Source organism: Monodelphis domestica, chromosome 7, assembly GCF_027887165.1.
Source record: "Monodelphis domestica isolate mMonDom1 chromosome 7, mMonDom1.pri, whole genome shotgun sequence".
NCBI classification, from domain to species: domain Eukaryota; kingdom Metazoa; phylum Chordata; class Mammalia; order Didelphimorphia; family Didelphidae; genus Monodelphis; species Monodelphis domestica.
Window position 1 is genome coordinate 148,408,035 of NC_077233.1, and position 268,671 is coordinate 148,676,705.

Sequence of the window (268,671 nt, forward strand, 5' to 3'; positions counted from 1 at the left end):
GAGAGAAAGTCAGGTTGACTCACCCCTGGGCAACAGGAGCTGAGGTAAAGTCTGCTCAGGTTTCTCTTCAGAAGTCCCTTCAATTGGGAAGTGTTGGGGGGGAAAGATTTTCAGTCACCAGCAGGAAAAATGGGTAACCCTCAGGAGAAAATCTTTTTTCCAACTCTTCAGACTGAAAGCCTCACTGTTCTCTAAGCCAGAGTCTCCTCCTCCTCTGTAATCCACTCCTGGAGCCCCTCCCCCATCAAGGTGATCAATTTTACATATTCTTCAGACTGGCCCTTTTCTCTAGTAACAGCCTCTGTCACAGTACCATTGTGCTCTAAGTTTGAGCTTAATCTTCTCATAGATCTGTGTGGATTTGAAGGACCATGTGTTCCAGACTTTGGGGGGCATGTTTTGTATCAACTATTCCTACTATACTTTCTTATCAAATGCCTTTGTGGAAAGAGAATTATTTTTTAGGTTGATAATTAATGGAAAGCCCACTGGTGGGGGCTCAAGAGCCACAGTATTAGAAGTACTGCTCCATCTGGCCTCAGTCACTTCCTAGCTGTGTCTCCCTCCCCTGGGGAAGAGAGGAGGCAGAAGGTAGAAGGTACAATCAGCTACACTTGGCTGGTTCCTTCCCTTTCTCTGGCCCACTTATTGTTATTTAATAAATAATTATAAATTAAGATATGGTCTCCAAAGACTTTTAATCATGACAGAAAGAAGGTAAAGGTTTTAAAAACAAAAGATAAAGAAGATGAAATACTGCTCTATAGCATAGCCACTAGAACTCTGAGTACTAATTAGCTACTTTCTGGGGTCCTAGCTCAACTCATGAGTTTGTGTAAATTGAGGGAGTGGTACTAGTGGAGGTACCACACCTTTATTTTTATTCAACCTTAAATTCCAAGAATATACTTTCTCTGCCTAGAGGGCCATCTCTTGTAACAAAAACATTAAAAGGAAGAAAGAAAAAAATCAATATAGCAAAACTAAGGAGAATCTCAACTGGGTCTGACAACATTTGAAATATTCCATATCTCTAGTATCCCACCTCTGCAAAGAAGGAAGGGAGGCATATTGCCTCATCTCTTCTTCAGTGCCAAGCTTCACCATTATGATTACAAAGCTTTCAGTTTTGAATATCTATTGGTGTTCTTTCCATCACTAGTCATTGTATATTTGCATCTAATATTTCTTTCCAGGGTCTGATTTCCAAAATGAATAGGAAACTAAGATAAACACCTAAGAACAAGAGATCCCTCAATGGGAATGATCAAAAATTATTAGCAACTATATGGAAAATTGCTCCAACTCATTAATAAGAAAATGCAAATCAAAATAATTCTGAGCTTTAATCTTCTATTCAACAAATTGACAAACCTAACAGAAAAAAAGGGAATAGTCAGTGCTGGATTAGCTGGGGAAGGGCAGGAAGACTACACTGTTGGTAGAGTTGTAAATTGGTCTAACCATTTCACCTAAGGAAGAAAGAGGTGAAAACTAGGGAACTCCTCTGAGAAGTTTGACAGTGAGGGAAGGAACCCATTTAACAAGCTAGAGTGAACAGCAAAAATTCCCAAACTTCAGGCTTGGAAAAAATATAAGGAAACGAGTGCCTTAACCAGTTTACTTGCTCTGTGCAACTTTAGTCACTTCCGCACTCTGTATCTGAATGTCTTCATTTCTAAAGTAAAGTGTTGGATTAATGATCTAAAAGGTCTCTCACAACTCAAGACAATCTGACTGATACAGGAACTTTGAAGCAATCCTTCTACCACAACTTTGCCTTGCAGAACAAACTGGTCCTGTCCTGTCTTCCTCAAACACCTCCTCCTCTCCAATGCTTTGCTTTAGGAAAAGTACAGAAATACTGGGAGGAATAATAATGAACTAGAAAGGAAAGTCTGTGATGAAAAGCTAAAGGAGGATCAAATTCATTTGTCCTCCAGACCTACAAGACAGAAGGATTTGTACTTCATGAAGTTTTTACTACAACAGAGGTCAGAGACCTCTGCCTCCACTGATGATAGAATAGAGGAAGTATACTCAAAGTACTCGGGGAAGGATTTAGCAACAAGAAAATACATTTTCTTCTTTGTTGTAAAGGTTATTCAACACAGGATTAAGACAATGAAGGAGATTGGGTAATTTCCTTTTCTGGATGTTCATTAGAGTAGGGCCAATTCTCTCCTTGCTAAAGTGAAGTAGATTTGCTCCTGCCAAAATCATAATCTCATAGAAGCTTAGAGCTATGAGGGACCCCATCGATCACCTAATGATATCAAAAATGGATATTTGTAAAAAGTGCTTTAAAGTGTGCAAATGGCTCTGGAGAGACTCAAGCTATAAAATATTTGGTTTGGGCTTAAAAGAGCAGGAAAGGGAGAGAGAGCATAACCCTTCCTTTTAGAGGCTAAGTGCCCCAGGACTGAATCTGGTTTGTGTGTGAGCCTAGAGCTAAGAGAAGTCCTTTAGTGGAGAGTGAGAGGGCAAGTTACCCAGACCCCCAGAGACCATCAATAGTTATTTGTAGATAGACATTCTCTCCATTTTATAGATAAGGAAAGTGTGGCTAAAAAAAAGTTGAGTGACTTGCCCAGAGTCACAAAGTTTAAAAGTGTCAGGTTTTCTTGACTCCAAGTACAGCAATACCTATTACACCACTCTTTCTCCCTCTCTCTCTGTCTCCTTTCCTCTTCTTTTTTTTCTCCTCTTCCTCCTTTCCCCCTTCTTTTACTCAGTCTCTCCTTTTCTCTTTTTCCTCCTCCCTTTATCCACCCCCTTTCTCTCCCTCCCCTCTTGTTTCTTTCTCTGTGTCTCTGTCTCTGTGTTCCTGTCCTTCTCTCTGTCTCTGTGTCTGTCTCTCTTTCTTTCTCTCCCTCTCTCTTTCTCTCTCTCTGTTTCTCTGTCTCTGTCTGCCTCTGTCACACACACTGTCTCTTTCTCTGTTTCTGTCTCTGTCTCTCTGTCTGTTTGTCTGTCTGTCTCTTCTTTTACTGAGCCAGTTCCCAGATGAGGAATCTGAGGTCTGGTGGGGTACAGTGATGGGCTTATGGTCATTTAGCAAATTAGAAGCAGAGCTGTGCCTGAAGCCCAAGTTTTCTGACTCATAGCCCAGTACTTTCTCCAGTCTTTCCATCATGTTACTATAGAATATGAGTTGAATGGCCTAGATTGAAATCTCTTTAGCACATGGACCATGTGAGGCATTCTCTACATGTGCCTACAATTACAAGCATCATGTTGGATACACCAGTAGCTGTTCGCGCCAGCTCTATATATCAGTAATTGTTTGGTTGAAACTTCACTTGTGCTTTCTCCACTAAGTTGGTGACCTCTTTAGCTCCTAGAGGGGCCAGCTGATATCTAGGACAGCACTGTCAGGAAGGAGTAAGGGAAAAGGTAAGGAGAAGACGTAGACACATAGCAGGTACGGAACAAGCCCTTGCTGAACTGGCTGGAATAGGAAGGAGAAGGCTGCATCCAGCAAGCTGAGCTGCCACTGGGAAATGGCTATTGAATGAGATCTGGTAGAATGCTCTGCCTCTGAACAGAGAAAGAGAAAGGCAAGCAGAGAGTTGGAAGCTTAGGAGAAAGGGTGACTAACATCCAGTCACCTCTATCTGTCCTTGGTTTCTCAACCAATCCCTTTGCTAGGCAGGATGTGCAAAATTCCTGCTGATGAGGGAAACTAAACTCTGACTCATTCCTTTTTCTTTGACTTTTGTTGGTTTAAGACACAACTTTTGGATAAATTTCTTCTTGAGTCACTGCCACTTCCTCTCAGGTTCCTGAGAACTTGTTAATGTCTCTTAGTTAAGTCAAGAAACCTGATGCAGTTTGGGGAAGGTTGCTATTTGGGGTTAAGATTAGGGATTTTCTAAATTTTGAGGTGAAGAGGCAGAGAAGGAAAACCTCCCCAAAGAAATTCAGTTGTGAATATTTGGAATTTCAGTCAATTTAAGGCCACAGAGCTAAATTTATCTTTGTAAGACAAACTAGTCAGATTGGAGTATGCCATTTCCAGGAAAAAGGATTTGGTAAGCCTTTGACTTGTCCAACCTAGGAGGAAGAGGAAGCTCCAAATCTTCTTTTGGAATTCAAATGGCTCTTATTTAATCCTGGCATTTCATGGCATATTATATCCTTAAAAGCTTCATATTCATCTTCTCATTTGATCATCATATTACTCTGAAAGCTCAAGGTTTATTCCCATTTTGTAGAGAAGAAAATTGAGGTCCATAGAAAGTCAATATTATTCAATAATATTAGCTAAATGCTTGCTCTGTAGCAGGTACCAGGCAATAGGAGACTAAAACCAAAATAAAACAATTCCCAGTATCAAGAAGCTTACTTTCTGTTGGGATGTGTGTGTGTGTGTGTGTGTGTGTGTGTGTGTGTGTGTGTGAATACATGTAATTAGATGGGCAAATATAAAACTATAAAAATAAGCATATAGTAATGGGGGGGCACAGACAAGCAGGGGGAGATCAGAGAATATCTATGGAGGAAATCGCATGGGAGCTAAGCTTCGTAGAGAAACTAGGAATTCAAAGAGGACAGAGGGAAGAGCACTCTAGGCTTGGGAGGAGGGAAGGAAGCTGATGGAAAAGCCTGGAGATGTGGATGTAGAATACAGGGAAGAGCACACAGGCCAGCCTGGCAAAGAGCTGGAGATGGAGGGGATGTTCATCGATTGAGGAATGGCTGAACAAGCTGTGGTATATGACTGTGATGGAATATTTTTGTGCTATAGGAAATGATGAGCAGAATGATGAAAAAACAAACAAACAACCTATAAAGACTTACATGAATTGATGCAAAGTGAAGAAAACAAAGCCAAGGGAATATTGTAGACATGTAAGAATGATCAACTGTGAAATACTCAGCTACTGTGATCAAGACAATGATCCAAGAAAATTCCATATAATGAAAAATGCTATCCATTTCCAGAGAGAAAAATGATACACTTTTAAAACTCCATTTTTCTTGGGTTTTGTGTGTGTTTTCTCTTGCAACATGGCTTATGTGGAAGTATGTTTTCTATGCTTTTGTATGTCTAATCAATGCCATATTGATTGCTTTCTCAAGGGATGGAAGAGTCGAGGGAGGGAAAAAATTTGGAACTCAAAATTTTTAAAAATGAACCTTAAAATGTTTTGTATTTAGTTGGGAAATATTTAATGAAACAAAATTTTAAAATCTTACGGTAAAAAAAAACAAACAAACCTCCCCCCAAAACAACAGAGAGTATGGACATTCTGTGTAATTCCAAATTGCTTTACAGAATGATTGGATCAATTTGCATCTCCACCAACAGTGAATTAGTGCTCTGCCTTTCCAAATCCCTTCAATAACTATTCCCATTAAGAAGAAAGTATACAATGGAGAGAGTGATAGATCTGGAGTAAAGGAGAGCTGAGATCAAATATGGACTCAGATATTCTCTAGCTGTGGGGCCCTGGGCAAGTCATTTAACTTCCACTTACCTTGATTTCCTCAACTGTAAAATGGGGATAATAATAGCACCTATTTCATGGGGTTATGAAAATGGATTTTTAAAATTCTTATAAAGTGCTTGGCTTTATATAAATTTATATTAATACTACAAATAAATTTATATGTTAAATTTCTAATATAAATAAATTTATCTTATATAATGCCTATTAATTTTGTTGTTCTGTAATTTTTCAGTTGTGTTCAATTCTTTGTGATCCTATTTGAGGTTTTCTTGGCAAAGATACTGGAATGGTTCACCATTTCCTTCTCCAGTTCCTTTTACAGATGAGGAACTAAGGCAAATAAAATTAAATGACATGACCAGGGTTATACAACTAGAAAGTATCTGAGGCTGGATTTGAGCTCAGATCTTCTTGGCTTAAAGACCAATGTACTATCTACTGCACCTCCTAATTGCCCTCAAAAGTAATAGGCATTATATAAATACATATTCTCCTTCTTTCCTCGTCTTGATTAGATTGTTGTATATGAGGTAAAATCTGAAAGTCGTTTTGATTTACATTTCTCTTATTATTAGTGATTGGGAATAATATTTCATATAATTGTTACTAATTTGCAATTACTCTTGAGGAATATGTGTTCATATCCATTGAACATTCTTTAATGGAGAATGGCTTTTGGTTTTTCACATGACTTCCTGGGTTTTTCTGAAACTTCCTTTCATCATTCCTTTTGACAAACTAATACTCTTCATTCATATGCTATCATTTGTTTAGTCATTCCTCAAATGATGGGCAACTAGTTAGCTTTCTATCTTTTGTTATTACAAAAAGAGTTCCTTTTATTTTTTTTAAACATTTGGGTCCTTTTCCTTTCTTTTCTCTCTTTGTAGTATGGGCTTGTAGTGGTAATACTAGACATTAGAGACATAGTTTGAAATTACATTCCACAATGACCTAACTCACAACTCCACCAACAGTGCATTAATGTGCCTTTTCCCCACAGCCTTTCCATCATTCATCATTTTCCTGTTTGTCATCTTTGCCAATGTTTGAATTGGGGAACCTCAGGGTTATTTCAATTTTCATTTATCTTACTACTAGTGGTCTAGAGTAGTTTTTCATATGGCTATTGACAGCCTGGATTTCTTCTTCAGAAAATTGGCTGTTTTTCCCAGAAATTATTGTCATGGGAAATTCTGTCCTTTGGTAAATTGTGTTTTCAGGTTTGTTGAATACTGGGTTACTGAATTAAAATATTTCTGATTCTTTCTGGTCTAATGTGCTCTATTGATTGAATTTCTCTTTTTAAGCATTCCAACTAATTTCAATTATTAATGTTTTGCAATAAATTTGCAACCTAGAAGTGGAATTCCTACTTTTTAAATCATTCTAGATTATGGTTTTGTCACATTCATTTTAAAATTTGTGTTAAATAAAGATGTAAGATGTTGGTCTTAGCCTAATTTCTTTCAGATTGCTTTCTAGTTTTCCAGCAAATATCAAATATAGCAACCAGGGAGTTCCTTCCTAGGTCATTTGTTTTAGGGTTTATTGAACACTGTTATTAAATGGTTATCTTGAAAGGGGCTTCCCTTTTTCTTATTTTGTCATAGATTTTGGTTTTGCTGAATAGGCAGTAGTCAATAATCATTTATTAAGCACCTACCAGGTGGAAGAGATTGTGCTAAGTGCTAGGAATATAAATAAGAAAAAGAAAGTCCCCGTCCTTAAGGAGTTTATAGTCTAATGAGGCAAGGCAATACACAAAAGGAAGCTGAAAAGGGATAGAGCTCCCGAGAATATCTAGTATGGGGGTGTAATGTTCATGCAGCTGAAACCAAACATAGCAGCTGATGACAAATTAAGTTAGCTAGAAAGTTTGAGTCCTCTCTAAAGAGGAGTTGGAAAAGGAATTCATTGCCCGCCCTCCGGCCCTCGGGCCCTCCAATCAGGAAGGAAAGCAACTAAAGGTGCTGAGCGTCAAAGCTGAATCTATCTGCAAGATGGGGAGACTTCAGGTGATGCGCTCTCCTGGGGGACATAAGAAGTTTGTGGACTGGACGCCAAGCTAAAGAGCTGATGGTAAATGGAAGTAGATGCTGCTTGATGATGTTTTTGTTGGGGTTTATTTGGTAATCTTAAACTTTACTGAATCATCATGGCCTCAACAGAAATAGTGCTATGAAATTGATTGTGAATTCATGGAATTATGAAATGACGGCAGGCGCACCTGGTTCTTGGGTATTTGATAGGAAAGACCACAAGTGGTAGTGGGAAATGGGACACAATTGGACTTTAATAACCACAGAAGGAACAGAGACTGGTGGTGAGAGGAGGGCAGAGGAAAACAGCAGGGTTCTGGAATGGGGAATGGGATAGTGAAGGAAGGCGGGATGAGGAAGGAAGCAAAAGGTAGAGATGATTACTCACCTAATTAGAGTTGGGAGCATTCGGCAGCATGGGTCTGAGGGACAAGGAAGAATGCTAGTAGGGGGAGTGAGGAGAGAGGGGAGACAGTTAAGGTCTCATTTTATAGGGGTTTTTGGAGGGGGAGAAACAGACCAATGCCAATATGCTTCCTTGGGCATAAACATCTTCAAATCTTAAAATTATTAGTGAAACTTAAGTTAACATATCTATGTTATCTCAAAGTTATCAGAACCTTTTGATATTCTGTTGGTCTGGGATTGGTATTTACATATATGGGACCATAAACTCTGACACCAGTACCTACAAGACTTCCCTTGATTTAGCACATTTGCCAGGATTCTAATATATAATATCATTAATAATATTGATAATTATTATTAATAATGTTATGCAGCTTGTAAATTATGCTCCTTTGATATTTAGGACAGTTTGTATGTGACTTTCAAGTTCCTCTTCACAATTTTATTTCCTGTTTTTGCCCCCTTTATAATGGCTACTTATATACAGAGTGAAATAAGCAGAACCAGCAGAATATTATACATATTATATAGCAATATTGTGGAATGATCAACTGTGACAGACAGCAATTCTCAGCAATAAAATGATCTAGGACAATTCTGAGGGACTTATGACAAAGAATGCTATCTATCCACCTCTAGAAAGAGAACTGTTGGAGTGGGAATGCAGATTAAACCTACAATTTTTCATTTGTTTACTTGAGTTTTTGTTTGGGGATTTTGATTTTATATGATTATTCACTTACAAAAATGAACAATATAGAAATATGTTTTGCCTGATAATACATGTATAACCCAGATTGAGTTGCTTACCAGTTCTGGTAGGAGGGAGGAAATCAGTTTGGATCATATGACTTTGGAAAACTTATGTGGGAATTTATTACATGTAATTGATAAAAAAAATTTTTTAAGAGAAATAAAAAAAGAAGACTCTATACTAGTTACTTATTAACTTAATAACTATAGTGACCAGAAGGAGGGGGTGGGGTGGTGGTCAGGAGGACCAGAACAAAATGTAATTTTAATACAATATTTCCTTTTGCCTGTCTTCATGACTTTAATTTCTTTTGTTCATTATTTCTCATATTTCTAGATCTATAATAGTGTAGAAAGGTGACATTCTTTGCTTTACTCACCTATTAATTGGAAGTTTCCATTCTTTCTCCATTTTATATAATGCTAACTTTTAGATAGATATGTTTTAATTATATTAAATATTCTTATATGATTATTCTTTGTAGTTTTTTAGCAAAAATTAATGTTGTAATTTGTCAAAGACTTTTTTGGTATGTATTGATAAAATTGACACCTAGAGGTTTTTTGTTTTTAATATGATTAATTTAATTTTTCCCCAATTTTGAGTTATGCTTGCATCCCTTGCTTACAGCATACTTTTTCACAGTGAATTATTGCTGAAGTCTTTTGCTACTTTTTCATTTTAAATTGTTGAAATTATATTCATTAATGATACTGGTTAATAGTCCTTTTAAAAAAATCTTTCAATGATTTAGATACTCAGAATATATTTACCTCATTAAATGAAATTGGTAAAATGCTTTCCCCTCAGCTTTTGAAATTAGTTTGTATAATATTGGGATCCATTATTCTTTAAAAGTTTAATAGCATTTTCTAACAAATCCATTTAGTCTAGGATTTTAATTTGGTATTCCTTTTACCAGAAGTTCAATTTCACTTTCTGAAATAATATTAATATCTCAATTGGTGTGCTAGTTGGTTGGAGCATTTTATGTGTTTGTAGATAATCATCTCAGTTTTGTTGGTGCATAACTGTATATCAAATTCTGATAATTCTTTTTTAGTTTTCTCTGTTGTGATTACCTCTTGTTCATTTTCAATTTTAGGTTGATTTTCCTCCTTTTTCCTTTTAATCAAGCTGATTAAACATTTATCAACATCTGCCTTTCAGATGTCTTGAACTAGATATTCAATAGATATCTTACACTCAAATGACCTGTTAGGGTCTAGGTTTTCACCCACCACCAAGGAAGACCAAAAAACAATGCAATTAGCAGGAGGGCCATTTATTGAACTGATGTGCACCAGCAGCACACACCAGGGGAGCTCCACCATAGAGTTCCAATTGTAGTCTGGGGATGCTGGAATATATATTCCCTCCAGCATGCATGCCCTCCCCCCCACCCCAGTCCCTGTCTGGTACACACCATTGTTGGAATGTTTGCCAGCATTTATGGTCCCTAAGCTCTTATCTGGGACCTACTGTTATTGGGACCTTTGACATATTAACTTCCAAGGTCCGGCAGTTTCTGCTCAGGCCCCTAAGTTATCTGGGACCTACTGCTGGGATCTTTGACATATTAACTTCTGAGGCCCAGCAGTTTTCCTGCTCCCTCAGACCAAAAGGACACTCATTATTTTTTCCTTAAACCATCTCCCAGTCCACCTTCCTTATTACTGTAAAAGGCAACATCATCTTCCCAGTCCCTCAGGTTTGCCACCTATGAGTCAATCTGGATTCCTTACTATCTCTCATCCCTCACATCCCAGATGTTACAAAGGCTTGTTGATTTCACCTTTGCAGCATCTCCAGATATACCCTCTTCTCTCCTCTGGCACTGACACTATTTTAGTGCAGACCCTCATCACTTTATGTCTGGATTATTGCAATAGCCCACTGCTATTATTGCAATAGCTTTGCCTGCCTCAAATCCCTCCCCATTCCAATCCATTCCCCTTTAGACTAAAGTTATTTCCCTAAAACAGAGATCATGCCCCTGCCCTGCTCTCCCTATTGCCTTCAGGATCAAACACAAAACGCTCTACTTGGCATTCAAAGTCCTTCATAAATTATCCCTATTCTGTCTTTCCAGTCTTCTTACACCTTATTTCCCAATGGGTGCTCTTTGATCCAATGACACTTGCCTCCTGGCTGTTCCACAAAAAAGACCCTCCATCTCTTGCCTCTAGGCATTTTTTCTGACTGTCCCCTATATTTGGAATACTACCTCCTTGGTTCAAAATATTGACCTCTGGTTCCCTTTAAGTTCCAACTAAAATCCCACCTTCTACAGGAAGCCTTTCCCAATACCTCTCAATGATGGCACTTTCCTTCTATCAATATTTTCCTATTTATTCTGTTTGTAACTTGCTTTACATTTATTTGCTTGCATGTTGTTTCCCCCATTATATTGTAATCCCCTTGAGGGAAAAGAGACTTTTGCCTCTTTTCATATCACTAGCTCTTAATACAATACCTGGCACATAGTAGACACTTAAATGATTTATTTGTTCATCTTTTCAAATATTCAGCTTTCTGTTTTGTTAATCATTTCCATAGTGGTTTTGGTTTCCAATTTATACATTTCTGTTCTCATTTTTAAGATTTTCTCATTTTTGCTATTTTGAATTTGTTGACTTTCTTGTATTTTAATTACATCTTTAGTTAATTGTCTTTTTCTATTATGTCAATGCAAGTATTTATGGATGTAATTTTTGCTCTGAGAATTGCTTTAGTGAAATCCCAGAAATTCTACTGTGTTGTTTCATCATTAAATTGTCTTTCATGTAGTTATTTGTTTCTTGATTTGTTCTTTGACTCACCCATTGATTAGGATTGAGTTCATTTCTCCATTTAGATCTGTGTCTTTTGCTTTTGCTCTGCACTGATCACTATTCTTATTGTGTTACGATATACAAAGGAAATTTTTAGTTTATAGTCTTTCTGTTTTATTAATTTATAATATTTTCATACCTAATACATGGTATTTTTTGTATAAGTATCATGTTGCATAGAGAAATATGTGTATCTTTTAAAGTTCTCATTTATTAGACCATAAATATTTTAGCTCTAAATTCTCCAACAGTTTGTTCAGTGCAATGTTTTCCCCTTTATTTGTTTCCTGATAGATTTGTCTGGCTTTGAGGGAGAAATATTATTATCTAATTATTATTAATTTATATGAATTATAAAACTAATGTTTTGTCACCTTCCATTTTTTTTTGCAATTCAAGTAATGTTACTTATATACATTTAGTTGCTATGACATTTAGTACATATAGTTAATACTGATATTGAAATAGAATAGTAAACTGAGGAAACTGTTTCTTTTGTAATGATTGCTGTTCTCTGGCTTGTGATTAGAGAGAGCTGCTAGAGGGGAACCTGAAACTGCTTGGTTGTAATGGAGGTAGGCATGAGAAATGCTGAGGGATGCTAGTACAGGGATGCTGCCACACAGGGGAACTGCTCTGGTGAATGCTCTGGGGTTTGCTTACTGATCCCTACTGATGGCTTATGGATCAGTATATCTTTCTAACCTCCTCCCTTTCACTTCTTCCTTCAACCCTCTCCTCCCTGCCTCCCTCACCTCTCAATTCTTCTTGAAGCCTTTGGCTTCTTCCCTCCCCCCCTTTAGTAAACTATAAAGATACTCTTTTCTTTTCCTTTTCAAATCAGGGGGTGTATTGGGATAACAGGATGGGAAACTGAGGTAAGAGGGATGAGGATGTCCCTAATCTAAAATGAAGGAGAATTTGCGGGTTTGAGAAAGTAGTCCAGTCACAAACTGCGACTCTAAGACAGTTAGAAAGAAGTAGGACAACAGCTGTTTAAAATCTTCTTTCTTCTTCTTCACAAAGTCAGCAAGGTCTCTCAGCTTAACCCCAGAGAGAAAACAAAGTCCAAAGTCTCTCAGTTTCCCCTGGCCAGCTCAACTCTCAGAGAGAGACAACCAACTCCAAAAGCCAAGTTTCTGCTGCTTCTTCTCTCTGTGGTCAGAAATCCCCCAACTGCCATTCCTGGGAATATTCTGTTTGGAACCTTCCTCTTGATTGACAGACAGGTCCCCAGCCTTGACTGGTGCATCTTGGTCTACAAGTCCTCCCTCTCTCTCCATGCCTCTACCACAATATTGATTTATTTTTATTCCTTTACTTATAATGTAGTTTCCTTACTTGTTTTTATTGATATTATCAATTTCTATTTTTCCTTTGCTTGACAGTATAATTGCAATTTTTATTTTTTTGATTCATCTAATGCATAATAAATGTTGTTCTAGGTTCTTATTTTCATTCTCTGAAGATCTTTGCATTTTAGCTGTGTTTCTTGTAAATAATTTGTGGGCTTTTGTTCTTGTGCTTAATCTGCCACTTTTTCATTTTATTGGATTGTTGAATCCTTTCATACTTAAACTCATGAGAGCTGGGATTGTACCTTCCTCTGTTTAATATTTTATGCCATTTTTATTCCCTTCCTCTTTCAAATCAATGCCATCATTATGATGCTTTGCTTTTATTTCTAGAGCGTAGCTGGCTACATTTTCTCCTCAGACCTTTAAGGATACTTCTAAGGGATTGAGGAATATCTTTCTTGAATGCTATTGGCTCAAGGCCACACTCTTCTGTGTTTTTCCCCAATGTTAGCCACCTAGGAATAACATATAATCAATTTACCATATAATCAATTAATATTGATTAGCTTTTAAAAAGAAGTATTCACTTTGAAATATAGTAAAAACACTTGGAAGTACATTCTGTCTTGGTATCATCTCAATGTCTGGGGAGAGTGGGCTCAGGTGTTTTGGTTTTTTAGATTTTACTTCTTTATTGAGAAACACTTTTCCAGAATTAGGAAATTAAACATTTCAAATAAAACCCACTTGCAATAAAACCAAAACTACAAAAAATACTTTACTAGAAAAGTTCTTTTTGTTTTTTTTTATTTTAAAACCCTTACCTTCTGTCTTAGTATCAATTCTAAGACAGAAGAGTGGTAAGGGCTAGAAGATGGGGAACAAGTGACTTGTCCAGTGTCACAGGGCTAGGAAGTGTCTGAGATTAGATTTGAACCCAGGACCTCCTATCTCTAGGCCTGGCTCTCTATCTGCTGAGCCATCCAGCTGCCATGAAGTTCCTTTTATTTACAAAAGAAGGGGGGAGGGGGATGCACAACAAAAAAAGAATAAACAAGGTTAATAGGTTCACACTGCACAGCAGGAATCTGTAAGAATAATTTCAGCTGTTGAAAAACTTTTGGCCTCTAAGAATTTGCCTTTGAAGTTGATTTCACCACCCCCCAAAAAATTACCACACTGAATTAATTGTCATTTAGGTTGTTCAATCTCTAGTAAGGTGAACAAGTCTTCACATATGTTGAATTAAAGTTATGATTTGACTTTTAATACCTGGTTTTCCTAGTCTGAGTGATAGCATCAACTATGTCTACTTCTGAATAGCTTCCTTCTTTTGTTTAAGTTTTTAATACTTATCCTCTACTCTGAACAGAGTGATTCTGGAGTCCAGAAAGTACTTCGGTTCTGAATTGTCCGTCTTTGCCTGCTTTTAGAGTAATCTTCCCTGCTAAGCCAAAAAGTATGGGCTGGATCAGGAGAAACAAAGTTCTCTCAGAATTTATTTCTGATCCTGTAGAACAATAGCTATCATGAAAATTGTATTAAGGTCCTGGCTTTGTTCATGAACACCAGGCTCAGGTGTCCACAAAGACTGTATTGCTTGTTGGGGGTTTCAGACATTAGAGGCCCAGACCAAATGCTCTGCCCCCTTTAATACTTTCCAATGAATAGATTTTTAATAAAAATGTCCCTCTTTAAATAGGTTCCATTTCCATAAATAGAAACCTGGGCTGGAGAGCTAAAATAGCACCTAAAACATGTAACATATCAAAGAAGAAGCCTAGTGAGAGAATAGTGATCTCATTGACCAGGGGAAAGGCCCACAGATCTGAGAGGAGCTACAGAAGAGAAGGTCCAAAGACAGATGGTGACAGAGGCAGATACATGGGGGTGAAGTCAAACATATTGGGGGCAAAGGCAGACATATGTAGGCTAAGAGGATATGTGAGGGCTCAGGATAGAACATCCGATATGGAATTATGGCCTACAGGACACCAAGGCAGGGGATTCTCTTCATCTCTCCAACAACAAAAAAAAAAGACAAATTTCCCAACTTCTTTTCAGTCAGTTCCCTTTTCTTTTAAGAGTTTTTTTTTGGGGGGGGGGAGATGTTTGTGTGTGTGTGTGTGTGTGTGTGTGTGTGTGTGTGTGTGTGTGTGAGAGAGAGAGAGAGAGAGAGGGAAATTATGATTCTTCTGAGCTTTCATTCAGAGTCAACAAAATTATAGCCATATCCAATCTCATTCTCTTAAACAGGAAAAAATGAAGCCAAAAAAGAAAAGAATAAATGCCTCTATAAGCCCCGTGATGGCTTCAGATTGTGATGTCTGTCCATCTTTCACCAAAATGTAGGAAGAAAGAGTTAGAGCACAGGACTAGTCCTGACTGAATAGTATCTTTTGAATGGCCCTCCACCCAGTTCAGGCTTCATGACCAATTAATAGTCTACTTCGCCATCATATGATAAGCAGACCAGATCCAGTTATGTAATATCTGTGCATGCTGTAAAGCCCATGTTTGATTGTATTAGCCGAATTTTCTGTTCATGCTCATAGACTGGGCTCATAGACTCCTCCATGACATTTTGTCCCTGTATTTGGTTGTGCTTAAGCTACTTTGATGCAGAGAGATGGCTACAGGTTCCCTTCCTCTCCTTCCCTTTCTACCTGCTCCCATTTGCCTACTCTTTCTTAGTTTGGGCATTTTATTTCATTTTATTTTTCTTCATACATAGACCTCATTTTATTGGGCTTTTTCATTTTTTTCCCAATTGAAATCTTGTGGTGATCCTGTGTTGCAAGTTTCTCTGTGCCATTTTTCCAACAACATCTGCTCATATCATGTCACTGTGTCGTATTTTGGTAATTCTCACAATATCTCAAACTTTTTTATTATGATTCTCTCTGTTATGGTGATCTGTGATCTTCCATGTGGATGCCACGAACCTTGTCCATATAAGACTGTGAGCTTAAGTGTTGTATTTGTTCTGATTGCTCCACTCACCTGCCATTCTCAGTCTTTCTCCCTCTCCCTCACTCCCCTATTCCTTGAGACACAACAATATTGAAATTAGACTAATCAGTAACCCTACAATGGCTTGCAAGTGTTCAAGTGAAAGGAAGAGTACATCAGTGTGGCAAACTTCATCTTTTTCTTATTTTAAGAAATTGTCACAGCTACTTCAGCCTTCAGCAATCACTACCGTGACCAGTCAGCATCCATCAACATGGCGGCAAGACCTACCACCAGCAAAAAGTTGCAAATCACTGAAGGCTCAGAAAATGGTTACCATTTTTTAGCAATATTTTTAATTAAAGTATGCATGTTATCTTTTTAGAAATAATAGAATTACACACTTAATAGACGACAGTACGGTGTAAATATAACTTGTATATGCACTGGGAAACCAAAACATTTGTATCACTTGCTTTATTGTGGTGATCTGGAACCAATCCACAATATCTCCAAAGTATGCCTGTATTTCTCCAGTTATTTTTTCCTCTTTTTTGTCTCTTTTCTTTCACCTTTCTACTCCAAATCTCCCCTTTTCCTCTCCAATTTTCTGTTTTTTAGTTTTTGTCCTACTGTACCCTTTCCTAACAGGCTTTTTCTTTGTTTGTTTTTTCTCTTCATAAATTCATCTTCATCTAAGACAAAATAAGGGTTTAAAAAAAGTTGCAAGTCACTGAATGATTCAGATGATAGTGAATATTTTTTAGCAATAAGGTATTTTTTGTTAAAGTTTGTACATATTTGAGACATACCATTGCTCCCTTAATAGACTACAATATAGTATGAATATAACCTTTATATGCACAGGAAAACCAAACTTTTGTGTGAGTTGTTTTAATGTGAAGTTTACAGCAAAGTTATATCTACTAGCTATGCCATCTCATGTCTGGGTCCATATCTACATCCACCCTTCCCCTGAACTAAGATGCTTTCCTTTGAGGAGCAATAGTCTTCTGGAGAAAACAGCCACCCAATGCACCGTTTTCCCAAATTAAACTCTTTTTGAGTACCCCAGAACTCCCAGGTAACCTCACATTCACTCATTAAATTGAGAGAGACCTCCCAGGTCAAACTCTCAGGCTCATTCTTTTGCTGTTGTCATTCTCCTATAATGTCGCACTGTTTTCTACTCCTTGCCAAGAGACCATAGAAATCATCATTCTATAGACTTGCAATGGTATATCACCTATTGTCTTCCACTTTTCCCTTTCCTCTCCCTATTTATGCGTCCTACTACTCTGCACTTGTCCCACAATATACATTAATTTGTCTGTGGTGGGACAGACCAGACATGGAGTTTAGTCTTTGGCTTTAGTCTTACTCCTCCGCCTTTACTTCTGTTTACATTCCATTTATATATTTATCCCTCTTTGGGTTTTTTGTCCTTTATTGATTCCTCTTCACCCCTCCTTTTTTACCCCATAGTTTAGTCACTCTCTTGAAAAAATAACAGCATCCTTTAAACGTGGGATAAATTTATTTCCTTACTTATTTTCTCCTTGGTGCTATATTTAAATTTTTTGCTGTTTAGGGTGTTTACAAGTTGAATATTCTAATCATGTTTTGCTTTTTTTCTTTCTTTTGAATTTTCCCAAATGCCTGTCTTTTGTTGCACAACCATCTTTTTTGGTTAATGATTAGATTTATATTTGCAGAGTGTGGCATTTTAGGTTGCACTTTGAGGACCTTTGCTTTTCAGAATATACTATTGCCTTCTGGATTTTGGGGGGATGCAGAATACTCTTGTGACTCTGCTTACAGAAATTTGTTCAAATTTAAAATTGCCATTGAAATGGTTGAATTTAACTATTAGCATCTTGAAGTTTGGAGTATAAAGTTTTGTTGTTTTGTTTTTTCCCTTCTAGAAGACATGTATGGATTTTCTCTATTCATTGTTTTCTGAATTCAGAAGTTCTGGGCAATTTTCTTTTATTACTTCCTGCCTTATGGTGTTCAAGTTTTTTGTTTGTTTTTTGAAGGTTTTGCCATGTTGTTTTGGGAGATCTATGGCCCTTAAATAGTCTCTGTGCATCTTGTCTCCAAAATCAATGGTTTTGGTTTGTATAGAGTTTATGTGTTCTTTGAACATTGTTGAGCTTTGCTTATCTTTTCCAGATTTTTCCTCCCCTTCCGTATGTTAATATAGTTTATCTTTCAGTTTTTTAAAGAGAAGAAAATCTTTATCTTGGATTCAGTTTTTTAAATAATCTTTCCTTTTTTTAAAAACATTTTTGCAGAGCTCAAAAATTCTTGAGGGCTCTGAATTGTGATGTATATTCATTTCTAATTTTGTTGTGGAATTCATTTTTCTTTGGAACCATTCAAGAGTCTCTTATTTCATATTCTCATTGATGAGCCTTTAAGAGCCACCTCTTACAGAAAGATTTTCCCAAATGGTCTCTCCTGTCTCGGATTATCATGTAACCTTCATGTCAGAACCCCCACCAAACTCCTCAAGAGTAGGAGATGGTTTTGGTTTTGTCTTTGTATTCCCAGTACTTAGCACAATGCCAAGCACATCTATGCTAAACAAATGCTCTTTGGATCAAATTGAGAAGAAATGAAGATAGCGATGGCTTTTGAAAATGGAGTGACATGATCAGATCTGCATCTTAGATTAATTTGGGGCAGCTAGGTAACTCAGTGGATAGAGAGCCAGTCCTGAGTTCAAATGTGACCTCAGACACTTTCTGTGTGACTCTGGGCAAGTGACTTAACCCAAATTGCCTAACCCTTACTACATTCATATCAATTCTAAACTGGAAAGGAAGGGTTTAAAAACAAAAATGACTGTAGATATTTGAAGGATAGATTGGAGAGGGGAAGTATTCGAGAAATATAATTCAGACTGGCAATGGGATTTGTGTGAGCAAAAAGAAGTAGAGGCAATATTGGGAAGGCAGAATCAACAAGTACTAGCTAGGAAGCCTTGTTTTCAGCTAGAATATACATCTGAGCAATTTTTACTTATTTGTCCTAGCTCTGTCTCCTGTGACCAAGAAGAATAAATCTAATTCTTTTTCTCTTTAATAGTCCTTCAAATATTTGAAGATAGTCCCTACTTACCCAACTCTCTTAGACTACAGGCTAAAAATGTCCCTTGTTCCTTCACCCTATTATTGTCAACTGAAGAGTTGGGCTTGAGTCCTCTCACCATCCCATTTACCCTTTAGCTTTTTGGATGCCATTCTGAAAACATTCTGTCCAGAACTGTCCATTATATTCCAGATGCCATCTAAACAGGGGAAAATGAAGTAAGAATCTGCACTTTCTGAACACTGCTCTCTCTTTTTTTTAAAATATATTTTATTTGATCATTTCCAAGCATTATTCGTTAAAGACATAGATCATTTTCTTTTCCTCCCCCCCACCCCCCATAGCCGACGCGTAAGTCCACTGGGCATTAGATGTTTACTTGATTTGAACCCATTGCTTTGTTGATAGTATTTGCATTAGAGTGTTCATTTAGAGTCTCTCCTCTGTCATGTCCCCTCAACCTCTGTATTCAGGCAGTTGCTTTTCCTCGGTGTTTCCACTCCCATAGTTTATCCTTTGCTTATGAATGGTGTTTTTTTTCTCCTGGATCCCTGCAAGTTGTTCAGGGACATTACACCATCACTAATGGAGAAGTCCATTACGTTCGATTATACCACAGTGTATTAGTCTCTGTGTACAATGTTCTCCTGGTTCTGCTCCTCTCACTCTGCATCACTTCCTGGAGGTTGTTCCAGTCTCCATGGAACTCCTCCACTTTATTATTCCTTTTAGCACAATAGTATTCCATCACCAACATATACCACAATTTGCTCAGCCATTCCCCAATTGATGGGCATCCCCTCGTTTTCCAGTTTTTGGCCACCACAAAGAGCGCAGCTATGAATATTTTTGTACAAGTCTTTGTGTCCATTATCTCTTTGGGGTACAGACCCAGCAATGCTATGGCTGGATCAAAGGGTAGATATTCTTTTGTCGCCCTTTGGACATAGTTCCAAATTGCCCTCTAGAATGGTTGGATCAGTTCACAACTCCACCAGCAATGAATTAATGTCCCTACTTTGCCACATCCCCTCCAGCATTCATTACTTTCCTTTGCTGTTATGTTAGCCAATCTGCTAGGTGTGAGGTGATACCTCAGCACTGCTCTCTTTTTTTAATGTAGTATGAGCTTCTTATACCTGCCATGGAACACAGTTAATCAGCTCTTTTTGCGACTCTGTCAAGAGAAAGTGTGACCAAATATTATTTATTTCTTCCTGTTTCTTTCTGGTCTTCAAGGCAAATTCATTGAAGTTTACTTCTGGTAGGCATTGTATCTATATACATTTTTTCCCTCTTTACTTTTTAGTTGAAAAGGGCTTTTTTTTTAAACATTTCACTTGCTGAATTCTTTTTTTTTTCCCCAAGGGAGGGAAGATGGTAAAGGGATTTATTTACTCTGATACAACTAAATGTGAATGCTGGTGATTTCTCAAGGTGGAGGGAAGGGGGCAGTTGGCAAGAGACTGACCACAACATGAGCCATTTGAGTGTGATCAGATCTGACTAAGGAAAGAGTCGACAGTGCATTGATTAGTCCCAGAATCATGTTGGTTTGGGGCATTCTCCCAAAAGGATGCTAACACTCCTCTTATCCCTTAGCCACTGGAAGAGGTCACAGCCACAGATGACAGTTCTTTTTTTAAAATAATATTTTATTTGATCATTTCCATGCATTATTCATTAAAGACAAAGATCATTTTATTTTCCTACCCCCCGTCCCCGTAGCCGACGTGTGATTCCACTGGGTATCACATGTGTTCTTGATTCGAACCCATTGCCATGTTGTTAATGTTTGCATTAGAGTGTTCGTTTAGAGTCTCCTCTGTCATGTCCCCTCAACCACTGTAGTCAGGCAGTTGCTTTTCCTCGATGTTCTACTCCCACAGTTTGTCCTCTGCTTATGAATAGTGTTTTTTCTCCTAGATCCCTGCAGATTGTTCAGGGACATTACACCACCACTAATGGAGAAGTCCATTACGTTCGATTATACCACAGTGTCTCAGTCTCTGTGTACAATGTTCTCCTGGTTCTGCTCCTCTCGCTCTGCATCACTTCCTGGAGGTCATTCCAGTCTCCATGGAATTCCTCCACTTTATTATTCCTTTTAGCACAATAGTATTCCATCACCAACATATACCACAATTTGCTCAGCCATTCCCCAATTGATGGGCATCCCCTCGTTTTCCTATTTTTGGCCACCACAAAGAGCTCGCTTGCTGAATTCTAAGCAGACACATTTTTATTAGCACACTTGACCTGGAGCCCATCATTCTTATACTTTCAACTGAGGACCAGAATTTCAAATCCTTTATTAAACACCATCTTCTTCTTTTTTTTAAATTAATTATTTTTTTAATTTGGTCAATTTCGAACATTATTCCTGGTTACAAAAATCATTTTCTATTTGTGAATCTTAAAACTGCTCAGACTATACCTTAGACGATTTGGTTAAGCTATTCCCCATTTAAACAATGGAGGTACTTGATCAGGAATGTATTGGGAACTTTAAAATTACTCCACCCTGCTCAGACAGTACCTTAGGGGAAGATAAAGTTGTAAAGCTCCTTACTGAACAATGAAAAAGTCCCTAACTCATTCTTATAGTGAGGCCAAGCCCTTAAGCTAGGTCTGTTTTTAGATCTAATACAAAAGGGTGCTAAGTACCTATAAAGGTTAAATTAATCACTAAAAGGTCAATCAACTTACAAAAGGCAAGCTTAACAAAAGAGGTGTGAAGTTTTAGTCTACCCAGAGAAGGTGAGAACTGAAGAGTGGTGAGAACTAAGAATGGTCAGTCCTGGGGAAAATATCTACTGTGATTGGTAGATGTGAAAATTTAGGGGAGGTGACATAAGAGAAATTTCTCTCTGAACTTAGGGGGAATTTGGACTAGTTGGAGTTTGGACTGGTTGGAGTTCAGACTAGTTGAAGTTCATAGTTGGAGATGGAGTTCAGAGGTTTGGAACTTGCTTGAGACGATCTTGTGATGAGTGATTAAAGACTGACTAGTTGCTCTTAAGACTCAGGCCTAGGCCCTTCATACTATTTTCTCTTATTCTCTCTCTCTCCCTTCCCTTAATTCCTTCATTTATATTAATTAAAATCTCAATGAAACCTAGCTGACTTGTGTATTTTCATATTTGGGAATCTTCCCATGGCAACTACTGATTTTTTATTTAAATCAAGGCACTAAAAATTATCTTTACAGTTTGGCCGAAACCTTTACAGTTTTGGCAATTCACAGTCTTAGAAACCCATATTTTTCATGGTTACATATTCCTCCCTCCCCTCCCCCTTCACCATCCCCTCCTGTGGCCAACCCACAATTCCACTTGGTATTGCATGTGTCCTTGACCAGAATCCATTTCTGTATTCTTGGTATTTGCACTAGGATGTTCATTCAGAGTCTATATCCCCAATCATATCCTCCTCGACCCATGTAATCAAACAGTTGCTTTTTCTTTGGTATTTTTATTCCCACTGAATGTGGATTTCCTCTGAATGTGGATAGTGCTCTTTCTCATAGATACCACCAAGGTATTTAGGATCACTGCATTGCCACTAATAGAGAAGTCCGTTACATTTGATTGTACCACAATGTATCAGTCTCTGTGTACAATGTTCTCCTGGTTCTGCTCCTCTCACTCTGCATCACTTCCTGGAGGTTGTTCCAGTCTCCATGGAATTCCTCCACTTTATTATTCCTTTGAGCACAATAGTATTCCATCACCATCATATACCATGATTTGTTCAGCCATTCCCCAATTGAAGGGCATCCACTCATTTTCCAATTTTTTGCCACCACAAAGAGCGCAGCTATGAATATTTTTGTACAAGTCTTTTTACTTATTGTCTCTTTGGGGTATAAACCCAGCAGTGCTATAGCTGGATCAAAGTGCAGACAGTCTTTTATCACCCTTTGGGCATAGTTCCAAATTGCCCTCCAGAATGGTTGGATCAATTCACAAATCCACCAGCAATGCATTAACGTCTCAATTTTGCCACATCCCCTCCAGCATTTATTACTTTCCATAGCTGTCATGTTAGCCAATCTGCTAGGTGTGAGGTGATACCTCAGAGTTGTTTTGATGTGCATTTCTTGGATTATAAGAGATTTAGAGCACTTTTTCATGTGCTTATTAATAATTTTGATTTCTTTAACTGAAAATTGCCCTTTCCTGTCCCATGCCCATTTGTCGATTGGAGAATGGCTTGGTTTTTTGTACAATTGATTTAGCTCTTTGTAAATTTGAGTAGTTAGACCTTTGTCAAAGGTTTTTGTTATGAAGATTGTTTCCCAGTTTATTTCCCTTCTGATTTTGGTTACATTGGTTTTGTTTGTACAAAAACTTTTTAATTTGATGTAGTTGAAATTATATATTTTACATTTCGTGACTCTTTCTAAGTCTTGCTTGGTTTTAAAATCTTTCCTTTACCATAGGTCTGACATATATACTATTCTGTGTTCAAATAATTTACTTACAGTTTCCTTCTTTACGTTCAAGTCATTCACCCATTCTGAGTTTATCTTGGTATAGGCTCTGAGGTGTTTATCCAAGCCTAATCTCTTCCACACTGTTTTCCAATTTTCCCAGAATTTTTTATCAAATAGTGGATTTTTGTCCCAAAAGCTGGGATCTTTTGGCTTGTCATAGATTGTCTTGCTAAGGTCACTTACCCCAAGTCTATTCCATTGAACCTCCTTTCTGTTTCTTAGCCAGTCCCATATTATTTTTGATGACCACTGCTTTATAGTATAGTTTGAGATCTGGTACTGCTAGGCCACCTTCCTTTGTATTTTTTTTTCATTATTTCCCTGGATATCCTTGATCTTTTGTTCTTCCAAATGAACTTTGTTACGTTTTTTTTCTAATTCAGTAAAAAAGTTTTTTGGAAGTTCGATGGGTATGGCACTAAATAAATAAGTTTGGGTAAGATGGTCATTTTTATTATGTTAGCTCAGCCTACCCATGAGCAGTTAATGTTTTTCCAATTGCTCAGATCTAGTTTTAGTTATGTAGAAAGTGTTTTGTACTTGTATTCATATAGTTCCTGTGTTTGTCTCCGCAGATAGATTCCTAAGTATTTTATATTGTCTAGTGTGATTTTAAATGGAATTTCTTTCTAATTCTTACTGCTGAGATGTGTTGGAGATAAATAGAAATGCTGATGACTTATGTGGGTTTATTTTGTATCCTGCAACTTTGCTAAAGTTGTTGATTATTTCCACTAGCTTTTTAGTTGATTCTCTAGGATTCTCTAAGTAGACCATCATGTCATCCACAAAGAGTGATAGCTTGGTGTCTTTATTGCCAATTTGAATACCTTCAATTTCTTTTTCTTCTCTAATCACTACTGCTAGTGTTTCTAGTACAATGTTAAATAATAGAAATGATAATGGGCATCCTTGTTTCACTCCTGATCTTATTGGGAATGCATCTAGTTTATCCCCATTGCAGATGATGTTGGTTGATGGTTTTAGATAGATACTGTTTATTATTTTTAGGAAAGACCCTTCTCTTCCTATACTTTAGTGTTTTTAATAGGGATTCCTATACTCTAGTGTTTTTAATAGGGATGAGTGTTGTATTTTGTTTTTCTGCATCTATTGAGATAATCATGTGATTTTTGTTGGTTTGCTTGTTGATGTGGTCAATTATGTGGATGGTTTTCCTGATATTGAACCATCCTTGCATTCTTGGTATAAATCCCACACAATCATAGTGGATAACCCTCCTGATCACTTGCTGGAGTCTTTTTGCTAGTATCCTATTTAAGATTTTTGCATCTATGGTCATTAAGGAGATTGGTCTGTAGTTTTCTTTCTCCATTTTTGACCTGCCTATCTTTGGAATTAGTACCATATTTGTGTCATAAAAGGAATTTGGTTGAACTCCCTCTTTGTTGTGAATCTTAAAATTTCTCAGATTCTATTTCAGAAGATTTGGTTAAGCTATTCCCCATTTTAAACAATGGAAGTACTTAGTCAGGAATGTATTGAGAACTTTAAAATTACTCCACCCTGCTCAGACAGTACCTTAGGGGAAGATAAAGTTGTAAAGCTCCTTACTGAACAACGAAAAGTTCCCAACTCATACTTATAGTGGAGCAAAAACCCTAAGCTAGGTGGTCTATTTTTAGATCTAATACAAAAGGGTGCTAATTCCCTATAAAGGTTAAATTAATCACTAAAAAGTCAAGCAACTTACAAAGGGCAATCTTAGCAAAGAGATGTGAAATACTCAGAAGATGTTATCACCTTCTCCGATTAGATTATAAAAGAAGATGTGAACTAATGTAAACCTTAAAATTTCTTAGACTTATGAATGTTGGAAATTTCCCCATTGATCAATTTCATACTGGAAAAAATTTCCTACTGATAGTAAGAACTCTATTGGAATGTGAACCCCCTTGGCATGGGAGGATCCTTCTCCTCCCTACTTGGGACTGCTTTAGGACAGAAACCTTTTGCTGAACAATGGAAAGGGCTTTGACCTATGCTTAAGCATAGAACAGGAAGTTCTTTGAGTCATGATTGATTTTAGAATTGATACAATAGAGATACTTGGAATGACAGAACCAGGTCTTAGAACTTACAATCTCCACCCTACTCAGCCTAACAGGATTTAGGAAGGGCTGTAGCATAGATAAAAATTTAATTATTTGAGAATATGACCTTCAACAGACATGTGCAAAGGGAGGCAGACCTCTGGGCGGTCCTGGGTTAAGCTAGAGCCACCATTGGCACAGGGCAGGCATGGACAGTGATTGGTAGATGTGAGAACTGAGGGGAGGGGATTTAGATGGTTTCCTTAAAGATAGCAGGGTCTGAGGACAGGGGGATGTTTTGGAGGAGGTTTTGCTCTGAGCGAGGTGGCTCTGAAGGAAGACTGAGGAGGCTGCTCTTTGGGAGGACCAGGAGAGAAGGCTGGCTCTGCAGGAGGAGAATTCTCTGTAACATTTCTTGAAAGGAGGCTCTCTTGAAGGTGGAGCCTGAGGTTGGCATGAGAAGCCTTACCTAGAGAGATCTTGGGTGAGTGATAAAACCAATTGACTGATTTATTCATTCTTATTCCTTTCTTACTTTCTCTCTTTTTATATTGATTAATCAGTGTATTATAAATTAAATTTCTCTATAAAACCCAGTTGGCTTGGGCATATTCATAAATTGGGAATATATTCCCTGGTGACCATCTTATATTTATATAAAACCAAGACACAGTAGAAACCTATTTCAGCGATCATAATTGTTATATATTTCCCTTGCTCCCAAAACATTTTAATTATCACACTAAGAATGGTCAGTCCTGGGGAAAACGTCTACTGTGATTGGTAGATGCGAAAATTTAGGGGAGGTGACATAAGAGAAATTTCTCTTTAAAAGGAGCTGGCTCTCTGAACTGGGTTGGAGTTCAGTTTGGAAGCTGAATTGGAGGGTCTCTCTGAACACTAGAGCTGGCTTTGGATAAATCTTGTGGTGAGTGATAAGACTGACTAGTCTCTCTTAAGGCTGAGGCCTAGGCCAATTGGCCTAGGCCCTTCCTACTATTTCCTTTTACTCTGTCTCTCTCCTTTCTCTTAATTCCTTCATTTGTATTAATTAAAATCTCCATAAAACCCAGCTGACTTGGGTATTTTCATATTTGGGAATTTTCCCCATGATGAACACTTATTTTTGATTAAAATCAAGACACCCAAATTATCTCTACATTTCTGGCAATTCACAGTCTTGAAAAACACATTTTTCGCAGCTACAGTGCTTTTTATGTTGAATAGTTTGTATATTGGGATTAGCTGTTCTTTGAATGTTTGATAGAATTCACTGGTGAATCCATCAGGCCCTGGGGATTTTTTCTTAGGGAGTTCTTTGATGGCCTGTTCAATTTCTTTTTCTGATATGGGATTATTTAAGAATTCTATTTCTTCTTCTGTTAATCTGGGCAATTTATATTTTTGTAAATATTCATCCATATTACCTAGATTGACATGTTTATTGCCATATAATTGGGCAAAATATTTTTCAATGATTGTTTTAATTTCCTCTTCATTGGAGGTGAGTTATCCCTTTTCATCTATGATACTGTTAATTTGCTTTTCTTCTTTCCTTTTTTTAATTAGATTGACCAGTACTTTGTCTATTTGGTTTGTTTTTTCAAAATACCAGCTTCTAGTCTTATTTATTAGTTCAATAGTTCTATCACTTTTGATTTTATTGATTTCTCCCTTAATTTTTAGGATCTCTATTTGGTTTTCTTCTGGGGATTTTTAATTTGTTCACTTTCAAGTTTTTGGATTTGCATGTCCAAATCATTGCCTTCTGCCCTCCCTAATTAATTTTCCCCTGAATACTGCTTTGGCTGCATCCCATAGATTTTTAAAGGATGTCTCATGATTGTAATTTTCTTCAATGAAATTATTAATTGTTTCTATGATTTGTTTTCTAACTGATTTTGGAGAATCATATTATTTAATTTCTAATTAATTTTTGATTTGGCTCTCTCTGTACCCTTACTGATCATTATTTCTATTGCCTTATGATCTGAAAAGGTTGCATTTATTATTTCTGCTTTTATGCATTTGTATGCCATGTTTTTATGACCTACTATATGGTCAATCTTTGTGAATATACCATGTGCTGCTGAAAAGAAGGTGTATTCCTTTTTGTCCCTATTTATTTTTCTCCATATATATCTAGTAATTCTAATTTTTCTAAGATTTCATTCCCCTCTTTTACCTCTTTCTTATTTATTTTTTTATTTGATTTATCTAAATTTGATAGTGGTTGGTTCAGGTCTCCTACGAGTATAGTTTTATTATCTATTTCTTCCTTCAATTTTACTTGTTTTTCCATTAGAAATTTGGGTGCATACATGTGGATTAGTGGTATTTCCTCATTGTCTATACTCCCTTTTATCAGGATGTATTTACCTTCCTTATCCCTTTTAATTAGGTCTATTTTTACTTTTGCTTTGTCAGATATCATGATTGCAACTCCTACCTTCTTTCTCTCAGTTGAGGCCCAATAGGTCTTGCTCCAACCCTTAATTCTGACCTTGTGAGTATCTACCTGCCTCATGTGTGTTTCTTGTAGACAACATATAGTCGAGTTTTAGATTCTAACCCACTCTTTCATTTGTCTACATTTTATGGGTGAGTTCTGTAAGAGTTAAAATGGTTGACCTGTCATAAACTGTAGTGATTAAAATAGTAGAAGATATAAATTGTAGTAGATATAAGAGTAGATGAGTAAATTGTTACCGCAGAAAATATGTTTTCACTACAGTGTCTTGTTTTTAATCAAATATATAAGGTGGTCACCAGGGAAATATTCCCAATTATGAATATATCCAAGTCAACTGGGTTTTATAAAAAATTTAATTCATACAAATGAGGAATTAAGAAAGAGAGAGAGAATAAGAAAGGAATAAGTATGAAGGGCCTTAGCCAAAATTTTGGGTTTTATAGAGATTTTAATTAATACAAATGTGGAATTAAGAAAATGAGAGAGAATAAGAAAGGAATAAGTATGAAGGGCCTTAGCCAAAAGGTCTAGACCTGAGTCTTAAGAGTGAGAGATCAGTCAGTCTTTAATCACTCACCACAAGATCTGTCCAAGCAAGAATATAGATACCAGTTCAGCCAGCCATCCTTCTCCAGAGAGGGATTGTTCTGACTGACCTCAAGAGCCTGTCCTAACAGACTGTCTCCAATAGACTTTCTCAAGAGACCTCTCTTCAGAGCCTCCTTAGAGACTCCTCTCTTTAGGAGACTGTCATCTCCTTATATATGGAATTTTCTCCTATGTCACCTCCCCTAAGTTCTCCCATCTACCAATCACAGTAGACTTTTTCAAAGGACAGACCATTCTTAGTTCACACCTGAGTAGACTAATCTTTTGAGTAATTCACACCTGAGTAGATTAGAATCTCTGAGTAAGTTTTCACCTCTTTGCTCCTTGTAAGTTCACAAGTTGCCTGACCTTTATAGGTACTTAGCACCCTTTTGTATTAGTCCTAAAATAGGCATGGCTTAAAGAACTTTTTGTCTTACTATAAGTATGGGTTTAAGTACTTTTCATTGTTCAGCAAAGAGTTTACAACTTTATCTTCCCCTAGGGCAGACTTAAATAGGGGTGGAGTAGAGGTCTCACATTTCTGATCTAAGTAGAGTTCTCACATTCCTGATCTAAGTACCTTCACTGCCCAAATGGGGAATGGTCCCAATGGGGAATGGTCTTAACGCAACCTTATGAAGTAGGGTCTGGGAAATTTTTAAGGTTCACAACCTTAACCCTATGAAGGAGGGTCTGAGAATTCTTAAGGTTCACAGTTCATCCCATTCACGTTCAAAGTTATGATTGTCACTTGTGAATTCCCTACAATTTTGATATCCTCTCCTAGTTCTGTCCTTTCTTCTTTTGCTATAACCTTTTAAACCAGTGGTTTACTTTTAATCAATCCTCCTAATCCCCTCCATTGATATGCTTCACTTTCTGGTCCCTCCCTTTTTGTTCCCTTCTTGTTCGTTTTTTTAGGGTCTGTTAAGTTCCCTCCCCCCTCCCCTTCTCTCCCTTTTTGTACTCCCTCCACCTATCCCCTTAGTTTTACCTTCTCCCTTACCCTGTAGGATAATATAGAATTCAAGATCCCAATGGATCTAGATGCTCTTCCCTCTCCAAGTTGATTTCACTGAGAGTAAGGTTTAAGTATTATCTATTAGCACTCTCTTCCTCTCCTTCTTATAAGAATATTCTTCCCCTCCCCTTCCCATGTGCATCTTTGTGTGAAAAAGATAATTCTATTTATTTTATTTCTTCAAGTATCTCTTGGTACCCTCTTTGATTCCCCTCACCCTTTTTCTTTTTTTGCATAACATCTTATATCCCTTAATGCCCCATTCTTTTCCTATGAGTGATTCTTCTAATTACTATTATAATGAATATGGTTTTTGAAAGTTACAAATTACATTTCCCCCATATATTAATACATTATATATTTTGATCTAATTGTTACCCTTAAAGAAGAGAGTTTGAATACAAAGAAAAAACATTTTTCTCCATTCCCTCTTTTTCTTATTTGCCTTTTCATGTTTCTCTTGCTCTTTGTGTTTGGATATCAAAATTTCCACTTAGTTCTGGTCTTTTCTTTACAAATTCTTGGAAATCTTCTATTTGTTGAATGCCCATATTTTCCCCTGGAAGTATATAGTCAGTTTTGATGGATAGGTGATTCTTGGTTGAAGACCCAGTTCTCTTGCCTTTCTGAATATTGTGTTCCAGGCCTTGAGGTCCTTCAGTGTAGAAGCTGCCAGGTCTTGTGTGATCCTGATTGGTGCTCCTTGGTATCTGAATTGTCTCTCTTTGGTTTCTTGTAGGATTTTCTCCTTAGCTTGAAAGCTCTGGAATTTGGCAATTACATTCCTGGGAATTGTTTTTTTGGGATTTAGTATAGAGGGTGTTCTATGAACTCTTTCAATGTCTATTTTGCCCCCTTGTTCAAGAACATCAGGGCAGTTTTCTTGGATGATTTTTTGTAGTATGATGTCAATATTTCTGTTTATTTCTGGCTTTTCAGGTAGACCAATGATTCTCAAATGGTCTCTTCTTCCTCTGTTTTCCTGATCTGTCACCTTAGTGAGATATTTTATGTTTTCTTCTATTTTGTCAGTCTTTTGACTTTGCTTTATTAATTCTTGTTGTTTTGCAAGATCATTGGTTTACAGTTGCTCAATTCTGGTCCTTACGGCCTGTTTTTCTGCTTTAACCTTTTGATTTTCAGCTATAATTTTTTTAGTTTTCAGCTATAGTTTTTTGATTTTGTGCTATAATTTTTTTATTTTGTTTTTGAACCATTTCCCACTTATCTTGCCAGAAGGCTTCCATCTTTTTGATAAGCTCCAATTTAAATACTTCCAGAGCTTGTGAACAATTTCCATTTCTTTTGGAAGGTTTTGGAGCATTTATTTGGATTTCCTCTTCTGCCATTTCCTCTGTAGTCTGTATTTTTCCTCTGTAAAAATTATCCAAGGTCAACCCATTCTTCTTGTTTTTCTTGGTGTTGGGAAGTTGTTCCTGGGCACTGTTTGTCATCACTATAGTTGTTTTTCCTTCCCTTTCCAATAAGAAATGTGAGTGAGGAGGGCAGACTCTCTGTGTATGGAGCTAAGGAGCAAGATTTTTGCCTGAGGCAAGCTCTCGAGTCTCTGCAGCTGTGCTGCCTTCCTGGAGGGAGCCCAAGGTCTGAGCTCCCCCCTGGTCTGCTGGGGTTTCAAGTGTAACTGGTCTCAGGGATAGGTCCTTGGTGGTCTTAGTCAGCTCTCAAGACCTAGAGGTGCCCCTTGCTTGCTCCAGAGGTGCCCTTCACTCACTCACTGATTCTGGTGTGAGCTGGCTCTATGAGCCCAAGGTCTGCACACCCCCACTGGCCCGCTGGGGTTTTGAGTGTAACTGGTCTCAGGGGTAGGTCCTTGGTGTTCTTAGTCAGCTCCCAAGACCTAGAGCTTCCCCTTGCATGTTCCAGAGGTGCCCCTCACTCACTCTTTGATTCTGGCATGCACTGGCTCTAACTCTGACTGCACAGTGGGGTGGGGGAGGGTAGGTCAACTCAACTTTGGGTGGGAACTTTTTTCACTCCCTTATAGTGTGGAAATGTCCAGATCCTACCTACCTTTAATGCTACAGCCTACTGTGGAGTCCCTTTGCTCTTATGAAAATGTTTTTTGGGGGTCTTTTTTTTCTTTTTTTTTCTAGTATTTGATCATTTCCATGCATTATTCATTAAAGACAAAGATCATTTTATTTTCCTCCCTCCCACCCTCCGTAGCCGACGCGTGATTCCACTGGGTATCACATGTGTTCTTGATTCAAACCCATTGCCATGTTGTTAATATTTGCATTAGAGTGTTCGTTTAGAGTCTCTCCTCTGTCATGTCCCCTCCACCACTGTAGTCAGGCAGTTGCTTTTCCTCGGTGTTTCTACTCCCTCAGTTTGTCCTCTGCTTATGGATAGTGTTTTTTTCTCCTAGATCCCTGCAGATTGTTCAGGGACATTACACCACCACTAATGGAGAAGTCCATTACGTTCGATTATACCACAGTGTGTTTGTCTCTGTGTACAATGTTCTCCTGGTTCTGCTCCTCTCACTCTGCATCACTTCCTGGAGGTCGTTCCAGTCTCCATGGAATTCCTCCACTTTATTATTCCTTTTTGCACAATAGTATTCCATCACCAACATATACCACAATTTGCTCAGCCATTCCCCAATTGATGGGCATCCCCTCGTTTTCCAATTTTTGGCCACCACAAAGAGTGCAGCTATGAATATTTTTGTACAAGTCTTTTTGTCCATTATCTCTTTGGGGTACAGACCCAGCAGTGCTATGGCTGGATCAAAGGGTAGACATTCTTTTATCGCCCTTTGTGCATAGTTCCAAATTGCCCTCCAGAATGGCTGGATCAGTTCACAACTCCACCAGCAATGAATTAATGTCCCTACTTTGCCACATCCCCTCCAGCATTCATTACTTTCCATAATTGTCATGTTAGCCAATCTGCTAGGTGTGAGGTGATACCTCAGAGTTGTTTTGATTTGTATCTCTCTGATTATAAGAGATGTAGAACACTTCTTCATGTGCTTATTAATAGTTTTGATTTCTTTATCTGAAAACTGCCTATCCATGTCCCTTGCCCATTTATCAATTAGGGAATGGCTTGATTTTTTGTACAATTGATTTAGCTCTTTATAAATTTGAGTAATTAAACCTTTGTCAGAGGTTTTTATGAAGATTTTTTTCCCAATTTGTTGTTTTCCTTCTGATTTTAGTTACATTGGTTTTGTTTGTACAAAAGCCTTTTAATTTGATGTAATCAAAATTATTTATTTTACATTTTGTGATTCTTTCTATGTCTTGCTTGGTTTAAAGGCTTTCCCCTCCCAAAGGTCTGACATGTATACTATTCTGTGTTTACCCAATTTACTTATGGTTTCCTTCTTTATGTTTAAGTCTTTCACCCATTTTGAATTTATCTTGGTGTAGGGTGTCAGTTGTTGATCTATTCCTAGTCTCTCCCACACTGTCTTCCAATTTTCCCAGCAGTTTTTATCGAATAGTGGATTTTTGTCCCAAAACCTGGGATCTTTGGGTTTATCGTATACTGTCTGAGGTCACTTGCCCCCAGTCTATTCCACTGATCCTCCTTTCTGTCTCTTAGCCAGTATTTTGGGGTCTTTTTTAGGTCATCTATATTGGTGGGTCTGAGGAGGGGAAAAGTGTCCTGCGTCTAGACTGCCGCCATGATTACCTGGAACCCATCTTCTATTTAACCAGCAGAATTCTACCCTTCTTTCCTTGACAACAGTGATAAAGATACTAACCTCTAAATATTCCTTCCTTGCTTCCTTCATTCCTTCCTTCCCCCTTACCTTCCATCTTAGAATCAATGATTCTAAGGCAGGGCTATGCAAAGGGGGTTTAAGTGATTTGCCCAAAGTCACAAAGCTAGGAAATGCCTGAGGTCACATTTGGATCCAGGATTTCCTGTCTCTAGACCTGGCTTTCAATCCACTGAACCACCTAGCTGTCCCACCCCCTTTATTTTCTTGTCCAAAACTTCATAATTCTTAGCAATACTTCCTTAAATGTCTTCTGACAGTATTTTGTTTTTTATAACTGTTACCTTCTGGTTTAGAATTGATACAGAGTATCAGTTCCAAGGCATTGGAGCAGTAAGAGCTAAACAATTGGGGTTAAGTGATGTAGCTGCCTATAACCACATATTAATATCTTTGTGGGTAGACACCTAAGAAAGGAAGTTATAGACCCAGGGAAAATGGGTGAAGGGCATAGAGAGAGAGAAGGAACACAATAAAGGAAGAAAGACGCAGAGACAAAGAGTTCAACAACATGGGCTCCAGTTTGTGTGCTCCTCTGATGGTGGAAAAGAGAGAGAACTACATGGGTCCCCAGTCTTTTATTGGAGAATCAAGGAATGGATGATGGGCTAATGAACATGTGACATGGCATAGGGTTTGACATTGGTTCAATTGACAACCACAAGATCAAAGAGGAGGAGGTTAATCAAACCTGTGACCTGGTAGGGAAACTGGTCTGTCAAGGCAGGAACTAGGATCCCGAGTCAGCTAATGTCCTGCCCAGGAATTCTCTTAACCTTTGGACTATAGGTTTGGAGAATGGTCAGAATTAATAGAGTACCAATTAAATACAATGATGAAGAAATAATATGACCATGAGTCTGGTACATGAGAACATAGATTACAGTATTAATACATCAATAATATTTTCAAAATTAGAATATACTTGGGATGCCACAAGTGACTTGCCCAGGGTCACAACTAGGTGGTATCTGAAGCCAGATTTTAACCAAGACCTCCTGTCTTCAGACCTAGGTCTCTATCCACTGAGCCACCCAGGTGCCCTATTGTATTGTTTATACTTATGCCAAAAAGAAGTCATAAGTTTTGACAAATCTAGGTGGTTCCCTGCTATTCTGCATACGTATCCTGAGAAGACTCTATTTTTACTCACTTTATTTTTATTATCACGTCAATATTCCATTTATTTAGCCAACCCTATTGAGAATTGGCCAACCCTACTCACATCTTACAGTGCCCCTTGCAATGGAGGAATTGGTTGGTGGTGATAAAAGGGATAGAGGAGGAATGAAGATCTCCCCTTGAAAGCAGGATCCAGAAGAGGCAGCTGATGTTTAAGGTTGGCTCAGGAGAGAGGGGGGTTAAGTAGTTTCCCTTCTCAGCTATGGCTGCTATCACAAACTGGCTCTTGACTTCCTCCACTACTAGAGCCTAAAGGTTCCTTCTCAGGAAGATTACTCTCCCCCCTCAAGCTGTCCCACTCACACGTGAGTCACTTTGGGAAAGGACATCAACTTCAATATAAACTATGTCAGGGTAACACAAAGAAATGGCTGGCAGGAAGGGAATTGGTGAGGAAAACAGGGGAAAGTTGTCTCTTCTCTACCCCTTTTCCCTCCCTCCTCGAGTTTGGGGAACTCAGGCCTTGACAGCCTGTGCCCCCTGAGAGAGAGTCAGGTTGACTGGCCCTGGTCTTTGCCCCCCTGGCCACAGTTCAGACCCAGGGCACCAGGAGCTGGGAGGTACGTTTGACAGAGGCTCAGAAGTCTTCTTCAGCTGTCACTTCCGTTGGAAATTGGGGGGGGGGGGGAAGATGTCCTGTCACCAGGAGAGGAAAAGGTGAGTATATCCCCAGGAGAAAGGCTAAGCCAGACCTCCTCTTGGGCTTCTCAAGCTGAGACCTCCTGGGGCCCTTCCCCTGTTGAGGTGAACAAATCCAGCATCCCTTCAGGCTGCCACTCTTCCTTGAGTGCAAACCCTCTGTCACACCCTCACTAGACCACTTCTCGCCTCCCAGTAGAGGCAGCTTTGTGACACAGTGTCTAGACTGTTGGGCATAGAGGCACAAACACTCAAGTTCAAATTCCGCTTTAGACTCTTGGGAAAGTCACTTAACATGTTTTCCTCGCCTGGAAAATGGAAACAATGGCATCTATCTCTCAGTGTGGTTGTGAGAATCAAGAGATTCTTTGTAAAGTGCTTAGCACAGTACGTGATACATTGTGGGCACTTAATAAATTATTTCCTTGGGGGCAGCTGGGTAGCTCAGTGGATTGAGAGCCAGGTCTAGAGACAGAAGGTCCTAGGTTCAAATCTGGCCTCAGACACTTCCCAGCTGTGTGACCCTGGGCAAGTCACTTGACCCCCATTGCCTAGCCCTTACCTCTCTTCTGCCTTGGAGCCAATACACAGTATTGACTCCAAGGTGGAAGGTAAGTTAAGGTTTTTAAAAAATAAATAAATAAACGAACGAATAAATAAATAAATAGTTTCCTTCCTAAATGCCACCTGTCTGTGTGTCCACATCATTACACTCTTGAGTACAGATAGCTGCTTCTTCAGAGGGTCTAGTTCCTTCTTCCTGGGAACAGCCTCATATGTATATCTTTATTCCAAATATTCCCTTTCTTCCCTATGCCATATTGTCCTATTTTCTGACTTCCTGATCCTTGCACCTTTCAATATCCTTTCTATTTTTTCTTTTTCCATTGATGCTTTTCTGCCATTTTATTTTTTATTAAATTTATTTAATTAATTTAGTATATTTTCCATGGTTACATAATTCATATTCTTTCCCTCCCGCCCACTTCCCATAGCCAACAAGCAATTCAACTCCTTCTGCCATTTTATTTTATTTTTTTAAATTTTATAATATTTTATTTGATCATTTCCATGCATTATTCATTAAAGACAAAGATCATTTTCTTTTCCTCCCCCCCACCCCACCCCCATAGCCGACACATGATTCCACTGGGTATCACATGTGTTCTTGATTTGAACCCATTGCCATGTTGTTAATATTTGCATTAGAGTGTTGGTTTAGAGTCTCTCCTCTGTCACGTCCCCTCAACCGCTGTAGTCAGGCAGTTGCTTTTCCTCGGTGTTTCTACTCCCTCAGTTTGTCCTCTGCTTATGGATAGTGTTTTTATCTCCTAGATCCCTGCAGATTGTTCAGGGACATTACACTGCCACTAATGGAGAAGTCAATTACATTCGATTGTACCACAGTGTCTCAGTCTCTGTGTACAATGTTCTCCTGGTTCTGCTCCTCTCACTCTGCATCACTTCCTGGAGGTTGTTCCCGTCTCCATGGAATTCCTCCAGTTCATTCCTTTTAGCACAATAGTATTCCATCACCAACATATACCACAATTTGTTCAGCCATTCCCCAATTGAAGGGCATCCCCTCATTTTCCAATTTTTGGCCACCACAAAGAGCACAGCTATGAATATTCTTGTACAAGTCTTTTTCCTTATTATCTCTTTGGGGTACAAACCCAGCAGTGCTATGTCCTTCTGCCATTTTAAAAGAAATACTTTAACTTTGAAAGTGGAGAAGTATTTTTCTATTATTATTTGCCACTTCTTCTAGGAAGTAGACCAGACTGCACATGGAGGGTTTATTCAGTAATTACTTGGCTATGCAAAAAAAAAATTCTCCAGGGCCTTTCCAATTGCTTCCAATTATATATATATATATCTTATCTGTACATAATTATTAGCATGTTGTATCTACCATTAAAATGTGAGTACCTTGAAAGCAAAGGAATATTCCCCTCCTCCTTTCTTTGTACCACTAATATGTAACAGTGCCTAGTTTCAAGTATGTACTTAATAAATGCTTACTGACTTGACATGGCACAATTCACTCATCTTTCCATACTTTTTTTAAACCCTTACCTTCTGTCTTAGAACTGATACTAAAAGGGGTAGCTGGGTGACTCAGTGCATTAAGAGCCAAGTCTGGAGATGGAAGGTCTGGGGTTCAAATCTGGCCTCAGATACTTCCTAGCTGTGTGACCCTGGGCAAGTCACTTAACTCCCCTTGCCTAGCCCTTACCACTCTTCTGCACTGGAACCAGTACACAGTATTGAGTCTAAAAGAGAAAGGAAGGGTAAAAAAAAGAACACAAAGTATTTTTGAGCTAGGCAACTGAGATTAAGTGACTTGCCCAGGGTGACACAGGTAGGAAATGTCTGAGGTCAAATTTGAACCCAGGACCTCCCATCTCCAGGCCTGACTCTGTCCACTGAGCCACCAAGTTGTCCCTTCTCTTTATAGTCTTGAATGAATTCTGAGCGTTTTGCCATTTTTGTTAGTAGCTTTCTGCAGTCTTCTGTTCTATTGTAGTGGTGCCAATGGGTAACTCTTGGAAAAAGGAGTTGTTGACTGCAATTTCCTTATTTTGATGCCCAAGACAGAAACAAAGGTTCACTGTGCACCCAAATCCTCACAGCAGCACTTTTCACAGTAGCAAAGAAGTGGAAACAAAACTGGTTTCCATATTGAATGTAACATATGAATGTAATGGAATATTATTGTGCAATAAAAAAGAAGATGAATGAGGAATTTAGAGAAATCCGAGAAGCCTAGTATGAATGGCCACAGAAAGAAATAAGTAGAACCAAAAGGACACTATATCTGTCTTAAGATTAATAAAGAGAAGCCCTAATTTCCTGGTCTGGCATACCTATCATGGAATATGTTCTGCTCCCCCATGTGAGGATCATGCACCTTGTTGGGACTCCAGATTTAGCCCCTGTGACTGGGAGTGACAGAGATGTGGAGGACACTCTTGTTCAAGGAACTTCTTCCTGTGGTCGAAGAGAAGAGCTAAAGAGAAATGACTCTCCTTTCTTGCACTGTTTTGCTTTGTAATCGTTTCTCAGCTCTTTCTTGTCTTTAGAATTCCAGGAAGTTGGGGGAGAAGAGATAGTTCTTTACCCTCCAGAAGTGGTTATTTGCAACAGATAAACATGGAAGTGGCAGGCCTATGTTTGCTTAAGAAAATTTAAGGTTGGACTTCAAATTTGTGGCCACGTTGTTCTGCTTTTATTAAATAGCATAGCTCGATAGCTAGCAATCTTAAGAAATAGATGGTTCTAACCTTTGGGTTATCTTGTGGGTCAAGAGTTCTGGTATTCAGGATTCAGACAAAAGTTGACTAGAGGGGAAGATATTTTCATAACAGCATACTGGGAGGAAAAAAGGACCAGTGTTAACTTCATCCTGCACTTGACGGACTAAAGAAAGTCATGCACTGGCTCACCAGGAGATCTGGACATTGCAAAGCATCTCTTCTAAGAGCTGTGTCACTCAGATAATACAAGTCTAAAATGAATATGAACTATCTAGTTAGCCAGACCACAAATGATTTTTTACTTTCTGCAAGGGGGATGGGGAGGAGATATAACGGGCATAACTGGTGATTTGAGTATTTTAAGTTGTCTGGATTTGTTCGTATGTACTTTTAAATCTTATGTATTTTCTTTGGGGACTATCTCCAACCAAATAGTCACATATTGTACACTGGGTACCTCTGAGGAAGTAGATAGATTCTAAAAGGAATCATACCCAAGCTTTTAAAAATATTTTCTTGGAGGGACCAAATCAGGCAACTGTGATAGAGAAAGAAATCAGAACTCCAGTGGGATTATCCCAGGATGAACTTAGAGCTATGTGAGTGATCCCAGACGGTCTCTCTCTGGTGACATCACTCTCCCAGAACCCGGCACCAGGGGTACCCTAAATAAATTGGAGTTTCTCTTTCTCTCTGCCTCAGCTCAATCCATCTCCCCCAGTTGTGTTCCCGCACTATTGGGTGCTGCTGACTAATGCCACAGTTCCACTTTACCATTAAAAACCAATTAGCTTCTAGAAAGAGGTATTTACTTTGAACCTATAGCTCAAATGGAGGTACATTTTCCCCCAACACATTGGAGTCCCACTCAGTCTTTGGGGAGAGTTAGCTCAGTTCTTAGCATTTGTCCCATCAAGTTCACATTCAAATGTACCACCATTGCCAGATGAATCCTCATCTTAAGTACCACTGGGTGAATTCTGAAGGCAACTCTTGAAGATTACTCCTTGCTTCTTGGAGTATAAATGCTATGTTGGCTGCAAAAGCTCGAAACTGAGAGGTTGATATATTGCTCTTTCTCCATTTTAAAATAAAGGAGTGAGCATCACTAGGTGGGTCAGTGAATTGAAAGCCATGCCTAGAGATGGGCAGTCCTGGTTTCAAATTTGGCCTCAAATGCTTCCTCACTATGTGACCCTGGGCAAGTCACTTACCCCCCAATGCCTAGCCCTTACCACTCATTCTGCCTTGGCACTAATACTTAGTGTTGATTCTCAGATGGAAGGTAAGGGTTTAAAAAAAATAACTAAAATAAAGGATCAAATGCCGAGACAAGCAAAGAGCCCAAGCCTGAATTTGCAGGGCCAGATGGATGTCTTAGCAGGGAAGATCAAGGCCTTTTACCTTACAGCATTATATATTACTAAATGTCATCAGTAAAGGAATCTAACAGACACTCCAAGAATATATCCAATAAGAAAATAAGCCAGAGGCCAGACTGAGACTGACTTGGGACTTTCTGAATGCCTCCGCAGCCAATTAAAGAGCATCCTGTTCACCAAACTGATTAGCTGACCAGATCTAGTTACAGAATGGTCTGCACGTGCTCCACTGCCTCCTCAAGACATTTCCATACATGTCATCACTAGGCTCTTAGAAGCAGGCTTTTTAGCCTCTCCCTATAGGGAGAAGCAGTTAAAGGTACTCTACATATGTGCCAGCCCTATTACGTATGCAATGACTATAACAATGTAAGTGAAACACTAACCAAAAGGAACTTGGACTCTGGAATAATGGAAAGAGCAATGGTAGTCTTAGAGAAGAGTTAATATAGTCTACATGGTCAGAAAAGGCTTTTGGATAGGAGATTTTTGCTTAATTGTTTTTCTCAAAAGGGAAGGGATGAGCTGCTGGTGGCCAGTGATCTTGAATCTCTAAAAGCCCATGAGTCCACATTCTCTTCTGGCTTTCCTGCCACCTTCCCCCTTTGGCCAGTTCTAGTTTCCAGGCCCATTAACTATTGAGGCCCATAGAAGTGAAGGGACTTCTATAAGGTCACTGTGATGTAGACAAACATCAACAAAACCATTTTTAGACACTCAAATGCACTGAAGAAAAATAAAAAGCTATTATTCTCCTCTCTTCATCCAATTAATGACAGATGCATTTATGTTGCTTTCCCTTGATTAACTCAAGTTTTTCCTCATTTTCTTACTCTTCCTTTTCCATCTTTAATCCTGTTCTTGGAGCTTGGACCAGAACACAAACTGTAGATTCTCAGCCTAGTTCTCCATGCCATTACAGGATGTGAAATATTCCTACAAACTCAAAACTAAATTTAGAAATGCAGAGAGCCAGAGAAGGAACTGGGGATGGATGCCCTCTCTGGCATTAGTCCCCACTTTGCAGGGATCAATGCCCTTCTTTTGGAGAGAGCAGGATCATGGGGCCATAAGGAGATTTTTAGTAGGACAAAATCACAGCCTTGGTTTCATTGGAACAGTTTGGATTTCACTGGAAGACCTGGGGGGGCTTTTCACCAAATGGCTTTCTTCTATGTCAGCAGCTTTTCACTTTTAATTCAAACCTTATACTCATAGCTTTGGGAATGTCACAAAACAATATTCTGTATCCAACAAAAATTCCTAAGATTCTTGTCCCCCGCCCAGGGTAATTTCACCATCTTGGATCCAGTGGGTTGGTGTAGCCTGTTTGTTAACAAAGACTCCAGAAAATTCTCCCACTTTCAGTGTAAAATACTCTCAGAAGGGACCTCACAGGATTTTCTATTAGTCACCTGAAGTAGATGACTATCTCTTCTAGTCGGAAATAGTTTTGAGAACAATGCACTATAGAGTACTTTGCAAGCACATGTGTTTCCTACACTGGGTGGGAAGCTGGATCAGATACACTTTAAGCCAAGATCCCTTTCGCTTCTGAGGCACCATGAGTAAACTTTGAGGTCTCTCTGCATGTTTAACAATTTTTACCCTAAGGAATTCTACTTGTGTTCAACAATATACACTTTTTGAAAAATAACTATGTTGTAGCTCACAATTTCATATACAAGCCTTTTTTCCTGTTCTTTGTGCATTGAAATATTAGTTTGTCAACATTTGCTTAGTGCATAATAACTAATATTTATACAATTTCTTATGGTTTGTCAAGCCCTTTATAAATATCACTTCATTTAATTTCCACCATGATCCTGGACAACAAGAGCTATTATTGCTCCAATTTTGCAGCTGAGGAAATTGAGGCAAATAAGGGTTAAGTGAATTGTCCAGTGTTATAAAGCAAGTGGTTATGATTTTATAAGCACCTACATTTTACAGTTCTTTGGTCTAAATTTCTTCTGTTTCTGTTTACATCCATTTACTTTTGCTTTATTTTCCATGTGTAGCACAGGGACTAACCTGGTACTGATTGACTGAGACCCTAGTACCCTAGTGGTCTGCCCTTCTTTCATTGCCCTGGAGTTGCGTTTCATCTCAATAGTAGTTAGTCTCCCCAGTATTTCAATTCCACTTACAGTTTTCCTTCTAAGCTCCAGTTCTTGTCCACTAGGCACTTTCTCTTTCTTAATTAAATGTTATTTTACTTTCAAACAAAGATCAGTCTTCTCTCTCTCCCCATTTCCTTTTACTCTATACTTTGAGAAAACAAGAAAAATAAAATCTTTGTTACACACGTATATCGTCAAGCAAACCAAAAATTTGTCTATGTCGAAAAAAAAAGTTTCAATCTATACTAAGTCCATCAGCTCTACCAGCAGGTGGGGTATATGTTTCTCCATGAATCCTCAGAAATCATGATTAGTCACTGGGTTGATCAAAGACCCCAGATTTTCTTTCTATTTTAAAACATATTTTGTTTTACACCTAAGATTTGTGTCTCCCACTTTCCTCTCCTCCTTTCCCAAGAATACAAGAAAAACAAAACTTATTACATAAATGTATATTCAATCAAAACAAAATTTCACATTGGCCATGTCTTTTTTTCTAATTTTAATTTTTTTATTTGGTCTATTTCAAACATTATTCCTTGGTTATAAGAATCATATTCTTTCCCCTCCCTTTCCTCCCCTCCCCCTTCCCATAGCTGACATGTAGTTCCACTGGGTATTGCATGTGTCCTTGATCAGAACCCATTTCTATGTTGTTGGTATTTGCACTAGGATGTTCATTTAGAGTCTACATCCCCAATCATATCCCCTTTGACCCATGTAATTGAGTAGTTGTTTTTCTTCTGTGTTTTCACTCCCACAGTTTTTCCTCTGAATGTGGATAGTGTTTTTTCTCCTGTACCCCTCCCGGTTGTTCAGTATCACTGCATTACCACTAATGGAGGAGTCCATTACATTCAGTGGTATCACAGTGTATCAGTCTCTGTTCTCCTGGTTCTGCTCCTCTCACTCTGCAACAATTCCTAGAGGTTTTTCCAGTTCCCATGGAACTCCTCCAGTTCATCATTCCTTTGAGCACAATAGTATTCCATCACCATCAGACACCACAATTTGTTCAGCCAATCCCCAGTCGATGGACATCCCCCCCCCATTTTCCATTTTTTTTCCACCACAAAGAGCACAGCTATTAAGAATTTTTGTACATGTCTTTTTCCTTATTATCTCTTTGGGGTACAAACCCAGCAGTGCTATGGCTGGATCAAAGGGCAGACAGTCTTTTAGCACCCTTTGGGCATAGTTCCAAATTGCCCTCCAGAATGGTTGGATCAATTCACAACTCCACCAGCAATGCATTAATGTCCCCACTTTACCACATCCCCTCCAACATTCATTACTTTCCTTTGCTGTCATGTTAGCCAATCTGCTAGGTGTGAAGTGATACCTCAGAGTTGTTTTGATTTGCATCTTTCTGATTATAAAAGATTTAGAACACTTCTTCATGTGCTTATTAATAGTTTTGATTTCTTTAACTGAAAATTGCCTATTCATGTCCCTTGTCCATTTGTCAGTTGGAGAATGGCTTGATTTTTTTGTACGATTGATTTAGGTCTCTGTAAATTTGAGTAATTAAACCTTTTGTCAGAGGTTTTTGTTATGAAGATTGTTTCCCAGTTTGATATTTCCCTTCTGATTTTGGTTACATTGATCTTGTTTGTTCAAAAACTTTTTAATTTGATGTAGTCAAAATTATTGATTTTATATTTTGTGGCTCTTTCTAAGTCTTGCTTGGTTTTAAAGTCTTTTCCTTCCCAAAGGTCTGACATGTATACTATTCTGTGTTCACCTAATTTACTTAGTTTCTTTCTTCACACATTCTGAGTTTATCTTGGTGTAGAGTGTGAGATGTTGATCCAAACCTAATCTTTCCCATACTGTCTTCCAATTTTCCCAGCAGTTTTTGTCGAATAGTGGATTGTTGTCCCTAAAGCTGGGGTTGTTGGCTTTGTCATAGACTGTCTTGCTGAGGTCATTTACCCCAAGGCTATTCCATTGATCCTCCTTTCTGTCTCTTAGCCAGTACCAAATTGTTTTGATGACCACTGCTTTATAGCATAGTTTGAGATCTGGTACTGCAAGGCCACCTTCCTTTGTATTTTTTTTTCACGATTTCCCTGGATATCCTTGATCTTTTGTTCTTCCAAATGAACTTTGTTTTTTCTAATGGTTTTTTCTAATGGTTTCTAATGGTTTTTTCTAATTCAGTAAAGAAATTTTTTGGAAGTTCGATGGGTATGGCACTAAATAAATAGATAAGTTTGGGTAGGATGGTCATTTTTATTATGTTAGCTCAGCCTCCATGAGCAGTTAATGTTTTTCCCAATTGCTCTGATCTAGTTTTAATTGTGTAGGAAGTGTTTTGTAGTTGTGTTCATATAGTTCCTGTGTTTGTCTTGGCATTTAGATTCCTAAGTATTTTATATTGTCTAGTGTGATTTTAAATGGAATTTCTCTTTCTAATTCTTACTGCTGAGATGTGTTGGAGATATGTAGAAATGCTGATGACTTATGTGGGTTTATTTTGTATCCTGCAACTTTGCTAAAGTTGTTGATTATTTCCACTAGCTTTTTAGTTGATTCTCTAAGTAGACCATCATGTCATCCAGAAAGAGTGATAGCTTGGTCTCCTCATTGCCAATATTAATACCTTCAATTTCTTTTTCTTCTCTAATTGCTACTGCTAGTGTTTCTAGTACAATGTTAAATAATAGAGGTGATAATAGGCATCCTTGTTTCACTCCTGATCTTATTGGGAATGCATCTAGTTTATCCCCATTGCAGATGATGTTGGCTGATGGTTTTAAGTAGATATTGTTTATTATTTTTAGGAAAGACCCTTCTATTTCTATACTTTCTAGAGTTTTGGTGTTGTATTTTGTCAAAGGCTTTTTCTGCATCTATTGAGATAATCGTGTGATTTTTGTTGGTTTGCTTGTTGATATGGTCAATTATGTGGATGGTTTTCCTAATATTGAACCATCCTTGCATTCCTGGTATAAATCCTTCCTGATCATAGTGAATAACCTTCCTGATCACTTGCTGGAGTCTTTTTGCTAGTGTCCTATTTAAGATTTTTGTATCTATGGTCATTAAGGAGATTGGTCTATAGTTTTCTTTCTCCGTTTTTGACCTGCCTGGCTTTGGAATTAGTACCATATTTGTGTCATAAAAGGAATTTGGTAGAACCTCCTCTTTGCTTATTCTGTCAAATTGTTTAATATTGGGATTGGTTGTTCTTTGAATGTTTGATAGAATTCACTTGTGAATCTATCAGGCCCTGGGGATTTTTTTTCTTAGGGAGTTCTTTGATGGCCTGTTCAATTTCTTTTTCTGATATGGGATTATTTAAGAATTCTATTTCTTCTTTTGTTAATCTAGGCAATTTATATTTTTGTAAATATTCATCCATATCACCTAGATTGGCATGTTTATTTCCATATAATTAGGCAAAATAGTTTTTAATGATTGCTTTAATTTCCTCTTTATTGGAGGTGAGGTTCCCCTTTTTGTCTATGATACTGTTAACTTGGTTTTTTTTTTTAAATTAGATTGACCAGTACTTTGTCTATTTTGTTTGTTTTTTCAAAATACCAGCTTCTAGTCTTATTTATTAGTTCAATGGTTCTGTCACTTTCGATTTTATTGATTTCTCCCATAATTTTTAGGATCTCTAATTTGGTTTTCTTCTGGGGGATTTTAATTCATTTGTTTTCAAGTTTTGGGATTTGTATGTCCAATTCATTAACCTCTGCCCTTCCTAATTTGTTAATATATGAACTCAAGGATATAAATTTTCCCCTGAATACTGCTTTAGCTGCATTCTATAATGTTTGAAAGGATGTCTCATCATTGTCATTTTCTTCAATGAAATTATTAATTGTTTCTATGATTTGTTCTCTAATTTTGGAGAATCATATTATTTAATTTCCAATTTATTTTTGATTTGGCTCTCTATATACCCTTACTGATCATTATTTTTATTGCCTTATGATCTGAAAAGGTTGAATTTATTATTTCTGCTTTTATGCATTTGTATGCCATTTTTTATGACCTACTATATGGCCAATCTTTGTGAATATACCATGTGCTGCTGAAAAGAAGGTGTATTCCTTTTTGTCCCTATTTATTTTTCTCCATATATATCTAGTAACTATAATTTTTCTAAGATTTCATTCCCCTCTTTTACCTCTTTCTTTATTTATTTATTTGATTTATCTAAATTTGATAGTGGTCAGTTCAGGTCTCCTACGAGTATAGTTTTATTATATTTCCTCCTTCAATTTTACTTGTATGCACCCAAATTTCTAATGGAAAAACATGTGGATTAGTGGTGTTTCCTCATTGTCTATACTCCCTTTTATCAGGATGTATTTACCTTCCTTATCCCTTTTAATTAGGTCTATTTTTACTTTTGCTTTGTCAGATATCATAATTGCAGCTCCTACTTTCTTTCTATCAGTTGAGGCCCAATAGGTCTTGCTCCAACCTTTAATTCTGAACTTGTGAATATCTACCCGCCTCAGATGTGTTTCTTGCAGACAACATATGGTAGGATTTTGGATTCTAATACACTCTCCTATTTGTCTATGTTTTATGGATGAGTTCATCCCATTTACGTTCAAAGTTATGATTGTCACTTGTGAATCCCCTAGCATTTTGATATCCTCTGCTAGTTCTGTCCTTTCTTCTTTTGCTATAACATTTTAAACCAGTGGTTTACTTTTAATCAATCCCCCTAATCCCCTCCATTAATATGCTTCACTTTCTGGTCCCTCCCTTTTTGTTCCCTTCTTGTTTTTTTGGGGGGGATCTGTTAAGTTCCCTACCCCCTCTCCTATCCTCCTTTTTTGTACTCCCTCCCCCCTACCCCCTTAGTTTACCCTTCTCCCTTACCCTGTAGGATAAGATAGAATTCAGGATCCCAATGGATCTAGATGCTCTTCCCTCTCAGAGTTGATTTCACTGAGAGTTAGGTTTAACCTATTATTATTACCTATTAGCACTCTCTTCCTCTCCTTCTTATAAGAGTATTCTTCCCCTCCCCTTCCCATGTGCATCTTTGTGTGAAAAAGATTATTCTATTTATTTTATTTCTATCTTCAAGTATCTCTTGGTACCATTATCGATTCCCCCCCCCTTTTTCTTTTTTTCTTTTTTTTGTACATAACATCTTCTAGCCCTTAATGCTCCAATCTTTCCCTATGAGTGATTCTTCTAATTACTATAATTATGAATACAATTTTTGAGCTTACAAATAACATTTTGCCCATATGTTAATATATATAATTTGATCTAATTGAGAGTTTGAATAAAGAAAAAAACATTTTTCTCCTCTTCCCTTTCTTCATATTTCCCTTTTCATGTTTCTCTTGCTCTTTGTGTTTGGATATCAAAATTTCCCCTTAGTTCTGGTCTTTTCTTTACAAATTCTTGGAAATCTTCCATTTTGTTGAATGCCCATACTTTCCCCTGGAAGTATATAGTCAGTTTTGATGGATAGGTGATTCTTGGTTGAAGACCCAGTTCTCTTGCCTTTCTGAATATTGTGTTCCAGGCTCCTTTGTCTGGTTGACTCTCCTTCCTCTCTTGTCACCCACATACACTTTCTGTCCATTGTTCATCTATCTTAGATACGAAATTCCTGTCGGAGAAATTTATACAGTGATTTTTTTCTCCCTCATTCAAGCATTTTTCTTTTTGTTCTAGGAGTATACATTTTGTTTGTGCAGAAGATTTTGGTTTCACGTAATCAAGGTTTTTTACTTTATCTTTTGTAACTGCCTCTATTCTTTGGTTAAGGATATATCTCCTATCTATTACAAAAATGAATAATATGGAAATAGGTTTTGAGTATAACCCAGTGGAATTGCTTGTCAATTCTGGGAGGGGGGAGGGAGAGAACAAGAATCATTTTAACTATGGAAAAATTTTTTTAAATTTAAATTAAAAAAAAAAGGAGATTAAGTTCTGTACTGGGCTAGTGGACACCAGCAAGTCAGCCTGTAGACTCTTGGCATATGATTTCAAATATCTGAACCAATGTATGGATTTCTGGAATTTTCCAAATCTTCTATTAAAATTTTCCCCCCGTGGTTAAGCCACGGTAATAGAATCAGAAGACACTGAATCAGAATATATCAGGGCACAATTGTATATCATTTTTCTTGCTTTTTCTTGGCTAATATGGGAATATGTTTTATATGATTTCACATGTTGCTTGCCTTTTCATTGGGTGGTGAGAGGACCTGAAATTCAGAACTCAATTGTTAAAAATAAATTTCTTAAAGAAAGAACAGTGAAAATATTTCCCCATTCCATGGAAAATATTTGGGTTTTGAGTTTTCATTTAAATATGATGATGTCTATCAAAATACATTGACATAATTTAAAATAAAATGAAGATGGTATAGAATGCTTCATGCAAATGGATAAAATACTCAACATGACATTTTATAATTCCTATAAAGGACATGTAAGAGCATTATAATAACTAATGTAGATTATATCTTGCATATGTAAATTTAAAACGTAAAAGGTAAATGCAAAATTTACATTAACTGGTATTCTATTTTGTGGTATGCACACATGAAAAGTTAGTAGCTTAATTTTAATCACTTCCAAAGTCATTTACAAATAAAGCATATTTGACTGAGGGGAAAAAAGAATATATTTCCTACCCAGAGCTGTGAGAGGTATGTTATTTACCTTGATGTTGATTTTTTTTTTAACAATAAGATCTTTAATACTAAAGCCATGCATCAATTTAGAATGTGTTGAGGAATATGGCATAAAGTGCTACTCTAAGACTAATTTCTGTCAGACTGCTTTTCAGGTTTTCCTGCAGTTTTTAGCAAAAAGGGAGCTTTTAAAAAATGTTATTTCCTTCTTTATCAAACAGTGAATGATCAAGTTCCTTTGCTTCTCCCTTGTCTGGTTTGTTTCACTGACCGATCACTCTATTTTCAACTATTTTTTAAAACATTTTTCCAGATGGTTTAAGTGAGTATTTTTCTTTATTAATTTTCTCTATTAAGTTATTTGTTTGTTTTGATGACATTAAAGTTCCCAGGTATTCCTCTCCCTCCCCTCCCTGCACAAGGCATCACTTGACAAAAAGTATATGTATGCATAAACTATGACTTCAGTGTTTCTGTTTACCAGTTCTTTTTCTGGAGATGGACATTCAAAAGTTATTTTTAAATATCAATTCAGTAGCTATATATAATGCTCTTTTAGAACATTGTACACAGTCGTAACAATACTGTACGATGATCAACTTTGGAAGACTTTAGCTGCTCTCAGCAAAACAACAATCCAGGACAATTCTGAAGGATTTAGGACAGAAAATACTATTCACTTCCAGAGAAAGAATGGAATGCAGATCAAAGCATGAACACATTTTTCACTTTAGTTTATCTGTGTTTTTATTTTGGGGGGTTTGATTTTAGATGAGTATTCTCTTACAACAACGAACAATATGGAAATATGCTTTGCATGATAATATATGTATAATCTAGATCAAATTGCTTACCATCTCCAAGAAAGGGAATGGAAAGGTGGGAGAGAAACAGTCTGGTTCTTATAACTGCAGAAAACTTTTGTGGAAAATTATCACATGTAATTGGGAAAATAAAATGTCTTTTAAAAATTAATGTTTTACTTGTTTTGCTTTTCATAATTTCATGCAGGTCTTTCCATGTATTTAAAAAATTAACCTCCTAATCATTTCTTATAGCACAGCAATATTCCATCACAATCATGTGCCTCAACTCGTTCAGCCAATCCCCATTTGATAGGCTTCCCCCTAACTTCCAGCTGCTATAAATATTTTAGAACATATAAGTTCTTTTCCTTTTCCCCTGATCTCCTTGGGAAACAGACCCAACTGTGATATTGCTTGGTCTAAGGGTATACACAGTTTTAGAAATCTCTGGGCCAGTGGTGTATTAGTATTCCCGTTTTTCCAAATCAAGTATTTTTCTTTGTATTATAGTTTGAGATATACAAGTACTATTCACCCTTTGTCCCTACCATAAGATTCTAAATTATTTTTCCAAATGAATTTTGGTTATTATTTTATTGGGATCTATAAAGATGCCTTTGATAAATTAAATGACATATCATTAAAAGTATATAATAACTTTAGTAATATTATAATTTTTATTATATCGACATGACTGAGCCACAAGTCCTGAATATTCATTCAATTATTTGTTATTCTTTATTTCTTTAAGAATTATCTTGTAATTGAATCTATATAAGTAGTCTATGTGCTGATAGGTTGATCTTCAGAAATTTTATATATTTTGTAGTTATTTGGAATGGAGTTTCCTTTTCAATATTGCCTCGAGTTTTTTATTATTATTATTATATTAAAATGCTGTTGATTTTTTAAGGGTTAATTTTGTAGCCTGAAACTGCTGAAGCTTATTGTCTCACTTAATATCTTTTCTAGGTAAACCATGTCATCAGCAAATAGAGATGGGTAAAGAGGAAATATAACTATCTTTATGCATTTAGTTTCTTTTTCTTGTTTATTTGCTATTGCTATCATTTCCACCCAATTCCTCAACCTGCTTTCTTCCCATGAGCTGCACTTACCCTATCTTGGCCACAAGCAAATATGGACCTTTGATCTTGCCAACACCTTCAAATTTCCACATCTACGTTCAAGAATTCTGAAATCTCTATCTGGTCATAATTTATTGACTTTTTACCTCTCCCTCTGCCTTTCCTCACATGACCTTACTCTTCATCTTCCTTGTGACCTCCAATCCCTGGACTCCTTAGTTCTCTCCCAGATCATCTCCCTTGCACCAGCCACTCTGTCCTCTTGTCCCCATCTTGACCCCTTGTGAACAGATTCAGTTCTACATGGTCCTCTTGAATCCCCTGACCTCTTATCACATCACTGATTATGCCCAACCAAACTTTAGCCTTACATTGGTTCCATCATGCATTGCCTTCATACCTCTTCAGATGCTGCTGAATGAAGGTAGAGAAAACCACACACTTTTTCTGTCCACTCAAATTTATGGTATGTCATATCATCTGGGTCTTCACTGCTGTTAGGCAATCCTACTCTACTTCCCTTATCAACTCACTTTCCACAGTGGTTTTTCAAACCTTTTCATCTATCCTCAAACTACTAATAGTTTCCTCTACCACCACCTCCCACCCAGATTAGAATCTTAAAGAAAAAATTGAGGCTATAAACTATGAATTTTCTCTTCTCCTCTCTGCCTCATCTCCTATCCCTCAGATGACTCTGCCATTCTCTTTTCCTTCATCCTTGTTTTACATGATTAAGTGACTTGACTCATTAGTAAGGTTAACATTTCTACTTATCAAACTGATCCTATTCCATCTAATTTCCTCCAACAGATTGCCCCTTCTGTCATTCTCACTCTTTAAATTATCTTCAGTCTTTCTCTGCTGGATCCTTCCTGCTGCCTACAAATAAGCCCATTTTTCCCTTCTGAAAAATTCTAACTTGGTCCTTGCATTCCTGCTAATTGTTATTCTATTTCTCTTCTGCCCTTTGTCGCCAAACTTCTCTAAAAGGCTATCTCTAACAGGTGCCTCCACTTTCTTCTCACTTTCTTCTTAACCCTTTACAATATGGGTCCTGACTTTATTATCCTATTGAAACTGCTCTCTTCAAAGTTACTAATGATCCCCTAGTTGCCAGTTCCAATGATTTTTTCTCCCTCATTTTCCCTGATGTCCCTGCACCTTCTGGTACTTTTGATCACTTTCTCCTTCTTGATATTCTCATTTCTACCACTATCTCCTGGTTCTCTTCATATCTGTGAGACCACCACTTCTCTGTTTCTCATGTTGGATCCCTCTCCAGTGTAGGTGTCCCTCAGGGTTTTGTCCAAGGTCCTCTTCTCTCTGTATACTTGGTGATTTCATCATGTCCCATGGATTTAATTACGAACTTTGTGCTGAAGATTCTCAATTCTACCTTTCCTACCTTGATCTCTCTCCTGACTTCTAAAATCATATTTCTAACAGCTTTTTAGACATCTTGAACTGAATTTCCAATAGATATCTTAAACTCTACATGACCAAAATGGAACTCATTTTTGTATATTCCCTAAATCCTCCTCCACCCCCACTTTCCTTATTACTGTAAAAGATAACGTCATCCAGTCCCTTAGGTTTGCAACCTATGTGTAATCCTGGATTCCTCACTATCTCTTACCCCTCTAGAATATTGCATTCTAGTTTCTCTGCTACTTTATAATGGTTGATGTTAAATTATATGTGACCTTGACTTGTTTTTTTTCCTCTGGCTGCTTGAAGTATTTTTTTTCTTTGACCTGGAAACTCTAGATTTGGATGTTCTTAGGAGTTTTCATTTTGGGTTTTATTCCTGGTTGTGATTGGGAGAATTCTTTCAAACTTCTACTTTATCCTCTGATTTTAAGAGCATTGGGTGGTTTTCTTTTAAATTTTCTTGATATATGATGTTCAGATCTTTATTTGGTCATAGTTTTGGATAGTCAATGATTCTTAAATATTTTCTCTTGTCAAAGTTTAACAAGTTTCTAATGGCTTTTGTGATGTTTATAGTTGCTTTGGAACATTGGGATTAATATGATAAATCAATGATATATGCCTGGAAATGTTTCTGATTACAAAAAAAATCAGAATACCCTAAACAGTGGCCCACTTCTCTCTGTTATCAAAGTTACAGATTGGTTCACATTTCAAAAGGTTGTCAGTGTATATTTTGTGGCAGACAGTATATCTCTAGGCAGAAATTTCCCCTCCCCTCTTGAAACACCATGTAAGCTGTAATCTTCTCCCCAGCTTGAGTCTATCCAAGCCCCTACACATGGGTGTGTGAATTCTCTCTCTCAATGGAAGTAAACATTTTTGCTATAGAATTGTATATCTGACAGATTTCTAAGGCTGACACTTCAATATGTTTTCATTACAAGATACTTTACATTTTCTTCCATTTTTCCAACCATTTGAATTTCTTTTAATTTCTTGTTGCCTTTAAAAATATTTCTTAGCAGATTGGCCTATATGACAGCAAAGGAAAGTAATAAATATTGGAGGGGATGTGGCAAAATTGGGACACTAATACTCTGCTCTGTTCTCTCCCTCCTGATTAGAGAAATGCAAATTAGAACAACATTGTGTTACCACCTCACACCTAGCATTAATCTTACAGAATTGTTCTCGTTTGCTGTTAATAGCAAAGTCTATCACATTTAATCACTCCATAATATTTCAGTTACTGTGTATAATGTTCTTCTGGTTCTACTTATTTCACTCTGTATCAGTTCACTTAAGTCTTTCTAGCTTTTTCTGAAATCATCCTGTTTATCATTCCTTATAGCACAATAGTATTCCATCACCATCATATGCCACATTTTTGTTTAGCCATTCCCCAATTGTGGGACATCCAAGTTTCCAATTCTTTGCCAATTTAGTTTCCAATTCTTTGCCACCATGAAAAGTGCAGTTATAAATATTTTTGTACATACAGGTTCTTTCCTTTTTTTTTTTATTCCTTTGGGATACAGACCTAGCTAGATCAAAATGTATACATTTTAAAAAGCCCTTAAGGCATAATTCCAAATTGCCTTCCAGAATGGTTGGATCAATTCACAACTCCACCAGCAATGTATTAGTGTCCCAACTTTGCCAATTCCCTCCAATATTTATCATTTTCCTTTACTGTCACATTGGCCAATCTGTTAGGTATAAGTTGATAATTCAGAGTCATTTTAATTTGCATTTCTCTATCTCATAATTTAAAAAATTATTTTATTATTTAATTTTTTTCATGGTTACTTGATTCTTGATACCTCCCTCTCCCTCCCCTCTTCCCTCCCCACTCCCAGAGTTGACAAGCAATTCCACTGGGCCATACATATATTATCACTCAAAATCTATTTCTATATTATTCGTTTTTGTAATGGAATAATCTTTTAAAACCAAAACACCAAGTTATATGCTCATATAAATAAGTGATAAATAATGTTTTCTTCTGGATTTTTATTTCCATAGTTCTTTCTCATAAGTCCCTCAGAATTGTCCTGGATCATTACATTGCTATTAGTAGCAAAGTCAATTACATTTGATTTTCCCACAATGTTTCAGTTACTATGTATCATGTTCTCCTGGTTCTGCTCATTTCACTCTACATCAGTTCATATAAGTCTTTCCAGTTCTTATAGAAATGAATTGAATCAACATTCAAAACAATAGTATTCCATCACCATCATATACCACAATTTGTTTAGTTATTCCCCAATTGAAGAACACCTCCACCAGAATTGTATTAGTGTCTCAAATTTGCCACATGCCCTCCGAAATCCATTATTTTCTTTTAAGATGGTACCTTGGAGTTGTTTTGATTTGCATTTCTTTAATCAGAAGGGAATTAGAACATTTTTTCATATGATTATTGATAGTTTTGATTTCTTCACCTGAAAATTGCCTATTCATATCCCTTGACAATTTGTCAACTGGGGAATGACTTGGTTTCTTATATTTCTTTCTTTATATATTTGAGAATTTGGACCTTTATCAGAGAAATTTGTTATAAAAAGTTTTTCTCAGTTTGTTGCTTCCTTTATAATCTGGGTTACATTGGTTTCGTTGGTTCATTTTATATTTTGTGATGTTCTCTATCTCTTCTTTGGTCTTAAGTTCTTCCCCTCTTGATAGGGTATGCTCTTCCATGTTCACCCAATTTACTTATAATATTATTCTTTATGTTTAAGTCATATACCCATTTTGAACTTATCTTGGTAAGGGTGTGAGATATTGATTTAAACTTAATTTTTGCCATACTGTTTTCCAATTTTCCCAGAAGTTTTTGTTAAATAGTGGGTTCTTATCCCAAAAATCTGGGATCTTTGGGTTTATCAAACAGTAGATTGCTGAGGTCATTTACCCCTAGTCTATTCCATTGATTCACACTTCTGTGACTTAGACAGTACCAGATTGTCTTTTTTTTTTCCAGGTTGTCTTGATAATCACCGCTTTAGAGTACAGTTTAAGATCTGCTACTTCTTCTAAGATGGAAAGTAAGGGGAAAAAAAAGAAAGCAATGGAGAAAGAAAGAACTCTTAATGTTATGTCATTAGTTTGTTGTTCCTGATTGTTGTATTTGTTTACCTTTATTACTTCACTGGGAATGTTTGCAAAACAATTGTTCAGGTCCAGTTTTCTTTCTAGGAATGCTTTGAACAACTATTATTGATTATCCGTCTATTTCATTAAGTTAGGCTCAGGTTTGCAGAACATGTTACTTTAGTTTGCATTTTTAACTACTTTGCTCATTAGGAACACACCATTTCATTTCCTCTTCTGGTTTCTAGTGGGTACATAATAGTTTTGTATAATCAGAATTTCTTTTCCTTTACATTTAAAGGTATTTCTTCTGATTGCTTGTAGAATTTGTTGCCTTTGAAATTATTAAATTTAACTGCTATGTGGGAGTCCAGTGGTATTCTCTCAGTCCTTACTCTCCTTGGTTTAGATAGCCTTTGACTGTAGATAATTCTCTCCTCCATACTTTCGTCTTCCCAGGTTTTCAGGACATCACTTTCTCTTGGTTCTTTTCATACCTCTCTGCTCCTTCTCTGTCTCATTTGTTGGATCATCCTTCAGATCACAACCTCTAACTGGCTATCAGTTTTTTGTCCTGGGTTTCCTCTCTTCTTCCTCTATACTATTTTATTCATGGATCTCACCAGCTCCTGGATTTAATTACTATCTCTATGTCGATGATTCTCAAATCTGCTTATCTTTCCTCAACCATTCTCCTGACCACCAGTCTCACATTTCCAACTATCTTTCATACACCATGAAGTGGATATGCTGAACACATCCTACACTTAGCATGTCCAAAATAGAACTTATTATCTTTCTCTTTAAAATCTATCCCCCTTCTTAGTATAGTAGAGGGCAACACCACCCTTCCAGTCCTTTAAGTTCACAACCTGGGAGTCATCCTCACTTCCCCTATCCAAGCTGTCCTCAAGGCTTATTGATTTTCCTTTGCAATATTTCTCTAATAATATCCTCTTCTTTGCACTGACACTGCCACCATTCTAGTGTACATCTTCATCAATTCACACCTAGACTATTGCATTAGCCTAATAGTGGGTCTGCTTGCCTCAAGTCTCTCCTTACTCCAATCAATCACTGAAATGGTTTTCCTAAAGTAGAAATCTGATCATGTTATCCTCTACTCAACAAACTCCAGTAGCTCCCTATTGCCTCCAGGTTCAAATACAAAATATTCTGCTTGGCATTCAAAGACCTTCATAACCTAGTTCCCTCTTATTTTTCCAGTTTTCTTACACCTTACTCTCCAAAATATACTCTTCTTTTCACCAACACTAGTTGTTCCAAGAATCTTGTTTAATCTCTTTCTTCTCGGCATTTTCTCTGGCTATACTTCATAGCTAGAAAACTCTCCCTCTTCATATCTACTTGACTTCCCTAGTTTCCTATCCCATATTTTACTGGAAGCATTTTCCAATGGCTCAGTTTTAGTGCCTTCCCTCTATTAATTAATCCCTTCTATAATTAACATCTCCCATATGGCATATCTGCATAGGTAAAAGTGTTTAATGAGATTGTATTTCTCCTACACCATGGAGACAGCTGTAGTTGCTTCGTCTTTAGTACATAATTTCTGCTTTGAAGAAGTTTAAGAGGTGAGAGCGATTAGGGAAAACTTCTAATCTATCATTTTGGTTGCTTATGTGACCCAGCCCATGGAGTTATTTGAAAAAGAATTTCCCTTTCCATGTTTTCTTATTTTTTTGTGTGTGTGGGTAGTACATTGTACATGACTCATGTGAATTTATATCATCAGCAAAAATTATCATTTCAATTATTTTTTTACTTTGTTCTCTAGTTTTCTAAGTAAGCAATCATACAATTTGTGATTATTTTGTTTTCTCTTAGCCTGTACACATTCTTTCAAACTCTTTTTCTTTTCTTATTGCTATTGCTGCCAATTCTAGTGTTATATGAAATAGTAGTACTGCCAATGGACACTTTGATTAAAGTCTGAAATAATTGGAAAAAGTTTCTAGTTTATCCTCATTACAGATAATGTTGGCTCCATTTTTTTTAGATACCACTTGCCAAATTAAAAAAAAAAAGTTCATTCCTGTTTTTAGCTTTTTCTTTTTAAAATGGATATGGATATTGTATTTTACAAAATTTTCTATATATTTATGGCTATGATCATATGATTTTTGTTGTTCTTGTTATTATTATTGCCTATTATATTAATAATTTTTCTAAAAGTGAACTAGTACAGCATTCCTGAAATAAAACCAACCTGGTCATAGAGTAAAAAATTTTTTTTCATGAACTATGTATTTTCTTGGCCCTTTTGCTAGTATTTTATCTAAATTTTTGACATCATTGTTCATTATGTATATTGATCTATAATTTTCTATTTAAAACATTTTTTCAATTGTCATAAAACTATCTTCTTTTTCTCTGATTTCCTTCCCCTCAAATTGAGAAAAACAAACAAACAAAATCACTCTGAAAAAATTATGTAGTCAAGCAAAAATATTTTCTCATTGGTCATGTCTAATCTATTTATTTATATCTATATCTATATCTTGTTCTACACTTTTGAGTCTACCTCTATCAGAAAGTAGGTAGCATGTTTCATCATCACTTTTGGAATCATGGTTGTTCGTTATGTTAATCATAGTTCTTAAGTGTTTCAAAGTTGTTTTCATAGAAATGTTACCATTAAATAAAGTGTTTTCCTGGTTCTGTTGACTTTACTCTGCTTCAGTTCATACAAATCTTCCAGAGTTTCTCTAAAACTACCCTCTTCACTATTTCTTATAGCAAAATAGTATTCCAACATATATATCATAATTTGTTGAGTCATTTCCTAATTTATGGGATTCCTGTTTCCAATTTTTTGCCAACACAAAAAGAGCTACTATAAGCATTTTTATACACCCATAGAGTTTGTTTTGTTTAGGATTAACGCCTGCCTAAATCTACTCTTCTAATTCCCTCTTTTCCTTTCTCTTCTTTCCCTCCTATTTCCTTGATGAGTGAACTGTTTGTCTTTAAGGAGAGGCAAAAAGGTCTTATATTGTAGTGCTCCTGAATTGACCCTGTCCACAGTGTCCATATAACACTCAATCTGCCAATGTTGAAAAAATGATTCATTGTGATTTTTTTTTTTGCATTTCCCAATCAAGATTTAATCTGGCTTGTTTTTCTAAATTTGTTTAGAGGATTTGGCAGGGGACAGGAGAAGGAGCTAAATGAATATCTTCCTAATACTTTGCCATCTTAGGATCTCTTCTTTTCTTCTTTTTATAATTTATATAATATTGGAATTATTCTTTAAACCTAATAAAGTTCACTTATAAATCCATATTGTACAAATAGGTTCATTCACAAAATCTATAAATCCATATTTTTTTCTTTAGAACTTAATTTATGACTTTTATTTTTCTGAGATGGTGCTATTTACACTATTTTTATGGTATATTAATTTGGGTATTTTATTTTCATATCTATTTATCCATTTTATTTATGAATTTTATTGATATATAGTTCAAAATTTTCTAATATTTCCTTTCCTCTTCATTTATTGTGAATTATTTTTCATTGTTTATATTGGTATTTTGGCTTTTCTTTTAAAAAAAATCAATTTAGCCAATGACATCTCCTTTTTTTTTCCTTTAGCTTAGAAACTCTTGAATTTGTCAATTACATTCTAGGGGTTGTCTTTTGAGGATTTAGTGTAGAGGATGTTCTTTGAACTCTTTCAATGTCTATTTTGCCCCCTTGTTCAAGAACATAAGGGCAATTTTCTTGGATTATTTCTTGTAGTATGATGTCAAGATTTCTGTTTATTTCTGTTTTTCAGGTAGACCAATGATTCTCAAATTGTCTCCTTGTGATCTGTTTTCCTGATCTGTCATCTTGTCAGTGAGATATTTTGTTTTCTTCTATTTTTTCGGTCTTTTGACTTTGCTTTAGTAATTCTTGCTGTTTTGCAAGATCATTGTCTTCCAATTGCCTAATTCTGGTCTTTAAGGACCGGTTTTCCGCTATAATCTTTTGATTTTCCTTTTCGGTTTGGTCTATCCTGCTTTTTTGTGGCTTCCAACTATTTCTCCAATTGGGAGTTCCTGTCCTTTAAACTGTTATTTTCTTTTTGAACTATTTTTTTTTTTGCCAGAAGGCTTCCATCTTTTTGATAAGCTCCGATTTAAATTCTTCAAGAGCTTGTGGCCAATTTCTATTTTTGGGGAGTAAGGTTTTGGTGCATTTATTTGTATTTCCTCTTCTGCTATTTCTTCTGTAGTCTGGATTTTTTCCTCCATAAAATTTATTCAGGGTCAACACCTTCTTGTTTTTCTTGGTGTCAGGAAGTTGTTCCTGGGAACTGTTTGCCATCACTTTGGTGGTTTTTCCTTCCCTTTCCAGACAGAAATCTGAGTGAGAAGGACAGGCTTTCTATGTATGGAGCTAAGGAGCTAGATTTTTGCCTGAGGCCACCTCTCCAGTCTCTACAGCTTCTACTCTTTGCTGCCCTTCTCTGTGCTATCTCCCCGCAGGTGCCCAAGGTCTGTGCTCTACAGCCTGCTGTGGTTTCAAGTCTAGCTGCTCTCAGGTGTAGGTCTTTGGAGGTCTTAGTCAGCTTTCAAGGACCTAGAGATGCCCCTCACTCACACACTGATTCTAGGGCTCGCTGGCCCTGACTCTGGCTCCATTGGTGGGGTGGGGGAGGGTAGATTAGTTTGAGTTTTGTTGGAAGCTATTTCACCCCCTTGTAGTGTGGAAATGCCCAAATCCCACATACCTTCAATGCTGTGCCCTACTGTAGAGTCCCTTCATTCATATGAATTTGGTTTTTTTGGCCTTTTGAGGTAGTCTATATTGGTAGGTGGTGAGGGGAGGAAGAGTCCTGTGTCTAGACTGCTGCCATGTTTACCCAAAAGTCATCTCCTTTTTTTTAAAGTGCCTAATTGGCAGAGATCTAGCAATAGCTAAATTTTCTAAAATTACATACAAAACTTTAACTTCTTAAATTTTTTATATTAGTCTAGATCTGAAAGAGGTATACTATGGTCCCTCCCTATTAGAGCTTTACTATTTCTCATTTAGCCTTTCTCTTAAGTATTTAGATACTTTCATTTAAATGTATCCCTTAGATGCATTTGGCATATATATATATATATATATATATATATATTACTAACATTAATTCATTATCTATGGTATCTTTTAATATAATGTAATTTCCCTGTTTTTTTAAAAACCTTTTTGTCTTACAATTGATACTAAATGTTAATTCGAAGGCAGAAGATCAATAAGGGTTAGGCAATTGGGATTAAATGACTTGCCCATGGTCACACAACTAGGAAGTATATGAGGCCAAATTTGAACCCAGATCATCCCAATTCCAGGCCTAGCACTGTGCTTCTTAGCTGCCTTTCCTGGTTTATCTCTTCTAATCAAGTCTATATTGCTGTCAGCTTCTCTGAGGTGATGATTGTGATATCTTGCCTTTTATAATTCAGTTGAAATATAATGGATTTAGCTACTGATCCTTATTTTAACTTTGTTTCCTTCTGCTTCAAGGGTGTTTCTTATAAACATTATTGTATTCTGCTTTCTAATCCATCTTGCTTTTTATGGCTGATTCCATTCCATTCATAGTCACATTTATGACTATTAATTGTATATTTTCCTACATCCTATTCTCATGCGTTCCCTTCCTTGCTCTGTAACCCTTAAGAACAAAGAAAACAAGTGTAAGAGAAGGGTCAGCATCAGTGCTCTATGCTTGAGGAAATCAATTTCTGCTCCTCTGCCTCTTATTTAATTCCCCTAAGCCAGAACACAGTGACAGGTTTTTTATTCTCTTTATAGAATGTTTTTCTTTTTAAAGCCCCTTTTCACAACCCATTTTCTGAGGTTAGTTTGTTTTACTTATGATTAATGACTCTCTGAATACATTTTCCTTCTTATTTTACTCTCTCCCCTAGGTGAAAGGAATTATCAAGGGCTGGCACTTCTGGTGAGGCTACTCATTCATCCAGCTCTCACCTGTAGCTCCAAGAAGCTGTATAACATTTGCAGTAACCACACCTGGGTAAAACCACCTCAGCAAGTAGGCTAAATGAGGTTTGTTGGTGAGTTAGGAAATGTCTACCTCAAGCATATGAAGACTTTTCCCAGTAGAATGAGTAGATGAAAACCGTTTGTTCCAACACCATGAAGGTGCCTCTAGCATGTGCTTAGAGTTTAGTCAGACATTGAGGATGCCAAAGTCATCCACTGTATCCTGGGTCATGGCCAACCATCCTGACTTTTGTCTTGCACTAGACTTGATGACTCTGAAATAGTGAAATTGATGACTCTGTGCCTCACTTAAATTCAATTCATGCTGTTTAAGTCAAAATGTTACTCTATTATGTCACTGGTCCTCTTAAAAACAAAGAATGAACAATCTTCCAATTTTGTTTTCTATTTCCCTATTGAGTTGAACGTATTTCTGCATGACTTTCCCTCTAGCCTTCTCTCTATTCGAACCTCTCTCTTTCTCTCCCTTATCATCTTTGAATGGCTCAGATGAAAGTGATGTTCAAGTGAAGTTTCCCCTGCCTTTTTCTCCTTGATTGGGTAATTTTCTACTTGCCCTTTCAAATTAGAGGAGATAAATCCTCCCACCTTTACTTGTCCTTTGTTCACCACAGTGTTCCTTTCCCCTTTTAAAATTATTAAAATATAACAAAACTATTTTCAGTGCTTCCGTCTTAACTTTCTCCATAAACGCTAATGACCATAGGGGCTCTGAGGAGATATTTATATATCTCCTTTTAGAATGTAATAATTTCTTCCTTGCTTAGTCCTTTCTCATACTCACTTGTAACTTTTTATATTTTTATTGACTCTTGTGTTTGTATTTCAGAGTTTCTCTTCAGCTCTGGTCTTTCATTATGAATGCTTGGAAGTATCCTCTATTTCATTAAAAATCCATTTCTTCTATTGTAAGATTTATACTCAGTTTTGCTGGGTCAGGTATTCTTGGTTTGCCTCTATCTTTGACATTTTGGATTTCACATTCCTAGTTTTCCCCTGGTTTAAAGTAGTACTTACTAAATCTTCTTTGATTCTGACTGGCTTCTCAGTCCTTGAAGTCTTTCTTTGTGCTTGTACTTTTTCTTTAACCTGGAAATTTTGGATTTTGCCTAGTGTGAATGTGAAATCCCCTTCCCCTAACCCTCATTATTATATCAGTATCAGCAGATTTTCCAAAATGCAGTTATTGTGTTATATTAGATCAGCAGTTTTTCCTAATTTAGTTATTTCGTGATCATAAATCTTAAACTTTTCTAAAAATAATCAAGATGTAATTCTATCTGTGTCTAAATTATGTATTTTGTGTAAGCATAGTTCTGAAAGAATCCACTTCTAAAATCACACATAATATATAAAGTTGTGGTTCAAGCACACCCATGCCATCTGATTTTACTTGATGCCTGAGGAATTATAGGGATATATGATTCTTTAGGGAAGTCTGTGTGATTCTCAAGAAACTATTAATATCTCTGATTCTTGGGGAACTATACAAATCTGAAAATTTTTCATACCATAGTGCAAGTTTTTGGGTATATACGGAGGTCACTCACAAGGCTCAGGGTCTTTGGTTGATGCCTGGAGTCTGGCTTTATTGTGAGACTGGCTCTCTCTAAATAAACCTATTTGGGGGGCAGCTGGATGGCTCAGTGGATTGAGAGCCAGGCCTGGGGATGGGAGGTCCTAGGTTGAAATCTGGCCTGAGACATTTCCTAGTTGTGTGAGCCCGGACAAGTCCCTTAACCCCCATAGCCTAGTCCTTACCATTCTTCTACCTTGGAACCAATACACAGTATTGATACTAAGACAGAAGGTAAGGCTTTAAAAAAACAACAAACCTCTTTCTTTTTGGCTTGGAGACTGCTTTATTTTTTGGCATCTCTACTAATAAATTTTCACCACACTAGGATGTTCCTGGGAGTTTTCCTTTTGGGGTTTCCTTTGGGAGGTGACAGGTTGATTCTGTTTCACTTCACTTTATTTCCCAGTTCTTATAGGCCCAGGCAGTTTTATTTCATGATTTCTTGGAATATGATATCCAGGATATTTTTTTATTATGGCTTTAAGCTCTCCCACTGATAATTAAATTGTTTCTCCTTGGGAAGCCAAGTGGAAGAGAAAGGGCAGAGGTCTGCCTGGTCTCTACCAAATTTCTCTCTAAATAAGTTTATGCTAATGTCTTAAAATGAAATGGGGTGAAACAATATTCCTCTCAAGACAACTTAGAAAACTGACAGTGTATAGTTAGAAATTCTTAAACCCCTAAAACAAAACTATTTTACCCAAAGTTCTTTTCTGTATAACTAGAATGCTTTTTCCTTTTCCTGTGTCCCCACATTTTGTGTGATTGTATATAAGTGGCTGGAACTCCTCCCTCTTCCTCTTTTGCACCTGCGACCAGGCTGAAATCAGGTAGTTCTCTTGCTTTAGTTATTATTAATAAAACTTTATAAAATATAATAGTTATTATTAATTTAAAAACCCACAGCAGGAAAGGTCTGTCACATGGAGTAGGAGTGGAGCATAGACCAGTGCATCAGGGTAGGCCCCACTTGGGCAAGCCAGTGCATACCTTGGGGACAGCTAAATCAGTTACAGTAGCTTCCAGAACTCCTATCCCACAGATAGTAATGGAGTTGGACAACTTGGTAGGTGATTAAAAAGGTCTCTTTGCTGGCACTGGGAGAAATATTCTATTGCATTGACATATGCAGATCCTAGTCCCAGTCCCAGGGAGAGGATTTCTAACACCTGTGCGTTTGTGGCTGGAGGGAACCTAGGACTATGGTCACAGTTTTAGGGCAGAAAAGAGTCATTGTGGTTGTTCACAGACCACAGCACAGACAAGAAGATAGTAAACACATCTCTCCTTGGATCATATCACCCAAGAGAACTGAAACTTATAGATCCCCAGAACTCACTCAGAAAGCAGCTACACAAAAAGCCTGAGGCTTAGGATTATGCCCCCTCTCCCGTAAGAACAGAAACCAATCTTAACATTTTTTAAAGTTAAGAGTCAAGAAAAAGGCTTGAAAAATCAGCAAACAAACAAAAAGAAATTCACCATAGAAAGGTATATGAAGACAAGAAAGATAAAAACATAAAGTCAAAACTGCTGCATCTCAAGCCTCATTGAAAAAATGTGAATTGGTCTCGGGCCCCAAAAGAATTCCTGGAAGATGTCAAAAAGAATTTTTAAAAATCAAATAAGAAGGGGTAGGGTGGTAACTAGGTGGCACAGTGAATAGAGAACTAGATTTATAGTCAAAAGGATCTAGGTTCAAACCTGGTCTCAGATATTTCTTAGCTGTGTGGACCTGGGAAAGTCACTTAACTCTGTTTGCCTAGCCCTTGCCCTTCTGTCTTAGAGTTGTTACTAAAACAGAAGGTAAGAGTTTTTTAAAAAAGCAAATGAGAGAAGTAAAGGAAAAATTGGGGAAAGTGATGAGAGCAATACAAGAAAATCATGAAAAAAAAGTGGAGAACTTGGTAAAGGAGGCACAAACAATTACAAAGAAAATAACTTTTTAAAAAAGAATAGGCTAAATGGTAGAAAGAAACACAAAAATCCCCCAAAGAGAACTCCTCAATAAAAAGGCAGAACGGGCCACCTGGGAAAAGATGTACAAAAATTTTTTGAAGAAATCAACCTATTTTTTTAAAACTTATTTTAAAAAACCCTTACCTTCCATCTTGGAATCAATACTGTGTATTGGTTCCAAGGCAGAAGAGTGGTAAGGGCTAGGCAATGGAGGTCAAGTGACTTGCCCAGGGTCACACAGCTGGGAAGTATTTGAGGCCAAATTTGAACCTAGGCCCTCCTATCTCGCAATCCACTGAGCACCCAGCTGCCCCTCCCCCCACTTCTTAAAAAGTAGAATTGGCCAAATGAAAAAGAAGGTACACAAGTTCATTAAAGAAAATCATACCTTAAAAATTGGAATTAGATAAGTGGAAGTTAATGATTCCATGAGACATCAATAAACAATCAAACAAAATCAAAAGGAGGAAAAAAATAAAAGTAAAATGTGAAGTATTTTATTGGAAAAACAATTGACCTGGAAAACCGATCTAGGAGAGATAACTTAAGAATTATTGGACTATTTGAAAGCCATGAACAAGGAAGCCAAGAAATTATCTTTCAAGAAGTTATCAAGGAAAACTACCCAGTGGGTAAAATAGAATTTGAAAGAACCCACAGATCCCTAAAGGTGATCTTTAAAGGAAAACTCCCAGGAATATTATAGCCAATGCTAGAGCTCCCAAAATATTGAAAGCAGTTAAAGGAGAACAATTCATGTGTTGTGGATCCATGGTCAGGATAACATAAGATATAGCAACTTCTGTATTAAAGGATCAGAGGACTTGGAATATAATATTCTAGAGAGCAAAGGATATAAGACTACAAGTAAGAATCATCTATCCAGGGAAAAAAAGAGTATAATCATTCAAGGTGGAATTCAGTAAAATAGAGCATTCTGAACACAAAGATTAGATTGGTTGAACCAAAAAGTTAACTCTCAAATACAAGACTCAGGAGAAGCATAAAAAGGTAATATAGGAAAGAGAAATCACAAGTGATTCAATGTTAAACTGTTTACATCCCTACATAGGAAGATAATACTTGTAACTCCTAAGAACTTTATCATTATTAGAGCAGTTTCAAGTACACATTGACTGAGGGCGTGGTTATAAGTTGAATATGATGGGATGACACTTAAAATATTAAAAATAAGGGGTGAGAAAGAGGAATCCATTGGGAGAAAGGGAAAGGTAGAATGGAGTAAATTATCTCACATAAAAGAGTTACAAAGGAGCTTTTATAGTAGAGAACAAGATGATGGAGGTGGGGAGGGGAACACTTGAAGCTTACTCTTGTCAGAATTGATTCAACAGTCATTTGGGATTAGACATTTGTAGTAGAAGCAAAACACTTTTGAGGATGAACAGTAAAAGGAGAGAAAGAGTAGTGAAATATGGTGGAGGGAAAGGCAACATAATCATAACTGAACATTTTTATAAGTTTTGCTAATAAGGGCTTCATTTCTCAAATACATAGAGAAATTAGCCAAATTTATAAGGAAACAAGTCCTTCCTCAATTAATATGGTCAAAGGATATGAACAAGCAGTTTTCAGATAAAGTAGTTACCTACAATTATGTGAAAAAAAAGTGCTCTAAATCTTTATCAGGGAAATGCAAATTAAAATTACTCCACAGGACCTCACATATGTCAGATTGATTATTATGACCAAAAAGAAAAATGATGGATTTTGAGGGAATGTGAGAAAATTGAGACACTAATGCACTGTTTGGGGAGTTGTGAACTGGTTCGACCATTACGGAGAGCAATTTAGAATTATGCCTAAAGGGCTATAAAACCATGCCTATCTTTTGATCCAGAACTACCACAATTAAGTATATATACACCAAAGATATAAAAAGGAAAAAGGACTTTGCACAAAAATATTTAAACAGCTCTTTTCTGGTAGCAAAAGAATTGGAAAAATGAAGAAATGCCCATCAACTGGAGAATAGCTGAACAGGTATATGTTTGTAATAGAATACTGTTGTGCTGTGGTTCATGATGAAAAGGATGATTTCAGAAAAATCTGGAAAGACTTACAAGAACTTGTGTAAAGTGAACAGAACCAGGAGAACAGCATACATAGCAACAGCAACATTGTATAATGAACAGTTGCAAATGACTTGCCATCTGCCTCTGGAGAAAGAACTGATAGCTCGAATCCAGATCAAAACATACTATATTTCACTTTCTTTCTTCATTTGTTCTTGTTGTCTTTTGTTTTGAGCTTTATTCCACAAAAGGATTAATATGGGAAAATGGTTTACATGATTGCACATATAAAATGTATATCTGGTTACTATCTTAGGGAAGGGCAAGGGGAGGAGATAGGGTGAGAATTCAGGACTCAAAAAAACCTTTTTAATGTTAAAAATTGTTTTTGCATGTAATTAGGAAAATAGTATTTAAAAATTTTATTTCTTTTTTTTAAAGGTTGCTTTTGCTTTGAGATGACTTACCTTCCATTCCCCCCCTCCCCAGTCTTTTGACTTTGTTGTTATTTTTCTCAGTCATTAATTTATGTTTGATCCATTCTAATAAGCCATTGAATAAGCCTCATTTGGGTAAGGTTTTGTTACCCTTTTTGTGCTAATGTGTCAACTCTTTCCAAGTTTTTCCTCCAAAACTTTCATTTTTTTCCTAATTATTTCATCTATCACTTTAACTTCATTAACATAATTTTAATTCTTTAAATAACACTTCCTTTATTTCTCCTAGGAATTCTAGTTGACCTTGTGATCAATGTTTTTTTTTCTTTGAAGCTTCGCTTGTAGTATTTTGGAATTAGTCTCATCTGTTTGTTTCTTGGGCATAGCTGGCATTAGAGTAACTATTTTGCTTACTCATCTTGTTAGTATAACTCTCCAGATCGGGGTTTTGTGTTGAGACTCAGCTCTATGTACTTTTGGTCTAATGTTATAGTCCTGTATAATCCTGGCCTCTCTTATCTGAGTTTTTGTCACTTCATTCTTAGGCCACAGAGCAGGTCCCTTAGCCATCTGATCTCGGGAATGGTCTGATTTCTGCCTTCCTGAACTGAGCTTTTCAAACTTTAGTCCCTGGTTTGGGTCTAAGTAACACAAGGCTTGTCCTTGGGCACGACTCTACTAGGCAGTTGCTGATCCTGGGTTATCAGCTAACTGCAAGTCTTCTCAGATTCAGAGCAGTAGAGAGGTAAATTAGCACTATAGCCTCTACCTAACTTGCTCCTGGACAGTATCTTTGATACCACTCTGGAGTCAGAATAACAAAACTGCCAAACTACTTCTCCTCTATGCTGGTGGGCTGAATCTAATCCTAATCAGCTCTGGAGTCAGACCAACAAAGCTGCAGGCCCATACCTGCTTCAACTCCAGGAGTGGAATCTGTAATCCCACTCTGGGATGAAAGCAATAGGGCTGCTGGGTCACCCTGTTCCCCAGTTCCTGTATAGAAGGACTATTTTTTAAAAAATTATTATTTTTTCGCATTCCACTAGCTTATAGTTAAATTCTTGGCACACAGTGATTGATAAATGCTTAGTGACCAACTTAAGAGTATATGAATGAGTCATTCACACAAGGAAAACCCAGTAAAGAATGCCTTTTGCTTAGATTATAGCATACAGCTAAATGGGAAACCTATAGTTTGTCTCATGGATAGAGGATACAGATGGATTATCTTGACCTTTAAAACCTCAAACTTCGGGGGCAGCTGGGTGGCTCATTGGATTGAGAGCCAGGCCTAGAGACTGGAGGTCCTGGGTTCAAATTTGGTATCAGACACTTCCCAGCTGTGTGACCCTGGGCAAGTCACTTGACCCCCATTGCCTAGCCCTTACCGCTCTTCTGCCTTGGAGCCAATACACAGTATTGACTCCAAGAAGGAAGATAGGGGTTTAAAAAAACAAACAAACTCTCAAACTTCTCTTAGAAACAAAGGTCCATCCGTATTTTCTTAACTTTTTCAGACCTTGTTTTGGGGAGTGGAGAGTAGGAAGACACATTTTCACTGCTCAGTGCTACAGATATATATGGATGAGTTAAAAATGTACTGATCCTCTTACCATCTGATTCTGTTTATTAACTAACTTGACACAACTCCCTCACACAATCTGAAAATTATGGGATAAAACTAACAAATCTAGTCAACAATGAGATTATCTGAACTTCCTGTTTGAATAATGCATCAACAAGGTAACTACCCTTTCTACATGTTCTTTGATGACATAGACTTTAGATTTTTGGGCATGGCAGTCTAGTTGTACATGATTTCCATAGAGGGATGGCAAGAACCAATTTTTCCAGCTGGATATGAAATTGATACATGGGACATGATAACTATTGCTTCCTACAAAGCAATCTCTTATTTCCACATCATGGGGGTTAGTCAGTACCCCTGTGATCTGGAAAAATCAGTATAAAATGATAATTAAAGAGAAAAAAAATCTTACAGTCCCTTATTGTGAATTTTGGGTTAAGTATGCATTTCTGAATTTCTAAACTTTTTGTTGTATCTACTGATAGTCACCTGCAGCTTCCACAAAACTTCCCCCTCAAATTGCCATTTGACTTTTTATGTCGACTTGAGATATACTGAAATGACAATGGGTTGGAAGTTGGAAGGGGATAACTATACTGTTCATTGCATTTGGGACTTGATCCCTTTTCAACTTCAACATGGTGTAATGGGCATGAGCTTAAAGCTTAGATTCAATTCACCTTCTCTAACCTCTTTCCTTAATCATTAAATGGTAGTTGAAAAGAAAGCACTTTTTGACAATGAAGTGGTATATGCGAATTAGCAACATCCAAATACTTTGAAATGTTAACATTTTTATGGAACATCATCTGAGGATCCTGAAGGTTGACACCCAAAAGATGATTTTGTCTACCTCTTGTGATCACCCGTACATTCAGGGCCCTCTCCCCATCTATCCCATTAATACCATGTATTCACACACACACACACACACACACACACACACTTTCACTTCGTTGGAATACAAATCTTCTAACTTCTAAACAAGTTTCTTGGTCTGTGATACTCAAGAGTCCTATGATCTTACTGTATAGCACTGGGTAGTAGCCATGGATAGCCACATCCCTGGACTCTTTTCTCATGTGTAAGATGGTAATTAATAGCATTTGTGCCACTGATGACACACTTGTGGCAAGTCAAATGTTTTGTTATCGTCCCCATCTCCCACAATTATCCTCAGATTCATCTATGTGACTAGGCAACTCCTATAGAGTTGTGGTTTAAGTTCAGGTGAAAAGAATTTTCATTCTATTTCAGTCCAAATTGAAGATTCTCTGAATATGAGCATGAGAACTGGGGCTTTTGTTTAGTTTTGCTACAAATTCCCTCTCTTTGCATGCCCTTTTCAAGATCTTCCTACACACCCATATTAGTGCTCTGGACTGAGGCCCCCATTTTATACACTGCTAAGGATCCTCACAAAACCTTCTTGGACAGTTTTTAATCAGGGGTAGGGGTCTATGAACCTTCTGCCTCCCTCCCCAGTATATTGCTATACTGTTTCAATACAGTTTACTTCATTAATACTCAGTTTTCCATTATGTATTTAAAAACATTAAGCAGGGCTGTATTGGTTTCACTAGTGCCAAAGGAGTCCATGACACAAAAAAGGGCAGGACTCATTGCTATAAGAAATCTTCAATTAAGTGCAAAGACTTTCTTTTTAGAAGCTTGGATTTTCATGTTCCTTTTAGGTGTTCATTTCCAATGAATTCCATAAAGAAAGCAATCAAGTTCTTCCATAATTAACCTTGAGCACTTTACTGTTGCAATTTTTAGGCCTATTCATTCTTCATTGTTTATTTTAGCACTCTGATCCTCAGTTCCACAGTTTCTTCCCCACAAAGAACCACAAATGCAAAAAAAAAAGTTCCCTCGGCTCAGGAATCTGACATTACATATGTCTTGAAAGCAGAGATTATTTCATTGAACTGTATCCTATTTATTGCTTCTGTAACTTTCTTCTTCTGAGTTCTCTACTAATAAATCTACACTTTTACTCAGGGATTGAGAAGGGGGAAAAGGAAGTTCTCTCCCCCTTAACAATGAATCAAGGTAACCTTGTCTTCTGGCTCAATTGCTACTTTGGGTTGACTATGAGAAAAATGATAGAAAAATCCAGAAAAAGGGAACATGGCAGGCAATATGAAAATGGGACTAAAGCTGAGAAAATAATCAAAGGATCAGAGAATGGTAGTGTTCTATGTGAAAGGAAGTCTATTTCAATTCAACTCTCCACTTCACAGATGAGGAATCAGAAACTCAGGTTAGTAAGCTACTTTAATGTCCGGCATGTCAATGGCAGAACTAGAAGTAGATGTAGATGCTTTGACTTCCATCATACAAGATTCCCAAAAGTCTTTGGTACAGTTTTGAGCTTTAGCACTAAGACTTCTCAAACAGCCGGTGATAACTCTTACTTGTTTTTTACAGATTTTTCTGTTTATATATATTTTAAAACATGGCTATATTTGATCTGATCTAGAAAAACTTAATTCCTGAAAAGTCTCTCAATACTATTAACAAAAAGTTTCGTCTTACAGAGCTGTTGTCTTATCCTTGAGTCTAGTTGGTAGATAAAGCAGCACCATATCTTAAAGAGCTAGATTTCTTTTTCTATTAAAATTCTGTAAAACCTGAACTTCTTTCTCGTTTAAAATGTGTTACAAGTAACTCTTCACCAGGTAAACAAAAAATTAATTTATGAATGTGATGTAAAAAGGTATCTTTTAAAAACGATTAAAATGCTTATAACATTCAGAAATTTTAAGAATATTTCATTAAGAATTCAGAAGCATCTTATTAGTTCCAAACCTATTAATCTGCATGAGTAATAGCTAAGAAAAGGACTGTACTAGTCCTTTGTTTTTTTGTACTAGTTAAGGAAAAATTTGCTGAAGAAATATTAAAACTAAATGTTTTAAAAGCATCATTTGCACAAACTAATTTTACAAATCTTTCTCAGCTACACATTCTCAGGAATTATCAATCAATTGCCTGGTTTCTATACATTTAAGAGTTCTATTTCTCTAAAAATCTAAAATGTAGATTTGCCCTTTCTGAAGAAAGGTGTTTTATCATCTTGCCTCTACAAATAATATTTAAATATCCTTTTGCATCTTTCATAAATACTTGGGTTCTTGCTCCAAACTGAGTAAATGTTATTTGCTCAGAATACTGCTGTTTGTTTCTATTTACTAAGGTAAAATGTTGCTTATGGATTTGCTTTGGTTCCATAAGAACTGTAAATGTTTTTAATTGAACCACTTTAGGTATCGCACTGACTGTTCACCTAAATATCAGATTTTGAGATGTAATACATTTTTGTAATTAAAAAAAAAAAGGGTAAGCTTTAGCTCCAGTCCTATTATAATTCCCTTTTATGGAGAAGTAGAGGTTTATGTTTCTCTAATTTAGATCTAAATAAGATCTAAGCCTCTCCAACCAATGCTTCCCAGGAAAGATCTTCATTCTATAGTCAACTTCAAAAATTCTAACTACTTTTATAAAACAAAACAAAACAAAAAACCCATAACCACCAAAAGAAACAAAACACACCATCAACATGTACACTGGAGAAACTCAACTTGAGTTCCTTAGAAATCTTTTGACTCAATGACTAAACTAATTCTAAAGGTCACTAGCCAATCGGAACCATCCTTGAATCCAAGCAGTTTTACCAGCTTTTATTATAAACACCAGCACATTTCAAGTTTCCTCTTTTTGATCACAAATATAGGACTTTCTCCCCCCCTCCCCCCTTTTAAGTATACAGCATGAGACACAGCATTGGGGCTTTCCATCTTTCTAACAGCAATTTCCTTCTGACAAGCTCAGGGTTAGTGTCCACTGACCATACCCTCAGCCCCATCTTTTGACATCTTGATTGCTTAAGACAGTTGCATGGGATGAGGAATCCAAGATGTTGAAGTTGGTACAAAGAGTTTCGAATTGCAGAAAAACTTTTAACAGAAATGCTCTTCATTTAACAGGTTAAAAAGGCTAAACAAGGTGGGAGTATGCCATATTCACAGTATGGGGCCAAATAGCTCTCCAGTTTCACAATTCACCAGCTACAATTATCTTTGTTGTTTTAACATACTGTCTGATACTGTCCCACTAGTAAAAAGGTAATACTGGCAGGGGCTAATATATGTAAAAATTAAGCAAGCTAAGCACTGCTAATAAGCATTGTTTATATCAGTGGGGATTTAGGGTATTTGGGGGAGATGTCCTGCATTCTCATCTGATGCAAGTCTAGTTCAACTAATCTACATTATTAAAACTCAAATCATGGAACACTGTGCAAAAGTGGATTGCAAGGTTTTAGCTACTGGGAAAGTTTCCTCAGATTTAGATTCTGAAACAAAGCATTTTGAAAATATCTCCAGAAACAAGAGGGCCAAAAGGAGTATATTTGGGCCATGATTTTTATTCCACAGAAAACCCACTTGATCTAGAATTCCCATTTCATTTAGGGACTGGGGATATTAGGAGAAACAGAATTCAAGTCATTAGCAACCTATGGTGCAGCAGACTAAACAAGATTAGTCTAACTTGAAATCTCTCCATTGGTGATCCTTCTCTGAAGTATATGCAATTTTTACAGTAATCATGGAATTAAAATGATCAACCCACTCATTATGAGCATCTGAAAATTGGACCTAATGGGGATCAACAGGGCCACTTGGATGGGTACAGGGGTGTTCCCATAGTACTGGGATGGCCATGTTTAATCACATTATTGGCCTGGGGCCAGTTATAGAATTATTGGTAGGAAGAAAGGTGAACTTCCATTAGCAAATTCTCTGACTAGAGAAACTTACTCCTTTGGCTCAGTTCCTAACAGATACAGAACATTTCCATAAGAATATGGGATTTAGCCTGGGCCAGATCAGCAAGAACCAACTATAATAATGGATCAGGGTAAGCTCTGGAGGTAGAGTCTGCAATTACCACCTTTAATACAGGTAGTACTATTTTTAAGTCAAATGGTCGGGTAGAACAGTTGGGAACCAAGGACAACACCTAAAGTAAACCTTCCTCCAGTTTTCTGGTTGCTTATGAAACCAGGCTTGGACCTTCTATAATAGGAACAAGGACTACCACCCATACACTAAGCAACTGGATTCAGGCTCTTCATCCAGTATTTCATAAGGGCTAAGAAAGGAGGTAGGATGGGTCAAAAAAAAAAAAGAAAGAAAAAAGAAAAGAAAAAGAAAAAGATTCATCCAAGGCCCTTTTAAAGAAATGGTCATTCATCTATTATATGACTTTATGAATACCTGTAAGCATTAACTGTATGGGATATAGACTGACCTTGCTTCACTCATTCCCAAGGAAATACTCTAAAAAAGGCTGTTCTTCACTGGACATGTTACCTAAATATGTCACATATCACGCCACCACTACCAATGCCCCAGGCTGCTTCTATGAGTGAATAACCAGAATCATGTCTTACAAAGAACAGAATCCAAAAAAAATATATAAATAAATAAAAACCTTAAACATTCTTACATGGATCTTAAAGAACAGAATACATGTTAAAAACTTCAGTAATTTATATCAATTTTAAGCAGTACTTTATATACAATGGGAAAAAAAGACATGCATAGTCCAAATACAATGTTGAAAACAGCATTTTCATAACAAAAACCCCCAAACACTAAGTGTTAATACCATGTACATGAATTCAAGAAGGACCACCCTTTTTGTCTGTTGCACACAGTTTATTTAACAATATGATATAATAAGTAAGAAATGAGTTGGTATTTTACCATTCTATACAGTGATTGAATCTTCTTGGATTTGCTTATTTATAGTAATTATAGAGCTTGCATGATTTACACTAGAATTGCTTTTCCTCATTTCAAGTTTCACATAGAAGAAAGAAAAGAATGCTTCTTCTCTATTAAAATCAGCACGGTCTAAGAGTGATCATCCCTATTTTATCGTCTAAAACCAGTTTTATCAGAGAAACAAAGCAACAATTTCTACATCTGCAAGACAAGGATTTTGGCATAAGCCAGTATGTATAGGTGTGTGTGTGTGTGTGTGTGTGTATGTGTGTGTGTGTGTGTGTGTATGTGGTGTTTGTGTACATGTATGTGTGTGCACGCAAGAGTCAATTCCTATCTTCCAGGGGTAATACTTGGAACGTCCGCAGAGTTCACTATAGAAAAAAAAAATCTTCCCGGAACATGTCAGAAAGTTACCGGGACACATTATAAGCTTGCATTATTTCAGGAATCAGTTTCTGAATATTATTTTTTTCTTCTCACTTTTAAACACAAATGTTTAAAGTCTTGAAAATACAAATAAAAAATATGAATATAATGAACTTGTTTTCCCCACTTAAAAAAAAGACATGAGTCACCATCAATGACAAAAAAAGAATCCAAACAAAACCACCCCTCCCACATATCCCATCCCCAAAAAACAAAACAAAAAAAAAACAAAAACAAAACAAAACAAAAAATAACAAAACAAACAAAAAAAAAAAGAGAGAGAGACCAGATATTTAATCAACTGGTTTTAACAAAAAATATATTCTTTGTATTGTGTCTTTTAAACAGCAATTCGTCCTTCCATGGCTTGGAAGTAGCAGTTCCATCTAGGATCAAAAACAACCTAGATGACTGGATTTTCAGTACAAAATGTCCAAGAACATGAAAAGGAAAAAAAAAAAGGTGATGCTCCCATAATGCTACAAACCCTCCACAAATTTTTCTAGTGTGTCTCCTGTGGTATCACCAACCAGGGATAATTCATTGGACAAAGCACTCCTGTTTGGGGTGTTTAGTTGCGGAAGCATTGCACTCTGTTCGGGGTTACCCAAATGTCCCTGATCCATGGAGCTAGCCATGGTAACTGCAAGTCCTGGGTGGGGGGAACCAGTCTGGGGAGAGACGTGATGTGGTGAAGGCTGGGGCTGTATCCTTGGTGATGGGCTGGAATGTGGTGGCTGGGACTGGGGACGTGGAGACTGGACAGGGGCTGGAGACCGCACCTGGTTACTAAGGGAGGTGGCTATCTGTTGGCCAGGGAGATGAGATGCCTGTGGTTGTCCTGAGAGCATATGCTGCTGTGGGCTCATAGGATTAGGCTGGCCTGGGGACCCTATCTGCTGCTTCAACTGCTGTTGTTGGAGAATTCGCTGCTGCAGTGCTTGCTGAATGTTGGAGGTGCCATCTGCCCCCAGGCCAGGCTGGCCCATTTGGCTCAGTTGTCCCATTTGAGCCATCTGGCCCATGGAGCCGCCCTGTATGGATAAATGTTGTTGCATCCTTTGTTGCTGCATGGCTTGGGGATAACCCCCAGGTCCTTGAGGCTGTTGGAACTGGCTATGCCCTGCCATTGCACCAGCCATCCCAGCACCTCCTTGTTGTTGTTGCTGCTGCTGCTGCTGCTGCTGCTGCTGTTGTTGTAGCAACTGCCTCCTAATCATTTCTCTGTACTGTGGATTCATACTTGCCATGCCAGGATTGTGCCCTGTGTTCATGATGTTTATTGCCTGTCCCTGGGGATTCATGCCTCCCATTCCTTGCTGCTGAGGTGGGACATTAGGCCTCTGAACTCCTGCTTGCATTGCACTCATGTTTTGTAAAGCAGGCTGGGTATGCATGATGGGCTGTTGCATTCCAGTTTGCTGCTGGATACTGGTTTGGGGCTGCATTCCAGGCTGGTTAGCCACATATTTAGCTGTTCGCTGCTTTATGAAAGCTGCCATGAGTTGAGGATTTGCTTTGAGAATATTCAACACCTGTTGCTGTTGCTGTGGTGAACTGGGGGATTTCAATGTCCGTAACAAATCCTGCAAGGCATTAGGTGGGATACTCCGTGGGGGCTGCACTCCTGGCATCCTTGGCCCAGCAACTGTCTGCTGTGCTGGCATGGGCATGACAGGTCTCTGCATTCCTGCCATCGGCTGCTGCTGGGGGATTGGAGCTGGTTGCCATTGGCCTGGCTGCATATTAGACATTACCGGCCCAGTCACTGGGTTTGGTCGGGGAACATTCATGCCAACTTGAGGCATCTGGTTTACTGGCCCCACAGCTTGACTCACCATGCCTGTGCGCCCTGGAGGCAGGCCATTATTGATGCTATTGACTCTATACAGATGTTGCTGTTGCTGAGCTTCTCGCTCAATCTGACGAGCTGCTTCCACAGCAGCTGGAGGTGGTTGGGCAGGAGGAGGTGGTGCTGCCACCTGGTTGGTAGGTTTTCCAGTGGAGACTGTAGTTGGGGGTTGTGTTCTGGCCACATTGGGGAAGCCAGCTGGTGACATGCTTACAGGTGAAGGCTGAGGCTGAGGGGGAGGCTGAGGTGTCTGGGGGGTGCTTGGCTGCTGTGTAGGGGTACCAGGTGTTGCTGAGGTAGGAGAAGGCAAACTTTGCTGAGGCACATTGCGGGTGTTCATGGTAGCCATTCGTCGACGCATGAGTTGAGCCTGCTGCAGACGATGCTGAATCTGCTGCTGTCGGAGCTTGTGTTTGATATTGAGACAGAATGGCACAGGGCATTTGTTCTCTTGGCAGTGTTTGGCATGGTAGCAACAAAGGGCAATGAGCTGTTTGCACACTGGGCAGCCTCCATTGGTCTTGCGCTTGCAGCCCTTGGTATGCTGAACAACCCGTTTCATCTTCTGACAAGAGGGCAAAGAGCAGTTTGCGTTTCGACACTGGCAGGCATGGACCAAGGACTGGATACAACGCTGGATACTCAGACGCCGTGATTCCTGGGGGCTTTTAGACTGCTGTTCTCCTTGGCTATTGCTCTCATCATCCAAGCCCAAACCCCATTTAACCATTTTATGGTCATGACTCTTAGTGTTGTAGCAGTTAATGCAAAGGTCATAATCCTTTAAATAAAGAAAAAGACAAAAAAAATTAACCTCAGTATGTGGTATGACACATTAGACAATTATATCAAGTATACCACTACTGTTGAAAAATATGACCAACATATATCTTCTTCTCAGACTTACAAAATATAACTGTCCCAAAATATATATGAATCTAATAATTCAAGATTTTTACTATCTTTTGGATATTACAAAGAATTCTAATGTAACAAAAGTGGTTCAGTGCCTCAAGCATATATTTTAAATGTTGGAATAATATATATTGCAAGTTAGCATTACCTTGTCACCTCAATCCAGGGGTCCGATCTTCATTAGGGTATAATCAATTCGTCACCAAAAATCTATCACCACACATTTATCCTCTCTCCCATTACCTTATTGGTAAGCCTATGAGTTCATCTAGTTCAACTCTCACATTTTATGAATAGAGAAATTTAAACTAAAAGATATGGAACTCATTGCACATTTATTAGCATTATATATATATATATTACTTCATAATAGAGGTGGCAAAGATGAGAGAAAGGGTTCTCAGCAAGGTGGGATTGTCTAGATGACTATTGAGAAATAGAGAAGAAATGCTCAGAAATCTGCCTAATGTTCCATGCCGCAGTTGCTGAAACAACTCTGATTTTTACCCTTTCTTGCTGCAGGCTAGAGCTAAATAAAACCATAGGCAATCTGGCAATAAGGACAGGCAGGTGTCACCTAAAGGACAAGTCATACTACCAGAAACTGTCTTAATCAAAGCCCCATTTATAGTATTAGAATGTTAGATTTATGACCTTTGAGGGTGGTCATGAGAGAATGAAGACTTTAATGCTAAACCTAAAAAATGTCAGATTAGGTACTATCTTACTTCTTAAGTCTAATGTATATTAGATAATAATGTCTTCATAGTCTCAATATTCTCTAATTATGTACTCTTCATAGTCCAACTCATTCCTACTACCTTTGGACAAGGAAGACTTTGAATATAGACACAATAGAGATTCATCAAGGAGAAGTTAATATTTTGATAGGATTGTTGTTTTAGATTAGGTGCTATTCCTCAGTGAAATTTTGGTCATAAGTTAGAGATTACAGAAATAAATTTTCTAATTAAGAAATGCTTCCCCTTTCAGTTTTAAAGACTGGTAACAAAGTGTACCTAAGGAATGAATGTCTTTATTTTTCATTCACATCATACTTAGTATAGTTGGTGAAACTGACATATAGATAGACCATCCCCAAAGACAAAAGCTAGTAGGAAAAAGTTTCACCATCTTATCTACCTCTACCTCTGTCTTCCTTGTAATAGCATTTCTAAGGAAACCTGCCAGACAAATTTAAAATAAGCTTTATGAGATACATTTAGAGAAGACAACTTAGGACTGATCTAGACAAAAACTAATGATATAGACTCAATAAATTTAGTTGGGAGTAGCTAGAGATAGTCCTAAACTCTTCTTTCCAATGAAATCAATATTTTACAGATAACTATTGCCAAAAGTAAAGTAAATGCTCTGCTCAGAAAGGAAGAAGCAAGAAACCAAAAAGGCAGACTATTTAGTAAAAGAATCATTCTAGAGATGAGAGGGGGGAAAAGATTCACTACGTACCTCACAGACTGTACAGTGCCACCTGGTTTCCACATGGTGTTTACACTCATTGCAAGTGTAGACAAAACGATCTTGCCCTTGAGTGTGTAGCTCTACCAACATGCACAATGTTGACCATTTGGATCGACGTAATGAGGAGAATTCCCAATGTTTGTCTCTGGCTAGGGTGAGGAAGGCATCACGCCCATCCATTAGATCACAGCTGAGTAATGGATCAGGGTCCACAATGGGAGGCAGAGTGTTTATTACAGGCCCAGCATGGAGATGAATCACAAAGAAGACCTACAGTTAAATGAGAACAGTAATGTGAGTTAAACATCAGTATTAAATAGGACATGAAATTCAAGAATATTATTTAAATGTACTATATTCTTGGTTTCTTCATTTGAAAAGAAGGAAGTATTATAGAACAGGCCTAATGTAATATTTATCTTTGTAGTTCACCAAAATTAGTAAATTTTCATTTACTAATTAACTTTTAGAAGAAATTATCTTATCCATGATGTACTACACTGCTGCTTGGTGACACTTGATTAGGGTGAATGGGTACTTTCTCTCTATAAGGCAGTGTAAGGGTTGAAATGAGTTTGCCATTGGACAGCAAGGTGGTTCAATGGATGGAGAGCCAGGTCTAGAGATAACAAGTCCCAAGTTCCAATAAACACTACCTAAGTATATGGCACTGGGAAAATCTCAACCCAAATTGCCTAGCCTTTATCACTTTTCTGCTTTGGAAGAGATACTTAGAATTGAGTCTAAGATAGAAGGGGAGAGAAGGAGGGAAGAAAAAAGAAAAGAAAAAAGGAAACCAAAGACACCTTCCCCATTTTGTTATTGTTTCTAGGAAACTTGCGGTCTCATCACATACCCAAGGAACAAAATGCAAATTTTAGAATCTTAGTAGAGAACAAAGCCTTGCAATATTTCTGGGCTTGCTATAAGATATCCAATGATATACAGAGAAACAGAGATTTCTAGTCTCTAGCCAGGGGTGGTTAACTAGTAGGTTGACCCTCCTTTCAAAGTAAGTTTGTGCCATTACCTCTTTGTGCTTCTCCATGGTGGCATAGAGCTTCTGAGACAAATCATTGGACACATTCGGCATGCTGGGCTTCTTTTTGTTGGCTCTGCTGATGCTGCTTTTATTCTTGTTGGTTTTCTTGTTGTTCTTTTTCTTGGCATTCTTGCTGTCACCCTGGCTGCCCTAGGATAACATTGCAAACTGGTTAAACTAGCCCATCTCCATACTGGAATACTCCAGGAGAAATGGATGGTCTGTGGCCAACCTAGGAGAGCCAGGCACTTTTCATGTGCTCTACACACGCAAAGCCTCCTCCATTCTGGTGGCTGAATTCATCCATTATAAAGACAATGGATATAAAATTGGCAAAAAACAAACAAACAAAAAACCACACACCAACACCACTAAGTAAGGGCAAAATTTCCAAGTTTCCTTTATATTGTTTTCCAAATATAATGGTTACTTGGGAATTTTTCTACCAACCTATACTGTTTTACTAGTTTATCCCTTAACATAGCAATAATCCAAGTGGTTCAAGTCATGTTTTAAAGGTATATATTATATGTAATTTGGAAAAACAAGATATGATACAAGATACTGAAGTATATGTACAAAGATTAGAAAATGAAAAACCAAAGACACCTTCCCCATTTCGTTATTGTTTCTAGGAAATGTTGTCCAGTATGGTGGCAGCCTGAAACTGCCTCTGGATGTAGCCAGCCAAGGGCGCAGAGTAGGAGTTTCTCCCTTTATCTCTAGCACCCAAAGAATACTGCCCATACTCTGCTTACTTAGAAGTAAAATTTTAATATAGAAACTTTTTTCCTTTGGTTTATTAAGCAGGGATGTTGCCTCTTCTTAAATACTATCATTTTAAGTTGTTAATAATATTTCCGTTACTGGCTGCTCAACTCCATACCTTGCCTAAATGAATGAAAAATAGTTTCGAAAGTGTCCTATACAAACAAATAGTATTGTTTATACCCTTTACTTACTTTTCCTATAGAAAAGGATTAAACGAAATTTGTGAGTCTCAAATTCTTCCCTTCTAAATTTCTATGATTCTATGAAATTGCAAAGAGCATAATAGAAATTGCAGACTGTGTAACCTTATTTAAGTCTGGAAATGTGAACATGATCCCTTCTTACAGTTTACTTAATCACTACCCTGTTTCAGTCAATAAACATTTATTAAATGTTCAATGAGCCAGGCATCTTTCTAAGATATGAGGATAAAAAAAATATGTCAAAAGATAGCATATGCCCTCAAAGAACTTACAGTCAAATGGGGGGAGACAAGTGAATGAATGTGTACAAAAACAAGCTATGTGTAGGATAATTAGGAAATAATTAACAGGAGGAAGGCACTGGAGTTAAGAGAGAAAGATTTCTTACAGAAAATGCAATTTTTGTTGGGACTTAAAAAGGAAACCAGGGAAGACAATAAGAGAAGAGGGTAGAGCATTCCAAGGATGGAAAAAATGCCTAGAGACTAGATATGGAGCATTATTGTTCACAGAACAGCAAAGATGCCACAGTCACTGGATCTAAGAATATATGTCAGAGAGTAAGGTACAAGACAACTGGAAAGGTCTTAATTGGCTGCAGTAATTTGGGATTTCTCCACCATGCCCTAGGAAGCTCATTATTGGAGTGACTGTCATTTTGTAAATTCTCATCAGCCTTCATATTTCAACTCATCACCAACTTCTGATTCTGACTGGAGGATGGGGCCACGGATACCAAACTGCCATTTAAAGAGAGAGATCTGCACAAATATTTCATCATTTCTCACTATTTTAAAACTACTATGATTGATTTTCCCACTATGCCTTCTAGTAGCTCTTCTTCCTCCAGAATGCAACTCTCTCACCCTCTCCTCAATTCTCATCTTTCTTTTGTATTCTGTATTTCCCTATTACGCTCCCTGAGGGCAAAGACAATCTTCCCTTTTGTGTACTTGAAAGGCAGATGCTTAATACATTTTTATTAAGGGGATTACATAATGAAGGGTTTTGAATGCCAAATTGAGGATTTTGCATTTGATAGTGAAGGTGACAAGAGAGTTTACTGAGAAGGGGCAAAACATGGCAGCTTCTGCCCTTTTTGGTGGCAAATGGTGGTTAAAGGGAGGATAGATTGGAGCAAGGAAAGATTTGTGGCAGATAGGCTCAACAGCAGACTACTGAAATATGAAGAGGACCTGCACTAAACAGTGTTAAAGGAGAGAAAGGAGCAACAATAAAGAGATGTTGGCAAAGGTGAAATTGTGTGTGTGTGTGTGTGTGTGTGTGTGTGTGTGTGTGTGTGTGTGTGTGTGTGTGTGTGTGTGTGTGTGTGTGTGTAGATATAACAAGTTCAATGTTGAATTTAAGATCTCTACTGGAAATTTATTTTGAGAAAGCCGGAAAGGCATTTAGAGAGGTGAGTGAGACTGGAGATCAGCAGAATTTTGGGGGCAGGATGGATAGACTTGAGGAACTATCAGCATCAAGATGAAAATAAAAAGTTATGGGAGCTGATGAGATCTTTTCTTAACTTTTTATGTTTATATTTCATTTTTTCGCTGTACAAAGTGAAATTTTAATGTATGCTTCACATTTTTAATCAGTTATGTAAACATTACACAGATAGATATATACATATATAGGAGTATTTACATTTGTGTACAATTTTACAAAGCAATTCAAACAGTACTCAGAAGATATAAAGCAGAATTTAACTTGGTACATATTCTACATTCTAAAGAAAGTTAATGACATTGTGATCTTTAATTTCAGATTGGTCCAAATGTTATATAATGAGGTATAAAATTATAAAATAAAATAGTTAACAAACATGGAAACTGATGATACTGTTAGCTGATGAGTAGTATACAGGGAGAAAAGGGGGCTAAAAACAGAAACGTGAGGGATAACCACAATTAGGTGACATGATGTGGAAGAGGATGCACCTAAGAAGACAGAGAAGGAGCAGTCAGACAAGTAGGAGAATGAGAAAAGAATGGTGTCCTAAATTCAAGCTTAAGTTCAGCTCCTTATCTCACTGCCTTAAAGTTGAGAAGTAAATATATATCTCTGGCTTCAGACTTCTTCAGTTCTTCAAATACTGCCCAAACAATGCCATAATAAAATCTTCCTAAGAAATACCTATTTCAAAAATCTTTAATCGTTCCTAACATGCCTTCACCATAAAGTATATATAAACTCTTATCAATTTTGTATTTAATAATTACATTTGACCCTAAACTACTTTCACTCAACCTTTTCTACGACTACTGAACTCTATCACAACCAATTTGGACTATTGATCATTCTCTAAACATGAAGCAATTTTAATCACTTCTGAAATCTATTATTACAAGATATACCTAAAAAGCTGGTGATGATATGTTTCTCGGTTACTTCAGGAAGTGGTCTCTGTTACATGCCTAATTGTACTCTCTTACAGGATACCATCTACATAGTTTGTTATATTCCCATGATACAACACATACTGCCTTGTATTTATGTATCTCATCATCCACCCAAGATTTAACAAGAAGAGCAAGAAACATATGTTGGGCAATTCCGTAAGGCATTTAAATATACTTATATATAAATATACATACTTATAATCTTTATGGATAACAACAGTAGCAGTTCACAACTAACACTAAATGGATAATTAAAGAAAAATTATATAAGTCAAAATGAAAGGAAAAAAGACTACTTAAGTCCTTCAACAATTAGCTGTCACACTTTGATGACTTTTATCTCCATTAAATCAATTCACTCCTCTCCTACTGTAGCTGATGCCTTCACCACTTTGTACCTGGATAGCCTTAACAAAGCTCCCTACTTCGTTTCTCTTTTTTCTCCCATTTATCCTCCACACAGCTAACAAAGTCATTTTTAAAGCACAGTTCTATTGATATCATTTTTGTGTTTAAAAATCTACTGCAAACCCTAACTTAGCTATAGACACTTAATGAGACCAAAAACAATCTGGTTGGAAGTGACCAATAGTTAACATGAAGATCATAGGATATTTACCTCAGTGGTTTCACTAGCTGCAGTACTCTCTTCTTTTTTTCTTTCTTCTTCTTCCTGTTCAAGTTCCTTAATGCTCTCTTCCAAAACATTAGGCCAAAAATCACCTTCAAAATATGGCAGCTCTTTGGCACTGGTAAGCCTATCCTCTGTTGCTTGTTTGAAAATGTCCTAATAAGTGAAGTACAAAATAGTAAGATGGTCCCTCCACCATAAAATTATTCTGCTAGCAATACAGCAACCAATATTAAGATGGTATTTGTTAATGACCAAAACAATATTCTAAGGAGATAAGTAATTCTATATCATCTGGACAACAATGGCTATTTTATAATACACACCAATTTTCATCTGTTGCACATTTTCTTATAAAATCAAATAGAAATCTCAATAAATTATATTTATAAAATGCTTAATTTACTTGCAGTAAATTATATTTCTTCTTAAACTATATCCTAAAATTCATATTTATGTATCATCAGCATATATGTCTTTTCACTCATCGAATTGGAACTTCGAGGGAAGAAGCCCTATGGAGGCACTGACTTAGTGCTAAAAAGCTCTAGTGCTGAGGAGTCAAAAGATGTTGAATATTGGGCATGAACCACTCACTTGGTAACTGACCCAGGAGAGCATTCATTAGCATCATTATTTGAAAAAGACTGTAAACACCATAATTATTCAAATGTATGTTACTGTGGTTGTCATTATTATATTATCAAGCCCAATATATTACACATTATATTCGCTGATATTATAGACAAGATTCTCTAATAGTTAAAATATGAAAATGAGGAGTACATATAATACATTAGGAAAAGTTCCATAAAAGCAACAATTTAACATTAAGTACCTTGTAATCATGAATGATACGCTCAGCAAAGGCCTTGTCCAGCATCTTTTTGTACCACTCCTGCAGTCGTTTAGGTTTAGGGATTTTTTGATCAGGAGGGTGACAATGAAAGATGTAATCATCTCCTTCACTTGGGGGACAGGCCCAGATATGTCCTGTCACATATCTGTAAGATACACAGAGCATCAATAGACCGTTTAGTATTATAAAAATTTTAACTGTCCTAGGCATTTGAAGTCAGTTCATAGCTTCTCTCAACGGAATGAAATGAAAAGTAAGCTAATAATAAATTTTGTTCATGAAAATTCCCAATTCGTTATTTCTAACTGGGCATGCCAAATCCTTCTATTTTTAGAGGGGAGATCTGATATTGTTGTATTAAAAAATAAAAAAACAGGAGGGAAATGAGGGTGGGGGAAGAAATACTAAAAGATACAACTTAAATATATTAAAATAAATATGGGTAATAAAATACATAGGATCAAAGTATTGAGGGAATATAGGTTGTAAGAAGGATAGAGGGTACACTGGACAGAAAATTTAGTATTTATATCTAACATTAGGTAGATAAAAAGCAAATACCTCTTAAAAGAAAAACACTCAAAATTATACTTAAAAAGTATAATGGAGGGGGCATCTGGGAGCTCCGTGGATGGGGTCCTAGGTTCAAATATGACCTCAGACACTTCCCAGCAGGGTGACCCTGGGTAAGTCACTTTACCCCCATTGCCTAGCCCTTACCACTCTTCTGCCTTGGAACTAATACACACTATTGATTCCAAGAGGGAAGTTAAAGGTTAAAAAAAAAATAAAAGGATAATGGAAATTAAGGAAAAATGAAAATGGAGATTATTTCCTTTTGTAAAGTTCTTTTAAATGAAACTCACCCCAATTTCTTCACATATTCCAGATATCCAATTAGGATTTCATGATAAACAGCTGTCCGGAGGCAACGGGGACGGAAGAAATGAATACTATCCAGATAGGATATGTACACACGCCTGGGAGAAAGTGATGAACTTAAATTCAAGGTTTGCTTTAAAATGTTATCAGCATCCACACTGGGCCCTAAATTGGAAGTACTGAAATTCCTATCACTTTATATAGTTATCATTATTTACTAATAAAGAAAACAGGTTCAATATAATTTATTGTATAGCTAAACTGAAAGAAACAAAAGATAATGCTACTTTTCCAACAGAGAAAGGGTAAAAGGATAAGAACATAATTTTCAGAAGTATAAATAACCATATGAAAAAGTATTACGACATCAATGAAGAGAGAAATACAAATAATAACTATAAAGTTTTCTCATACCCATCAAATTGGCAAAAATATATATATATATATAAAAAGAAACAAACAGAAAGTCAGTATTAGAAAGATTGAGATATATATATTTGTTGGTAGTGCCCATAAGATGGTCAAAAAATTCTAGGGAGCAAATTATAATTATGTGAGAAATGTCACTAAACTGATCATATCCTTTGATCTAGTGATCCAACCATTGGGCATAAGTCTATGCAAAGGTCAAAAACAGAAGGGGAGGGGGCAGCTGAGTAGCTCAGTGGATTGAGAGGCAGGCCTAGAGATGGGAGGTCCTAGGTTCAAAACTGATCTTAAGACACTTCCCAACTGTGTGAACCTGGGCAAGTCACTTGACCCCCATTGCCTAGCCCTTACCACTCTTCTGCCTTGGAACCAATACCCAGTATTAATTCTCAGATGGAAGGTAAGGGTTAAAAAACAAACAACAACAACAACAAAACAGAAGGGGAGAAGCAGAGCAGCATTTTTTTGAACAATAAAAACCTATTTTAAAAAATAGGTAACCATCAAATGAGGAATAGTTCAACAAATTACGGGATAGGAGTAGTAAAATATTTCTGTGCCATAAAAAATGAAGTATATGAAAAACATGGGAAGATGTGCATGAAGTTATATAGAATGAATCAAAAACAATCAGAACACTATAGTCCCTAAAATAGAAACAAAAGAAAAAGTTAAGACTTGGGTTAATTGCAAATAACCTTCTTGGTGTTGGAGAAATTTTTCCTTTCTCTGTCTATCAGGTTTTTTTCCCTTTCTTGTAAATATACATACATTTTTAATGATAGTTGAAAAATGAGTAACTTTTTAATAACTATTGCCAACAGAATCTCACTCTTATGAGGAAGTAAAAAACAGGTGTTAAGAAAAACATGCCAATTTCTTTTTTTTTAGACTCCTTCCTACATTTACCAATGTCATAATGAAAATATTTATGATGACAATGGCAGTTACAAACTATGTTTAAAATTTCCTATTACAATTCTTAATTGCCCACAGTCTGATTTCATTTACCATTTCTAACAATTCTGTTCTAATTTGTCTAATCTTGAGCAGTTACTACATTAGTCTGTCAGAATGTCAAGAAAAATACCAGAATGGAAAGGAAAGATTACCTTGTATTGGGTGGGGGACAATCAGAGCCATACTCCTGTACGTGCATTCCAAAGAAGCATACATCCACTCCATCAATTTCTTCAAAAGCAAAGAGCGCTTTGGTTCGATAAGGGAAAGATTCAGACATTTCACCAGAATCCACAAACCTGTAAGTTATATCTAGCTTTAGAATTACAACATTAAATGTGATTTTTTTACCTTTAGAATTTCACAAATGCAATTTAAATTTTAGCTAAAATATTGATTGAGGGGGCAGTTGGGTAGCTCAGTGGATTGAGAGCCAGGCCTAGAGATGGGAGATCCTAGGTTCAAATCTGGCCTCAGACACTTCCCAGCTGTGTGACCCTGGACAAGTCACTTAACCCCCATTGCCTAGCCATTACCACAGTATTGATTCTAAGATGGAAGGTAAGGGTTTTTAAACATAATAATAAATAAAATATTGAGATAAAAGAATGTTGGGGGCTGACATAATCTGAAACCATAAGATTAAAATTCATCTCCAAAAAAAACCAGCACACGAGGAAGAAAAAAAAAAGACGAAATACCTTCCAACCCCTCACCACCACCACCCCCTGCCAGGTTGGGGGGGGGGGGGGGGGGAGAGAAGGGGGAAGAGAGAAGGAGATAGGGGAGGTGAAAACATAGAAAATTGTTGTTTTACAAAATTAACTTCGCCACATCAAAAAAAACAAACCTTGATTTCATTCCAGGCTTGACTTCTACTGTTTTATCTGAACTGGCCACCACTCTGACAAAAACTTCGCCAGCTTCAGGATGATTCTGACGCCGCAAAAATTTGTTAACTCTGTCTTCTAGATGGTTTCCTAATCGCGTAGTTTGTAGTCCTAGAAAAGAAAAAATAGCCAAGTAAGATTAATTATGAAAGGCTGGGTAAAATATTTCTATTTTAAAAGAATATCACTCAAAGCTGTTATTTGAAAGCAGCAAAACAATTTGCTAAAATCTAAAGACCAATTAATCTAAACAAATGAATTTTATTATTCTTATTACTCCTAAAAGAGCACAAATTTGACGTAACAGTAGTATACTGGAAAAAATTTGTCACTGTAGTTCATTGCCATTTAAAGGGAATTTTAGTTGTAAAGTACTGACCAGAAAGTCTTTTAAAAGAAGAATGGGGAGTGGGTAGGAGACACAAAATAAATTTTGAGCCCTCTATCCCCTAGATGTGTGAGGAGAAATGAATTAATTTGGTGTCATGCCTCTGTTTGCTGAGATCCCTATTCTGTTCCTGAGATCAAGTAAAGGAGATGGCTGTTCAGCTATTCCTATATAATAATGCCAAGGTCTAGCCCTGGTCACCATAGAACTGCTTCCATAGCTCCTCTTGAGTTCTTCAACATAATTTTGTAGTTTGTTTATTACAAAGTTAGGACCTCAGAAACAAACAGCTTGTGTAGATTCTTAAAGCCAGATCTAAATGTGAAAATGCTATGTAACATATCCTATTTTTACTATGAAAAATATATTGTTTTGGCTATTAGAGAATGGGGCCTGTGGTCAAAATATTAAGGAGAAGTGAATTCAGTGACTAAGTCAAATCCCTCTTAGTTCTTAAGATGTCACTTTTCTAGGTAACAAAAAATAAGTGGTACAATTTTAACAGTTCTCCTTGAGAAAATGATCTTATGTTTGCATATAAATGTGGTATTGTAACTAATTTTGAAGAAGTATACTTGTAACAACCCTTTGAATAAGGAGTTAGTTACATACCATTGTCTTACACAAGTAAAACAAGTCTGAGAAGCTGAATGACTGGCTTAAGATCACATTTCTGTTAAAAGTCTAAACTAGAATACAAACTCATTAGCATGAAAGAGACCTTGTAATGTCATCTATTCTATCTCAGTACTGTGCTTGATTCAGCAGCAAATATATTCTATCTCAGCATTAAGCTAAAGCTATATAGGCTTTGAAGAGAAGTTCAATAAACTCTGTTGTCAAAAGATTTCCAAAACTTTATGAATAAATGCTTAATAAAGGATCTGGGAAACACCGAATAAATATTTTCCCTTGTGGAAAGTCAGAATATACACAGGTTTATCAAGCCTAATATTATAAATTAGTTCTTTACCCACAATATTAGGCAGAACAACATTACTATTGTTTGGATAGTTTAACAATGTTAGTTATGCAAGCCCAGGATGGCAATGATACTAAGAGAAAACAATGCTATTAATGCTCAGGTATTAGCTTGGCGAATTGAGGTCTCTCTGCTTGCAGATTTTAGCAAGTTAAGGAAGAACTTTGTAGTATTCTGATGGGATTTTACTATAATGGGTATTAATGATGTTTTTGTGAATGTTCTAAATTATGTATCTGTATTTACCCTTACATAGTAAATGGAATAAGATTTTTCTTCCCTGGAACACTTGTAAAATACAAGGTATTGATAAAAAGAGAGACTAACTTCTGTAGTTTAAATAATTTCAAACCCTTACCTTCTCTCTTAGAACAGATACCGAGTATTGGTTTCAAGAAAGAAGAATACTAAGGGTTAGGTAATTGGAGTTATGACTTACCCAGAGGCACATAGCTAGGAAGTATCCAAAGTCAGATTTGAAAGTGGGACCTCCCATCTCTAGATGACTCTAAAGTTTAATTTAACTTGTCCAAGAGATTTTACAATAAAACTTCACTTTCATCAAAATCACTTGAATTAATAACACCAAAAAGCAGGGATTTTTATATTGATGTTGTCTAAATATAACAAGCACCATACAGTGAGATTTGAATACTCCTTGTGTAGACTATGGACAGAAAAACCACATACTGTGAAAATTATCCATACTTGAAAAAAGTTAAAAATTTTATTTTTCATGTGTATAGCTATCCTGTACTCATAAAGAAGCCAATAAAAGCGGGGAGTAAGCAGGTGGGAGAACCAAAACACTTGGCCAAAATATAAGTTGAGATGTATTTACCAACAAGATTACAACTGGTTCTCTTTTCAGGTACTGAGACAAGACTAAAAGTGTAACAACTTGAGCAAAAGTCCAATGTACACATTCAGAATACCAAATTTTCTCTTTTAACATTATCAAACTGTCCACAAAGCATGTATCAGTTAGAATCAAGAGTAAAAACTTGTCCACAATCTCAAGCCAAATAGGAAACCACAAAAATTGAAATTTCCTTTTTCTGATTACTTCTTGCTTATCATTTTCTGTACAGTACAACAAAGTAACTTAGTTCATACACCTCTCCCCCACAAAAAAAAAAAAAGGTTTGCTGATATATATATAGCTACTGTTTAAGAAGTACTTTGCCTGAAAGTGGCAGAGTGGTTTTGGTAGAAAGAATCATAGAGCCAATAGGTAGCTATTGTGGGACCGTGGAGAGGTCATATCACTTGACAACTTTGACATTTCCATTTCATAATCTTTAGATAAAGGCAATTGAGATTTGCATATACTCAACTCTTTGGAGTATTGCAAGCATTAAATTAAAGCACACTATAAAGAGTTTAAGGTGAATGGCTATGTAAATGTTAGGTAAAATAATAATAAAAAAAACTCAGGATGGAAAATATAATTTTAAATGAACTGGCAGGGGTAGCTAAGTGACTCCATTGATTGAGAACCAGGTCTAGAAATGGGAAGTCCTGGGCTCAAATCTAGCCTCAGACATTTCCTAGCTGTGTGACCCCAGGCAAGTCAATTAATCCCCATTGCCAGATGCCCTTATTGCTCTTCTGCCTTGGAACCAGTAAGGAAGGTAAAGGTTTTTAATCTGAGGGGAAAAATAGAAAAAAAAATTGGTAATCTATCCAAATAGCAATATTCTTACTTGTGAATTTCTAAGATACCCATGCTTAGTGAGAAAATTAGTATAATGGGGGAGTGCAAGAAATAAAGGCTGAAATGAAGAATATAAATTTCCCAAAGACATATCTTAACTACTGCTTAAAACAATTCAAATTTGACAAACCACAAATACTTGTTGAGACTAATTTATAATCTCTTATACAAGAATTAGTGTGTATGTGTATATAAAACACCTTAATGTACTGCACAAAAGATAATCTAATCTAAAGGACTTAGAGAAGTTAATTACATTTTTTTCCCTGTTCATTTTCTAATCATAATCATTTTCTAACCATGTCTGTAAAGAATTCTATAAATTATAAACAAATCAACCAAACTCAGAAGAAAGAGACCAAAGGTTGAGTAACTTGATAGGAAAAAATAACTTGATGCCTTTAGCAAAGAAGTTTGTTGTTTCTTTTGGGAAATCCCCCATCCCTGCCTAAGCTCCATTTCCCTTGTTAGCAGAAAGAAGGAAATTACAAAGTGAAGTGATAAAGGTTAGAACTTGCCTTCAACATAAAACTAGCAGAGAAATGCTTTAAAAAAAAAAAAGGGTTCTCCCTCTTTTGCTTTTATTTTGATTTTTTCCCTTTTGTGCCTGAGAAAAAGAAGGGCTCTATAACAAGTATATTTCTAATAGGCTACATTGTGGAGTCATCATTCCCCCAACCCATTCATTTTCCTTCTAATCCTATTTCTATTTCTGTCCCTTAAATGCTAACTCTATCCACAAGATTAATGATATATTTTAATAGTTAATATAATTTAATATGTATTATATAATGATTTATTCTTAATTTAATATTAATTATTAAAAAATTAATGTTTTTAGACTCGATAGTTTTTTGAGCAACTTTATATTCTTGTTTTTTTTTAAAGGAGTTAAGTATTTTTCCTTTCTACATGAAAAACAAATTAGTTCACTCACTATATAAGACTCCTCAAAATATTAAATACTTCAGAGTCAATGAAGGGCAATGTAAAAACAAAACAAAACTTGGATTTGGAACCCAGAGACATTGGTTCAAATCTAATGTTTGTCACTTTTGTAATTCTGAGCAAGTCATTATAGCTTGTTTATAAAATTAAGTAGCTGGAACATGTGACTTCTATGATCCTTTCTAATACAAAATCTATGATTACATGATCCTGGGGGTGGGGTGGTGCTACAACAGATTCGTGCAATAGAATTAGGTACTCTCATATAGTTAGTACTAGTCTGTCTTGACCTCAAGAAGTATTAAAAAAAAAAAACTTTAGTCAATTCTCAGTTACTCTCTTCATTATTAGAAAGAAGTATTTATAAAAATAACTCGGTATAACGGCCGAAAAGTCTTGGTACAGTTTTAAGCTTAGTGAAATTTAGTAGACAACTTAGTAAAAGTTACAACTGTACCAAGATTTGAGATACATGATATTGGGTTTTAAAACTGTATTGATTTAGAATCTTGAACCCTAGAGACTACATTTTCCACAATCTCCTTTTCCCATCATAAAACATGGGTTAATTTTGTATTCAGTTTAAGTTTTGGAGCACTTTTTTTTCTGCTCTCGCTCTTTCTCTGCTGAAACTTGAGCTGGCAGTAGAAGTGTAGAGGTAGGCACAGCTGGCTTTTTTCTCTAGTTCTACTTTTCCCTTTGCTCTAAGTAATGAATAGTATTAAAATAATACTTGGAATATTGAATATTAATTTTAATCTTTACAAAACATAATCTTATTCCACAGTCCCCTGAGAATCACTTTATTTCTTTTTTGTTCAAGTTGATATTAAAATTATTGGCATTTCCTGGGCACAGGCTGGGTAGGGTATGTACTAGTTTAGTTTATAAGGCAAACTAAGTTTCAGATTAAAAACTTGGTGATAATTCTTATATGGATAATTGAAAGTTGATGTTCCATGAATTTAATGATATCAACAACTAAAGAAAATGCTAAATTATTTTTCAGGTACATAATGCTTACCTGTTATTCTCTTGATGGTGACAGTATTGCCACTGTTAAATCAAAGGAATTACTAAAAGAAGTTTTACAAGTGCCCAGATCCACAAAGTAACAACAGAATAAAAGGACTCCTGATGTTCTTAAAGAAAAAGCTACAAATCTCAGCTGAGGGAGGGGTCCAGTGACAATCAAATAAAAGCAATTCTCCAAATAATGGTTAAATTGCTGTTTTAAAGGTGTTCGGAACACAAGTCACTTGCAAGAGATCTCTCCCCCCCCCCCCCCCCCCCCCACAAAATGCTAGGCAAATAAAAAAGAAAGTCTTCGATTGGTTCCTGTAAAGTAAGGAGGGACAGGAAATGACATGGAAATAGGACTATAAAAATTTCTGAACTTCTTGTTCAAGAGACTTCTCCTGGAGCCTTCTGCTCCTTGGATGTTCTCTTTTGGACTTCTCTGGAGGACGGCTCCTTGGGGCTTTTGGACTTCAACTTTAATAGGTAAATTCAATATTACTGCATTTTTGTGCTACAGATTTGTGGGACAGAAATTTACTTTAATTGGACCCTAATACAAGAGCCTTTTATGAATTTATTCTTTTGACACTCAAAAATTTGATTTTAATCTTGAATTTTTTATTTCTCCTAAAGTTTAATTTTTTCTCCTATTTATTTTTCCTTTTTATGTTTTTAGGTTTTCTTTTGATAATTGACTCATACACTCGCATAAATCAACCAGGTATCCTGAGTTGATATGGGTGTTGGTGAACACCCTCTTCAGGGCAGATTGCATTGCATTTCCATTAAAATTCAAGATTTAAAATTTAGCTTGAGAAAATCTTGCTTGCCAACTCCTTGAATCCAGAGAATGAACTGTTTGGAGAAAGATGTCTGCAGAAATCTACACAGCATCAAGAAGATCCAGAATGAACTTTTAGGTGTAATTGTAATGCACAATCTCATGCCAAAGGGGACTGTGCCCTCATTGGGTTTTTGTCAATGAACCTAGCAAACATTGGTTTTGTTTTCTCTCTCTATTTCCCTCTTATCTCTAACTATTTTAGTTTCCTCTTAGAAGGTGCAATATGATATACACCTGTAGTTAGAAGATTTTTAGGGGTACAAGATGATTATGTCAAATGATCAATTGGGGAGACTAGCCTCTCAAATGATCACAGGGGGTGTTGTAAAAATGGGATTAACTCTTCCCCTGCCCATTTTAAAATGTAATCACCAGAAGCATATACATCCCACTTACACTTGAGTGGGGGAGGTCTGTGACCCATGTGTGCAAAAGTAGGTGATGAATCAGAAACCCCCCCCTAGGCAATCCTAAGAAAATTATAGACTATAATTCATCTGTCCATGAAAAAAGTAGAGGAAGGCACAAGAAGTGATGCAAAAAAGCATCTTTAAAAGGAGTTACAACTTTCTATGATAGAGTTCGGTGTTTAAGTTGGAAGCTGGTGAAGAATCTGCTTACTGGACCTGAGAACGGGGACTTGGTGTGACTGTTCTTTGAACTACCATGTGGGTGAGTGAAAAGTGCTGACTCCTTTCCTGAATTTTCTGAAGGGACTAACCTCAGGAGAGGCCTCCCCTCACAAGAGAGGGTTCATGACTGAAGCTCTTGCTTTATTCAGTCACAGGCCCTCTGCTCAAGGTTGAAGTCCCTCAAAATGAGGACTAATTAGCCCTGCCTGGATTGAGGCAGGGACCAGAGCAAAATACTTAAGTGTGTTAGGTTAGAGATCTTACCCTATCCTCTGTCTGATTTTCTTACTTTAACTCTTTCGGTAGTTTATAAATAAACTGCTAGAAAAATCATTAAATTCCTGGCAAACATACTCTCAAATAATCTAGTCCAACCCCTTACATTTTTGCCCCTTACCTCGACTTTGACTTGAAGCTTTGGGCCTTTACACTTTATGAGCTGGGGACTTTCTTGTTGTGTTCACTGCTGCCTCTGTGAGCTTAGCTCATGAGGGTTTTTCTGCATTGGGACCTTATCTGGATCCTGCCTGGCTTGCTGGTGAGTGACTAGGATTGCCACATGGAGATTGGAACTCTGTCCAGGAGCGAGCTTCATTTAGCTGGATCAGAATTTAAGGTAGGCTAGATAGTCTCCTTACTTCTTTACCTTCCATATTTCCCTTTTTTAAAATAATATTCCAATTAAACAAAATTATGCAAAGTTGCTAATAGCTTTCCTGACTTAAGGGATAATAATCAGCAACCACTTTTTATATAACTCTCTAATTAAACCATTATAGACATAAACCAGAAAAGAATTAGAAAAATTTTCACAAACTTACTCTTAGCACTGAATTTGTTTTCTTTGCGAGTTCTACCAGTTTTCTTTAAGCAATTGTCACAGACAAAACTGTAAATAAAAGCAATAATAAGCATAATTAGGTAGAGCATTTCTACAGTGCAACATGTATTCATCCAAATATCAAACTATCAAGAGTTTCCTAACCTACAAACATTCCTGTACATTTCACTGAAAATCAACATTAAAGATCTCTTCAAGTTAAGTCTTCTAGTTACTATAAAAGTAACTTCCAACTTTAGTAAATTCTACATGGAATAAAAATGAAGAAAATTCAATTTTGGACAAGTTATATAGTCTTCATTGGTGGCAACATTTATAGAAAAAGTCCTTCATTAACTTTCCTATCAGAATCCAAGTTTGAAAAGGGAATGACCTACCCTGAAGGCCAAATAATATCATAGTGCAGAACACAAATCTGATGCATCTTCCGGCCACATTCCTTACAATCAACAAATCTGGAAGAAAGTGAAAACACATTTAAGTTGAACCATGCATCTGAGGCTATTTTAATGTGTTTATATTGACTTTTTACTGCATTCTCTTATTTAATTATGAAAATCTAGGATCATTTATATAATTTTTATCCATTGCACATAATTAATATTTATCAATGAGGTGATATGGTAGACTATACACTTTCATTAAATTTTCTTCTTCTGATAATTCATGGATTAAAAAAGAAAGGGAAAATAAGTTTAGTCTCCCCCCCCCCTCCACTTTTTCCAGCAAAGCCAACACACATTTTTAGAAAGAAAAAAAAATGTTACCAATATAGAACATGAAAAGAGGTATATTTTTCAGGTTACTGATTTTAGAATGTTTAAGACCAATATCATTTATATTTAAGTGGCTTCCTTCCACAGGTTTAAAATGATTAGCAAAATGCTGCCAGGGAATTTGTGTCCTAGGATTTTATTTAAGTACATGGTACCAAAGTCCAAGGATTACATATAAGAAATCTTAGGGAGGTATAAAATAGTAACTATAAGTAATAAATACTATAGGAGAAATATTAGAAAGGGAAAAGGAAAAGATTCACCCTAGGTATTTAAAAAAGTCAAAAATTATCATATTCTTTGCATAGGATTGAGAGTATAAGGGACAAAAGAAGATTAGGAAGCAAATGAGAGAGATGACCTTTTAATAAGTATGAATTTATTAATGTGAATTATTTTCATGATTAATTCACTTTGCTATTGCTGAAGGATTTTCAGTTCTAATAATGTTTGGATAAAAAATATATATATTTATTATTTTCAACCCATTTTTGGAATATGGAAATTAAAGGCAGTTCAGAGAGATTAAGTGGATTACTTGCAATTACAGAGAGTATGAGTAGAGGAGCTAAAATTCAAATCAAGTTCTTTTAACTTCAAATTCAGTGTTGTTTCCATTAAACCATGCCATTCTCAGTTCATTGAGAATGCAAAAGTAAAAATGAACTTTAGTGATACCAAAAATACAAGTAGCAATTATTCCTCAAAGGAACAAACTAACATTGACAAATAAGATTAACATCTAAGTAATACTATCTCATCTATTCATGTGCTTTGTATGCATATAACATTTTTTTTAAACCCTTACTTTCTGTCTTAGAATCGATACCGGATATTGGTTATAAGGCAGAAGAGTAGTAAGGGCTAGGCAACTGGGGTTAAGTGACTTGCCCAGGGTCACACACTTAGGAAATGTCTGAGGTCAAATTTGAACGCAGGACCTCCTGTCTCTGGGCCTGACTCTCAATCCACTGAACCACCCAGCTGCTCCCCATATAACTGCCTATAAAGTTAAACCAAATTTTATTGCTTCCAGGAAATATTGTAACATTCTTTGTTGGGTTTGTTAGAAAAGGCAAGTTTCTTTCTTAATGATATTTTATAATCAGCTTACTATAATAACTGTATAACATACTATCACTATTTATTAAAAAAAAGTTAATGAGTACATAACTACACTTGAAATTGTGATAGTTTCCACACAATTCACATAATCTATTTAAAGTTAATAACTAATACCTATCAAAATTTCAAACTTTTTATTTTTGAAAAGCTGCACTTTAATCCTGAAAATTGTATTGTTTAAAATAAAAAGCAACAAACATTTTAAAGACTTAATCATTTTAAAAATCGCTTATGTCAAAGTGAGGAAAGGGAAGCATAATATTTTAAATGACTTCGATAACCTGAGGAAAAAAATTTTTTATTTAATAACCATATTGACTCCTTTATGTATATGTGAACATCTAAATTTTATGCAAAAGAAAACAGTCAAGCAATTTGGGAGAAACTTGGAGTAGAAAAAAGAATCATCTTTAAATCCACTTGCTGACTTGAAAGTCTATACAAATCACATAACATAGTTTGGAGATAAAGACCCAGAAACTGGAATTTTCCAGGGAGAAAGAATAGACTTGTGTATGAGAATATGGCTTCTTCTAAAATAAAACTGGTGATAGAGGGGTCCAGTGCTCAGCACTTTTCACAAATAAGGAGCTGACTAAACTAAACAGCTCATAAAGCTGAAGTAAATTCTGCAATGTTTTATTAAATGAGTCTAATATAAGGTTGTAGTTTTATCGAAAATAGGCAGGATGGAATCATAAGTCTATCACCATTGCAAAAAGACTTAAGAGCTCATCCAGTAAAAATGTCTTAGGTAAATAAAATGGGAACCAGAGAAATAAATGAGCTTGTCAAAGTCCCACAAGCCAGAGGAACAGCAAAGACTGAGACCTCCAAACTCACAGGCTTAAAGAACTCCTCTTCTAACTATATCCAACTACTTTCACAGAGAGAAAACAGGAAAGGGGCCTTTGAGAAAATGTACAATGGCAAATGGAAAATTAACTAACCTTTTTCTTATTCTCAGGGAAAATTTTGGTTTCCTAACCAGGTATCTTTTGTAAAGTCTTTCTTAAAGTATTAATTAAAATGCTTTGTCAAAAAGAGATGCGAGATGGAACTATCTGAAGTAAAAATCACATTATTTGAATAGAAGCAATATCTAAACTACATAAATTGTTGCCTATAACAAAGGTCAACAGAATGTTTTCTTCATGGTGAGGAGCTAGAAATTAGTCAACAGCTATTTAAAAGATCTATAGTATTGAAAATTACTCCTTTGAGAATGGAGTAGTACTAATATATTTAATAAACAATTCAACTTGTAAATTCATGTTAAGAAAACCATAGTGTAAGAAAATTTTTAAAAGAAATCTCAACCACAAAGTTGATGAATTTCATACATTTTTTTCACATGACATATACCACAGGGAGATGGGAATACTTCTCCGATATCATGAATAGTCTTCTCAACTGAAAAATGAAATATCTAATCACAGAAAAATGGCTATATACTCACGGCTCAGGATCTAGTGTATCATTTTTCTTCTTTTCAAACTGATCCTTTGAAATAGTCCTTTTAAAAAAATTTGCCAAAGAAAGACAAGTCATTACCATGAAATGTTACCTGCTACAGAGTTTGTTAGGGAATAACAAATCAATAACAATAGCAGCTAATATTTATACAGTGGTTCTAGCCTGTGTCTAGATTACTTTCTTCACAAAACAAACAAACAAACAAACAAAAAACAACTTTCTACAGATGAGCGAATTGAAGCTCAGTGAGTACAAGTATCTTACCAAGGATAATATGGCAAGTAAAAGGTATGGGCCAGACTTGACCTAGGTCTCCTTTCAAGTCTGGGGCTCTTTCAGTTGTACTCCAATTAACTCTTCTTAACAAGCTATTGTGCAACTGAAAGCAAACTGAAATCTAAAGGAAAAGAGATAATCTCACTCTCAAGCCAATCCATTCTACTGAGAGCATCTGTAATCATCCTTCTATAATCAGCAGGAAATTCTTGTTATTCAATTGTTTTAGTTGTGCCCGATTTTTTGTGATTTCATTTGATATTTTCCTGGCAAAGATAATGGGAGTGATTTGCCATCTTCCTCTCCAGCTAATTTTACAGATGAGATAACTGAGGCAAACAAAGTTGTGATTTGCCCAGGGTGGTATGGCTATTAAGTGTCTGAGGTCTAATTTTAACTCAGGCCTCCCTGACTCCAGGGCCAACAAACTCTATTATGCATCCTAAACAAAGGACGACAATGATTTTGAGGACCACTACTTCCATTTATTTTTGGTCAGAACTTCCTGTATAATTTGTTACAATTGTTGTCTATCACAATGACCAATATATTTTTATTAAAATGATTCTCTGCTGCTATTTGCACTAAAAAAAAAAAATCAGATGACATAACACATTTAAAATGCCTTAATTTTTACTAGACTTTATACTGTCAATGTACCAAGTATCTTGCTTGGGGAATTCCCTCCACTAAAGAAGATTTAAAAATGGCCAAATTTAGTCTTATAGACTGGCCTCAGATTCAAAGATATTAAGTGACTACTGGCTACTAAGTACTAGTAAGCACAAGGAGGAAAAATTGAAAAGAAGTCTATCTCTAAAGCCAATGAAAGAAGAAAAGAGGAGACTGATTATGGATATTAAACTCTCTATTCTGTTATGAGAAAAATTATGTGGTTAGGACCTCAGAAGTACTGCCTGACTGCCACGGTAAGCACACATACACTAGACTTTTACATTTGGGCTTGAGAAAGCAATATTTTGGTGAAAATTTTAGAATCATAGTCAGACTATTAAAACTGAAGGGACCTTTAATCTTTTGGTCTTAGCACATTCAACGAATGAGGAAACTGAGACCCAGAAAAGGATTAAATCAGTTGGTCAAAGTCATTCAGCCAGGAAAAACATAGCTGGGGCATGAACCAATGTTTGATTATTACTGACTTTATTAGCATAAAAAGATGAAGAGAGAAATAAACATTACCTCTCAAATCCATTATGCTTCAGCCAAACCTAAAAATTGTCTTATTGCCAAGAAGCACCTCATACCTGATCCAATATCACAAGACATTAAATTTCTTTGTTTTTGTTATAATCTAATAAGTATTTAAAGTTTAATTGGTTAAATTGTAATAAAGTCTGAGAATAGGGAATATGTTGTACTTAACTTTCTATTTCCTCAAATACCTAGCACACTGTATAGGAATATGGTAGGGGTCCAACAAAAGCTGTGGAATAAAATCTATTAACAATTTTCTGTCATCATATTTTAAATATTTTACCAACAATACTGACCAAAACTTGTAGCTGATTGCTCATTTCAAAAATTATAAAAACATCAATTCTTAGATTATAACCTGATATCACCATTACTGTGTATACAGGTAAAAATGCCAATGCTTATATGTCCATAACTTCTAGTCCTGCCTACATGTTTTCAAAAGGATTCTAAAGAAAACTGATACCACATACTCATTCATATTGTAGCAACTATGCTTCTTTCTGATAAGTCAAAAATTGCTAAATATATTCAAATTACATATAGGAGATAGAAACCATCAAGATCAATTTGCCTGAGGGAAACTGGGTGGTTATACAATGGAGAATGATTAATTCTGATTATGGACTTATTTCTTATTACTCATGCCCATTTTATTGATAATAAGAAATTCCATTGGATTAATGAGACATGATCCTAACCAGTATTATTTGCAACTAATAAGAAATACTGGTAAAAAGCACCTTTAAAAAGAAAGTTGAGGTTTATTTGAATATTAACTCTTTCCTAATGAGCAAACTACATAGGCAGACATTTTGAAAGCAGATCTGATTCCCCAAATACTTTTTTTAAATTAAATAGGAAGCTAATAAAGAAAACACCCTTCTATTTTTTCCCTCCCCTTAGCCTATGATATTTCAATCAAGAAAAGGTTATTAAAACTATCCTTGAAGGGTGCTATTACTTTCTAGAGATAAAGAATCTAAGTAAGCAGAGTCATGTAGAGAGAGGCTAAGGCAAGAGATACTTTATACTACAACAGAAAGCTTTGGGGTTAAGAAACTGGGGATATTCATTCTGAACTTCTTGGGGTGGGGGGAGGTATACCAATGTGATTACACATTTTAATTAAAACATTTTTAGGAATCTCCCTTTTATTTTACAAAGAACAACTAGTCAAGACAGAACTAGAAGATGATACTTATAGAATGCTACACATGAGATATTACACCATTCAAAACTTTAGGAAAATTTTAATAATACTTACGTCTGGGGTTGAGAAGGGTCGTCACCCAGGGTAACATTCTCCCCCTGGATCTCTGTGAAACACTTCTCACAGAAATGATACCTGTCAGCAAGAAGGCCATACTTGGGTGAACTGGTCCATCATAACACACAGCCACCCAAGCAACGAAGCCACCAATCAGAGCAGGGCAGATCACCACGACGAAGGGGGGGCGTTGTTGGTTGATTGATGGGTCAGTGAGGACAATGAAAAGGAACAGAGGGGGGCAGGTGGGGTAGGGCAGGATTAGAGAACAGGGAAGGGAACAAATAGCACAGACATAAAGGTAAGACGCAAACACCAAGACAACACATAGCAGAAAGCCAAGGCAAAGCATTGATTAGCATTCGGTCTCATTTCATACATTACAGGCCATCATCACTAACAAATGATAGATTGTCAATCAGATTCAAAGACTTGGAATGATTTGCAGGATGCTGTTAATACTAAAGTTGTGTGTATCCTAAATTTAGGAATTTGAAGTTTGTTATTATTTAGAAAAAATTAAATTACTCCAGGTTTAGAGATTCAACAAACTTTCTTTGAACAGAATATTCTCATTAGAATATTCTGATAAAGGGACTAAGAAAGTAGTTAAAGATTAAAACCAGCTTTTGTTTTTATTTTTTTTAACAAAAAAAAAAGGAAATTTTTGCTTGAAAAAGCAAGCATTCCGTAGTTTTATTCCCAATCTTAAGCCAGAATTTTAATAATTTTAAATGTATGAAAATGTTGGAACACCCCAAACTGGTTTTTGCTTTCAATTTCATTAATTTGGTATGAACAATATAACCGCTTAGCTCATTGGATTACAATACAAATGAAACCAAATCCATATTCTAGACAAACATTTAACAGAAATGCAATTGAAAGGGTCAGAGACTTTCCAGCCATTTATAAAAAAGTATATATGTATATATACATATAGTGAAAAATGTTAATATATTGTACAGGCAATACAATATATGTAAGTACATGAACAATCTCTCAGGGCTTAAAATTCAATTCTAAACTTTTAAGAATTTTGGTCCCATGACCAATTCATAGCCAATCTGAGATATTCAGCAATCTACTGCTGGAACTTGGTGGAGATCCAAATTAAGAAAATTTAGAGTGTAATTGTAAAGTTACAATCTGCATTTGAAAAAATTATCTATTACATCATATTTTTTTTCCTTAAGATGATCTGGAGCTTGGGCCCAAGTTGTCAAATAAGGACGATTAAAAAAAATAAATTGCTAAATGTTTGGAAAGGACATGATTTAAAACATGAATGAAAAAAAAAATGCAGGTCAATGCTGCATAAAGCAGGGTGGGTTCACAAGAATACTGTCAAAATAAATAGGCTTAATGAAGGTGAATTTTATGAGCAAAGAATGAGGATAAGGCAGCAACGGCAGCACAATCAAATGCAGTTTTAGTGTTCAAATGCTACGTCTAAAAGATGCTAAGAATGATTAGTATTAATGACACTGTAACAAGACTCAAGAGTGCCACACTGAACCAACAATTGCAGGATGAAAATATGGCAGCTTAGAGGTCCCCATTCACTCACTCACAAACACATAGCTACAAACTATTGTGATCAAATTGCTTTCTTATGCTTATTTTTGTGGATGTCATTTAAAGAGTCTGACTCTATTCTCAATGAAAGGTAGCAGACATTGTTTTTTATTCATTGTCAAGCTAATCAAATGTAGCCAATAAGTAAAATGTAGAATTTTTAAAACATGCAAAACAGATTCATACTTTTCACACTTGTTTGATGAGGAAGGAGTAAGATAGAGGCGCTGCAGGCAACATTAGCATTAGTGAAGATTACAAATAAGATCTTTCTTCCCAAGGCATCTCCTACTTATACTAACTCAGATTTTTAATTCTGCCAAGAACATGATCTCTGGCCAGGAAAAAAAGAGATTAACTTTACTGTTAAAAAAAAAATGCTGTCTTCATTTTTAGCAATCATCTATAGCAATACTCTAACTAGTCACTCTTTCGTGAACATGCTTACATAACATGGAAATAAAACCATATTTTAAAAAAAAAACTTGATTCCTTTAACATAACTTTCATGTAGAGAATGGCATCACCACCACTGGGAAAGAACTTAACAGTACTGATACTATGAACTGACTCACCGACAGCTAGTACACTAGGGTAATCCAGAACATTGCATCATCAAATGTCCCCCCATTACAAAATAGTAACTGGAGTTATGTATTCTAATCCATTTTTTGATTAACCATACAGTTACTGAGAGCTAAATGAATAATGAGAATTGAACAGCCACCAAAATGTTATTTCTTAAAATAAAATTGTCAATATAATTATATGTAAGTCTGAGTGATTTCAAGATGCAGTTAATTAACTGACATTTTGTTTTAATTGAGAGCACTTTTAAAGAACTTAATTCAGCTAAATAACAACTGAGGGATAATTATCATCAATTCCATTTACCAAATGGCCAGGATAATATATAGTTAAAAAAAAATGTAGTGGCTATTGGAATGCCAGATATTTAGTCGTTGGCAAGCCTTCTTGAGTTCCTTTCTTTGAACCTACCCAGAAAAATTAAGATGGCAATGAATTTAAGAAATGGACCTAAATCAACAAAAGCTGAAACCTACAAGGGACTAAGAAAGCTTTTCGGCAGAGGCATATCAAAGACATTTCAGAAATCTGATAATCTATCATCTTTTCAAGTCCTAAAGGGAAGCTGCCCAGCAAGCACACAAAGGCTCTGAGATTTAATTTATAAATGAAGAGCCTGAATGACATAATACATTATTATATGGAAAGCCTAATGAATATGGACAGGAAAAATACAATTTAACATAATCTACTATATATATGTGTGTGTATATATGCATATACATATATGTGTTGTGTGTGTGTGTATAAAATTTCAGAATATATATGCTGGTATCTGAACTATGCAATTATTTAGTGGCAACCTTGATATAGGGGAAATTTAACTGAATACAAGTTTTCAAATGCAGATTGTTTTATACACTTGTATCTTATTTGTATTTTCTATCTTAAGCATGAGTAAAAGGTATTGATGTAGCTAAGAATCACAAAACTCCAAAGTGGAATTTTTGTGTCATCTTTATGTATAATTTACAATATAAGGCACTACTAATCTGAATTACTTTTAGACCCTTTTAAAAATATTTATTTAAAAATGGAACTGCATAGCCAGATACTAGTGTATTAGAATATCACTTGATTATTTAAATCAAGAATTTCCTCTTTCAATTCTTAATACACAAAAGCTTAGGATTAGAGAACTTAACACTCATTTGTTAGGAATAATATCACAAAGTATCTATAAATAAGAAAAGTTGAGAATAAAAATGTAAATAAAGACAAATTCTCATTCTCTAAAAAGATAACTATTTCCTGAAATAATAAAGCATTAGACGTATTAAAGGACAAGTTGATGACTAGAATGCAAACCTAATTCAAAGAAAGAAATTCTAAACTCCCAAAAAAGCATTCTGAAAGATAGCATTTTCATAATGGCATATTCCAAAATGTTGGTGGAAATATTCTAAAGAATGGAATAAGCTAAAAACATATTAAATGCAGGTCCTAAAAAATAATATAATTGGGTGTTTCCTAGGATCGTGAATTTGGAGATGAATGAGACTTCAGAGATCTCCAGGTTCTCAGAAAAGAAACTGAAATCTAAGAGAAAAGTGAAGTACCTTGCCTAAGAGATACAAAAGGGATAGATAAAGAGCAGAATCAGGATTGCAACCAACAGTCCACTGAATCCAAACCAAATGTCCTTGCCATTAAACCAAAGCTAAAGAAATTCTTAAAAATCCTAAAACAGCAATATTAATCAATCAATTAATTAACATTTTAAAATGCCCTTGTACCCGGGACTGTGCTAGGTATTCACTCTGTCAACAAAACACTTACTATTAGAAATATTATTCTTTCCCTATTGAATCTATAAAGGGAGAAAGGATGTCCTGAATTAAAAAAAAGGGTAGTCTGTGAAAAATGAACAAATGGTCCAAAAAAAAAAGTGACAAAGGAATATTCAAAGTAACTTAGGAACACTTTTAACTTATTTAACAAAGATAACTTTAAAAATAATTTAAGACATCTTGTAGATGACTCCTGAGACAGATGTCTGTATGGGATAGGTAGGATCAATCAGTTTAGTTTTAATGCAGTGTCAAAAGTGGTCAAATCAATAGTAGCCAAAATACTACCTGCATAGTTTCTTTTAATTTGCTCTGATTTTAGCTGAACTATTCTTCTTACAATTTCCTCAACATCTTACTATTTACACCTTATGTTTCTTAAATATTTAAAAAATTTTTAAATGAATTTGATCCTTTGGAGTTATTATTCCCATTTATTTCAAACAAATTAAAAAAACTTGAGGCTTATTGGAGCCAAATGGTACAAGAAAACTGGTCCTAGAATTCTGATTTTGTGATTTCTTAATAGAATCTTTTCCACTGTTTAAGGATACTTTTGACTTCTTATTAGAATGGATATATTTTTAAAGCTTCAAAATTTGATTTTTATTGACAAAAAAAGATAAAAAATATAGTTTGAACTCCAAAAAAGGGTCAAAATATTCTCATGTATAGTTACATAGGTCAAATGTCAAATACCTATCCTTCGATAGGATAGGTATGCTATTCCAATATGCCAGAATTTCATATTCGTGAATGCTTGAAATAAGAATGTCAATAAGACTAAGAAAAACATTTTGTTAGAGAGATGCTTCCAGTGAGTGTTTCATGTGAATATGACACATTTCATATACTAAGTTATTACTTTTTCTGGAGGGGAAAATGCTTAAAAAATTTGGAATCAGAGCAAATCAAAAGAAAATATGAATGAAAATCCTAGCTATGGTTCATTTAGGACTATACACATTTTTCTGAACAAAATAGGAAAAGGTACAACTCTCTAAAACATTTATTAGATTATTTGAAAAAAAGAATGATAAGGATTTGAAATAAAAACCACTTAAAAAAACCATTTATGACTGTCAACACAAAATATTTCAGTAGAATGGACAGCAGAGATCTGCCATCTCTAGAAAAATTATCCAGTTCTAGTTTTTAAAAAGATCAACAGTCTGGATTTGATTTACATTATGGACCATCACACACTATAATACTGAAAAATTAAAGCACACTGAGAAATGTATTTAAACCTAAAGTTGTTTTCATGTTGTAAATGTGTGGGACACAAGACACTACAAGTTTGTGTGAATGAAAATTTAAAATCTTCCCACAATATTTTAAATATATTTTCAGTTAAACCATTATATTTATAAAAATTATAAATGTTTCTAAGACACATTACCTCAAACAAGCAAAACATTTATTTCAAGATAATTACTGTTAAAAAGTAACACAATATTTAGATACTTTAAAATCAGTGCTACTTATTTAAAATTTAATAATAAAAAGTTCAGACTTTTCAATGAAGGCTTCCCATTTATTCACTTAAATTTTACTTTTTTTTAAATGAAAAAATCAACTTTACCTTTACTGTAAGCTTATTCTTTAAAATACATTTTGAATATTCACCAGAATTACACACTAAAAACTTTAGATTCTTAACCCTTTTTCTTTTAAAAAGAAAATCTTAAAGATTTTTGTATTTTAAAAAGACATGTGACTTAAAAATGAACATTTCAAAGAAGTGCATTATATAGTTCCATACTAGAATAACTTTCACAAGAAAAAAACGATGTGTTAAAAGCTATAGATGACATAAGCTTGAAAGAATGACAAATTCAATTTCAGAATTTTTTTTCTGTCAAATGTTATGTACTATGCTACAAAGAGAGGGACATGCTTTGTCACAGGATCTTATTTCCTCAAAATATGCAGGAAAACTGCTGGGTGCTTACCTATTCTGATAACTGTAGTAGGCAGCATCACGAGGAATTGTACATAGCTGCTTACCATAGCAGCACAAGGTCTGTGGAGAAAACTCATACTGCAAAACAAAGGAGAAAGAACTAAAACTTTACCACATTTACCATCATTATATTTTTTAATTGACTAAAGATTTAGATGCAGCCAAGTACATCTCTTAACACTGTACACAATATTGGGGGAACTTTATAGGATCAACTGCAGACAGGTGAAATAAGGAAGAGTGCAGTAAACATTTGTTTAGCACCTATGTATCAGGCACTCTGCTAAGTGGTCAACAATTTATTTCCTTATTTAATCCTCACAACAACCCTAAGACATAGATAATGTTATTATCTGAGAGATGAGGAAACAGAGCTAAACAGGTACTAAGTGACTTGTCCAGGGTCACAAGTCACCGAGTCTTCCTGATGCAAAGCCCTGGATTCTATTTACTGGACCATCTTGCTGCCTCTGTCCTAGTAAACACAATTAAGTTGCTCAATGCTGTACAATACTTTCACCCACTTCAGAAGAAACTGAAATGGGACAGTTAAATCTGAAGACTACATTTCCCCAGAATTCTTGCCTTGATGACTTCAACCCAACTCCTCTCTTAACAGTTTTCTCCAAATGAATTTACTCTAATTATTCACTGTAAAAAAAAAATCACCAACACTGACCACCTTAATTTTAGGTTGATTAATTTTCTGATTTTCCATTATCACCAACTATTAAGATGACCGTGCCAAAGAAAATGCACAAAAGACACAATTGAGAAAATATATGATGAAGGGAGGTAAAAACAAATGATACTATATGGACAGTCATGGTTTACAAGAAGTACTAAAAGGCTTAGAAGAAGCTCTCCAACAGGTTTGGTAGATTATCTCAGGAGGATCTGGACAAGAATTACATAGGATGAGAAAGTATAATAAAGTATAGAATGATTGGAAGTAGTTAGCCACACTGATGACATCAGATTCCTTGAATTATATACGGAATTTGAACCTTAGATCTGGATTTAATGCTCTCATTTTATAAATGGAAACTCCAGAGAGCCTTGGAGAAAAAGGACTTGTTTCCTACATTATATATAAGTCATATGTAGGAAGAATATTTGTGGAAATTTTCTAATTCTTTCAGGTCTAATGGAGCTCTAAAAGTTTTCCAAGTCCACCTAGTCAACCTGAATTTTTATAAAATTAGCCCATAGATATTAAGAGTGAATTTTGGCTTGAGTAAACAGGAAAAGTTATTTTTGTGACAAATAAATACTATACCTTGCGTCCACAGCAGTATCCAAGGGATTGCATAACAGGATCAATTTCTTGCTCGAAGACCTCTGCAAGTTTAGTGCAAAACTTATAGACTCTGGAAGTCTTACGATTGTAGAGCCAGGCATTGTTAAACATTAACCAAACATCATCCACATACTGCCAAGGCTCTTGGTACTGCCCTGTATCCAATTTCCTTTTGATGGTAGAAAGGTCCATAGGGTTCTTCACAATGTCAAAATAATCCTTTAAAACACAAGAAACATCATCCTATCATTGTTAAGATTATCACATGGCATGAAATGATCATACTAGAGAAAAACTACAATGCATTAAATGAGGCTTTCAAAATAGCCATTATAGGTGAAGTTTTCCCTAAAATCTTCATCAGAGTTGGGTGTTTCCACAGTTGGAAGGAATTTAGCTATTTACCATGGTTCCAAAGTAGTTCCAAATATCCATTCTACCTACTGGGGGAAACAAGGAAAATAGCAACTATACTCTAGGCACTATGCTAAGCACTATGACAATACTATAAATATTATCTTATTTGATCTTGATAACAATCCAGACAGGAGGCAGCTAGTATATCCCCATTATACTGTTGAGCAAACTGAAGCCGACAGAAAGTGACTTGCTCCAGGTATCATACAACTAATAAGTGTATGAGACTAGATTTATGACTCCAGGCACAACGTGCTCTTCATTATGACTTAACTACTAAGGATTACAATGAGAGAAAAATAATTTTATATCTGGTAGAAAAGGAAACATCCATAATAAAAGAATGAAGAAAACTACCTTTAGTGTAAAATTTTAAATGTCTGCAAGACATCTGTGTATAACATTCTCATTTTAGTAATTTCTTGAAAGAAAAAATTAAGACAAAAATGTAAGGTTTCAATAACTTTAATAAGCTTTTAATTCAAAAGTTATCATCCACTGAACAATAGAGGAGATTTAATCAATAACGATACTATAAAGTCTCTCATAAAACTATCTTTTAAGAATGTATAAGTCCAACACATCAAACTTCAGGAGAACATTAGAAGTAGGTGCTAGTCTGTTTTATGATTCAAATCTGAAGGTTTACTGTACCATCTTGCTTTCTTTCATTCAAGAAGTTTTTAAGGACAACATCAGAAATTAGTGGAAAAAGGTGGAGGGAGATTTTACTTTAAACTTCTTTTATAAACACAATGAATAAAAACAACTATAAATTCTATGCATGACCACCTGAAAAGGAAATCTACTTCTTGATATATATTTGAACAAAATTCTTAAATTGAGAATGTGTTTTTAGTGTCAACTCACTGGAATTCCTAGGAGCTGGGGATCCACAGGTTGCCTAAAGGGTAAGGACTCTGGATCTTGTCGATACAATGCTTCCAGTGTAGGCATGAGAGCCTGTCGTAACTCTTCTGGTTTGAAGACTGGTGAAAAACAATTGGAAAAAAAAATCAATGGTGAAAAAAGTTTTGTCTAAACCCGTAAGATTAAATCATGTTCTTGATAATGTAGTGGGGTTACTCAATCAAACAATATTTTTAAACATCCTAATTTGTTTAATGATACAAATATATACTATAATGACATTTACACACAACACAATGTATTATACACATAGAAGTATTAATACTTCAGTCCCATAAACTACTAAAATTGACCCAAAAAATGCTTTTTTCAAACCCTTTAATTAATTATTTTTATTAATTTCTTTATTAATTATTTTTATTAATTATTAATATTAATAATAATAAATTATTAATTCCAAAACAGAAGTTATGAAACTTCCTATTAAAATTACTAATTATTCGAGGGCTATAATTCAACCTTTATATAACTACTTCTAATCTTTTAAAATTATAGCAAGGTCAGGATGTCAAAAAGAACAAAAGTTTTTCAACTCAATGAAAGCTTTTTTTACCATTTACTCTTTATTGAAGTAAAGAGCAGATCTGCCAAGTTGACATACGTCTTGGATCAAACTAGATGATGATTAAATGCATTTCAATATATTACAGATCTGGATGGGCCCTTAAAAGCTCCTAGCTCTTCTGTCTCTAGGTGGAGCTAAACCTAAGGTATCCAATATAAATCATTTTCAATTCTGGAATATTAGTAAAATTTTAAAGCTTCAAAAATAATTGGCCTTTATAGATTTTTATTCTTCTATCCACTGTTATATAACTGAATCATTCTATTTTCCATGACCCTTCCCATATAATTAATAATATAAACATGTGAGAATACAAAATGCTAGGCAAAACTACTTTAAATATTAAGATTTTGCAAAAATAAACCAAAATGTAAGAAGCAAGGCATATTACATTTGTTAGTATATTACATAGGAAAGCAGGCCCATTTGTCTTAATGACAAGAAGGTCCCACAGATTTTTCTTAGATCTTTTGTAATCATTCTGTGGGGGATCAGTGTTTGTAGGCATAGTCAATAAATGAAGATCATGTAAAAGATTAAACAAACTATCTTTGGTACTATTATATGAAGTAGTAGATATAGAACATTCATTAAAGTCACAAAGAGATGGGTTGAAGATCTGTACCTAACAATTTCTGGTTCTGTAACACTAGACAAATTAATAAATCTTTTAGTAATCTATCAATCAAGTTTATATATTGCAGAACAGGAATTTGTATTTGTAGAGTTTGTTCAACAACAATGTGAAAATCATAGTTATATATTCCTCTCTCATTCCCAGTTCTCCTACCTCTTAAGAAGAAGCATTTCTTTATTTGTTAGCTAAGATTTGAACATTTTATCTTGCTTAAAGTATAGCAGCTGCTGAACTGCCAATGAAGAGCTGTGACCTGTTAAATTTCTGAACCCACTGGTTTGCCCTTTCTTTGCTCCCTGTTTTGAGAGGGAAACCAACTGATACCTGGCTTATGTGGGCAGCCCCAAGCAGTTTAAGTAATTATAGCTCAGAACTCCTAAGCTCAGGTGATCCAACTGATTCATGAGCATAAGAGAGTAAGCACTTATAATGCTTACATCACATGATAGTTAAGTTGTAATCTGTTCTCTAGGCAGCTAGGTGGCACAACAGATAGAACAAAGAGACTAGAATCAGACACTCATCCTCATGGGTTCAAAACTGCCCTAAAAACACACACACCAGCTGTGTGTCCCTTGACAAATGATTTGACCTTGTCTGCCTCAGTTTCTTCATCTATAAAATGAGATGGATTAGGAAATGACAAACCATTCCAGTATCTTTGCGAAAGGAAATTGCAAAGGCAACACAAAAAAACAGAAACAAAACAAAAACAAAAAAAGTAACATTCCTGAAAAACAATGGAATAATAATAACAACAACAAAAATCCCTTATATCAAATACTTTCTTGATTCAATCTAAACATTTACATTCAGCACTAAACGTCAGTAACTTTCCTACATGGAAATGATAATGTATTAAGTAACTTAAATTATCTAAAGGCAGTCACTTATTAACTTTTCCTTTCTTCTAGACCATAGCCATTAGCTAAATATAAATCAAAATTCTTCAATTGCTTCTATTTGAAATATGAACAAAATAAAATTAGAATTGAAATTGATTTTTCCTGTGCCATAATAGATCAAATACAAAATGTACTTTCCCTATTATAATGCCCTAAATAAATTTGTATAAGAAGACTATTTTATTTTCATGTATACAAATATATTCATTTCCATTTAAAAATATTTCATTTTAGGGGCAAAGGATTTAGTTGGGAGTGGGAAGATGTTTGAAACAATATAATATCCAATCCCCATGATCATGATGTATAAATTCCAGCTAAATGTTAATGAACAGTAATACAGAGGGATGAAATACGAAAGACTACATGTAAGATCATCTTTGCATGAGAGCTCTATTAGACTTCTCAATTCAGTAAGCATTTATGGAATACCTATTGTATGCAAGGCCTTGTGATACAGAGCATATATGAAGAAAAACAAAACAAAAATAAACTTGTACTCTCAAGGTGCTTACAATTGAGGGAACAAAGTAGCAGAGAATATGTGAATTATCTTCTATATGTTCTATGTGCTTTAAATAGTCTATTGCTATATAATCTTTATATGTTCTATTCCTTTAACTAGATGATGAATAACTTGAATATAATTTTCCTCAGCATCAAGAATCAAATCAAACAAAATAAGTACTTTATATATAAAATTATAAATATAAATTAGGTCCTGTTTGTTTCATTAGATAAGCTTAGTGGTTTTTCTAGTCATAATACCATACTTTCTGATTTGGAGAAAGGTCCTCTTCATAACAATTTTAATCTAGTAGGTAGTTCAAAGAGTTATTTACATTTTGCAGATGAGGAAAAAAGGGTTCAGAAGGTGAAGTGACTTATTTAGTGTCATATAGTAAATATAAGCACAAAGACTTGATTTACCTTATTTATATTCCTTTATCAATTATATTCACATTTCTTTCTGGGAGGTAATCCTTAGGTACTCTTTTTTAGAAATAAATCCTAGGATCCATTAAGCTAAATCTAACAATTTTCCCAAAGGGCATTTAGGTAGTGCACTGGATGAAGCACTGAGAACTGGTGTTAATAAAATTTGAGTTCAAATACAACTTCAGACACTAGCTCTATAACCTTGAGCAAGTGATCTCACCCTTTTGTGCTTCCATTTCTTAATTTGGAAAATGTGGATTATTAGCACTTGCCTTCCAAGGTCTTTTTTTTTTTTTTAAAGAATCAAACGAGATCTATGTAAAAGGCTAAACACAGTAGATAAGTAATACATACTTGCCCTTCCATTGATAACTCTTTTCCAAGGTAACTGGCAAAGAAAAACAATAAGGAAAAACAAAAAGCTATCTATAGCATTCCATAAAATGCAGTCTTGGATAGGAATAGTAGTAATAACTAGTAGAAAATTTAATTTCTTTATAATCTTTTCTCTTCTTTAGCTTGTCTATTTCTTCCAACTCCAATCTATTCAAATAAAATTCTGTCAAGCTTTCTTCAGACTATCTGCAAATATCTTCAGGTGTAATTAAAAAAAAAAAACACAACAGAATCACCACTATCCCCCTTAAGAACTCTCTCCTTACTGCCTGCCATTCTAACATTTATCTGCTATATATTTGTTAGTACTTTCTCTCCTAGATTGTTTAACTGAGAGAAAACACTTGTTTAACATTGAGTAAATGCTGCTTAATAGCATTATGTTAAATTAAGTGCTTAAATATTTTTTTCTTGATGAGGAAGGAAGAAAAGGACAGAAATAAACATTTTTCTGGACTCTTTAATTCTACTATGTACCAGGCACTGTACTAAGTACACTTTAAATATTTCATTTGATTCTTACAACAATCCTAGGAAGTAGATATCATTGTTTCCATTTCTCCACTGAAGAAACTGAAGTAGACAGAGGCAAAGTAATTTGCCTAAGATTTGAAACCAGGACACTTCCCAATTTCCACTTGGGGGCTTTATAGACACTAACAAATAATGAAAAATTGAGAAGAAAGAAGGGCAAAGATATTATATCAACTAATGATCAATCATTATATGTGTGGTATAGTGACACTACTATAGAAAGTATAGAAAGTATACTATAGACAGTAGACATAAGACTCCGTTTTTTCCCTAAGAAAGGAAGACAAAGAAACTCCTAACAGTATGTCACCAATTTGTCTAATGTAGTCCTCACTTTCAAAAGGCAGTTGAATGGCTGGTCCTAAATTCATTCATTCAACTGATAACCTGAAATCTCATTATTACGTTGACTGACTCAATTTTTGATGCTAGAGACCAGTGATGGCCAACCTTTTAGAGAGGTGGGTAATTTGAGAAATGTCCAGAAGCATTTATGGACAGGGGGAGAGGAGTGGAGCAACCCAGCCTGAATCCTTCTGGCTTTCTAGTAATGAACTCTAATGACAGTGCACTTGCCAACAGAAAAGGTTCTGAGTGCCCCCTTCTGGCATATGTGTCATAGGTTCACCACCACAGCTCTAGAATAGTTCAATTCTCTTAGCTACCTAGTCCCACTGATTGGAGGCCTAGAGGGAATCAATGTATTCCAAGTCTTCCCTTATACAGGCCCTAGAACTTAGCAGGTAACTCTCCATGGAAATGTAAGTTAAGGTAGTTCAATGCATTATATGTAAATATACTTACTTTTTTTACGAGGCTGAGAAGGTGATGTGGACTGAGCAGTTGTGCCATTATTATTATTCTCCTCTTCCTCTTTAGGATCTGCTTTTACTTCTGGTTTCTTTTCTTCTACCTCCATTGGTTCCTGTTTAGTTTCTATTACATCTGTTTCTTCTTTAACCTGGGAAGTCCCTTGCAAATCCTCTTCCATCTTGAGTAAAAATAAATTGTGAACATAAAAAAACAAAACAAAAAAAAACACATTTATTTTATTTCCTAATAATGAAAAACAGAATTTTAGACAATTTCTCCCCAAATCTTCATCCTTATAAAAAAACAACCCCAGTGGAAATTTTTGATTAATTCCTAATCATTCATAATCACACATATGATGTATCTTATACAATGTATTACATTTGCAACAATTCAGTATCTTATCTGGTCCTGGAGGTCATGCTTGATCAACTTCTAAAATTTTTTATGCTCTCTAATTTCTCACAGGTTTTAGAACTAAAATATTTTAAATATATGCTATGCATTTGCTCCTATTCAGGCATTTCTAATGTAGAATAAAATATGTGTATTTCATTACCAGATGTGATAACACTACCTACTAATTTAGGATAAAAAAAGAATATACCCTCCAAAGTCGAAATCTAAATGGTCAAAAATGAAAGAATTATTTTAAGTTGGAGCCTGGCCAAGATTGAAACTGAAAAATACAGGAGTAATGTCTAATTTTTTTGCATAGAAAATTTATATCCAGTTTTAAAAATTAATAGATATACATAATATTTTATATTAAACCCTAAATCCCACATATTATACAATAAAATCAATATTGTTACACACATTAAGTGAACCAAAGGAATTACATGGCTTTGGTTAATAAGTTTTTACTAGCTGCTTTAATGATTCTTATCTTATAACTTTTGATATCACAATACACCTACTAATTGGAAAGGCGTTATACATACCTCAGTTCTAGATTCCCCTTTTGTTTCACCAGGATCGGGCTCAGTTTCTTCAGTTTTGCTTTCGGTTTTAATTTCCAGCATTGGTGCATCAGGTCCAGGCTGCTGGGAATTGGTTTCAGCACTAGCCACTGAGGCTGGAGTAGGAACTCTATTTTCAATGCTAGCAGCTGCCTGGGAAAGCTTTAACACAAAATATACAAACTATAATCAGAAAATCAATCAAATATCGACTTATGAAAGAAAAGGTAATCCCAAATTGAGTAAGGTACACATTGTACATACTCTTACTGGTACTGTATACTATGAGATACAGTGACAACAGATATCGCTAATCACTAATTTTTTTAAATTAAAAAGTTGAGAATGAGAATTCTAAGTGAGAAAAAGATAGCAAAAGAGTCAAGCAGAACCAATTGCTCCTGATTGAAGCTTGGCTATGAATGCAAAGCCAAATGTAAAGCTTCTGTCTGGTAAAGACACTATATTATGTGGTTTTGTGGAATTCTTTTAAGGGCAGAGGGCCAAAGTGTTTAAGAAATGGCAGGTGGATCAAAACAAAATTCATTCATTTAAAAGATTTAAAGGCAAAAAAAATTTTTTATTCTGACACAGTGGTTAAAGAACCAGCAATCTCAACATGAATTTCATCCAGTAAATCAGTATTTCAAATTTATGATTCTAATAGTGAAAAGATAATAAAAAACTGTAAATGTACATAATTGGGTAAGGAAGAGTAGATATTTTTAAGTTTTCAAAAGGTTCTACTTGAAAAAACTTAAAAACATTAAGATTATATTGGGATACTGTCTTAGGTAACCTAGGATGAGAATGATACAAGGGCAGATCTCTGCATAGGGAGGAAAAACCTGCAGGAGTGTCCCATGGATAAGGTTTGGTTGGATTTGATTTGATATTTGGAGTAGTACACATACTTTCCAGGAAAACAACAATATTATTCCAATGATGAAAAATGTAAATCAGAAAACCTCAGAAGGCCCCAAAAGTAATAAAAGAAAAGTGGCAAGTGAACTTTAGCATAGGAACGGTCAAGGTAATGAACATACAATAGTTGTCTGACCCTGGGGAAGTTGAAAAAAATATAGGATAATGGGCAAAGTGCTGCACTTAAGAGTCAGGAGAGCAATGTTTGGTAATACCTCAGAAACTTACTACTTGTTATCAGGGATAACCTATGTAATACCTCTCACGAATTCAGTTTCCTCATAAATAGAAGGAAGATATTACTTAAACTTCTACCTCAATTTAGTCAACTATAAAAATGGGGACAATAATAAAGCTTACCTGCCAGAGTCACTGTGATGATTAAATAACTTAGTATTTGTAAATAGTTTAGCAGCTAACACATAATAGTTAATAAATGCTTCTTCCCTTCCTCTTATACTTAAGATTGTTGAAATTTAATTTCAGAATATAAGAAAAGCACATGGAAAACTATAATGGGTTATCCTGAGAAAATATAGACCCACTGTGCTATTGCATAATAGGCCAACAAAAGTCCATTAGGAAGAGTTTTGAACAAAATAAAATCATCCTATCCTTGATAAGGAAAAAAAAAACAGTCACTATGTGAATAAAACAAATATACTTTTGGTCAATCCATCAAAAGAAAGACAAACTCCCCCCACTCATTAATGTATTGTGAAGAGTACCTAACATAAAGAATGTGCGGCTGCTTTGAGGGGCCAAACTTGTATGGTAAGAAAAGGAAGCCAAAAGATATGACCAAAGCTATAAAGTCCATGAAGAATAGATAGAAGGATCCTATTTTTTCACATAAAAATATTAACACTAATACTACCTACATAATGTTTGCTTAACAGGAAGAGAGAAACAAATAGACGTAAAATCCTGGAATATCAGTACCATGATATTCCTTAAAAGATAAAAATTTAGGATTAAATATGGCTTGATAATAACTGGGTAAGAAGAAATTTGCAAAAAATATAAATTAACATAAATATGATGGCTAAGATGAAGTTTTGTTTTTTTTCATAGTCAGTAGGCTCTTTTGGAATAAACTACAATATTTTTTAAGTTTTATGAGGAAAAAGACAATGTCTTCTCACAGTATGCCTTGTCACTCTCAGGGCATACTAAGCTTTATACAGGGCTTTAATAAGAAAATTCTATAATTTTTTATTTAATTGATATATAATTTTTTTCTAAAATTCTTTATATGGAAAAATGTTTCCTTTGTTTTTCTTTATTTGGGTGATTTTAAAGCATACAATACTTACCGGAGTGCCAGGGGGTTGGGCATGCACAGATGTTGGTTGCTGTTGAGATGGTTGTGGGGTGGGAACAGACTGAGGCTGCACAGGTGTCTGAGGCTGAGGAGTTACTTGGACCTGTGCTGCTGCCTGAACTGAAGGGGTACTTTGTGTCTGGCTAACATTAGGTACTGAGCCAGGAGTTGGGGTAGGAGTCTGTCCTGAAGAAGAAACTGGAGTTGATGGTTGTGTAGGGGCTGTAGGCTGGGGAGGAGTCATTCCAGGAGGTGTCTGATGTTGGATAGGTGGCATTCCAGCTGCTGTAGAAACTGGAGGTGGAGTCTGATGCAAAGGTGACTGGGTTACTGGTGGACAAGGTAACTGACTGCCTTGTGGTCCCAATATATTCATGGTGTTGGGAAGAGCAGTGTTGGGAACCTGACCCTGCTAAAGAAAGAAGTACATGTTAATATCTTTTGTCTTCCAATGGGACCTTAGATATGAAATCATTTTACACACAAGGTATAACAGAAGACTTAGAGAAGTTAACAGATTTTAAATAAAGTATGGGATAATGGACAAAGTACTATACTTGAGTCAGGAGAACCACATTTAATAATTCCTCAGTAACTTACTACATGTTATCAGGACTAATCTATTTAACATCTGTCACAAATTCAGTTTCCTCATATATAAAAGGGAGATAATATTACTTTAAGTACCTACTTCAAGAGACTTATGATTCAAATACGTTGTAAACCTTAAAGTGCTATGTAAATGTGAGTTATTATTTTTCTTCAAAAATCGTATATCCTATGAGTGCCAAATCTCTATAGTTAGAATAATAGTCTAAGACACAGTTCAATCTATTTTTGACCATGCTACAAAAATTGAAACAAAAGTGAACTATACTATAAAGTTAGGATTTCATGTATGTAAAAAGGTAATTATACTTCTTTTAAACAATTCCTAATTTGATACAGTGTTAAGGAAAAATATTGGGATTGTTTTTTTATAGATTTAACTGGAATAATCGAAACTTGTAACAAGGAAAAATATTTTAACTCAATATAGTATATTGCAATAATAAACCAGTTATCACAAATTTAAAGTATTGAATAAACAAAATCAAGACAAGAAATTACTGTTCATGTTTAAAATTTCTTAGCTTAGCATTAAAAACTCTCAATAATCTAAATCCTTTCTATCTTCCCAAGCATTTCTCAAACTTATTTCATACCTTGTTTTCTAGGCTTTGGTCAAAGAGAATTATTTGCTTTATGCAGTACACATTAACCATAATCACTGTTCAGAATTCTATCTACATAGAATGGCCACATTATCGTATGTCTCTGCCTTTTAAAATCCATATATCTTTATATATCCTGTCCAAAATGTCACTTGATAACAGGTAGTAAATTTCTGAGGAATAATTAAATGTAGTCATCCTGACACTTAAGTCTCTTCTCATGGGGCTCCCAAAGCACTCTGTACTTTAGAAATGCAATTAATTCATTCTATTTTATTTTACAACTATGCATGTATTTATACTGCATATGCCTTGCTAGACTGTGCTCAATGAGGACTATGAATATGAGATAACCTAGACAGAAATGGAGGAAACCTGAAAAAAAGACTACCCCAAAAATAATAAATAAAATAAAAAATAAAAAAATTGGTAGAATTACTAAGTATGGATCTAATGGTCTCATTTTCATACCTCTTCATTATCCTAAAAATTTGCTGAGATGAAAACTGATTACTTGATGAAGAAAAGATTTTCCGTTTAAATGTCTTAAAGTCCTAATTAACCTCTGTAGTCCATGGAGTAAGAGTTGAACTTGAATGAACAACAAAAGGCCAAATCTAGTTCATGTTCACATAACATTGACCCATAAAAGAATTTCTAACAATTCAGGATAAATAACAAAATTATTCATTCGAAGTTCATTTAATTCAATATTAAACTACTAAGTAAAGCAGGTTAAGTGGAAAAAAATTAGTTAATGAATATGTTTTAATGATATAATTTCCATTAAAGAAATGGAACTTCAAGAAATTAGATTAAACACAAACTTCATCTAAATTTATTTTAAAAGTCATAGGCCATAATTATTTTCACCTGTGTTACTGCTGCTTGGGCTGTTGACTGACCCATGCCTACACTGTTGACATTCATGGCCCCTCCAGATGTTGAAAACTGATTCTGTGGCAAGAATTGAGTCTGGGAAGGGGCCTGTCCCATCAGGTTATTGGAATGAGCTCCCATCATGTTTTGTGGTTGAGGCATTCGGGAGGGAGACATTGCCATCTAGAAGTAAACAATTAATACATGAAAATCAATAAAAAGAAAAGTTGCAAAATCCTAGCCATTTAAAGTAAGAGACTCCAAACTAATTAAAGACAAGAGGTTTAATATATAAATCAACTTTATAATGATGATAAGGGGAAATTTTTCACCATTTTACATTCCTCAAAAGATAAACATCATCCTTTTTTGATCTAATATATTAAAATGCTGGAATGTTAAGAGTTGGAAGGAACACTGGAAAGAAAACTCATTTTATAAAGAAAAATGAGGCCAAAGATGAAAAGGAACTTTTCCAAGGTTAATTGGAGTTGGTGATAGTGCTCCAACTATAGAAGAACAGCAAATTGTGGTTTAAAGTATCAAATGCTAGAATTTCATCACTCTAAATTAAATTTGTAAAAAGCATAAAAAGTATTTTAACTACTTAGTGTCAACAATTCCTGCCTTAGTCACTTATAATGTTATAATTACATAATAAAAACTTCTCATTCCTCTCTCTGGGTCTTCTATTTCCACAACTTTCAAAATTCATTTGATTCTGCAATAATTATGAAAATATTTTAATTGAAGTACAATGATCAAAGAACTGACTTTCAGGAAATTAAAATTGTCCAAAATTCAAAGGAACAATTATCAAATGATCATCAAACAAAATTTAATTTTTAAAAGCCTCTTTAAGAAAATTCTGAAGTTCAATATAGTGAAAAATAAGGAGATTTAAGAATTTCAATACAAACCGCTGGAACAGAGCCCATGTTGTTCATTTGGACAGGATGATTCATCGGAGAAGCTGCCCGAGGTCCCATGGGTGCTTGAGACATCTGTACATTTCCTATGGACAGTGGATTGAACTGATTCATTCCTGCAAAAATGCACCAAAAATAAATTAAGAAATATCTCAACATGAAAATAATCATTTATATACCCCCATCTACAAAATAATCCTAATAAGTAAAAGAAGGCATAAAATGGTCATTACTCAACAGAAATCTTTCATGTTGTCCAAGAACAGCAGAAAACAAAGATTTATATTAAAAAAAGGGGTGAGGAGGGAAAGAGCTCAGGAAGGGAGACGGTGGTGATAAGAGTTGTACCAAATTTTACAAAGATTCCAAAATGAAGAAAGAAGCATTGAAAGCATAGGATATGATATTGCATCATGGATGACTAGGGACGAAAGACAAGGAAAATAGGGAGAACAGTGAAAAATTAAAGTTGTGAATAGAAAAACAGAATAAATTTCCTATAGCAGTCGTAGAAAAGAGTTGGAAGGTACTAGATAAAATACTAGTGGAAAAAGAACATAATCTGTCAAAACAATCTTTGAATGGTTTTATAATAGGAGGAAAGCATTCTAATAAGTGTAAGAGCAATCTATAGAAAAAAAACTGAAATCTATCTACTATAATTAGGTCTTCAATTATGTCTACTTAATTTTGTTCTCTCTTGATCAACTTGCCTAAGTTTTCACAATACTTCTACCTTCCATTAAACTCTATTCAATAGAAATCATCTTGAGTTTTCAGAGGTTACTTACTGACAGTGGGATAACTGACCAGTAGAATGCAAGGGCTAGTAATATCTCTGTAAGAAAAGGTTTGGGTCTAATGAATATCTTCCAAGAACTAGTTAACCAAGGTTGTTTACAAGTGATGAATGCTTTAGTCACAGAAACCAATGAAGATAGTCTACAAAGGTGGAAATGTAGGAGTAAAATAATAAAATGTTAAAAATTTTAAATATTCATCTTTCATTTTTTAAATTTTGTTGAATATTTCTAACATTTTATGATAATTATGATCTGTGAAATAATCAATCTCCAATATATTTCTTGATTTACTGATTATTTTATTCATCAAAAAATGTAGAAATGACCCAATAAAGTTAATTCTGGACCAGATTATAACCAAGAATAAGCAGACTATTGGAAGTAGAAATTATGGGATCATTAGAAGGAAAAGATAATTAATATTAGAGCTGGTAATTTTAGAAATAGGTGAAAACTCGACTTTATTGGATGGGTAATACATTTCAATTAATTTATAGTGATAAGATATCTCAGATTCTCATGGGATAAACTTCTACGGGAAATCTTGGCTCAAGAAGAGCTGAAACATTTCGTTAGCACCTGGGCATATTCAAGGCACATACATATTTGGTGCTAAAGACATAAATATAAAAAACAAAAATCTATGCTCTTTAGGAGTTTACATTAAACTGGGATGATGAAGAACGTGTAGCAGTTAAGTAAACAAAAAGTATACTCACTAATACAGCCCAATTATGAAGAGAGAAAACTCACCAAAAAATTGGGAGTTAGTTTAGGGTTTGTGGAGGTAACTGAATTGCACACTTTGAGGAAGCAAGGGATTTTAACATGCAAAAGTGAGAAAGACAATGATTTTCACAAAAGAGAATGCCTGTACAAAGTCAGAGGAGGCCAGGAAATGGGGAGTGAAAATAACAATTTCATGTGGGAAAGTTGGATTAAAATGAGAAAGTAGAAAAAGTCAAGTCTAGTCAAGCATTTAGTGTCTGCTTAGATGTGCTATGAAATATGCGAAGGGAACAATATATGAAATAAGAGGGTAAGGTAAACGGAAGCAAGATTTTGGAGGGTATTCTAGGACAAAACTAAGGAATTTGTATTTTATCTTACCAACAATTTGGAGATTTAGATAGAGGAATGACAATTAAATCTGTGCTTCTGGCATACTATTTTTGTAACTGTGCAGAGAATAAATTGGAAAGAGGAGAAAAACGGAACAGTTAGGGAGCTATTGCAATAAAACTGGTTAAGATGATGATGTTAGAAGCTATGCAAATCAAAAGGAGGGAACAAATATGGGGAATGTTGTGGAAGTAAAAACTGATTGGAAATGTGGGATGGAGATAAAGAAGATGAGAAAGGGCCAGAAAAAAGAGGCAAGGACAACACCAAGGATGAATATAAGAATGATGCCATCTTGAATAGAAATTGAGAAGTTTGGAGTAAAGACTGAATTCTGACATAGAAAAAAGAATCATTTCTGATGAGGGATCTAAAGAAACTGATGTAAACATATGGATAATTTAAGAGTTTGAGCAGAAGTTGGCAAGTATGGTTTTTAAAAGGCACTGTAGAATACTTCAATTAAAGGTACACTCAAATCGAAGAGATCTCTTATCCACGTAAGTACAGGAATGAACACCAATAGCAATTAATGGCAATAAATGATAATAGTGCAACAGATACTATAAAAATACTGTAAGTATTAAATGTAAAGAAAGAACTGAGACTGACCATGAATGCACATAATACAAAGGCTTTTGCAATTATATTGAAAGGAAAATGAAAAGAAAAAAAGAAACAGGTTCAATGCCTGGAGCCTATGAAATGATTATGGCAAATGGAGTGAAAGTAGAACCACAGCACTATTTAGCTTGTTTTATTTACAAAAGAGAAATAATTCTTTATTGACAAAAACCAAGAGATGTTACGAGAATACTTGACTGTCATTCATAAATTCAAGTCACCAAACTTCAACAAACTACATTTAAGAACTAGCAGTTATAACTGCTAAGTTAATATTCACAAAAAGATTGAGGAAAATGGGAGAGGTGCAACAAGACTGAGAAAAGAGCTAATGACCTGATTTTCAAAGAAGAAAAGAATCTGCAAACTATAAGCCAGCAAGTGTCATTTTGATTTGTGACAAAATTCTATAATGTATTATTAAAGGATAGTCACTAGGAGCAAACTATTGACAATATATCATGCCAGACTAATCAAATTTTGTAAACATGTTTACAAAATTTGATTAGTCTGGCAAAGAACTTAGCAGTATCACAATATTCTTATGAAAAAGATGGAAAGCTGTAGGTAAAAGAGGTTAAATAATCTACTAAAGACCATATAAGCCAAGAATGACTAAGCCAAAACTAAAAATAAGGTCCTCTGAATGGAAATGGTATCCTTTACAAAAATAACAGCACCCCATTGAACACAGACCACTAATTTAAATTTATAACTCATTAAAAGCTAGATTCCAAACTTATTCTCTAAAATATCAACATTAACCTGCAGAAGAATTCTCAGTGAAAGGTTCCATTCTTGTTAGAAGGACTAGATGATATGCTTAACTATTTTGCCAAGAAAAGAAAGCTAGGAAGAAAAACTGACATGTTAGGAAATTTTTTAAAAAGATTTAAAAAATTATCTTCATGAGAGGGATACATAAACTGAGATTCCTAAGATTGCAATAAACTGGATGGGGAAAGCATGTTTAGATACAGTCCAAATTTGAAAAGCTGTAGAGGATTTTATTTAGGAGAATAAAAGCTCAATGAATAAAATATGTAAAATATGGCCTACGAAGTTAAAGCTATTTAGGCTGGGTTAAGAAAAGCCATATCCTAAAAGATGTGGGTGACAGTTTGGTTGTATTCTGTCCTAGTAATTCCACATTTTGCAGTATTGTACTCAGTTCATGATGTTATATTTTAGGAAAAATAGTGATAGAATACAGGATAATTCAAAAGAAGTTAACAAATATAGTGAAAGAGCATTAAGATCAAAACCAAGACACTCAAATTAAGGAACTAAAGATATTTAATGTGATTACGGTCACTTCTGCTTCAAAGGGTACTATCCAATTTTCACCAAGCCTGAACAAAAGAACTAGAATTCTTTGAATGTCCTAACTCCAGGCACTCTGGAAAGAATTTCTAGAAGGGTTTTCTCTAATAGGATGGTCTGGTATACGCTAAAAAAGGCATGTTATATTAATTTATGCTACAACCCATTTACAATTCAAGTTGTACCACCATATATTTAATTCTTAAAGAGTCTTTTCTCACAGGAAAGGTTTCTATTACATGAGAATTAACCTTTTTGTAGAATTTTACAACTTAAATATATAAGATTATCTTAAAACTGCTATTGTCAAATCTTTCAAATTCATAAAACCATTTATACAATGACAAAATAATTACAAGTCATCTAAAAAACAATTCTCTTACAAAACCCCTAGATCTAAAATATTAAAACCTGAAATTTCTTCCTTATTAAATGAGAACCCCTTAATAAATATTCTTGTCACTACTACCTGTCCCTGATGATCTCCAAGTGGGTATCATGTGTGTCTTATTTCCTTCAATTCTCATATCCAAGTCTATTATCATTCCTAGTTCTGGCAATTCTTTCATTCTTTCACATTTGTATACTAATTAAAGCATATTTACCTATCAAAGTTGGTCTGTCTAGCTCTTCCCCTCCCTAAGCTACCATATATAACAAATAAAAACCAAACCTGCTCTTAATTCTTCCTCATAAAACTTGCTTTTCTTTCATTTCCTTTTCTTCATCCCTCACATAATGCTCTTATTCCCATCTTCCAAATTTTTTTAAATTATCTTCTCTGGCTTCCTATCAAATCAAACCTTAAATATACAGATGTATAGAGCTTAATTATTACTTTATTTTATTATATTTTAGTTTCTTTCATTTACTGTTTCATTTGCTATTGTGAGCTACTCTCTAGTTTTTTGTGACTCTTGGTTCTCTTACCCAGCTGACTGCTCTTTCAAGTTTCCTTTGCTGAACTCATAAGCCATATTACACTCTCCACTATGGGTATTCCCCCAAGTGCTAGGCCCTCTTCTTTAATCCTTCCCCACTCTCTCTCAGTAACCTCATTAACTCCTATGGGTTTAATTATCTTGTTGCAGATAATAACAGATATATAAATATTTAATATCTAAAAATCCATTCTTTCCCTTGAGCTATAACATCACAAAACCAATTTCTCAGGAGACATTTTAAACTATAAGTGCAAAAGATTTCCAAACTTTGGCATATTCAAAACTAAGCTAATTTTCATAACTCAACAAATCAATCTCTCTTCCACAAAGTCACTATGACATCCTTTAAATCACTCAGGGTTGACACTTCACTTTCTTCAACACCACAAAACTCAAGTTACCAAACCTGCCATTTCTATCTTCACAACATTTATTAAGAGTCTTACCCCTCTCATGACAGAAAGTGCTACTTTTCCTCATTTTAGGACAGTAGCATCATCTTTCTTAGAATACTGGAAAATGTTTTAATGTCTCCTTGCCTCATATCAATCATTCTATATAATGCAATTCATTCTATATACTATTGCCAAACTTAAGTATAAATGTAACCTTTGACTCCTTTATTCAATTAACTCCAGTGGCTTCCTATTTCCCCCAGAACAAAATATAAATTCCTCTCTTAAGACTGGGAAAATGTTTGCTTAAAACACTTCTCAAATGGGCCCAAACATATCCTTCATAGGTTTACTGGACATTATGTCCTTTCCCACAATCTTGTGGCCTTCCTTCCACTATTCTTCACTACTCACTACTCTTTGCACTGGCCATCCCACATATGCCTGAAATACTTTTTTTTCTTACTCTTATACTCTGCCTCACAGAGTCCAACTTCATCTTTTAAGATTCATATGAGGGATCATTTTGCATGAAGCCTTTCTAGATTCCCCTCAACTTCTCATGTTTTCCATCCCAAATTACCTTGAATTTAACTATTTTATATTTATTTGTATTCATTGGCTCTATAGTTATACTGCATATACATGAGTATTTCGTGTCTCCATTATAATGTAAATGTCTTCAAAGTACAGATTATCATATACATTTGATTTATATCCCAAGTGTCTAGTAGAGTTCTTGGCACAAAGTAAGGACTTAATAAGTGCTCAATAATTAAGTACTTATGGCTATTCCATCTTCCTCAAAAGATTTTAAGAACCCAAAAGGCAAAAAAGATGACATTTACTACTTCAGTTTTCTTTCAACATCATTTTGTACATACAATGAATTTTCAATAAAGATCAAATCATAGTTGATAAATCTCAGAAGAATGAAAAGAATTATATGAAGAATTGGAAAATGGAAAAAGAAATGCCAGAATCAAAACGTAAAAGTATATGCTAATATAAAATAAAAATGCATAAGAACAACTACCAACCTGGAGAAACTTGCATACGGTTCATAGGTACACTTGGCATGGCCATGGGTCCATCTGTAATGATAACAAAAGAACCAGTTAAAAAATCTAGGATAAAGAAAGGAAATACCAACATTATTTTAAGAGTCAGCTGATTTGACACTAAGCTATACAATGACTATACATGTTTTAAGGAGTCTATCTGTAAAGAAACTAAAGCATACAAATTAACGGCTATTTCTACTGATGGTGATAACAGACGGCAATAATGCTTAATAATTAAAATGCACTTTTATGTATTTCATCTTGCTTGAACTTCAAAAACTCCATTGGGGGCTAACAGTACCTCAGTGGATGGAGAGACAGTTGGAGACAGGAGGTCTTGTGTTCAAATATGACCTCGGATTCATTTTAGTTATTTGAGCCTGGGCAAGACACTTAACCCCAATTGCCTAGCTCTTACCATTATTCTGCCTTGGAATTGAAACAGTATCAATTCTAAGGTTCTATGAGATACTCAGGATAGATACAATTATATCTGTTTTGCAGGAAAAAATCTCCAAACGCATTAAGTTAGGGACAATTTGCAATATAAGGGTTTCCAAGAACACAGCAAACAGAAAACATGAAATATATAGACCACTGGCCAGCAGAAGAGATATAAGAATATAACTCCTTCCTCTCTTTATAGAGGTAGGAGATTATTGGTGTACACTGCATATAGGTGGCGCAATGAATAGAGAAGCAGGCCTAGAGATAAAAGGTCCTGGATTCAAATGTGGTCTCAAGAGACTGACTAGCTGTATGGTTCTGGGCAAGCTGGTTAACCCTTTCAGTCCAAACTTTACTATTCTTCTGCCTTAGAACCAATACATACAGTGGTCATTCTAAGTATTTATTCCAAAAGAGAAGATTTATAAAATAAAAAATATATATAATATACATTAAATATTAATATAATATAATATAATATAATATAATATAATATAATATAATATGAAATAAAAGATGAAAAAAAATTAAATACTTACTTGGAGGTCTCACAGACTGTGCCTGGCCCATGCCAGCAGTGACCTGTGCAATACCTGGGGGTTGAGCCCCTGGGGTCTGTAAAGCTGGCTGATTAACCAAGATCCCTTGTTTATGTAAACGAGACCGCCGTTTTTCTTCTAATTCCTTTTGTATCTTGTAGATTTTCTCTGCTAATAAATGATAGTATTCATCCTATAAAAAAAATCAATACCAAATACTTAAGATATTAGTTCATACAAAATAATCCTTTCCAGATATTCTAAGAGAAATTAGGAAACTCTTGCAAGGAAATAATTGTACATTTTACAGAAAAGAAAAATTCACACATGAATTTAATATCAAACTAAAGCATGATTTTTTGTTGAGTTGCTTACTACTTCAACATTTGCAATATAACCAGAATGGCAAAACATTAATTCCATCAATAGACTCTTATAATAAAACAAGGTATATTTCTGATGATTATAAAAAGGTACACCACCAAAAAAAAAAATAGTTGCCCATATTGTTTTACTTTCCAGGAACTAAAAGCTCAAGACATTCCAAACTGCCAGAATCATTTGATATATATACACACAGTCTTATATTTTCCTATATAATCAAACCTACCCTGCTATTAGCAGATTCATACATGTCCCCTTCCACTTTTCTAGCATAGGCCACTAAATTCTCCATGCGGCGATCCTTCAGGGCTGCTGGGTCAGGGGTTGGAAAGATGGCTTGGACACTAAAAGCATAATATAGTTAACAACAGAATTTTTAAATTATTTCATAATCCACATAAAATAAGTAATTTCATTTCTATAAAGGAGAAGTATCCAGGAGACTAAGTAGAAAATTATAGTCTAATTCTACAAATCGATTGCTATGAATGTGTTCACATGTATATAATGTAAATATCTGTTCATTAAGAAAAATGCTAAAAATTATCTTATCAATTCACCCAACTTAAGTGAGACCAGAGTTAAATTGCTTTACTGGTAATAATTTGTTAAAAGCAATATTGAAGACAGTTTTTCAGATATGTTTTGAATTTCATCATTTAATGGTAAAAAAAAAGTGATTAAATGAAATAGGGAACTTAATTCTGAAGTAATTGAGTCACTTAATGTACTTGCTACAGCATACATTATAATCAGACCAAAAAGATTGACATTAACTTATACTACAGTCTAAGCTATCCGTACATGGTAACTTAGGAATCCTTGAGTGTTCAGAAACTAAAGGATAGAATTTTCTTTAGACACTTATCTAGAATCAACATCTGTGAATAGATAATTGTACTGACACTATACACTAGAACTTTGGAGTATAAGAGCATTATGACAACCAAAAAATAAAATTTGATTAAGAGATGGAAAAGAAATTCAATTTTCATGCCTCTGATGCATATTTATTTCATTTAAAGCCTATTTTGACTTTTTTTTAAATCTACACTACAAATATTTACAGATAACTCAAATGTCCAACTCATGATTACTATTGGATCTATAGGGGACATTAAGCTAGGGTTATCAATTCAATGTTATGGCTGTTAGAATTTCATTATTAATTCCTATGGTTCTTTTTAGATTGCTCAAACAGGAAACAAGTGTTCTGTAGCTGTCAGGGTACCAAAATGTGGGATAAAATAACTTTGGGAGTTATAGCCTGACAATTTGTTAACTAACCTGAATGGCTATGATGTATATGAAATTTCTGTTCTGGAATTATTATTTCATATTATATGCATTATTTACAAATGGAGGAATATCACTGTAGCTTCTACTTACAGTTTATGCACTAAATGATTACGCAGATCCTGAGTGACATGTTCATGCCAGCCCTTCCTAACTCCAGTGCTAGAAGGAGGTGCAGCGGTAGGCATAGTACTGAGGCTTCCAATATTACCAGAATTGGTACCATCACTCATTAATGGGCTAAAATGAGAAGAAAAAAGACCCTTCATCTTTCTATTGCAAACATGAACACAAATTACATTTTAGAATATGCTATACTCTAGACTGTTTAGTTTCTATTATATCCTTCAACAATTCTCTTAGATGAGTATATTGAATTAAACTAATAAATCTCGAGGCATTATAGACACCTTAAGTCAACAAAAAACAAAGAAAACAGTTATGTCACACATATTTATTGAGCCTGAATGGCTCAACAGAATAAGAAACAAAACAAATGCACAAAGAAATAAGAGAAACTGTGAACAAGTGAGAAGAAAAGAATGGAAAAAGTTTATGAATTTAAAGAAAAGAAAAAATTTAGGAGACAGCAGGAACAAGGAAGATCATGTATCTTAAAGAGCAAAACAAAATACAATAATATTTAGTTGAATGGTCTATTGTAATTCTAGTTTTAAGCATGATTTGGATTAAATAACAAATTATGTTGTTATAATCTAGGGATACATTAGAAGAGTACAATTATTTTAATAAAATAAATTCTTTACTTTTAGTGGGGGACAGTCACAAAAGTATATGCATCTTATATATTATTAAATATTTGCCAAAAAAAAAAAGGCAAGAAGTTAATAGTATATCCCTTTATTATAAGTGAGCTGGGACTCTCAAGGTGAAACTACCTTTACTTGAATTGTAAGGGTTGTGCCCAGTACATTTAGTAGAATAGAACTTAGTTTTATGTGACCAATATAAGTTTCAAGACCCTTCATGAAAGTTGAAAATTCCACATAATAATGAACCCCATTATTTAGTAAGTATTTCTTATATGACCATATTCTAGGCACTTTATGACTTTTCGTAGGGTTATCTGAACCACCAGCATCTCTACTCTTGTATGTTGGGGCCATTATTAATAGAAAATAGTGTGAATAAAACAAAGAGCATTGCTCTGATGTGGATAAGACTTGTTTATACACAAGAACTCCAGAAAAAGACAGATGCTAGAGCAAATGAATTTTCCACACACAATAATGTAATAACTCATACTAATGCTTCTTAAGAGTGAGAATGAACAGGACTGGGAACTGTTGTGATTTTATATGCAATTGGTAATTGAAAAAAACAAAGGCAGAAAAATACATAAAATAGTAAATATTTAATTCTGTGCTAAATCCATGCCATTTTATCAAACAGAAAAGTCTCTGTCTGGATTGAGTTCATGTTAAAAAAAAAAAAAAGTCCTACTATACTTCCTATTCCTTTGAATAGGGACTAGGTTTAGAGGTCCCTACCCATTACAGAAATTTACTACCTAACTTGCCCTCAAATAGCCCTCTATTCATACCAAGACTCCTGCCACAGCCCATTGGACATCTTTATCACTAAACTCAGGAAACTCAAGGCTGGAATTCCAGGTCAGACTGTCTCTTCTCAACATTATTAAGGGACTGGGTTAAAAGTGATCTTAAAGGTCTTACAGTCAGAAAATCTTCTGTCTTCAATTTATTGTCTCTTAAAAGCTGTACCTATCTTGCCTTGTGTCAGCAGAACAATGCCACAGCCTCTAGCTTACTAATTGCATTCAGAAAGATGGAAGCCAACAAAGTTCCTGCCCTGACACTTAAGTGAGTTTCTAGTCGCCTAAGGGAGATTTTTGTTGTACCATTCTACATTCTCTTAAGACCATTCAACTCAGTTACAATCATTCCCTTCAACTTCAACTTTTATGACATCACATTTTCTCTCCCTTATTACACTTAGAGAAACCTGGTTTCAATTCCACAAATCTCTACTTCCTACCCCCTAATCCCCACCACCCCTCACCCCCTGTATTGGTGATGAATATATCTCAAATATAGGATATATCTTCTATCTCATGACCTCTGAATTCTTGAGCCAGTGGTAAGGAACATACTTTGATCTTCACTGCTACCTTCAAAACCATCTCCCAATGTGTAATTAGTATTTTTGTTGTTATTAGCATTTATATCGTGATTTTAGACTGGTGAATCATTTCACAAATCTTATTTTATTTTATTTTATCCTCACAACCCTGGGAGTTAGGCATTATTCTTAACTATTTAGGAGATTGGGAGACACACACACACACACACACACACACACACTCAGGACTTTGTGACTCCAGATTTAGCACTCCCATTCAATACTTATATGCGTTTGCTCTATCTGATTATATCTATCACACTCTATTGATTTTATCACTCTGTTCTCAAGTAGTTCAATACTTCATGAAGTCTTCCAATTCAAGGTAACTGCTTACATTTTGGAATGTCAAAATACATATGGATGTCCCCTAGAATTCCAAATCATCAAAGTCCTCATCACTCTGAATTATATCCTTGATGTCACTGTCACCTACAATTATAACCTTCATGGTTCAAATCTCAAAAATTCATTTTATCACTTCCTACTCTTCCATCATTGTCAACTAAAATTATTCTTTGTTCCTGTGCTTCACTCCTGTGTTGTCTATATTGGTTCTTTTCATTTGTATGTGACCACTTTTCAGTTTCCATTGCATATCATAATTCATCTTTCACCTGATAAAGGAAGAGTAGTCCCAAAGGTTGAACCCAAACTTTCTTCTCTTTCCTTGAAAGTAAAGATTATTTCATTCTTTGTACTTATATTCTCTGTGCCTGGCACATAGTAAGAGCTTTTTTAAAAAATGGCGGGTGAATTAAAAGGGGATCTCATCATCATCTATAAATCTTATTATCATCTCTTTGCAGATGGCTTCCAAATCAATCAATCAATCAATCAATCTTCTACCTTGTTCTTTTCAACTCTAATTCCATCTGTTCCCAATAGACTGAAAGATATTTTCACTTTGATATCCTTGACTGACCAAAATGAAAATCTTCTACTGAAATCTGACCCTCCTAAATATTTTACAAACTTCAGTTGAGGTATCCTGCATCTTGGCAGTCAGCCAGGTAAATGACAATCAGCTTAAATTTCTCTCTCTCTCTCTCTCTCTCTCTCTAACTTTACTGCCTCTATTTAACCAGTTGCTAAGTCTTGGCTTCTTATTCTTTCTATTCACATGGCTACCATGTACCAGGATTATAACAACTGCCTCCTAACTGATCTCAAAGCATCAATTCATTTAACTCTCCCATTTATTTTCAATGTAGCTGCCATCAGTCTTGCTAAATCAAAAGTTGAAATGACATTCTCCTCCTCAAGAAATCTTCAATGGGTCCTTACTGCCTCAGCCATAAAATTCAAACTCTCTAACTTGGAATGTAAAACCCTAAATAACATGTCTCTGCATGCCTCCTAAGAATTATTTCAAATATTTTATATGTGTTCATTCCTTCCACACTTCTCTTTGCTCCTTTTAAAGATATGTTCTTTTATGAATCTTTTCCACATTCCCCTAGTTTTAGTGCTATTTTATTCCTATGATCTTATGATTATTTGTGTTTGCATAATGTGTTCCCAGAGAAAAACTCAAGTTACAAGAGGGCAGGTACCATTTGAAGATTTTGCCTGAGTCTACTCAGTGTGTAGAAAACAGTGTCATAAGCATAGCAGAATTGAAAGCATAGAAATTTAATAGCAAAGTACTAATGGTACTCAAAAACCTTTAGTTTAATACATTCTTCCCCCTCCTCCTCACTGCCATACGTGCATCTCCATTAATGGACACAAATATTTAGAAAAATTACCATAGAGGCATACTTAATCTAATAATTGTCCCCTTCTTCCCTATGTTATCCCTCAGGATGAAAAAGAAAAGATCTAAATAATCTATTAAAATATCTTAAGTTGATAGTGAATTAATAAAGTTTTTAAATTTTAAAATTCTGTCAAATATGGCTAAAAACAATCATCCATGGAATGGAATATGTAATGTTTTCAAATGTTAAGTATGGTTTCTTCAAATATAAAATCTCCAAACTAGGTCAAAAAAGTCTAAGAACTATAAAATGTTCACACTGAGTCCTCCCAAAATTAAATGTCACAACAATGAACTTGATAGAAGTGAAGATTCTGAATTGATAGAGATCTAAGCAATTTTCTGCTTCAATTCTCATTTTTTTAAAAATTACATTTTTTACTTTTCTATTACCATTGATATTCAAGCTAATTTCTTCTTGGTTCTAAACTTCTAGATCCACATTTCAGAAAAGTCTATACTATTCATATTCCATATAGTTAATATTCATTCATGAAAATAGGAATCAAATTAATATAAAAGACTTACTTTGTTGCTCCAAGGGAGGTTGGAAGAGCAGTTTCTGAAATCAGATTTGGTTGTTGATCAGTTGCAATTCCTCCAGCTGGAATTGTCATTGGATTAGTTCCTTTGAGGAAAAAAAAAATTAAATCCATAATTTAAAAAAATTTCAATGAAATAAAAATAAAAAAGATTAAATCACCATATCTGACAATAATTAGCATAACCAGATACATATATTTTGTATATATTAATAGCTTTGAACTGTTCTAGTAGTAAAGCTGACAGATTTATGCTTATCAATCCACATTTTCTCCTCTACTCCAACCTTATAACCAAGACTAACAATCTTTATCAAATCAAAACTTTAACAAAATTTATTTATTAAAATAAAATGGGTGTTGTCCAAGATAATGGAATAAAATAAAACTGATAAGTCCAATTAACTTTACTGGTATTTCATGAAAAAAATCTTTACCTTCTCTCTTAGTATCAGTTCGAAGATAGAAGAGAGGCAAGTGCTAGGCAATCAAGAGTAAAAATGACTTGCTGAGGGTCACACAACTAGGGAAGTGTCTGAGGCCAGATTTGATCCCAGGTCTTCTGGACTCAAGGCCTGGAAGTCTATCCACTGTGCTACACAGCTGACCAAGCATTGTCTTAACAAATTATACTTACAAATCATGAGCATGTATGTTATATTTTTCATGTAACTTTTTTTCCATTCATCTCAGTACTGTCTGACTCTCTGACCCAGGAGTCTTAGAAAAGATACCAGAATAGTTTGCCATTTCTGTCTCAAGTTCATTTAACAAATGAGGAAAACTGGGGAAAAGATGGTTACGTGCCTTGCCAAGGGTCACAAAGCTTAATATTAAGGCCACTGTTGAACTCAGGAAGATGAGTCTTCTTAACTTTAGGCCCAGCATTCTATCACTGTGCTACCTAGCTGCCTCCACTTCTTACATTTCATGTAAAATACAGTATCAAAGAATTTCCAATATAGAAATGGCCACAGAAAACCATTTAGCTTAAATTCCTGATATTACAAATTTGTAACAGAACAGATTAACAAAAACAACTGACATATACATATTGCTTTAAAAATTTGAAAGCTATTTTATATAACATTCTATCACTTCAGGCTTATAACAGCTCTGAATAGTTACTATTACTCCATATTTAACAGAAAAAAGAAATTGTAGCTTAAAGATGATAATTAACTTTTCAATGGTCATAACAAGACACATGCTAAGTTCAAATCCAAAACTTAGTAAGTTCACTATTATTTCCACTATGTCATGTTGCCACACACAAAAAATGAAGTACTTTAGACTATTATCCAACTAATTAAAGTTAGAAAAAGAACACAGATATTCTGCTGGTTTCTAGATTCATATATCCAAACTAATCAATTTTCTTGACAAAAATCATAAGAAATAACAGACACAAACAATTTCAATAGCAAACAGATTGCTTACTTAGCATTTGTTAGCAGATTTACTTTACCTCCATCTCTACATACAGTTATTTTAATCATATAATGTTAGTTTCAATTACAACAAAGCTCATTAGTGATACCCAAACTGAAGTGGCAAAGTGAATGAAAATTTCAGTATATGTAGTGTGTGTGTGTGTGTGTGTGTGTGTGTGTGTGTGTGTGTGTGTGTGTGTGTGTGTGTGTGTGTGTTTTAGAGGCATACTGTCATTAGTGTAAAGAATACTTAAATTCTATCAGGCCTTACCTTAATTAATTTATATTTACATTTTTACACATAATTATTCAATAAGAACTTTAAGAAAGAGAGAGAGAGAGAGAGAAACATGACCTGGAAACTGATGAGATTTGAATAAAGATTGTCATTTCATTTGCTGTTGCTGGAAAAAGGGTATTTTCCTAGTTTCTTTACCTACCCAATGCGTTGAGAGTCCTCATCTGCTGGTGAGTTTGAGGTTGTGCTGGTTGCTGTCCAGAAACTTGAGGCTGCAACTGTGTTTGTGGCTGGTTGCCATAGGGTAGTCCAAGAGCAGCATAAGCCCGTTGCATGGAGCTGGGATCAATTGGATTGGGATTATTTAAAGTAGTTGTATTCTGCTGGCCTGAACCAACAGAACCGATGGTATTCTGAATTCCACTTGCTGGAGATCCAAGGATGGCTATATTTTTTTAAAAGAGAGTAAAAGAGCAAAATAATTTTTAAAAGGCATGAATAACATTATTTTTAAAGTACAAATATAATTTTAATCAAAATCACATAAATAAGTTTCATAATAAGAAAACACAACTATCAAGGTAAACACAAAAAAACCATGGAAAGATATGGGCAGATCTCAAATTATATTCTATAACAGTGATGGCAAACCTGTGGCACAGGTGCTGAAGATGGCACACTTTGTGGGCATGTGGCCACCCCCCTGCAGGAGTTCATTATTAGAAAGGCAGAAGGACTCAGGCAGAGCTGCTCCCTTTCCCCCTCTCCACTGCACCGGTAGAAATTTTTTCACATCAGTGGCAGCCAAGTGGGAGTACTTTCTCCTTGCCCTGAGTGCGGTGGGTTTGGGAGTATAGGGCATAACTTGCACTTGGTATGGTGAAAGTGCCCCCCCCCCCCAGTCTAGGGCTGTGTAGTGGGGGTGGAGCCAGGCACTCCACCCCTAAAAAGTTTACTATTACTGTCATATTACATTAATCATGAAAATCAGTTGATACTGATTTTAAGAAAAAGAAAGAAATCAGTTGTATAGAAATCAGCAAGAAGCAAAAGTAATTGAAAATAGCAGTCCAATATTAGAAAAATAGAACAACGTAGACTATCAAGGGAAGGCTAAAAATTGTTAAATGTTCGTTAATAAGAACTGCTAGCAAAACTGGAAAATGGACTAGAATGCAAAATAAGCAATTTTTAATATGATTACATTAAAAAAGTTTAGATATGAATAAAATTAATGAGAAGAAATAGTATAATGGGGAAATATTGTTTGAAATGAAAAAATGTTTGAAATAAATTGAAAATTAACATGACACCCTCCTTAATTAAGTTTGTCAAAGATACAATAGTTTAAAAAAGAAATGAAAACTATAAATTACACTAAAATTTATTCCAAATAACTAATAATAAAAATACAAATAAAAACAACTGAGACAAAACTGGCAAAAAGGGGAAAATAATGGTTATAGTCAATAGGGCTATGCAAAAAACGGGAATGTTGAAGAACTGTTGGGGAGGGATGTAGAGATGAAAGAAGGAAGTAAAAAAAAATCATAACCTTTGAAGGAGAAAAGCAACTATTTAAGCATATATGCTTGAGAGATCAACAATGGAAGGAAAAAATGATACCATGTTAAAAATATTCATAGCACATTCTATACAGCAGAAAATAACTGAAAACAAAACTGGTACCCATTAATTGGTAACCAGCTGGGGAAGAGGAGGGTGCCTATGACATATAAATGTAAAGCAATGTATCACCGTGCACTGAGAAATGACAAATTTAAGGAATTCAGAAAAATGTGGAAACCTTATAAGCACTGATGCAATTTAAGCAGAGTCAAGAGAAAAATAAATACAACTACTAACAAAGATATTAAATGAAAGCTGAAATGTAAGTACTGAAGGACCCAGCCAGCAGATATCAAAATATCAAAAATAGGTATCACAAAAGAGAGAGGTAGAGGGGCTATTAAAGAATACTATACACGTTGACAGATATAGTTACATTATCAAACGTTTTCGCTAATTTTTTTTCTTTGTAACAAGGAGATGATTGGGAGTGAAATCTCTGTGATATAAAGAGACAAAAGGAAGTAATAAAATGTTTTCTTTCTTAAGAAGGAAAATAAGTTGTTGGGGTTGGGGATGGATATATATCTGCACATCTGTTTATTTACACATATATACTATATACATATATTGATATAACACAGTATACATATAACATATACAATAGAATGTATACATGATGTCTATTATAAACACACATAAGAGATATTTGAGCCTTGAATGGCAATGTTGGGCAAACAAACAAGAAAACTCAAATTTCTATTAAAATTTCTACCTATTCTATATAAGCAATTTGTAACTATAGCCAAAAAGTCACTAGTTGCATACACCTTAATCTACTAAGATCACTATAACTCCTACAATATAAACAGAAATTGAAAAAAAAAAAGAGGTTAAGTGACCTATGCATACAAAAATAATTATAGTGGCCTTTTTTGTTGTACTAAAGAACTAGAAACTAAGGGGGTAGCCATCAAATAGGGAAATGAATTCAGCAGAATTAAAATTTATATCACAACATCAATAATGGAAAAACCAATAATTCTTGAAAGGCTTGAAAATCAACTTGATAATATGACTCAATGGGGGCAGCTGGATAGCTCAATGGATTGAGAGCCAGGACTAGAGACAAGAGGTCCTCAGATCAAATCTGACCTCAGCCACTTCCTAGCTGTGTGACCCTGGGCAAGTCACTTGACTCCCATTGCCTAGCCCTTAGGCTTAAATAATAAGAAGAATAAATAAATTATGACGCGAGAGGATTATAGATGAAGAACGTTGCCCATCTTATAAAGGAAACAGACTAAGATGGAGAATGAGACACAAATTTTTAATATTGCCAACGTGGGAGTTTATTTTACTCAGCTTTGGTTTATGTTTTGTTTTATAAGGTTTTTTTTTCCCTTTCTCTCTTTCCTTCTCTCTATCCATCCATCTATCTATCTATCTATCTATCTATCTATCTATCTATCTATCTATCTATCTATCTCTTGGCAAGTCATTTAACCCTAATCCCATTTACATGGCCCTTACCTTGTCTTAAGAGTTGTTACTAGGACAGATACCAAGGGTAGAGTGAATAAGAGAAAGAAGAGAGAAAGAGAAAGGAGGGAAGAAAGGGGGAAAGGGAGAAGGCAGAGGGGACAAGGGAGAGCAGGAGAAATGGATCTATTCTGGACAAAACCAGTATCACAATGGTGGCTAAGAGAATACTGAATTTGGGTGGGGTGAAATGGTCAAGACTTATGTTTTAGGAAATTTATTTTGACAGCTCATTGGAGGATGATCCAATTCAGGAAAAACTTGAATCAAGGAGACCCAACACATATTACAATAATTCAGGCATGAAGTAATGAGGGCCTGCACCAGAGTGGTGGCCCTCTGTCAAAGGAGATAAGGTTATGTATAAGAAATGTTATGAAAGTAGAAACTACAAGATTTGATGACAAATTGCATAGGAGAAGTAGTGGGAATAAAGAGCTGAGGATGACATCTAGATTGCAAGCCTGGGTAACTAGGAGAATGATGATATTCTCCAGAATAATAGGGAATATGAGAAGAAAGGAAGATATGGGGGTGCAAGGATGACAATGACTTCAGTTTTGAACATGCTGAATTTGATGTATAAGAGGCATGAGGTTCAAGATGTCTAATAAACACCTAGAGATATGAGCCTGGAAATCAAAAAAGAATTTAAAAAGTGGGACAAATAAATTAGAATAATCTGCAGATATTTGACTCCATGGGAGCTAATGAGATAACCAAGCAAAATATTATAAAGGAAGAGAAGGATAGTGCCTTGGGAGACAGCCGTGTCTTTTTTAAGGAGAATAAGGTGACCAATAGTTTCAAAGACTGCAAAAAGGTAAGGAAGATTTAGGATTTTAAAAAGGCCCCGGGATTTGTCAATTAAGAGATCATCAGTAACTTTTGAAAAGAACAGATTGGGTTGAATCAGGAGTTTGGAATACAGACTGCAGAAAGCTAAATAAAATGAGTGAAAGAAAGTTGAGGTATTAATTGGAGATATTCTTCTAAAGATTAGTCCCCCCACCCCCCCAAGAAGGTAACATAGGAATAAAAGAATGCATACTGAATGGATAAGTGAGTTCTTCTGAAGATGAGAAAGACACTGGAATGTTGGTAGGCAGGATCAAAGTAGCCAATATACACAGAGAAGTTAAAAATAAGTGGAAATTGGAATGACAGAGGGGTCAATCTACTGGAGAATAAAAGATGGAATAGAGACCACTTCTGCATATACAGGGGTTTGTCTGAACAAGGGAGGATTATCTCAAGAGAGAGGGGTGAAGGAGAAAGTGGTAGAAGGCATCTCAGTGATGTGAGATAAGGAGGGGAAAAGGAACTCTAAATGAATGGTTTCAACTTATGCAGTAAAATAGAGGCAAGGTTTTCAGCCAAGAATGTATTAGAGAATTTCCATAAATAAGAGAAGGTTCAGTGCTAAAAGCTCCAAGAATACAAGATGAGGTTTAAAATTTTTTTCTCAAGTGTAGCCCCAGTCAAGTGGGGAAATCATTCAATCAATAAACCAATCAATTAACATTTTTTAAGCACCTATTTTATGGCAGGCACTGTGCTAAGCACTTAAAGATACAAAAAGAGGCAGAGACAGTCACTGTTGTCAAAGAGTTTATATTTTAATGGGAGAGACAACATATAAACAAATATATACAAAGAAAGCTAAATACAAGTTAACTAAGAATAATTAAAAGAGGGAAACTACCAGAATTAATAGTGATTAGGGAAGTCTTCCTATATAAAGTAGGATTCTAATTAGAAATTAAAGATGTCAACAAGGTCAGTAGTTGAAGTAAAGGCAGGAGGGCATTCTAAGTATGAAGTACAAGTATAGTCAGAGAAAATACCCAGAGAGGAGAAACAGAATGTAACAGTCAGGTGACCAGTGTCATAGGTCAAAGGGTAAGGATTTAAGAAGGCTGCAAAAATTGTGGGAAATAAGTTATAATGGGCTTTGAATTTCAAATAAAGCATTTTTTATTTGCTCATGGAAACAACAGGAAGCCACTCCAGTTCACTGAGTAAAGGAGTGGCATGATTAGATCTGTTTTAGGAAAACCACTTTTGTAGCTAAATGGAAAACAGCTTGGAGTGGGGAGAGACTTGAGGCAGGTAGACTCACCACAGGGATTCAGTGTCAGTGAGTTGACCAAAGTGTCCATACAGAAAACTGCAAAGTAGCAAAGATTTTTTTAAATGATTTGGCCAGTCCAAGTAGTTATTCCTTCTGGCTAACAGTGTTCTGAAAGTTTTATTGTTCACTAGGGACAATATCAAGAAGATGAAAACTACTTTTCAGTAAACCTGGTAAGCAACATAATGGATGAGAAGGCTACAAAATCTCAAAAACTATTCCAGGCAATTTACAAACAACAAAGTATCTAAGAATAAAATCAATTAGCATGTGTTAAGCACCTATTATAGTGTGTGCCAGGCCTAGTCAGAGGAACTAGAAATACAAACACAATAAAATTTTTAGGTCTCTACTCTCAAGATCTCTTTATATCTGTATCTAAGGATGAAGAATATGTAAATAATATTAAATAAAAATTGTGGAAGAAAATCTGGGAAATACTGAAAAAATATTGTGTAGAAAATAGCATTTGAAATTCATCTTAGAAGTAAAGAATCCCATGAGGTAGAGGTGAAAAGGAAGCATATTCCAAAAATGGTAGTTAGAAAAAAGGGGGTAGAGAGAGAAGATAGAATATGGTTTGAACTGTACAGTACATGAAGATGAATAATATACAATAAAGCTGGGGCCAAGTTTTGAAGGGTTTTAAAACTGAGCAGACAACAGGGACCCACTGAAGTTTTTTTTTAGATAAAGGCCCTTGGTCAGCAATGGCAATTAGAGGTTAAAATATAAATAAGCCAGAAAAAAAAATACTGAGAAGGATAATAAATAGTATAGGTAGAAAAAAGAACCCAGGGAAAGGTTATAATGAAAACCTAGAGAGCAGTCAACATTAAGAAGGATTAGAAATAGTTGTCAAACTGTGGCACTGACTGAAACTGCCAGTAGTCTTATAGCAAATATTGTTGTCTATAACCCATCACTAACATTCAGATTTCAGAAATATAAAACAAAGGCACTTATCATGATCCCAGATTTAAATTTTTTAAGGAGGACAAGATAGGTAATAAATGTTAGGAAGAAAAACAAGATGAAATAATATAACTTGTTTGTACTCTCAGCATATCCAATGGAAAATAAAATTGTAAAAGTATGAACTGTTATCAAAAACTACAAATATGTTCCTACTATACAAAAGTTTAAGAATAGAAACATTTAAGGTAGCCCTGTTGGTATTAGAAATTTTCATCTTTTTACTCCTGTTGATCTCATCAACTTTATTCTTTATTTGTATCTATAAAGAACACAAATATCTATGAATGGTAAAAAACAAAAACAAAAACAAAACAAAACAAAAAAACACAACCTTTTAAAAAAGGATTAAATAGTGGTTAGGGTAAAAAGTAACAGAAACAAGTATAGCAACTTAAAATTTCTTCAAATAAACTAATTATGTGCCATTAATCCAATAGGCTAAATGATCCTTGACTTCCAAGAAATTCACATTCTAACATGGGGAGGTGACATAACTAAAGTGTAACGTAGATTAAAAGTAATCAAACTACTTCTTTCTCAACCACATTTCCCCAACTCTTTTTAAATATAATGCTCTTCCATTAACTTCTCTTCTATACCATGATAAATGGAAAAGCTGATCAGTGTCACTTTGTTTCACCAGCTTTCTACAGAGAACCTAGAAGGAACTCAATAGTTTTGACACCTTTACCTCCTAAATAAAATCTCCTCTTAAAACCACCCTAAGGTAATTGGCAGTAAACAACTTATAATATCAATACAATATGATATCCTAAAGCAATGATGGCAAACCTATGGAACCTATGCCAAAAAGGACACACAAAGCCCTCTCTATGGGCATGCCTGCAGATACAAACCAGAGTTCCTTACTAGAAAGCCAGAGGGACTGGGGTAAAGCTATTCCCCTCCCACTTCTCCATGCACCTGAAGACTTTCCTCACTTCAGTTGCCCAATGGGAATGCTTCCTCTCTCTCTGTGAAGATAGGATTAACTGTCCTCTTGCCTATTTTTAGCTAATACTAAGAGAGTTCACAAGTCACTTACTAGAGTAAGCTCACATCTCCAAAGGTCAGGCCTTTTTGTGTGTGAGCAACAGTGCTAGGCAAATTGAAATACTTCGATTGGTTACTGTAAAGTGGGGGAGTGACAGGAAGTGACATCAAGAAAACTGCTTTTACAAAGGCTGGTTCAAGAATTCAGTCATTTACTCTATGTTGGGGAGCTGGACTGGAGGAGGACTTTTTCCCTGATCCTGTGATAGCTTGCTGGGTGGGTAGGTGGCCTTCCTTTTCTGGCTTTTGGTGAGATTGATTCTGGAGAGCACTGCCTTAGAAGAGGCTATATTGGTGGAAACCTGGCTGAAAAACCACAGAGACTTCTGGCTGATGATTACCAGGAAATCCACGTGGCAATAAAGAGTCTTGGGGAACCCTGATGGGGCTGAGCCTGGCTTCTCAGGAGAAGGGCTGGTAGGCTTATTAGAATCTGTCTCTTTATCTACATTTTTACAGTTTCGCTCTTTCCAACTCTTTTTAACTAAAAGTGCTAAAAGTCATTTTGACTTAAGCTTCAATATTTTTAAATTGACAACTACAATATTACTTTAGAACTTTCATATTAGCATAAAAACTTAAATTTAAATTCTTACACCTCCCCTGTATGGGGTAAGAAGATTGGCGGCGAGAGGTGGCACTTGGGGGAGGGGTACAGCACTCTATCTCTAAGAGGCTTGCCATCACTACAGTAGAGCATAATTAAAAACCATTCCTTAAAATGTATGTAGACTCTATGGTAAGAAATATAAATCAACCTTCTCACTAAGCAGTCTAATCAAGAGTAAAATCCTCAAACAGAAGAGAAATACTGAAGAAACAAACAAAAAACCCAAACACCCTTAATTAAAAAGAAAAATTTAAAAAATCTTTATAATTACCATTTCTAAGAAGGAAAGCCAGGTTATATACCCATTAAAACTCACTTGACACAATTATACATTACATGCACCTCATTATTACACATTAAGTGCAAATCCCAAGTTCTTATTTTATGACAGATAAGTAAAATCCAATTCCTTTTATATTTTCTTTCTAAAATTTAACATACCCAGAGATTTTAAAAATGTAGCTATTAAAATATTAATGTTTCTAATGTATCCCCCTTTTAAAGAATACAAATATTATAAAGAAAACAACTAAATCAAAGAAAATGTCTATGATACTTTAAAATGTATCAATATAAAATTCAAATTATACATATAAAAACCTATGATACCAAATGTGTATGAAAATAGAGGTACTATGTACGGAATAAGACTTGGGACTTCAAGAACTGAATACCTTACGTGGAGAAACAGTACTCTCAAGTATATAGAAAAAAGAATAGAAAGAGTAGCAGGGGAAATGGGCAAAACAAAGACTGAAAGAAGAATGAGAAACAGAAGTTGAGCTCTTCTTCCTGGTTCTCCAAACAAAGTTCTGACAAAAGAAAGCTATCTTAATACCCACTGCATTAAAAACAGAAGTGTAACTGGGTTTGTACCACAAAGAAATAATAATAAAAAATGTTTGTACAAAAATATTCATAGCCGCCCTCTTTATGGTGGCAAAAAATTGGAAAATCCTGAGGGGACGTGCTTCAATTGGGGAATGGCTGAACAAATTGTGGTATCTGATGGTGATGGGATTCTATTGTGCTGTAAGGAGAGATGAACTGAAGGATTTCTATATGAACTGGAAAGACCTCCAAGAATTGATGCAGAGTGAAATGAGCAGAACCAAGAGAACATTGTACACTGGAAGTGAAACAATATGGAACTATCCAATGTAATGGACTTTACTCGAATAGCAATACAATACTCCAGGACATTCCTGAAGGACTTATGAGAAAGATGCTATCCACATTGAGAGAAAGAACTATGGGAGTAGAAACGCAGAAGAAAAACGTATGACGAATCACTTATCACTTGTTTATATGTATATATGATTTGGGGTTTTGGTTCTATGATAAAAATGAATAACAAGAAAATAGATATCAAGTGATAACATTTGTACAACCCAGTGGAATTGCTTATTGGCTCAGGGAGGGGGTAGGGAAATAAAATGAATCATGTAAACATAGAAAAATATTTTTAAAAATTAAAACAAAACAAACTAAAAAATCCCTGAAGTGTTAGTTACCTATCTCACCAACAAAAAAGCCCCGATTCTTCAACTATTCCTTCCGACTTCTTTTACTTAAGAATTATGCTTCCTATCCAGATTTATATATCCAAATTACTGCCTATAGCATTAAAAAGGAAATAAATAAATAAAAATTAAAAAATAAGACATTGATTAACTAAAGATAAAGATAAATCTAAATTAGAAAAAAGACAAACTTCTGTGTGAGCATTTGAGTAATATCCTTAACTAGGGCTCTGAGCTACCACGATAGGACTCTATGCACCCAAGGGTCTTCATACTACCCCTAGACTGGCAAAAAGCAGTCACTTAAAAAATATCATTAAGTTAATTGTCCCATTACATAAATGAACTTTCCAGGCTCATTTAGGACTGATTTAGTCTTTAAAAAGTTACTAAACCATGTTATATTCCTCATTGCCTCTGTAAATTAATGATTTAATCACGACTAAGGTCAACATAGCTACCAAAAATATGCTACAGTGTAATCAGTATTCAGGCACTTTCCTTGTTGTTATTATCCATGATGCCTTTTCAAATATCCCTTTACCTAACCAGCTACAGTCTAAGAAATCAGATAGCTATGCTAAAATTATAGGTAAATTATCATTTAATCAACACATACTAATTAAGTACCTACTATGTGCCAGGTAGTAAGGTATACAAGGTCAAAAGTAAAATAGTCCTAACCCTAAAGCAATTTCCAAATGACACATATACTCATATATAAATGTATACAAACCATGAACAGGGTAACCTAAGGGCAAGGATAGTAGTTCAGCTAGAGAAAGGTAGAGAGTGAAAAGGCAAGTGGAAAGAAAGTGTATTACGCCTTGATGTTGTACTTTAAGATCCAAAGAATCCCAAGAAAATAAGGTGAGAAAAAAATTCATTATAAACATGGAGAAGATTAAGTACAAAGGAATGGTAATGAGAAAAGGAGTGTTTGCCAAAGGAATAGTAAGATTGGTCTAGTTTGGCTTAATGAAAGTTTGGACACAAAGAATGAGTAATAAAGCTGCAAAAGAAAGAATGAGATAATGAACTGTTTTAAACGCTTCAAACAGGCATTCATATACTGTGCAAATGTAGATCAAGAATTACAGGGACTCAGTGAAGGTAAATGTAAATAAACTCAATAAATGGCTATGGTACCCTTTTAGAACCAAAAGTCTAAACTGTTTTATAACGGCTAATTCATTGAATTAAAAACAAAACAAAACAACTAATTCAGATTGTTACAAATAATCAAAGGGGGTACCATGAAAGACGATTAGTATCACATTATTCTAAAAACCAGAACATTTAAAGCAACCAGAATAATCAAAACCTGAACCATTCAAAAAGAATCTGCTCTAGTAATTCTTAGAGCAATGACATAATAAATGACAAAATATTTGGGAGAATAAAGATGGTCTGGATAGGGGAAAAACTAATAAGATTACAATATGTTTAGTATTCAGTTTTAAATAATATTTTCTTGCAATTATATTCCACTTATATAGTTTTTCTACAAAGTTTCTACATTTTCTCTTTCTTCATGTCAAACATATTCAAGTTTCCTTGGGGGAAAAGAAAAACTTATTTCTGGTGGAACCATGAACATCTTTGGTGTACATTTAACAACTGTAAGCTTTCAAGCATCAATTATTACACTAAAATTCACCTGTCCACACCCCAGCAAATCCATGCCTTTAACATGAGCATATCAGTTTTATTTGTAAACCCTCAATCCCAATATAAGAAATCCAAACTCTGGTTCCATCCTCATATACAATAGTTTCTATGGGGAATACATTACTAAATCAAACTATGGATGAGTTTAGAATAGCATTTTAATCAAATACAAACCAGATATAGAAACTCTCACTATCCTCTTTCTAGAGACCAGGAGCCTGGACAAGACAAGGAATCGAGGAGAGTGCTAGAAACTTCAAGGATTTAATTTCTTTAGGATATTTTCCATGGGGTCTAGTTAAATCCAGAAACCTGAATGTATCTTGAGATACACCTAAAGCTTTTAAGAACAATTCCAGAAGTAACCCATGATCATGAAGGACTGTTTTAACTTTTAGAAATAACGGTTCACATAGCACTGCTGGGTTTGTACCCCAAAGAGATAATAAGGAAAAAGACTTGTACAAGAATATTCATAGCTGCACTCTTTGTGGTAGCCAAAAATTGGAAAACGAGGGGATGCCCTTCAGTTGGGGAATGGCTGACCAAATTGTGGTTTATGTTGGTGATGGAATACTATTGTGCTAAAAGGAATAATAAGGTGGAGGAATTCCATGGAGATTAGAACAACCTCCAGGAAGTGATGCAGAGCGAGAGGACAAGAACCAGGAAAACATTGTACACAGAGACTAATACACTGTGGTACAATCGAAGGTAATGGACTTCTCCATTAGGGTCAATACAATGTCCCTGAACAACTTGCAGGGATCTAAAAAACACTATCCAAAAGCAGAGGACAAACTGTGGGAGTAAAAACACAGATGAAAAGCAATTGATTGACTATAGGGGCTAAGGGGAAATGACTGAGGAGAGACTCTAAATGAACACCCTAGTGCAAATACCAACAACATGGAAATGGGTTCGAATCAAGAACACATGTGATAACCAGTGGAATCGTGCGTTGGCTATGGGAGAGGGGGTGTGAGGGGGGTGGGGAGAGGAAAAGAAAATGATCATTGTTTCCAATGAATAATGTTTGTAAATGACCAAATAAAACAATGTTTAAAAAAAAAAGAAAAGAAATAAGGGCTGATTAAAATTAGTATCCAAAAAACATTATTTCCTAGGGTTGTTTCGGCAAGCATTCAAGCAAAATATGCTAATATATTACACAGGTTCATGGTAAAACCAGAGTAATATTTTTAAAAAACGTTTTCTCTCAATACAAAAAATTATATACTCTATTTCCATTTAATTAACTTCTCTAGTTCTATCAAATTTAAGACTGCAAAAATGTATACATACTTAAGATTTACTGGAGAAAATTCAAATTCATAAATAAAAAATTATCTAATGGAGATTGACTATGGGCCCAGAGCTCTTTCCAATGTTCCACCTAGCTTTCTTGTTTAATAAAGTTTTAAGTTTTGCATTCTCCTTGAAACTTTTGCCTCATCTCCAAAACCACATATTCCGTAATTATCTACTTATTTAGCATTTGCTACTTTGTATTATGTGTGTATGCATATGTGCATTCCAGCTCCTAATGATTTTCAGATCCCTGAATGAGAGGACCATATCTTGTTATGTTATGTATCAAGAGCTTGTCTGCATCAGATATTCAATAAGGTTTAACTCCTGATAATAATGAACTTGATAACTTCCTTCCTTAAAAGCTGTTGAAAAAGAAGGAAAAGTTCATCTTTTAAGATGTTATTTTGTAGCATTTTATAGACATGCAAAAAAAAAACAAACAAACAAGTGAAAGTTAACAAAAAAGGGTTTACACACTAAAAATTCCTTTCTTCTCTAGTTAATATATTAAACTGTAACTACAAAACACAATATAAATACAATATATATTGAAGTCAAACACATTCTACTCAAAGCTGAAACTTATATTAAAATGAAAAACTTTAAAGCAAAATTCTTTCATTTCTCCAATGAATCAAAAGTGAACCCTACAATGATAATCTGTATCTTCTTCAGTGACATCAAATTATGAAATCACTCTTTTAACACCCTATATTACAACTGAAAGAAAAGCTGTGGTTCACCACTTGAGAGCAACTATATTGAATCAATTTTCACAACAGTCACAGTTACTAGCATGTTGGTTGTTTTCTTAAACCACATGAGAAAAAAAATTTTTTTTCATAAAAACCACATGAGACAGTCCCCCATCCCAAAAAAAAAAAAAATTATAGAAATTTGAAATGGCTGTGGCAGTATATGTTCAGAAAAACTGCCCAGAAAACCCCACCCCCAAATGTAACATTGAAAGCAAAATATCTACATGGGATATAAATGATAAAAAAGTTATTGCTTAAAAAAATTTGAGTCAATCTGGCCTCAGACACTTCTTAGCTATGTAATCCTGGGCAAGTCACTTAACCCCAATTTCCTAGTACTTATTTTTTTGCCTTGGCACCATTACACAGTATTGATTCTAAGATAGAAGATAGATGGAAAAGTTTATTTCCTGAGTTGATAGACCTTACATGAGAGATTTTTAAATATTATATGTTATCTTTATTCACAAATTGTGGATGAGGCACAGTGGGCAAAAATTCTTAAAACACACTCGCACTTTTTGCTGTGGTTAAGTCATTAAAAGAAGGGGAAAAGGGGAGGGAGAAATTTTTGGAGAAGCAATCATTATGTATTCAACTAGGAAAAAAAAATCAGATAAAAGACCTAATTCATTTACATAGTCCAAATGTTTCTGAAATATGTATACACTGGAATTCACAATGAACATAAATGAATTCAAGGAAGTTGTTCCTTAATTTTCCCCTTAAGTGAAAAGTCCTTTTGTAAAGCATATTCTTTCACAACTCCAATTTATCTTTTCTCTAAGTAAGGAAAATTTATATCTTCTCACTAATAGCCAGGTAGTGTTATATAAGGAGTAATGACAAAACTTAGTATAAGAAAATATTGCTATCTGTAGCACAAATAATTAATAATACTTTACAATAAAGATTATTGAAAACTCTCCATATGCCAAACAAAGAAAGAAATAAAAGCAGTAGATATACTCTAAGTAAAAGTGAAGACTTCAGGAAGATAATAAGGGAAACTAACACAGGATATTTACACAGGAAACACTGGTTTTGAATAATAAAAGCTGGTTGGCTATTTTATTTGTTTTTAAACCTTTATCTTCCATCTTAGAATCAATACTGTGTACAGATCTAGGCACTATACTAATATATATATATATATATACACACACACACACACACACACACACACATACATACATACATACATACATATATATAAATACTATAAGGTCTAGGCAACAGGATTTAAGTAACTTGTCCAGGAGCACACAACTAGAAGTGTCTAAGGCCAAATTTGAACCCAGGACCTCACATCTCAAGTCTAGCTCTCAATCCACTGATCCACTAAGCTGCAACCCCTGGTTGGTAGTTATGCAGACATCTACTAGGATAAGCAACATACAAATTAAAAGGGAGAAACAGATTAGGTCCATGTACATCTCATTACTCAAAATGGAAGAACTCAAATGAAAATGAAAAGAACACAGGGGCTCTTTTTGAAAGGGCAGGAAAAATTGTAATTAGTGGATAACGATATACAGGTCCATAAAGTAAAAACTCGACCAAAGCACAAAGGAAGCAGTTATTTTGGCCTCCTTTTTAAGTCTAAATCACTGAGGTCAATTTGGACAAATGGTATATAAATCAGAGTTAATCTTGCAATGAAAAATTTAAGGGCAAAGGAATGAACTAATCTAAATACATTACAGAAACTGCTACAGAGCCAACTATGTGTATTTAATTTCTAAGGAAGACATATAAATATGTCTAACAAAAGTATATGGAACATCCTACTCCATGAACTCAAGATAAGTAAAGGGGGAAAAAAAACCAAACACACAAACAAACAAAAAACATTTTTCCCATTTCAAATTATCATGCATACAAATTGAATGTTATTTTGTTCTGAGTTACTCAATACCTTAGATACACTAAATCAGAAGATGATCTATTTGCCTCATCTAAAGAAGTGTAGTAGGGAACTTCAAGTAAGGTATCTTTCTTGATAAACTCGGAATTCCTTCATTTTCATAAGCCCAAATCTAAGGATAGTTACATAAAAAATTCCAAATTGCCATTTTTTAAAGATTTGTTGTGTATATTACAGAATAGAGCTAAACCTGCTCTATATTAATAATAATGGCTCCTGATCTTATATCTTTATCACACTCTGTAAAGAACAGTATCACTCTACTCTTCCTTTATTCTTTTTTTTTCTCCTCCAGGAAAAACACCTGAACTTCTTCATTTTATATTCATCTTCCAAGGTGAACACTTACGTTGTTGATTTCGCTTGTCACTGGCATTTTTCAAAGGGAGGCATACAGGACAGTCATGCCGAGTGCAATTCTTCCAATGGGAGATGATTTGTCGTGAAGATGCACAGTGGGCAACTATGAACAGAAAAACAATGAAATATTACTCTGTAAAGCAAATTTAAAACTTTCTGTTATATTTAAATTAGACGGTTTCAACAAAAATGTAAATATGGATATATTCAGATCTTACAACACTGGACAAAGATTTAATATCAGAACTATCAAAAGATAATGACTATTTATTGATTCTTGGCACCCTCTACTCCTACTGCCAAACTCTGCCATTAGCAATGCTAAGCAGAAGGGAATTCCATAAAATACAAGGCTCACTTTGTACTATTCTTCTGCTTTTTGGATTTCCATGGCCAAAAAATGTATCAACTGGTAGTCAGTTGCAGTGATGAGCCAAGTTGGATATACCTAAGTTGGTTCTTGGATAGTAAAAACAGAGTCTAATAATCATCAAGAACTTGGTTAAAGAAAGTCACACCTCTAAACAATTAAAAGTCCTAGATTTGGAATTATGTAAATTAAACTAGAAGAAAATTGTCACAAAATAGGAGGTCAGAAATAGCTTTACTTCAGAGAAGCAATTAATGGTACTGATTTCATGGTGTATCCAAGATCATTTTTAAAGGAATATAAGGGATATTGTCAGCATATAGCAAACATGGATCACAAAGAAACGAATCACTATGAAGATATTTTCATCTTTTAATCCAACATCTATTGTAGCATATGAAAAGGTAGAAAATCCTATGACTAATTTAAAAAAGAATTCTGGACTTATGGATTAATATTCACTAATATCAATGCAAATTTGGACCCAGGGGAAGAAAAAATATTATAAAATGACTCCATTCCAAAAAATGAAAGAATATTTGTACACTAGTCAAAAAAATTCTATCTTCAAATCATAAATATTTTCTTTAAATATAGAGTTGGAAGGTTCTAGAGGATATGAAAAGTAATTTTAAAATGTTAACTGGGAAGAAATAAAAGATTATTGATGTGGGGCATCAAAACAGAATAAGCCATATACAAACAAGTTAAGACTTGTTGGTGCAAATGTCAATATCAAACCCAAATGAGAAAATACTATAGTAAATAAGAGAAGTTCCAGCTTGACCTATTTTTAAAAGTTGTAAACTCTAGATGGAATAGGAAATGAGCCAAAACAAAGATGCTGCAAAACTTTGTAAAGAAATGCAATCAATTCAAAATGGGCTGAAAGATGTCAGAAACTACTTAGATCAATAAATATACAAGGAAAGACATGGTAGCTAACTTATGAAGGATAGTGATGGAATATTACAAATATCATTTCCCAAAAAGTAAAAAGTAGCTAAAGAGCACTGAAGACATAAAGAAAAATGGAGAATAATCTATATCCTAAAGATGCTTAACTTCAAGTGTGGGAAGACAACACGAAAATAAATAGGTTCGCAAAAAAGTAGATAGAAGGTATTATCCTTAAAGGGCAAAGAATTAGAAACATGAGGGAGATCAAAAAGGCCTCTTGCAAAATACCATGCTTTGGCTGAGTCTTGAAGGAAGCCAGACGCTATGAGACAGAGGTTAGAAAGGAAAGCATTCCATGCATGGGAAAGAGAGTGTGAAGGCATAAAGGAAGGAGAAGGCATATTATATGAGAGAAGCAGGCCAGTATGGTAGCACGATAAAATGCATGGAGGAGAGTATTATGTAAGAAGATTGAAACGACAGAAGGAACTACATTGCAAAGGTTTGATTGACAGAAAAATTTGGTCTTAGAGGCAAAAGAGAGACATCAGTTTAAGTTGGGGTAGATGTTTTAGAAAAAACACTTTTTGGAGGATAGTTTGGAATAGGGAGAGGAAATGCAGAGAATTAACACAATTTTCAGGTAAGTCGGATCATCCCAAGAGCATTCATAGATAAAAGCAGAACAATGAACAAATGTGAAATCACACAGCTCATATGGTGAATTTCAATAGCAAAATATTCTCACCCGCTAGGGAAAATAATACATAGCTACATTTCTAGATCTTTCCTAGATCAGGCCTCAATATACTAAGCAAAGAAATAGTACTAACATTCAAAATCATGAAATCAGAAAAAAAGTCTAAAATTGACCAAATATATACAAAAGGAATCTTTCCTGGAGGTGACAATGTCTCAGAAATAAATTTCAAAGCTATTTCAAAATGAGAAAAATCATAAAACACTATACACACAACTACTACCAATACCAGCCTAACCTCCTGCCCTTTTCTCCTCCCCACCCTGCCCAGGCTAAGTAATCAAGAAGACATCAACAACTATCAAACCATGTCCCTACTTTCTAAACTCTACTAAAAAAAAAAAAAAAACTTTGACAATAAATATATTCATTTAATCATTATGGAAATCAATTTGGAACTATGTTCAAAAGAAGTTACCAAACTGTTGATCCATTAATAACACTATGAGGTCTACACCTAAAAATCCAAGAAAGAGGAAAAGGAACCATATATACAAAAATACTTATAGCAGTTCTTTTTTGTGATGGCAAAGGATGGACAAATGTGATGGACACTAAGGAGAAGCACATCAAGTGTGGGATATCTTAACAAATTATAGTATATAAATGTAATAAAATATTATTGCAACATATGAAATGATATAAAAGGAAATTTCAGAAAAATACTAAAAGTCACCCATGAGATAATTAATCAGAGCCGGAGGAATAATTTAAACAATAATGGCATTATAAAGACAAAAACTTTGAAAAGGCTTTGAAAATCAATACAATGATTAATTAGTATCCTAGAGGACCAAAAATAGTATCCAGAACATCAAGAATAATCTTAATGTAAATATGAAAAGAAAACAGATCTTATTTCACAAATGATTTTCTAAAATACACCACATTTTCACTTTCAGTCAGATTCCATGAAATTATAATAGCAATTAACTGCTAAATGAGAAAAAACAGGTAAACCTCAACTAACAGGATATATTCAAAGAAGTTCTAAACCAGTTTTATGAAATTCAGAATTTAATTTGCCTTGAAAACATTGCAAATAGTACTTAAGGTCTTCTGAAAAAAAATTATATTAAATTTTCATATAACTGAGATACTGAACATTTCCAGTGAAGAAGTATCAAATAAAAACCATTACACTACTATTAACTAAAACACACTAGGGGGTAGCTAGGTGGATTGAAAGTCAGGCCCAGAGATGGGAGGTCCTGGGTTCAAATCTGACCTCAGACACTTCCCAGATGTGTGACCCTGGGCAAGTCACTTGACTCCCATTGCCTAGCCCTTACCACTTTTCTGCCTTGGAATCAATATACACTATTGATTCTAAGACGGAAGATAAGAGTTTCTTAAAAATAAATAAATAAAATGAAACACAATAAAAAAAATTTTTTTAAGAAATTGATCTTGAATGGTGGAATAAAGTATTTGCAAAAAAGTCGAAAGGTTTCAAAGGCTTTCAAAGTTGACATGGCCAATTCTTGATGATGTTCAATTATAAATTCAATTAGACTTCTTCCCTCAACAAAAGTAAATTTCTCACAGTATTCATGTGTTTGACAAACATGATTAGATCACAAACAGAAATGATAGAAATGGAAAGAAAGCAAAAGGGAAAGGATTAAAAATGGGCAGAGGGGGCAGCTGGGTAGCACAGTGGATTAAGAGTCAGCCCTAGAGACGGGAGGTCCTAGGTTCAAATCTGGCCTCAGCCACTTCCTAGCTATGTGACCCTGGGCAAGTAACTTGACCCCCATTGCCTAGCCCTTACCACTCTTCTGCCTTGGAGCCAATACACAGAATTGACTCCAAGACGGAAGGTAAGGGTTTAAAAAAAAAATGGGCAGAGATTTTTCTCAAATCAACTGAAATGAGCAGTGAAGAAATTATTCTCAAATCAAATGGACAAAAGATAGGATAGAAAGGAAGAAAGTAAAGAGCACATTTGTGTACATGTGAGAAAATCTATTTGAAGTGAAACTGATTGAACTTTAAAAAGTAAAATGAAGCTAGCTGGCACAGTAGATAGAGTGCTGGGGTCAGATGTAAGAATAACCGAGTTTAAATTCAGTCCAAGGTGTGTAAATCTGGGCAAAGCATTTAACCTGTTTGCCTTGGTTTCTTCATCTGTAAAATGGTGGTGGTAATAACAACAACAACAACAATAATAATAATAATAATAATAATAATAATAATAATAGCTGTGAGTATCAAATGAGACTATTTCTAAAGTACTTAACATAGTACATGGAAAATAATGCTATGTAAACGTTAGCTGTTATGAAAATAAGAAAAGTGTAGTCCCCTTAAAGAAAGAAAAAACTGTGAAAAAAGATTGAATCATGCTACTATTATCTAATACTTAATACACAAGGAAGTTTGGTTGCTGTCTGAAGTGATGAGGAAGGCACACCTTGGAGGAGAGAGACATGAAGGTAGTAGGGTTTATATATTCAAGATGAAATCAAATGCTCATATTTGGGTAAAGGTCTATCATTCAAAAGAGAATTTGTGACCTCTACACTCTGATAAACACAATGTTACAAATAAGTAAACAATTTTGATAAAAAGAGATGACAAATCTGTCCTAACTGTGAATTTTCAAACAATTCCACCCTAATTGGATATACTTTAGGGGGAGATAAAGTTGTAAACTCATGATTGAACAATGAAGGTACTTAACTCATACCTTATAGGGAAGCTAAAACTTAAGCTAAGTCTATTTTTAGATCTAATACAAAAAGGTGTTAAGTACCTATAAAGATTAAATTAATCACAAAAAGGTCAAGTAATTCACAAAAGATAAGCTAAACAAAGAAGTGTGAAGTACTTCAGAAGATATATTCTAACCAGAGAAGGTGAGAACTAAAGAGTGGATAGTCTTGGAGAAAATCTAATCAAAGAAGGTGAGAACTAAAAAATAGGCAGTCCTGGGAAAAGTGTCTAATGTGATTGGTAGACATGAAAATTTAGGGGAGGTGACATAAGAGAAAAAATTTCTTTAAAAGAAGGCTAAAAAGTCAGTTCAGGCAATTGAATTCCTTAATTGCTATGATCTTTAAAAATAGGATGCCATTAAAAGGGTATTCCAGAATGCAGATATTTTCAATAGGAACAATTATAAATGAGTGAATGGCAAAATAAAACTGGGTTTTGTTAGTTGTATCTCATAACTGACAATATAGGACAGCAGTTCTCAACCTCTCAATTTGTAGCAATGAGAATACATAATGCATATCAGGTATTTACATTCAAAATTATAACTGCAGCAAAATTACAGTTTTGAAGTAGCCACCAAAATTATTTTTTGGTTTGGGGTCACTGCAACATGAGGAACTGTATTGCGGGGTCACGGCATTAGAAAGGTTGAGAACCACTGATATAAATGGAAAGAGGAGGTGAGGGAAAGCGCATGCTTATAAATGTGAAATACAATGTCCCCATGGAATGTCATACGACGACATAAGAGTACAAAAATGTAAGAACAGTTCTTATTCTTCAAATGGGCTACTTCAAACATCAAACACTTAATATGGAAAAACCTTCATGGCAAACTGCTTACAAGAGAAATTTTAGGAAAATAAACTTACCTTGACAAGCTTTCCCAGCCTGACAATGTGTCATGTGATTTAAAACATTTTTCATGGTTCGACAGTGTGGGAGAGAACAGGCCCGAACTTCTCCATTTGCTTGTTCTCGCCTCTGACATTTATGAGCATGAAGCAGGAGTACCAGCTGCTGCTGTATCAGTTTGCGTTTCTCGGGATCTGCAGTAGGCCCAGTTGCCATTGCTTGTGTTTGTACAATTCCTACAGGCTGTACCTGTGTTTGCATCTGAGACTAAAGTAAAGAAAAAGAGAATTAACTATTAATAAAATTCATGATTTAAAAAGGGATAATATGAAGGATTATTATCAAACAAGCAATTTCCTAACCTGTCTCCACAGGTTGCTTTAGAAAACCTGACCACCTATCCATCATTTTCACTATGCCAAAAGGTATAAAAAGGAGGGGCTGTTGAGGGTGCTATTGCTGCTACAGTAACACTTAGTACTGTGTGGATGAATGTATATAATGTCTAATTTTCCTATAAAATATACAGTGATGCAAAAAGAAAAACTTTACTTAGTCATGTGATAAAACAATTTTAAAAATAAAACAAAATTTCTAAAATAAAAGAGACATTTTTAACAATTCTCTGTAACAAATCATATCCTGTTTTCTGACTGTTAAATGGTTTGGATGAGATAATTTACCAATCTTTGCAACCCTTTATCAAAGTACTATTAATTAACATTAGATTTCTGGGGGGAAATTGTAATAAAGATGAAAGGAAACTGAATTGCCAAAGTAATAGTTTAAATGGTTGTGTTTAATTGTAATGAACTTTAAAATACTTCACATTTCCTAAAAGCCCATTCCATATTTTGAAACTGTCAGATGAAAGAACCATCAGTTATCACCTAGTCCAATCTTCTTACTTGAGAAGTTGATACACATTAAAAATACTAAGAATTTAAATCAAGCCTTGTAGAATACGTCAGAAGACTGGCTATTTAGTAGGCTTCAAGTCATCACCATTTCACTTTGTGGCTGTGCAGCCTAATTTTAAGCATATTACTTCCTAAACTCATTAGCTTTTAAGAGTGCTGAATATCCAAGGAAACTGATCTCCTAAATAGAAGAATTGAGCAAACAAAACGATACAGTGTCTACAAACTATGTGTTCTAAGGAAGTTGGTATTGGTTTCGTTTGGAGATAAGAAAACCAGAAATATTAATCTTCAAATATAAGAAATATTTAATTATTTAAATTACCATATAGCCTAAATAGTTAAACCCAATTAGTAGAACTTATAGCAAAACAAAAAATGCAAATAGAAATTATAGCAAAACAAAAATTGCAATGAAATAGGCTGGATTTGAAACTAGTAGAGAAACTGCCTACTGTGATTACATTAAATATTTGAAATGTTGGAGGGGAAAAAAAGATTCTATACTGGATAGAAAAGAACTAAATGATTTCTAAATTTTTAAATTTTTAAATACTAAGATTCTATACCTCTAAATTTAAGTAAGTCACTCTATATTCCTTAAGAACACTAGCAACAAGATAATGGTGTTTATTATAAAATCAGGGATAGGAACTAATTTTCTAAGAATCTACTCCTTACTTAAAAGTCTAGTCTTGTTTGCTATTAAATATCTACTAACAAAGTTACATTTTTCTATACCTTCCTTTATAAAATCAAAGGTATGGTTTACTTTGAGGGGAAAACCCCCAACAGCTAACCTTAGTACCGAGATGGAATAAAGTAACATACAAGAAAGCTACCATTAAAAAAAACAATTCTAGTATCAATAAAATAATTTTCTTATATTCAAGTCACAAGTTAACTCTAACAATTAAAATGAAGTATGGGACACCTAATGATTCCTTTACATACCATTATCAGAGCAGGACAATCTCTAAAGGCTTTGCAACATGATAGTTTTCTATAAGGTTCATCTGCCTTCATATTCTCATTTAACATTCAATGTACAATTTTGTCCTTATTAAGTATGAAACACAAACTTATTGGCTCCTCCTTTTAACTATACTATTTCTATTAATAATGTATTGCTGATATCCTCCTTGACATTCAAAAACTAGAACTCATCTTTTAGTGCCCCTTCTCTCTTATATAACCACAGTCCCTCTCTAAAATTTTTCCCACAAATACTCACTTCCATTCATTCCACATACTTTCTACTTTCATTGTCCAGGGAAAAATAAAGGCTTTATTGCCTGTTTCTTAGAGCAAAGATTGGCTGGAGAGGGAGGGGTGGAGAATGATGTAACAGGATAAAGCAATCAGAGGGTGGAAAGATGGGTCATCTCACTTTCCCAGCAAGTCAATCCTGGGGCTTTTCTCAAAATCAACTCCTTTTTTACTTTAACCTCTAACATTTTCCCACTGTGCTTTCATTCTATTCTATAAGTTCCTAACTTAAGACCTACATAAGACCTAAGCATTTGCTTACTCCATGGAAATCTATAGCAACAGCAGCTACCACTGAAATACTTGCTCCTACATTTTTCTTTAGTAAAATTATCTCAGAAAATGTAAAAAGTCACCCCTTTTTGTTGTGAGTCAGTGATTCCTACAAAATGTGCAGACATGGATGAGTTATAATCTACTATCCCAAATGTTATATTTATTATCTTTGCCCCTAGACCTAAAATTCTTCCAAACTTCCCTATTTATAGAAAGAGTACCATCATCCTTCTTGGCGCCCAAGTTTCACAACCACTATGTCATCCTCCACTCCTTATTTTTCCATTCTCCATATAAAAAAATTAACCTTCCTTCAGCTCACAAAGAGGTCCATCAACTCTTGCTGGGAGTACGTATCTCAAGAGCCAACAGATTGTTCTATCTGGCTTAGGTCACTCCATCTATGTTCCACAAAGCTGCCTAAGAGGTATATGGAGTTTTCTTTTTATCTCTATATCCCCGGCATCTAATACTGAAAGGTTTGCTGATGTGAAATGAACTTATGCCAAAATAATACCTACTATCAAAACTGTCAAAAACTATCTGAAATGTAGTGGAGTACCTTACATCCACGTAAAAGCAGGAATAAACAAAGTTCATTATACCACACATTGTTGACCTTTTTTTATATTAAATTAGTAAAAGAAGCCATGGAAATAACTACTTCAGTACAGCTATCAAAAGTTACATCCTTTTATTTGTCCAGTCACAATAATTGCCATCTTGCATTTTTATGCCACATTACAGTTTGCAAAGTACTTTCCCATGAATTTAAATTATTTCAACATTCACTTTAAAAAGATAATTCAAAAGGGAGCTAAATTATTTAAGAAAAATATAGTTAACCATTCACCAAAAGTGAATGTTTCAAGTTCTGCCTCTGCCTGGCATACAATGGCTATAATCCTAGGCAAATCATTGACCCTCTCCAAACAAATCAACTCTGTACAACTTCTTAACCTAATAGTGAGATAACGGATTCCATCCAAAAATAAATGAGTATCTACAAAGTAAGATGCCTACATTGAGAGTGAAATAAAAAGAGCCATTGTATTTATGTCATTAGTTTATACCTTTTACTCATAGATCCATTAGCTCATGACATCTGGACTTCATTTCTCACAATGAGAATTCTTACAAACTCATTCTAGGAATAGGCTTCATTTTTTTAGCTTACTTAAATTGCTACCTCCTCCAAGAAATCTTCCTTGACCTACTGTTTTGGACAGTGATCTCTCGGCTCTGGGAGGAAGGCCCAACTTTAACATTAAGTTAAAAATCAATAAGTAAGTTAGAAAAAAGAACGAACAACCAAAAAATAATCCGACTATATAAAGATACTATGGTGACAAGGATGATCTAAACTCAAACTCAGGGCTTACGACCAAAAAGAATTCTTAGAAACACTCAAAAAGGACTTTAAAAATCAGAGGTAGAAGAAAAATTGGGGGGAAAAATGTGAATGGTTCAAGAAAATCATGAGAAAATTTCAACAGCTTGGTAAAGAAGGTACAAAAACCTACTGAGAATTCCTGTAAAAAGCAAAATTGGCCACTTAGAAAAGCTGTATAAAAATTTACAAAAGAAAAAGCACTAAAAAAAATTGGTCATATTAAAAAAAAATCCGGGCAAAAAACTTAAAAGAAAATTAATAGGAAATGTGAAATATCTCATTGGAAAAGAATCTAGGACAGACAATTTAAGAATGATTGTACTACCTGAAAGTCATGATCAAAAAGGGAGTGTAGACATCATATATTTTTTAAATTGTCAAAGGAAACTGCCCTGACCAGAAGCAAAGACTAAGATAGAAATTGAAAGAATCTACCAATCATCTCCTAAAAGAGATCTTAAAATGAAAACTCCTAGGAATATTATAGCCAAATTCCAGAGCTCCCTAGTCAAGGAGAAAATATGGTAAGCAGCCAGAGAGAAACAACTGAAATACCTCAGAGTTGTGGTCAGAATAGAATGTTATCAGCTTTTACATTAAAGCATCAAAAAGCTTAGCATACAATATTATGAATAGCAAAGAAGGTAGGATTATAATCAAGAATAACCTACTCAGGGAAACAAGTATAAACTTTTGGGGGTCAAAAGAAGAATGAATGATTTAATGAAAGAGGATTTTCAAACATGCCTGATGAAAAGACCTGAAGTAAATAGAAAATGTGACTTTCAAATACAAGATTCAAGATGAAGATAAAAAGGTTATAAAGGAAAGAGAAATCATAAGGGATCCAATAATGTAAAACTGTTTACATACCTACATGGAAAAATGACATTTATAACTCCTAAAAATTTTACCATTATCAGGAGAATAAAAAGAAATATAGGCAAAAGATATGGGAGTAAGTTGACTATAATGGGGTAACTAAAATATAATGTTAAGGAATAAGAGAGAGATGACTATGATGAGATGACACCTAAAAAATATTAAATTAAGGTGAGAAAGAGGAAAGAGAGATATAGCATAGCATAGTATAGTAATAGTTATCTCACATATAAGAGGTGGAAAAGAGCTTTTACAATGGAGGGAAAAATTGGGAGAGGGGAGAGACAACATTTAAACCTTACTTTCATTGGAAATAGCTTACAAAAGGCATATCATACATACTCAGTCAAGTATATAAATCTATCTTACCTTAAAGAACATAGAAGGGGAGGGGAAAAAGGGGTAGGCTAACACAAAGAAGGGGATTGGGGAAGATGGTGGTCAGAAGGCAAAAGACTTTAGAGGAGGAACAGGGTAATTGGAGAGAGGGAAGAAGATAAAACAGGGGATGGGGATAGGAAAGAAGGAAATAAAGAATTGTAATGTTGAAAATTTTTTTACATCAAGTTTCTCTGATAAAGGCCTCATTTCTCAAATATATAGAGAACTGAGTCATATTTATAAGAAAATAAGTCACTCCCCAACTAATATATTATCAAAGAATATAAACAGGTATTTTTCATATGAAGACATCAAACTTCAATCACATGAAAAAATGCTCTAAATCACTGATTAGAGAAATGCAATTTAAAATTACTTTGAGGCACAATACCTCATACCTAACAAATTGGTTATTATGACAGAAAAGGAAAATGACAAAACTTGGAGTGGATATGGGAAAATTGAGACACAAAGAGTTACGAACTGACTGAACCATTCCAGAAAGCAATTTAGAACTATGCTCAATGGACTATAAAACTATCCCTACCCTCTGATCCAATACCAATACTAGGTCTGTATCCCAAAGAGATAAATAAAGAGAAAAGGGACCTATCTGTAAAAAAAAAAAAAATCACCATAACAGCTCCTTGTGATGACAAAGAATTAGAATGTGAGTGGATGTTCAACAATTTGGGAATGGCTGAACAGGTAGGTTGTATTGTAATGTCCTGCTATTCTTAGCAGGATGATTTAAAAAAAAAAACTCAAAAGACATAAACTGATGGAGACTAAAGTGAGCAGAACCAGGGGAGCAAAGTACAGAGTAACCCCAATACACAATGAACAATTATAAATGGTTTAACAATATAATGATTTGAGACAGTTCTGAAGAACTTACAATGAAAAATTACTGATGATATGAATGCAAATCAAAACACACTTAAAAGAAACTTATTTTTCTTCAATTGGTTTTGGAAGGGATTGTTTTCTTTAACAATATGACTAATTTGGAAATACTTTACATGACTTCACATGTATGACCTATATTGAATTGACTACCTTCTCAATGAGAGAGGAAGGGAAGGGAGGAGAAAGAATTTGGAACTCAAAATTTTTTTAAATCAATGTTAAGTTTTTTATATGTAATTGGAAAATGAAAATTTTAATGGTTATGTATCTGCCCCAAATGCTTTAAATTAACCATTAAATAGATAAATTAAGATTACAAAAGTCTCCAATATTTTGACATCAAGGAACCCAAATATCACATAACTTATCTTTTACAGAGTAATGATTACTTTTTAAAGTTTCTCTGTTTTTCTAATTCAATCACTGAGGAAGAAGTATAGGTAAGGGAATAACTTTAGTTTCTAAAAAACTTGTTAGTTACCATGTTTGAGGTAAAAAAAAAAGTTGGATAGTTTCCACAAAAACCAAGCACTCTCCCTAAATTCTAATTTAGAGGGAGATCAAGAGACAACCACTAGTTGCCAAAAAGAAAGAAAAATATGCATGACTAAATGTCATTCTCTAATAGCAGCTGCTATCTAGCTAAATACTGTATATTGTGAATTTCAAAACTACTCCACCCTATTCAGATCATTCTTTAGAAGATGGGATTTAGCTATTTCCTGATCAATAACAATAGAGATATTTGGAATAACAGAATCAGGTTTTGGAAACTACAATCTCCACCCTACTCAGGGTAACAAGATTAGGAAGGGCTGCAGCAAAACTCAAGATTTAATTATTTGAGAATATGGCCTTCAACAGACATCTGCAAAAAGGACAGACCTCTGGGCGGTCCAAGGTTAAGCTAGAGCCACCATGGGCACATGTGAGAGACAGAAAGTGAGGTAGAGGACAGCTCAGGAGTGCTCAGGACTTCCTGTGTGGAGGGAGAAAGGTTGTGGGAGCCTGGAGTTAGGAGTTGGAGGAGCCCATAGACTGTTTCTCCATTTTGGTCACTTGAGTGATAGGGACTGATCTCTTTTCTTTACCTTGGCTATCCAGGGCCTTGGGCCTTTGGCTCTGCCTAAGCAGAGTGGGTATTTAAGCCCTATTTCCTTCTCTCCCTTCTGTCTCTGTCTCTCTCTCTCATAATTTTTTTCCTCTTGTTTGTAATTAAAACACCATAAAAAGGTTGACAGCTGACTTGAGTTTTCATTTAGGAATTACATAGCTGAATTCCTTGGCGACCTTAAATTAATATATATCAGTCTTTTAAAGTGATTTCCATATCACAATATCCTCTATTTAGCCTGTTTGTTTTTTAAATGAAATCTAAGAATTTACCTTTGTTTAATTAAATCTTACCTATATGATTTAAAAATTGTGATCTCATACATTTATTAAGAAAAGAATGTAACATAGAATGGAAGCAAGGAAATAGCATTCCATTCCAAGGCCTGAGTGAAAACTTAGAATCAAGAACAAGTTACTTGAATAGGAAGAATGAAACCTTTGCCTATCAGCACTATCATAAGAACATAAAGGTGGGAAAACCAAATGGTTTTTGCAAAGATGTTTCTAATTAAGAACCTAAAAATTTATTATTAATCTCTGAGCCAGGGATACAACTTAGCAAGAATAATGAAAGTAATTCATAATAAAAAAGACAGTTACTAATATTAAGCTACACCTGAAATCAAACAATGAGTATTTATATTAAGTTCCTATTTTGTACTAGGTGCTACAACATAAAAATTAAATAATCCCAGCCATAAAAGAACTTACATTCTTGGGACTGGGAAAGGGGAGAAAATACTATTTATGCATAAAGGTATATTCAAAACAAATACAAGATAATTTAATTTACAGAGAACCAGGAGCTATGGGGAAGAAAAAAGGCTTCAGGTAGTAAATAAGTGTTTCAGATAAGACTCAAAGGAAGAAGAAAAAAAAGAATCTAAGAGACAGAAGTGAAGAGTGTCCAGGCATGGGGGACAGCATGTACAAAGTTACAAAGATAGATGAAAAACAGTATTATGTGTATGGAATAATAAGATCAGTCTCAACTGGCCATAAAATGCAAAAAAGGGAGTAAAATACAAGGTAAAAATACAGGTTAGATCCAGGTTAGAAAAGGTTTTAAAAGTCAAACAAGAGTTTATATTTATCAATATTTAGAGATTTTTTTTTAAGCCCTTACATTTCATCTTGGAATCAATACTGTGTATTGGTTCCAAGGCAGAAGAGTGGTAAGGCTAGGCAATGGAGGTCAAGTGACTTGCCCAAGGGCCACACAGCTGGGAAGTGTCTTGAGGCCAGATTTGAACCTAGGACCTCCCATTTTTAAGCCTGGTTCTTAATCCACTGAGCAAACCCAGATATTCAGGGATTTTATTAAGTGGGTGACATGGGTAGACCTACACTTCAGGTAAATCACATTATAAAAGCTATGTGGGGAAGGGGACTTGAGTCAGGGAGACCAATTAGAAGATGCCAAAGTCCAGATGAACTAATTTGGTTATGTGGGCTAAATGAAAGTGAAGAATGGAGGATAACACCCAATGCTATAAACATGAGTTAACATGAGTTGAATATGCTTAGAGTGAAGGGAAGAGGTCTGTGTCTCAGAAGGCAGTAATTCTACAACATAAGGGTTAGGGCAAGAAGTTACTATTAGGCATTTGACAGTTATGTGAAAAGTACAAGTTGACTGTCATTATATAGTATTTGTACAACCTAAAATCCATAAGTGTCAAAAACTAAAATTCATAAATAAAAGGACCAACCTTCACTTTTAAAGAAGTTGTATGTAGTAAAGAAAGGATGAAAGCAACTGACTATTGTGGTGTAAGGAAAGAATCAGAAAATGTTAGTTACAATCCAAAATCTGCCATTAATTTACGGTGTGACCTGAGGCAAGTAATTTCTCTGAACTTCAGTTTTCCCATCTGTTAAAAGAGAAGGGTAGATCTGAATTATCTAGAAAGTCTTTTCCAGCTATAATTTTCTATAAACTTCTAGGATCTGGCTATTAGTCAAAGCTCAGAATTCATGAAACTGTCAAAAGATATAGTCCCACATTCTGTCTTGCAACTTTTAAAAGACTATCTCCTGTACTAAGCCTAGCTTCACTCCAAGATTTCACAAATTCTCTCTTCTACCAACCTCAGAAACCAGAAGAGAGAGTACTTTGGAAGCAAGTTTCATAATCTTCAGCAGTAATGTGCTTTATAAACTCAGTTTTTCAGTGAAAGAGTAGAATATATCCATTTTAAAAAAAAAGAAAAAAAGGTTATAGGTAAAACCTGGTTACACCTTAAATGTTTTGAATTTTCAAAGTACCCAGGTAATAAGTCTAACTATTGTAGTAGAAGATGTCCTATAGCCAAATGCAGAGGTTTAGATTTTTTTTCAGAAAGATAACATTTTGAATTGACCCAGTACTTCTGTTGCACTGAGTTTAAAAAGGTTATTTTTCCTGGGGGCAGCTGGGTAGCACAGTGGATTGAGAACCAGTCCTAGAGACAGGAGGTCCTAGGTTCAAATATGGCTTCAGCCACTTCCCAGCTGTGTGACCCTGGGCAAGTCACTTGACCCCCATTGCCTAGCCCTTACCACTCTTCTGCCTTGGAGCCAATACACAGTATTGACTCCAAGATGGAAGGTAAGGGTTTAAAAAAAATTTAAAAAAAAAAAAGGTTATTTTCCCTAATATCTCTGTAGTTACAGCATAGCAATTCTTCTCATTTTAAAGATTTGGGGCACAATAACATTAAAATCTTTGTGTATTGGTTCCAAGGAAGAAGTGTAGTAAGGGCTTAGGCAATAGGGGACCCAGGGTCACAAGAGCTAGGAAGTGTTTGAGGCCAAATTTGAATCCAGGATCTATCTCTAGGTGTGGCTTTTAATTCACCTAGCTATCCCCCCTAAGAACACATTTTTAAGGACATTCATTTTCTGCACAGCAATAAAGTACCAATGGGAACACAGGAAAAATGCAGCCTGGCCACTCTTAATTCTTCCCTACATTTTAGGCTGGCATTGTCTGTCCAAAGAACAAGTAATTTGTTCCTCTTCAAATTTCATAATTACAAAAAGATTAGGCTAATTACATAATAAGTACATAGGTTCATTTTCTGGTAGCAATTTGGAAAAAATAGTGATTTCCACTTAAAGAAACTATCAAGTTATTTCTGAAGAACCAAAGTATTAAGTGTTAATAAAAACTCACCATATTTGGCACATTGGTAACTGGAGTATTTTTGATGTCTGAAGGAAAGGGTGGCAAACTGTTTACCATTCCTGGTTTACTTGGTAATTGAGGGTTTACTCCAGCAGCTCCCATTTGTTGCCCTCCAGTTTGACTAAACGGCTGCCCAAATGGACTTGTGTTGCCAGTCATTCCCATCTAGAACAAAAACAGAGAATATCAGTTATTGGGGTCTGATTAAAATACAAAGAAAGGGCCCTGAAAAATTTGTGTTCAAAATGGTTATTTTCCATTTAAGCTTTACCTCAATTGTAAATAGCATCAATCAATCAACGATTAAGTGGCAAGCATTATACACAGAAACTGGGATAGAAATACCAAGAATGAAACAAACACTGCTGGCAATTAACTTATTATAATCTAATCAGGGAGGTAACTAGTAGTTTTTCATATACAAACATATGTTAGATGTTAGTGTGTGTATAATATAAAGACACATATGTACGATAAATATATGGGCAACACACATATGCACACACACAAATATACCTAGTACTTAAAATACAAGTTAGTTTTTAGTACTAATATTTGGAAGGATCAGAAAAGTTTCACTTAGAAGTTGCTTCAACTGCATCTTAAAGGAAGAAAGGACAAGTCTTTGAGGCAAAGAAAGATAAAGAAGGAAAATATCCCAGGTATGAGGAAAAGGCTGAGTAGGAGATGAGTGAGGAACAAAGAAAAAGCCTAGCTGAACTAGATTGAAAAGTAGGGGAGGGAAAATAAATCCTGTAAAAAAGCTGGAAGGTTGGGGTCAGATTATATAGGCATTAAAAGCTAAACATAAAAGTCTATATTCTACTCTAGAAGCAACAGGAAGTCACTAGAATTGGCTGAGCAAAGAAGTCACAAGGTAAGACTTGAAAAGTCACAAGAAAATATAGACTTGGAAGAAAAGGTCTACAACATAACCTTATGTATGTTCATAATGGGTTGTGCCTGAAACCTACCTGTCAAAGGATCTAAACACATACAAAGGCTGCATCAAAATATTGCTCTGAAACCCTAATATCTAACAACCTACTTATAACCAAACCGTGCCATCTCAACATGAGAATACCCAGAAAGGGTAATCCTTAACATTCAAATGGCATAGGGAAGTGATGGCGAACCTTTTAGAGATGGAGTGTAGGGTGTGCCCTGCCTCCCTACTATGCCACACACAGGGGAAGGAGTAATTGTTCCCATTGGACTTCTGGGCAGAGGGGTAGGTGAAGTGAGGAATGTCCTCAGCGTGTACAGAGAAGAGATGGGGAGGGGAGCAGCCCAAGCCCTCCATTTCCCTCCAGCTCTGCCCCTCTGAGCCACACACCTCTCACCCCCTTGCATGCTCCCACTGGGCTGCTGTACAGAGGGGCGGGGAATGTGAAAAAATGTCACCAAGCATGGTGGAGAGGGTGAGGGGAGCAGTTCAGCCCAAGTCCCTATGCCTTTCTAGTAACAGGGTGGGGCGGGCACATGCCCATAGTGCTCTGTGTGCCACCTTTGGCACCCATGCCATAGGTTTATCATCCCTGGCATAGGGAAACCTCTCAGCTAGATCTTAATATTCAATTATTTTGGAAGTAATTTAAGAACAGTTTGTCATTTTCTCCATTCATGGTCCTTTACAATTTCTTCTATAATAGTCTATATAAGGTGGGTATACAAGTAAGTAAATAACTACAATAAATCCCCATTATTTGTGGTTTTACTTTCTGTAATTTCATTTTTATCTGCGGGATCCAACATTTCAGGTACCCTGATGCTGAAGCCTCCACTGGCAGGTGAAGGGTTTCAGTTACCTACAGTCAACCCAAGAAGCTTTGGATAAAGTAAGGGGATGGGAGTGGGGCATCTCTCTATTTTCACTTTTTGCATTTTCACTTTCTAAAATGGTCATTTTGTGGAGGTAGGAGACCACAAAGCACTTGTAGGATGGTCTGTGTCAGTCTAGTTAGCTAGGGCCCTACTATTCTAGGAATTAAGGACACACAAAATTGAGGACAAGATCTTTCCTAAAATCTTACACTAAATCAAACCCAAATAGTAAAAAGGGTAGACATTTCCAGGCCTCCCAAATACCAATTTGTATCTAAGATTGTCCCCAAAATGGAAAAGAATTGAATACCATTAGGATCAGCATTGGATGATAACCCAAAATTAATATTTCCAATTTTGTTCCAAATGGCCAAAAGTAGACTACTACAGAAGAATTCTTATGAAGATCTGAGATAAATAAAAAACTTGTGATTACAGGAATAGTTTCTAAAACAATGGTCACCATTTGTATATGTTGTAATACTACCCCCTTTCTACTACTGAACAAAAGTCACTTTATACTATTCCATGGAAATGGGATGGAACAGGTAGAAGAGAAATAAAAATTTCCAATAAAGTAGGGTTGTAAAACTTGGAAGAAAGATTGGTAACAGGAAACGAATGAACAAAAAAATGAGAATGAGACTTGACTAGCAGAAAAGACTAATGAAAAGAATTCAAGGAAACAAGGACTCAAAAAAGGTATCAGCAGAAAAGATGCTTATGGAACAAACCTTGAAGTTAGGAAACAAAAACTATAGCTACAACGGCTATACCAATGTTTGTCAATTATCCATCTACATAGTAAATAAACCCACCCCTACTCTGAAATTCTTCACACTCTAAATAGTAAAATAAGTTTAATATTTTAAGCAGATAAGGGAGTTTTACTTTTTACTTTGATGATTCACTATAAAAAAGAGGTAGGAAAAACAGGATAATGCTGTAGTTCCAAAGTCTAAATCCTATGATTCTATTAGGAAATTTGCTTGAATCATTAGACAGTGGTAGTGATAAGAGCAAGATTTTTTTCCTCTGGTTCAGACCTGTGATTTCACTAATGTAGGAAATTCCCTCTATAAAAACAATCCTATAAATGCACTGAAATAATCTTGGAAAATCGCCTGGCTCACCGAGAGTTTAAGTGACTTCTCCAGAGTCATACAACCATTCATTAAGCATCAGAGGCAAAAGTTGAACCCAGAAAAAGATTAACTGTTGGAAACAGAGCCAAGATGGAAGTGTAGCAGAAAGAATATATCACACCAAATCAAGAAATCCAAGAAAATGTCAGTGACTTTTCTAGCCCAGGTAATAAAGGCAAAAGTCTGTGTATAATGAGGACAGAATTTAGTCAAGAGCACACAGGGAGCTTTCTAGTTCCCTGAGACTGGAAGAGGACTCAAGCTAAATTCAGCAGCAAGAAAAGGTCCTAAACCCAAACTAGGCCACTTCAAACTCACACAGAGTGCAAAATAGGTACTAAATGGCAGCTCTACTGCTCATGACTTGGTTATAGTTGGTAGCTATTGAATGTATACTGATTGGGGAACAAGTTCAGAAGCTGAATGTCTCTAGCCTGAGGAATGAAGCACAGTCTCAGTTCCAACCTTTAGACCAAGCAAAAATCTGCAGAGGAATGAAGACAGGAATTATAGACCAAAGAGGAGATTATACTTCTATATTTTCAATCTGCAGTTTTCTAGTTGGGTGACTGAGAAAGGGTCCAGCAGCAGTTAGCTAGAACTGTAACCAGAGGCAAGTCCATAAGAGTACTGCACAGATTCAAACCCAGGTCAGAAACCTGAAGAGCACAGACCATGAAGAGTAGTGATAAGATTTTGCCCCGGATCAAACTGATTTTGTGAGAGAACTGAAAGCTTGTAGGTTCCCAACCTAAGATCCTGGAATAGCACAATATTTAAAACATCTAAAAAAGCAGCAGCAAGATCAAGATAAGCTCAGGCAGTTGAACCACAAGGAAGAGAAGCCTAGCACTAACTAACAAAGAATTCACAGTCAAGAAGGAAAGTAGAAATAAAGAACAAATGAGAAAAAAAAAACAATCCATCATCAAAAGCTACTATGTCAATAGAGTGGGTAAAGACACAAATCTAGACGAAAAAAAATTATTCTAAAACATCTAAAAGCAATGCCTCAAGGAAAAACACAATTTTAAATATAAATTCAAATACAATTTCTGGAAGAGATGCAGAATTTATTTCAAAAAACAGTATAAAACATTTTCATAAAACATTAAATGAAAATGCTAAAAAAAAAAGTTGGAAAAGAAATGAGTTACATAAGAAAGAAATTCATCCATACCTCTTAGAACTAGAGTGCAAAGTGGAAATAGAAAGAACACAAACTCACTTCCTGATAAAATTTCAAAATGAAAACACCCCAGAACTTCAAGTACAAAGAACGAATATTTTAAGGATTAAGAAACATATATGACTTAGCAGCCACCCCTATAAAGGGCACCGAGAACTTAGAATGATATTCCAAAAGGTAAAGGATAGGCTTATAACCAAGAACTTACACAGCATACAGAGTATAATGCTACAGAGGGGAAAAAATTAAGACATTTAAAATAGAGCACTTCTATTAATTCCTGATGAAACATCATAACTACTAGTCAAAGTAGGGAAGAAACAGAAACACACACACACACACACACACACACACACACACACACACAGCACAGCACAGCACAGCACAGCACAGAAATACATTTAATTATCTTGAAACTTTATTGTGAGAAGGGTTCCAAAACCTTCAAACTGCCAAAAGGAGTACATGACATAAAATGAGTCAATGGAATCACAAAAATAAATGTAAAGTAAAATATGTGTCCGCACGTCTTCTCTATCTTGAAATTTATTTTTTTAATTTTAGGTTTTTTATTTTCCTATTAAGAACCAAAAGTGGGAGGGGAAAACGGGGGGGGGGGGGGGGGGGGTCGCATGGGTGCAGGCAAGCTGGATAGCTCAGTGGATTGAGAGCCAGACCTAGAGATGGGAGGTCCTAGGTTCAAATCTAGCCTCAGATACTTCCTAGCTGTGTGACTCTGGGCAAGTCACTTTCCAAATCTTTGCCCCCCTAAAAAGACCTACTTTAAATTTTTTTTGTAGATATTGGTCCTTACCCTTTTTATTTTTTTATCTATTGGATTCAAACCTATTAGTGATATTGCTGGGTCAAAGGGTATGTCCTGTGTTATAGCCATTTGGACATAAGTCCAAATTGTTCTCCTCAATGACTTAAATCATTTCAAAACAGCCCCAAATAACAGTGCATTTATTTCCAAGCTTTCCCATATTACCTCCATGTTTTGTCATTTTACATTTCGGTCATAATACTCAATCTAATAGGTATGAGTTTGTACCACAAAGTAGTTCTAATTTGGATTTTTCTAATTAATAGTGATTTAGAGATTTTTTTTTTTGCATCATCATAGTTTTCATTACTTTGAGCTGCCTATTCAAATCCTTTACCATTTATCAATTGGGGAATGACTTGTATTCTTATATAGTCAACTCATTTCTCTATGCATGAATACTTGTAAAAAAATTTTTGCACCATTATAATTACTGTGTATTACTTTCCATACTATTTACCCCTGTTTAGTTTCTGACCTCTGCCTCCCCTAATTGCCCTCTTTTCTATCAGCTCCAGCCCTCTTCTCCTATTTTCCTGTGGGGTAAGACAGCTTTCTATATCCAACTGATTGTGTATGGTCTTCCCTCATTGATCCAATTCTGATGAGAGCAAGTTTTATATACTCTCCTCCTTACCTTTCCCAACCTCCCCTCCACTGTAAACTTTCATGCCTCTTTTATGTGTAATAACTTATTCCATTCTATTTTTCCCTTTCTCCCCTTACCAAAACATTCCTCTTTCTCAAGTCATTATTTTATTTTTTTTATAATGTCCCATCATATTTGACTCACACCCTTGTCTTCTGTCTATATGTACTCCTTCTTATTGCCCTAATGACAAAATTCTTTGGAGTTACAAGAATCAGCTCTTTATGTAGAGATGTACACAGTTTAACTTTATTGAATGTCTTTTGAGTTCTCTTTCATGTTACTCTTTTATAATTCTCTTGAGTCTTGTATTTCAGTCAAATTTTCCATTCAGCTCCAGTCTTTTCATCAGGAATGTTTGAAAGCACTCTATTTCATCAAATACCCATTTTCGCTCTGAAGGATTATAGTCAGTTTTGCTGGGTAAGTGATCCTTGGTTGAAATTCTAGCTCCTGTGTCCTATGGAATATATTTATGCCCTTTAATATAGAAACTGTCACGTTTTGGGTTATCCTGACTGTGGCTCGAGGCTCCATTATATATGAATTTGTTTCTTTTTGGCTATTTATAATATTTTTTCCTTGACCTGTGAGCTTTGGAATTTGGCTATAAGACTCCAGGAAGTTAAACTTTTGGGATCTTTTTCAGGAGGTGATTAGAGGATTCTTTCAATTTCTATTTTGTCCTCTGGTTCTAGAATATCAGGGCAATTTTCATTGATATTTTTCTTGAAAGATGATATCTAAGCTCTTTTTTTTAATCATGGTTTTCAAATAGTCCAATAATTCTTAAATTATGTCTCATGGATTTATTTTCTGTCAGTTGTCTTTACCATGAGATATGATACACTTTTATCCTTTTTTTCACATTCTTTAGACTTTTATTATTTCTTGATGAATTATAGTCATTAGCTACCACTTGGCCAATTTTAATTTTAAAGCTTGATTTTCTTGAGTGAGCTTTTGTACTTCCTTTCCAAATGGCCAATTTACTTGTAAAGAGTTCGTTTCCTTGGTGAGTTTTTTTATCTCTTTTTCCAAAGGACTTTCATTAAATTTTTCTCTTCCATGCACTTTTGTATAAATTTTTGCCATTTGGGCAATTTTGCTTTTTAAGAAGTTCTCTTCTGTGACTTTTGGTGCCTTTTTTACTAATCAGCTTGTTCTGTTTATCAAGGTATTAATTTCTTCAGTATTTTTGTGCTTCTTTTATCAAGTTGTTGACTCTTTTTTCCGTGATTTTCCTGTACCATTCTCATTTCTTTTCCCAATTTTTCTTCTACAATTTTAAAAATCCTTTTTTTAGTACCTCCATTAATTTTTTTTGAGCTTAAGAGAAATTCTTGTTTTTCTTAGAGGTTTTGAGATGCAGCAGTATTGACTCTTGTCTTCTTCTGAATTTAAGTTACTGTCACCAAAATAGGTTTCTATTTTTTTCTTTTTTTGTTCTTTACTTATTTTCCTGCATTTTCCTTTTAGTTAAAAAAAAAAAACTATTAAAGTTGGGCTTCATAACTGTGAAGGGAGCAATGTCCTAAGCTTCAAGTTCTTTATGGGGCTGCCTTCAGAGCAGACACAAGGATCTGTTTTCAGTTCTTCTGAGATGAAATGATTTAATGAGAAGTGTGTTTAATATTCTCCCATCCTGTGCTCTGGTCTGTTAATTAACCACAAACACTCTTTTACCCCTTTGAACGGTGACCAGGGTCCCCTGCAACCCTGTGGCTTCCAATACTGGTGTATGCTGGTGCTCCTCCTCATCCTACAACTGTGTTGGAGGACTATGACCTGGTTTTCCATATGGGCAATGTGACATGTCAAACTCAAGGAGTCAGAAAAAGGACCCCTGAAAATTCCTCCTGGGGACAAGCCCTCTCACCATCTGTGGCCAAGAGGTCTGGAAGCCTTTACTGCTGCTTCAGCAATGCTCAAGGTCTTTTGTTTTGGTGGGGCCTGCCCAGGTATATTGAGCTCCACCTTTCCTCTCATGCACTAAAGTCCTCATATCAGTCTTCTAAGTTTTGGGGGGCTGAAAAATTTCATCTTTGCCTTTTTGTGGGTAAAGCTGATCTAGAATTCATTTTGAAGCATTATATTGCAGTTTGTTAGAGAGTAATTTGGTAGAAATCAGATGTGTCCTTGTACCTTCTCTGCCATTTTTCATTCACCCAAACTTTCTTGAATGCAATTAGCCTTAAAGTCCTTTTCAGCGGTTAGTCTATGATCCTATGATCCACAACTCAACAAATGGTTAATGAACTGAAAAAAAATTGGGGAAAAGTAGCTAGTAATAGTGCTATGACTTCCATTTTATAAATGTGAAAACTCAGAATGGCTTATGTGACTAATCTGTAGTTGGACAGCTAGCAAGTGTCTTAGGTTCAATTTCAACTAAAGTTTTCCAGACTAACTTCAACAATTGATCCACTATACTACATTACTCCTTCTACTCTTATGAATATGTAATGATTTAATGAGGTAAAAGTATAATATATGTTGAATTAACTAAATAGGGTTATACTATAGTACTAGATTCCAAATTTTCATTAAGAAGAAGGAGATAAATCACCTGAACTATACCTTGGTTCCAATGAAATACTGTGTTCAGTTCTAAGAACTCCATTTTAGGAGATGGACCAAAGAAGAGGTGATATGGTACCATATTATGTGAGGATCAGGCAATAAGCTTAGAAATAAATAAGCCTTGTGAAGAGTGAGTTCCTCATTAGTAGAGGTCTTCACAAAGAAGTTGATTTATTTTTTAAGTTTTATAACTTCTGTGTTCCCTTCTAATTCTGAAATGTGTTATCTCTATGAACAGAGTTGATTAGAGTTTATACTTCATGTTACAATAAAAATTTTATCAAAGGTCATTTGGATTTAAAAATGACTCAATAATCTATCAATAAGCACTTAATAAGTGCTTACTAGGTGCCAGGTACTTAGAATACAGACAGAAATGAAAACAAGTCTTCCTTTCAATAAGCACACATTTTATTAAGAACTTGTGTTCTTTTTTTTTTCATTTATGCATATTTTTGATTCAATTTTATTCTAGAATGGCTATATTAAATAAAGAAGGAAAGAAGTATGAAGGACTTTTAATAAATTAATCCAAAAGATGTAGCAACTGTTGTATATAAGCATACCCCATGACCCAATAATCTTTCTTAAAGAGTATACTTAATGATATTTTAAGCAGGAGAAAAACAAAGATTCAAAGCAATTTTTAAGTTAATTTTCTTTCAGACATAAATTTTCCCTCTAGCTCCTCCTTCTCATCGAAGGGAAAAAACTAAAACAAGTCTTGTAACAAGTGAATATAGTCAAAGCAAAACAGAATCCCAAAGTGTCTGTCTAAAAATGTGTGTCGGTTTATTATTCATCACTCATCTGCCGATAATTTGATCCTCAAATTAATCCAGGAAGACAGGTACTATTATCACTCCCATTCGACAATTGAGGAAACTGAAACAGACAGAGGTCGACTTATTGGAGGTCACACACCCATAAACTATTTGAGGTCACATTTGAACTCAGGTCTTCCTGTCTCCAGGCCAAGCACTCTCCACTATGACAGCAAATGAAACACATTAACTTTTATTATCTACTTTTCTTTAAAATATTTTATTTTATAAATAGTGAGTGCCTTTATGTGGCAAAATGGCTTTTATTTCATTTTTAAGTTGACAGAAAAAGTCAGCTTCAACACTGATTTAGAAAACACATCTGTGTAACTATAAAAGAATATAGTGAAAGAACAATTATATTACTTCAAAATCCATGAAAGGTATCAGAAAGGAAAAAAAAGCCTTGTGGAAAGCTTATTAAGAAGATTCCAATCAAACAGATCATCACAAGAACAATTATTAAGGGAAAAAGGAAAAGATAAATAATAAATAGATGGAAAATGGAATACATTATCAGCCTTTTAAAAAAACAATTTATTCTTATCCTTGATGACAGTAGGACTAACTAGTATGGACTATAGCAGCATCTTAGTATCTAATAAAGCCCATTCACTTGGCATATATTTAAAAACTTTCCAGCATGGAAACTATTAGAGCTTATATATTCTGAGGAGTATTTAAGAAGTTAAGTTTTGGGCATAGAAATGGGACATTTGTGCTGAACTATAAACTCAAATTTTATCGTAAAAAAAAAAATTTTTAAACATTAAGAGAAAAGGTAACAAAATAATTTGAAATAATTATTTAATAAACTATTCATGACTAAAGAAACAAATATTTCTTTTGGCAAAGCTATAACCAAAATTTGTTTTTCCTAAATTCGGATTTTTAATCCCATTTCTTTACTTGTAAGACTATTTATAAAACAAATTTAAAAGTTATGGCATGAAAAAAATTCAGAGGAAAATGGCCAAAAGCATAAACTCGCCTAACTTGATGCCAAAGATTAATTTAGGGGCATTAACTTCTTTTAATTGGCATTAAGAATGAGTTAACCAATGGCAATGGCTATATCATATTCATTAAAAACCAAAAGTAGTGGGGTGCTGATGGTGATGGTGGTGTTTTTTTGGCACTCTACCCACAGCTGGATGAAGGTCAAGTAAAACAGTTTCCATGAAAAGACACAGCTACATTCAGTTGTCCTTTATCACATAGTCTCTTGGAATCCTTCCAGTTACTCATCTTAGACAAATAAAAAACAGAAATACCAACTTATTACAAAAGCCACCGATACTCCTGTGGTCATTGAGAGAACATATGTATTATATATCAAAACTGATAAACACCTGGAGTTTAAGAAAAACTGGAAAAAAAAGATGTAAATATTGCTAGGTATACTTTGGAGGTCCAATACTGCTTCTTTCTTCTTCTACAGCTGCTACTATAAGCTAACTTATAAATGGTATGAGGAGACAGAGAAATTTGTTAACTCAGAATAACTGGAAATTTCTCTTAAGGGGGAAAAATACTAAAAGGAAGGTAGGGACATAAATATTGCCTGGATTCTGACTAAATGGACAGAGCATCAAATTAGTTCATTGTTAGTGTGTGTATATGGGATAAATGAGCTCACCTCAGCATGCTAAAGAACACAAAGAGAAAGAATGGTGTGATCAAAAAGTCTTGTAAAAAAAAAACTGGATAGAAATTTAGAGGAAAGTAGGATTGGACTGGCATCAGACACTATAACAATAAATTGCAAATGGTTAAGTTATTCCAAAATTTAAAAGTTATCACTGAGATGTTTAGAGGGAAATGTTGAAGATATATATGAAACCAGATTTAAGATTAACTAAGAAAGGATAAAACAGATAGCTTTGGTTATTTAGACATATGACTTAAAATTAAATGGCTTACCAGGCATCCATCACATAGCCTTTGTGAAAGAGGGGGGAGGGAGAGGGAGAAAGGGGGAAGTACTGGGGAAGAGAGGAAACAATAAGAAAGGAGAGTGCAGAAAAAAATAGTCACAGAAAACTTGAACCTAGGTCTTGCTCACATCAACTCTCCAGCCACAACAAAACATTCTTACTTTCATTTTAGTAAGATTGAATTTTAATAAGGCAGCTAAATGTCTTAGTGGGTACAGACAGGCCCAGAGAGTTCAAATCTAGCCTCTGATATTTCCTAGCTATGTGACCTTGGGAAAATCACTTGACCCCAATTGCCTAGCCCTTCCAACTCTTCTAACCTTGGAACCAATACTGTATTGATGCTAAGACAGAAATTAAGAGTTTTTAAAAAGAGAGAGAGAAAAAAAAGAGTACTTGAACAAATAAAAGCAGCTGAAAGAAGAAATGAATCGTGGGGAAATTGTCGCCTTAAGCATCTATGATTAAATGCCAGGGGACGATAATCTACAGAAAATTGATACACATCTGCAAAATTAAGAGCCATTATCTAATTGACTGACCAAAGAATATGAACAAATACTTTATAATATCATTTTGCAAAGTGCTCAAAATTAAAAACTAAAACAATCAGGTATCCCCCTCACAGCAATAAAAATTTTGGGGAAACAATTTGGAAATTATTTAAGAGAAGCTATGAAAATATGAATTGTCAATCACATAGTTCATATACCAAGGTGATCTGAAAAGACTCTTTTTTTCCTTTTGTTTACACCCTTACCTTCCACCTTAGCATCAATACTATGTATTTGTTCCAAGGTAAAAGAATGGGAAGGGCTAGGCAATGGGGGTTAAGTGACTTTTCCAGGGTCACACAGCTAGGAAGTACCTTAGGAAGACTTTTTGAATCAAAATACACACAGCAACACTCTCTCTAATAATAAAAAATAAAAAACCATTGATATTGAATGAAAATGAGAATGAAATTATGATGTAGTCTGGTGATATCCCTCTACTATTAAATAAACACAAGTGTCTCCCGTCTGCCTCCAAAATAATGAAGTATAAAATCCTATATGGCTTTGACAAACTTCCATTCCCTTGTCCCTTCCTTTCTTTCCAGTCTTCCCATATCTAACTCCTTCTATATACCTTATGACACATTAATTGAAGTCTCCATTCATTTCTCTGCTCAGGAGGTTGATAGCATTTTTCATCCTAAATCCTTCAGAATTGTTTTGGGCTGTTGTATTACTGAGAATAGCTAAGTCACTCTTACCAACTATGCCATTTTCAGTGGTTGTCCCATATGCCTAGAACTATCTCTCCTCACCTCTTCTTCCTGGCTTCCTCCAAGACTCAGCTAAAATCCCACCTTCTAAAAGAATCTTTTCCCAGTCCTACTTGTTATGAGTGCCTTCCACCTGAGATTATCTCAATTTTTACCCTATATTTCTGTTATTTGTATATAGTTATTTGTATATTGTATACCCCCATTAGACTATGATTTCCAAGAGGGCAGGGAATGGTTTTGCCTTTATATTCTAAGTATTTAGTACAGTGCATTGTGGTAGGCAAATGCTTAATAAATGCTCACTTAGGCTAAACAAATTGTGGTATATGTTGGTGATAAAATACTATTGTGCTGTAAGAAATGATGAGCAGGACAATGTAAGAAAAAATTGAAAAGAACTACATGAACTTCTGCTGAGAGAAATAAGCAGAATCAGGAGAACACTGTACAAAGAATGAGCAATACTGTACAATGATCAACTGTAAAAGACAGCTATTTTCAGCAATATGATGATCCAAGACAATTCTGAAGAGGTTATGACAAAGAATGCTATCCACCCCCAGAGAAAGGTCTATTGGAATCAGATGTAGATATTTTTCATTTTGTTTATTTGTCTTTTTATTTGGGGGTTTAGGGTTAATATGAGTATTCTCTTACAACAATGGCCTGTATGCAAGTATGTTTTGCATGATAATGCATGTATAAAAGAGATCAAATTGCTTACCATCTCTGGGAGAGGGGAGGGAAAAGAGAGAGGGAGATAATTTGGATCTTATAATTTTGGAAAACATATGTGGAAAATTATTATTATATGTTAATTGGGATAATAAAATATCTTTGAAAAATAAATGATGAACTTATGACAAAGAATGCTACCTACCTCCAGAGAAAGAACTGTTGGAGTGGGACTGCAGATCAAAGATTTTCACTTTGGTTTATTTGTGCTTTTATCTGGGAGTTTGGGATTAATATGAGTGTTCTCTTACAACAATGGTGAATATGCAAATATGTTTTGCATGATAATGCATGTACAATCCAGATAAAATTGTTTACCTTCTCCAGGAGGGAGGGAAACAATTTGGATCTTAATTTTGGAAAAACATATGTGGAAAACTTATTACATGTTAATTGGGAAAATAAAAAAACTTTTTAAAAAAGTACCTGGCAAATCTGGCCTCTGACACTACCTGGCTGTGTACCCTTGGACAAATCATCTAGCCCTCAGTGATGGTGAATCAATGGTGTGTGTGCCAAAGACGGCACACAGAGTGCTCTCTGTAAATACGTCTGCAGTTAACCAGAGTTAGTTATTAGAAATCCAGAGGGACTCAAAGTGAAGCTGTTCCTACCCTCCCCCTATCCAAGTACCTAAGGACATTTGTCACTTCATCTGCCCCTCTGCCCAGCAGCCCAATGGGAACACTTCCTCTGTCTGGGGTAAGGTGCAGGGGGGATGGGATGGGACATGGGGGGGCTCATATGTTGCATGAAGTGGCATAGATGGCAGCCTATTGAATCTGTGGCAAAGGTGATTCCTGTGGTGGGGTTGGAGAGGACCTAGGTTTAAGAGGAGAATAGTTCACAGCATGGCATAGCTGGAGGGGAGTGGAGCTTGTGCTACTTTCCTCCCCCTCTCCACATGTGCCTCTTCATCACCCGCCCCTCTGCCCAGCAGTCTAATGGGAGCACTTCTTCCATTGACTGAGGAGGGAACAACATGCCAGTTCAAGGTAGCTGGAGGAGGGATAGTTGGGGTGGGGGTTGGGGGCGAAGCATAGCACTCGGTCTAGGGGCAGCCCCAACACTACATTTCTTAAAGATTCACCATCACTGGTCTAGACTATGCTCTTCTGTCTTAGAACTGATACTAAGACATAATTTCTTTAAAAAATAATTCAATAAAAATAAAAGATTATGATCAGAAAAGGGAATTTTGAAGTTCAAGGTTACAATAATAAAAGTCAGCATTTACATATATGCTTACTATCCCCATGTGGTCAAACCATTCTCCAGAGTTATCTTGACTATATCTAGTTTCAGTCTAATATGTTTAACTCACAAAGTTAATTCCTACATTCGACTAAATCTCTAACATAGAATGTTCCAAGGAAGACTAAACAAACAAGATCCAGTTGTATAGCTGAAAACCACCAACAGAAAATGAAAAAGAATTCTAGGAAGTAACAGAAAAATTTAAAAACTTACAATCAATGCCTTCAAAATTAGTACCTACTCCCAAATTAATTTTGTAAATTAAAAAATGTTCTATTTAAACTTTCTAAGAAATACACAATCAAGTTAAAGTTCAACTACATTATTGATGGAATAAGAATTGTAAAACTCTCTATAAAGGTTACACCAAAATATTTATATCAGTACTTTCCTTTTGGCAGTAAAGAACTAGAAACAAAAGGAGAGGACAATAGAATGGAGAATAGCTAAACAAATGGTTGTGTATCAATGATACTGGTCAGTAAGACATTGTGTCTATAAAGAATCTGAATGAGGAAACAGACTTTTATGGACTGATGCAAAGTTAAGGCAACAAAATCAGAAAAATAATGTAAAATATTACTTCAATGATGTAAATGGGAAAGAGGAAAAACAAAACAGAATGTTATATAATCATGATAAACAACATTGGTGATAGAGAAAAGAGGAAAAAACTTATTGCCCAGCTGCTCCATGCCTTGGAGAGATTAGAGACTACAGTTGTGGAACACTATATACTGTCATATACAATGATACCTTGGTTAGTTTTGCTCAACTTATTTTAATCCGTTTTTTATCCTTTAATTTCAAGAATTATTCCCTGGAGAGAAGGGGGCTTGATCTATATTAAAAAATGATGATAGAAAAACGAACACAAACTGGATATATATATATGATGAATAAAATTGGCATTCTGCATCACAGATATGAAAAACCAGCCTACAAACCAGATTTTAAAAATAAAAATAAAATTTAATTATTCATTTATTGCATAAAGGTTTTAAAGTTGATTAATCAAGTAAGTCTGTGGGAAATAAATGAGTCATTACATGAACTTGAGGATCTTAGAATCTAGGCAGATACACATTGTAATTATTGGAAAATATGGTATATGGAAAATTATTGGAAAATTTTATAAATAATTATATTTATGTATTAATAAAATACATTAATGAATCTGGCTGAGCTAGTCATTTCAGAAGTATTCAATGAAGTTACAAAATGTTAACCTTCTCAAACACGTGATGGATATGTGACTTCATTAATCAAAGCTAAAATCCATCCATAACAACTTTTCTCACCTGACTTTTTCCCCCAAGGCCTCTCAAAAATCTTCCACAGGTAATCCAATCAAACATGCCAGGGGCTATCTATTGTATCACAAAATTGTGGGTAACAACAAAGCACATGAGTTATCCATTAAGTTACTCTTCACTCTAGCTATTGAACCAACTCTTTTTCATCCATTTATCTTTTATGCCCCCTCCCTCTAGCAATTTTTCACTAGCAATATACTGCTGGGTCCACATAACCACCATCAGTCTCTCCATTATCATTTAGATGACATGCAATTTTAATTCTTCAGAGAATGTGATGTTCCATACTTCATAACCATATGGTATCACTAGAAGAATAATATGGCTCTTTGTTTTAACACAGAAGCTTAACATCATTAAAAGCACTGCAGCTCACTCATTTACTCATTTCTGGCCCTGGTTCACTATTCATCTGCATTCTCTATTTCAGGATCAATAATATGTACTGATGTATTAACTCTATTGACTATCAATTCAACTTTATCTCAAAATTTAGAAAACGGGCATTCTTCATCCACAGGGTAAGTCTTAGTTTATGAAGATTAGCAGAATTTAAAAATAATTTTAGATCTCATTTCTAATTTAAGAAATTGTACAATGTTCTGAATTTGAGTTACAATCTATAAGGTTTAAGATTATTAGATGAAGACTGCATTGAATACCCTTCCATGACAATGTCAGGCATCTTTAGCAAACATATCTCCCTACTTTATGCCTTGCTTTATATTCATTTTTAAAAAAAGGTTAAACAGTTAATTACATTGTTATGTGTTTCAAGATTTTTTTGCATTATTTTGATACATACATCAAAAATACTTCTTGGGAGATCTTTTTATAAAGTCAAGGATCAGTAAGTAAAAGGGAATCTTGTATTCTTTGCAAACTTCAGCTAACTAGGTAACTGTAAAGAAGTATGAGGGAATACAACTGCTTAATCAACCTTGAGATTTTCATTTAGGATGCCCTCAATATATGTTTAGTCTTCCACACTCTTAACTCACCAATTTTGTTCCCGATACACCCTAAGAATGTTATTTAAAAAGAAAAAACATTTTGGTAGGAGTATTATTTGAACCAAAGAGGAAAAGTATAGATGGAAATGAATGGCCAAGTAATCCTGACAGATTAAGGGAATGTGAGAAAACATGGCTGTTTAAATATTGAAATTAATTCATTTAGATATAAAGTTTATATGTTAATTGCAAAATGCATCCCAGAACAAGTGAATCAAGTGGATTAGTGTGACTATCTTTCTACAACTCCACTAACAATGATTATTTTAAACTTTTATAATCTTTGCCATTTTGCTGTTTGAGGAGAAACTGAAAAACATTGATTTGACTTCCATCTCTCTTATAATTGATGTGGGAAAACTATATATATATATATATATATATATATATATATATATATGTTAATGACTTGTAAGTCTTTGTCAAGTTTTCCTTCCTTTATCATTTGAGCACTTAATAAAACTAAAAATGGCTTTTAGACTTAATTTTTTTGTTTTAATTTTCTATATATCTTAGCTCACCACCAGAACTAGTTAATACAAATAAAATTTTTCTGAAATTGACTGTGTCCCTTATTTTAGTAGTTAATTTTGGCCTTTCCCATTTGATGCGATCAAAATTATATATTGTCATTTTTGATCACCTATATTTAAGTCCTTCTTTAGTTAAAAATAATTCCCTTGGTCTAATCTGTTAAAAATACTTAAATTTGGTCTTGTTATCATTTTCAACTTTTGACTAATAACATTTGAGCTTATTATGGTATCTAGAATAAAATTTTGGTCAAAACCTAGTCTCGAACAAAATGCTTTCCTATGTTCCCAATAATATACATTAAATAAGGAGTTGTCTCTAAGTAACAATCTCTGTACAAAGCTAATAAATTCAATTGTTTCTATTTCTTTTTTTTGCATCTGTTCCAGGATGAACTTTTCTGTGTGTGTGGTTTTGTTTTGTTTTTTTTTTTTTTTGGGGGGGGGGGTTGGTTTTGAAATCACTTTTAATGGAAAAGAGTGATTTTGTTGATGTTTTTAATACTCAGTATTTAGATAGTTCCTGGCACATAGTGTAAAGATTTTTTCAAAAGGACTAGAGGTACAGAACATTACAAATAATGTAAGATCTTTTTTAATGATTGGTTTTACTGAATTCTTTTTCTTCTTCCTCTTTTTTGAAAAAATTCTTTGTTACATGGAATGGTTCTTTAGAACTAGGTAGGAAGAATTCAACAAGAAATCTAGACAATGTTAAAACAAAACATATCAATTAAAACAAATTTAGTGTTTGGCATATTTTAAATAACCAGTGCGAGATTGGATTATTAATATTTTAGAATATAATTTTATATCTGTGTTATTTTCCACATAATTCTTTTTTTCCTTTTCATCATTTCCCTTTAGATTCTAGGTCTTTTTTCTTGATGCATACATAGGTGTAAAGAAATGTATCATTTTAGAATCTTCAACTTTTCTTTCTTCAGGAAAATACTGGGAATGCTTTTAAAAGCTGATTTGTTTAAATTTGCCTCTCTACATTTATCTAATGTGTTGTATTAAAAGAAACAGAAAGTAAAAATATGTTTGAATCAGTTATGAATGTAAAAGCCAAACCCTAAGAAAATAAGTTTCAATTCATCTCCCAGAACCTAAAAATGGACTAAAATAATTTGCTACAAGGGTTTTTCTCCCTCCTTCCCCACTCCAGAGGGTAGGGAGAAAAAAAAATGTATGATATTTGAAATCCTCTTTTTTTTACTTTTTTAAATATGTTTAAACCTTATTTCAGTATGGCATCTTAATTCTAGAATTTCACTGAGTCACAGGAGAAAGAAGGTAGTATTCCCTCTTTTATCAACTTAGCAAATCAAAAGTACATGGTAATAGTACATCTTAAGCTACCATTGACTTGTTTTTATTTTTCAATTAAAGAGAATTAATTTTCTGAGTTCCCAATAAACCATCAGGTTTTAGAATGAAAAATTAGTTAAAAAATTTAACACTTAAAACTCCCATTTCCTCCTCCTTGTTCTTTATTCCTTTTATTTTGTTCAGTGTTTTCTCTTTTTTAGTCACTTAATTGTTATCATGTTTTGATTGTTAAAACTGTTCAGTGATATTTCTCAGGTTTCCCATTATATCCTTTCTTGGTCCAACTCCATCTTACAAGGAGATAAGTGGAAAGTGCAATGTCATGGACAAAACCTTAAGAAGCTTTACCACAAAGACAAACAGGACAGTTGAATAGAGATCAGAATTTAGGGTCAGGAAGAGCCTACATACAAAATCCACCAAAGAAATTTCCCGGGAAGTAGGTCCAAGATGGTAGATAACAAGAAAGAGCAAAGCTCTCTCAACATTCCCTTCCACACAACATTAAAAACGCCTTAAGTAAAAATATGGAGTATCAAAGAAAAAAGGATGAGTCACTGTTCCAGTCCAAGACAAGTGAAGAGGTTGGGAAAGATGCCTGTGATGCTAAGGTGAGTGCTTGTCTAGAGTACACATGGTGGCAACACCAGCTATAGGCCCTAAAGGCAGCAACCAGAACTCTCAAGCCAAAGACAGTAAAGGGATCTGGCAATGGGTCAGAAAGAGATTATTCCAGCACCCCCGTGCTAGCACTGGGTATGGGATGCTCTTTCACAATTTCCATTGCTTACACCCACTTCTAGGCCATAGCTCTGAGGGAAGAGCAATGACTGTAGTCAAAGCAGGGGCCCTGAGGAACCATATAGCTTGCTGTCACACAAAGGTAACAGATTAACAATAACCAAATCTCTTCCCAAATCATACCACCTAGGAAGGACTGAAAACTTTCATACCTCAGAACTAGTTCTGAAAATAATAATGCAAAAAAAGCATTAAGCTATTAAGTTCCAAGTCAAGAAGTAGCCTGGAAAAAATGAGCAAACAAAAAAGAACCTGAACATAAAAATCTACTATAGGGGCAAGGAAGATAAAGACACAAATTCAGAAAAGTCAAAACTACTACAAGAAAAATTTCAAGTGGAAGGACGACATGAATGTGAACTGGTCATAAGCCCAATGGGAATTACTGGAAGAGCTAAAAAATGATTGTAAAAATCAAAAGAGAGTAATAGAGGGAAAACTGGGAAAATAAATGATGCACGGAAATTACAAAAAAATTAATTACATTTAGTTTAAAAAAGGCACAAAAAACACCAAAAGAAAACACCCTAAAAAAAGTTGGCCAAACTTCAAGAGAAAGTAAAAAGTCAAAAGAAGGGAAAAAATAGAAGAAAATGTAAGATATTTCATTAGAAAAAACAACTGACATGGAAAATAAAATGTCATTTTAAAGTTATTAGAATACCTGAAAATTATGATCAATAAAAAGATTCAAGGTTTAAGAAACTATAAAGGAAAACTGCTCCAGTACCCTAGAAATAGGGGTTAAAACATAAATGAACAGAATCCACAAAACACTTCCTAAAAGAGGACCCAAAATGAAAATGCCAAATTCTAGACCTTCTAGATCAAAGAAAAAATAGTTTGAAGCCAGAAAGAAACCACTGAAATACTAAAATTCCTAGTAGTTACATGTATCATCATCCCTTATAGGAATATAAACAGTTAATCTCATTGAGTCCCTTATGATTTCTCTTTCATGTTTACCTTTCTTTGCTTCCCTTGAGATGTACCTGAAGGGTAAAATTCCTATTCAACCCTGGTCTTTCATCAGGAATGTCTAAAAATCCTATTTCATAAAATATTCATATTTCCACCTAAAGGATTATACTCAGTTTTGCTAGTTATCTTTTTCTTAACCCAGCTCCTTTTAATTTATGAAATAACATAATCCAAGCCCTTTGCTCTTTTAATGTGGTAGCTGCTAAATCTTGTGATCCTATCTACACCTCTCCCATATTTGAATTAAAATCTAAAATCCAACATTATTATTTAGAACAAACCTGAAACAGAAACACACAGTGAAAATAAAGGGCCAGAAGAAGAAATTTTCTTTCTTTCTTTCTCAGAAGAAGAAATTAAATCTAGAGTGATATGAAAAAATGCTCTGTAGGGCAATTTGGAACTATGTGCAAAGGGCTTTAAATGAATGGTTGCCCTTTGACCCAGCCATAGCACTGCTGGGTTTGTACCCAAAAGAGATAAGGAAAAATGCATGTACAAAATTTATAGCCTTATTCTTTCTGTTGGTAAAAAATTGAAAAATTAGGGGGTGTCCATCAACTGGGGAAATGGAAGGATAATTATGGTATTTATGTTGGTGATGGAATATTTTTGTGCTGAAAGTAATAAAGAAATGGAGGAATTCCATGTAAACTGGAACAACCTCCAGGAATTGATGAAGAGTGAAAGGTGCAGAACCAGAACAACATTGTACACAGAGATTGATACATTACGGCATAATCGAATGTAATGGACTTTTCTACCAGCAGCAATGCAATGACCAAAGACAATCCAGAGGAACTTTGTGAGAAAGAATGTTATCCACATCCAGAGAAAGAACTGTGAAACTAGAAATTTGCATTAGAAAAAAATATGCTTGATCACTTAGTGCAATAGGGATGTGATCAGGGTTTTGATGTTAAAGTATCACTACTCTACTGAAAATACAAATAACAGAAATATAATTTGATCAATGATACACATATAACCCAGTGGCTTTGGGAGGGGAAAGGAGAGAGGTGGGGGTGGGGTGGGGGATTATGAATCATGGGGAAATATTCTAAATAAAAAAAAATTTTTAAAGCTCCAAATCACTATTGATTAGAGAAATGCAAATTAAAACAACTTTTAGACACCAACCTCACACCTAACAGACTGGCTAACATGACCAAAAAGGAAAATGATAAATGATGAGGAGATATGGGAAAACTGGGACACTAATAATGATGAAAATCTGAATTGGTACAACCATTCTGAAAAGAAAGATAGAACTAGGCTCAAAGGCAAACAAAACTTTGATCTAGCAATACCACTAGTGGGTCTGTATTCTAGAGAGATCAGAGATAAGGGGAAAAGACCTACCTAAACCAAAATATTTTTAGCAACTTTTTTTATAGTGGCAAAGAATTGGAAACTAAGGGGGTGTCCACCAACTGGACAATTGATGAACAAATTGAGGTATGATTGCCCCATAAAAAATGACAAGCAGGATGAATTCAGAAAAACTTGAAAAGACATATGAACTGATGCATAGTAAAGTGAGGAAAACCAGAAAACAATGTACACGGTAACAAAAATATTTTACAATGATTAACTATGAAGGACTAAACCATTACCAGCAAAGCAAGTCTCCAAATAAAAACAAGGGTCTCATAATGAAAATGCTATCCACAGCCAAAGAAAGAACTGTTAAGAGTCTAAGTGTAAATCAAAGCTTACCATTTCCACTTTATTTCCTTTATGAAATTTTTGTTGTATGTCTAATAAGTCTTCTATCACAACATGAGCAAATGGAAATATGCATTGCATGAAAGTAAAGTAGGATTTTGAACTGATAATCTACATGAGACTATATACTGCCTGAGAAAGAAAAAGGAGGGAGAGGGAAGGAAGGAGACAATATGAATTTTAAAAATTCTGAAAACAAGTCAAAAATTGTTTCTATATCTAAGTGAAAAATTAATTAATTTTTAAAAAGAATAGAAAACAAGGGACTGTATCAGAAACTATTATGTTTCAGTTGAAGTTTTTTTAAAAAGGCAAGCATGGCAATCATGATGACAGACAGAGCAAAAAAAAATAAAAGGAATGAGAGAGAAAAGCAAGGAATCTATATCTTCCTATAGGCAATGAAGAATGATCAATATCAAACATACATTTACTGAATAGCATCCAAATTCTTAAAAGTTAAATGACATACAGGAGAAAATAGAAGCTAAAAGTATATTAGTGGGAAGCTTCAACTTCTTTGTAAAGAAAAATGTATATAATCATAAAACAAATAAGAAAGAAGTTAAGCAAATAAAATTTTAGAAAGGTTAGATATGATAGACATTTGGAGAAAACTGAATGGAAAACAACTTTTCTGAGCTATACATGGCACCTTCAAAAAACTGATAATGTTGGTGGCATTTGGATTGAGTCAGGCCTAGAGATGGGAGGTCCTAGGTTCAAATCTGACCTCAAACACTTCCCAGCTGTGTGACCCTGGGCAAGTTATCAACCCCCATTGCCTAGCCCTTATCACTCTTCTGCCTTGGAACCAATACACAGTATTGATGCCAAGACGGAAGGTAAGGGTTTAAAAAACAAAACCAAACAAAAGACTGACAATGTTTAGGGAGTATAAAAGGTTCATGAACAAATGCATATTATCCAGACTATAATACAATAAAAATTATATTTAATAAAAGGTTTGGGAATAAAAATTAATTGGAAAATAACCTAATCCTAAAGAGTAAGTAGGTCAAGAATAAGTTGGTGAACAAATCAGATTTGGATTCAAATCTGGTCTTAGACATTTCCAAGCTGTGTGGCCCTGCGCAAGTCATTTAATTTCAAATGCCCAGTCATTACAATTCCTCTGCCTTGGAATCAATAGTTGGTATCAATTCTAAGACAGAAGAGAAGGGTTTTTAAAAATAATAATAATAATAACTTCAGAAAGTATAAAATACTTGAGAATTTACCTATCAAGACAAACCCAAGAATTAGAGGAACAAGACATTGTTCACATAAAAAAGACAGATCTAAACAAGTGGAGAAATATAAATTGCATCTAGATAGGCCAAGCCAATATTAATTTTTTTTAAATGCGATGCCAATCAAACTATGTAAGAATTATACAAAATTAGAAAAATTAACATTCATCTAAAAAAAAAGGTCAAGAATATCAAGGTACTCAATAGAAAAAAAGGTAACCTAGCCATCCTAGATCACAAATTATATTACAAAACGGCAATCACCAAAACAATCTAATACTAGAAATAGTGGTGGATCAGTGGGAAAGATTAAGTATCCAAAAAAACAGTAGTAAGTGAACAAAAGTGTTTGACAAACCCAAAAATCTAAGCTTTGGAGCAAGAACTCCCTATTTAACAAAAACTGCTGGAAAAACTGGAAGAATTAAACATAGGCCACCTCTCACATAAGGTCAAAATAGGCTAATAGCTTAGATATAAAGAAAAATTTAAATAAATTAAGACAGCATGGAAAATTTTACCTATCAGATCTCTATAAGGAAAGAGTTCATAATGAATTAAGAGAGTGGATCATAGGAATTAAAATGGTTAACTCTGATTACATTAAATTAAAAAGATCTTGCATAAACAAAACCAATATAGTCAAAATTAGAAACAAGGGGGGGCAGCTGGGTAGCTCAGTGGATTGAGAGCCAGCCCTAGAGATGGAAGGTCCTAGGTTCAAATCTGACCTAAGACACTTCCCAGCTGTGTGACCCTGGGCAAGTCACTTGACCCCCATTGCCTAGCCCTTACCACTCTTCTGCCTTGGAGCCAATACACAGTACTGACTCCAAGAAGGAAGGTAAGGGTTTAAAAAAAAAAAAGAAACAAAGCAGGAACTTGGGGGAGGTCTACCCTATTAAAGGCCCATTTCTCAAACATATAGGGAACTGAGTTAAGTTTATAAAAAATAATAAGTCATTCTCCAATTGCTAAATAGTCAAAGAGATCAAAGCTATTTATACTCATAAAAAATGCTTTAATCACTATTGATTAGGCAAATGCAAATTAAAACAACTCTAAGGTATCACTGCACACCTAACAGATTGGCTAATATAACAGAAAAGGGAAAATGACAAATGTTGGAGGGGATACAGAAAAATAGGTACTACAATGAACTGTTGGTAGAGTTGTGAACCAGTCCAACCATTTTGGAAAACAATTTGGACTACACCCAAAGGGCTAAAAAACTATGCATACTCTTTGACCCTCAAATACAACTACTAGGTCTGTAACCCTACGAAAACAAAGAAAAGGGAAAAGGATATATGACAAAAATAATTCTAACAGGCTTTTTGAGGTAGCAAAGAATTAGAAATTATGGGGATGCCCATCAACAGGGTAACAGCTAAACAAATTGTGGCATACGATTATAATGAAATGCTATTATGCTAAAAGAAATGATAAGTAAGATAAAAGAAAAATCTAGGGAGACATATGAACTTGCATACAGTGAGCAGAACTAGGAGAACATTTTACACAGTAATAGCAATATTATAAAGATGTTCAACTATGAAAGATTTACTCTGATCAAAACAATGATTCCACACAATTCCACAGGACCTATTGATGGGAAGTACTATTCATCTCCAGAAAGAGAATTAATGAACTGTAAATGCAAATTAAAGCATAGTTTTCATTTTGCATTTCTTGCTTTTTATTTTATTTTGCAATATCACTAAATATGGAAATGGGCTGAACTTTCCAAGGTCCCTTCTAGTTCCAAAATATAATCTAATGATGATCTTTCTCTGCAAAAAAGCTCTAAGCTAAGTTTTTTTAACTGTGAGTCCATGAACTTTTAAAAAATGTTGATAGCTACATTTCAATATAATTGATATCCCCTGTAATCCTAGATATATTATTTTATGTATTTAAAACATACTGAAAAGTTACTGTTACTAGTCTGACACAACACAAAAGTTTAAGAATCTCTGATCAACAAAGCCTCTCTTCCTACTTAACACAAATGGTCTTTTTAACACTAGTTAAACATTAGTTTTAAACATTAAAACAATAGTTAACATTACTAGAAAGATCTAAATTTTAACTTTAATAGGCTACAATAATACAAAATTAGCTAATAAAAGATAATATATGATACTGAGACTTCCAACCAGTATGAATATTAGAAAGGGACAGTCCAACTCTCATTTAACTTTTTCAGGAAAAACTCCTGATAGATCCAGACTGTATCCCAAAAAGATAATAAGGAAAACCTTACACAAAAATATTTATAGCTGAGCTCTTTGAGCTGGGAAAAAAATTGGAAAATGAGAGTATCCATTGATTGAGGAATAGCTAAACAAATTGGTATCTGATGGTGATGGAATTATTATTATACTAAAAGGAATGATGAAATGGAGGATTTCTATATGAACTGGAAAGACCTCCAGAAATTAATGCAAACCAAAAGGAGTAGAACAAGGAGAACATTGTACACAGAGACTGATACATTATGGCACAATCGAATGTAATACTTTTCTACTAGCAGCAATGCAATTACCCAGGACAATCCAGAGGAATTTATGAGAAAGAATGCTATCCATATCCAGAAAAGAACTGTGGAAACAGAAACGCAGAAGAAAAACATATGATCGATCACATGGTCTGATGGGAATATGATTGAGGTTGTTATTAAAAAAGTAATGATATATTAATAATGTAATAATGGAATTGCTTGTAAGCTCCAGGAGGGAGGAGGGAAAAATCATGAATCATGTAACTATGGGGAAAAATTCCAAATAAAAAATAAATTAAAATAGTTAAAAAAAGACCAAGAAAAAAAATTTCTTTAAATCAAATTAATAACTACAGTTAAATTAATTCATCCACTATAGAACTACACAAAAAGTTAGCCAGAGATTCATTAGCAATAGGACAGAGAATTTCAGAAAAGCCAGTGTCACATTGTGGGAAGATCAAATGTAATAGCCTCTCATACTAATAGCAATGCAATGATCCAAGATAATTCTGAAGGACTTAGGAGAAAGAATGCTATCCACAGCAAGAGAAAGAACTGTTGGAGTAGAAATGCAGAAGGAAATGTGATTTATCACTTTTTTATATAGATATGTGATTTGGGGTTTTGGTTTTAAAAGATTATTCTATTATATGGATATAATACATGTATAACCCAGTGGAACTGCTTATCAACTCTAGGAGGGGGGAGAGAAGAAAGGAAGACAATATGAATCATGTAACCATGGGGAAAAAATTTTAAAAAGAAAAAGAAAAAAAAGCCAGTATCACTGCAGGCCACAAAGAAGTTTTCCAGAATGACAAGAACTAGACTAAAGAGACTAGCATCCTTCAAAGCTCAATCCAGAGGAAATAGGGGCAGAGGATGCTGTTGAGAGGGCCCCAGAAAACCACAGCATAACAGAAGCAAAATGGTGGGTCTGAGATGCCATGCCTAGACTGGGACATTCCAGAAAATGTCCCGAAATATAACAATTCACCATCCTGAACCTGAAATATACAATAGTACTTACTAAACCCTATCATACCTTCTTAGCATTTAAACACCTCACTAACTCCCTCCTTCCAGATAGAGAGCAGAAAGAACTCAACTCAGGTGACCCAGGTTGAGACTAAACGAAGCCAATCGCCTCACCCAAAAGCATAGCAGAAGGCAGTTACCACAAAGCCCGAATTCTTTTTTTTAATTTAATTTAAGTTAATTTATCTAGTCAATTTAGAACATTATTCCTTGGTTACAAGAATTATTTCCCTCCCTCCCCTTCCCACAGCCAACGTGTAATTTTATTGGGTTTTACATGTGTCCTTGATCAGAACCTATTTCCATGTTGTCGATGTTTGCATTAGTGTTCATTTAGAATCGACATCCCCAACCATATCCCATGTATTGAAGCAGTTGTTTTTTCTTCTGTGTTTCTATTCCCATAGTTTTTCCTCTGAATGTGGAAGTGTTTTTTCTTGTAGATTCCTCCAAGTTGTTCGGATCACTGCATTGCCACTAATGGAGAAGTCCATTACGTTCGATTGTACCACAGTGTATCAGTCTCTGTGTACAATGTTCTCCTAGTTCTGCTCCTCTCACTCTGCATCAATTCCTGGAGGTTGTTCCAGTTCTCGTGGAATTCCTCCACTTTATTATTCCTTTGAGCACAATATTATTCCATCACCAACATATACCACAATTTGTTCAGCCATTCCCCAATTGAAGGGCATCCCGTCATTTTCCAATTTTTTGCCACCACAAAGAGTGCAAAAGCCTGAATTCTTAAACTAAAACTACACACACATATATGTCAGAGGATACCAACCAATTTCTTAAGTTATTATAAACCCAGAGCAGTCTCAAAATCCAACCTAGCAAGCAAGTAGTAGTAATGTCATAATAACTGCCGGGCAGAGATTGAAAGGAATAAAGTAATTTCCCTCAAGGACTATATGACAAGAAATTGAGAGGGGGAAATTTTAAATAAAAGCTTTGGGAGAATTGGAAGATTAAGTAGAAGAGAAAGTGATAAACCCTCACCAAACAAATAGTTGGCCTGAAAATTAGAATACATCAATCAGGACTGGGCAATTGAGGTTAAATGATTTGCCCAGGGTCACACAGCTAGGAAGTATTTGAGGTCAGATTTGAACTTGAGCCCTCTCATGTCTAGGCCTGGCTCTCCACTGAAACACCTCACTACTTCTGAGCAAGAGATATTAGGACAAAATCAAAAGATGGAAAAAAATGTAAGAATGGAGAATGGCTAAACAAATTATGGCACATAGATATGATGGCATATTGTAGGTTGTAAAATGTTCAAATATAATGAATAGTAGTAGTAGTCTCTCGGTAACCGAGGATGATTGTCTTTGTTCGTTTTTGTGCACAAAGACACTTGTGCGTGAAGATTTAAGTGGGAAAGTCGATGCACAGAGACAGTCCCACTCTCCTGGGAAGCCTGGGTCCATTGGCATGAAAAGTCATTACACCTGGAGGCTTCCTCAGCTGCATTGGATGGCCATGTTGTCTTTTGTGCTCCAAATGCCCGAAGCACTCCACAGTGCCTTGCTGCATCGCCATCTCAGCCGTTGAGCCTTCTTGTTGGTTTCTTCCGCCTTTTCTGCTGAAGCAGTCTTCACATGCTGGGTGAGCAAAGCCCTAGTTCACCAGGGGTCAACAACCACCAGATGGCTACCCTCAAAAGGTTTAGCCAGCAATAAAATACATATAGATAGATCTATATGAATTGATGCAGAGTGAAGTGAAAAAAAAAAACCCACCCCAAAACCATTCACAATAACTACAACAATACAAACCGAAATAACCCACACACAATCAAAAGAGAGTGTTGCAAAACTATAAACAAGCATGTCTCCAAAGGAAACATGAAAAGGCACCACCTTCTTCTGCAGATGTAAGAAGTCCATGAATATAGTACATGGCACATATTTTTACACTTTGCTGATGTATTTATTAGTAAAGCTTATTTTTCCCCTTCTATTTTTTTGGACTCAAAAATAGTATTATATGGAATAAGTCTCTTGAAGGAGAAAGAAAAATGATAGGCAGAAAATTGTGATCATATTTTTAAAAATGACCTAAAATGGGTCAGAGAAAATTTCAGCATCAATGAACTCTCTGAAAACTATGATTAAGAAAAAAAAATACTCAGACACTATTTCAAGAAATGTAAACTGCTCAGAGATATTAGAACCAAAGGGCAAAGGGAATACAAGAATCTACCTATCTTCTTCTGAAAGGAACTCCAAAAGGAAACATCCTTAGAATGTCATAAAACCAAAATCCAGAAATCTCTTATCAATGAAATATATTGCAAAGTAGCCAGAAAGATGTAATTCAAGTATAAAATTCCAAAAAGCAAAAGAGATGATTTAAAACATGGAATAACAGAATAACTTATCCTACAAGTATTATGGCCCTGGGGGGGGGGGTGATGTACTTTTAAAAGAATAGAGGATTTTCAAGCATTTATAATAAAAGGATCAGAGCTAAGTAAAAATTATTTAGTACAAAAACAATTAGTCCAAAAACACCTAGAAAGATAAGTTAATTTGAGCAATTGGAAAGGACCGTTAAGATAACAGTTAAACATCATAAAAGGGAAGAAGCATCAAGAATTTTAGTCTTCAAAGGACTTTGTGGTGGTTCAATAAAACAGAGAACCTGGGGGTGGACTGGTTCTGATGTAGGTTTGAAAAGGAGGAGAGATTTAAGAAAGTTAAAGGAATATAGGAATAAGAAGGGAGAGAACTTCCTAATTTTCATAACTAGGGTGAATGAAAGGAAAAAGCATATATGAACATGAAAGAAGATATCAAATGAACTTGACTACCTTAAATGGGCCAAGTAGAATTGAACACACAAAGAAGTTTAGTGTAAAAATACACTAAGTTCAAAGCAGAAAGAGGCAGAATGGGGGTTAGAGGGAAAGGAAGGAATAATCTCAAACAAAACAAATTCCCTGATCCTGAAAAGGGATAGATTAAAAAGAAAAGAAAAAGAAACTAAAGGACATCAATCAGCTGGCCAATGGCTGAAAATACTTAACATATTACTGTAATAGAATATTATTGCACTATGAAAAAATGTCAAAGAGAATCCTAGGAAATATAAATTGATGATCCAGTGACAAAAGCAGAACCAGGAAAACAATTTATACATCATGATTAAAAAAAAATTGTGAAAGACATAAGAACTATGAAAAGCAATGACAAACCCACAAATCCAAAGGAACTATAATTTTTGGTCATGGCTATTATGTAGCTTTGTTTTGCTTTCCTATGTTTGTTACAAGGATTCCATCACCCCACCCCCCACTCCCGTTTTAATTGAAGAGGCCAGTTTAGGGAAGTTAAAGAAGGTAACAATAGTAATATCAAAAAAAGACTTAAAAGTTCATCAAAATATTTTTTAAATGCACAAAATGAGAAAGGAAGTTCAAAGGATACACAAACAAGTAAGAGTTTTTAAAGTAATGTGTTACTTTCAAAATTCACATTTCAAAATTTCAAAATTTACAGATATATTGGAACACATTACTTTCAAAATATATATTACTTTCAAAATTCAAAAATTCAAAATTGAATTTCAAAATTCAAAATTCATATTAATATATATATATATATTTCTAAAAGGAAACAGTATGTAATAGAGCTACAGTTTCAAATAAAATCCTCTTTGGGGTACTTTGTACATGCAAGTGCTACTTTATAGTGGAATATTGGTTTAAGTTGGGGGCGGGGGGGGGGGGGCCCCCCGCAGGGGAAGTACTATTAAAATCTGCCACTTTCCAGCCCACTATGTCACCTTACTGGAAAAAATGGAGACTAAATAGTATCACAAGGAAAGAAATTACCTAATATCTAATAACTACTCATTGTTAACAGCAAAGTCACGTATGGCCCTCTGGTCCTTTAACATCAGACTATCTGAAAGAATGCAAAAACTCAAGATCCTTTTTTGTACACTAAATCTCCCAGTTAGTGCTGTCTGGTTAGTCCCTCTCCTCAAATTATCATTCATTAACTTATCTCTTTATATGTTACAACTATCTAGGAAAATAAAAGTTCCTTGAGGGAAGGATCTATTTTCCTTCTTCACTTTGTGGTCCCAACACCTAACAGTGCCTTGACTATATAGCAAGTTCTAAATAAATAAATGCCTATTGGTTCAGAGCTGATCACATGATATATACAAACTGGAATCTTAATCCACTCACAAATATTTTTGCTCCCTCAGAAACATTCAATTTATATATTCAAATACATTCTCTTAGAACAGTCTCTTGACTCCTAATTAGACCACTGAGTACACTTAGCTAACATTAAGAAAAGGGAAATGATACCGTTGTGCAAGTAGAATTCTTTCAATTCAATTAAACAAATTTACTTAGAAACTACTACACATATGGTACTATATGCAATGTATTCAGCATTTTAATTCAAAAACAGAAATAGTCCCTGCCCTCAAGAAGTTTACTAGAATTTTCTGTTAAGTGTCAGTATGCTGCTAAGTAAATAGAAAATAATTTCAAGAGGCAGTGAACTAACAGCCAAAGGATTATTTCATAAATCTTTTTGTTTTCTAAACTAAATATCCCCCTTTTCCTTCGGTTGATCCTCCTAAGGCATGGTCAAGACCCTTTGCCATTCTGGTTATCATGCTCAGTATACTCTTGAACTAGTACCTGTGATCATTTAACATACCCACATAAGCCAAGCCTGAAGAAGGGAGATCCTGAGTTCAAATATAATCCCACACACCCTAGCTGTGTGATCCTGGGCAAGTCATTTAACCCTAAATGCTTAACCCTTACCGCTCTTCTTCCCTGGAACTAATACTTGGTATGATTCTAATCAGAATTAATGAATATTAAACACCTACTAAGAGACACTGATAATCAATGTAAGACACAAAGACAAAAATGATAGTACTATTCTCAAGAAGCTGTCTAAAGTAACTAGGTGAGTGAAAGAGAGCTGGGCCCCCAAAGTCAGAAAGTCAGAAAAATTGGAAAGACTTAAGTCAGAAAAACTTGCATTCAAATCCAGCCTCAGACACTTAAAAACTGTAATCTTGGGTAATAAAGTAACTATTTGCCTCAGTTTCCTTCTCTGTAAAATAGTGATAACAGCATTTATGGTCCCCCCCCCCAAAAAAAAAAATTGTGAGAATCAAATGAAATAATAGTGTGTGTAAAATGCTTGGCACAGTGCCTGGCCTAAAGTAGGCACTATATAAATACAACTACTATTATTATTATTGTTGTTGTAATAATAACAATAACAGGTGAAGCCAAGACAGAGAGCATTTTTTCCCCTTTACAACATGCTATATTCCCTACCCAGAAAAAACACTCAAGAAGCTTGCTAAGTTGAATTGCAATGGTTCAAGCTGAATATCAAGACTTCAAATTGAGAACCAAACAACATAAATTCAGTGGGGTTTTGAGTTTTATAAAAACCAGGTTTTTAAAATAAAAATATATTTAAAGTATACCTGTAATATGTTTGTATATTTTGATAACTATATTGCAATGTAATTTATTCTTTTGTAATCCCATATATTATAATATATTTTGTCCATTTAAAAAACATTCTGAGGAATCCACAGCCTTTATCAGATTGAAGGGATCTATAGTACCAAAAAAAAATGATTAGGAACCCTTGGCTCACTGTTTAAAGAAACTCTGAGTGTGACTAAAATGAACATATCCTTTGACCCAGAGTTTCATTGCAAATAATGTACCAAAAGGAGATCTATGACAAAAAGAGAAGTATCATATTCACCAAAGTACTTATGAGAATTTATTGTGGTAGAAAAGAACTAGAATCAAAGTAAATGTTGATTAGTTAGGGAATAGCTAAGCAAATCTTGCATAAGAATATAGTAGAAAGAGTATTACTTAAATACAAAGACTAATGGAGAAAACAATAACAACCTAACAATCAAAACTGAATTATGAGAAATTACAATGATAAAACTTGGTCTCCAAGAAGTGAGGTGAGAAGGCACTTTCCCTGCCTCACTCAACTCCTTTCTTTGTAGAAATACAGGACCACATGTTCAAGTCATTGCATATAGCATCAGACTTATTTTACATGTTAGTTAACTTTAACACACAAAGCATTTAGCACAGTGTCTTTTAGTACTACTTAACACATAATAAGCACTATGTAATGCTAGCTTTTATGAATATTATTTGCTTCCTCTTTATTTTTAATTTTAGGAAAAATAATTTTAAAAAGTTTTTTAAACCAAACAAAAAAAACAAAAAGTTATTTTAAAAATATCTCCAATACTTTTCTAAAAATTAAAGGTGCTTTGAGAAATTTTAGAATCAATATTTAATCTGTTTTGTAGTAGGTAAATATGAAATCATAAAATTTCAACCAACTGCTTCCAACAGACATCATTGAATATACTGACATTTTTACAAAGAGTACGTGTCAAAGCAAGGGCAAATTTTAGGGATAACCTACAGCTAAGACTACAGGTAGAATGTTCTGCTCTAAAACATCAGCCTTGCCTAGAAAATTCTAACAGCAGTATATTCTTTAGAATGTGGCTGGCCTAAAAAGCCCTCTCCGTCACATACAATGGAATGACTGAAAGGGAAAAAAATGGCAGAAAGAGAGGTAGGGTATAAGAGGACTTTGATTCTAATCTTGGAATTGCCACTGTCTATATGATTGTTACCTTGGGCAAATCATCCCACATCCTTGGGCCTTAGTTTCCTTTTCTGTAAAATAAGGGGTATGGACTATGGTTTTAACCTGGGATCTATACACATGGTGGATAGGAGAAAAAAATTTACATCTTTATTTCCACTAACCTCTTAACTAATAAAATACAGCATTTCCATTGCTGGTGGTTCTGGAAGGCAATTTGGAATTATGTGCAAAGGGCACTAAAAGACTGTCTACCTTTTGATCCAGCCATCCATTGCAGGGTTTGTACCACAAAGAGAAAATAGGGGGAAAATACTTGTACTAAAATATTCATAGCCATGCTCTTTGTAGTGGCAAAAAAATTGGAAAATGAGGGGGTGTCCCTGGATTGGGAAATGGCTGAACAAACTGTGTTATCTGATGGTGATGGAATACTACTGTGCAGAAAGGAATGATGAATTGGAGGATTTCTATATGAACTGGAAAGACCTCCAGGAATTGGTACAGAGTAAAAGGAACAGAATCAGGAGAACATTGTACACAGAAACTGAAACATTGTGGCACAATCAAATACAACAGACTTTTTTACTAGTAGCAATGGAATGATCCAGGACAATCCAGAAGGACTAGGGAGAAAGAACGCTATGCATATCCAGAGAAAGAACTGTGGGAGTAGAAAAGCAGAAGAAATGTATAGGATTGGTCACGTGGTTCAATGGAGCTATGATTGGGGTTTTGGCTTTAAAAGATCACTCTATTGCAAATATGAATAATATGGAAATAGGTTCTGAACAATGAACCCAGTGGAATTGCTTATCAGCTCTGGGAGTGGGGAGAGAGGGGTGGGAAAGAGCGTGAATCATGTAACCATGGGAAAATATTCTAAATAAACAAATAAAATGTAGCATTTCTTCAGTTATTTAAAAACATTATTCTGATGACAGGTAAAACCCAGTGGAATTGTGAGTTGGCTATGGGAGGGGGGTTGAGGGGAAGGGAGGAAAAGAACATGAATCTTGTAACCATGGAAAAATACTCTAAAATAAATAAATATATATTTATTTATATTTATTTTTCATAAAAATTAAATATAAATAAATAATTAAATGAAGTTTTGCAGGTCTTAAAAAAACAACCAAAAAACCCCGTTATTCTGAGAAGGGAGATCCATAGGTTCATGATCCCCCCCCCCCAAGTCTGACTAAATTATTTTTAAGGTCCTTTATAGCTCTAAATCTATGATAAATACCTCACACCTAGCAGATTGGCTAACATGACAGCAATGGAAATTAATGAATCCTGGAGGGAATGTGGCAAAGTTGGGACATTAATGCATTGCTGGTGGAGTTGTGAATTGATCCAACAATTCTGGAGGGCAATTTGGAACTATGCCCAAAGGGTGCTAAAAGACTATCTGCCCTTTTGATCCAGCCATAGCACTGCTGGGTTTGTACCCCAAAGACATAATAAGGAAAAATACATGTACAAGAATATTCATAGCTATGCTCTTTGTGGTGGCAAAAAAATCAGAAAATATGGGGATGCCCTTCAATTGGAGAATGGCTAAACAAATTGTGGTATATGTTGGTGATGGAATACTATTGTCCTCAAAGGAATAATAAAGTGGAGGAATTCCATGAGAACTGGAACAACCTCCAAGAATTGATGTAGAGTGAAAAGAGCAGAACCAGGAGAACACTGTACACAGAGACTGATACACTGTGGTACAATGGAATGTAATGGACTTCTCCATTAGTGGCAATGCAGTGATCGAACAACTTGGAAGAATCTACAAGAAAAAACACTTCCACATTCAGCGGAAAAACTATGGGAATAGAAACACAGAAGAAAAAACAACTGCTTCAATTCATGGGATATGGTTGGGGATGTAGATTCTAAATGAACACTCTAATGTAAACATCGACAACATGGAAATAGGTTCTTATCAAGGACACATGTAATACCCAATGAAATTGCACGTCAGCTATGAGAAGGGTGGGGGGAGGAGAGGGAGGGATAGAATATGATTCTTGTAACCAAGGAATAATGTTCTAAATTGACTAAATAAAATAAAAAATAAATCTATGATAAAGTGAACCCAATCTCTTGTCCTTAAGACTCTAGAGAAGTGGTCTCCAATGTCAAGGCTGAGGTATGATTCAAAGGGTCATCAAATAATCAATGACTAAGATGGCAATAGCCAATTATGGGCTTTTCTCCAAAACAAATACACTATGCATTACTGTTCAACTGTCCCTCAATTCTGTCTCTTACCACATTGGATGTTTCAGCGGATACTCACTAGACAGATATAAATTAACTACAATTCAGGTTGCACATTCAAAATTCCCTTCCCACCTTAACCCTCAGCAGCCCATAACTGACTACAATTCTAAAATTTTAATACTATGACATGAAATTCCAAATTAGATTCCAATTAGAAAAGGTGATAGGCTGGTCAATTTTTAAACATACTTAAGTGCTTCCCCCACCAAGAAAATGATTAACTATAGCAATAATCAAAGGAGATTTTTTAAAATCTGCAGCAGACAAGGAAGCATTTAAATTTAGAAATTAATTCTCCCAACATGGTAACAATGTTAAAGAAGAACCATAAGAACTTATTTTTTCTGCAAATCAAAACAAATATGATGTACCACTTCATACCTAGCAGATTGACCAATAATGACAGTAAAGGAAAATAATAAATGTTGGAGGGGATGTGGCAAAATTAGGACACTAATACACTGATGATGGAGTTGTGAACTGATCCAACCATTCTGGAAAGCAATTATGCCCAAAGGGCTACATTTTAGAAATTAATTCTCCCAACATGGTAACAATGTTAAAGAAGAACCATAAGAACTTATTTTTTCTGCAAATCAAAACAAATATGATGTACCACTTCATACCTAGCAGATTGACCAATAATGACAGTAAAGGAAAATAATAAATGTTGGAGGGGATGTGGCAAAATTAGGACACTAATACACTGATGATGGAGTTGTAAACTGATCCAACCATTCTGGAAAGCAATTATGCCCAAAGGGCTACAAAACAGTACATACCCTTTGATCCAGTGATACCACTGCTGGTTTTGTACTCCAAAGAGATAATAGGGGGAAAATACTTGTACAAAAATATTCATAGCAGTGCTCTTTGTGAGGGGGTGGAATCAATTGAGGAATGGCTGAACTGTGGTAACTGATGGTGATGGAATACTATTGTGCTGAAAGGAATAAAGAAGTGGAGGAATTCTATGTGAACTGGAAGGACCTCCAGGAATTGATGTAGAGAGAAAGGAACAGAACCAGGAGAACATTATACACAGAGACAGATACAATGTGGCACAATCGAAAGTAATGGACTTCTCTAGTAATGGACTTCTCTACTAGCAGCAATGCAATGATCCAGAACAATTCTGAGGGACTTATGAAAAAGAACGCTAACCACATCTAGAGAAAGAACTGTGGAAGTAGAAACATAGAAGAAAAACATACGATTAATCGCATGGTTTGATGGGTGTATGATTGGGAGTGTTGACTTTGAATGATCACTATACTGCAAATATTAATGATATGGAAATGGGTTTTGAATGATGATACATGTAAAACCCAGTGGAATTGCTTGTTGGCTTCAGGGGGGAGGGGCAAGGAAAGAACATGAATCATGTAATCATGGGAAAATATTCTAAATTAATCAATTAAAAATTAAAAAAAAATTTAATTATTTCTTAAGAACTGCCACTACATTTTTAATGGCACAGTCTAAATCACCATCCAAATAATTTTATTGTCATTTTCATTTTTTTAAATACACAAGGTGTTCTAAAAGTTGTGGTGCAGTTTTAAGCTTTAAGTTTAATGTTTATTATTTTATTAAATAATTTTATTATTTAATAGACATTGCAGACACCCTGTATAAGAATAGCTCTATTGCTTAGACACTAGGATTACTTACCTATAACCTTCATTTTCCAAAGGTATAAATGAGACTATCAGAATTACAGCCATCTGTATAGCCTAGATATTAAAATTAAAGTTGCATCAGCAACAAAATAATGGCTACCATTTATACAGTGCTTCTATGCCAAGCACTATGCTAAGCACTTTACAATTATTATCTCATTTGATCCTCAGGACTACCCTGAAAGCTAGTAGGGGCTATTACTATTCCTATTTTACAGATAAAAAAAAAACTGAAGCAAATAGGTTAAATGTCATGCTCAGGATCACATAACTAATAAGTGTTTAAGACTGGATCTAAAACTCTAGACTTCCTGATTCCAGGCCCTCACTCTATTCATTATCTCACCCATATGCCCTCAAATAGGTTTTCCTTGGTCATCCACAGCCGTGCCCAAAGTTTAGAAAGATTTAGAATATTAGAGGGAAAATCAGCAAACAGCAAATGAAAAACCCTTAGCCAGTCATGTGTCACTCATGACACACAAGAAAAATCATTAGAACAATGTAAATGAAAAGAAATAATAAAACCGAATATCATGTAATTATAATGATCAAGCTTGGCCCCAAAGAAAATGTATAAAGTACCCTTCTTTGCAGGGGTAAGGGACTATAGCTATGGCACATTGTTGGCTGTTAGTTTAAACTGCTTAATTCTCCTCTTATTCTGTTATAACTTTGGGGTTTTTTAGAAAGAAAAAAAGGAAGGGGAAAAAGAAAACAGATATTTAGAAGTCAAAGTATAAAAAATAAAAATGGAAAAAATAAAATGGAAATATTTTTTTAAAACTCTTATCTTCTGTCTTAAAATCAATACTATATATTAGTTCCAAGGTAGAAGAGCCCTAAGGGTTAAACTATAGGGATTAAATGGCTCAGGGTCACTTAGCTAGGAAGTATCTGAAGGTAGATCTGAACCCAAGATGGTTCACCTCAAAGTCTGGCTCCCAATCCATTGAATCACCTAGCTGCCCCCTGGAAAGAATATTTTAAAGAATCTTTTCTAACTCTTAATTTATTATTTTTGGAAGGCCAAGAAGTTCTTTCTATAACAGAAGAGGAATTTCCACACTTTTTCCACAATAGCAAAAATTTAGTACCTTTAAGAGTGCACATTTTGTAAAACAAAAATGCTATGTTAACATTACTGAAATATCTAAGTATACTTAAAAAAAAAAAACACTCCATTCTGGGACACTAATACATTGTTGGTGGAGTTGTGAATTGATCTAACCATTCTGGAGGGCAACTTGGATCTATACCCAAAGGGCAATAAAACTGCATACCCTTTGATCCAGGAATGCCACTATTGGGTCTTTATCCCAAAGAGATAATTAAAAAGGCAAAGCATGTAACAACAATAATTATAGCTGCTCTTTTTGTGGTGGGAAAGAATTAGAAATTGAGGGGGTGTTCAACACCAATACAGAAATGGCTGAACAAATTGTAGTACAAGTTGGTAATGGAATACTATTATGCTATAAAAAATGAGAAGCAGGATGATCTCAGAAAAAGCTGGAATGATCTGCAGGAACTGACAGAGAAATAAGCAGAACTGGGAGAACATTGTATACAGTATCATCAATATTGGACTTATTATGCGGAATGCTATCCACCTCCAGAGAAAGAACTGTTGGAGTTGTCGTTCACATGGGTGTATTTTGGTTTTATTTTGGGGGCTTGATTATGTATGACTTTGCTCTTAGAACAATGACCAATATGAAAGTATGCTGTGCGTGACAAAAAATGGGGGAAAAAAACCCCACTCCATTCAGAAATCCCTAGGTTCCCAGAAGGATTAAAAGAAAAGTTTCTCAGGAAGAATAAATCTCTCTCAGCCACGTGATCTTAACATATTAAATATTTTCCCACCAGGTTTACATATTCCCTTCAGTAATATGACTTCTGCCCCACCTTCCTGTATTGGAATTGCTCTGCCAAATTAAATACTTCTTTTGAAAAATGTCTTCATTTCGTATCGCTACAGTTTTTGACCCTTTTTAGCATCCTCTCCTCCTGAACTCTTCTTTCCTTCCTGGCCTTCAGAGTCCACACTCTCCCAATTCTCCTCTTAACCACTTCTCTTTTGCAGTTTCTTCAGACTCTTCTGCACTCCTTAAGATGGATATTTCCTAAGGATCTATCTGTACCTCTTTCTACCCCACAGCCTTCAGTATTATCATTCAATCCCCAAGCTAAGCAGATGACTGTCAAATATGACCCAAATCTAGATTTAACATCTCTCTTGGGCTCTAGATCCACCACCTACACTTGAATGTTCCACCATTATTTCAAACTTAACATATTCAAACTCTGACCTACCACTTCCCCCTTAAACTTGCTCCTTCTAACTTCACTATTTGTCAACAGCATAACCACTCATCCAGTGTTCCAAGTTTCTAGTTTGGGGTTTGTCTTCATCCCTCCCTTTTCAATTATCTTTTTAATCCAAACAATGACCAAGGTTTGGTAATTTATCATTTGCCAAGAATACCAAAAAAGTACCTCTACATCTCTTGAAATTATTCCCTTGTTTCAGACTTCCCCCTATCACCATACTAATATAAGTTATATTTGTGGTTATCGTTCAGCTGTTTTTCAATCATGTATGACACTTCATGACCCCATTTGGGGTTGTCTTGACAAAGATAATGGAGTGGTTTGTCATTTTCTTTTCTAGGAAACGGAAGTAAATAGGTTAAGTAACACGGTAAATATCTGAGGCCATATTTGAATTCTGGAAGGTAAGTCTTCCTGACTGCAGACTTGGCATTCTATCCACTGCACCACCCAGCTGCCCCTAGGATACTCAAGAATCTCCTAAGAATCTTTCTACCTCCACTCTATCCATTCCAATGCGCCCTTCATAATGTTTCTAGACTAATCTTCCTTAAATATAAATCTTATGTTAATCTCAAAAAATTTTGATGGCATTTTATTGCACACCAAGGAAAAATTCAAGCGTCACTCAAAATTCTGCCTTGAACTTGCAGTTCCATCTAATGTTACTTATCTACATACAAGCCACTTTCTAACCATTACTCTATTTTCTGCAGAGTTGATTTTCTCATCCTGACTCAGTGTTCCTTACTTCCTGGAAGGTCCTGCCTTCTCCTACTTATCTCTGCAAGTCCAAATCAGAAGGACCCTCAGTTTCCTCATTAGCAAAATAAGACTAAAACTAAATGATTTCTAAGATCTCTTCTAGCTTTAAATTCTAGAAAATGCCCTTTTCTCCATTCTCCATGAAGCCTTTTGGAATGCCCTCATGTCAATAATGAAATCCCCTGAATCTCTCACAGAAGCATAAGAGATATCATACACTGTAGGCAGAGAGCCTCCAGGAAGGCATGTTAGGATCATGTCCTGACTCTACTGACTGTGACGAAGTCACTTAACCTCTTCATGTTCTAGGCAAGGAGTGCAAACTCGAAAAGAGATTCCTGTCAGCAGCACACTGACTTAAAAAAACAACAACACAAATTAACATCATCTATGGTATATGTATTTTTCCTCATTTTGTTAAATATTTCCCAATTAAAATTTAATCTGGTTCAGGTCATACTTGAGAGAAGTTTATCAGCAAGTTTGACACTTGAGATATTTTGAGAAAAAGGGGTCTACTTGCATCAGCAGAGGAAATTTTTACATTACTCATCTATGAAATCTCAGATCCAGTCTCTATCCCAGTCCTTAACCCTAAACCTTCAACACAATTTCAAAACTTTCTAAATCACTTAGATATCAGTCTATTAAAGTTATCTTTGTGTGTACCTTATCCCCCCTACCATCCTGTAAGTTCCAAAAGAACAGAACAATGTAAAATCTAAGATCTTATCTATGCCTTACCCAGACTTTTTAACTTTCCCCCACACCTACATAGTATTCTGCAAAGTAGATTCTAAATAAATCTTTATTACATGAAAAACATCTGGTTAAATTAACAAGAACATTTCATTCGGGTGCCCCCATTTAGTCATTATGCAAGAATATTAATAATTATATTCAAGACCCACTATAATACTGAAAACTTCTACTAGAATACCCTTTGGCCAACTATTCATGTCATTATACAATAAACTATAATCTAAAGTGCCACTTGAGCACCAGCAGTTTTAGTTTCCCAGAGTCTTGTACAGTCTTGTTGATTTTTGTATATATATTATTCCTTTGAAAGAGTTCCCAATAAAAATTTTCATGTAAAACCATTTTTTCAAGAAACCAATTAATTAAAAGGTTCATACTTGAGAATGAGCCATGCCATTACGTAGAACGAATTAAAAATATATAAGGACAAACACTTACCTTGGTCATGGCTCCAGCCTGTGCTGTGTTCAATCCTGCATGACCAGCCATTTGTGGAGAAACTTGGGTCAGAGTCTCTGCCAACACACTGCCTGCATTCCCTGGCATGGCAGGGGCAGAATATTGCATCCCAGCTCCTCTTCCTCTTCCAGCTGCACCAAGAGATCCATTCATTACCTGCCCCTGGCCTTGTTGGGGCTGATTCATTAAACTATGGCCAGAATTACTGTTAAGAAGGCCTTGGTGTGTCTGATTAAAATTAGCATTCATGCAGATCCCAGGTCCAGTCTGCGATGTAGCAGGGCTGCTAGTCACCAACCCCACTTGTTTTTGTGCTTGAGAGTTCAGTGCTTGTGAAGCAGAGGGTGTAGGTCCAGAGGTGTTAGAAGCCTGCTTTGGCAGGCTTGATGCTGAAGAGTCTCCCTGATTCAGAGGGCTCTTGCCCATGGCACCTAGATTAGCAATATTAGCACTGTTCGGCTGCCCTTGGGCCTGACTACCAATTCCTTGTTGGACAGGGCTACTGGAGTTCACATTTCCTATTCCTGGGTTTAGGCTAGAGCCACTGCCTCCTCTCAGAAGCTCTGAGAGTTGTTTGTGTTTGGAAGCTGCATCTGGAACAAGGTTCCCAGTGTTTAAAAGGCTTAATTCTCCACCATTGGGGATCAGCTCATCAGGAAGATCATTTTCTAAGTCAAACAGTGACCCAAAATCTAGAAATTAAACAGAAATAAATATGAAACACAAAGTAATAATAAAGTTCATGCAACCGTATTTTTCTACAGTTTTTAATATAATTTACTATGGTTTATGTATTGGACCGATGGAACACTAAAGAGATTTGAACAATGTTTTACATTTCCTATCAAGGTAGTCATGTCCCATGTAAAAAAATACATATTTTCCAGGATGTCTATTACATTGCAAATTCACATTTCAACACATATTTTTTGAACAAATTGTTTTTAGACATTTTGGAGATGGTGCCCTAGTAGATCATCCCTTCAAGCAAACTTCACCTAATCAGGAAAATGACAATGCCCCCCCAAAAATTAGAAAAGTAATATAGTCATTTCATTTGTTATATTAATAATATTATTATACCAACAAGATATGTCCTGAGAACTCTCCAAATACCTACCATAGGTGATCCCTGCTCCCCTTCCATAGAGATCAGAGACAGATTCAAAAGAAACTCCTTCTATCCTTGCACATTTTCAACTATTTTCATTTAGTTATATGTACACACACGCAAACAGACACACCCAGAGCTCATCAAACCCAAAAAGTTACTAAGGCTTGTCCTAAATCTTTTTAGACATGAAAAATATACTATATTTGAGTGTAACTATATAAAAAAGATTAGGCATTCAAAGTGTTAAAACTTGTATATTTCATTCATAATTGGAAAAGCATTAAATGTTATTTAGGATTCTGATTTTAAAAGGCTTTCTTTCTCTAATGCAAAATACTACATAACAATAATGAGAACCCAGTCAATAAAAGTTTTTTTCAGAATCCAAGCTCAGTAACTCACTACTAAATTATTCTAAACATTGCCACCTTAATCCCTCCATCATTTCCTAAGGTCAACATTTCTACTTAGCTTTATATTTTCCTTAAGAGTCCATGCCAAACACGGTAATGTCAAAGAAACAACTAGCAGGTGCTTGAAAGTTTTGTTTTAGTCTTTCTCTAAGAATTTGCACATGATCCCCAGAAGTTACTGACAACTAAACCTTTTCTTGCTAGGGGAGAAATGTCTAAAGAGTCATTTCTCTCCAGAATTTGTGATTAAGAGGAGGTGCAAAGGTAAATGTGCATTCCCAAAGCATATTTCTCAATCAATGTCATAACTTCTTTTTAGTGCATGTTTTACCTGAGAAGTTATTACTCCAAAGTCTATTTGGATCTAAAAAACATACCAAACATATATATTTTTGCTGCAATTCTTTGTCAGCATTAGAGTGAGGACATTTAGTACACAACATGCCAATGACAATTTTTTGCACCATTAGTTCAATCTATTCAATGAGAAACTGAATCACAGAAAGCTGAAAAATTTCCAAGATTCAGGATTTAGGACTGAGGGCTACCACTTCAAATTTCAGGTTAATATTATTCAATTCAATGTTGCTGTACCCAAGTGTTTACTATCTGGCTTTAACAGCTAATACAAAGGATCTAATACTTTTCTATTCCTACAAAACCTCATTAAAAACAATATGGAAATCCAGAGGCAATTTTATATTTAAAAATGGAATATAACATAAATCTTCAAGTATATGTAAAAAGGTTACAAAAGGAAAAGGAGCACTAGCACCAACTCACAGTTTAACCATTTAAATTCCAACTATTCACAAGAGGGAAAAGTTTTTAATGAACTGACATAAAATGGTATTTTAGCCTGGGGAACAAATCAATAGCCTAGATAGATACAGAGACCTGATATCAAAGAGAGGTTTACCTCCACAACAGTAGAGGTTAAAGGCAATGCTTAATGTTATTAATATATTCAAAATCAAATTTTTTAACCCTTAATTTCTGTCTTGAAATGAATACTGTGTATTGTTTCCAAGGCAGAAGAGTGGTAAGGGCTAGGCAGTGGGGATTAAGTGACTTGCCCAGGATCACACAGCTAAGAGCCAGGAAGTGTCAGGCCAGATTTGAAACTAGGTCCTCCTGTCTCTAGACCTGGCTCTTTATCCTTTGAGACACCCAGCTGTCCCCCAAAATAAATCCTAACTTAGATCAATACATCCATTACCTACAACTAGAAAAACTGAATTTTAATCACTCTTCAAAGACAATTTCAAGTCACAGTGGCAGACAGAGGGTAGATGATGTATGTCAACCAATAACAAGAAAAACATTAACTGTTCATTTACTACGTGCAAGGCACCAACCACTCTTTAAGTGTGCATATGTGGTACATTAAATAGGCAATCACTGAGATTTTACAAATGGTCTAACCCATGTAAATGAGTTTGGAAAGTCACCTAAAAACTCACATTTTATAAAAGTGATTTTTCATTTTGTGAGACATAAATACTCTCTTAAGAAAGTATAAAAACTTTGGATTGGATTTGAATAGTCTTTGGCATCAGATTTGGATGAAAATAGAATTCTGTTTCTCTTAAGGTATGAGCATTTAGCAGAACTGGTTCTTTTGACAGAAGTTTATAAAATAAACAAAAAATGTGAAATTAATTTCCTGTTCATCATGGTCTAACTAACAAAGGATAATAATGCTGCCCATGCTGAACAATTCCCAAAATTATAACAATTTCAGTTACAAAGTAGTGATGATAATGCTCGGAATCATGGGAAATATTGCCTGTGACTACTAGAACATTTATAAAACCATTTGTATTAAACAAGTTGTTTCTCCAGTAAGTTGGAACTGTCCATTTCAAAGAAGCTAATTCCTAATTTTTTCTAACAAACTAAAAAAGTAGTAAATGTTGCTATAGAAATACAAAGCCATGAAGTGTGATTTGCATAATAATAAAAACATCAAAGGAATCAATGTAAGAATTTTCCTACAGAGGGACAAAAAATAGATGACTGAAAGGGAGTAGAGAAGAGATTCAAATCCTTAAAGTTTTCCCTTTGCAAATAATAACTAACTTCTACTCACTTTTAGTCATATTCCTTATTTATACTAGGCTCACCCCTTCTATTGTTCTATTGATATTTTTTTACATTAATGTTATCAATCCCAACAATTCTTCCTATGGATAGAATCCCAATCTTGCAACAAGTATAATCAAGCAAATCAACACACTAGTCATTTCTTCAAATGTGTGTTTAACACATATGATCTACCTATTCTTTGCTATACTTCACCATCAGTCCTCTGAAGAAAAAAAGTCATTACATTAATCAGAGTTCTAAAGTCTTTCAATGTTGTTTTCCTTTACATTGTTTACACCAGGCTTCTTCACTGAAAACTGTACTAACAATGGGCCATAAAAACAAACACGCTATGGCTATTAGCTACCTTTATTTGGATTGGTCCTATGAATATAAAGAGAAAAAAAATGCCTATAATGTTTTCATTCTAAACCAAACTCTGAGCAATTTAAAAATTAATAAACCAACAAATATTTCTTAAAAATGTAGTTATGTGTCCTAAAATAAAAAGTAAAGCAAAAACAGTCCCTTCTCTCAAGAATCTTATGATCCAATATGAAAGATAATATGCAAACAACTACATACAGGATAAACTGAAGTTAATCTCAGAGGGAAAGCTCTAAGATTAAGGAGATCTGGAAAGGCTTCTGGTAGAGTGTGGACTTTAACTGAGACTAACTTGAATCAAGGAACAAGGAAGATAAGGAGGGAAGGAGTCCCAGATATCCAGAGAATATGTCCAGGCGTTAAGATATAAGATAAGATCAAGAAGATTGGGAAGCAGAGCTAAGACAGAGTAGCAGGAACTTTCTGAATTTCCTTTCAAATAATCATTACAAAGCATCTCAAATGGTTAGAAATAAAAATCAAATCTCCCACTAGTTGAAGTCTTAAAAGTAGACAGTGTTTGGGGATTTCCACACTATAAGGGGGCAAGAAATTACACTTATCTAAGAGCAAGCTGATCACCCCTCCCCCATACCACCTATTGTGCCAGTGTTACAGCACAGGCAGGGCAATCTCTAAATTCTCTGGGTCTGGCTGAAAGCACCAGATGTAATACCCCTGAGGGCAGTGCATGGCCTTGGCAGAAAGGCTTGGGGTCTGGAGGATAAAGAGCAAGATGCCTGGGTAGATCTGGAGATTGGACAGAAACAAAGCTGGCCACAGCTGAGACAGCAAGAACTGGAAAAAATTACCCTGGGGGCAAAATGCTTTAAAGCACACAACAATTTGCCCTTCTCACTCAGGCTTCTGACTGAGAAAGGAAGATAATACCAAGGCAAAGTCCAGACAGAAGCTGATGTCCAACAACATGCAAGAATCCCAATCCACTAGTAGCAAAAGGAATAAGCAGCAGCAAAAAAAGCTTTTGACCCTGGATAATTTCTATGGTGAAAAAGAGCAAAATACAAAAGCAACAACAGACAGTGACAAACGGCAAATACAGCCAAACTTTCCAAAAAAAAAAAAAGGAAATTGGTCACAAGCTCTTGAGGAACTCAAAAAGAAGTTCAAGAACCAAATAAAAAAGATAGAAGAAAAATAGGAAGAAAAGTGGGAAAAAGAAATGAAAGTAATATGAAAAAGATTGGAGGGGAAGGAAAGAGGGTGGGTTTTGAAGAGCTTTAAAAGCTAAACCAAGGATTTCATGTTATCATAGAGTCACTGAAGTATGTCAAATACGATGGTGATTATATCAACACCCTCCATTTTAGGGAGATCAAATTGACTGCTGAGTATAGGATGAGGTAGGGGAAGAATTGAAGCAGGAAGACCAATCATAAGGCTTTTACAATAAGTCCAGATATGAAGATAACAAGGGCTTGTAGTGTACAAGGCAGTTTCAGAGGAGAGAAAGGAGTCTATGTTAGAGATGTTAAGAAAGTACCTGATTGGATGGGGGAAGTAAGGAATGGGAGGAGTGTGAGGAGTCCTGATAAAACTTAGGTGGAGCTTGATTACTAACTGGGTAATCATGGTTAACAAAAACAAATAAAGAAGGGATAGCTGGGTGGTTCCGTGGATTGAGAGTCAGGCTTAGAGATGGGAGGTTCTAGGGTCAAATCTGGCCTCAGACACTTCCTAGTTATGTGGCCATGGGCAAGTCACTTGACCCCCAATGCCTAGCCCTTACCACTCTTCTGCCTTGGAACCAATACACAGCATTCATTCCAAGGCAGAAGGTAAGGGTTAAAAAAAAATAATGAAACAAATGTCCTTTCTCTTCTCTGCAGAGTAGCAGGGAACTACTAGGGTAGAATGCTATATACACTGTTACACATGCTACTGCTATGCATATTTTTTAAAGCAAAACTTTCTGAAGTGACATGTTTGTCTGCTTTTCTTTTTTGAGTGTGTTGGAGGGACAGGAGTTATTTCCAAAAATGATTATGATGGCAGGGAAAAAAAATAAAACCTTGTTGTTGTTAAAGAGGGGGAGGTGGAGTGGGAGTAGAGGTAGGGAAAGAGAGCATATTACTAGAAAGAGACCTTTAGAGTATAGGAGATCTGAATTTGAATCCACACTGACATTTACCTCTATTCTTCAGTATCTTCATCTATAAAATGGGGATGATTATACTGACAAAAAGACACTATGCAAGTCAGTGCTGTTGTGGAAAAAAAAGTGCTTTATAAACTACAGAGGGAAACTTAGAATAGTTGATTAGAGATCTATAAAGACCTGGGTTCAATTCCTACTTGTGATAGGGCTGTGATACTAGAAAAGTAATCTCAATATCCCAGGCAACCCCCAGAACCTTAAGTTGCAGAATAATAAGAGATATTCATTAATGAAGTTTCTCCAGTAGATAAAAGTTTCACTGATATAGACTAAAACAAACATAGAGATCTGAGCTAATATAGTCATATGCTATATTTCTTTCATGAGATGTGTCCTCTATTATGGTATGAGCAATATGGAAATACATATATTACATTAAAGTACAGGCATAGCCTCTATCAAACTATTCAGCACCTGGGAAGGAGGAGAGGGAGAAAATCTTGATTTTAAAAAGTCAAAATGGTGTTTCTACATGCAACTGAGAAAATTAAAAATATATAAGAATATCTGAAATAATGTTTCCAAACCAAGGTCATTTCACAGTAATATCACATATCACCAAACATAGATCGCAGAACTTTACTATAAAAATCATTTATATCACCTACAAAATGAGAAAAATATATATCTATAGGGTCTAATCCACAAGGTTGTTGTCAGGTTCAAATGAGAATTATTCAAAGAGCTGTGAAAACTTCAAACCATTATATAAATATCAGTAGTTCTACTATAACTATTACTACTACTACTATAATTATTACTATAAAACTAATTGCCTTCTGCCACTAGTTTTAGCTAACATGTTTGAGACAATCAATTAATATTAGTTGGGATGTGCCTGTATTATAATTCAAGAACATCTAAATTATATAATTCTCTAACCTCTTTTCCTTTTCTTGCTTGATTTTTTACTAAAATGTTTTCAGTATTTTCCCCTGCCATTTCCTATTTTCCTTTGTTCTCATTTCTTCTGACCCCCAGAAAAAAAAAGCCCAAATATTACTTCTTCTATAATATAGGCTACTAAAAAGGGGGGGGGGAGGACCTACTCCTACAACAATATTTACAGCTGCTCTTTTTGTGGTGGCAAAGTATTGGAAATTAAAAGGATGTCCATCAATTGCGAAATGGCTGAGCAAATGCTGGTTATATGATGATGGAATACTACTGTGCTGTAAGCAATGATGAACAGGATGATTTCAGGAAGAGCTTGGAAAGACCATGGAGTGATGCAGAAATAAAATATAAACTACTAAGTATTTCTTTTAAGTAATTTTGAAAGATGTCTTTATCTGTCCTGGGGCAGTGATCAGAAGTTTTGATTCCTTAGTAAAATGTATCTGATCAAGGGCATACTGTTTCTACTTTAGTTAGGAAGTTTTCTTCCTTTTCAACTGTGTCCCATAATTGGCAAGATAGGCCTCAAGTCAATTAGCAATTTTGTTTCTTGCTACAGTTGACATCAAAGTAGTTATATTAAAAAAAAATTTACATTGTCATTTGGGTTATTTGTAAATCAACTAAAGAAACCATTGTAACCATTCACTACCTCATTCAAAAAATTCTAATAGCTCCCCCTTTGACCTCCAGATAAATTCCACTGATTTGCATTTAAAATCCTTCAAAATCTACCTCCTTTTTTCAGAAATGAGGGTTCATGATGCAATCAGATTTTTCAAAACTGATTTTGCTTATTTTTTCCTCTTCCATTTTAAAAAATATTCTTTCCTCTAAGGAATGGTTCTCTTGAAGGGGAGAAGGAAGGATATGGGGGGAACTAAACAATGTAAAAATAAAAGATATCAATAAAAATCTATTTAAAAATAAGGTTTTTAACAACCTGGTCTTAACACACTTTAATTCTTATGACACATTACTAATCCTCCATGAACACTCTCTCATCTTTTCATGACCTACCCTTCATTGTCTGGAATTAATTCCTTCCTCATGCTCACCTCCCAGAATAGGTACACTAAGTTTCTTTAAAGCCCAAGCCCATCTTCTATAAACCAATATGTGCCTTACCCTAAAAATCCCCTAAAAATTTAGTATCTATTTTATATATATAACTATACTTGTAACATGTCAGGCAGCAACAAGCACTTATTATGTGCCTACTATGTGCCATGCACAGGAAAAGTAAGGCAAAAAACGATCCCTACTCTCAAGCTTTGAATTAAACAAGATTCAAATAAGTTACATACAGAACAAATAGAAGATAATCTCAGAGAGAAGGCTTAAGGAGGACTAGGAAAGACTTCTTGAGGAAGGGAGATACCATATGAAACCTGAATGAAGCAAAGGAAGCCAAGAGATAGAAGAGGAGGGAGTGCATTCCACACATGGTAGGACAGTGACAGCCAATGTAAACTCTAAATCTGGAAACTGAATTCAAGGAATAGGAAAAAGAGGCCAGTGTCTCACTGGACTATATAGTTATAACAGACTTTAAAAGTTAAAATCAAGGATTATATAGTTGATCCTGGAGTAGCTGAGGTTTAGAGAATAGGGCAGCAACAAATATAGTCAGACCTGCATTTTACAAAGATCATTTTGACATTTTCTTCCCTAGCTATAAGCTGTAAATTCATTTAGGGTCGATTATTTGCATTTTCATGTGGTCAACAGGGCCTGATTTTGTGTGATCTTGAGCAAGTCACTAAACCTTGATTGCCTAGGTCTTGCCACTCTTCTTTCTTATTATTGACACTAAGACAGAAGGCAAGGATTTTAAAAAAAGGAACAGAGCCTGGCACAAAACATGTTATCAATGATTGCTTACTGATTAACTATACAAAAAGTACAAGTAAAAACCTCATTAAATAAAATTCTCATAATTTGGATCTAAAATGTTTCAAGAGTTTAAAAACTTCACTAATGTCCTATACCTCCTATGACAACAGATTGCAATTTCTGGCATATCCTGCCCAAGCTCTAAAAGTATAAGCAGAACAAGCTAGGTGGCAGAAAGTTTGATGTTCAACGGCCAGCCTAGCCAAGATGGAAAGTCAGTGGGTAATAAAATTTTCTACCAAAGCATCTCTTAAATACCAGCTACACTGAAACAGAGAGGCTGTAATCCTGTGTTGGGAGAGTTAATATCCACTATAATAGAATTACAAATACTTGAAGTACAGAATGCCATAACATATCTTTTCTTTAGGAATTAGGCTAACTGAAAAATACACTCGAACAATGACTATAAACCAAAATCATTAAAAGGAAGCCAAACTGGGTAACTACAAAGCCAATAATCATCCAAGAAAAGAAATTAAGCAGGGGACACTTAATACACTGTTAGTGGAACTGTGAATTGAACTAACGATTTTGGAGAGCAATCTGGAATTTTGCCCAGAGAGTGTATATATAACTTTAGACTCAGCTATACCACTGTTGGGTCTATATTCCAAGATCATCAGAGAAAAAGAAAAAGAACATATATTTTTAAAATACTTATAGTAGCTCTCTTTGTGGTAGCAAAGATCTGGAAAATGAGGGGATTCCCCATCAAATAGGGAATGGCTAAAGTTGTGATATATCACTGTGAGAGAATATTACTACATGAGAAGAAATGCTAAGCAGGTTCATTAAAAATAGCACATGGAAAAACCTACATGAAATTATGAAAAGCACAAGTGGAGCCACAAGAACATGATATACAGCTATAGAATTAACGTTTGAAGAATTAAATTGTGAATGTCCACCTCCAGAAAAAGAACAAATAAAAAGAAACATGAAAGACATATTTACATATACATTTTTCTTTCTCAAGTGATGCCTCTCTAGTGTAGAGAGGGGAGAGGAGAAAGGGAGATACCCAAGTATTTTAATGTAACCAACAAACAACCAAAGGGGAAAAATGTTTTTTTAATTAAGCATACCTCTCCCTTAGGGACCACAAAGTCAGAAATGCTGCCCACTACTGTCAGAAGAAATAATTGCATTGGTTATTTTTCACTTTATCTTTGTTATTAGGAGGATTAGAGGAAGAAAAAGTATATACAAAAATTATTATACAAGAACAAAAGGCATGAGCAAAACTGATTTTTCAAAACAAATTTATGAACATTTCAAGAATCCTAAAGTACTTTAGAAAGAGAAACCAGTTCAAGCCCAAGAGCTTCTAGTACTCAGAATTTCCAGAGAGGTACTGGAAGATCCAGCACTCTAAAATATAAAAGTTGTCTTTGGGAGGGGGAGGAGGGAAGCCTAACTTCTAAAGTAGATGAGTAAAAGAGCATAAGGGACACAAAGGGAGAGCATGGGTTTGACCTTCCCACTCCCCTCCAAAAAGTCCAACAGAGTAGAGACTAGTCCTTGCACAAAGTCCCAATTCAGAAACTAAAACAAGAAAAATGAGTAAATCAAACACCGATCAGTATTAATATTGCTAATCTAACTCCATAATAAATGTAAGCAGAAACTTGAGGGGAAAAATGGGTTTTCCACAAGGACTATATATGTACCTAGATGAAATATAAAATTAAATCCCTTGAGAAAAGAATTAGAAGGGGAATAAGCAGCTTAGAAAAGAAAGACAAGAAATGGATTTTCTGGAAAATTTAAATACTCAACAGAAATAAATGACAAGAAATAGTGGAACAAAATTTGAAAGCTGAAAAAACGAAACAAAATACATTATAAAAAACAACTGACTTAGAAAACAAGTTGAATTAATTTAAGAATCACTGGACTTCCCAAAAACTATTGAGTTTTTAAAAATCTCAGATAATCACTTTCAAGAAATCATAAATGTAAACTTCAATAATCTAGTAGAACCAGGGGACAAAGTGAATGTAGAAAAAAATCCACTAATCATCTGAAAGAAACCCCCAGAAGAAAAGTCCTAGGAATGATATGGCCAAAATACAGGGCTCCTATGTGAAAGGAAAAAATGTGTCTTGGAAGAAGCAGTCTCAAGGAACTACAATTATGGTCACAAAAATCTTGGCAGTTTCTTCTAAAATAACCTATCATAATAATAAAATCATTATATATTGTGCAATAAATTTGTGAAGCACTTTACAAGTATCTCATTTGATCCCCACTAAAACCTAAGAAATATGTATTATCCTCATCTTTAACTATGGAATCTGAAGAAAACATGTTAAGTAATGCAAAGCTACACAGCTAATAGTTGAGGTGGGATTTGAACCAGGTCTTCTTGTTCAGGTCCTGTCTTTTATTATATCACCTAGTTTCCTCAAAAAGAAAACAAGACAGACAGACGGGAGGGAGGGAAGGAGGAAAGAAGGAAGGAAGGAAGGACCTGAGACTACAATATTCCAAAAGGCAAAAAATTAAAGAGTTACAATATAAAATAGCTTGTTCTGTAAAGTAAGGGGGGGAGGGGGGTTTGTAATGGAATAGACTTTCAAGTGTTTCTGATGAAAAGAACAAAGCTGAGAAGGAACTTTGAAACACAAATACCAGAGTCCAGAGCAACCTAGAAAGATAAATTTACTTAATCAATCTGAAGAGACTATATGATGATGGTATGCTAACATTTAATTTGGGGGTAGGGGAAGAGAAAAAACAAATGTCCCTTCAGAACCTTAAAAGGCTTCAAAAGATACTGAAGGAAATGAATTAAGAAAAACAGGGTTTCTAAAAGTGGACTGTTCCTGTTCTAAGTTTTAGGAAGGGAAAGGGTAAAAGAAAGAATAATATAGAAAGGAAAAAGTAAGGAATTTGCTATTTCTAAAAACTGGTCTATGCAAACATAAAGAGAAAGGTGTGAGGGAAGTGGGCATCAGATGCACCTTATCTAGACATCTTATCTGAAATGGACAAAGGAAAGTTGAACATACAAACCTCATTTGGCATAGAAATGGATCAAATTCAACAGAGAAACAAGGGGAGGAAAATAAAGAGAGGAACAAGGAGTATGATATATAATATTGAGTAGGGAATAATGAACTTCCTGATCCTGAAAAGGAGATATTAATAGAGGAGGAAAAGTATGAGGTTCCTTTTAAGACAAATGAAGAGTGGCTGAACAAACTGTGACATGTGAATATTACAGAACATTATTTTGCCTAAAACAGTAAGAGATGATTTCAGAGAATCCTGAAAGACATAGTGAAGTGAGCAAGCAAAACTAGGACAATTCATACAAAGACAAAATTTTGGAAAAAAATAACTATGAAAGATTTAACTATGATCAAAAGCACTGACCAACCATTTCTCTAGATCACTCATTCTACCCACCTCCTGAGAAAGAGGTGATGGACACAAGGTGCAAAGACATTAATTTTTGGATATACACTGTGGAAAGACATGGTTGGAATTCGTTTTCCTTAACTTCCCTAATTTGTTGACAAGGGTTTTCTCTTTCTTCATTTTTAATTGGGGAAGAATAAGGTGTGATCTGAGCAATACTGATTAAAAAAAAAAAGGACCATCGTAACATCTTTCACAATGTACACAAAAGGAAATTGAGGAAAAACAGACAAGTACAATTTTTAAATAACATAAGTTATAATTATATACATATATATTTTAAAGCAAGCAGTATGAAATGGAGATTCTTCTGCTATTCATATAGAAAAGCTTCTTTATTGGTGTTTAATTTTAATATGTAATTTAATATTTCGGGGGCGAGGGGAGAGTACAAGTCTGTGACAGAGAATGTAGGATTCCTAACTCTGATACTTTATTAGATTTGTGTCTACAGATCTATAGGGACTAGGGATACAAGTCCAAAGAATGAAACAATCCTTAATCTAACAGAGCTCAGATTCTATTAAGAGAAAATAATTTCACCACTGAGCATTGGAGCATAGTCCACTACATGTGCATTCTTGGACTTTGAATGATGAGAATAATCTGAATTCCTAACTGAATTCAAATCGCACCTCCGATACAGTCTTTGTGACCATTGACTGACTTACAACTCAAGTTAAGTCAAAACTTTACTCTTCTGCAAAATAAGAAAATGTAATAAGAAAATCAGGTGTCTTGAAGTTATATATGTGAGGATTTTAGAACTACTATTGTTCTCTACTCTATCAAACAGAAACAACAATTTATAATATAAATTCAAAGGTTATCTTAAGTAACTTTGTAAAACATATAACTGAAAATAAATAATTTAACCTTTCAATGGCTGAATTCTATATAATCATAAATTATCTATATGCAGGAGTCAATCAGAAGACCTAGGTTCTATTCTTAGTACTGCCACTAATCTTACTTAGTTCTATGAACCTAGGTACCTCTCTCAGCTTGTCTATTAAAAGGGTTGCACTAGAGATGAATTCTAAAATGCCATCCCACTTCTAATGCTTCATGACTTTATGACACATTACTAATAATTCTTCATTCATTTTAACCATATCAAAGAGTATTTGTATAATACAATGGTTTGAATTGTTTAGTATTAGAAAAACAAACGTTAAAATTCTATAACATTTTTTCACTCATTTAAATTGACTTATTCCCAATTACTAAAAATTAATGCTTTTCCCTCCATCTAGAAGACATTTAACCATTATTCAGGGTTTAATTCAACTTTATACTTATGTTTACCAGAGGTAACAGAAGTTTTAGACCAAGTAAAGGAAAGGTTTTCCTCCCACTTATTAAGTAATACTTGTTACACTGACATCACTATCAATGAACAATTTTGGTGCTAGTAATATTGACATCAAGGGAAATAGATACAAATGAAGTAAACAAAAAACTCTTAATGAGAAAAAAGGAAAAGTATATATTTAAAAACACACAAAAGAAATACAGAAATAAATATAAATTAACACATTATAAATACTACAGAAAGGTAGTCATCAGAGTAGGGAATAATTAAGGAAGTTCACATTAGAGGACAACTATTTTTGAGAGAAAAGGCATAGATTTACAGGGAGAAAGAAAATAAGGCATGGCATATGCAAAACCACAGAAATGGGAACAAGCAAATTAAGCATGAGTAAGAGCAAGTAGTGCTGTTTGAAGTAGATGGTTATATGAAATTAAAATTCTATAATGGTGAAGGACCTACAAGCTCATATAAAGGATTTTCGACTCAACATTTATGTGAACTTGGTATGTAACAAAAGGCTATTAAGTTTTCTGAATGAGTTGATATAAATTATTTTCATGACAAATAATTTTCCAATAATTATTAGTTAACATTCAATCAAGCCTTTTGATGCAGATATCTGTAGACTAATAATAGTTGCCATTTATATAGCACTGGAACGTTTGCATAGAACTTTACAAATATTACCTCATTTGAATCTTACAACAATCCTAGAAGGTAGGTGCTATTATTATTATTATTTCCATTTACAAATGAAGAAGCTGAGGTAGAGATTAAATGACTTGCCCAGAGTCATTCTACTATTAAAGAGTATGGAGCAGATTTAAACTCATGTCTTTCTAATTCCAGATCCCAGCATTCTACCTACTGTACCAAGCAGGGGCCTATATCTATCTTTTAAGAAAGAAATAAAGAAATATGTTGGGTGGTTTTAAGAAAGCTTAATATGTGAAGATCCAAATGTAACCATTCAAATTACAACAGAAGACACACAGATTTTCATACAGAAGTTGTGAATTTATTCATGGATCATTAAGTAATTAAGACTTTGGGTAAAGGGCTAAAGAGAAAGAAATATGCTACAAATTGTGACCAAGAGAAGAAAATGTTGAATAAAAAAATCAAGTCAGGTAACTCTTACATAAATTGAAATATGTATACACACACACATACACACCCTATTCAATAGCAACAAATTCAATTTTACATTAATTACATAAAGGAATATGGCTTACCTTTCATTTAACTTTTTACCTCACATAATACCATCTTAATTTCTCAAGTGATTCAATTAGCAACTCTAAAGAAAACTTCAATTCCTGATAGGATCCATACAGAAATACAAGAAAATCCTCAAAATATCTGAGAATTAAATGGAAATCTTTCTGGTCATTTGTAGCTGAACACAAGTAGAAATGAATTTGAATATCGATTACACTCTTAAAAACTAATTGGGGGGGGGGGGGGGCAGCTGGGTAGCTCAGTGGATTGAGAGCTAGGCCTAGAGACGGAAGTTCCTAGGTTCAAATCTGGCCTTAGCCACTTCCCAGCTGTGTGATCCTGGGCAAGTCACTTGACCCCCATTGCCTAGCCCTTACCACTCTTCTGCCTTGGAGCCAATAGTATTGGTATTGACTCCATAGTCATACTCCATACATACCACAGACATAGTATTGACTCCAAGACCGAAGGTAAGGGTTTAAAAAAAAAAAAACAAAAACTAATTGACGGAAGATATTACTAATAGATCTCAGAATTCAAACCCCCCCCCCCATTGGAATTTTACATTAAATTGAGGTTCCTTGTACTAATTTACTACATTCACTTTTATGGTCTCATTTTTTTCTAGGATCCATAAAACTAACGCATTAATATAGAATTTCAAGTGTTTAGAAAAATCCTCTTAAATTTAAAGAAATATAAGTTGCTACCTTTAATAATACAAATATTACATCAGCAAAATACTGATAAAAAGTCAAGCAGAGATGACACTGTAATCCAATAAAAATATGAACTTTCAAGTTTGCGAACCATGATATAAAATGGTATATATTCATAACATTAAACACCCAAAAGGATTCCTTTAAACAGGAGCTTCAAATGATACATATTGAGAATACTCTATGTCAAAAAAGTATACCCAATCCCATCTTTGTGAAAATTTCTAATTATTTGGTATTTTTTTTCTGTTGGAGATGGTTGTCATCATTCAGTTACATTAAATGTCACTAAAGAGCTCAAACCAAATGTATTTGGTATTTTGATATTTTTCTTACACATGCAATAGTCACACAGCCTTCCTCTCTAATTAAAATTAAACTTGGTTTAACCAGGGTCTCTCAAAAAACTATCAAGATAAGAATATGGGTGTGATCATCTAACTGCAAGAAACAAAAATCAGATTTATAAAAGTTAAATTAAAAACACAAGTTATATAACTATAAGATACTCTTTATAAAAATAGATTTAAATAAGGAAAGAGATATATTCACTGATCATAATTAGTGATGCTACAAAAGTTTAAATATGTACTACCATCTAACCAAACAAAAAGGCTACTCTATTGAACTAAAGACCAAAAAAATGCAACTGGAACAAAAGGCAAAAAATTTAAAGAGAAATGAATAACAGGAATTTTTTTTAAAATCGTAGCATTATCAGAGCTCAATCTATACTATAATCATCAAAAACTATTTAATGTTGGTCAAAAAAGAAAAAAGTTAATCATTTTAACAGATCAGGTAAAAAAGACCCTGAAGGAACTGGCTATCGCAACCTGGTATTTAGCAAATCCAAGGATACCAATTCCTCTATTTAACAAAAAATATGGGTGGGAAAAAAAGTGGTTTGGAAGAAATTAGATTTAGACCAAAATCTTAAAACCAAATACCACTTTAAACTATAAACCAATACATAACCTAAAGTTTAAAAAGATCTTGATCACTGGAAGAAAAAAGAGAATGCAACTATGGCTAAGGAGAGAAATTTTAACATGCAATATCATAAAACAGACCATTTTGATTACAAAAATTCAAAAGTTTTTCCACAAAAAAATTCAATGCAGGTAGGATCAGAAAAGAAATTAATTGGGGGGAGAATAGTTCCAGCAAATATTTCAGACAAAAATCTTAATCCAAAATTAAACAGAGAATTGATACAAATATACAAGAACAAGAGCCATTCCCCAATAGAAAAGTGGTATGAAAGGATACAAACAGGCAGTCTGCATTTCTCCTTTTGAAAACTATCAACAACAATGTGAAACAATATTCCCAATCTTGGATAATAATAAAAATGAAAATTTAAACAATTCTGAAGTACCATCCTCACAGATTGGCATCGATGACAAATATTAAAAATGATAAATATTAAAGGGAATGTGGGAAGAGTACACTTATGAACTGGTCCAACTACAGGTATTTTAGGAAAAAATTTGGATTTTTACTTAAAAAGTCACTATATACACTCTTTGAACCAGGGATATACTGAGCATATATTTCAAAAAGATCAAATAAAGATCCCATATATCCAAAACAATTTTAGTAGTAAAGATTGACTAGAGACAGAATGAGGTACACATCTACAAGCATTCTTTTTTTGTTATCTGTTTGTCTACATCTACTTATAAGGGAAGGTTCCATTCCAAAGTGAGAGGAAACATTGGGAAGTAAAAGATGGGGGGAGGGGGAAGGATAACTTTGCTTTAAAGAAAATAATTAGTAGGAGATAACTTATATTGCAAAAAGAAGCCTTTGCAAAGCCACAAATCAACATTAAAATTTGTCCTAAAATAGTTTTCTAGAGCAGCTAGACTAATGAGAAAAGTAAATAGCATTAATTTCCCTTGGTAACCTATTCCAGTTGTGTTACTTAAACTGAGTTTGGAATTCCTCAGCATTAAAGTAACAATCATACTCTACACCTCAACAAGTAATTTCTAAGCAAAGTGCTAAATAAATATGAGCTAATATTTCAATAGTAATTACTTACATTATTCTTTTAGTGAACTTCACTGATGAAGTTACAATATGGTATGACTTACATGCAACTACCATAGTTCATATTTCTTGTGTAAAAACAAATGATTTATGACTAACATAAGAGCAGATTTGTCAAACACAGCCATTAGAAAAGGAAAATGTTAAAGTGAAATGTATTTTTCAATATATAATCCTATATAACATAAAGGATATGCTAACAACACTGCCAAAAGCTCAATATTAATTTTTTAAAAATCTTTACACCTTTACACCTTTTAAATCCTTTGCTGTCTTTTTTCATGCATATAGTGGCTACTCCTCTAGTTTTCACCCCCCTTATTCCTTGTAATGTGAATTATAGCAGTAATCTCTATTCCTAAACCATAGTTCTGAATTACGGCACTCGTAATCAATAAGCTTTAATTAATAGCCATACAAAATCCCAACCTTATTTTGCATTGCTCTTACTCATACACTCTTGCAACTTGGCAGGTCTTATGTTTTTTACAAACAGCCAATCTCCTAACCCTTCTTTACCTCAGCTTCTTAGAATCCCTAATTTCTTTCAGAGCTCAGCTCAAATGCCATCTCCTATATATGAAATCCTCTGGATTTCCTCAGCTGCTACTATCTGTTCCTCACTCCACCAAAATTACCTTGAATTTACTTTATATATGTATTTACTTGTCCGAGTATGATGCTTTCTCCCCAGAGAATGTAAGCTCCTTGAGGGCAGTGACTTTCCTTTTTTCATCTTTTCATCCTTAGAACCTAGCACCCTGACAAGCACATCACAGTCCTTAGTAAATTCCTGAGAGCAATTAAAGAATATTGAAGTCTAATAGCATTCTGGAGTCCAATTGTAGGAGCTACATTTAAGAAGGTCAGAGACCAATGGCCTATAAGCAGAGAACAATAGGAATTGTGGAGGAGATGAGGTTGAAGTCATGCCATAGAAACTTGAACTGGGGGGGATCTAATTCGGAGAAAAGAGGACAATTTTGGGGAAAACATCACTCTTCCCTTGCCTCCCCCACCTCAAATTACATGAAGAGTTATCATATTAAAGAGGGATTAGATGTTTCTTTTTGCCTCCAAAACTAGATACACTGATTGAGGCAGGTTTTGAATAAATGAAAAACAGATCTGTCCAAATACGAAAAAGACTGTCTTTGAAGATAGGGAAATATCCCTCTCAAATCTCTTTTATAGATTTCATATAATTTTATAGCTAAAGCTGCAAGAAATATTAAGAGATAATCTAATCCAATACTTTCATTTAACAAATGAAACTATAGTCCAAAGGGTTGAAATGACTTGCCCAGAATTAGAGGAAGTGAAAAATGCTGATATTCCAAGTCTAGTTTTCTGATATGATCAAAGTCTTCTGATTCCAAATTCAATATTCTTAATTCTACATATATATTAAATATCATGGAAAAGCACATCTAATAATATCAAAATTTCTCTTTAGAATAATGTTAGAAAAGCTTTTTTTCTTTTGCTTTAGTCAATTTTACTTCTTCAAATTTAGAGTTAACAATAATTATATAAGGAACAGAGTGGCAGCCATTTATTGTCTTTGTCCATTGTAGATAAAACTAATAAGCTAATTTAAATTGTAGCACAACTGATTTAAGCGAGATATAAAAAAAAGGAATTTTTTTTTTACAACCAATACTTTATAGCATTAGATTAGGTAAAATTGTCACATTTCCTCTCCTGGAAAACTCGAGATTTCAGGAGCTGTTTCAATGTTGATAGAAAGTAAGTCAAGCTGGTGTAAGAAGCATTTTTAGTCTTAGGGTACAAAAACTAAGGAAAAAATCAGATGTTGAAGATAGGATGAAATGGTCAAAACAAATTTGTCTAAGAACAGAACTAAATATATTAAAAATATCTTGCCCCACTTAATCACCCCTCCAAACTTTTTTTTCCTGCTGATATCCCCCCATACTCAAAGGCTTCTTTCCCTTTCTCAGGCATTCCCCATAGTCAAGCCAAGGCCAAGTTTTGCTGATTCTATCTCTATAGCCTCTTCAACCATGACCACCTCTGTGTTCACAAGAACTACCCTAACTGAAACATTTAATACTTCATCTGGACTATTATCAATAGTCTTCTAAACTGCTCTGCTTTGTGTCTCTCATCTTTCTAATCTATCCTCCACAAAGTTGCCAAAATTCTCTTTCTAAAACACAAATCTATACCACTTCACAGTTCACAAATCTTCAATGGCTCCCCAATTGACTGTAGGACAAAAATATGAATCCTCATTCTGGCCTTCAAGACTCTCAACAGTGTCTCCAAACCCCCCCCCTTACTTCATATTACTTTCATTTTGGCTCCAACTAACCAAACTACTAGCTGTTCCCCAAACTTGGCAAACCAGTTCCTATGCAAGTTCCTTCCTTTGAGAAGAAAGTGTTTCTCCCTTCTTGCCTCTCAAAATCATTATTATTCTCCAAGGCTCCGCACAAGTGTCATCTCCATAAATGTTCCATGATTCTCTACTATCACCACTACCCAATGTTAACCTTAGATTTACTTCTAATGTGTAGATGTTGTTACTCTACAGAACAGAGACAGAAAAAAAATGACAAATACAAAGAACTTGGAGAAACCTGGAAAGGTTGGTATAACTGATGCAGAATTAACAGAACAATTTACACTACCATCCCAGTAAGGCAAAGAATTGGAAAAAATTCAAAACTAATCAATGCAGAATCTAAATGCGACTTCAGAGGACTAATAATGAACATGGCCTCTTGGCAGATAGGATGAAGCATATTTTCAAATTTGAACAATGAATTGATTTTTTATATTTCCTAACTATATTTGTTTTACAAATGAGAATTGTCTAATGGTAGAGGTATGGAAAAAGAACAATAATGTGTTTGGGGGTAGGGTGGGAACAACACCAAAATTTAAAAAAAGAAACCTTTTTTTTTTAAAGTTTTTAAAGGATAGATTGGCATCCTGGTGCAAGGGGAAGAAAATAGTAGAATTAAAGGCCCAAAACTCAGAAGACTCAGAGAACTAGTACTATCACTATTAACTAGCTTGGTGATTCTGGACAAACCTCATTTTCAGGTGTCAGTTTAGTTATTTGTCAAATATAGTGAATGGATTAAATTTCTACTTTCCAACTCTGAAACTGCAGGGCTCTATACACTATGTGTGTCATATTATGCTGCTTGCTGGGAACTTCAAGAATGCTATCATAGAGCCTCAGAAATTTTAATCAGCTGATTAACCACCTTTCGCAACTCTTAATCCGTAAACTTTAATGGACTCATCTAGAATGCATCACTAGGAAGAATTAAACTCTGGACTTGATATTAAGGATTACAGCAAGAATAAGCCCTGATTGAAGGTATGATTGATTCCATAATCTTTCTAAAATACCTAATTTCAACAGGTTAGCTGTAACTTGGTCAAACTATTTTAAATACTTATTTTTTCAAACAAATTATTAAAAAATTAAAATTCTCCATTACCATAGACAAACCAGCACAAAAGTTCATAATATATGTATGCTGTATGAAGAACACTTCAAAAAAAAGCTGAAGATTAGCTACTGAATACTTTTCCTTTTGACTTATGTTTCAAATCACATTTAAGAAATACACAAATCAAAAAAATTTAAGTACAAGAATTATGTTCTGACTATACATTTGTCTGACTCCTTCAGACCTGTTTGGACTATTAAATTAAAAACTGTCTTTTTAGTAGGGAAGCTAGCAATATTCCAAATAAAAACATTCTAAATTTTAGGAAAAGCCTATTTGACAGTCTATGAAAAAAACTACCAAATCTCAATCATATACACTTATAAAGAGAACAATTGAATTACTGTGAAAGTCAAACAATCTAAACAATTGGGTCAAGACTATAAGAATATAGCCCATGACCCCCCCAGAACTAGCCTGATACATAGAAAAAACAAATACAAGCACACACAAAAATTCTTAAACCTAGGTAGCCAAGTCTTTCCTCCCTAGTTACTTCATTCACTTGTGATAGTTACATTGTTGATATCTGCCCAAGTACTCTATTGTTTGGAATTTACAAATACTGACTCTTAAACTTTCCCAAATAGCAAAGGTCCATCTTTTGCAATACATACAATTTACAAGTGTTGCTTTATAGCATCAACCTTTAACATCAGATAAACTGAAATACAAGGGAAATGAACAGGCATAGTGATGTATGTGGGTAAGTTACAATATATAACTAGCAACTCCAAAGAACAAGAGTAAGGATATCATAAAATTATTCTATTACAGGAGTTAGATCAAAAGATTGGAATGGAATAGACCTCTCCTAAGAAGGATAAATCAAAGAAGATGAGTAGGTCACCTGTGGTAAACTTTTGGGAGGGCAATGGGACATAAAAGATGTCTAGGTATGGAGGATTGACAATCACTAGAGGAACTCTCAAATCAATGGGGTCATAAATCTACTTGAGTATTAACTGTATACTTTAAAAAAATCAATATATTTAAGTTTCTGGAGATGAGGCACTCTTTTCTTTGTATCTTACTTAATATTTAACAAATGTTTGTTGAATGAATATGAAAGATGAGATTTGCCAAAGTATTTTATTTATCATAGGTTTTCTTAGATGAGGATCGTAAAAGAGTTGGAAGAGAAAGGAGCCGTAATCAGGACTAACTCATACCTAAGTAGGAAATGCTCTCTGTAACACCTCTGACAAGTATCTTTCAGCCTGTTTAAAGACCTCTAATGATGGGAAAAGGTGCTCCTTCTTGAAGTATTCCCTTATATTGAACTTTAACCTACCTCTACAAAATTTCTACTGCTTGCTCCTACCCCCCCCCCAAAATCGAATCCCTCTTCCACATGACAATCCTTGAAGAGAATTATAAATATGACCCCATAAGTTTTTTGGATGTTGGCTCACCTTTTGACTTGTACAGAGACTGTTTTCCAGAAAACCCTCATGTATTTTTAAAATTTCTTAAACTATTTGTCCCTGATTTTCCTTCATCCTGTCCTGCTTTCATAACCTCTCTATCTGAATGACTGCTATTACTACCACAATTCAATTATGTCCAAAACTCTATCTTTTCCACTATACCTATCCCTCCTTCCAACTTATTATTTTCTCTGTAGTACCAGTGTCATGTTTTCCATGTTAACCTTGGGATTAGTCTTAATTGTTCCCTTTTAACTTTCAATTAATTACCAAATCCTATTGATTCTACCTCAGGAATCTGTCATCACTTCTTTTCAATTCCCACTAATAATCCTCATTTCATTACCACCATTCTAGACAAGTGAAATAGTCTAATAGGTCATCTCCTCAATCTCTCCCCCCTCCAAACTTATATTGCTATCTTTTTGGACAATTATGATCATGTTACTTCAATATTGTCAAAGTCCTGGTTGTCAGGGACATCTATGAAGTTAGTATCTTCTACTCCAATATGCTTCCCAAGCTTTATGTAAAACTAGATTAATGTATAAGCTATGCAATACAAGGTGGACACAATACTGTGAAACATTTAAAGATGAGGGACCTCCATGTAAGCAATTATCTGCCTCATCATCACTCTGAAAGTCTCAAAAAAAAAAAGGCCAAGTCTACCTATAAAATCAAAATCTTTTGACTCCCTATTGTTCATCACATAAGAGTTCCAACTTCATTAGTTGGCATTCAAGACCTTCCTTAAAATCTGGCTCTAGTGACACTGCTGCCTCAGTGGATAGAGCCATGTCTGGGGATGGGAGGTCCTAGGTTCATATCTGGCCTCAGACATTTCCTAGTTGTTGGAGCCTGGACAAGTCATTTAACCCAATTGCCTAGCCCTTACCACTCTTCTACCTTAGAACAGTTACTTAGTATGAATTCTAAGAGAATCTGGCTCTACCCTAACTCTTCAAGTTTGACTCATGTTATTACCATCTATCTACACTGTTAAGTCCAGGGACACTTAACCTAGGCTGCATGAAAAAGTTTTGATTTTTTTAAATCTTTTATTTCCCATTTTGCTTCCTTTTCTATCTAATATATTTTACCTGGTAACTTAATAGTATTAATTATTCTGAGGTTTCATCAGATTACCAAAGGGGTCCTTAGTTATACAATAAAGATTAAAAACCTCAGTCCTAGTCAAATATGACTCCTTTCTAATCCTCAAACTTGCCATGCACTCTCAAAGCTTCATGTCTTTCCCTTTACACCATGTCCTTTCCTTTTTGGAAATATCCTCCCCTCCACTTGTCAAGGAGTGTATAAAAATTATTTTACATATATCTTTACAGAAACAAATCTATGACTTGTGTGGCACTTACTAAAATGAAAAACTATTAAAAACTGCCTACTACTACAGATAGCCCTTTTTCTTAAGACTTTCTTCTCCACTCCATATTTACCTCTGAAGAGACATTTAGCATGCTGCTTTCACAACAGTATGGTATTAAGTTGTTCTATTAAGTTCCATACTCCTTAAAAGGACTTTTGGAAAATAAAAATGTATGAAGACTGACAAAACATATAACTCATAAGATAAAAAAATTAGAACTGGAAAGGATCTTAAAGGTCATCCTGTCCAATTATTTCATTTTACAGATGAGGAAACTTAAGTCCCATGAGTTAAATGGCTTACTCAAGGTCCCAAAGGTGGTTAAATGTCAGAACCAGGATTCTAACCCAGGTCCTCTGATAGCAAATCCAGTCTTTTAGACTGAACCATGTTGTCTCCTTAAAGTCCAATGTAATTCTTCAATATGTAATTTAGATTGTCCATCTATTTCATGCTGTTCCCCCTTCTTTTTGGCACTTCATAATTAATTAGAACTTCTTCCTTTAAAATTTAGTTAAAGTCCTATTTTCCTCCAGGAAACTTCATTATCAAATCCCTTGTTATGGGGCCAAAGCAGGAATAACAGGTAGATAACCAGTGTTCTACCCAAGATTCTCTTCCCATCCAAAATAACCCTGGAATTTGTCTATAAGCATTGCCTACAAGATAGTACTTCGTTTTACAACTTTCGAATGCAATATTTTACAAATATAATATTCCTCAACTATAAGTTCTGTAAGGGCAAGGACTATTGGATCTAAACTTTTTTTTAATCAATACCTAACTTAAAAAAGTACCTGCATATTGCAAATCCCTAATCTTTTTAAATAAATGAGAAGAATTTTCATTTGGCCTTAACGGTATACTGTCTCATAGTTAGTTTTTTAGATCGCCATCTAAGCTTGTAAATGAACCTGCTTGCAAAGAATAGCTTATTTTTTTTGTATATTCTACAGAACCTGGTGTGATGCTTTACATGCAGCAGGGCTTTAATGAATGCTAGTTGATGTTACTAAAATGTTAGATTTGATTCTACACTAAAAAGGGATTAAAATTGATAGTGAATAAGACCAAGATCATCTGCCTAAATTCAAAGTCATTGTAAAAGTTCTCTAGACTAGCTTGTCTCCTATTCTCAGATTCACAAAGTATCAGAACAATTGACCTTCAAGATCACACAAGCCTAGGAAGTGGTCTTGTACCTACTGTTATATAGCTAACAATACAAGAATAAGAGCCAGGACTCAAATTCAGGCCTTTTAACACCAAACTTAGTGATCTTTCTAATAGAGTCCCCTTGCTCATGAAGCTTTCAGGTTCTTTCCAGACAAAGTTACTCAGTATCCCCACCATTTTCCCAAATATAAATGTTTAATCTCTAAAACTATACTTAAAGGTTATAATATTACTCCAAGTTAGTCCCAATTCCCCCCAATACACACACTAGATGTTTTTTCCAACTGTAAGAATGGTAAGTAGTTCTCTCCAATTCACTACTCTCTAGAGGTCTTACTTCATCACTTCCCCATCTCAGAAAATATATTCACCTTTTTGCTGGTGGATTCCATTTAAATAATTGTTTATTTTTTAAATAAATATCCCTAACATCTTTGTCCATATCATTACTCCTGTGTCTCAAATTATTAGCTACTAAGTAGAAAGGCTGTGTATGTTTAAGTTGCATTATAATAATACGTTATACAGAACCCCACACAAATAATATTATTTATGTCATTTAAGGTTTAAATAAAGGCAAAGAATGAATTAAATGAAATTAAATTTGGGTTATCTGCATTATTTGTTAATAACAATTAAATAATTTTGAATTTTCTTTTTTAATCCTCACAAAACATGGAGATCTTACTCATTTGTTCCTAGAGTTGGGCATAAAAAGGAAAAAAATCAACAAAAGTGAAAATCTTTTTTCTAAGGAATTTTGCTGGGATTAACATTATGTAGCTGAAATCAGTTGAGTGTTTATATATGGAAAACTCTTTATGGAGGTTGCATTAATAGTTTATGCCCCTTTATACAATCAAAGCTTAAAGCAAACTAAAGCACCACCAAAGCAAAAATCTGCTATTAACAGTCTGCATTAATGTTATTCAATTTGAAGGCACAATATTCCAAAGTTGAGGTCTTTTGTTTTCCACTTAAAGACTTCATGTTCATATAGCAGAATTAAAAAGAAAAGAGGAAAAGAGTCTACTTTAAGATTTGTAAAAACATATCAGTTATCTACACCCTGCTTTTCTGGAAAGAAATGATTAAATTATGGTTGGTTTTCAAGTTTCTTAGAGAAAAAGACACAAAGGAAATAAAGATTTAGTATCAAAATAAACTCCAAGTCAATCAACTCAAAAATTTTATTAGCTAATTACTTGCGCCATTTCTCCCACTGGTTTATGTTTCCTTTAACTATTCAAGAACCTGTGCAAAAGAGCATTTGTCAAATTTCAATATTAGTTATATTAAATATCATATACTATTTTAAAAAACTGGTTGGGGATGGGGTACTATTAAAAACAAAGAGGCAAACTAAAGTTTTTGTTGCAAAGTATGCAGTTGTCTTTATGTTGTGTTAAAAGTTACATCAGATAACAAGTGTTTTCACAAATTGTTTCATTTCAGAGTGTATGTCTATAGGCATTGCTGCAACAACATTAATTTAATTTAGCTTCACTTAATGTGATTTTCAGATATTACTACTGAGATAAAAAAGTACTGTACAAAGAGATTTTCAAAAAGAGGAAATATGGGGAATAAGGTAATGAGCACAGGTTAAAAAAAAAGTAATGACATAAAAAATCTCAAGATGTTATTACTTAGGGAAGCCTTCAAAATTGTCCTAATGTTCTAAACATTTTTACAATGAGATATTCTGAATCACAATTAATTTTCTCCAAGTTCTATTAAATTTAAACAGATGGCTACTTTGTTTTTAAAGTAACCAAAATCAAATTCAAAGGTGAAGCTTAATTCTTAATTGAGCACTTATATTGCATAAATTTATTTAAAACCATTCCTAATTGTTAGAAATATAAGATTCAATACATAACTTTTATGATATAATACTATTAAAGTTTTGGGTTTAGGGCAGTTGAAAGATTTAAATAGATAGTTTCCAAAGTAAGACTATTATCCCAGAAACAAGTTTGAATTTTTAAGGATTAAATTATCACTGTAGACTGCATGACATAAAAAGTTTCTGGATTTCAATGGCTTAAAAGTGTAATTCCAACTATGAGATGATGTTGCTGCTCTGTGGACTCAGAAAATATTTCTAATATCAATCTTTCAACCTCGATATTTCTTTCCCTTACCAAGATGCAGTCCTGCCACTCACACGTTTCAACACTCCGCAGCAGATACACTCATCTGATATCACCACACAAAATAAACACACTGCACCTTACTTTTTTTTTCCTCCTTGTTAAAGTCATTTAGCTTCGAGAGATCCGTGCAAATCTGTATCCTAGCAAATCAATCTGTATTGAAGTACCTTTTTCACTGCTTTCAACTTAACTCTCTTCCTTCAAACTTGGAAGAATTTTTCGAGATGATAAAGGTGGAACAAGAGTAAGTGAAGGTTTACTGGGAACAATTTTACGTGGAATCCCCTTGCAATGTCTAACCAGACAAGAGGGTTCACTTCTCTTCGGAACCCCACCATCTCGGCCATCATTAACTTCCCATTTATCAAGAGAATATCCCAAAACCTATCGAGGAAGCCCCCTCCCCCCACTTCATCTGTGATCTGAAATGGCTACTCACCTTTGGCGTGGAAAGTGACAGGTAATTCAAAACAGGGTCCACCGATACTAAGTCTACCAACCTCACTGCAGGCTGGGCCTTCTCCCAGTTCCCTGAAACCTATATTACATCTCGACCCTCTGAGACTCCCAGGACACTTTGCTTCGATCAGATTCACTTCTTTCCCCTTCCCCTCCGACACTCCAACCCTTCACATTTTCAACCATCTCCCTCCGCCCCTTTACAGCCAACTACCCCCTCTCCCCCCAAAAGGCCCCCCTGTCCTCACCTGTATTGTCACTGGTTGAGAACCCAGGCGAGTTGAGTTTGGCTCGTTTGGGGTTGGGCGGTCCGTCCAGCAAGTTCTCAGCCATTTTAGCCGGCTCTCGAAAACAGCCCCGCGGGTGGGGGTAGGAGCTGCGAAGGGTCCGGGGCAATCAGGAGACAATCCGGAGCGAAGGGGGGTGGGGGGTGGGTTCGGAGAGCAGCCCCGGCTGGGCCGGCACCGAGAGGGAGCGGGAGGGGGGGGGCTGGTGTCCGAGTGTGAGTGTGAGATGGGGGGGTCAGAGGGGGAGGGAGGCAAGTGAGGTTGGGGGCCGGTGGAGAAATCACAGCCACACCAACAGCGCCCCGCAGCGCTCACCGCCCGCCCCCGGCCGCGGCCGCTGCCGCTGTTGCTGCTGCTACCGGCCGCGGCTCCCTCATCCCCTCCCCGCCGCGGCGGCGGCGGCGGCGGCCCGGGACTATCCCCCGCCCTCCCGAGCGCGACACTCCAAGGAGGGGGGGGGCCGAGGCGGCCCAGCTGCCCCCCCGGGGCCCAGCTGGCAGCGACGGTGCCCGGCTGGGGCGGCTCAGTCAGTCCCGGGGAACATGGTGCCTCCCGCCCGCCTGCCTCCTCCTCCTCCTCTTCGTCCTCCTCCCTCCCCCCCCTTCTCGCCCCACTTAATTAATTAATTCTCTCCCCGCCCGGTGGGAGGGGGGCTTCGGGGTTCGCTCCCCTACTCGGTTTGAGGAGCTGGAGCCGCCGCCGCCGCCGCCTTGAGGAAAAACAATGCGCGAAGCGGAGCCTCCGCCGCCGCCGCCGCCACCGCCGCCGCCGCCGCTGCTGCCCCCCCCACCCCCGTTCCGCCGCCGCCGCCGCCGCCGCCGCGGCTCCGGGAAGCCGAGCCGAGAGCCGTGCGGGGCCGCCGGAGCTGGCGCCGAGGGCCGGGCGGAGCGGGCCGGGCGGGCGGAGTGGGGTGCGCGGGCGGTTGTGGGGCCCGGAACCGGCGGGGCCGAGTGGATCGCGCTCGAAGCCCCGATCGGGTCCGCGACAAGATGGCGGCTGTTGATTCCTCAATTAAAAAAAAAAGAAAGTTTTTTTTCTTCTCTTTTCCAGAGCCTGAACGGGGAGGGGGAGGGGGCGGGGCACGTTGGTGCGTCACCACCACCGCCACCCCCCCGTAGCGTCACCACGCACGGCCCCCGCCCCGCCCCCCTCCACCTGCACCCGGGAGCGGCCGGAAAGATACGAATGCGCCCAGGCGGAAAGGGCCGAGAGACCAGCCTGGAGTGCGAAGTGCTGCCGTGTTGTGGCGGACAGCGCCGCCCCTGGGCCGAAAGAGAGATGTGAAGGGCCGTGGGCGTTTGCGAGATTTTTTCTCTGCTTTTGCTGTAGGTCCCTAAGTGGAACCCGGGAGGGTTGGGGAGGAGGCGGGGATGGGGTCTAGCCCCTTTGGCTAGCCTGTTAAAAAGTGTTAATGCTTGCTCAGTGTGTGATCCCGACTAAGCCTTGGTCACTAACGCGGCCGACCATAGTGACTGACAAGATCGCATTCACAGCCGCCTCCTCCTTCCCTCCCCCCCCCCATTAATTTTGCTGAGTTTGGTAGAGTTCGGTTTTTCTTTCTTTTTTTTTCCTTCCGGTTGGTTTGGACCAGGAAAGGGTGAGTCGTGCCCTGCCTGTGATCTGTGGGGACTTTTGTTTGGAAAAAGTTATCAAGAGAGCAAAAAAAAACCCCAAAACTTTAAAAATTTAGGCTTATAGGTGAATTGCAGGACAGGTAGCCATACTCTGTCTGGCTTTTCTGGCTACCTGCTGTGTAGACTGGGTTTTCTTTGTATCACACCCTTACATACCTTCCCAGGGAGCCAACTTTTCCTCCAATCAGGATTGTAGAGGTAGGGTTTCCAAAGCCCTCTAAGTATGAACTTGCAGTACACTTTGCTTCTGAATATTTGGGGGTGAGGGAGGTTGGGGAGGGGTCAGGACCTGATATTTTATCCTTGTTGAGAACTCTCCATTAGAAACCTTCCAAAAATGCAGATCTCATCTGTACCTTAACGGTGCCCAGAGTACTAAGATAATGACTTCCCAGGGTCTCACTGTCAGTGTCACAGGCTGGACAATTTACAATCCCAGGTCTTTCTGACTGAAGTTGACTCAATCCACTACACCATGCTGCCTCTCTATCCACTAGGCCTAACTCATGATAATAAAAGAGGGCCAAGTCTAGGTCAGTTCCTCTCCCAGCCTAGTGAGAAGCCACTCTGCTTCTCCCCCAGCTTTATAATCCAACTACAAATACTTTTCTCCTTCTAGTTAGCTGGTGCATAAGCAAAAGTTCAATTTTTTTAAATCACCAAAAGTGATTACTATGTGCCAGACAGTGTAGTATGGTGATGCTGGGGATATAAAGACAAGAGTAAGACAGTTTTTATCTTCAAGGAATTTATAATCCACTAGGGAGATACAACTTGTCCAAATATAGGATACAAGCAAAATAGATACAAAGTGATGGGAAAGGGGAGATTAACAACTAGGGGAATCAGGAAAGATCTCTTAAAAATGTAGGGTAACACTTGAGGTGAGCCTTGAAGGAAGCCAGGGGTTCCAAGGGGCTGAGGTGAGGAAGGAGAACTTTCCAGGCATGAAACATAGGCTGCTCAAAAAACAGACTGAAGATAGAATACCTTGTACAAGGAACTATCAAGTAGACCATTTGGGCTAGAATTTAGGGTATAGTCGTGTGGAAAATGATTAGAAAAATAAAAAGATAGGCTAGAACCAAATGTGAAGCATGTAAATGCCAAACAAAAGGAGTTTGTATTTTATCTTAGTGAAAATTAGGTTAACCACTGGAGCTTTTTAAGCAAATCAAAGATTTGGGAATATCAGTGAGGGCCTGAATTAGAGTAGTTGTGGTGAAGGGTTGAGAAAAAGAGGGACAGTGCTAGGGGTCTTTTAAAGGAAAAATAAACAAGATTGAGTAACTGATTGGATATAGGAGAAGGGGGGGGCAATGAAAGAGAAGGAATCAGAGAACATGATTCCAGGGTTTCAATGTATTCAATTCCTGGTTTGCCCTGTTAGTTGTGCTGCTTTTCTAGATTGGAAAAGGCTTCGCCTTAGAGAAATTAAGGAGAGTGGGTTTAGGGGGAAAGATAATCAATTTAGTTTTGGACATGTTGAATTTAATATGCCTATGAGATATCAATGAGTCAGTCAACAGGCTGTTTACTAACTGCTTACTCTGTACTGGAATATACCCAGCAAGGGGATGGTAGATAGATGATGAATCTCATTTCCTCCTGGCTTCCCTGGCTTCCTCCAAGTTTAAGCTTCAAGCCTGCCTTCTATATGAAGCCTTTCCCAATCCTTCTTTAACTCTTGTGCCTTCTCTCCATTAATTATTTCCTTTTTATCATATGTATATAGTTGTTTGAACATATCTGCTTGCTTATTTTCTTGTTAAATTGTGAGCATTTTGAGGGCAAGGATTGTCTTTTGTGTTTCTTTATACTTTCAGTGCTTCACACAGTGCCTAGCACATAGTAGATAATAAATGTGAATTGACTGACTGACTGCAAAGATGACTAGGAAGGATCAATGAAAGAGAACCATGATAGAGCAGGGTCACAAAAACCCAAGGAGGAGAGGACATGCAAAATGAGAGGGTGGTTAACAGTGTGAGGACTGAGGAAAAAACAAAACAAAACATTGGATTTAGAAATAAAACAGTGATGACTTTAGAAAAAACATTTTCCTTCAAATGGTATACCCTGATAGACCTATGAGATCTATAAGATAAGTGACCTAATTTCATTTGTTTGACCTGAAAAATAGGTTATCATCACATTTCTTGGCCATTTCCAAATCATATCACTGCGTTCATATCCTCCCCCAATCTGCTTTCCAACTCTAGCTCCCTTGATTATTGTTTTACCCTTTTAAGACTAAGATGTGTCTCACTTGCTTATATTGGGATGGCCATTGTCTGGCACATAAGTACTTGTTAAATGATTTTTTTTTTCACTCACCCATTCATTGGAATGGGTTAAGAAGTGAATAGAAGGTGAGAAAAGAGACTCAGCAAAGTGCCTAGCACCCAGAAAGTAACAATTAAATGTTTGGATGAGAGACCAAGTCACTATACCTCTGAATCCTTAGGGCCTGTGGTTTCTTTAGTTTAGAGAACTTCAGGTAAGAAAAGTTCCCTTACCAATGAACTTTGCTCCTTCTTTGCAACTTTGAGAGTTGTCTAGAGGACTGAGAGGTCAGTATGTGTCAGATAGGGAACTTGAACCAAAGTCTTCCTGAATCTAAGGTCTTTTCTCAATACACTATTCTGTGCTACTCTTGAAAATGAGGATAATATTTGCCCCTCTCTACCTCTGAGGACTGTGATGAAAATCTTACTATCCATATACATACAAAGCTGTTAATCCACTATCTAATTCACACAGAATTGTCCTAAGGAAAGTGCTTTGCAAATGGTAAAGCCTATAGAACTACTACCAGGGGGCTGATTCCATTGATTTTTTTTTTAAATAGTACTCCATCTTTGGCTTGAAAGAATCTCAGCCTATGAAAAGCAAAGAAACACAAATTTCTTCTCTTGGGCCCCAAAACAATGGAATCAAGCTATATCAACTGAAGATCTTCCCAATACATCCCACTATCAACAGTGTGCTATGATGTTTGTTTTTTTCTACCTTTCTAAGAAAAAAGGAGCCATTGGGCCAACAAGTATTTTCAGCACATGTCCAATCCTACATCTGGCTGTGGAAAAGGCAAAAGAAAGACTATATCTAATTCGTCTTTGATATTTTTAATCTCATGGTATAGAAAGGGAAACAAGATACAAGTGCTGATAAACTGAAAGCAATATAGCAGAAAATGCTACATCTGTCACATCAGTCCTCCTCTCTATGCTCACATGGCCATCACCCTAATTCCTGCCCTTGACACTTCTTGCCTGGAATATTGCAATTGCCTTATAATTAGTCTCTGCATCCAGCCTCTCACCTCTGTACATTCTCAATGCAGCTGATAATTGATATTCCTAAAGTATAGGTCTGCCCTTGTCACTCCTCAAGAAGTTTTGGTGGCTCCCTATCAACTCTAGAATAAACTCCTCTGTTTGGCATTTAAAGCCTTTCATGAACATCTAGCTCCAACCTACCTTTCCAGTCTGATTACACAATACTTCCCCCTTATGAGATCTATGTTCCAGCTGAGAGCATACCTGCTCTTCCCTATACTTGACATTCCATCTCCTCCCTTTGTTGCTTTGTGCTGTCTTCCATGCCTGGAATGCTCTCCCTCTCACCTCTGAGTCTTGGAACCCCTAGCTCCCTTTAAGGTACAGCTTAAGTATTATCTCCTAAATAAAACCTTTCCATGTTCTGCCTCAATCCCGATTACTTTGGGTATTTTGTATTTACTTATCTGTGACCACACTGTTGTCTTCCCTCCTAAAATGTAAGTAAGTTCCTTTAGATCAGAGACTTCTTTTTTTGTTGCTGTATCCACAGTGCTTGGCATATAGTAAGGCACCGAATAAACTTTTGTTGACTTAAATGTTTCTAGTCCAGCAAGGCTAGAATAGGACCCAGTAGTAGAGGCAAAAGACAGGAAGTAATCCAGGCCTGGAGTTTGAGTGGCATGAGTGGAAATAGGACAAGGGACAAGGGATTCATTTATAGTTGAACTTTTTGCTTCATACAGTTAAGACTATGGATAGAACAGGAGACCAGAGCATCAGAGATGAACTGGGAGAAAAGAGAGAAAGATGGAGAGACCGAGGGTCATGGTAAGGTTTAGGAATGAAGTAAAGGAAGAAATTGTATTGGAAAGAGGTTATGATGAGAAAAAGGAATTTTTTTGTTCATAAGAAGAAATATTAATTTGTGTTTTGAAGTTCTAAGGCATAAAGGTAGGGATTGAGGTCAGTAAGAAGATTGTAAGATAGTTATTAAACCCCTTGAGGAAAAAAAAGAGAATGATCTAGATGCTGATAAAAGTCCAAATTAAGGATCTGGATAAATCAAGTGAAAATCAAAAGAGAAAAAGTTGCTCAGTGTTGATGGCAAAAGGGGCAGTCTAGAAGTGTCAATGAGGAGCCAGAGATATGCCTTTTCCTCCTCTTGGTCCAAAGTGTTAAAGGAGTACTCAGGACTTAAGAAGGTACCCACCTATGCAATGTCGTCAGGGGGAAGTCTTTGTGAAAAAAAAAGGTAAAGTGTAATAAAAAGAGCTATGGGATGAAGGAATATATATTAAGCATACAACCAGGGATTCCATATTCCACAAAGGGAAAGGAAAGTAAAATAGGAGAAGGACCAGGGAGGGAGAGATACAGATGAGCTGACTGATAGATAATAAGAGAATAAAGTGAGGTGCTTAAGGAAAGGGTTTGGAATTTTAATGTATAGTGATAGGAAGAAGAGGTAGTCATTTGCTAGCCATATGCTGGGGGAAGTATCATCAGACTGGGGCTTCCAAACCCAGAATCCTGTGATAACCTAGACCATATTTTCTCAATCACCAGAGATGAGGATCACTAGTGAAGAGATCAAGTCAGTTAATGAGGGGTGTCCAGGGATTTCTAAATGTAGTCTCTGAGCAAGAGCAGGTTTGGAGTTCTACTCTCCGATATTTGGCAAGAGAAAAAGGGAAGAGAGGTACTATGGAGGAGCCTTGGTTAATGTCAGCAGGTCTACTTGGATGCTTGACAAATTAATGAATGAACATCAGTCAGTTAACAAACATTAATCACCTGTTATGTGCCTGGCAGTATGCTAAGAGATAAAGAGCATGGAGTCTAAAGTCCAGAAGTGGACTATGTGCTAAAAGCTAAATATACAGAGAGAAAAAGCTAGATAGGTCCTGCTCTCAAGAAGCTTCCAGTTAAAATAAGAAAGAAAATGCAAGAAGGTGATATTATAATGATAATGTGAGGCAGAACTGATGAAGCTTCCACAAGGGACAGTAGGTCCAGGGACATTAGGTTCCTGGTGAGGAGGGTTATAAACACAGGGATGATGGAGCAGGGGCACCTACACTCACTGTACTACTGATAACATGTTACAAAGGTAGGACTAATTCACTAACCAAAAATGAGAGGGGAGAGAGAGGAAAGTTCAAAATAACTCTGTTAGGAACATGAGAGATTAGGTAAATGATGATGGTAATAAAAGGAGTTGAAGTCAAAAGTCAATCAAGCAATCAATTGACAAGAATTTAATAAGTACCCATTACATGCCAAGTAAAGAAGCTGCAAAAGCCTACTGGTTAGAAATCTAGCCCCAGAGCCCAGAAGACCTGAGTTTAAGCCCTGCCTTTTATCCATACCCTGAGCAAGTCACTTAACCTCTTATTGCTCCATGGCAATTCTCTAAGACTTAAATTTCAGAGAAGGTACCTATCCACCTATCTTTGACAGTTCCTTATCTCAGGCCTGGTCTGATTAAAGATGTGTCAGACCCTGTGATGGGCACTGAGTATACAAATGCAAAGTGTAATAGTCCTTGCTCAGAAGGAGCTTACACTCTACCTGGAGAGACACAACAAATTCATCTACAAAATAAATATGAGGTGATTTGGGGATGGGGAGAGTAAGGGAGAGACTAGTGGCTGGAGGAATCAGGAAGAATTTCATTTAGGACATGGAACATGATATGAGCTTTGAAGGTAACTAGCCATATTAAAGTGAAGGAGAGGAGAAAATTAGTTCCAGGCAGAGGGGGGCAGAATGTTTAAAGATACAGAGCCAAGAAATGGAATGTGTATGGGGAGCAACGAGAAGAGCTGTTTGGATAGAACTTAGAATGTGTAAAGTAGAGTATAGAATAGAGGTAAGTTATCCAAAAGAGAAGGTTATATTTGATCTCTGAGGCAATTAGGAACAAGGGTCAGACTAGTGATTTAGGAACATTATTTTAGCAGCTGTTGATGTACTAGAGAAAGAGGTGAGAGGGAGAATGGGAGAGATCAATAGGGAGAACAGTCAGAACCAAGTGCAATAGTCAAGGTGAAAGGTGATAAAGTTCTAAATTTATTCCTCTCTTGGGGCTCTACTCCTAATCCTTTGGACTTTTCACACCATGCCACAGCAGCCTTCTCACCCTGGAAGTTCACTCTGTCCTTATGGCCCCTTCCTTTGATTGCTTTGTTTCTCTCAGAAACTCCATTTTAAAGAAAGTGTCTAGGCCAGGCATGTCTTCATTCTTCTCTGGGTTCCACTCCTGTCTCTCTGAAACCTTCTTTCCTCCCTTCACTCCTTTTTAGCTTCCTTTCAAACTTCTTGAAGAGAGGCAGTATGTTTCTTTCTGCCTTTTTTTTAAACTCTTACCTCCTGTCTTAGAATTAATACTAAGTATTTGTTCCAAGGCAGAAGAATCAACAGTAAAAGGTAAGCAGTGGGGGTTAAGTTGTTGTGGGGGTGAAGAGGTGCTGGGTTCAGGAAGGATACCTTTCTACAAGAATGCAAGACTCCAAAACTTAGCTTAAAAATAAAAAGAGAAATTTATTCATTTAGAAAGTAATGTTGAGAATGGCCAGGAGGATGATACAGGTAGAACAGCAAGATGGAAGGCTGTTCCCAGAACCCATCAATTCTGGGGATTTTATACTCTTACAATAAATGTTGTATCATAGTGTGGACGTGACTCTAGAGTGGTAGCCACTCAGGCATGGGGGGGGGGAGGAGGTCATCTGACTAGGGTCTGCCTGGAGACATAGGGAGTGACCCTCATAAAGATTCCTTAGTTTTAAGGGACAGACAGATGTTTGAGATGTAGCCTTATAGAATTGAGGTGTAGCCTGAAGGTGCATTTCTCTATCCATCTTAAATCTAAAGAAGGATCAAAGGAGGACAATCATATCAGGGTCCTATAGGGGTCATTGGATGTTTTAGTCTAGGAGTCACAAGGATATAAGGGAGCAAAGGAATTTCCCTGATAATAGTTTGCCTGAGCTTCTGGGGATACAGTGCCCATGTCAAAGTGACTTGTCCAGGGTCACATAGCTAGGACATGTCTGAGATCAGATTTGAACCTAGGACCTCCCATCTCTAGTCCTGGCTCTGAAACCACTGAGCCACCTTGCTGCCCCCTGTTCTGCTAGTATTTTTATTGCTAGCCTTTAGCTGCAGTGCCTGGAATATAGTAAAATACTTCATAAATGTTTTTTGATTTGACAAGGCAATGGCAGTTCAAGTAGAGAGAAGAGAGGGTGGTCAACAAAGATGTGGGCATAGAAACAGACTTGGCAAATTATTAGATATGGGGGAATGAAGAGTCCAGGACGATTCTGAGGTTATAAACCTAGATAACTTAAAAGATCCTTGACAGGAACCCATCCGTCCCATTGTGTTTTCTGGAATGCCTACTCTATAAGTAACAAATCAGTTTCATCTTAAATAAATCTAGTTGACTCATGGACATCTTAAACTCAATATGTCCAAGATTGAATTCATTTCCTTTTCCCCCAAACACTCCTCCTTTTAACTTCCCTATTACTTCAAAAGATACCATCTCCTTCTAGTTACTCAGGCTTTCCAACCTAGCTGTCACCTTTGACTGCTCACTCATCACTCCATGTCCTATTAGTTCTCAAGTCCTCTTATTTTTACCTTTTTAACCATCTCTCATAAATGTCTCCTTCTCTCCTCTGACACTGCCATCACCACAGTGAAGGCTCTCATTGTCTCATGTCTAGACTATTGAAATAGCCTGCTGGTTGGTCTCTCTGTTTCAGTTCACTCCCCACTTCAATTTATCCTCTATTCAAGCTGTCAAAATGATCTTCCTAAAGTACAGACCTGACTGTCAACTCCCCATTTCATCAACTCCAGTGGCTCCCTATGACTCCTAGAATCAAATATAAAATCATCTGGTTTATAAAAGCTGCCATAACCTGGTCTTGGCCTACCTTTCCAGTCCTCTTATACCCTGTATCCCCCACCCCGAGTATGCTGACCTTCTTCCCAGCCTCCTGGGTATTCCTCAAACATGATGCTCCATCTTTTGATACCTGAACATTTTCACTGGCTATCCCATACTGGAAGTGCTCTTCCTCCTTACCTCTGTCTCCTAGCTTCTCTGGCTTCTTTTAAGTCTTAGCTTAAGTCCTACTTTCTGCAAAAAGTCTTTTTCAGAATTCTCTTAATTCTAGTACTTTCCTTTTATTTATTATCTCTAGTTTATCCTGTATAGATCTTGTTTTTATATAGATATTTGCATATTGGGTCCCCAATTAGACTTCAAATTCCTTGAATTGCTTTATATTCCCAGCATTTAGTATGGTGTCTACCACATAGTAGGTGCTTAATAAATGCAAATTGACTGATTAACAGAAAAATGGAAATTAAGAAGAGGGGTGACTTTGGAGAGAAAAATAATCAATTCTGTTTTGAACATGTTAGATTTGAGATATCAATAGGACATCAATTTAAAATTCTTCAATAGGCAGTTGGTGATACTAGACCAGAGCTCAAGAAAGAGATTAGGGCTAACGATGTATAGACTGAGAGTCATCCAAAGAGAGATAATAATGGAACTTTGGACATGTTGTATTCAAAATGTTCAGGTAGAGATGACATGTAGGCTATTGGAAAAAAAGAACTGAAACTCAGGAAAGAGGCCAGGACTAGAGATAACTGCATGGAAGTAATAGTGAAAGTTAGAAATAAGCATCTAGATTTTGAGTTGCAAGAGATCATAGATGTCATCTGATCTAACCTCATCATTTTATAAGTGAAGAAACCAAGGTCCAGAGAGGTTAAATGACTTGACCAAGGCCACATAGCTAGTGAATAGCAGAGCTAGGATTCAAACCCAGATCCACTGACTCCAAAATCTGTGTGCTTTCCACTATACCATGACTAGCTTAGGAGAGTAAGCAAAGTTATCAACTGAAAAAACATACTTATGAGGGGAGGAGAACATCTAGGTGGATAGAGCAGTAGGCCTGAAGTGGGGAAGAGCTAGGTTCAAATGTGACCTCAGATACTTACTAACTATCCGTCCCTGGGCAAGTTCACTTAACCCCAGTTGCCTAGCCCTTGCTGTTTTATCTTAAGAGTTGTTACTAAAACAGAAAGTAAGAGTTAAAAAAAAAAAGATAGGAAAAAAATATTGGGAAATGAGCTGAGTCTAGGAATAGACCTTTAAAGATTTCTCCATATTAAAGGATTGGAAAGATTAGCAGGAGAAGGAGTAGTTAGATCTTGCCATCTAGTAGTGGAATGATAGATAAATAACCATAAAACCAAACTTTGTCCAATACAGATGGTTGAGAGATAGAAAAGAGAAATTATTTCTAGGTGGTGGATTTTGGAGGATGTGATCCCACAGCAAAACTGTGACCAAAGAAGAAAGCAAGGAGAGGAACCTTCCAAGTTGGAAGGAAGAAAAGATTTTCAACAAGAATGTGAAGGGAATTCATTCTAGACATGAAAGAAAGCCTGTGCAAGTCCATGGTCAGGAGAGGGCAGGATGAGATTTGGAAAGTAAATTGTCTTAAATTGACTGGAAAAAATTGTAATAAAGGGAATATTGAGAAGAAATAAGGAAAAGGTAGGTTAGAACTAGATGGGAGAAAGTCTTGACTGGCAGCTTAAGAGGAATGTCCTTTTTCAGGAGGTAATGGGGAACTACTGAGGGAATTTGAGAATAGCAGTGACTTGTTCAGAGATGAGCTCTGGATGAGCTCTTACTTTGGTGGTGGGCATGGGATGTAATGGAAAGGGGAAACTGAAGGCAGAAAAACAAATTTGTTTATTAAAGGGATGATGAAGGATTGAACTAGGCATGACAGATCTAAGGATCTGAGAGTGAGGCTCTATTAGGTTTAGGGCACCTGTGCTATCCATCTCTTTCATTCTTGCTAGGCCATTCCTTTTTCAAACACTGATCCTCATCCTAAGGTAAGGATTAAAAAAAAAAAACCCATTATTTTTGTTGTAAACTTGACAGTCATTAATAAAATATGGACATTCCATTTAGGGAGGACAGAAAATGGAGGTTTGCATATAAAATTGTTTGTTTGGGGTTTATTGTAAGTGCACACCAGTTTATACATGGTAATACCAACTCAGTCCTCCTGTTTCCATGATCTTTTTTTTCCATATACAGTTATCCCTTGCAATATCCTGGTTCACTTATCCAGGCTTCACTGTATTGGGTTATAAAAAAAAAAATCTGTATCACAGAGTTAAATTTATCACGACAGACTATTGGCTGATGGAATGAAAGGTAACCAACCACAACTCAAATAGATAAAATGCTGCTACTTTGCGGATTTTGGGACCTTAATTCTGGATGGGTCTCTGGACCTTAACTCCCATGATAGGTGAGGGATCACTGTATATCAAAATCCTCCCACCCACCCTGCCTGTACTCTCCCACAGAAAGCTCTAAACCAAAATCCCATTTTTGCAAGAGCTACTTTATCTTCTTTTCCAGAATTTGCCCATTCTTATGTAAAATCTGAAGGTTAAAGGTGTTTTTTTGTGTGTGTGTGCTATTGTTCATAAGGTGAAGGAGAAATCTTAAAAATACTCTTAGCATTCAATTCCTCATTATCATTGGTCCAGCCTACTAGATTTTAGAAGCCTTGAAAGTTCAAGGCCTACTCCTAGGGTTAAATCTGCTCTAGGACACCCACTCAAAATATGCCTAATCTCAATTAATTATTCAACTCCAGTAATAGTTGTTCATATTAACACTACACTTTAAAATTCAGAATGTGCTTTTTTCATAACAATGCCATAAATTGCCTTTTGGACACATCAAACTGGATTTTGAATAGACATCTTAAATACAATCTATTCCAATTTATTATCTGTTATTTATTTTAATAACTTTATCTTATTTGTTATTATTTATTTTATTATATTATTTTATTATTATCTTTCCCTAAACCCTCCACTCCTTATACCTTCTCTATTATTGTAGAGGGCAACACCACCCTCCTAGTTCTTCAGGCTCAAAACATAGAAGCCAGCTGTTCTGATCAAAATCAAGATCTAAGACAGTTCCAAAGGACTCAATGAAAAAATACTATTCACCTTCAGAAAGAGAACCTATGTACTCTGAGGAAAAATTAAAGTATAATTTTCCCCTTTATGTTTCTTGTTTTGAAAAAATATGGATAATATGAAAATGTGTTTTACATAATTTTACATGTATCATTGATATTGTATTGCTTGCCTTTCTCAGAATGTAGGGAATAGGCAGGAGAGAGGGAGAAAATTTGGAACTCAAAATTTAAAGAGGAAAAAAAAACTGCAATTCCATAAGCAAATTAAGGGAACATGGAAGAGTTTACCTTTCACATCTCTGATTGAGGGAAAAATTTATGACCAAACAAGAGACAGAGAGCATTATAGGATATAACATGGATGATTTTGATTATATCAAATTTTTTAAATTTCCACAAGCAATTTCCAATGTAACTAAAATTAGGAAAGTAAAAAGATGGAGGAAAATGTTTAGAGCAAGTATCTCCAATAAAGGCTTCATTTTCCAAATATATAGAAAACTGAGGCAAATATAAAAGAATATGTCATTCCCCAATTGATAAATGGTCAAGGAATATGAGCTGGAAGTTTGCAGATGAAAGAAATCAAAGCTATCTTCATCATATGAAAAAATTATATAAATTACTCTTGATTAGAGAAATGCAAATTAAAACAACATTGAGATACCAACTGACACCTATTAGAATGGTTAATAGGACAGAAAAAGAAAGTGACAAGTGTTGGAGGGGATGTGGGAAAATTGGGACACTAATGTATTGTTGTTGGAGTTGTGAACTGATCCAACAGTTCTGGGGAGCAATTTGGAATTATGTCCAAAAGACCTTTAGAACTGCATACTCTTTGATCCAGCAATACCAATATTAGATCTGTATCCCAAAGAATAAAAGGGAAAGGACCTATTTGTACAAAAATATTTATAGCAACTCCCTTTGTGGTGGCAGAGTTGAAAATTAAAGGGATGTCCATCAATTGAGGAATGACTGAACAAGTTGTGGTATAAGATTGCATTGGAATATTATTGTGCTATGAGAAATGACAAGCAGAATGCTTTCAGAAAAACCTGGAAAGACTTAAATGAACTGATGAAGAGTAAAGTGAGCAGAACCAGAAGAATATTATACACAGTAACAACAGTATGGTATGAGAAACAACTGTGAGTAACAGCTCTTCTCAACAATACAGAGATCCAAAACAATCCCCAAAAGATTCCTAGTGAAAAATATATCCACCTCCAAAGATAGAACTGATGGAGTCTGAATATAAACCAAAGTATACTATATTTCTCACCTTCTTCATTTTTGTTATTGTCTTAAAGTTTTCTTCCACAAAATGACTAATATAGAAAAGTGTTTTACATGATTGTACATGTAAAATCCATATCAGATCACTTATCATCCTAAGAAAGGATAAGTAAGGGAGAGAATGTTAAATTTAAAAATATTTAAAATTATTTTATATGGAATTGGGAGAAAATAAAATATTATTTTAAAAAAATACAACTTAAAGAAAAGAATGTTTAAAAAAACAATGCCTGGAAAAACAGAAGGCTTTTAACAAATGTTTAATGATTGAAATTAGATAATTTAAAAATTTTATCTTCATTTGAGAGATGAAAAACTAAGTCAAAAAGAGAAGTGACTCCCTCAGGGTCAAATTACTAATTGTCAGTCCTGGGACTCAAACTTGGGTCTTCTGCCTCCAAATTCCCTTCCACTGTTTCCATTACATCTAAGCCTACCTGTTCTATCTCACTGACTTCCATATGTCTACTCTAGACTCCATTCACCAGCATCTTATTCCTTCTTTCCTTGGATCCCATTTATTCTTTGCTAACATATTTCTTCCTTTCTCTTTTTTTCTCCCTCGAGTCAAGTATCACAATATTAAAACACTATTCTTAGATACTGAATGGAGAACACCAAAGAAGTAAAACATAATTCTTGTATGTAAGATACTTAATTAGGAATATACAACAAACAAACCCATACGTCAATATTTTAAAGATCTATGATTTTGTCAGTACTTTATACCTTGTTGTTTGGTGACAAACCTCTTTGAACTTAGATAACATGGTCCTCTAACAATGGACTGTCTATCATCAAGCATTCATCCAAAGCATTTCAAACATGGAAGGACAAACCAGAGAAAGCATTCTGTCAGCTTTGTCTTCAGCAGTGTCAATGAGAGGATTTAATTTAATTTAATCTAATTATTTTTAGTCTTTAACAAGTTAATTAATTAAGGATATTTTTCCATAGTTACATGATTCATGTTCTTTCTCTTCCCTGCCAACTTGCAATTCTACTGGGTTTTACATGTGTCACAATCAGAAGATTTAAGAAAGCACCTCAGAAGCCATCTCATCCAACCTGACCAACCTTCTACACTAGGAGTGTTAAATACAAAAAGAAATGGAGAGGGAGAGGATGGGGCCTGCCTAAATTATACATATGGGTCCCTGTGGGCTCTGTACTGACTTATCATATGATCTGCATATTAATGTGATGTTTTATTATCTTTTAAATTTATTTTGCTGCATGTTTCTTTATTATATTTTCATCTAGTTCTGACCTGAACTTGGAGGTTTTGTGAACCACGTATCTATCAGTGCTCTACAACATATTAGTCAATCAATAGACATTTACTAAATGCCTACTATGTTCCAAGTGCTGGGTATACAAGGACAAAACTGAAACATCCCCTGTGCTTAAGGAGCTTATATTCTATTAGAGGACAACATTTACTTTCTCTCAGGAGACACTTATAAATATAAATGTATTCAAAGTAATAATAAAAAAAGCATTAGTAACTAGGGGGACCTAGAAAGTCTTCAAGTGGCATTTGAGCTGAGTTTTGAAGGATATTTTCTTTTTATTAGATATTTTCAATTAGATCAAATTAAAGTTAATGAGAATCAATTAGAATCAAATTAGATAATTTCAGAATGAGTTGAGGAGAGAAGAAAGTGCATAACAGGGGAATGATAGCCCTTGGAAAAGCAGGGCTAAAGAAAAGAAAGAAAGAAGGAAACAAACATTTAATAAGTGTTTCACTGTGAGCTAGCTGCTATGCTAAGCAGCTCTTTTTTTCATTTATTTCATATGATTCTAAACAACAATCCTGGGAGGTAGGAACTATTATTATCCAAATTTAACAGTTGAAGAAACTGAGGCAGACAGAGATTAAGTGATTTTCTCACTAGTAAATATCTGAGAACTTGCATCTTCCTGACTCCAGATCCAATGCTCTATCCACTGCCACTGTGCCACCTAGGCAACAGTGTCTAGAGACAAGGGACAGAAAATAATGTGTGAGAAAAAGCAAAAAGGTCTATTTTGCAGAACCAGGGTATATTGGAAAGGAATTAACATATAGGAAGGCAAGAAAGATAGGTTTGGACCAGGATGTGAAGGGCTTTAAATAAAAGAATTAAATTAATAAGAAATAAAGAAGAGAAATAAGAGAAAAGATTGGATTTTATTCTAGGGGCAATGGAAAACACTGGAATTTATAGATTAAGGGAATGGCAGGGGCTCCTCTGGTCTTTAGGAACATTCTTAGAAAGTTGTCCTGTTGGCTTTAAATGAAGAAATTTGGAAGAAGCTACTATATACCAAGGCATCCATTTTACTTTTGGTTATCTTTAAATATCCTTATAGTAACATTCATTCTGAATATGCAGCCATTTCCATAGTAAGATGTGTTTGTTGTATCAACTCTCATTGGTCATCATTATGCTCTGATACTCATTTCTGATGAATTCAATGAGTACAGAATCCAAAATATTGGGGCATGCCAGCCATGGTGTTCTCTGCAAACATCTAATTTCATCCATAAGTCCAAGAGAGAGATAGCAATGTTTAATGTTTTCTTTTTGTTTCATTAATAAATACCAAACTCCTTAGCCCAATATTCAAGGCCTATTACAGTTGCTCTCCAACCTCACTACCTATTCCCTAACATGATACCATACATACGAGGTTGTTTGTTTTAAACATTACAAATTGATAATAGTAGATAATATAGTGGGTCAAGGCTTACAAAACACACTACATATATCATATCATTTGATCTTTTCAATAGCCCAGGGAAGTAATAACTACAGGTGTGACATTCATTTACAGATAAGGAAAAAGGGAGCTCAGAGAAATTAAATTACTCATTCAAGGTCACCCAGGGAGTCAGTTGGAATTTAGCCCCCAGGTCTCTCCTAACTTCAGTTCCAACATGTAGTTCAATCCTTTCTGAACTCCACTCATAACTCTCCAATCCTTAGAACTCTACCATACCACAGCAGTCTCCTTTCCTGGCATGTTCATTTTGCACTTTGGCTTTCCACCCTGGAAGTACTTTCTGTCCCTTCAACTCTTTTCTCTGATTAGCTCATTTCTCCCACAACCTCCATATTAAGGAAGAACCCAGGTTAGCCATGTCTTCCCTCTCTCTAGGCTCCTCTTCTAACTCTGCTTACTTTCTCTGCCATTACATGGCTGCCCCAGCACACACTTTTTGGCATTCCCCACTGGAATATCCCCCCTTTGAGGGTACTGAATGTCTCTCCTTCTGTTTGTATTTGTATTTTCAGTGCTTAGCACAATGCCTGACATATAGTAAGCACTTAATAAATTCTTGTTGACTTTCCACTATACCGTACAACCCATATCTACTCTGCTTTTTAATTTAAACCTACAATGTTCTTCCCACAAAAAAAAAAAATTTTACCTCTCCTTTTCCCTTCCTCTTCTCTACCCCAGTCTTTTCTCCAGGATCAATATTCACAGTTCCTTTAACTGATTATCCTATAACATAGTCTTGTCACCCCACAATCCTATAATCATCTTGGTTGCTATCTTCTGGACACTTTCTAGCTTTTCAATGTCTTCTTAAATCAGGGCTCCCAGAACTGCACAGAATATCCCAAATGTGGACTGACGAGAGCAAAACAAAGGAAATTCCTCATTCCTGGAAGTTATGTTCCTTCTAAAGTAGCCTAAGATCACATTAGCTTTTTTGGCTACCATGTCATACTGATGACTTATATTATGTTTTCTGTCCAGTAAACTCCCAGGTCTTTTTTTCACACAATATGCTCCCTAATTATACCCCCCGCAAATTATATTTCTGATGTTGATTCTTTGAACCCCAGTGTGAAACTTTATATTTATCTAGATTCAGTTATGATAGTTATTGATCAATCAACATGCTCTAGTTAAGTATCTTCTGGGTAAGGCTTTATGCTACCTATTGACTCTCCTCTGACTTCTAAAAATCTTTTCTAATCTGGCTTCAACCTAATGTTCCAGCCTTATTATCTATTACTCTTCATATATTCTTTGATCTAGCTAAAATAGGCCCCTTGCTATTCTTTACATGAATGTGATGTAGGGAATACAATGCCAAAAATTAAAAACCCTCAGTGGTATACAGGTAAATGTTTAACAATTAGTAATCCAGAAAAATGATTCACAATATACTTTTTCAAAAAACCCCTTACCTTCTGCCTTAGAATTGATCAATTTTAAGGCAGAAGGGTAGAAAGTGCTAGACAATTGGAGTTAAAAGTGACTTGTCCAGGGTCATACTACTAGGAAATATCAGGTCAAATTTGAACTGTTAACATGGAATCTAGAAGCCCCAAACTTTAAACCTAGTAAAATCTGATGAACCCCAAGTTTTAGGGCTATCTTGTAAATTGGAGACCCCGAAGCTTGTCCTTATTCCCTGTTCCCCGAAGAATCCACCCTGAAGATAATCTCAGGATATCAGTTTCAGACTGAATAGTAGACTTAAGGTAAAAGACAATCCCCATCAGTTGGAGCCAAGCCCAAGCCAAGTGACTCTTTAGCGCAGTAGGCAGTGCCTCAGTCTCATAAGCTGAAGGTTTGATCCTTGATCCTTGAAAGGAGGGTGTGATACAGTGGGAGAGGCTTCTGGAGACAAGGACAGTCACTTGTCTAGGGCTTGACCCCATCTGACAGGGTTTACCTTGGGGTCCATTATTCAGTCTGAAACTACATACCTGAGATTCCCTTCAGGGTGGATTCTCACTGGAACAAGGAACAAGGACAAGCTTTGGGATCTCTAATTTACAAGCTAGTCCTAAAACTTGGAGTTCATCAGATTTTACTAGGCTACAAGTTTGGGACTTCTAGATTCCCTGTTGACAGAACCCAGGGCCTCCTGTCTCTAGGTCTGGCCCTCTATCCATTGAGCCACTTAGCTGTCCTTTGTACAATACACCCACATTGAGTCTGCATTATTTGTATTTTCTTCATCAGTTTCCTAACTCTAGACAATCAACAAAATAATAAATCAAACTCTGACATACAAACATTGCCATTCCTAATGTATAAATATTCACAATGAAAATTTAATAATCAGCTAGGAGCTGTCTGTGTCCAGCATATCCCAGCAACTCTTGCTCTGAAAGAGTTTGTATTCTATTAGTGGAGTTAATATGTCCACATATAGGTAATTTTGAGTGGGAGATATTAGCAGCTGAGAGGAGGAAAGGTTCCACGTAGGAAGCATCATTTGAACTAACTTTGAAGGAAAGCTGGAATTCTGAAGTGAAGCTGGAGGTGAATATATTCCATATATGGGAAGAGCTTATGTAAAGATTCCTGAGGAAAAGATGGAAAGTCATATATGAAGTATAGCAAGAAGGCTATTAAGTGGGATTGAAGAGTACATGGAGTAAGTAATAAATATATATATATATATATATATATATATATATATATATAATAAGGCTGGAAATGTAGGTTGGAACCAGGTAGAAAAAAGGCTTTAAATCCCCAAAACAGGAACTTTTATTTGATCTTAGAGTCCATAGGGTGCCAATGGAGTTTAGAGAATAGAGGAATTTGGGGGCAGCTGGGTAGCTCAGTGGATTGAGAATTAGGCCTAGAGACCAGAGGTCCTGGGTTCAAATCTGACCTCAGACACTTCCCAGCTGTGTGATCCTGGGCAAGTCACTTGACCCTCATTGCCTAGCCCTTACCACTCTTCTGCCTTGGAACCAATACACAGTATTGATTCCAAGACGGGAGTTTAGGCCTGTGCTTTCTTAATATTATTTGGGCAAAATGTGAAGGATGAATTATTTCTCCAATTTTCACATCTTCCATTTCCCACCGTCTTTCAAATATCATAAGGATAGCTATTGATCACATCTGCCAGGTATCTGTGTACCTGAGGATATAGTTCATCTAAGTAAGATTCCTTAAATTAAGTAAGGGCAATGTTTAGTTCCTCTCTTGCTATCTCCTTATCTTAGGTCTCAAATCCCTGTTAGCCAGTTTTGTTTCATTCTTTCTGGAGCAAAGGGCATTTTCCTGGTCAGAGAAAACAGAAGCAAAATATGATTTGCTGTTGTCAGTTATCATTATCCTGTCCACCTAAAGCTCAAGAAGCTACTTTGGCTCCCTATTGTCTCTAGGATAAAATGCAATTTCTTCAGTTTGGCATCACAATATGGTTCCAATCTACTGAAAGAACCATGGTGTCCTGAGGAAAGTAAAACTGAAAAATGGTGCTTTGGGTTCAAATATTGGCTCAGCTATCTACTACCTGGGTGACCCTGGACAAGTCATTTCATTTCTCTGTGAATTTGTTTCTTCATCTGTAAAATGATGAAGTTGGAAAAATACTAATAACTAACTTTAACATAGCGCTTACTTATGTCCCAGGCATTCCACTAAGTGTTTTATAATTATCTCATTTGAACCTCACCACAACCTTGAGTGGTAGGTGTTATTATTATCTGTATTTCATAAATGAGGAAATTGAGGCAAACCGGTTAAATAATTTGCCCAGGGTCACATAGCTTAATAAGTGACTGAGGTGAGATTTGAACTCACTGTGCTTCTTAAATGACCTCCAAGGTCCCATCCAGCTCTAAATCTCTGATCCTCTCTTGTCATTATTTCCCATTACTCTCTCCCAGCATTAAATGCCAGCCAAACCAGTCTTCTTATCATTTCCTATACATGGCATTCTTTCCCCTACTTTGGAGTCTTCTGCCATGCTGTGAATGTTCATCCTCCACACTTGTGCCTCTTGTAACTCCAACTCCTTTCAAGATGGTTCAGGTCATATTTCCTGCATCAGCCGTTACTGGTCCCACAACTGTTAGTGCTTCTCCTTTACCAAAGCTTCATATTGACTTGATGAACATCTGTTTGGGGAGGTGGCAAGAGTTAAGGAGAGAATACCACCTTGGAATCTGGCCAACCTAGGTCAAATTCTGACTGCCACAAGCAACTCTCTAAAACTATAAATTACCAAGAAATGAGATATCTCTAGAAAGCTGGTGTTTTCTCCCGGTCTCTGGCCCAGCTTCCTCCTCCCAGTTAGTATTTTCACTCTTGGTTTTGTTTCCTTTTAAATCTGCAGCCTAGCACTCTGGGCACCTATTAAGTACTTACTGATAAATGCTAGCTGAATTCAATTCAATTCAATTCACAACTGTCAAAGAGACTTTGTTTAAATCCTAATGGCCTGCCCCTATCCAGGTGCTAGAAACAATAGAACTTTTAACACCTTTCAAGGGATCCAAAATCAAAGTCCTGGAAGGCATTGCCTTTAATCTGGAATTGCTCAAATTTGTACCTAGATTGCTTAGACCTAGTCTGTCCTAGACTTGATGCTGGTCATTCTCCCTCCCCCATAGCCAATGGCTTAAAAAGGGCAGTAGCATATGGGGTATCCTTTGCCAGGACTTGCTCTCAGCTTTTTAAAAACCGTCTTTCAGCTGTCATTCCTTTTTACTCTCCGGACTCATCTTCATGAACTGTTTGCTCTAATCAAACTCATCTATTCATGTTCTCCGGATGATGGTTGGGACTCGATTCTTTCTTCTCTACTTTTTTTCTGCTATGTTTTATTGCCTCCTCCACTTTCCCCACCATATATCCAAATCCTACTTGTGAATTAATGAAGCACCTAGAAGGCTCAGTAGATAGAACATTGGGCTTTAGAGTCAAAAAGTCCTGAGTTCAAATCTAAATTCAGAGATTGATTAGGAGTGTGCAGACTGGGAACTTCTCTGTTCCTCAGTCTCCTCAACTGTAAAACTATAAAAGAATAACATTTACCTCCAGGTAATTATAAGGATCAGATGAGATAGTATTTGTATACTGCTTTGCAAGCTTTACAGTGCTATGTAAATATGACTTTATTTCATGAAGCCTTCCCCCAGTTTTGTCATGATTCCCATGTTCCACTTGCACAATCTATTAACTTTAAAATTCTTGTAGGCTGAAATAGCCTCCTTGGCTATCCCCAAATCTCACCTCTACTAAACCCATCCCCATTGTAATTTCCAATCCTTTCCTCTTCCTTGCATTTCTAAGGCATCTCCCCTTTTCTCTCTTCCAAGTCTGGTTCCATTAGTTTGACTCTGCTGCTCTCTACTCTTGAATTTCTCTTCTCCCTTGTATTTTTGCTATTCATTCCTTTCCATCTTCAATTCTGGATTACTCCCACCACTGCTTCTCTGATCCTGTCTACATACTTCTTAATGACTGGAGGAAGCCCCACAATTGGCCTTCCTTGTCCTCCAAAAATATATGTTATCAAATTTCAACTGGCTCCTTAATGTTGCACACACACTAATTTCTTTCCTCTTGCCTGATTTCTGTGGTACTTCCTGTAGTGGCTGTTCCAAATCTTTTCTCAAACTACCTACATTTACCATCACAGTCCCCATCTATCTTACTCTAAACAGATCTCAATTTTATACTTCACTAAAGAAAAAATGAAATAATTAATCATCAAATCACCTTGTTATCACCCCCTATTTACTTTTCCTTTGCTCTACTCCCAGAGGAAGAGGTAGACCCTTCACCAATGCCAACTCATATATTGTACCCTTGATCTGATCACTTCCTACCTCATCCTTTAGCTTGCCCTTTGCTTATCCTTCCTTTCTCCCTAATTTTCAATCTCTCCCTATCTTTCCCTGATAGCTACAAAAATACCCAGGTCCCTCCTATAATCTTCTAAAATATTGAATTCTTTTTATGTGAAAATGAAGCATCAGAGTAGGACTTTAGTGGAAACCTGCATTTCATTAACTTCTTTAAAAATGTAGAAAGCAGTACAGTAGAATTGGGAATAAAACCTCTCTGGTATCAACTGAAAAATAAATATATAGTGGGTATGATTGTGTTTTGTAGGGTATGAGTCTCTCTTCCCTCTTGAGTCTCAATGAGATGTGAATTCCCTAGACAAAGAGATGATTCTCCATCCTGGATTTCATTGCCTTACTGCCTGGACCTTTGTTCGCATACCTGAACTACCCTGTTGGGATTGACCTTTAATAGGGATATCTGACTCACACAAATAGCAAGGATTAGCCCCAAATAGTAGAGCTCAAGAAGTATCAGAATGGCAAGGAGCCACAATATGGAGCAGCAACCAAGTCCTCTTTCTTTATAGGTTCTCTGATTTATATGGATTGTTTAGGTTCCTAACCTTTGTTTGAACCCCTTAAGCAACCTTGAATGCTTTCCCTATGCTGGGGGTGGGGGGAAGAGGACTTGTGTTGTGCCATTAGGGGAAGATTTCAACCCCAGGGTGGTATTATACATCAGATTGATATGGAATACAGGTTTCCCTTGGACACCCCAAACTCCAGAAATGTTTTAGGTCAGAAAGAAAGCAGGAAAATTCATTTCCTTGCTTGCTTTCTTGTAGTGTTGAGGAAAAGGTGAGTCTGGGCATCAGAGACACACAATAAGGAAAGACTCCTGAGAGAAATATTCCCCTTCGATTCTCCCCTAGATTTTATTTTATTTTTATTTTTTAAATTTTATTTAGTTAATTTAGAATGTTATTCCTTTGTTACAAGAATCATATTCTATCCCTCCTCCCCTATCCCTACCCTACCCATAGCCCACGCACAATTCCACTGGGTATTACATGTGTCCTTGATCAAAACCTATTTCCATGTTGTTGGTGTTTGCATAGGATGCTCATTTAGAGTCTACACCCCCAATCATATCCCCTCGACCCATGTAATCAAGCAGTTATTTTTCTTCTGCATTTCTGCTCCCACAGTTCTTTCTCTGGATGTGAATAGCATTCTTTCTCACAAATCCTCCAGAATTGTCCTGGATCATTGCATTGCTTCAAATAGAGAAATCCATTACATTCAATTGTACCACAGTGTTTCAGTCTCTGTGTACAATGTTCTCCTGGTTCTACTCCTTTCGCTCTACATCACTTCCTGGAGGTTGTTCCAGTCTCCATGGAATTCCTCCACTTTATTATTCCTTTGAGCACAATAGTATTCCATCACCAACATATACCACAATTTGTTCTGCCATTCCCCAAATGAAGGGCATCCCCTTATTTTCCAATTTTTTGCCACCACAAAGAGCGCAGCTATGAATATTCTTGTACATGTATTTTTCCTTATTATCTCTTTGGGCTCTCCCCTAGATTTTGAGGTGGACACAGATATACATCTCCAGGTTATGCTCTGATATCAGAGCATATGCTGTGTTTAGGACATCTACTTGTTTCCTAAACTATTCCTAATCATCCACTGTGTCTTTGGAACACAGAATATCACTCTAGTCTGGGTCAGATCACAAACACCCCCCACTTCTGCCTAATCTCATTCCATCCCTTCATCCTTTGACATGTAGCCCCTAAAGATATAAGAAGCTGTCAACATGGACTCTAGGAATCCCAAATTTGTGGCCTAGCGGGATCTGATAAACCCCAAGTTTCAGGACTAGCTTATACATTGGAGACCCCAAAGCTTGTCTTTGCTCCCTTTTCACATGGGAATCTACCCTGAAGGGAATATCAGGCTAGCAGTTTCAGACTGAGTGGGGGGACTCTCAGGGGAATAGACAATCTACTTCAGGTGGGAGCTAAGCCCAATCTGAAATCAAGTGACTCTTAGTCAAGTGACTCTTTGCTGCAGGAGGTAGTGCATCAGTCTCACAAGCTGAAGGTCCTGAGTTTGATCTGAAGGAGGGTGTGATATACTGGGAAAAAGGCTTCTGGAGAGGAAGAGTAAGGACTTCAGATTGGGCTTAGCTCCCACCTGAAGTGGATTGTCTATTCCCCTGAGAGTCCCCCCACTCAGTCTGAAACTGCTAGCCTGAGATTCCCTTTGCATTTTATAATAATAATAATACATTCCCTCCTGAAGAGGGTGTTGAAAAACACAGGGATCACTTAGGGATGCATGGATGAGTTATGAGGTATGTGAATCAATTGGCAAAAGAAATTAAAAAAAAAATTTAAAAATCCAAATAAAAGAGAAAAGATAACTTATGGATGGGTTATGTGAGAGTAATTTTAGGTTAAGAAACATGATACCTCTCGGAATCCAGTAAGTGAACTCTTTGGAGAAGGCACCATGAAGATGCCTCCACAGACCACACACTGCACCAGAAGATTTGAACTGTGTGCTGTTGAATGCATTTGTTTTTGTATGTATACTCTTAATGCGAAGGGGACTTCCCCCTAACTGGTTTTTTGTCAATGCACCTAGCAATCATTGGTTTTGTTCTCTTTTCCTTTAATCCCCAGATTATTGTAATTTCAAAGTTGGTTGTGCTTACAAGATCCATTGGAGAGACTAGTCTTCCATGGACCTCAGGGGGAAATATATAATTGAAAATCTGTTACCCTAAAAAAAGAAGTAGATTTCCCAGGAGCCCACTGACTTCCTGTCATTACATACTTCCTATAGACATAGGATATTAGCTAGTGGGTGGTCCTCTTGGATATTTTTCTTGGGCTTACAGCCAGCATGGTGGTGGTGGTAAGCTAAGCATGGGAATTTTGAAATGGCTAATCAGCCATGGGCACATGGTCTTTATTTTGTATCCTCTTTATTCCTTGATTTCTAATGATCATTAATAAATCTCCTAAAATATAACATTTTTGTTGACATTAATTTTAATTTTTACAATTCTAAAAGCTGGGATCTTTGAGTTAATCGTAGACTGTCTTGCTGAGGTGACTTCCCCCAAGTCTCTTCCACTGATTCTCCTTTCTGTCTCTTAGTCAGTACTATATTGTTTTGATGACCACTGCTTTATAGTATAGTTTGATATCTGATACTGCTAGTCCATTTTCATTCACTTTTTTTTATTATTTCCCTTGATATCCTTGATCTTTTGTTCTTCCAAATGAACTTTGTTATGTTTTTTTCTAATTCAGTAAAAAGGTTTCTTGATAGTTGATGGGTATGGCACTAAATAAGTAAATAAGTCTGGGTAGGATTGTCATTTTTATCATGTTAGCTCATCCTACGCATGAACAATGAATGTTTTTTGAATTATTTAGATCTAGTTTTAATTGTGTGGAGTGTTTTGTAGTTGTGTTCATATAGTTCCTGTGTTTGTCTCAGCAGATAGATTCCTAAATATTTTATATTGTCTAGGGTGATTTTAAATGGAATTTCATTTTAATTCTGGCTGCTGAGATGTATTGGAAATATAGAAATGCACAGGGATCACTTAGGGATGCATGGATGAGTTATGAGGCATGTGAATCAATTGGCAAAAGAAATTAAAAAAAAATTTTAAAATCCAAATAAAAGAGAAAAGATAACTTATGGATGAAATATAGACTATCAAAGTCTTATGTGTAAAAAAAAATGTGTAAAAGAAAAATAAGTTTATAACAAGTCCTTGAATCAGGGCACAATTAAAGTAATTTCTTATTCCACAAATCTGTAGGACAAAATGCAGTAATATTTCACTTAACCATTTGCAACTAAGACTACAGGAAGTTGCCATACTATCAGAGAGAAAAGGGACTAGATTATCGGAGCAAATGGGAGTCAGGATGGAACCAGAATAATTGATGCCATGTATTTTATATAAAGTGTGTGGTACAAGGAAGACCTACATTTAACACATGTTAAACAGCTGCAACCTCGAGTCTCACATATGATTAAATCCTTTCACTCTTTGCTCAGGATGTCATCAATTCATGTAGGATTGGTTTGGTCTCATTGACCTTGTGCTCTATTGGCACTATTCAAGTAGTTTTGTGCTTCCTTGGCACTGTACAATGGCTCTTTTTGTATTCCCTTCTCCTGGAATCAGATAGAATCATTAAGCAAAGTCCCATAAATATTTTTAAACATTCAATGGCATCATTTTTATAGCCTAAAGCTTTTTAGGTATGCATTAATATTAGAACAGATGTATTTTAAACTTATATTACTGCAAATTCAAAAAAAGTTAAAGAAAATCATCTTAATACTGGTGACATGTGCTTCAAATACAAAAAGGACAGAAAAAATAAAACCAAAATAGTATATTTAACATGCAAGCAAAAACAATAATAAAAAAAATTTTAAATAAAAAATATATAGCTTACAATCATTATCAGACACACTGTGTCAGTTAAGAAAAGGTAGAATACAAAGGTTTCTCACCCAAAAATAAGATCCAGGGGGCAGCTGGGCGGCTCAGTGGATTGAGAGCCAGGCCTAGAGACGGGAGGTCCTAAGTTCAAATCTGGCCTCAGACACTGCCCCGCTGTGTGACCCTGGGCAAGTCACTTGACCCCCATTGCCTAGCCCTTACCACTCTTCTGCCTTGGAGCCAATACACAGTATTGACTCCAAGATGGAAGGTAAGGGTTTATATATATATATCCATTTCCTTTTGAAACTTGGCCATGATCCACTGTGAGTGCAAGCAAATGATTTTCACAAAGTAACAGTATTCATAAAGAATAATAGTAGAACAGGTAATGCACATTCAAAAAGTATCAAAATCCCCAAAGTTATAATAGCCCATTTAATGACAATAGCAAACAAACCCACTATCATATTTTACATGAGTATGCTGTAAGACATTTAAAGCTAATGGATACTTGTCACAGGTTTTTCAGGTATAGTAAATCTTTCAACCTTGGTTGAGATATTTTTAAACAAAGTAAAACTTATTTGGGTCTAGAATGTTACAAAGAAATCTAGATTATTCTGGTGGAAGTAAATTAAACTAAAGAGTTACAAATGAGAGATGCTCCCTTTAGGGAGTCATCCAGGGGTACCATGCCGTTGGATCAACTTCCCAGCCCTTTGGTATGAGACTGTTATGTCCTATCCATTTATATTTTTACAAATGTGGGAGGTGTGGATTATAATTGTACTTCACTTCAGCTACTAAAATGGAACCTTTACCTCTTGTTACAAATAACTCAGGCAGGCAAAATGATCAGTCAGAGTTATTGAAAAAAATTTTTTTTTTAAATCATGTCTAAAGAACCCTTAAAATCAATTTGAGATATTTAGCTCATTAAATTTACCAAAAGTTGTTCACCAGGTTGATGGAGTCTATCCATCATCTGTGTGTCAATTGAAAAAGTTAAAATGGAAGAAAAAGCTGTTTTTATATGGATTTATTCAATAATATTTGTTCAGTATAGTTATAGGGAAAAGGTAACAGAATATATCAGTAGTTAAAACACAGTAAATTAAACTGATTTTGTGTAACAGAATAGTATTGAATACATTAATATATGAACTAAAAACAACAAAATTAAATCTTAAAGCAGACAATCAGCAAAATACAAAAAAAAAATACAGAGACTTTCATGAAGCAATGTAGTATGAAAAGGCTTAAAATTTTCACCTCCAGTATCTTTAAAGTGCCTTTCTCTATCCATTCAGATTCCTTTTGGCAGATTTTTTTTGGCTCTCTCTTAGTGAGGGAGAATTCCTCCCTGAACATGGTGAGGAGGAATCCCAAATTGGAGAAATCTTAGAGACTGGGCAGGCCCAATGTGAATTTTTAAAAATACTTTAGAAGATTTGATTTAGCTATTTCCTGATTTGTATCAATGGAGATACTTGGTCTAACAGAATCAGGTCTTGGGAACTCTACATTGCTCCACCCTACTTAGTTTAACAAGGTCAGGGATGTCTGCACCCATATTCAGGGATTAAGTATCTAAGAAGATGGCCTTCAACAGACATGTGCAGAAACAGCTGACAGACCCCTGGGCTGTCCTAAGTCAAGCTAAGCTAACATTGGTAAAGATGAGATGCAGGAAAGGGACATATATAGGGCATGTGACTTCCTCTCTTCCCTCTATTTCCCCAGAGAGGCGGCTCTGGCTGGCAGCATGCTAAGCTTTCCGACATCTTGGCGTGGTGGCAGCTATTTTTCTGGGTTTTGGCATGAGTTTGCTCTTGAGCTAATTCAGGTTCAGGCATCTTGGCTGATCCCTCTTGGAGTTCAGGCTGATTCCTTCCTCCTTTACTCTCCAAAACCTTACCTTCCTAGAGCCTCTAATCTTCCTCCTGGCACAAGCCAGGTGGGAGAAATCCTACATCCTTTCCTTTTCCCTTCTTCTTAATTTCTTTCCACTATATTAATTAAATCACCATAAATTTCCAGCAGACTTCGGTATTTTTTTTTATTTGGGATATCCATGGCAACCAATAATTAATATAGCTTAGGTCACAACGCTAAAATTATCCTTTACACCAAATGACAACAATTGTAGGGAAATTAGTTTTCTCCCCTGAATCTTAGGCAAGATAAGTGAAAAGATTAGTACACTCATAAAAAAACATCCTAAAGCTGGAAGCTATTTGAAATAGGTAATGCATTGTTCTTTCATAGAATGAGCCATGCTTGTAATTTACTTCCCATTTGGAAGAGTAATTTCCTTCTTCCCTACCCCCCTGAGGTAAAACACCAGTTTCCCCAGCCATGTGGAGAGGTAGTTAGGAGGCTAATCATTGCCTAAGGAAAATATACCCCAGTTTTTACCAAGTTCCCAGAGAACTTGTCCAAGGACTCCTAGCTTCTCAGCAGCTGCTACCGGCAGCAGGAAGAGAAGCAGACTGCTGGGATTTAGCAGGAGAAGCAATAGGAATCAGGAGCAGCAATGCCAGAGGCAGCAGCAAGGAACTGAGGAACATGGGCTCAAGCAGATGGGCAAGAGAAGTGACTTATCTCTTCTCTGACAAGAGTCCTGGGCTAAGTTCCTCAAACTAGTAGTAGCCAGTACAGAGGGCAATTGGCAAAAAATAGGGAAAGGGAAAAAAAAAAGAAACAAACCAACAAACAAATTGACAGGAGCAGGGTAGCAGCTCAGGTAGAAAGTTCCAAGCTGTCTCAGAATTTGAGAGGGCGTGGGGTGGCAAAAAGCTTTGGCAGGAGAAACATGGATTAAAATTTATCTAGGCTATCTTTAAAAAAATTGAGAGTTTTTCTCATCCCTTCTGGTTGCCCAAAACAGTAAAATTAAAAGTAATGTCAATAATAAAAATATTATATTTTAGGAGATTTATTAATGATCATTAGAAATCAAGGAATAAAGAGGATACAAAATAAAGACCACGTACTTATGGCTGATTAGCCATTTCAAAATTCCCACTCTTAACTTACCACCACAACTATGTTGGCTGCAAGCCCAAGAAAAAGTCCCAAGAGGACCACCCACTTGCTAATATGCTATGCCTACAGGAAGTACATAATGACAGGAAGTCAGTGGGCTCCCAGGAAATGTAGTTCTTTTTCTTTGGGTAACAGATTTTCAATTATACAGGATAAAAATCCACTATTTGACAAAAACTGCTGGGAAAATTGGAAGACAGTATGGGAGAGATTGGGTTTGGATCAACATCTCACACCCTACACAGATAAACTCAGAATGGGTCAATGACTTGAATATAAAGAAGAAAACTAAGTAAATTAGGTAAACACAGAATAGCATACTTGTCAGATCTTTGGGAAACGAAAGCTTTTAAGACCAAGAAAGAGTTAGAAAAAAATTACAAAATGTAAAATAAATAATTTTGATTACATTAAATAAAAAAGGTTTTGTACAAACAAAACCAATGGAACCAACATTAGAAGGGAAGCAACAAATTGGGGGGAAATCTTCATAACCAAAACCTCTGACAAAGGTCTAATTACTCAAATTTATAAAGAGTTAAATCGATGATACAAAAATTCAAGCCATTCCCCAATTGATAAATGGGCAAGGGACACGAATAGGCAATTTTCAGATAAAGAAATCAAAACTATTAATAAGCACATGAAAAAGTGTTCTAAATCTCTTATAATCAGAGAAATACAAATCAAAACAACTCTGATGTACCACCTCATACCTAACAGATTGGCTAACATGACAGCAAAGGAAAGTAATGAATGTTGGAGGGTATGTGGCAAAACTGGGACATTAATGCATTGCTGGTGGAGTTGTGAATTGATCCATCTATTCTGGAGGGCAATTTGGAACTATACCCAAAGGGAGCTAAAAGACTATCTGCCCTT

At 35.6% G+C, this 268,671-nt stretch overlaps 1 protein-coding gene across 4 annotated transcripts; it reads right to left on the reverse strand.

Annotated features, from left to right (window-relative positions):
- Positions 1–72,171: 72,171 nt before the first annotated feature.
- CREBBP (CREB binding protein) lies at positions 72,172–237,595 on the reverse strand. 4 transcript variants are annotated; one of them, XM_001363599.4, is made up of 31 exons: positions 237,373–237,595; positions 209,277–209,989; positions 167,593–167,769; positions 157,307–157,556; positions 151,673–151,786; positions 136,447–136,689; positions 134,560–134,659; positions 130,200–130,346; positions 129,037–129,154; positions 128,427–128,619; positions 127,417–127,470; positions 121,157–121,281; positions 120,231–120,419; positions 118,136–118,552; positions 115,878–116,057; positions 114,925–115,111; positions 110,085–110,203; positions 108,777–109,016; positions 107,487–107,575; positions 101,573–101,653; positions 98,795–98,851; positions 95,812–95,889; positions 95,415–95,482; positions 88,023–88,173; positions 87,325–87,471; positions 85,768–85,881; positions 84,881–85,046; positions 84,031–84,198; positions 80,018–80,179; positions 78,976–79,257; positions 72,172–77,371 (listed from the first exon to the last, which is right to left on the reverse strand). In XM_001363599.4, exons 1-31 carry the CDS (start codon positions 237,455–237,457, stop codon positions 75,218–75,220), a joined length of 7,368 nt encoding a protein of 2,455 aa, XP_001363636.1. In that variant the 5' UTR covers positions 237,458–237,595; the 3' UTR covers positions 72,172–75,217. The 4 variants fall into 4 exon arrangements, with proteins under 4 accessions (XP_001363636.1, XP_007499139.1, XP_007499140.1 ...); XM_007499077.3 differs by having other exon boundaries at positions 101,573–101,683; XM_007499078.3 differs by having other exon boundaries at positions 118,136–118,555.
- Positions 237,596–268,671: the final 31,076 nt, after the last annotated feature.

Excerpts from the sequence above, each read along its gene's own strand:
- CREBBP (XM_007499076.3), bottom strand. The coding sequence starts at position 237,457 with ATGGCTGAGAACTTGCTGGACGGACCGCCCAACCCCAAACGAGCCAAA. Across the intron at positions 95,890-98,794 it reads GATACACTAGATCCTGAGCC|ATTTGTTGATTGTAAGGAAT; the intron begins GTGAGTATATAG and ends ACTTTCTTCCAG. Across the intron at positions 87,472-88,022 it reads AAGCCTGGAATGAAATCAAG|GTTTGTGGATTCTGGTGAAA; the intron begins GTTTGTTTTTTT and ends TATAACTTACAG.